This window comes from Alosa pseudoharengus, unplaced genomic scaffold (assembly GCF_046254945.1).
Source record: "Alosa pseudoharengus isolate Yale_2024_CS ecotype anadromous, Long Island Sound unplaced genomic scaffold, YU_APseudo_1.1 YU_APseudo_1.1_scf_13, whole genome shotgun sequence".
Taxonomy (NCBI): Eukaryota; Metazoa; Chordata; class Actinopteri; order Clupeiformes; family Clupeidae; genus Alosa; species Alosa pseudoharengus.
This window is the reverse complement of record NW_027468598.1, coordinates 23,485,413-23,756,467: the sequence shown is the minus strand read 5'-3', so window position 1 is coordinate 23,756,467 and position 271,055 is coordinate 23,485,413. Positions and strand designations below refer to the sequence as shown.

Here is a 271,055-nt window from a genome sequence, read left to right as displayed (position 1 = left end):
CCAAATTCGGTTTGTATGGGATTAATAGAGAGTGGGGAGGCTCTCCTTAGACGGGCTCTGGTTGGAGTAATAGAATACAAAATGGCCACAGCATCAGCACCATTTTATACTGACTACTTTGTCTGCTCTGCAAGTAAAAGTGCTCTTTGCAAAAAGGTGATACCCTCTTTGTAAGAATGTGTCAAAGTTAGACAATAAATATTTCTAGCATGAACGTGGCACTTTGGCATTTCATTCCACTTGCTTGAAGTGGCCACACTCCTGTTAAGGTTAGACACTCTGAAACCTTCAGACACTGCTTTTATTCAAGTGTAAAGACTCAATGCAAATATTCAAGGACTTGTGTACAGGTCTGACACAGACACAGAGCCATGCAGTATGTGAATGGCCAAGGTTGTCTTTCAAAATATCTCTTTTGACCTGAGCTTTAAGTTGAAGTAAAAATATATTACTGTAGGACATCACTCTGTAAAAGGGATAACAACTTTTACATCCAATTATAAAAGGGTTTTACAACCCCCTTTATATCTCTTTATATCTCTTTTAAAATACATTTATTATGCATTAGAAATTCATTCACCACTTCCTTCAGTCCAAACCCTTTTGAAATGGAGGTTAACACATCACCATAACATGGTTTACATGCAGTGCATGTTCCATTTGGCACTAGAACACTCGCTCCCTGTTATCCCTAAGAGAAGGGGCTTGTTGGGGAGAGGAGAGGCGAAGCAGAAGGCTACTGCTCATTGAGTTTCATTCCCACATGAAATGTGATCAACCCCCCCCCCCCCCCTCCTACCATCCCCACCAAACACACACACACACACACACACACACACACACACACACACACCCACACACACACACACACACACACACACACACCTCTGGGGGTGTGGATGCCTCGTGCTGGGTGAGATGGAACAGTGAGGTTCAGGAGCATTTCTTTCAGTCCCTTCGCTGGACATAAATCATGGCGCTTTGGCTCATTTATTTGGTGCCAGACCTTTTATCAACAAATGACTCTCCACAGAGCGTCTCACAGTGAGCTGGCTGTGGCTACGGGGGCCCTTGGTGTTCATGTTGCTGTTCTTTTAAAGACGTGTTGCTGTTATTTCATAGAAAGTTTGTGAAATCATTGATATTTACAAAACCTGTCAGAAGCAGTATTGGCTTTTGATTGCCTATTTAGACTGATTCATTCTCTGATTTTAATGAAAGCTGTGCCCTTCAACTTCACAAACTCATCCCAGAAATTCCTGTAATAATTCCAACCCACTTCTAAAATGCACATCTACACCCATAACATAATGGCAATACAAACCCAATATATGTGTGGAGCAGTAGGAGCAGACCTGCCACACAAGAAACAGAGGAAGAGTGAAATACTGTAGTCCAAGTATGAAATGAGAGCGTTGGAGTGACATCTCTCACTCTGTTTGGCCTGGTGGTTGCTGTCACGCGGCCCGGTTGTCTGACACCCGGCACCTCAGCTCTCCCTGCACCTCACACTGTGACAAGGCCACATTCTGTGTCACCGAGCAAACATTTAAGAGCTGACAGATATCTGCAGCTGACTGCAGTACCCTGAGTGACCTCAACACACACACACACACACACACACACACACACATCCAGTAGCCCGGCCTGTGAGATGGTGTGTGTGTGTGTGTGTGTGTGTGTGTGTGTGTGTGTGTGTGTGTGTCTGTGTGTGTGTGTGTGTGTGTGTGTGTGTGTGTGTGTGTGTGTGTTTTGTTCTCACAGATGAGCGACAAAGAAAAGTATGTCTGTGTGTATGATGTAAGCAAAGAGAATACAAAGATAGGAGAGAATTGGTGTGTGTGTGTGTGTGTGTGTGTGTGTGTGTGTGTGTGTGTATGTATGTATGCGTGTCCATGCCTCAGAGTGTGTACGGGTGATGCATGACTGCTTCCTGGAGCCACAGGCAGTGACGGCATGTCACAATATTGACTGCCTCCTCCTCCTCCACACACTCCCTGGAGCCGGTGATGGATAGATACCACGCTGTGCCATGTAATTTTCTCACCGTTTAGGAATCCAAATGGGCACCATATCCATCGATGCTAATAAAAAAAAAGAGCCATCGGGGCTCAGTAACACATCATCCCTCCTGGCACAAACATCTCCGATCGTTGGTAACTGCCCCTAGTTTGCCATCCAGAGAGAGAGGTTCAGGGGTATGACAGAGACAGAGTATAGTCAGTCACACACAAGCTTTCCAATTAGTGAGAACACCATATGAACTGACCAATGTGCAAACATAAAGGAGGCAAAAACAGTAAGTAAAAAAAGAGGCTGGCATAATCATATTGCGTCTTGTGTTGACCTAGCCTTACTGTTCTGAGGTTCCATTATGACTCACATCTTATACCTGATGAAATATTGTATGTTTGTTGTGTTTGGTTTGTTACTCAGAACTCATACAACACCATAAGATATGGTGGAGGTGTTATCCAAGTATCAGAAGTAAAATAAATAAAAAGAACATTTTGGTTTACAATAGTGACAGAGATGATGAAAGCAACGCATAGATCAACCTGGTGGTGTCACTGAAGTGCTCCAGGGGCAGGTTCACAGAAATTGGTGAGGAGGTTAATAAGATCACCTTCAGTCTATGTCAACATTAATAGGGGAAAAAACATGCAAACAGTTCAAGGCACTGATTGCTATGGACAGCCAGATCGAGGAATAATGGTTACAGGAGCATAGTACTGAAAGAACAGACGTGAGGAAGTGAACGACTTCAGGTACACGATGGTTCCCTTTCCAGGTGTTATGTTTTGGTGCCAAAGACAAAGAGGCATTGTGATAGCATACGCAATCCCATTGCAACAACTACCACAAATGCAATACACACGGCCAGTGAGACCTCTCAGTGTTTTGTTTGCCCAGATGATGTTGAGCGATGGGCAACAGCTCTGCCCTGCCCCATCCCTTCCTGCCTTTGGGGAGCAGGGGAGTGAGGCGATGTCTGCTCACAGGCATACAACCCCACGCAAGCAGCAAGTTAGCAACAGCGCAAATGGCACCACAATCAATACCTTCCTGGGCCGGTAGTTTAAAAAAAAAATGCCATTTCCATCTGGCAGTCGCTGAAAGGGGCTCCTGTCACAGGCCCGGGCCACATATCATTCCAGGCGAGCGGTGAGGAAAGGGATGAGGAATGGTGGCCCGCTGTCATGAGGGCAATATTGATTATGAGTGAAAATGTGATCATTTGGTATTAACTCGGCCCTGCGAGCCCCCCACCCCACCCCACCCCACCCCCAGTTGACAGCCCAGCTCGGGGAAATGAATGCACCCGCGCCCGCCACGCTTAAGAAAAATACGCCCCCCCCCCTCGCTCACTCATTTGGCAAAGTTCACCTCCCCACACGTATGTCCCCTATACCTCATCCCCAGGACATGAGGGTGAACGTACCGCTAACGGCAATGTAATGGTGCTCAGAGAGCAAGGAAAGGAGTACACATGATCACTAGAATTAGAACCTCATTAGAACCTCTCTGATTCTTTTCTCTTCCTGTTTTTATTCTTTATTCTTTACTCTTTTTCCTTTTCCTTTCTGTTCATCTCCCTTCCCGCTGATGCATTTGTTATTGCGGCTGACACTCATTTAATCAAGCCCTGGTCTTGCCGTTTAAAATATCAATTCGGAGCAATTTCAGCTGTCACTGAACACAAGAGAGAACAAGAGGAAGAGGGGCCAATACGACACAAGGCAGGTTGTCACAGAGAGTCCCTGCTTTCTTAAAAGGGTCTTGATGGTGATAATGGACCCGAGTCTATAGCCATTAGAGACAAATACTCAAACATCCTCATGAAAGGCCTGACTGTAGAGCAGGCAAAAAGGAAGATCCATTGAAGATTCATTTCACTTTGGCTGCTGAGGCAAGCTGTGGTCAGCTGGGATCACTAAGCAACGGGAGTTAAAGGGGGGGGGGGGGTGGTCAACAGAATCAAATGAAGGATGGACACTAGTCGACACAGAAGAACATGATGGAAATGCTCGCGTCACACACCCAGATGAAGAGAAGACAAATGAGAGAAAGAAAGTCAGAAGACCCAAACAAAGAAGGGAGCGACACGGAAGAGACAGATGTCGAAGACACAGATGAAGGAAGGACAGATTAAGCAAGGACATGGGGGGAGAACAGATGAAGAAAGGACAACGAACAGTGAGACAGGTGTGGGAAGGACAAACAGTGGACAGATGAAACTATGACAGATGAGATGCAAATGTGATGATGGGACAAATGAAAACATAAACAAATCAGCTGCTGTAGTAGTCAGAGATGAGGAAACTGCACAACTGAGCTACTCTAGATGCAGGGAATAGAAGCAGGGGAGGTAAATAAATACGTCTGTAGAAGTGTGTTTAGTGAGACACAACCTCTGAAGAGATCACTGCACTGTAATTACTGGCTGTGTTTGTAAATGGCCGCAGCCACTACCAGTAGCTCTCGATTTCAAAATGAGAATTTTCAAATTTTAGACTCAGTAACATTTCCTTGAACTCTTTTCACCCCTGAATCACCTCGGAGGCGTCGCATCACTTCTTTCCTGGGGCGAGGGGTGAGGTTGCTGTCCATAGCGGTGACCAGAAGGGCCCGGTGGTATTGAAGTTTTATTCACTGCCATGATATTGTGTGAATTTGCACAGGGCCTGTGACACTAATAAAAACTGCTCTTAAGCGCAATGATAAATAAAACATGGAAAATGGACAATATTGCTGTTGGCACCATAAAAACATGCACTCCATTTTACATCAGATATTGTTCTTGGTGCTTTGAAGCACTATCAAAGTCAGAGCTATGGCGCAAGAGGCTGCAATGTCCATACCACAATACCTGAGATTATGTGTTGGCTAATAGTAAATAATTTGTGTGTGTGTGTGTTGCACATGTATCTATGAATAGTTCTGTGTGTGTTTCTGGAAGGGAGGGGGGTTGGAGGAGACTGTATATCAACCACTGGGCTCTAATCCCCACAAACTGCAGCGAAGCCAATAGCGCAGTCAAGGTGCAGTTCCTTACAAATGGACTGGATTACCCAGGGTTCCTGGCGTTGACACGCACATGTCACAGCACATCCCCACCACTGTCAGTTTCACCCAGCAGCCGACAGGTGGGAATTGCTCGCCAATCTACAGCAGATCAGGCACTGAGAGACTTATGCTTCGCTGAGAGAGAGAGAGAGGGAGGGAGAGAGAGGGAGAGAGAGGGAGACCACTGCTGTTTGTGTTGTCAGCTACACTACAGGGTTCAATGCCCCTTAGTAAATGATTGTGCATTCTGAAACAAAAACATGCCACTTGAGCAAATTAACTGCTTCTGTCCTTTTATTTAAGGAATGTCTAGACATTCAGTACAATTTTTAGAAATTCAGTCAAGCTATCATCAGACATGTTCTCTTGGACATAATATGCAGACAATGAAATGCAGCCCCATATCTTTAAGGGGATTTGTTAGAACAAAAACGATCTACAAATAGGACCCAGTCTCATTGAGATAGTCATAGGTTATGATTGAGTTGCTTTGCAATAACACAGTGTAATAATAACTACACTTGACGAGAAAACCTTCCTGTATTGCCTATAAAACACAACTATGGCTCTATCAAGCCAATAACAAAAAACGTTGAAAGTCCTGGGATTCTCCTTTGAATATCTCTGGAATGCAATATTCAGTGTCCTAAATACATAATACCAGAGAGAGCATTCCTTCCTGCATCAAATGGCTCCATCTTTAGATCACAGGCATGACCTTATATGCGAGCAGCCTTTGAGAGATCTGTGTAGTGATCTCTCATTCAAACCACAGAGGCAGTTGTGTACGACCTGCTGACACAGACCATCACCACACAGGCTGTCAGGCATTACAGCCATCTCCATGCTTAGTATCTGTGTCCAACTGCCCATGCTGTTTTTGTACCATAACAGGTCCTCATTGCAGTAAACATTAAAAATATTAACATCCAAGCTCATTAAGCTCTTGGCTTCCAGCAGGATGGAAATGTCACGGATGAAAGCGACACTTGTAACCACTCTGGAGTCGTTCGCAATCTGTGAGAAAGAGATGGTAGCCAAGATATTTGCGTGTGTGTGTATGTGTGAGTGAGTGAGTGAATGAGTGAGTAAGTGAGTGAGTGAGTGAGAGAGAGAGAAAGAGAGAGAAGGAATGTTTGTGAATATGGCTTTGTGTGTATGTATGTGTACTGTATGTCTTAGAGAGACTGCATGTATGTCTGTGCATCCTTTATTTAGTTTGAAAATTTACATATTATTGTGTGACACTTTGTATAACCCATGGTTAACATCTGATGTTTATAAAAAGACTACTTGATCTTTGTCTGTGGTGTGTGTGTACTGTATATGTGTGTGTGTGTGTGTGCGTGTGTGTGTGTGTGTGTGTGTGTGTGTGTGTGTGTGTGTGAATTGTATCTACTCAAAAAAAGCCTAATTAAACAATCATTGTAAAGCCAGTCCTTTCAACTCTGATCCTCCTGTCCCATTGACTTTGTCACAGAGCTCATCCTTCCATCACAACAGAGCCACAGAGACAGTGAGATGGAGAGAGAGAGAGAGAGAGAGAGAGAGAGCAAGGATACAGAGTGTGTGTGATGAAGGAGAGGCATGACTGAGAGGGAAGGAGAGAAGAAAGGAGGCTTTTCCTTGTTTGTGCCCTTCTTCATCTCGGAGAAGAGAGACTAGACATCAAAGCAGCAGGTCCAGGGAGACAGTGACAAAGAGATAAATCCCAACGCCATTTGCCTTTTGACTTTGTCGCTGTGAGGAAGCATTTCTGATTGTAGATGGTAACGGCACCGCTATGACAAAGCCCTCAACAGCAGGAATGTTTTAAAGCTGTGCCTCCAGGAAAACAAAAATAAAACCGCATATACAATTCAGCACAGCCCCAAAAAAGCCAGTGCACGCCTTGGAATGGTATAATCAAAAACGGTTTCCCAGGTGATGGTATGACAGGTGTTTTTTGGGTTGTTCTAAAGAATGATGTAAACTAGAATGCTGTTACTTGCATTTGTCACTGATGAAAACAACCCAAGTATCTGTAGTTAAGGGAGACATGTAACTTGTAATGTGAGCATGATTATGAAAAAGGATCTAATTCCTATAGGGGGATAGACTACTGCTGTAAACAATGCTACTTTCACACATTGGTAAAACTGATCTAAATGTTGCATTGGGGCATCACTCTCTTATAGTGTACAAACACAATTTCACACAACAAAACAAATATCTCATTGAGATAGTCATAGATAAGGTTATGATTGAGTTGCTTTGCAACACAGTGTAATAACTACACTTGATGCTGATGAGAAAACCTTCCTGTATTGCCTATAAAACACAAGTATGACTCTATCAAGCCCTAATCAGATATATCACAAATATTCAATGAGCCTATTTAGTAATACTGTTATTACTGTGGTATAAACAAGGCTTATACTAACTCAGCTATCAAACTAGCTTTACTAATCTATGTTTGCATGGATTGTTTTGTGCTGTTGACAGAGAGGATCCTATAGGCTATAGTCCCTATGTTTACAGAGTGTAGCCAAAAAGAGAGCTCTTTCATCAACAGCACCGACACCTAGTCAACACACTCAGTCAACTGTCAAGGACCCGTGAAGCATCAAATCTCTAAAATAAAACTACAAACAACATTCACCACTAATGGCTCAGTAAACAGCCATGGGCTGTGTGCTCCAGGTCTCTAGAACTCTCTGAGGCACTGACTCCTGTCCTCCTGCGTGTCAGATGGCCATCTTTAGCACTGCTAAACAACAGGGGAGCTCTCTGACATGGTAATGTGCCATTCTGGTGTCGGAGCTTCAGGCATGGCTTGAAGGCAACTTTCCCAAGTAAAAAGGCAAACCAAAACTAGTATTATGCATTTCACTTCATTTAGCCTAATTAATGTCAAATATTAATTAGCGAGCAATTAACTCACACATATCCCAACACAAAGGATCAGAGAGCATTGAAGACAACCATTACATTTTTCATTGAGTGTATATAATTCCTGTTCCTTTTTTGATGTTGCAAACTGTTTTTATTTGTATGTGTGGACGATAATACATCCCAGGAATTGACCACCCCATTGCCCTTCCTATCCCACTGGGTGACCTCAGGTCAGAATACAGTCAGGTCAATAGACTATCAGATAACCCCCTAAACTGAAATGGATTCTGGCATTACTTCCCACTTGTTTTTTTTTCTTCAGATGTCTAGACCTCCCTATTACTTATAGGTTTATTCCAATTAGGTTGCGTGCAAGGCATCTAGCATCCATTGCCTCTCATATCTTTCTGTGAGTGCTCATCATGGCTGTTGGCTGTGTAGTCGTGACCAGAGCATGACCACACCCAGTAGCACGCCGCTGACAGCAATGGCAGTAGAAAATGAGTGTGTGTGCCAGCGATGGATGGGGGGGTTGGCGGGTAGGGATGGGGATGAGGGAGAGAGAGCGACAGGCAGGATCAGGATGGATGTTTCCCATCATGCAGCTCAATCAGCCGCCCAATGATTCATTTCACAGACACTTGGGTAATTATAGGAGTCAGCTCCTCACCTCCGGGATGAAACCAATGGAAAGCAGACGCATGGAGACAGACAGAGTAGAAAGACGAGGGAGAGACAGGGGGGAAAGCAAGGGAGAGGGGGAGAGACAGGGGGGAAAGCAAGGGAGAGGGGGAGAGAGAGGGAGGAAAGGAGGGAGGGAGGAAGAGAGACAGAGCTGAGGGAGTATTAAAAGCCTGTAGGAAAGAGAGAGAGAGAGAGAGAGATAGATAGAGGGTTTGGGTGAGTGGGTGAGTGAATGAAAGAATGAATGAAAGATGGAAAGGAAGTGAATTGCAGGCATGAATAGGGGAGTGGTGGGTAGGAATAGCCTTGTGATTGGAACTTCAACAAAGCTCTCTAGTGCACAAGGCCATGAACATATGTTGGCAGTCATCAAAGACCTGAGAAAACTATGACAAATGACAAAATCACACACTTTGATTAAGTCAAAATGATGTTTCAAGAGAGTGCTAGGTAAGTCTTTCCATACTAAAAACAATACCAAATAGATATTTTGATCTTAATATAAGAGTTAGATTTTATTTATTATTTTGCAGTGAATAAGATAAACAGAAGCCTTGCCTTTGTTGCCTTATGATGTGCACATCCATTAGGCAATACATCGTAACATCAATATGTGACTCAAGGTGCCTTGTTCAGGACAAAGGTTGAGGAAGATAATACATCAGAAAATGTGAGAAGTTTCCAGGCAGAGGAAGCGATGAGGATAAGAGAAATAAAAGGCTGCTGGAAAGAGACTGAGGTCAAATTAGGAGTTAAAGCTCCCCCTGTTGGCAAAGTGAGATACATTGCACCAAGAGTATTTTTTAAGCTTATTTATACACTGTTAATACAGGGGTGCAGGTTTCTTCTCTAAGGATTGTGTTTGTCAAAAAAGTGGAAAATGCATTTATTTCCTAGATTTACGAATTATGAATTCAGTTTCATGGCTGTGAATTGCATATCATATGCCTGTTTCTGCCCTTAAGCAAGGTTGTACATTATTTATACATATATTCCAAAGAAGTAATGATTAGATTTTCATTCACACTGCGATTTCTCCAGAGACATTTTCAATGTATTTTGTATGAAAGAACGCAGCAGAAACAATCACTACTGCTTGTGCTAACATGGAGTTATTACTCTATGTCACAGCTGTGAGTCTACGACCATTTTTCTACATGTAAGATTAAGCTCATAGTCTCCGTGTGACAGAGGAGTGCGGAGGGAAAGAAGCAGTTTGAGTATTGTACGTAAGTGTATGTTTTGTGTATGGAGTGAGTGAGAGTGTGTGTTTGCATGCAGGCGACAAATGTGAAGAGGGTTCATTGATTTTGCTGTGTTTGCTGCCATGCAGGTAAAATATTCATAATGAGGACTCAGGGAGAGGTGGTGCGGTGGGCTTGTTAAAGCATTTCAGATTGAGCTCGCCAGCTAATTCAGTTCAGTGGACTGTTTAGCCATTGATTGTTCTGCCACAGAAAAAAAGCCATTACAGTCGCGCAGAGGCCTTTAGCAGCGGCAACGAGCAGTGACCTTTTTTTTCATAGCATTGCCAAGACTATGCACTTGCCTAGGAAATACTAGTGACTGCACATGTGGTCCAATAAGTGAATATGGGTAGTTAATGTGCAGACCTCTTCATGAACCCAAACACTGTACTCAGCAAAAAAGGACAGTCAAAACAAACAAGAAAACCAGACATAGCAGAAGACAGCTGATCAGACATAAAAGGCATACATGCTTTCTTTCACATTACCACCAATCTGTCTCTCTCCAATATCATTCACTATTTCAGCATCTCTCTCTCTCTCTTATCCTCTACCTCTCCTCCACCCCTCTTTTTTGGACACTCATCTCCTCTCTTCTCTCCCTCCTCTCCCTCCCTCTGTTTGTCCCCACCTGTCACCTCTCCCTCACCTCTCCCCTGTGACTTTATTTTCCTATACCCCTGGGTGGCGTGTGCAGAAATGTGAGTAGCCCTTTTTTATTTTTTCGTTTGGAGAGTCCAAGGCTGAGAGCAGGTGCGGGAGCCTTTGTGACAAGCACAATTTATGGGCCGCTCCCCGTGCCGGAGAACGCATTCAATAATGTGCCGGGAAGATTAATCCGTCGCCCACACCGGGCCTGGCTGGCTGGGAGAGGGTAGAGAGAGAGAGAGAGAGAGAGAGAGACAGAGATAGAAAGAGAGAGAGAGGAGGATGACAGAAAATAGGGAGGGTGAGAGAGAGAGAGAGAAAGAGATGGAAGGAGAGAGAGAAAGAGAGGGAAGGAGAGAGGGACAGAGAAAGAGAGGGAAGGAGAGAGAGAGAAAAGGAGGAAGAGAGGAAAGAGGGAGGGTGAAAGATGGGGAGGTAGTGGCAGAGGGAAAGAGAAGGGCAATTTACACATGCAGGTAGCACAACTCAGCAGTAACAGCCTTCAGTGGTGTAAAACGCCTGTGTATTAGCAGTTCCAATCCATTTAATTACAGTTTAGACTTTCCGATCTGACACCATCATAAATTATAAGGTATGGCTGTGGATGGGGATGGGAATCTTGGTCAAGGTTTCAGTACTGGGACCATGTGGTCACACTTCTGCTGAGTGACACCTGGAACTGAGGTGCTGGTTTAAGTGAGAGAGATATAATCAAATCGCCTCTATCCACTCCAATATGCAACTACGTGTTCAGCTCCAGTTTTTTTTCTTTTAACCCATCATTCTTTTAGTCATGTTCATTACAACCCGGCATCAATGGGGCTTGATGATACCTACATGAGGACTTCATGACAACTTAATAAATTGACATAAATATTAGTTTAAATCATGATCAATACTGAGACGAATATATAATATTGAACATGCTGATAAAGCAATTTTGAATATGAATTTTGAACAACTGACTCGGCAGTAACTGACTTAAATCGGCAGTACGAACACAAAAAAAACACACAAATTGGTGCCCCAAAGCTTTAAAGGGTGCCAATATTCTTTACGGTAATTGTCAGTAAAAGCTCTACAATGTTGATAATGTTGCATAAAGCGGTTACACTAGCATGATGCGCAGGACACAACATGGTGCTCTCAACAGGGGTGAGCATTATGGCTCGACAAACAAGCAGGAGTGTGAGATTTGTCTGGCTGCATCCTCCAGCCCCTCTCACCAGGTGTAAACCTGTGGCATCCCTTCCAGATTTCCAGAAAAACACCACAGACAATACGACACGACACACGGTGGCTCCCAAAAAAGACAGCTGGTTGAGGAGAGAGTCTGGGCTCCAGCAGAGAAGTGGAGGAGTCTGAGGAGAGAAGATTAACCCTGGGAGACAGCAGGGAAACCCAGCCGGGGGGAGCCTCTGGAGGGGGTGTCAACAGGAGCGATGGGGGGCTTGGGGTGTTTTTTTTTTTTTGGGGGGGGGGTAAGTCCTAACACAGGAAAGCTGATAAACACAAAAAAAATGTTGGGAACCTCTCAGGAGCCCAAAGACTGCAAGAGACAAGTCCGTCACAAAAATGACAGCTACAGCTAACCACAGAGCTAACACCTTCAAAAGAGGTATCCATCCAACCCCTTAGTTTACACAGCTTGGGAATGGGGAATGGGTGCACACACAGTAGGACTGTGTAAATGGATTACAGGTGTAGGAGCAGCAGCACAGTGAGCAGTGAAAGGACAGAGAGGCAGAAGGATATAGGAGGGCTGGGCTGGCTATTGACAGCCGTGGCAGCAGGCGGGCGGCCATGATGTACGGCCTCGCATAATCACCTCCTCGGCCCCATTAATCTAAGAGCACCGCAACACACTTGATGAGAACGTGTTGCGTTCGGGATGCCCATAAATGTCACCCTGGAGATGTCTCTCCTTCAAACGAGAAGTGAAAAATCACAAAACGGTCACCTTAAGCCCGAGATTAAATGGAAAACAAATCAACAAATCACGCCCAACACCCTCATTTGCTCATGAAAACACTCTTGTTATAGCAAAGCGTACCATTGCCAAATACAGATACACACACACACACACACACAAATATATAATATATATATATATATATATATATATATATATTTATTTATTTATTTTTTATTTATTTTTTTGTTAGATCAGCAGTAATTCCCAAGGGGCTCCGTCAGCAGCTGGGGCGGATTTGGATTGTGAATGTGGCTACCGAAACGCTTAGTGGGGCAGCAGTCGCACATATGAGTTTCACAGGCACTGACAGACAGACAGCAAAATACAGTATAAGGACAAAGAAAAGAGAGAAAGAGATTAAGAAGGAGAGAACAAAAGAAAAGAATGCAAAATGGCAGAAGAGAGAGAGAGAAATAGAGAGAGAGAGAAAGACAGAAATGGTCAAAGGAGGCCAAGCATTCGAGTCAGGGGTCATATGGAGGCTTTTCTGGCGTAATTGTGACATTTCCCCCAGGTCAGGTCAAATCAGTTGCTACATGTCCCACCATATCTCAGTGTGTTTATCAGGGGAGAGGGGGGCGTGAGTACCAATCCAATCCTCATATCAAGCTGCTCTGAGTAAAGTGGAAAAATTCCTTCAGGGAAAACCAGAATAGGAAAAATGATGTCAAATCAATAAGGAAAACAAAAATAAAAGGGCTACCTCTCTTAAAGCACAGAGGACATAGTAAAATGATATTTGTACTTCAAGTCTTGTACTGGGCTACCTTTAGCCCTAGCATTGCTGTTGGTCTAAAGTCTGACTTAAACTAATAATAATTAGCTTATAGTTATAATGAATAACTAGATGTACCGCAGAGCGGTACAAAATATGACCGCCGCCTAGTCCAGCACATTTTTTCCACAAAAAGAAATCACGCTGAAAGGCCCATATGATTCTAACTGTCTCACTAAATTGCATTATCCACACTCAATTTTTTGCTTTTGAATTTTTAACTAGGTGGCGCTATACATTAAATAAGTGGTAATGGGATGGGTTGACGTGCCCCCTTAAGACCAACATACATAAAAAAAGGTGGACCTCCTAGGCCCTACGGTTCTCGAGATATTCACAGAAAACTGTCTCCGGCCACCTACAGGCCAGTTGGTGTATAGTAACATAAATTAATTTATTGTGTGGCCCCCCATGAACGGAATTCCACAAAACTTGGCGTGCATACAGAGGGTGTCATAATGATCCTACACTTCCAATTTTGTGCAGTTTTGACTATGTTAGGTCACAGATACCTTCAATTACAACACCTCATTTTTACTTTTTTGTGTTTAACTAGGTGGCGCTATACATGAAATGAGTGGTTATGGAATGGGTTGACATGGCCCCTTGAGATCAACATACAAAAAAAAATGGTCCTCCTAAACCCTACGGTTTTCGAGATATTCACAGAAAACTGTGTCTGCCCTACCCTCCTTTCGGGGGGTCCAGTCCAGCGGGGGGGCTACAGATCAAAACGAAAAACGATGGTTCCATGCTATCCATGTGGGGTTACATGCCCACCAAGTTTCGTGTACCCCGGTCTTTCAGTGTCCCGGGAATCATTGACGGAAATTTGGGCATGCGAAAAAGAAAAAAAAAAAGAAAAAAAAAAAAAATTCGGACTAAACCTATATGACCGCCGCTTCGCTGCGCGGCGGTCATAACTATAAAAAATATATTTGCAAATGTAATACCATGAGAAATATTCTAAGCACAAACAGCAGTGGGTCAGCTAAAAGCTGTCTTATGCCACATGATGTTGCTAGTTTATAAGAACTTTGCTCATACTGTAGGCCGACTTTGCACTTTGCCCCGCATTTAAATTATGGCCCAGGGTCTTTTTGCTCGGCCGTTAATAATAACCTAAAGTTCCCGGTCACCTCCAGTATCCATATTATCTTGATGCTGTTTGCCACCTTCCACTCTCCAAGCTCATCAGACGCAAACACATCAGCCGACGACCTTCAGCTTCGCTCTTTCCATGGTGTGGGGTGGTAAGTGTGCTCCAGCTCCTTCATTTAAATGGAAATAAAGATCATCACAGATGCCATTAGGAGAAGAGGCAGAGGAGCGGCGCTCAGAATGCACAACAGGGAAGGGGGACGGGTTAATGGGGCTTGGCATTTGGTGCCTGTTAGGAGACGGACACCAGGGTCCGCTGGGGCCCTTTCACACACACACACACACACACACACACACACACACACACACACACACACACACTTTCAGATGCATGTTGGTGACAGTGACTTTATAGCCTTCAAATAATGTTTCACGAGGCTGGATACTGGCAGAGGAGGAGGGGACTGGGGAAGATGAGGTCCTGTGCTCTTTCACCAACAAACACACTTACAAACACACAATCACTGACATAGACACACACGCACGCACGCATGCACGTACGCACACACACACACACACACACACACACACACACATAAACATACAAACACATAAACATACAAACACATACACACACACAGACATGCACAGAAACACAAACATGACCCAGATGGCTGTTTAGCTCTGCTACACTGTCCTTGGTCTGATTACAATAACCACTAACCTAAAATAAAAACACTGCGGGCCAAATGAAGTAGTCAGTAGCATCACATCGGTGTTCAGGTTGTTCATGGTTAACTAGCATTGCCTATCTCAGTAAACTATCCATCATGGAGTTTTACTACCTTAGCCTTCAACTGACTGACTCTTCTAGATTTACCAGACAGCGTCACACCCAATACCTCAGACAGGACCACAGAAAAGATGGGGACTGAAGAAAAAAACAAAACAATAGACAGTGAGAAATAGATGGGGTCCACCATCTACACAATTGGCTAGGTACTAGGAATACACTGAGTGATTTCAGTGTAGCCTAATGCATATGGCCGTAAATTGAATTTGTGGGTGCATAACATACACATTGAGGATGTATGCAAATTTAAAGCATAACAAATCTAAAACCCATAAAAAATCCAAATAGGAGAATATTAGAACTAAAGCTGTTATTGTTGTAACCTGTATTTAACCTTATCTGATTTGTAGGCATCTGCTTTGTTTCAGCTTCTACCATGATGGCTTTTATAGCCTACCTTACAGCCAACTGTATAACCGAATTCCAAGGGTGCCATCTAGTGTTGGGCTTGTATTACAGCATTCTAAAGGCTGTCTTACTTCCCCCCCTATTATTTGTCTGAATGGAAATAAATCGGACACTTGCTGATAATAAAGACAGAAGCTATCATTTTATCTGGTACTTAAAGACAGATATACAGACTTGACACATTTAAGAAGACTAGAAGAACAACATAATTAAAACTGACATTAGAATATTTCAGCCCTGTCTAGCCAGCCAGCCATAACAATGTGTCTGTCAAATAAAGAGTGCATGGGTAAAGATGACAGTTGGCCATTAATAATCTAGCCAAATACTATTTAGTGTAGTACTGTAATACTGTCTATAGCAGGCATATGTTACTTTAATTAGATATCTTTAATAATGCCACATTTCTCTACTCTTTAATGTGATTAAAAATAATGAATATATATTATGACCTAAACTCCAGCTTTTGTGTATGGCAGATACAGAAATCATTATTGTATGAGTTGGAGGCTTGATCTCACTCCGTGGATGCCTATTTCTATTGAAAGGTAGACATTTAAATGGAGTTATGGAGGGTAAAATAAAATTAGATTTTGGTAGATGTGCATGGGTATTGCTTGTATGGACAATGAGTGAGAGATCATGCTTTGAGTCATACAACCACCAATCTGTATACTGTGTCAGTAGCTATGTGATATACCTTATGGATTGATGTCTATTGTCACTGTTGTTCATAAAATACGTGCATGTTAACTGACATTCAGTCATTTATTGAGTTGCACAAAGTAGAAAGCATGTGGAATAAAACCGGCGGGTATTATTATGATTATCATAAGGCATAAATGAACACAAGGAACAAACACTGAGGTGTAGCCTACAGACTATCAATTCCAAATTCATACTCATTCATTTCAACTACAAGCCCAGGGATTTTTGTTGAGTGATTTCAGGATGCTGTAGTTGACCTCCCCCACAAGGGGGCCTCAGTAGTATGGAGATTGTGAGGAGCTTGAGGCATCCTGCTCACACCAGACCTTACCTCACTGTTTCATCATTTCATAAGCAAGTACGCCAATAAGGATCCGTTGCATAACCCTCAAATGGAGCTGACTTTATATTCACTGAAATGTTGCTATGTAAGAGGGTTGAGGAGAACAGACTGGATAGTCATACAGCCTTTACTAGGCACAAGACAACATCAAAGCATATTAACTATTAATCATTTATTAAAACTGATGTGCTCGATGTGACAAAAAGCCACTGCTAAATACGAATGTACACTCTAAATAATTACACTATCTTTGTAATGAAATAAGCAAAATAGCTACATTGGTTTAACAGAGGTAACACTTAAAGCTGCAGTTCATATTCACTGAAACCAACACTATGCTCCAACAGAACAACATAAATCAGCTGGTTTTAGAAATAACCTGCACTTTTACCTCCACCTAGAGCCTGTTATTTGTCTTGCAAAAATCCACAGCTCCCCGTTCTTCTGGTCCAATCAGAGCAGGGCTGTGTGAAATCTGACTGTCAATCACAGTCTGGTACAGTCTGGTGCGCACTGACGAGCACATATTCGATGAGAGGGTGCTCGGTGGTAGTGGGGGAGGGGCATGAGAGTTGTAAACATTAAAAATGTTGGCTAAGTCCCCTCAATCTGTCAGACTTGCCAACTGCAGCTTTAACATAGTTTAACATGACACCTCGTGAGCATGTATGGTGGAATACACTGGTAGAGAAGCATAGGCAGGACAGAAGCCTGCACAACTCCAGTCAGAGCGTAATGTCTGGGTATTTCCTAGGAATTCATCATCCACTATTGAGTTAATATGAGCCATGGCCCAGAGAGGGCTTTGAGAGGGAAAACAAAAAGTAATTGCACCATTCGTCATGATAAATTGTATTTTTTTCCATCCTTCTCATGAAATACAAAAAAAAAAAAACAGAATTCCCAGAGACATATGAATGAAGCCATCACAGACAAACACTCTGACAAATGTCTCCTCCACATTAATATTTCAAAAGCACTACACTTTACAAATTGACCCGTGTCTTGTACTGGATGTCGGCCCTGGTATTTTCACCCATGTTTCTTTGGAAATGCCATTGCTCAGCAGTTCATCTCACAAATATCAATCACCTTCCCATTTATTCTTTGAAAGAAGAGCGAGATGGAAAAAGGAGTGAAGAGGAGAGAGAATGAGAGAGAGAGAGAGAGAGAGAGACTATGTGGCCATTTTCATGATGAATTCACCAAATCATGAGAAGATGAGTTACTATATATGGGTTTGTGAATGCTTGCTCTGCCAACAGTAAGCTCATCTGATATAAAACACATCCAATCACTTTGTGGTGCTCTCTTCAATAGATTCCCCAGATATATGTGCCACACAGCAAACCTACTGCCGGCATTACACTACTTAATGTTTATCATCAATGTTAGATGATGGTTTTGGACAGGTGGAGAGATTTCAGAAAATAAAAACATGTTTTTGCTCAGCCTATAGAGTGAGAAAACAAATTTTAGCCACTGGAGTAAAAAGAAATCTGAGGTAATAGTAATAAACAGTATATACTATATATTATATACACTATTATATATACTGTTTATTAAGTACTATATACTATATACTTAATAAACAGCTCTAAATATCCTTTCAGACTTTCAGCAACTTTCAGTTACTTATCATGCCCATGACCTTGTCCAAGTGCCATTTTCTCAGAAACATTATTCATCCGCCACTTCTCAGCCTGTCCAAATTCCACCCAGTCGGACTCTCCCTCACTCTGCCCTTAGCGCTGGCACACTGTCAGAGCCTCCTGGCGGTGGGCACAGCCTTGCCCCGCTCACTGGCACCCCAGCAGCGGCGCGTTCACCTTGACGGGCTGCCATGCTCCGCGTGGAGGACGCGAAGGCTTAGGAAGAGAGAGCCAATCAGTGTGTAGTGACAAGCTGAGCATCTATACTACCCAGACGGAACACTACTGGTCAGAGACAGGGAGACTCAGTGATCAATGACCACTGGAAGCCATCCTGCTGAGCCATCCATCACAAGGAGACTTAAGATACTTGGTCATGCAGTGGAAAGTTTTTTTGAACATTTGGTTGTGAATGTGCAATATGTACAGACCTCTGTTCATTAGAGGTTAGACAGAGTAATAAAATGTTCCCCTGAAATAACAATGCTCTAACTTCAGAACCGTACTTGGAAATGAAAGCACACATGTCTCTTTGCCGTTTTCTTCAAGGGTATTTGGTTTAACATAATGTTATATAAAAACTACTTGTATATCTGCCTGTCATGCTTTACAATAACATAAAAAGCATATGGTTAGATAATTTCCCTCCCTATCGTCTCTGTCCAGGTCAGTAAGGTAGTTTCCAAGGGGAGGTCTTTGGTGTATGATGACCCTAACAGTCTTATCCATGCGTGGTTGTTCTCTTCTACCTGGATCCAAGTCCTCATCTCTAAGGACCACAAGCTCAGGCAGACTGTAAAAGCAGACTCACAGGATGCAGATATCGAGTCGAAATATATAAACCAGCTTGCCTGTTACTATCTCGTAAAGAAGAAGACATGCCTGAGCTCCGTATACCTAATAATATGTGCAAGTATGTGTGTGTGTGCATGAGTGTGTGTGTGTGTGTGTGTGTGTGTGCGTGTGTGTGTGTGTGTGTGTGTGTGTGTGTGTATGAGTGTGTATGTGTGTGTGTGTGTGTGTGTGTGCGTGTGTGTAATAGAGAGAGAGAGAGATGAAGAGAGAGAGAGAGGAAGAAAGAGAGAGAGAGAATGAGAAAGAGTTAGAGAACCAGAGAGAGAGTGACTGTCACCCAGGGCTGCGGGAGACGGCACATCTGCCAGGGCAGCTGTCTGAGTCTGCTGATAGTGCAGAGAAGAAATAAATCACAGCAGCCATGATGCACTGACATCCCAATAAAACAGCAGCTTCTACACACACACATACACCTTCACTGCAATGCAGTTTACTTCACTGTAATACAACTCTGTATGGGAAGCAGAATCAGTAAGCCAGAATGTTTTATTGAAATACATACAACTCACGTAACGGAGAAAAACAACAGACATTCGCCTATAGTCGATTCACAAGTCTGGGCCAGCATTCACAACCACAGTCTAGCAGAGCCCAGCAGAGCCCAGCACAGATGGCCGTGTTCAAAGCACTCAGTCTGAATAAACACTCTTCGTACACATGAGGAATGGAGCCCATTATCAAAGCACGCCGGCGCATCTCAGAGCACTCTAATGGTTTGCTAATGGTTAAACATACCATTAAAGACGGATTAGGACTCCTCGCTGTCACGTGACCAGGGGTTTGTCCTTAATCCTGCCAAGGCTCCCACTGCAAGTTTGACTTCAAAGACTTCTTAATTTGCATCCTAAATGACTAAATTGTCCTCGCAGCGCCACACGGACTTGGAGATAGAACGTCTGTGGCTCAGTCAGAACATGTGAAGGACCTACTTTGGGTAAGTAAGGGGCCAGCTCACGCATGGATGAGTGCCTTGAGAAACTGGTCAGAACATGACATACATACAGCCCAGATCAATTAAACTCATCCCATAAAGTGGGCATTATACTGTATATATGCCTAAAGAAACACCTAGTAATCCCAGTGAATGGTGTTCTTAAATAAGACATAATTAAATGGCATTGACCTTACATGTCAGTTACTTTACATAAACCTAAGAGCATTGTGATTCAAAACCTTCCACATTCAAACCCACGATAAGGTTTATAACAAAAGCAACCAGATAATAAACCTTGAGAGAGAAATGAGGTATTGGTTGTGGTGGTGGCATGTTTGACAGATGATATATAAAGCCCCCATCATGCTCTGCCTGAGAGCCGTGCATCTGGGTTATTCTTACCATGCCAAACGTGCGCCAGGGTTGAGTGATAGGGCTGCCAGAGAGCAATCATGACTCATTCCATGAGCTCCAAGCCGGCGTCTAAAGGCCTGAAGGTTTGAACTGATGGACACCATCACAACCAAGTAAACACCGCACGGTAACGGTTTCCCCGGTCCACATAGCCATGAGGCGCATACGCGTCCTTCTAATTGACACGGTCATGCTCTGGGGACAAGCACAGGTCTGCCACCTAATGCTGTTATCCTCCAGCTGCTTGGCCCCAGAGGGGACCTCTGTGGGTGGCTGGGTGGTTTGTCTTCATCTGACCCCATGAGGACAAATTGCCAACCCCCTCCCCTCCTCTTTCCACCACAGGAACACACAGGAACCCTCCATCTTGCCTCACGACACAGTGGATAAACCGCTTTATCAATATGTGAAGTCGGCAAAGGTCATGTAAATATATGAGCAGTCAGATGTAATATCGTGGATTGGGGCACGGGAGCCGTCTCTTTTTTCACTCGCTGCGGGCTTTAGCCCACACTGCCCTTCCAGCCTCACACCCCTCCAGCTTTCCAATACAATTTACTGTCCTTGTAAAAAAACGTGTATGGCGGCTGGCAGAGACTTTACGGTCTTGTCACCCAGGCTCTCACAGCAATCGATCTCCTTTTTTTTTTAGACGCCAAGAAAAAAGAAAACAAGCAGAAATCATTGTAGAAATGCAATTATAGTTTAGTATGTACATTCAGCACTTGTTGCTTTAATAATGTAGATGGTAGGCTTGGTCTGAATACATTTCTGTGTGAGTAACCTGACATAAATTGCCCATAAATCTCAAGAGAGGGTCCTTGTCCTCTGTCATAAACCAGCTGTAATCACCAGTATCGGACTGGGTTCTCATGTCTACCTAATGGCTTAATGGTTTTGGACACCATTTGGACTGTTTTCTAAACTTTCCGCCACTCCTTCTTCCTTGCTTGTCCTCTCCTGTCTTCCTCATTCATCTTCCCCTCTCCCACTCGCTCTCACGTTCCCTCTCTGGTATATTTTACCCTGGCATGTGCCACAGTTGAAGGCCATTAATCAGGCGTGCGCGGTGAGAGCTGAATGCTAAAACACTCGCAATCCGCTCGGCTCCACTTCCCCCCCCCCAGCCACACAATAGGACACATTAACCTTGGAGTCGCTTCAATTTCCCTGCCCAAACTTGGCCAAAAGGGAAAAGAGATAACTTACTTCTGAAATCGTATTTCTTTTTTTTTCTTTAGCTTTGCTTTTGGTTCAGAGTTGTACGAAGGAAATGTAAGTGAGGTTGAGTGTATGTGTGAGTGAAATGTGAATAAGTTTGAGTGCCTGTGCTTGTGAGTGTGTGTGTGTGTGTGTGTGTGTGTGCGTGTGTGTGTGTGTGTGTGTGTGTGCGTGCATTCCTGTCCATCAAAGCTGCTTCTGTGTGTGCGCTCCTGAGTTTGTTGTGCCCATTCACCAGGTTGTGTGAGGCTGAGGCATCCGTGCTATAAATAAGGTTGGCTGCGGGGAGGGGAGAGCAGAGCTGGGAGCCAGTGGAGGGCTCTGACAGCTGAGGGCAGAGTGGCCTTGTCTCCCTGGGAGACGACCATTAAAACTGGTCCCAAAACTATCCTGGGCTCACAACCATATAACACCCACTTAACCTGCCGACAAATGAGCCATGAGCATTGTTTTAACCAAACATTTGATAAATGTCCATTACTACACGTGCACCTGGTAAGACCTTAACTGTGATAATCCATTTGAAATATGACTATGCAATCCAAACAGAAAAGTATTACAAAAAAATCTACAACAATTATGACCAAGCAGCCAGTCAAGCAAGGAAAGATTCACCCAAATGAAAAACACCAAATATTTTCAGTCTTACCTTGACCTTGGGCAACCACTGTCTGCAGAAAAAAGATGCAGAAGACAGGAACCAGCAGGGAGAGGATCAGAAGAGTCTCGGGTAAGACTGGAGTCTGCCCCACTCTGTCCAGCCTCGCTGCCATGGCACCATTGGATGCTGAAACATAAAGGAAGCCTATAGAATTTCAACAATGCCATGCTGTATCATCCTCACACTTTTTCGGTAGACTAAAATCGTAGCTAAGTACGTCATCAAGTACCATCAACCTATGGTGGCAATCCAGACATATGAGCATATGCATCACATCACAAGACAAATAAAAAATGAATTAGAGATGGATGGCGTGCAGTACCACACGCCAGGCAGGCCAAGCTTGTTTTAATTCCCCAAGTGTGCCGCTCCTAAATATTAGTCTCCCCGCCAGGACCAAACTGCTCATTAAATACAAAGCTTTTATGAACCAAACAATTCATTATTCAATTTAACGACACATTTTGTAGCTGCAAATTTATGGCTTTACCATTACGCTTAATGAACTATTATTTCTTCATGAACAGTGAGTAAAACCCGGCAAATACAGGCTTCAGATGAAGTTGGAAATAGACAGATTTCCTGCCCGTGAATAATTGGTGGACCTCAGGCATGTGGGACAGGTTAATGCAGGTGATAAATTAGACCTGGCTAAGGAGCAGCTGAGCCTATCACCGGGGCTCAACGTACCCACTGTTGCAGGTTTGGTTGGTCCGGAGCTCGGCATTGATGAGCAATGAGCACAGTCATACACCATCTGGAGGGTCAGCAAATTGCTAGTCCAACTCCAATCAGCCCACAGGAAAGGGGAGTAAACGCAACAAAAATGTAATAGTCTGGCATTTAAAAACAGAGCGGATCTGAAGTATAGATAATCACTTATAGTCTGTGATTTGGATGTTATAAACAACAATAAAAAATGATCAAACAAATAAACAAAGTAGACCATAAAAAGGAAAATAAAAAGTGGCAAGGGAAAGTCTTGGAATGAGAAAGTTAATCAAGATCACACCCTGTTTCTTGCCAGCAGGCGAATATCAGTGCGAGATGGAACTGTCAGGAGTCCATGACAAGCTTGTGATTCAGGTTTCTCCAGAAATGCAAATAACACGAGCAAGATGGGGAGCAGTGGTGTCACAGCAGGAAATCAAATTACCTGTAAAACAACAAACAAGCAAATCAAGGTGCCTCACAGAGGAGTATGGGTAATAGTGTGACTTGCTCATTTACTTGGGGAGCAACAGGTGGCAGCGGCTGGCTTCCCCTCTGCAAAGATAAAGTCATAACACACCTGCTGAGTTTGGGGCCTCACACTGGTGTCCTTTGCTCGCAGATATGTGGATAGGTAAAATGGAGGCATACCGACACATGAATTTAAAGTGGAACCGTACTAGTGTATGTATATTTTACACTGGAGGCTTACAGCTATATGTATGTGCATGTATACACATGTACAAGCTAAATAGAACATCCTCATAACTTCGGTATGGAAACATCAACCTTGTAAAAAAAATACATAATTTTCCACGGCTCAGTTTTGAACGAATCCCTTTCCTAAAAAACCTAATAAGTAGAAGTGTAACAACAGTTTAATGACAAAATCTAATAGCAGTAGCATTTGCAGCAGGACACTCTTTAGAATGCAAACTATCATGTCCTGTTTGCCTCTCCTCCGCTCTCTTATTCAATTACCTCGAGACGTTCGGGCCCGTCTGATGCATCATCTCTGGAGCAGCGGTAGCCCACTCGCTGGGCCCCAGACCATATATATGCCATTCGCCCCTGATTATATTTCCCATCGATAGTCATTTACAGTTCCAGAGGGGAGGGGAGGAGGGAGATAGTGGTCAATGACTGTTGTCCTGTGCCAGCCTGGCGTTGGATGCCCGCCCAGAGGAAACAGATTGGAGTGGAATGACTGGCAACGAATGGCCAGGCGTGTTCATTACTCACTGAAGCCTTCCTCCTCCTCCTCCTCTTCTTCCTCCCACACTGGCTGTGCCGTGGAGAGAGATCGACATGCACGGCACCACTCGGATTCAACAACCTGGCTGAGATCAGTCTCGCGATTCACACAGGCTGTTCCAAATTAAGAAGTGCAAGGCACAGAGAAATGGAGGGAGGTTTAATGTTTTTTGATTGTGTCACCTGTTGTGTGGATTTGCAGCCAAGAGGAGCTGTCCAATGTCCTGAAGCGCAAGTTTTTTTTAATTATTTTTTTTTCAAAAGCACAGGGCTCAGTACATCACTGTGTGACACTGTCAGTGTCTACAGGACAGAAGCTGTCCTCAGACATGCTGTCAGAGCGTAATTATGCAGAATCCAACAGCGCCGAGAAGCTAAGGGACAGAGGAGAATAAATAGCCAAACACAAACAGTGAGGTCTGGAGTGAGTCTGCTGCTGCCACGTTCGGAAAACAATCCCGCATGCTGTCAAAACCACGTCAGACACCAGTGAACGCATGGCACGTTTTATCAGACTTTGCAGTGGGAGCGCTCATGGTGATTTCAATGAGGACATAAATGTATAGATCGTAACCTTTAGCAGGGAGCTGATGAATAGGACTGGGATTACGCTGAGCATCACACACTGACTTCAACAAACTAAAACTGCATCTGGACCTCAGAGTAAAATATCCTGCTGGGCTATTGTCCTTGCTAAATGAATCTGCAAACAAATGAAATGCTTAAGGACTATTACAGTAGTTATATTCTTCCCAACTATTGCAATTCACTAGAATTACAAGTAAAACTTAATCAGCTCATTCAAACAGAAAACGGATTAGGATTTTGTCATATAATATCCACATTTCTCAGTAAAAAAAACAATAACTTCTCCAACCATTCAATCTGTGTTACCCAGGTACATCCAATAGGCTACAAACTCGAAGTACTTTCAGTGTAATCCAGGTGCTTCCTTACAATTTCTGCAATAAATAAATACCGCACAGTACAAGCCAATGTCTAATGTGCCATAAATTCAACAAGGCTCAAGACACAAAACTCCAAAGTAAAAACATCATGACCTATTTCAATCTGTGTCTTTGCACGCTGCCTTTTAACCCCCCACCTATCTTACCTTTCCCAGAGGGGCCTGTTGCACGACAGTCCCAGCAGGATTGTGCCTCTCCACTTGGGTATCCCACAAGTCCAGTGGTCTCAGGGGCAGACCAAGTCTGTCTGTTTGGATGGATGAGATGAATAAATACTGGCTCCCTCTTGCTGCCCTTCCCTCTGTGTGAAGTACTCAGTCTGTAATACATGCACACACACACACATACACACACACACACACACACACACATACAGTACATCCACAACTGGAGAGAATCTCTCTACCCTGTCCAAGCACAACCCATCACAGAAGGGAGAGGGGAGTGAGACGGGAGGGCGAAAGAGAGAGAAAGATAGAAAGAGCAAAAGAGAGAGCTGGAGCCACAGCCACAGCCAGAGAGAGTGAGAGAGAGAGAGAGTGAGAGAGTGAGAGGGAGAGAGAGAGAGAGTGAGAGAGTGAGAGAGTGAGAGGGAGAACGAGAAAAAGAGAGACTGCGTCAATGATGCAGATTGTCGTATAGAGGGGCTGTATTTCTGGTAATCCAAGTGAAGTAAAAGCCTTTGCCGTTTCAACAGACTTAATTAAAGTGATTTGATTGTTTGCTCTTTCCCTCCCTCCCTCTCTCTCTCTCTCTCTTTCTCTCCCAACGTAATGGGTTTCAGTGAGGTTAATTTGTCCCAATTTTGTGCTCACCAGCTCTCACTTTCAAATTACCTACCTTTTAATCCATCTAATGACCTAGCATTGCACTTAAACTTCACTTCAGTGCTGGCTGTGAATATGAATAGCCAAATCAAGAGGGGCTGTCAAATGTGTCAAAAGAATGAGACATCTTCACTGGGGGAAAGTAAGAGCCTGCACTGTCACGAGGTTCTTTATAGAATATTTACAGAATAGCGGATAATGACTAGACAATTCAATGTCTAGTCATTTCAATACTGTAATTTTCCTCACCATAGCTCATCAATCAGATTGTACAGAAAAGAGCCATATCCTGTCTCTAACAGAACGCAGTTAATGGCACATTCTGTTTTTGTGAAGTGCCATTCATGATGACTGTGCTTTATAATTCCTATCTAGGACATATCAAGAGAATAAAAAAAAACTTTTGAATAATTACAAGTGATATATTAAGTAGCAGTCTAGCTACAGCATCATTTGTAATGATTACTATCAGAGGCAGTATAATAAATCGAGAGAGATCCAGAGACTCGGGCATTTAAATAGTGGCCATTATGATGCATGGGGCTGGAGTACAATAAATACATTTCATAGAAGCACAGCACTGGCTTTTAGTAGTTCAAAACCAACCTGAGGCTTTGCCCAAAGAAGCAGAAATGACCATTATTCATTATTTCACACATTCCCAATAAGATTGGGAAATGTACAGAGTTATGTCATGGTGATTTCACATGAATATGTAAGCAATTCAATCAATTGTTTTCCATGAGTTTGTGTTGGGATTTATAGGTTTCAGTAGTGGTATCCAACCATTGTAATGGCTCCATAATAATCATTTAGAAGCAACTGTGACTAAATTTAATCTGAACACAAACAACCCTCATGGGGAGAATGACATGGCTTTTAGATCATCCAATGGCTTCAAAGCACACTTGACTGGTTCGTGTTCACTGAGGCCCTCAGTCATAGGAATTAACTTGGTAGTGGGTAGCACTCTTCTGTCCTGATAGGCATAATCAGAGAGATGTTAGTGCCTCAGTGAAATGAATATTCTTGAATGTAATTTCATCTCAACTCCTTGTCTACCAGACTGCCTATCTATGAGGAGGGTATTTATGTATTCAAATATGTATTCAGACATACTGTATGTATTTTATATGTGTTGTCATTTCATATAGGTGAAATTAATTAACCTTCTTCAAAATGATTCTGTTCTAAAAGACCTAATGAGGACTGAGATGGTTGTGAGTGTTAATTGACCTGTCTCCTCCTGGGAGGTGGTTGTTTTTGGTGTCAGGGCAGAGTACACTCACTGCACATTCAAACAATTTCCCAGATGAGGACAAGATGCACAGCTGAGAGGGGCTTCCGTCAGTTTCAACCGCTGAAGGTTGAACACACCCTTTGTCACATCCATATTTAGCAAAGAAAGTTGGACTATGTATTTTGGAAGTACATGAAATCTTTGAAAAATATTTTCCAAAACCATAGGACCATATTGTGCAAGTATATCTCATGGCATAAGCAGTCATGGAAAACATCACGGTAAGTAACCTAATTCTCTTCAACAAGATTAAGAGAGATTGTTTACAATCTTATTTCCTCGCCTTAATGTAATCTAATGCCAGTTAAATAATATTATAGCATAACAATAATCAAAACCTAAATATAATTGCATTTGCCACAGCTTTTAGGGTTAGTTTCATCAGTCTGAAACTCTGAGTTAGGCTACATCACTAAAACTGTGTTGTTTTCATCACAAAACTGTTGTAGAGCATTTTTGATGTGGCAACTAAAAATAAACTGGTTTACTATTCTGTTTGTACCACAGTCTGATCAGTGGAAAGAGATTGTGAACAAAAAGTTGCATTTTCCTCCTGAGTTGATTGCTGCCATCCATGAGGGAAATATTGTGCTTGTTAGCAAGCTGCTGTCCACTGGAGATGGCATCATTCGCCAGCTAGATGATTCTGAAGATCGGCTCTGGAGGGAGGCTCTTAACCTTTCCATCCGCCTGGGCAACGAAGATGTGATGACCACCCTTTTTCTAGGGGTCAAGTTTGACTTTCGTCAGATCCATGAGGCCCTCCTCGTTGCTGTGGATACCAACCAGCCACGGATTGTGAAGCTACTGCTCGACCGGCTCGACCAGGAGAAAGGCAACAAGATGGATGTGCGCTCCTTCTCGACAGCCATCTTTGACCACTCAATCGATGACTCTCAGTTCGCCCCGGGAGTGACCCCGCTAACACTCGCCTGCCAGAAAGACCTGTATGAGATCGTCACCATGCTGACTCAGAGGGGACACGACATCCCCCTGCCTCACTCCATATCCTGCATCTGCCTGGAGTGCCGCAACGCCCGGCAGTACGACCTGCTCAAGTTCTCCCTCTCCCGCATCAACACCTACAGAGGGATTGCCAGCCGTGCCTACCTGTCTGTCACTGCTGAGGACCCCATGCTCAGCGCCTTCCACCTCAGCCGTGAGCTCCGCAAGCTCTCCAAGAAAGAACCAGAGTTCAAGGTAGGATCGACTACAGTAACATTTCAGCCATAAAGCATGAGTAGTATAGCCTAAAAGGATTTAAAAAAAAGTTATTACATTAAATAAAATGTTGAGAAATAGATCTTTGAGTCTTGAACTTGAGTTTAGACATTAATTCTACCAACTTGGATTTTCTTGTTCACTTAATTTTCAAATACAATATAAAGCTTACACCAGGCAGTCACCCAAGTGATAACCAGGTCCACTCTGTTTAGCTTCTGAGATTCAATGAGATATTGTGGTAGCACTAAGCAATGAGATGCTTACTGTATCACCTTCACATGATGGACAAATCACTACAAATCACCCATCTATGCTGTATACGTAGGCCTAGCCTTTATAACATCTATGACTGAGACGTCTAGTTAAGTCCCATCCTGTTCTTTGTATTTTATTTAAGGTGATTTTGTCAGCCGTTCATCGGCAGCAGCCTACACTGCGCATATATCATCCGGTGTTTTGAATTAAGTAATCTCGGGCCTGGTTGGTATACTTGTATGGGAGCCTTTGAGTTTTTTTACTCATAAATTAGGTGAACTAGAAAATCAAAGTTGGCAGCTTTGATCTAAACTTGAAAACCAGTGTAAAGTTGACAAAGGTACTCGAGAGTTGAGAAAACTCAAAATCTATTGATCCAGTTGCCTCTATAATTTAACTTTTGTTTATATTTGTATTATATTTAGGCCCACCTTGTTGGTGCCACTTAATAAAACCCCAACAGAACTTTAAACACAATTGGTGCAACAAAGTCTGCATTTTCCCTCACCTCATTCTAGTGCCTCTCTAACATTACTATGTGATCTCTTCAGCCCCAATACTTGAATCTGGAGGAGTTGTGTCAGGAGTTTGCCGTGGAGCTGCTAGCCATGTGCCGGAACCAAAGCGAGGTCACCACCATCCTGAACAACTATGACGCCGACAGTGATGATGACGTAGATGATCAAACATTTGACGAGGGAATCCCAAATTTATCCCGCCTCCGTCTAGCTGTGAACTACAATCAAAAACAGGTCCACGCAGTTTTTTGCAGAAGTACTATTGTCTGGCTAATAAATAAGCTTGTTTGCAATAAAAACAAAATAATGTACAGTGGTTGACAAGATTTTAAAATATTAACTAAAGACTAAGACTAAAAAAATAAAGATTAAGACTAAATTACTAACTAAATAAGTCATATATCTGGACACAGTGCAGCACAGATGAAGAACTGGCTCCATGATGACAGCTCACTTGTGGCATATTTTGATGAACATGATCTTCCTGATCTCCTCTGTCCAAACAGTTTGTGACTCACCCCATCTGTCAGCAAGTTCTGTCCTCTATTTGGTGCGGGAATCTCTCCTGGTGGAGGGGAAGTAGGACTGCATGGAAGCTTCTGGTGTCTCTCGCCATCTTCCTCACAATGCCCTTCCTCTGTCTTGTCTACTGGGTGGCCCCAAAATCCAAGGTGCAGCATGTCCCCATATCTGATTGGCTAAGGTGTACAGTATTGATGTTTCCATGTTGGATTATGCTTTATTTGCTTCTTTTTTTTTTTTTTTTTTCAGTTTGGGAAGATCATGAAGATCCCTGTGATTAAATTCCTGCTTCATTCTGCATCTTATATGTGGTTTCTAATCACTCTCCTGGGCGAGTCCATCTTCATGGAGATCTACAGAGTCGACTTTTCTTCCCGCACACAGAACTTCCTGCACAACTCTCTACACATGATTTGGGTAGTTGGTATGTCACAAGGTCAATTTTATTATTTGTGTAACCTCATCTATAGTACAGAGTACTATAGTTACTAGTTTGAAAGATACTGAATAGTACTATTAGCAGTACTGAGTAGTTTGAAAGTCTGGTGTATAATACTATCATGTACAACACCACAAGCACTCCTTCAAAAACATCCTCTCAAAACAGATGGGTACATCATGTTGTTTATATCTTCAGGTTTCTTCTGGTTTGAATGTAAAGAGGTTTGGATTGAAGGCCTCAGAAGCTACTTCCTGGACTGGTGGAACATTCTAGATATGATGGTCCTCAGCATGTATCTGGCCTCCTTTGCCCTGCGAGTCCTTATCATGCTGAAAGGATACTTCGTATGCAAAGACCCAAATGCAGTGGAGGACTGTGTTTACTTCACAGATTCAGGTTACAAGAATGCCAACACCAAAACACGGCAAAACACTAACATACAAACATTATTAAAAATGGACTGGGCGAATTTGTTTCAAACAGAAATTAAATATAAATCACAATGAGTGCTAGGCTGGGTAAACCCAGCGTGATCTGACGGGGATTTCTTTTTCGCCCTGCAACTCAGGCTGGAAACCTGTGCATCTTTTTCTGTTGCTTCCGTTACAATTTTGCCGGGACCAATCACAATCTGGCTTATCCATCTAGCGCACTATTGGCTATTAACCCCTATTGAGGTTTCGCGTCGCTCTGTAAACGTCACCCGGTTCGTTGGTCAGATTGGTAAATGACTATCCAATTACGTACAGAGTCATTTGAGCTATGCCCATTGATCACGCCTCTTGTGCAGTAGAAAATACATAGCGGACTCCCCAGACCAGTGTTCAGTCTTAAAAGATTGAGCTTGGTCTGGTGAAAGCCAGACTACCAGAGTGCCCCTCCATAAATCACATTTGCATACATCTGTTAAAACTTTAGCTAAATGCTAAATGTTAGTCACCATCATAGTCACTCAGGGGTTCTAATTTGCTACTAATCCCTTTAACTTTTCCCTAGTATGTATTGTTACTATTGTTATTTATTGATTGAAAAATCATTAAAATAAAGGATGTAGCGTTTAGGAACCAAACTCTTCAAATGTGGATGTAAATGTAGATGTAAAAATGTAAGTGTGTTCCCAGTGAGAAAGGACTGGCGACAGGAAGACCCGCAGTTCCTCTCAGAGATCCTGTTTGCAGTAACCAGCATGCTCAGCTTCACCCGCCTGGCCTACATCCTGCCTGCCCACGAGTCGCTGGGAACCCTGCAGATCTCAATCGGGAAGATGATTGACGACATGATGAGGTGAGACACGTCTGACAGCACATCAGCGCCATAGCATTCATTATTGAGATATGGTCTGATTGAAATAGTAGAGCTCATTAACATGTGTTGTTCCTTTCTCTTCAGATTTATGTTCTTGCTGATGATAATTGGGACTGCATTCCTCTGTGGAATTAACAACATATATGTGCCTTATGTTAACACCCCACACCTTGGGCAGTATGTCATCTTTATTGTATTTCATTTAATTGCATTTAAGTGACAAAGTGTTCTTTTTAGGACATTCTGTTCATTCAGGGCCAAGTGCAAGAATCAAATGAATGTGTAAAATTACATTTGTTAATTGTAAAGGCTATTTCAGAAAACAGACGCATGCATATTCTTTTTTTTGTTTCAGGTTTAATGAAACTATTAATTTCCTGTTTTGGACCATGTTTGGTGTTGTCAATCAGGACTATGTGGATATGCCAGACTATGCGCTGGCTGAATTTGTGGGGAGAATCTTTTATGGAATATTCACTTTGGTTATAGTCATTGTGCTTCTCAATATGCTTATAGCTATGATCACCAACTCCTTCCAAAAGATTGAGGTAAGTATTTTCTATGCAGCTATTGTACTTTATTAGTACTTCATGTACCTACTTCATTCATGTTTTTGTATTGTAGTCCAGAGCATTTCTTTGTGCAATAAGCATCTGCTCCAAGTTATCAATAAAACACTTGTGTCTACCTGTCACTGTGATGACAGCCAGTGACAGTGATGCATGAGATTAAATGAAGAGGTATATGATGAAGATGATTCTTCATACAAGTACTCCATCTTCATGTTGTTGTCAGGATGATGCTGATGTTGAGTGGAAATTTGCCCGCTCCAAACTCTACCTGAGCTACTTCCGAGAGGGCCTCACCATGCCAGTGCCTTTCAACATCATTCCTTCACCCAAAGCCCTGTTTTACTCTGTGAGGTGGGCACATTAGATTATATTCAATTCATTAAAACTGGCTTGGTAGCATTGAGCGGATGCCTACCAAGTTATCTATGTTTCTGTTTACCTCCAAAAGTGAACTGAAATGTTATAAAATTACCAGAAAATTGTACCATCAGTGCCTTATCTCCATAGACTTTCAGGCCTCTGATCTAGCATATCAGTAAGCCTCAAACAGTCAAGTATCTTAAGAGAGCTGTATTGTGATTTTGGGATAACAGGCACTAAATCAACTAGTAGTGACTGAATACTATGCTAAGTAGGTAAGGCAGTGGCAGAAAAAATGGTAGATGTTACACTGTAAAAGAGAGTGATCCGCACACCATATAGCTCCCATGGAAGGTTTTTTTTTTCGTTTCGAGCCCCTGGCTCTTCCTCAGGCAACCAACAAGTGCTTTACAATGTACCATCAATATATCTACATTTGTCCTTATTCACACATGAATCCAATTAGATAATCAATTCCATAGTTTCAATCAATCAATTATACAACATTGATGCAAAAAACGGACCTATACCGAAAACCCACGGACAGAAATTCACTCCTACATGGCGAATCATACCACCCAGTCCCCTTAAAAAAGAATCTGCCTATATCTCAGTTCAGCAGAATCAGACGTATATGCAGTGCAGAGGATGATTATAGAAAACAAAGTAAGGACATGGAAAAACGATTTAGAGAAAGGGGATATGAAGAATCATGGATAACAAATGCCTCTCTACGCTTTTCAGAAGTATCCCAAATGGATTGTCTTGGGACCAAGAAAACCAAGAAAAATGAAAACCGAGTAGGCCTAATATGTGCTGTCCAATACTCTCCTGTAGCAAAAGCCATAGAAAGTGTAATAAAACAGCATTGGAATATTGTTAGCACGGACCCTTCCCTCCAGATGTGTTTCTCTAGTCCCCCACGCATAGTATTTAAAAGGCCATCCAACCTTCGTAATATGTTAGTAAGAGCTGATATATCGTCAGCAATACCCACACATTTCTTAAGCTCCATACCGGCAGGCAACTACCCATGTGGGAGATGCCAACAGTGTAATTTTACACACAAAACAAACACATTTAATCATCCCTATAGTGGCAAACAATATCAGATAAAAGGGATAATATCCTGTACAACGACCAATGTAATCCACATGTTGAAGTGCCCATGCGGCCTGGCGTATATTGGAAAAACGACAAGAACTTTAAAAACCAGAATTTCAGAACATCATGGTGCTATAAGAAATAATGTCGCTTCAAGTCCAGTTGCTTTACATTTCAACAAAGCCAAACACACGGTTGCCAACCTTCGCTACTTGGGGATTGAAACGATAAAACAGCCACGTAGGGGGGGTGATATAAACTCTATGCTATTAAAAAGGGAACTCTTCTGGATTTACACACTAAATACTCTCATAGCCGTGGGGGTGCTGGGGGTGCGGCAGCACCCCCTGCAGGAAAGCACGCGTATTTATGTGTCATACCACTCACGATCAGAAAAAGATAAACTCTCCGTCCCCCTGTCTATTATTCTATTATGCACTAAAAAATGTTACATTAGACCTGGGAGATCTAAACAAAAACTAAACAAATTAACAAAACAAACCGGAGGGAGATATCCTATGACGCTAGCTTTATGGTACGACAATATGCCATATTAAGTAGCTGAAAATTACCGTGAATTTCCCAAGGAGCTGAACACAGGCCGCCTCAATCTTCAGCTTAAAATGATGCATAGTGTTATCGGGGAGTCTCGGTGCACCACGGTGAAAGGTGGCATGGATATTGAGTAAGCTCCATCCACAAACAAGAGCTCTCTTCAGAGAGGTAGAAGAACTTATTCATCTGTGTCTGCGTGCCTGTTTCAGTGGCCTCCTCAGAGCGTTCTTTCTCTTCTTTTTGAAAGTGTAGGTTAAAGGCTACACTGTGCGTTTATGATGTTAGCATTTGTTGTAGGCTATATTTGTGATATGTGGATCAATTTAATGTAGGCTAGCCTATGAATATTGCGTTGTGTAGGCCTATGTTATGCATATGTTTTGAGTCAATGTGTTCTGTCTAATAATATGCTGTGCGATAGGGTCTTTAGCCTGTTTTGACACCCATGTCAGAAGCGTCAATAATTATTACGTTTTATTAATGTTGGTGTTCAACAGTTTTATATTTCACGTGTTCACCGTAGTTTTCGGTGCAAGGCTACAGCAACTTTGTTACCTTACTAGTGTAGCATCAGATAGCAGACGGTTACTTTGTTTGCGTTATTTCAATCTGTGGTTTGCGACATTTTGTCGCATTTTTTCTGTAGTGTAGCCATAATGTTCTTGACAGTGATGTATGCCTGTGCTGTCTGTCATGTGCTGTTGTCCATTAACAGAGAAAGGCGTTTAAATAAAATACAATAACTTTTTTACCATTTCAATAAAGCCTATTTTTCCTGGCAAACTACCCCCCCCCCCCCCCCCGCCGACTACAGCACCCCCAACCAAAACTCACTTCCCACGGCCCTGAATACTCTAGCCCCTAGGGGTCTGAATGAAGAATTTGATATAAGACCGTTTCTTACATGAATGGACTCTTGTTTGTTTTGGGTGCCAGTTAACTGATTGATGTCTTCACTTTGTGAATACCGTTTGTGGTCTACTGTCTCTCTATATCTGTCTAAAATGATGTACCTACTATATGTTAAAAGGAATAACTGTAATATTGAAGATGTATGTATGTATTTTTGTACTTTTATATCTGGTATTTTTCATATCTGATAGCCTACAATGTTGATACATATATTGTGTTTGTAATTAATGTAATTTACTGTGTATATGTATGTTTGTACAATCTGCACTAAGCACTTTATACATACTGGGACTTTATACCAATGTTGTGTAAATTTGTGGATTTAATGTATTAACTAACTGATTATTTGTTTTTCTGTATATATATACAAATTTGCACTAAGCACTTTATACATACGGGAACTTTGCATCAATGTTGTATAATTGATTGATTGAAACTATGGAATTGATTATCTAATTGGATTCATGTGTGAATAAGGACAAATGTAGATATATTGATGGTACATTGTAAAGCACTTGTTGGTTGCCTGAGGAAGAGCCAGGGGCTCGAAACGTTGCACGCAAAATAAAAAAAACCTTCCATGGGAACTATATGGTGTGCGGATCACTCTCTTTTACTCTTGAATTATTTCCTCGGATCCAGCACCCATCTAAAACGGTGAAAAGGGATGTGCGCGGTCACACGTTTACTTAATAAGATGTTACACTGTAATCATTTATTTCCTATTATTGCATAATAATATACATGAATTACCTAATGTTTGGCAGGGGTACCTTTCGAAAGCTTTGTTGCTGTTGCGGTCGAAAGAGCAATTCAGAATACCCTCCAATTGCATCAATGGTGAGGAATTTAATCAACAGCATTGTTTACCGCAATGTCTTCAATAAAGATCTATCAACAATTCTGAAAAATATGGATTGCCCAAGCTTCACATTCATGCTTTGTCATTACATTCTAACATACAACTTTCTGTTGCCACTTCACAGTCTAACAGCACACTGAACAACAGTGAGGGTCGAATCCCATATCGTCTGCAGGTAATGAAGGCCCTGGTTCAACGCTACATTGAGACAGCACGGCGTGAGTTTGAGGAGACAAAGCGCAAAGGTAATGTAAAGGGGGCATATGAACCCATCAGTGTTATGATTAAGAGATTAAAGGAAAATTAAAAGGGGCATATGAAACCATCAGTGTTATGATTAAGAGATTAAAGAAAATTTAAAGGGGTGTATGGAAAAGTATTTACATGCTCTAGATATGAAAAGTTCTAGATATCACCATCATTTGTTCAATTGTTCGTTTGTGTGTGTGTTTGTGTGCCTGTGCCTGTACCTGTGTGTGTGTGTGTGTGTGTGTGTGTGTGTGTGTGTGTGTGTGTGTGTGTGTGTGCTCACTTGACTTGGATCTGTGAATGTCTGCCATAGATATCGGAAACAGGATCACAGAGCTGAGTAAGGTGGTGGGAAGAGTACATGCAGAGATGAAGGACCTCCACAAGACATTGGTTGGAAGGCCAGGGCACAACCTCCTTATTAGTGGTTTGGAAGGCCAGGGCACAACCACCACGACTGAAAGCAGCAACGTCCTGAGCCGATACATCTTGGGTGCCAAAAACAACTTCCGGGGCTTCGACAACAAGACGGCCTGGCAAGGCAGTGCCTCACCTCTTGAGGTGGCTGTACACATAGAGGATGAACGGACAAGTGAGGAAAAGAAGGATGAAGAGACAAAAAAAGAAAAGAAAGATGAAGGGACAAAAGAGGAAAAGAAAGATGAAGGGACGAAAGGGGGAAAAAAGGGTGAGGGGTCAAAAGAGGAAAAGAAAGCTGAAGGGTCAAAAGAGGAAAAGAAGGAAGAAGCTACAAAGCAGGAAAATAAGGTTGATATGACAAAACAGGGAAATAAGGTTGATACGACAAATCAGGAAAATAAGGTTGATACCACAAAAGAAGAAGAGAAGGTCGAAGGCACAACAAACAAAAAGATTTTGTTTGAAGAGACGGAAATTAAGGTGGAAAGGAGAAGGGAAAATGGAGTGATACCCTCAGCAGGAGGCACAAAGCAGAAATCTGCCCCACCGGGATCTGTGAATGGCAACAGTGGCTCCAAGAGCACCCAAGAGATTTCCATTGAGAGGAAAACAGAGAGCAGTAACGCTAGTGGGACTTCAGAGACAAAGATCAGCACTAAGTAGCTATGCACTTAATTTTCCATTTCAATCATTTAATGTTAGCAACAATGCAGAAATCAGTAGTGATATCAACTAACTAAGCAAGCTGTGAGTTCTCATTATAAAATTGGTCAAGTTTGCAGCTCAATATGTTTTGATACTTGGGTTTTTTTGTGTGTGTATGATACTGCATGAGTAATTTTTCCTGTCTCACAGCGATAACAGGAGTGCATGTCCAGTGCATCAGTAAAGCAAGCGGTAAGGTGTGATCAAAGGCACACAGTGAGTAGGGCAAAGTTAATTAATAAATGGTTTGATGAAAGCCGACCAATAGCATTGTTGAGCAATACCTTCAACCTGAATGTGTCAGGTGATTAGGCCTACAATAGCATTTCAAATGTCAAAATCTCTTTGGGTCTGGATAGTTTTATAAGGAATAAAATGTAGTATTCCTTCTGCTGTTGGAAACAATTAAATTCTTTAAAACATGATTGTTTTCAGACCTGTTTTAAATGCTATATCACATCCCTTTGACCTGACTGTTATTTTGTTAATTCGTGTAGCATACAGGCTTGTGCAAAATTCCATAATTGAATTGAAACTGGCTCTTAAATTCCAATTTAATTCTTGAATTTCACTTGCATTTCAATTGAGGTAGCAAACAGGAAGCAGAATTGCAATTCGAATTGTGCACAACCCTGGTAGCATATACAATTTTGTAGCAAACATGCTTGATACATATTCAGTTTAATAAATTGAATTTGTTTAATGGAACACATTTGCAACTTCAATATAGCCTATTGAAGAAAATAATTTGAAATGTTAAATGCTTAGAAAGGCATTCAGAAGAAGGACAGCTCGATTTTCTAGCTATGGAATCAAAATACTTCAGATGGAATCCCAAAGGGCTATTCTGTAATGTACGACGGAGTATAAGGGCCACACATGAAGGAAAAAATATTTTTGCCATGACGAGATTAAACTCGAAATGTTGACTTTAAAGTCACCATGTCAACATTAAACTCGACATTTCGAGAATAAAGTTGAAATGTAATATCGACTTTAATCTCGACGTATCGACTTTAATGTCGCCACGTCGACATTAAACTCAACATTTCGAGAATAAAGTTGAAATATCATGTCGACTTTATTCTCGACGTGTCGACATTAAACTCTACATTTTGAGAATAAAGTTAGTTTGGAGAGAGAACGACCGCTCGGGGCGATTGAAAGGGAGGACGAATGAAACAATGCAACAAGTGCAACAATGATTCAGAGTGTTCGAGTGCAACAATGATTAGACATAGGCCTATATCATGTGGACAAAACATAGAACATATTAACCTACGTTGCTCAGCCAAATACTTTGCTGTTAGGTCCTTATCACGGAGTTACAGGCGATAAATGCGATGGTCAAAAGTGGCCTAAACGTCATAGCGGTTTATTTATTTATTGTAGGCCTATTATTAAAGTGTTGTTTTTCATCTAAAGGTTCAACTTCATGCTTATGCACTGGAGGCATACTAGGCGCTCTCCCCAATCCTAGACTTTTACGTTGCTTGTTTGTAATGGATGCAAAACAGCCTATTGCTGAATGTCTATGGAGGGACGAATAAAGCTGTCCTCCCAACCACCCCATGTAGGCTAGTAGCCTACATGCACACAAAGTGCATAAATAAAGTGCATGCACACATATTCTCTCACGGGATCAAAATAGTATATATGCTTAGGCTATGTGTTTCTAGCCTCCTATACGTATTGCAGGTGAGACATGGAAAAGCAGTTTTAGAAAAATTAGTTTTGCCATGTTATCCTGGAGAGTGACGGCCTGTGGGTCATGAAGGGCAGTTATTTGGATGTGCAGTGGCCTTAACCACGTAAAACAGAGTGAAAAAAACATTTTGTATAGAAACATTATATCAGTGGATACATATATTTTTCTAGCTATTTAGCCTAAACGGCATAGTGCATGGTATTTCCATAACCGCTAGACAGCACTTCACGATGACGGCAATGATTAGTTAACAGACAAGACGCAATCTATCTGAATATCTGCAATCTAGCAATCTGAAATAGGCTAACACCTATTTGAAGCCCATTTTTCTTTTATATAACATATTGTGTATTAGTGTAGGCTACATCTTAAACTGTGTAGGCTATGTTTAAAGAGTAGGCCTAGGGCCTATTGCGAGTTTAATGTCAGCATGTCGACTTTAAAGTCGTCACGTCGAGATTAAAGTAGATATGATATTTCAACTTTATTCTCGAAATGTCGAGTTTAATGTCGACGTACGTGGCGACTTTAAAGTCGACACGTCGAGATTAAAGCCGACATTACATTTCAACTTTATTCTCGAAATGTCGAGTTTAATGTCGACATGTTGAGCGGAAGTACGTAGGAGGGCGGAGCCAGGCTAGCTCATCCCTCCCACAGTGCTCACCGATAAACTCCACACAGTGTTCTGTTATAGTTTGAGGGGACAGTGGTACCCCCACTTTGTTCAAAGAGCCAGAGCTGTGTAGGAATATTGTTTTTGTTTTTTACAGAGTATACTCAGAGAATGGAGATCTTGCGGATTGTGAGGAGATATTCACTGAATGTTACAAAAAATAAAAAAAATGCTCAGCATTGCTTACCCTGACTTAAATGCTCAGCATTGCTTACCCTGACTTTTAATGTTCCTTGTTAAAGAAGAATATGCTGCAGGGCTCTCAAGTTTTGAGGACAGGCAGGAGTGACATTCCCTGTCGACGCCCCCCCCCCCGTCCGGGGGTCAAAGGGATGGCGGGTCGGACGGGTTGCGGGAATGGGGGTGTTTCATTAATAATAGTATTACTAGTGTTTTTGTTGCTGTTATTAATATGCCCTCAGATGTGTCGGTTAACAGTTGATCCAATATTAGTTGTGCAGATGTATAGTCCATCTTATACACACCAATTGAATTGAAATAGAAATTTTAATGATTTATACTTTTTTGTAATTATTCCATATTTAGTATAGTCATTCCATATCAGAACCCCTGAAGTACACCAAATGCAAGCATGAAACTTCAGAGTGTTACCTTTAATTTGAGGCCAAGATTATGCTTCAAAGGGGTTCATATGCAGTAAGGATCTGATTGTCAGTATGCATTTTAGATAACCAAAAGTCCTATGGGTAGTTTCTATAGGGCATTTAACGCATGAGAATACCTTGGCAAATAATGGTCTAAAGTAGGCTACTCATATTGTCATTCTATATTGATCTACTTTTGCACACAGCTTCACCAGACCTGATGCTAGGGCTCAGTTGTGTTTCTAAGTTATATCAAGTCAAGACCTAGAGGGCTGAAATGTGGTCAGTTCAGAGATGCTTGTTATCCGGAAGAAAAAGAAAACAATATTCTAGCCTCTGTAACTCTGTGTCAGTACATCACACAGTTATTCTAATTGATTCTAATTGAATTGATCGATTGATTTGATTATCGGCCAAAGTATGTAGGAGCAATGCCCTCCTAAGTAGATGATGTGCAATGTTGGGCAAAAAACTCAAAATGGGGCATAAGTATAATTTATAATTGCTCAGACTTGCAGAACAAAAGATTTGACACATGGCATTGACAATTCAATGACGGACCTACCCTTTTCACCACCTCTGAGCTAGCATCCACTCACCTGGCCTTTATAGGGGGCTTTCCTCTCAGGGCGAATGAGATGATGCTTAATTGTTTTTCTTACCTGACATCTTTGAAAGACAAATGCAATGATTAATGCATCCATGGCCAGGATATAATTAATTATACAATATGACATGATTTTCAAACTAAAAGTGACTTATGACAATATGCAATACAGTTTATTTAGTGCTAATAAAATTGTTAAGCCTATTTGGAGAGAGAGAGATGTTTATAATGTGACAATATGTCAGTCATCGTGTGATAACGAAAATATGACTAGGCTACTTGTTCTGACCAAGTGTTGTCAGTGAACAGGCTGTAAAACTGTTGGCTAAGTTACAGACACTCATGAACAACTGATGCTAATTATCTGGGAAACATTCTCTAGCAGCAGTCACGTTGTTGTTTGTGTCAAACAAGTTGTGGATTTGTTGTAACATTAAAAGATGACTTACTCTGTGCTCAAACTGATGCTCGAAGCTCAGTGGTTTCCTCTGAAGATGAACGAAACTTTGGAAACTAGCAGATTCACGTGAACAATTCAGGATACGATACGATTTTTTCATTGGCTGTTGCGTTAAATCTTACCCAGATACAATAGTGCTTTTTTCTGATTGGCTATTGTGTAGCCCCTTTCGTTATTTTTGATTGGCTGATAAGTGGCAGGCTCGACTAAGAACTCCATGGGAGATGTGCATGGCGACGTGCTTGATTCTTGCCGGTTCCATAGTGAGAGCGGCGCGGCCAGAGACATTTTGGGCACTGCGGCATATTAAATATTATAATTTTTTTCTGCGTGAGAAATACAATGTGTGGCTGGAGTGCGTGACAAAAGACCGAAATGAGTGACTGTCACGCTCAAAGCGTGACACTTGAGAGCCCTGGCTGCAAGGCCTACAGGTATATCCACAATTCATGACTTGGTAGAAAATTAAATTTATCGCCCAGGTCCCAGGCATAACCTAACCTTCCAAGTGGAAAAATGATTCCTATAATATTAATCTTCTCCGCTGGGATAGGCCAGACTTGATAAGTGACGCTCCTATAGTCCAAATTCATGCAAGGGGGTCACTGAGGTGCTGCAACAAAGTCAAAATGTTTGACAGAATAGCTATCGCAAACACTTGGGGCAGCAGGCTAGTGGTGAAGACCTTGCTACCAGGCTTGTGCAAAATTCCATAATTGAATTGAAACTGGCTCTTAAATTCCAATTCAATTCTTGAATTTCACTTGCATTTCAATTGAGGTAGCAAACAGGAAGCAGAATTGCAATTTGAATTGTGCACAACCCTGCTTGCTACACATAATTGCTATGATGCTCCGGACTTCTGCTTGAGGAAGTTTTCTGTAAATGGACCTCGCTGAATATTAATAGAATACCCCTGCTCTACACAGTATGATTTCTTGTTTAGACTGTTTGGGAAGCAGTGGGAGTGTTTAAATAATCACTACAGCATGACAAACAGCAAGCATAACTCATAGCTTATGTTCAGAGGATAAAATGACAGCATTTACCAGAAATCTGTCATTTCCATGAGAAGAATCCCTCTTTGAAACAGTCATGATCAAGCCATTTTTACTTACTCCCTCATTAGTTAGAGGGACAATGTTATTTCAATTAGCGGGTTGCCTTGAGACTTGGCTGTTCCTCTGTGGCTGATTGCAGGTCTCAGCTTGCAGAACACCTGCTGTTTGTGCTATTCCTCTGTGTCCCCTCATGTGACACAACAGTATTCATTATAATTGCCTTAAGCACACAGGTAACCTCTGGGCCAGTAGCAAAGAGACAGGAAAATAATCCATCTTTGTGAAGCTATGTTTCAGCCATCATGCCATATAGATTACAGAAATACAGAACAAAAGTACAACTAATGAGCCCTGAGAAATGCCTGCCTGACCAGGTGTGGAGAAATCAGTCATGTCTACACGGATCTTGTTGAGGCAGCAGCAGGAACTATGGAATCTGAGAACTTTCCAAGGAAACAAATTACACTATATTAAGCCGATGGGCTGCAAGAAGTACATAGGATATCCATTCTGTTATGATCTTGGCCTATATTAACAACAATGCAGTACTCTGTCAGGACAAAAGGCTGTAATCTCAGATTATGAGATAAGCAGAAGAGCTTAGCTTCTCAGATGTAATGTAGAGCTTAGGAGCTAACTAGCTGGTCTGCTAACCAGCTGACTTATCAAAGATCAGAAAGACAAATTAAATGGATAAAATAATTTATTGTATGGTTAGTGAATCCTAAGTATGGCACACTGAGAACATACTGAGTGGTATTAACAGAATGTGTGATCTAAATCCCCCCCACCCGGTTGGTGGTCATGTGATCTGACCAGTGTCCATGACGTATCTTCTGATTATGTTGGATATCACAAAGGCCATCGCTATGGTGGCAGCTGTTACAGCAACAGTACTTGACGTCTGAAAGAAAGCAAATACACAACCATGTCTTCGCAATAGTTTAAACTATTTAAGTCATACAATACAAAATGCAGGAAGAGAATGGTGTGTCTTTTCAACGAACTGCACAATACCTTGAGAACAATACTGGTCTCCCAAAATGAGTGTAGATACACATTGAACAGAGCAAGACTGCAAGGTATGTATGCATCTGTGGCATTTGAATCTATACATCTGTTTGGTAGAGAAAAAAATATGTGATGTCACCTTCATAAGCAACTGTTGTTTATATACATAAGAGTATTTAATGAATTTGTGCACATTGACAAACAGGCAGATGAATCATTTTAAAATAGGCAGAAATGTAATAAAACAAGATTAAGTAGAAAGGAGAGACTACTTACCTACGGTACAGTGTTGTGAGAAGGTCTTGTTTATCTGTTAGGTATGGCTGCAATAAGTTCAATTCCACCAGCAAAGACACTGGTAATGTCTCCCCCTCCTGGACAAGCATACCTAGACTGTACCATCCCTGTTGACAAAGACGGCAAAACAGAATGAAAACCACTACAGTAAAGACAGAGTAAAGCACTGGACAAGAAAAGTGGATCAGAAACACAATATCAATAGAGTTACCCACTAGGGGGAGGAAAAGTAAAGTCAAAATTGTGATGAAGGGGGCACACCTGAGGTTCACCACTGAGAGTGGCCAGCTTGTACATTTCGGCGGCTTTGGTCACATCTTTCTTATCAGTCGTGTTACTGACGGATAGCAAGTCTCCCATTTTGATCAAAGCTGTAAATCAAATATCACACCATCACAAGAAAACTCAACTGTCATGGAAACAAAACATTTTACACAACTTACATAACACCTAAGGAAGCTATTCACTGACACCTATCAACCTTTTACAACTGTGCTTTTTGCAAGTTGCCATGAAGACAGATTTTGGTGTCATAAAGTCACATTAGCAATGTTCTGATGTAATGTGATTTTTAGTCGGTTACCATATCTATCTGGATTTTCACTCTGAATGGTGAGATTGTAGTATCTTAACATGCACTGTTTCACAAAGGCCTGCGTCAAAAAACCTCCCTGTAGAGAAAAACAAATGGTAATAACTTTCATGTCACAACAGTATATATTTATCATATATATCATCCACAAAAGTATATATTTTGACAGTTTTCATCTCATATTCCAATATTATATAATGAAAATGTATAGCACACTGGTCATTCTTGAAAAATAAATTCCAACAGGCAAAACAGGACCCCGAATGGCCTCGTTGTTGTGAGTGAGTGAGTGAGAAGAAACCCCAAGGCCAGCGGCAGTGGTCATTAATTTTTTGCCATGGCCATTATCAAGAAATATTGGACCTTAGAACCTTAGTTATGGCCCATATAATTCAACTGAACTCTCTGCATTGCGACAGGCTGTATGATAATATGAAATAAATTGCAGTGCAGAATTGTCAAATGACAGAAATGTTAATGTAATTGTAAGTGTAGATGTAAGTGTAATTAACTCACAGGGTTTTGTTCACATAAGTAGGCCACGTTGAACTGGGCCGAGGCAAATCCTGATTCAGCCGCCATCAAGTAATGTATGAGAGCCATCAACCTTTAACATAAGGTAGTTAGTTTGGTTTAAAACACGGTAATCACACAAGGCCCTCATTACAACATATGATAGGATGACATAGAAGCGAGACTTTCTAGATACTTTAAATTACCTCTGTAGAAATGCAGTTTAATTTCTGATTAATGAATTCTGTACAAAGTGAATAGTTATAGTAATTAGGGGCAGCCGTGGCCTACTGGTTAGCGCTTCGGACCTGTTACCGGAGGGTTGCCGGTTCGAACCCCGACCAGTAGGCACAGTTGAAGTGCCCTTGAGCAAGGCACCTAACCCCTCACTGCTCCCCGAGCGCCGCTGTTGTTTCAGGCAGCTCACTGCGCCGGGATTAGTGTGTGCTTCACCTCACTGTGTGTTGAGTGTGTTTCACTAATTCACGGATTGGGATAAATGCAGAGACCAAATTTCCCTCACAGGATCAAAAAAGTATACATACTTATACTTATACAGTAGGCACAGCTGAAGTGCCTTTGAGCAAGGCACCTAACCCCTCACTGCTCCCCGAGCGCCGCTGTTGTTGTAGGCAGCTCACTGCGCCGGGATTAGTGTGTGCTTCACCTCACTGTGTTCACTGTGTGCTGAGTGTGTTTCACTAATTCACGGATTGGGATAAATGCAGAGACCAAATTTCCCTCACGGCATCAAAAGAGTATATATACTTATACTTTACTTCTCTGGAGTAGTGAGATGCTTCAGTGGACTGAAATCATTTTAAAAGGATCAGAGGAAGCAGTCCAAAAATATGACAATGAGGAACTGTTAGAACACATCATTTGCATAAGATGCTTCCCTTTTTGTGGTTTAACAGCTATGAGTGTATCATAATATCCTACCCTGGTGGGTAGAACCTATGGTTATTGCAATGGTGTTCTGGCTCTGGGGCCTCATAACCAACTGTAACAGTTACCATTTCTCTTTGAAATATGCATCAAGGCCTTTCCGTAAGACTCTTCCAAGGTAACCATTTTGTTCAGATGCCCATTTTGCCCATCTGAAAGTGAAAGGCAGAATTGTATAAGAGATACTGGCAGGCAAACAGAACATGCTTATAAATGAGTGACTACAGTGACATGTAATCCTTACAGAACAGCGTGATTAGGAAGCCTGCTCATGTGATTTGGGATCCCCTTATTCCACACCTCAGCCAGAGTAATGGCTCCATCAACATGGCCCTTTTGTGCAGACTTCAGGAAGTAGTGATATGCCATGACCTAAGATAAAGAAAAAACATAAAAAAAGAAATATTGTCAGCTGAAGGAGGAAATGAATAGCCAGTTGATAGTAGGACTTGTTCTAAGTGTTTTAATGATCGAATCCACATAGTTAGAAATACCGAAGAGGGTGATGAGATGTTGGTGCAAAGTCTGAGCCAGCATTGAGATACAGGGTGATCTTACTCTTACTATTTTTCCTGCAAATTCTGTGAAAAAAACAGCCAAGCACTTTCCCAGAGGTGGAAAGTAACAAAATACATTTACTCACGTTACTGTATTGAGCAGTTTTTCTGTGTATTTTGTATTTTTTAAGTAGTTTATAAAATCGGTATTTTACATTTTACTTGATTACTTTTTGAGTGAAGTATTGTACTTCGCTACATCAAAAATCTCATCCGTTACTTGAGTAAAAAAGTTAAGACTAACGAAAACAGAAAGGGAGAGAAAAAAAATCGCGCCCTAAACCACTAGCCTAGTGATAATGATCAGCATGTAGCCTACAACAGGACATGAATCAAGCTGACGCAGTCTTTCTGAAAGTGATGGAGATGGAGCTGGATCACGAGATGCATCAGATTAGCCTAACCTATGAAAGTGTATTTTCCGCTATTCCAATGGGTTGTCGTTTTAGCACCAATGATTGCGGAGATATATAGGATTTCGTGTTTTGACGTTTGTGCTCACCTTTCTTTGGAAAGAAGTTTATTAGCAGTTGTTTCCCCTCATTTTGATGTCTCTCTTTTTCCTGTTTTGGCGTTTGTTTTTAGTAACCTGACTTGGCTTTCTTGGAGAAAGACATTGCACCAGCAGCACAACAATTAGCGGTCCACTACTAGCGATGCTCAACTAAATAAACAAGATAGACTACCTTATGAATCGTGCAGGCGGACTAAACCATTTAGCTCTTTAGCAAGGGAGAGTGAGAGTGACCTTAGACAGTTTTCACTATGTTTTGTATACAAAATCCAGTCAGTCAGACTTTACATTTCGTCTGACATTCATTTTTACATTTAATTTGGAAGTTAAAATATTCAAGTAAAATAAATATATGGTGGAAATAAGTATTGAACGCTTTTTTTTTTTCAGTAATTAGCCTAAACTTCCAGTGAGTCTATTCGAAATTTTCACCACACATTATATTAACACACATATAAAAAAAATCCAAACATAAGAGTTTTGTGTATTAAAGTGGAATGACACAGGAAAAAAGTATTGAACGTGCCTACTGAAATTTCTTCAATACTTTGTGGAAAAGCCTTTGTTTGTAAAGACAGCTTCAAGACATTTCCTGTATGACAAAACTTATTAGTCGCAGTATCAGGTGTGATTTTGGTCCATTGTTCTAAACAGATTTCAGGGGTCCCTCTTATGAATCCTGATCTTTAGTTCCAGATTATTATTATTATTCCTTCATTACACATGACTCTACTTATGGAGTTGTTTGGATTTTTTATGTGTGGATTACCTGAGTTATTACTAATGCCTGATGAAAATGTTGTGCCGCCTGTATTCCACTTTTCAAGGGCCCTCTCCTCCATTGCCCTACTCTTCCCCCCAGTTCGACGCCCTTTAATCTGCTGAACCTTCTGCTTGTTTCCAAATATAAAAAAAACTCTCTGCAACTCAACATTGGCCTGCCTGCCTCAGCTGCCTGTGAGGGGCTTTTCAGTTGTGCTGGATTACTGTACTATTACCCCCCCCCCCCCCCCCCCCAAAAAAAAAAAAGTAACAAAGTAACTTTTACTTAAAGTACATTTTAAATTAACTACTTTTTACTTTTACTTGAGTACATTTTCAGATCGGTATTTTAACTTGTACTTGAGTAATATTTCATCAAGGTATTGGTACTGTAGCGTCGGTGGATGTACATGTTTAACGTTGAATGAGTGTCTCCCAGAATGCAGTGCGAGTGAATGGTAGAATGTGTAATGTCGGTTATAATAGTTGTAGTTACGTTTAGCATGTTGTGTATTTGTTAGCGTGTTAGTCTCTTTAGTTGTACCTCATGTGCTTATCCTCGTGTTGATGTGTGTGGTAAACCCTTATTGTGTGTAGCATGTGCGGCTGAGACTACCCCTGTGTTGCCCTATGTAGTTGTCTGTGTCCGTATGAGTCTTCCTGTTCCAATAAATGGCAGTCCTGGCCAAAGGTGAATCTTGTCTGAGGGTGAGATCGCTACATTGGTGTCAGAAGTGGGATGGGCCCCTCCCGGGGCGCGAAGATCTACGCCAGATCAAGACGGAGAAGAAGGCCGAAGACCAGACCAACAAGATGGCGGCGAACCTCAGCAGATGTTCCAATGGTCCTGTTAAGGACTAGCCAGCTCGCCGAGCTCGCCACTTCGGAGGATGGAGGACCTGTCGGCCCGGCGCGGGACCTGTGCAGGCGACCAGCGGGACCAGCCCTGCACAGCCGACGAGAGCTGCCAGCGCTGGAGGAAGCGGCCCCGGCTGAGGAGTTCCCGGCTCGACGCCGATGTCGATGCTGCCGTCATCCGAGGATCTCATCCATAGAGAGCGTGAACTCTCTGACGACCTTGGAACACGACCACAGCGGCCGGGTTTACACCGCCAGCTACGGAAGAACTTCCAGAGCATCAGCTGCCGGTCGAGAGTGTGATGGAGTCATAGCTGCTAGTTCGGGAGCTTGCGGTGCTCCAGCTAGTGACCAAGAGGGTAACGTCGACCTGTAGAGCCTTGGGAGCTATCGTTTTGTGGACTGTTTGAGATTTTTAAGTGCGCACGTTCCAGTTGACGCAAGTCTGCGCAATGTTTTTCATGTTTTGTGTGAGTTTCTGTGTGTCCCGAGCCTGCTGAGAGGGTCGGGGTCTCCATTTCCCGCCACAGTGGAGCATCGTTGTGCTCGAGAGACAGCCGACAAAAGTTCTACAAGAGGGCAGCGCGAGGAGGGACCTCGACGTGGACTGCTGACCGCCTGGAGATCGGCACACTGTGGACAGGTGGCAACGGCCACGAGCTGTCACAGTAGCCAGAGGGGGCTACCGAACGTCCAGGGGTTCCAGCGTATCCGGGGGTTCGGCTTGCAGTGGGACTGTTTGCTGCTGTTTGAGGTAGCGCAGCTGCACGGCGGGAAACCGAGGGCCCAAGCGACACCACGACCCACGTCTGGCCGGTTCTGGTGCTTGTTCGGGGGAGAACTGACGTGACAGAGGCAGCCGAGAGCCCTTCCAGTCGGGATGGGTTATCGTGCAGCCGGAGGCTTTCCGGTCACTTGGACTAAGCACTGGGATTGACACCGACGCAGCCGCGAGCGGTGAGCTGAGCTGTCATTGCCGGGGACGACAATGGCTCGGGAGGGGGTTATGTAGCGTCGGTGGATGTACATGTTTAACGTTGAATGAGTGTCTCTCAGAATGCAGTGCGAGTGAATGGTAGAATGTGTATGGTTATGGTTATGGTTATGGATTTAGCAGACGCCTTTGTCCAAAGCGACATATAAATACAAAACAACATAATAATATTTAAAAATGAACAGGGAACAGATCAAAATCTAGGTCAAATATAGTAAGGAGAATAGTTGTAGTACTAGTACACAATAATATCAATTCAATCAATAGCCTAATAAAAAAGCAATGTAAAAAAGGGGAAAGGCAATAATAAAAACAATAATGTCAATTCAATCAATAATATAAAACAATAACATGCTAAGACTACATTAAGGAGAATATCAATGATAAACAATAATGTCAAATGAATTAACAGCCCAATTAAAATAAAACAACATTATATAAACCATAACACATAAGCGCTTAAACAACTAAGTATATGTTGAATAGGAATGTCTTTAGACCCCTCTTAAACGACCCAAAACTACCACAGGAACGGAGACCACTGGGCAGTTCATTCCACCAACATGGAACCACTGAAGAAAAGAGTCTGGAATTAGACCCAGTTTTTATGACTGGTCGACACAACATACGCTCACCAGAAGACCGCAGTGGGCGGTTGGGGATGTAAGGCTTGATTATTGAATTAAAATAACTAGGAGCAGATCTAGTTAGTGTCCTATAGGCCAAAGTGAGAGATTTAAATTTAATTCTGGCTACTATAGGGAGCCAATGGAGAGTAACTAGGAGAGGAGTTACATGTGTCCTCTTTGGCTGATTGAAGACCAGGCGTGCTCCAGCATTTTGAATCAGCTGTAATGATCTTGTTACACAAGCGGGTAAGCCAGCTAACAGTGAATTACAATAGTCCAGCTTAGAGATGACCATGGTCTGAACAAGAAGTTGTGTGGAATCTTGTGTCAGATAAGGTCTGATCTTCCTAATGTTGTAAAGCATAAACCGGCATGATTTTGCAATAGAAGCTATATGCTCAGAGAAGTTAAGTCGGTCATCAATTATAACGCCCAAGTTTCGTGCCGATCTAGTTGGGGTCAGTGAAGTTGAGTCAAGCTGGATGTTAATCTGTTGGGGAATAGCTGTTTTAGCTGGAAACACCAAAAACTCTGTTTTTGAGAGATTAAGCTGAAGGTGCCGATCTTTCATCCAGGCTGAAATATCCTTAAGGCATGCAGAAATCCGGTGGGAAACACTAGAGTCATCAGTGTAATGTCGGTTATAATAGTTGTAGTTACGTTTAGCATGTTGTGTATTTGTTAGCGTGTTAGTCTCTTTAGTTGTACCTCATGTGCTTATCCTCGTGTTGATGTGTGTGGTAAACCCTTATTCAGTGTTGCCACAGTTACCTTGAAAAAGTAATCTGATTACTGATTACTGATTACTCCTTTAAAAAGTAACTTAGTTACTTTACTGATTACTTGATTGTAAAAGTAACTAAGTTAGATTACAAGTTACTTTATTAGTTACTTTCAGCAGCTGCCGACAACACCCCCAACGCCTCAACATAAAAATGATAACGGTTTTGTCAATACTCAATATACTGGAAGTGCATTTTAACAGCAATGTATAGCAGACATCCCAACCTAACCTACTTAGATACTGAAATTCAGATGTTTGTTCAATAATGTCTAAGTACACCAAATAAGGAAGGCCTATTGATAGAAACTGTTATAGTAAAATATGTAGATGTTTTTTCATGTAGCCTTGGCAACTAGCCATCTTGTAGCCTATAGGCCTGAATAATATGCAAATGAAATTACACTTGTTAAACTCACCTCAACAAGTCTTTTGCAATCATTTAACCCGCCGTGAGCAATGCTAAAGTTGCTGTTACAAACAGTGCAGTGTGCAAGATTATCATTATGTTTTAATCTTTTGAGACAATTGGGTACACTTTTGTGTAGTCTGATGTGAAATGGGTCTTAAATCTTCCTTTTTGAAGGGCACTGACGCTGCCATGACGCTTCTGTTCCTAGATACACTGACTGAACTGATTAATTATGTTTGGGAGAAAAGAGATATAAGCACTTACACTGAAAACGGATTGGTTGATTTAGCAAAACAGACCAGGATGCTCTCTGTCTTGGATGCGCTTCAGGCACAAACGCACCACTCCTCTCTCACTCTCCGTTGTGTGCGCATTAAGCTATGCACATGCGATTTGAAGCAAAGATTCTAGAATCTTTGATTCGAAGTCCGGTCTGGCTTGCGTGCTCTTGTTCGCTCTAGGTTCCGGGAGATTTTATGTAATTTGCGGGCGTCAGGAAGCCGCTATCAATATGTGGGAGACTCCCAAAACTTCGGGAGACTTGGGATGTCTAGCTAGACAGCACTTTGTCGCCAGCACAGAATGTACAATGTACCTTAATGTTGTCATGTTTAACTGACACAAACTCAAAGTAATGACTGATGAAATGTGCATCTCTCTCTCTCCCTCCATTGTTGTTTACGTTTGTGTCGCTGTGTCGTGAATTGTCCTCATGCTGAAAACGTGAGCATAGCCTCTACATGACATTAATACCCAAGACAAGAAGAAAGCAAAGGATATATGTTTTTATTAAGGAACATGACAAAAATAGTAACGCACAGTAACTTAGATAAGTAACTTTAATCTGATTACTGGTTTGTAAATAGTAGCGCGTTAGATTACTCGTTACTGAAAAAAGTGGTAAAAATAGACTAACGCGTTACTAAGTAACGCGTTACTGGCATCACTGCCCTTATTGTGTGTAGCATGTGCGGCTGAGACTACCCCTGTGTTGCCCTATGTAGTTGTCTGTGTCCGTATGAGTCTTCCTGTTCCAATAAATGGCCGTCCTGGCCAAAGGTGAATCTTGTCTGAGGGTGAGATCGCTACAGTACTTTTACTTGAGTACAATATTTTCATACTTTTTCCACCTCTGCACTTTCCAAGCACCTTCACCCCACTACTCTCCTGTAAACAGGTGAAACTAAAAGCACAGTTAGCATTAACACACTACTGTAAGTGCACTTGCCTGGTCCGCTGGTTTGCCTGGATAGAAGCCTTGGGAGTGCATGACCCCCAGGTTCATGGCTGCATCTGGGCTTCCCAGGGCATCGGCCTGTTCCCACAACTGCACAGCACGATCATAGTCCTTCTCATGCTGCTCATAGTACCAGCCCAGAGCGTTCATCGCAGGAACAAAGCCCTGTGCGGTACAGGAAGTGCAAGGTGTTAGATGCGCGCTATAAATATCGCCAAGACAGCTCAATCGTGTAATGGTTAAAGGAGAATTCCGGTGTGATTTTGACCTAAAGTGTTTTGAAACATGATACCGAGTGTGAACGTATGTCTCATAGCCCATCTCGGCTTGTCCCCTGCACTCCGAAATCTGGCGCTAGTTAGCCGATGCTACCAACAAGGCGGTCAATGGTGGTGCCTCGGCATCGGCATAGCCATGCAAATAAATCACTGTTTTACACCATTTACGAGGCTCAATGTATCTCCACACTTCATTGGTAGACTTCCGAGGGCCCTGACATTTAAAACGAGACATTGAGAACTTTGAAAAAGCACTGGTAGTTTACTTACAAGAAGATTTATCCAGACAGCATCTTCACGAAGTTTAGCGTTTGCAGCCATCTTGAATTTAGTCACGATAAGTCGAGCGACGAGTAAGAATGAACAGGTATGATAAGGGATCAGATTCCAAAAATAATTCTGTGGAAATGCACTGGATTACAGTTTCTTCCAGTAGCAGCAACTGGAATCCATGCATTTCCACGGAATTATTTTTGGAATCTGATCCCTTATCATACCTGTTCATTCTTACTCGTCGCTCGACTTATCGTGACTAGGCCTGTCGCGATATTCAATAAATCAATTAATCGCATGATAATTAAAATTAGCTCGATAATTTTTCTGGCCGCGATAAATGCCATTTGCATGCTTGTTTGTTTTCCTCGTCTCTCTCTCTCGGGTCCTTAGAGTAACGATGAGTGAACCCTCATGTCAGTCACTTATCAGTCGCATGGTGTGTGGGGAGGCGGGACTACTGGCGTAGCCTACCACAGAGTGCAGCTAAAGAGCTGCGTGAGAAGTATACCGGTAGGCACTAAGCAGAGAGAAAGCTAGTTGCGAGTTCGAGTAGGCTACGCCTAATAAAGACAAAAAAAGATGGAATTGGTTTCTAAGCCTAACGCGACAGCTGCAGTGTGGGAGCATTTCGGATTTAAACCGAATGCCCGTGGTGAACCACTGAACGTGTGCGAGTCGGTGTGTCGCATTTGTTGGAAAACAGTCGCAATTAAAAGCGGCAACACAACAAACACGCATATGCATCTAAAACACAATCATCTGCTGCAGTTTTCCCAGTTGGGGAAAAAAAACACAGCAAGTGGGCCGTCTTCCTCTTCCCGAGGAACATTCTCAGAACGACAATATTATCGCTTATCGCAATAATTTCTGAGACAATTTATCGTCCAGTAAAATTTGTTATCGTGACAGGCCTAATCGTGACTAAATTCAAGATGGCTGCAAACGCTAAACTTCGAGAAGATACTGTCTGTATAAATCGTCTTGTAAGTAAACTACCAGTGCTTTTTCAAAGTTCTCAATGTCTCGTTTTAAATGTCAGGGCCCTTGGAAGTCTACCAATGAAGTGTGGAGATACATTGAGCCTCGTAAATGGTGTAAAACAGTGATTTATTTGCATGGCTATGCCGATGCCGAGGCACCACCATTGACCGCCTTGTTGGTAGCATCGGCTAACTAGCGCCAGATTTCGGAGTGCAGGGGACAAGCCGAGATGGGCTATGAGACATACGTTCACACTCGGTATCATGTTTCAAAACACTTTAGGTCAAAATCACACCGGAATTCTCCTTTAACTTGCTACTTACTCGCTCTACGGCTTTCTTAAGAAACATGACAGCTTTTGGGATGTCTCGTTCGACACCACGACCCTGTCAAAAGAAAAAAGGTATATTTCATAATTTACAATATTTCACACTGTGAAGTGGGGATAGTCAGGACCAATAGGCAGAACCAATATGAATATTTCTAAGAAGGGGAGAGCTGACCGTGAGCAGGACAATGGCATAGTCGTACATGGACACAGGATCTTCCAGCCTAATGGCTCCTCTCTGATAGTGCCTCACAGCAGTCTGGATGTCTGAAGACACACCCTGCTGGCCCCAGAACAGCATCCGGCCCATTGCTTGCTGTGAAAGAGCAGCCGCAAAACACATTAACACAATTTCACAATGCCTAATCTGGTCCAAAAGCCTTCATGTCAACAATCATGCATTAATAAGTTATGTATGAGTTAAGAGAGGGGGGCAGTGGTGGTCTAGCCATTAGTTGTCTGGACTTCCAAGTGCAAAGCCAGAAAATTGTTGGTCTGATACCAGGGCCTGCCACTGTATAAGTGCCTGAATAAATAATAATAATAAATTAATTAATTAAAAAACTTAAAACCAGAGAGTTTCATACCTCTGCCCCTGCCACCCCATTCCGTGCTTGGAGCTTTAACCAGTGGAAGAGGTCATGGTTCTCATTGGTCTGTGCCTTCAGTACTTCCTCATTGTTGAGATATATGGCCTCTACAAAAGTCTAAGGAAGCAACGATGAGGACAGGGTAAATCACTGGCCACACAAAAGTATTGTAAAAGATAATGACAGTAAGGTAGTAAAATTATTGTTGAATATATAGTGCAGTATAATGTAACTGCATAATTATAGTTTTTTTGTGTTGTAGACTTATATAGAATGTACCAAAATATTATATAATATTACAAAAAACAAACCATTTGATAATATGAAAATTCAATAGAAAAGTGGATGGTATAAAATATCAGCCACCTACTGCATTTAATGATTTGTCTGTCTGTTCAAAGTCAGTTTGCTAATGCTACCTGCTGTGAGGTGAAGTTCTGACGGTCAGCAGATGTCTGTTTAGCGATGTTGGCATAGTAGGCGTAAGCCAGGTCAGGGTCAGGAGGGACGTTCTGGTCACCTAGATGGTGCAGGTGCCCGAGGCGAAGCAGCGCCATCCTCCAGTCCTGCTGGGCAGCCAGCAGAGCCAGCAGCCATGCCTGGACGAGAGGAGAGGACAGATGATCTGATTATGATCCAACTTACAGCTAGGAACTAGGAACAAAGCAGGTAAAAGTGACATTCTACAAACTTAGTGTAGGAGGGCAGGTCAAAACTTGTAACAGTGTATAACTGTATAAAAACTTTATTGATGATTATAGTGGCTTCCTATGCAATAACCTACATGCAGGTCATGTTTTAGTTGATATTAATTTCAATCTTTAGCCACATAGATACCTTGTTAATACTATACAACTCTGCAAATAGCATTAGTAACTGTCAATCTAAGTCAGTCATTTGATCAATAAGTCTGATATCAGTTCATCCATTTTTAGATATTGTTCCCCGTATTTCTTTGTTATTTTATCAAAGGAAAGAGCCGAGACACAAGTCAGACACAATGAGACGTTTCAGTTAAAGCAATGTGATCCACTCAGTGTATGGTTACACACCCTCTCAGGACGTGGCTTGACCCCAACACTGCAGCTGTACAGGACCGAGGAGAGGTAGAGGGCACGCTTGTCCCCTAGGCAACCGGCCTGCAGTAAGAGTGGCATCATCCTACTGATGACTCTCGTATCCATGGCCTGGGTTAGTTTATGAAGGGTCAGGGAGTACAGAGCCTTGCCAATGGTGACTGGCCTAACCAATGGACCTGTGTAATATAGTACACATTGGAAAATAATCTTACATTTAGAGTGACTACAATTGAACACTACGCTGTTGACATTTTGAAAACACGAAAAGTAAAAGTACGATCAAATGCTTTACCATATTTGTTTGCCAATTTTTCTGCTATAAGAAAAACATGTCGCCTCTGGGGTAAACTTGGCGCTTCCCATGCCTCACACTGTGGTGCTTTGATGTGGAACCTGTCTTTGGATTGCCACTGGCTGTATGCATCAACACAGACATCTGAATATGGATGAAACATCCGTTAGAATGCCTCACCGACACTAATATATGTAATGTGTTTTAGTAGAATTGCTTGCCTCTTGTGCCATCTGTTGTACAACTGAGGTATTACCTGAGTGTCCATTCTCTCTCACTCTTTGTAAATATTGAGCAATTTTCATCCTTACATCGAATTCAAATTTATGACAGGATTGATACCATTCTGTCATAAGTGTTATAGAAGGTGGTATTCCACAGACTGTGTAAAAACAAAATAAAAACAGACATGAAAAGTAATACTACCTCTCAGGGGGAAAGTAGCTCTTCTCTGAGAAATTGCAACAATAGATTACTGAGATTACCGAGTGTGCCTTTCTGCTTGGATTATTTTTCAACATGATTATGGACATACGATTTCATATTTGTTTTTTTAACATACATTTTCTTTCTCACTTCCTGACTATATACCAGCTTCAGCGATCAACTTACCTCGGTTTGAGGAAGCATCCTGTTTCTGTAATAAATGATAGGTCCATAGTATCCTTCAATGCCATTAACAAATTCACCTCCCCCAACTGCAAAGTAGCCATCTGTGTCATCCAGATGAAAGGCTATATCAAATCTGTTGAAAATATTATGATAATGCTTACCTTCTACTGACATGACTTTCTAATATCATACTGTATATATATAAACATTCAACTTTAATGACAGACACATTCTTACACATGATTAGAGCTGTGCACAATGTAGTGCTGTCCATCTCTGCATGTCATGGTTATCCTGACCTGTAGATAAGAGTTTTTTTTCATTACCACTGGACCAAGGTCAGAATACTGAGTTCTTTTGATGAATGAGGTGCATGTCTCTCACCATCCATCCATCCAACACCACGTTGAGGTGGCACCACTGCCTGATAGGCACAGTGAACGCGGAGAGGACAGCTGAGGAAACCCCTGGTGCCCCATGCATCTGGATGTGCAAGTGGCCTGGAGGGGGCAGTTGTAATAATGAAGGCTTTGAAATTAGCATCGCATGGGGAAGCAAGGCAGATAACCACCAATGGTGCTATAAAAAGCCACTTCATTTCAAGCTTGTAAAATAGCTAATTTATCCCGGCAAGCTCTTTCCAAAATAGTCTCTTATGCAGAGCCTACTGTACTTACTCTTCTGATTCCGACTTTCTGCTAATATGACGCTAGACAAGATGCTACAAAACTTCCATTGCCCCTTTTATTGTATATAGTGGCACTGTTTAATACATAGAAACATGTATCCAAAAATGAATGGGACAACTAGTAATACCAGAGTTCTTCAGGAACAGTGAGGGAGAGGCATAAGTCCTCTTTGAGTCTAGGTGGTGCAGCACCCCACACAACTGTTGGTGACAGGGATGGAGCAGGTATATCCAGATGGAGAAAGCACACCTTTACAGAAGGGTGAACACAAACATAAGAGAGCAGTAAATGACTGCTATTACACTATGGCATAAGAGCTGCCTTTTACAGTGATAGACTCTGAACAGACAGACTGATGGATTAGTACTAATGGCTCAGAGCAGATCAAATAAATTCAGAAAAAGTTAAGGTACCTATACACGATAGAGGTCAAAGGTCAATGGATGACAACCGTTATGGTGTACATTAAACGTTTACCAGACAGAGGAAGTGCCCTCAGTGGGGTAATCATGCCTTACCAGGGATAAGGAATAGCCCTGAGTCGCAAACTCTCCAAAGCCTCATCGCTGAATGGCTGAATAGTCCTTACGATACCAAATTTCTCCCCAGTGGAGGCATACAGTGTTGACAGGAACACAGCCACCTCTAAACAAATTAGGCAGTTGGGACCAATGATGCACAGACAATGCAAATCTCTTAGCCCATGCACATAAAATACATTTGTGGTACATGGTGCATTTTCAGCACCTTGTACAGGCCAATGTATTGTAGACATAAACTTGTTAATAGACACTGTATATTAAATATGAAGTATTCATATCTATCTATGAATAACCTAAGGATGCATTTTAAAACCTGTTGAATTTACACAATGTACTCTGAATACATTAAATGTTCATGTGTCAGTCTAACGCAAAAATAAAATTACATATTTCTTACATATTTACTGTACAGTATAGTACCTACAGTACCTTGCTCCTGAGGACACTGTGGGATCTTGTCTTTCAGCGCTCCCCACTTCATCTCCAAGCCCCAGCTCAGGCACAGCTGATGCTGCTTCACTGGCCTGCTGAAGGGCTCCCTGAGATTCAGCAGCGTCATTGCACGTGCAGGGGCAGACATGTAGTCGTCCAGACTTCCAGCCCCACTGACCCAGGCACGCAGCATTGCAGTCAGGACCCATGCCGAGGGCTGGATCTTCCAGTCCGCTTGGTATACAAGCCAATCAGGCAGGGTCAGGGCAACTGTCCTGACCTTTGAGGAGCCCGGATGGCAGGTCCAGTGCCGTCTGAAGATCGTTGAAGTGTCTCCGGTGTCAAAAGATGCAAGGGCCTCCACGTGGACTACAGATGGCTCAGAGCATGAGTAGAGAACTTGCAAAGAGCTGGATTCCACTTCCTTTATTTGGTTTAGAAATATTACATCATCAAATGTGTGGTGATGATTAGCACATTCACTGACGGTAAACTGAGTCAAAAACTAAAATAGAAAATAAGAAGCAGTTAACAATGAGATAAACATGAGTTCACATGAAATATGAGCTTCTTTTTATATGGACAGCAACCATTTTCAAAGCGTGAAATGAAATGAAATTGTCTACATAGCATTTGAATGTCATAAAAGACAGACAAGTGGCTTACTTACAAACACATGTTGTACCACCAGCCATAGCAGGGAACTATTCCATTTGAACCCCTTCATCCTGCAATGGAAATTGTCTGTTTCACTTGCATCACTCCAGGGATTAAGCCATTTCAGTCGCTGAATCTATCAGATTAAAATATCTCATCTAAAACAACGCTGCCACAGTTCCACAGTTTCCAGTGAGGTTGGTCGTCTGAAGTGACTCCGGGATAATATCCTGCTTGGTCAACATAGTTAAGTATTAAGTAAACACTATAGGCAGCTCCACCTGTTAAGGCAAAGAATGAGTGTGACAAGCCATTCAGTTCAAGTAATGTGCTTGACTTGTTTCATCCCTGACTTTCTGGTTGGTTATGGTGCATTTTGCTGTGAAAACACTGATAATAGATAACTAGAGTCTATAGGCACAACACTATGAAACGTTCCTCTTCCTTGGTGACTATGCATCTTGAATGAGGAAATAGTATGGGTCTGTCTGTTCCTGGCTATTGGACCTCAGTAAATAGTAGAAAAACAATGCGGCCAGGTAACTCTGAATGGGAGACGACTGACGCCTGTTTTTTTTTTTTTTTTAAAGATGCAAACTTCAATCTTGTTTGCAAGCCAAATCAAACAAACCCAGCTGCAAAAGACTCAATAGCCTTATCTTCCCATCAACTACTATCACAGATCAAGCCTCTGTTCACACTGCCCATCTGTCCCCCAAATCATGATTATGCCGCTTGGGCTCATGTCTTTTTTTAGGAGAGCCTTTTCACAGGTGGGCCAACATAACCATGACCTTTGTATACATCCCATGCCATAGTACGGCAGGTGAAATTAATTTAAACTGATATATTGAGGTGTGCAAACAAAATGACAACTTTTTTTTTTCTTTTAAAACTGTTTATTGCTATCATGCAGGAGTGCCATAAAATTCCAAATACTTGGAGTCACAGAAGATGCAAAATTCTTCCTTTTTTCCCGTACAAATGCACAGTCACAAATAGAAGCTCAAAGGGAGAAAGTAGATAAATAACTGCTCACATATTTTTCGCTCCCTTGACCCAGCACGAGTGTTGCAACAGGTTTACATGCATCAACAGATTGCAGTGCATTTTACCGGTAACTGATATAGATCGGCACACGCACACATATCCATCCATACACACTTGAACACACACACAGACACACACACACACACGCACGCACACACACAGAGCAAAAATCCATTTGTAGCTTTGTCGTGCAAGAGAGGTACAAATGACACATAAATTACCTACACCACACGGTTATTATAAACTGCTTGATGAAATAAAACCGTACACTTTTTGATGAAGCACTGTCATCCATACCATCTTCTAGTCCGTACTCGGAAGAGTCCGTAAGGGAGGGAGGTGTCCTGTGCATCACTGCTATGCCTCCCCCGGGAAATTTGGGAGGTAAAACAGATCAGAATTTGTAAAATATATTTTGTAATTTTTCAAAAACAAAACAAAAATACTCTTTTCCATTTCATGACTACCAAATATAGTTTGATAAATCAAGGCACTATGTCACTTTAGGAAGAGCCAATCCAAAACATTAAAGGGGGGGGGGACACAACAAATGCATAGTGCCAACCAGTAAAATACAAACTCAGGCCCTTTAGAGAGTTAAAAACTGTTACCATGTAAACATTTTTCAGAGTAGTGTGCTTGGGGGGTCAGCACCGGAGGATCTGAGTGAGGTGTGGCGCACGATATCTGGTGTGCCGGAGGCACCTTTTACTACCACATAATAATATACAAAATGGTGAAATTATTCTGGAAAAGATATGAAATTACAATACGTTCTTAAAAGCCTCATTACCGAATGTCAGATACTTCGGACACCTCTGCACTCAGACTGATACTAGAAAAAAATCGGCACATATTTCTTCAGACTATGTCTTTGGTTTGGCACTTCAGATCTGGACAGATACATTCCAGCCACATTTCTTTCTGGGCAAATATCTAAATATGATTCAATAAACAGAAAACAGCTCACTAGGATATACACAAGCGCTTAACAGATAAGACCAGTGATTATGACATGGACCTATAGGGAAGTTTTTCATTATTTGACTTAAATAACTTACTCTTACAGTGCCTAGCTACTGCTGACCAAGATGCTCTGTTTGTGCATGCTGACATTTCCTGCATGCATCCAAAGTCAGAGTATGGCCCCAGGAGTCCACTATATAGTGGTAAGAGAGCATTAAATGAAAGGGGAAAAAAGTCTACTAACACCTTTTTAAAATACATTCTTTTTATCGTTCTGCATATTAATTAACAGGGCTTGATACCTTTTTTGTCTGAGTGATTTGGTCTCAACAGTAAAAAAAAGAAAAAAAGATAACTTTAAAAATGTGTTCCGACGACAATCCCCTTGTCCATGACTGGGACTTGACGTGTTTTTTTGCTTTGTTTTGTTTTGTTTTTTTTTGTCACTAGATTTTTCGCCTACAGGGCAGAATACTAACAATTCAGCATTAGCACAAGATATTTAGGAAGGTTATCACGTGTACATACAGACACACATTATAGTTCAGCCCTTTTCTACCTTCCTAGCAAAGTCAGGTGTTAGCTCAGAGTTCTTTATCTACTGCCAGGAAGGTGTAACGAAGGTTAGCAAAGCGGAGCAGTGACTATGAGAACTCAAATATTTCGCTTCTGTGCGAGTGATATGAACCAAGCAAACACCTAAGAACATTCAAGATTTTCAATCAATCAAAGCTACAGACATGCAAAATGATAACGAGATAACAACAAGTATTATGTCTGAAAAGGGATACATCCCTTTGAAAGACTGGCACTGTCTCCTGCAGAATAAATAGTGCTTTGCATTATCATATACAACCCCAACCCAAGAAAGGAAATATTTTGTCATTAATCAAAAAAAAAGCAATACAATGACATCAATGACTTGCTGGTTGCTCCCAAAGTTCCTAAGAAAAAAGTACCTTACAAAACTTTCAAAAGGCAACGGTTTGTGCCATCGTTTGTAACCAGTGAAATAAAGAAAAAAATATCTGGAGTACATATATTTGGACATCTGCTTCAAGAACAGAAAATATTTTTTACCATCAACAACAAAATAAAGAACAAACAAACAAAAAAAACCTTTGACAGCTATAAAGCAGTCCACAGTCCCTGTTCTTTTTTTATATTTATATTATTTTCATCTGTTTACTTCTTCTGCTTCTTAAAGATCTTGAAGGTGTGTTTCTTTCTGCTGGTGACCGAGTCAGTGTCATCGCCCGTGGAGCCACTGTCATCCTCCAGGGGGCTCTTCTTGGAGGACAGGTGGGGGATCCGGCTGCTGACTTTGGTCCCGGCCGCCCCGGGCAGCCCGGTGGGGGACGGTGTGTCCGGGTCGGTGGAGTTCGGGCTCAGCGAGCGTGAAGACTCGGACATGGAGAGCTGGGCGGCCTGGGCGACAACGGCGCTGCTGCTGCTGCTGTTGTTGATCTCGCCGAGGCTGGCCGACTTTTCGATGCCGTAGGTCTTCTTCATGAGAATGGGGCTGTCTGAGACGGGCTCGGGGGAGGCGTCTGGCACGCGGCTGCCGCCGTTGGGGGTGTAGGCGGTGTGCATGGGGCCGGCCTCGTCCACACCACGAGCCCCGGCGCCGTGCATCAGGGAGGTGGGCTTCATCATGAGGCCCTTGGAGCCACCGTAGGAGGTGGTTAGACGCAACTGCTCGCCCACCTGAGAGATGCAGAGGGACGAGTCCGAGTCCGAGCGGTTCAGGTCCCTGTGGAGGAAGCACACAGAGAGGCTGTGGAGGCTGATGGGACCAGATAAATAGTGCCGCTAGACTGAATGGCAACATTCAAAGTGCGCTGGCTCACAACTGTGCTATTTCCTTCAAAGTCCACTACTATTATAGGAAGCCTTGAAAGTCACAGAGGGAACAACACTTAAATGCTGACATTAAATCCAATTTAGGAAGTCATACATTTTTTAAATATTATATTGCATGGATAGGATAATGTTAACAATATAAATTAGTACTGCAAATATTTTATGGAGCTTGAGGACCCCAGCCTCTACAGCGCGGAATAGTATGAATTAAACATAGCAAGCATTAGATCCTGGTGGTGGTCCAAGTTTATAGCTAAGCATGCTTGAACTGTTTGAACGGTTTGTACAAAAAAAAACTATGATTAAGATTTTAAAACTGACATTAGTAAAGCACTAAGATGAACAGATCAATGGGGGTGGCCATGTTAGAAAAAGGAGGATGATAAAAAGACTTTTTTTTTTAAATATTTAAAGAAAGATATCAATAAAGAAGGATATTACAGAGGGAAGAAGGAAAATCAGTGAATGGCATGGATGGCATTTATGTTTCGGGGATAGAGGAGGGGGGAAGCACTGCAACCAAGATTCGAAAAGGGCATTTTTAGAAAAGAGATTTCCGGAGAAAGCCCCAGTGGCATGCCAGGCACAAGGAGAGGCGCGAGCCGAGCCAGGCAGAGCGGGGCGGGTATACCCATGACTGCCGGAGAGGCGTGAGCGCATATGGGGGATGTTGTCATTGGGGAAGTCGGCAAAGGTGTCCATGGGCTGGAAATAAGACGAGTGATAGTGGGAGGAATGAAGATGGCTGGAAGAGGCTGCTAGAGAGGAGAAGGAGAGAGGAAGAGGAGGAGGAGGAGCAGCAGCGAGGGAGGATGAGGAAGAGGAGGTGCAGATAATGGAGGGGTGCTCGAAGGAGCGGCTGCGGCACTGCAGGAGAGAGAGCCTAGTGTGGGACTGGTGGGGTTGGTGGGACTGGGGGTGCAGGCCGCCGCTGGCCTCCCCCTGGGTCCCCCCCGCCACCAGAGGGCAGCCCTCTACCAACCTCTGGGAGCCCATGGCCAGCTGCGAGTCGATGTGGCGTTGGCGCAGGGACATCATACTGGGAGCTGTGGACACAGAAACACACCCCGGTAAGTCTGTCATACATGTGTGTGGGCAACAGCTGATAAAAGAGATTGCATTAGAAGCAAACGCTACTAAAGGCAGATGACAAAAGCAGTGAGTCAGGCCAGGTAAGTACAAGCAGGTGTTGGGAACATCAGAGACAAAGATGTGACAGGGGTGTGTTCGGGTGCACGTTAGCATCTGCCTGAGGGACTATGCCTAAATATTTAAGAAGAAAAGGGGATGCATCTTAGCAACTGATGGCACTTCATCTCAGCCCTGCCTTGTGTGCCTCAGGGTGAAGAGGGAAAGTTCTTTAGTAAACAAACTTTTTAAATATAAGGGCCTGTTAAAATTATTTCTGAATACATTACTGTTGTAATAAGCTAATGTTATACTTTACAGGCCTCATTGAGGGTTTCTAAAGCACTGCGGCTTACCTACTCAATACAATAGTATCCTACATTGAAACAACAAACCCTAAATGCATGCTTCCAGGTAAAAATAAATATTTTTTAGCATAATATATTTGGAACTAAAGCCAATAAAGAATTCAGATACTTTTTTGCATGTTCTGCATGTTTTCCTGGCATCTTGTTGGGTAGACATGTTGTTGTGTTGCCAGAAACTGGTTCAACAGCGAGACCAGAACACAGATCATAATACCTGGCCTGCTGCCAACACTTGGGATTTTCTTGCGACGTAAAAAGTACACCTTTTGAGTAACTACTAATTCATTTCTGCATGAACATGACTATTTAGACTCACTCCTACAGTGCCAATGCATCCCAAGACTAGGCTCTTTAGAGAGGATTAGTGGCGGAACAGTGAAAAACAAGTGAGTGCTCTTGATGACTGAGAGGGGAGGAGAAATAGAGGAGGGACAGTCTAAAGAAAGGGCAAGCTGTGAGGAAAACTGTGGAGACCGTATGGATATGGAGCCTCGGAGATGCTCCGTGGTTTAGTCCATACGTGTCCTAGTTGCCCTTCAACCTACAGTAGGGTTACATGCTCTGTACCACAGAGAAAAAGTGAGAGGGAGGCTTGGTTGTACAGGAGAGAGAAAGGGTTTTTTGGAGATGATGGTTTAGGAGGCGTAGGTGTGGGTAAGGATGGTTATTAAGGTCAAGCGAACCCGAGTATTTCCACAGGGATTGGCTGTCCGAGTTGAGGGACCACAGGTCACTTGCTCGCCGTTCCATGAGCATGGTGGCATCTGGATTGGACCAATGGTGCGCAAGATCGAGGCAGTGGTCAACGAGGAGTGAGAAAAGAAAAGGGGGGGACCAGGGGGGTGGCTGTTATTAAAATTTTAATTTGAACCTTGCACTAGGTGAGTCACTGTCTGCTTTGTAAAAGTAGCCAGTAACATCTATGTTTGCTGTTTTTCTTTGCTTGTAATGTAGGCAAACCCCTAAATATTTCAATAACTAGATGTACCGCAGAGCGGTACAAAATATGACCGCCGCCCAGTCCAGTACATTTTTTCCAGAAAAATAAGTCACGCTTGTCAAATTGTGTTCATTTCCTACTTTGTTCCTTTTTTGTGTGTTTATAATTGAGTGTGTGCCGAGTATGTGGTTGTTTTTGTGTATATGTGTTTTGTGTGTGTTTTTTTGTGTGTGAGTGTGTGTGCGTGTGTTTGTGTATGTAGGTGTGTTTGTATGTGTGGGTGCATGTGTGTGTGTGTGTATGTGTGTTTATGTGTTTGTTTGCGTGTTTGTGCGTGTTGTGTGTGTGCATGTATGTGTGTGTGCGTGCATGTGTAGTGTGTGTGTGTGTTTTTGTGTGTGTGTATGTGTCTTTATGTATGTGTACATAAATAAAGCAAATCAGGGAACCACCTACTCTTTGCGATAAGTGCCATGGGATCTTTAACAACCATGGTGAGTCAGGACCTCAATTTAACATTCATGCAAAGGAAAACATCTCCTGCAGTACAGTGTCCCTGTCACTGCAATAGGACATTGGGATTGATATTTGTTTGGTGGCTTTTGGCCACAGGGAAGAGTGCCACCTACTGGCCAGCCACCAACACCACTTCCAGCAGGATCCTACTCTTCCAAGGAGGTTTCTTATCCAAGTACTAACTAAGCCTGCTTAGCTTCAGTAATTCAGCAAAGTTAGGGTATCTGCTGGTCTGGCTGCTGGCTAAAAACAAAAGGTGAAAGGCATATAGGATTCTAACTGTCTCACTGAATTGCATTATGCACACTCAATTCTTACTGGTATCTGCTAGACAACAAGTACCAAATCATGATTAGTTCATAGATTTCACATGTAAAAACATTTTATACAACCCCACCTCCATCTTGCCTGTTCATAATTCTGAGAAATTCTTGAATTGTGTGCCTGTGTGCGTGTTTATGTTTGTGTGTGTGTGTGTGTGTGCATGTGGGTGTGCCTGTGTGTGTGCATGTGCATGCATGTGTACATATGTCTACTGTGTGTGTATGTGTCATATGTATGATTACTGTGAATGTATGTGTGTGTGTGTGTGTGTGTGTGTGTGTGTGTGTGTGTGTGTGTTTGTGTGTGTGAATATCTATTTATGCACATGTGTGCATATGGAATGGGTTAACATGACCCCTGGAGGCAAACATACGCAAAAAATTGGTCATCCTAGGTCCTACGGTTCTCAAGATATTCACAGAAAATTCTGTTGGTGTACGGTCACTAAACACATAAATTAATTTATTGTACGGCCCCCCATGAACGGAATTCCACGAAACTTGGCGTGCCTTCAGAGGGTGTCATAATGATCCTACACTTCCAATTTCGTGCAGTTTTGACCATGTTAGGTCACAGATACCTGCGATTACAACACCTCATTTTTACTTTTTTGTTTTTAACTAGGTGGCACTATACATGAAATGAGTGGTTATGGAATGGGTTATGGAATGGGAATGGCCCCTTAAGATCAACATACAAAAGAAAAGTGGTCTTCCTAAACCCTACGGTTCTCGAGATATTCACAGAAAACTGTGTCTGCCCTACCCTCCTTTCGGGGGGTTCAGTCCAGCGGGGGGGCTACAGATCAAAACGAAAAACGATGGTTCCATGCTATCCATGTGGGGCTACATGCCCACCAAGTTTCGTGTACCCCGGTCTTTCAGTGTCCCGGGAATCCTTGACGGAAATTTGGCCATGTGAAAAAAAAAAAGAAAAAAGAAAAAAAATCTGACTACACCTATATGACCGTCGCTTCTCTGCGCGGCGGTCATAATAAAAACCTTTGCTGTTATTGGGTGACGTACTAGATCATGTTCACAACACAAAAGAATGAATTGCACACAAACCACCCTAGGATAATATCAATTCTTGAGATAATCAATTATAAATCATCTCAACGTACAGTAGGGGCCTATTCAGGAAACAATAGTAAAAACTGAGTTTTTGAGAAAACTGTTTTTTTTTGCCTTTTGTCCACACCACAACAGCATTTTAGGGGCTTGAAGACACCATTTTTTGAAAAGGTGTCCCAAAGTGGAAACGCAGCCCTTTTATTGCAATATGGGCAGGCAAAAAACGTATGTTTTTGAAAACGATGACGGAACCACAGCATTCCAATTATATATTTCAGACTCCGTCTGAGCTCTGCCCAAAAAAACTTCTCTGTAGTAACTGGTAATGAATGGAAGATTTATTCTTGATAGTCAGACATCACAATTATCTGCCAATTTAGTTTTATTTATATGAGGATGTAAATATATCCGACACATAGGTGGCTAAAGCCCTTGGTTTATTGAAAAAAAAGTGAGACTAACAGTTTGTAAGCGTTAGAAAAGCAAGCTTTGCTGGAAAATTCTGTTTCTCGATGTTGAAAAATGCAATATTTCAGGAATGATCTTGTTCTGTTGTACATGTGTTGTACCCTTTAGTTTAGATGTAGGCTTGCAGTATAGGTCATGCAAGAAAAAAAAAATTCACTCCATTTCGGGTTTCTGGGTGGATACAGGCCATTTTGGTGACGCAAAGGGAAAAAATTTGTTGTCGTGTGGTTGACCCCTGAAGTAGGTCATGATGTGGTAATGGGCTGCAGTAGATGAATAGTGCAAATAACTAGTAATGAGTAAGCAAAAACTAGGAAAGAAGAAACACTATACTATGAGGATAGTGTTATTGGTGTTAAAAAAAAACTACATGGACAGTAAAAAGCAGGTGACTATTCAAAATGTTGAAATGACTGTCTGTTTGAAAAGTCTGTCGATTTTTCAATCTTTTTCTGTCCATAAGACAACAACTTTTTCCTGTGTCCAGACTGCCTTGTGGTAACAATTGACATTTTTACTTTGGCAGAGGGAGAAACATGGTGTAACATGAATTTTGTTGATGGTAATGATTGGTAAAACTGTTGATTGAGACGCTGCTAAAAATACTTCTGGACAAAGATTTGGTGTCATTATAAATGTATTTTTATGTGCCATTTCTGAGACATATTCACCATATTCACAACAGTTCATGAGAGGTTCTCCAAGTCCCTTTTCCACAAAGTGCTATACATCAGTGCATTAAAACAAACACACACACGTACGTACACACCCACACACACACTCATAACCAGCAGCCAACCAAAATGAAAAGTACCTGCACCCACAGTGAATAACACGTATATTATAATAAAACTGGAGATCTCTCAGAGCAACAACAAAACTCTTTTTTTTTGGCAATCAAAAGACAATAGAAGAGCTTTCGATCCCTTTTCACCAGTGCAGAGACAATTTTCCTTTTCATACTGTTGTTATAATATGATTATTATCATTTGATCTATGTCATCATTTGGGGGCCGGCTCAGACTGGCTGGGGGGCTTGTGTTTGGGCTTGCCCAGCAGCCCCTTGCTGTGTTTGTGCGGCTGCGCGCCTTTGCTGGACCAGGCCCTGTGGCCGTCTGACTCGGGGGAGTCCTTACATTGGAGGGTGCCTGGCGTGACGAACTCGTCGTCCATGTCATCCATGTCGTCCGACAGGAGGAAAGGCTGGGGCGTGGCCCGGCCGCCCATGAAACTGGGGTCCAGGTTGAGGGTCGAGGCCAGTGAGGGCAGGCCGGGGTTGTTGACGATCGTGAAGCCCGTCAGAATCTCGATCTGCTGCCACCGATGCAGGCGCTCGCGAAGGGCGGCCGTCACCTCGCCCAGCGCTTGCCTGCGGAGGAGGCACACGTAAGGTCAAGATCAGTCAAGAGAGCTGAAAGTAGCGTTGTCATAGTACCAAAATTATGACTTCGATATGATCTCATGCCTAAGCATCTTCATGCCAATACTGAAACAACAGCACAGCAAAAAAAAAAACTCCGCAATATTCAGTAAAAGTACTATAAGTAGTATAGGTATAAGTATACTCTGTTGATCCCGTGAGGGAAATTTGGTCTGCATTTATCCCAATCCGTGAATTAGTGAAACAGACTCAGCACACACAGTGAGGTGAAGCACACACTAATCCCGACGCAGTGAGCTGCCTGCTACAGCGGCGCTCGGGGAGCAGTGAGGTTTTTTTTGCCTTGCTTTTTGCCTTTGCCTTGCTCAAGGGCACTTCAGCCGTTCCTACTGGTCGGAGTTCGAACCGGCAACCCTCCGGTTACAAGTCCGAAGCCCTAACCAGTAGGCCACGGCTGCCCAACTAAAAGAAGTAAAAGAAAGATGACAGAATGTGGAACTTCTTAAAAACTTGCAACTTTTTGATAACTTTGTTTTAACGGATAACTGATAGCTTTTATTAAAACCTGATTGATAGGACAGAATACCAACACTAACAAAATGAATTAATTTTAGTGTATCGCCATACCTTTCTAGTATTGGATCATTCAACACTAGCTGAGAGAATATTAAAAGATGGAATGCATGGAAATGGTAAACAAAAATTACAATATGGATAGGAGTAGTTAAAAAGACAAACTGCTAGTGTGCAATTGTATTATATCTGGAATGTGTAAATAGAAACCTGCTTGAAGGGGTTTCATTATGTTTTGTCAAAGACGGCTAGATAAGACCAAACAATCCACAAAAACAAAGCTCAAATATGAGCTTTCTGCATGTTGTTTATGTAATCAAGCTCTTTTTTGTATCTGGTTATATAGCAATGTTCCTGATTTAAAATATCTTCTAGTCTTCTGTTTCAGTCACAGCATTTGGGAATCATATTACCAGAGCCCTTTTCCCTAGCCTGAGGGGAAAACAAATACAGAGGAATTCAAGCAAGAAGAAAGTGACCAAAAATCACTCCACTTTAAGACACTCACTTGGCTGAGAGGATCTTGTGATCCACATCATCCAGTGAAGAGCTGTGTGCCACATGAAAGGTCCCAAAGAGGGTGTTCCTCTTTTTCTTAATTTTCTCAGCCTGTGGAGCACAGGAGACACAGAGCAGCCATCAAAAACAACTCACATGAAAGAGGTTGGGTTTGTTTTCATCCCACAGCTTAGTGGCATTCATTAGTTTCAGTGTGCACCAGTAGTTCAGAATGATCCAAAGGAACATCACATTTGGTTTGTCCTTATTCTGGAATGTGCTGGGACATTTTAGAATTCAGACAAACAATTTGAGCCACCATGTTAAAATTTGTCATCACTTGAAAAAAAAGAAGGTGACAAGATAGAAACACCCCATTTACCATTACCAGACACTCCTATTACTTCCCTTGATTTATCTACGGTGGTCTATACAAATTCATACACACAAATTCATACACATATAAAGCTCAAGGTTCATGCATATGGTATCCTTTGAAAACTGATGGAATACAAAAACATTAGTGGCAGGATGCCCAAAATATGAATTATTAGGTACAGCCACTATCAATGCTACAATAGAATGATAAGACTTTGTCTGCATGGCATCTACTGAGGTTTTTTAATGAAATGTTTTTATGGATAATTTTAGCAACTCATAACAAGGTTTAAGAGATGGAATAAATGTCTGCATGATGTATCATTAGTCTGATTAGTGAATTCTTGTTTGCTAGAAGGCGGCTAATGACAATTCGGAAACATTCACATACTCAAGGTGCATTAGAAACCAATTTTCTCTGGAATTCTGTGAAAGCGACAAGTAGTGGTTTTAATAACAGCAGAACATACAATACACTCAGAAATTCTTACTGCAACTAAACAGAATTGTCTGCAATGCAGATAACTGGCTACAACCCCCCCCACCCCACCCCACCCCACACTGGCTCCCCAGACTCCTGAGCGACTCACCCCTTCTTTGGCCACCAGCAGCTGCCGCTCTGCATTCTGTTTCTTGATGTTGTAGTACTGCACCTCCACCTCGTGCGTGAGCTGCAGCCACTTCTGCAGGGAATCTGGGGGAGCCCAGCTGCTGCGCGACTCCAGCTCCTTCTCCGCCTTCTTCAGAGCCATGCGCACCTGCGCCGGGACAACAGCAGGTCTTAGCAACATGCACGACCCACATAGCATATGTTGCTAATGCATAAATAAGTGAGAGGCCCTTGGAGGTGTCATTTTGCCAAGTGTCTTCAACATCAAATGCCATTATCTTTAGTCAATAAACATGATGATTTTTTCACCCTCAGAATATGTAATCATTATCCTTTCCCTAAAGGAGGTACTGTTTTCATATTTATAGTAGTTATCATAAAGGTTTTTTGGCTCATCATCATCTTTGGATCAATACAGCATAGTTTCACAATCTTGTAGCCTTGTTAAGTATGGTGTGCTGATACTACATCAGCAATCATGTTCACATATTCACAAATTCTCACTGCCCTACAAATACAGTGAAGAAGCCCAAATTCAGAGCTCTGGAAAATATCTGACGAGGCTCACAGGCCTGCAGATGAAGCAGAGCTGGGCATACGTGTGCTCTCTCAGCGACTCGTTAAAGAGGGGCCACGGTTTTGTGTGTGTGTCCGCAGCTTAATTAGGAGCTGTGCTAATGAGCTCCCAGGCTCCAAGGTAGAAACTCCACACAGGCAGTGAGGCACACACTGTGAGGCTCTGAGACACACCGAGCCAGTGCAGGGAGGGGGTAGCAGTGTGAGTGAATGAGATAGTGTGTGTGTGTGTGTGTGTGTGTGTGTGTGTGTGTGTGTGTGTGTGTGTGTGTGTGTGTGTGTGTGAGAGGGAGAGAGAGAAAGGAGAGTGAGAGAGAGAGAGAGAGAGAGAGTGAGGGAATGAGAGAAATATATAGACAGACTGAGCAATGGAGGGTAATGAAGAGAGAATGCATTTTCAATATGAAGCTTTTTAATGTGCTGTGTGTGAGATGGGTCTTAGGGCTCTCAACACAGATGACCCAACCTAAGAGAAAAAAGGAAGAACTTCACCCAAGAAGCCACCCAACAGAACTGTTAATACATGTGGAAGAAACGAGAAGAAAGTCTGTTGAAATACTCAACAGTAAACAGCACACACAGATAACCAGATAGCCTAATCGTGGCTGAAAGCAGCACTGGTCTCTGGGGAACCAGTGGAGGATGTAACCCTTGTGTCACCAGCGGACAGCGAGGTGAAACAAGGTAACAATATCTCTGGCTTTCCGTGGCAATGGTCCCAGAACAGCTGACCCTGAGCCTCGCAGATCATCTCTCTGCTGAAAACAGCTCTTTTACTACAGTGAGACAAGACACATAGGAAGAGGGGGTGCATATGGACGTGTGTGTACGCGTGTGTACGTGTGTGTGTGTGTGTGTGAGAATGTGTGTCTGAGAGAGAAACAGAGACCGAAAGAAAAAGTGTGTGAGAGTGTGATGGGGGGGACAGAGTAATGTATGTGCATATGTGGGAGAGACAGTGAGAAAGTGAGAAAGAGAGAGAGAAAGAAAGAAAGAAAGAAAGAAAGAAAAGAGAGAGAAAGAGACTGTAGATGTGAGTGCAAGCCAAGACCAAAAAAGGACACACATCAAAACAAGCCCAAAGAATGTATGGGGGTAAACGAAAACAATGACATGAACTGAGTGTCTACTAAACACCTCCAAAGTGGTACAAGGCTATCATAAACTGCACATCTGCCATACAGACAAAAGTGGTACAAGGCCATCATAAACTGCAAATCTGCCATACAGACAAAAGTGGTACAAGGCCATCATAAACTGCACATCTGCCATACAGACAAAAGTGGTACAAGGCCATCATAAACTGCACATCTGCCATACAGACAACTGCAAAGGAAGAGATGCTGGGAAGCAAATATCTTCCTGTCAGCAACATGCCAAATGTTTGTGTTATATATGAAGACTATTCACATGAACAGTGGCCATCTTGGTCCCATGCTCCGGTCCAGTGTTTTTTCACATCACTGGGTGATTTTGTGCTTTGCCAGCAAAATGGGTGAATCCTGAATGGGTGCATACAGATGTATGTCTGTGAGGAGCCTTTCTCTCGCTTTAGCCTCATCCTGCTTTGGAATGCTGGACCAGCGGACGAGACTGAAGGCTCAGGCTCTGGAATGCACCTCCTGCTGTGATCTGTGCATGCGGTCTGCCTTTAATGCCCCACTCTGCCTTTAATGCCCCACGGTAACTCTGCTCATCAGACGGGGAGGACCCGGAGGTCAGGATATCCGCTGCAGTATGAAGAAGATCTCCCGTGCCGATTAGGGATATAATAGCCCCCCCCCCCCCCATCCCCACAATGGGAGAGTGGGAAGAAAACTAAATAAGGGCCTTGTGCAGGATCACTGTACAGTAAACAGCACATTTCTAATAGCCTGCATTTCTCTCTGGTTTAGTGAGAGTGGTGAGAATGGTTGAATGGCTTCTCTTTCTGGGAGGTTACTAGCGTTGTTGTGGGGGGAAATGCCCAGCTTCCTCTTCCTGGGAGGGGGGGGGGGTTATGTTGAGTTGAGTGGACTTGAGGTGTGGGGGGCTGGGGTGGATATGGGGGGTTGTGGCCGTTACCTGCTCCAGTTCCTCCTCGGCGTATTTCTGACGGGTTAGCTCGCTCACGGTGCCCTCGCGCAGCTCCCGCAGCCGCTGGGCCTCCTGCTTGGCACTGTTGATCTCATCCCGCAACTTCTGCTCCAGGGTCACCTTCTCCACCTCCACTGTGTGGTGCTCCTCCTGGGCTATCTGGAGCCTTTAGATGGAGAGAGGGGGCAACAGGAAGAGAGAGAGAGAAAGAGAGAGAGAGAGAGAGAGAAAGACACAGACATACAGAGAGAGATAAAATACCAAAAAATAAGTAATGAAAAGAAGTAATGATTAGAAGTGTTGCCCAAATCCAATTTACAATTTATATATCCTTCTCAAACCAAATCAAACTTCAATAACATTCCAACTTAAAGAAATGGCTATAGAAGCAAAATGTACAAGTGTGTGTCAAGTGGGTAAGCGCACTTTTCTAAAGATTAAACACTATGTACACCAAATAAAAACACAGCAGCATTGCTGGCTGGAAAGAATATGAGGTCCCGCTAGCATTAGCAAGTAAGCCCGAGTCACGTCAAACTGCCAACCAGGCAGCTGTCCCAAACATTCCTGTGCTCTCTGCCCACGTGAGCTCACGGCCCCCTCTCTCCCCATAGGAGGCCTTCAACACAGGATTGATGAGTCATTCAACTCCCCTTCTCATTTGCACGCCTGCTGGAAGTATCAGACAGCACCAGTCAAAGATTACCACTTGAAGAGGAAGTGCTGTCAGCCACCTTTTTTTTTTCTCTTTGGGCACCCGACACACACAAAAAAAAAAGGCTCCGTTAATTTCCTCTTTCGTAACTGGAAATAGTTAAGTGCAAGGTCCTTCCACATGACAATGCAAAGGGCACATGAGTCAATAGGACCGCTTCACAGAGAACCAGTGTATTAAGGGACATGGCTCCAGGCACACGTCAGTGTTTGTGACTAATGTTAAGACCATAGATGATGTCAAAAATTATGAAACGGTTTCAAAAAGAGTGGTCAATGACAGAAATAGCTGTTCGGAAACAGCGGTTAAGATCTGCGTGGGAGGGATAAGTGGAGTTTGTACAAACTAACTGTAGTAATCGAACACCAGAGGGAGTTGTGGAGCACCTACTGTATCCGTTTGGTGATACTGATGCATGCACAACAATAGATGTGGTAGAAGACCTAGCACACCCATAGTGGACTGCAGCAGTACACTCTGTGGGCAGTGAGAGGCACTGTGCTGTTGAGTGGGAGCTGAGGACTGCCGCTGTGTGTGTGTGTGTGAGAAAGAGAGAGAGAGAGAGAGAGAGAGAGAGAGAGAGAGATAGAGAGAGAGGGAGAGAGAGAGGGAGAGAGAGAGAGAGAGGGAGAGAGAAAGGGAGAGAGAGAGGGAGAGAGAGAGAGAGAAAGAGAGAGAGAGAGAAAGAGAGAGAGAAAGAGAGAGAGAGAGAGAGAGAGAGAGAGAGAGAGAGAGCAGAGTGAAAGGCGATATGACCGATGGAAAATGTGCAGAGCTGGAAAGCCCTCGCCAGGCGACCCTGACCTTTGCCATTCAACAGCTACGGCAGGAAGACCCCATTCACTCCCTTACACAGACACGAGCCCAGACATACACAAATGCAGATTACAAAACTCATGCTATATACAAAGATTTGAACATCCTCAAATGAACATAGACAGAAACGTTCAATAGCAGACCAGCACACCCATAAACGTACGAGAACAAGCACACAAGGCTGACTTCCAATGGTCTGGGCCATTTGGTCCGTAAAACCTGAAAAAAGAATGACCACTGGACACCCCAAATTTTAATTAGCAAGTTTAGGCTTCAGTAAGGTTATAGGGATTTATTCAGATCACAAATTGAATTTTGAGGCCATGTTTACAACTGTTTTTATGTGTGCAGCACAAAGTCATCTGTAGGCATTGTGTATTGGGTGACATACTTTAAGATATTCTTTACTGTACACCGCCATTCGCTCTTGTAATTATCCTCTAAAGAGTACTCGATGGCAAAGACAAGACCGCACAGGGCCAAGCGGCTGGCTGGCTGACTTACTTGCTTACTTACTGGCTGGCTAAGCTAGCTTGCTGGAGCCCACACTTGAAGGTGAGAGTGTCGGAGGCGAACACGAGAAGTTAAGAGGTGATGCTTAGCACCAGCTATACTTGCTAAAAGCATGATGTGAAACGTGGCCAAGTGAGAACACGCACACTTTCCCCCTGGCCAGTTTCCTCTCGCCAGTAGCAGTGAGATGAAGTAAAAGCCACATGATCCCCTCCTCCGGATCTCTAGTTAAGTTCAATGCTCACAGCAGCTGGCAGCTGGGATCAGCAAGAGCCCCTCACTCTCACATTGACCAGCACAAGCACATGGGTTTGCAAAGAGAGAGGGAGAGAGTTCAAGTTCAAGCACTGAAACATGTTACCGTGTCTGGCATTCAGTGAGAATTGTGAACACTTGAGCCATATCCATGACTTAATGAAGTGCATTTGACAACATCCTCCTGAAACATATCGATACATGTATTAGAGTCACCTGTGTGCACAGGTAATTTCCAATCCAATTCTCTGAGCGACCTTTAATAGTCCTAGTCTTAAAACAATGCAAACTTTTAATGCCTGTGGGCAATAAGGGTGTGAATCTCTCGTGTAAAAGACGATACGATTCGCATCTAGATACATGGGCACGATTCGATACAAGAAAAGATACATGTTTATAAAAGATTTTTTATAATTTGCTCAAGGTGCACATTCATTTTATATTATCAATTATCATGGTCATGGTTGTCAATTAGGCAACAAAATGTGTGAATATGATTATCTAAACTGAGGTTTGTTTCATATACTGTATTGAAATGAAAAAAGAATAGTCTACATTTCAGTCAAACACAGCAGCCAAATACAACATAAAAATACATTTTTATAGACTTTACAGATTTTATAGAGTTAAATCTGATTGTTTTCATGGAGCTGTAGCCTTGTTGAGGTAAGACAATACCGAAATAAAATAAAACAGTGCTTAAGACACTCTTGGCCTTTTCTCATATAGGCCTAGCCTACCCTACAATAATAAAATAGGCCTACAAATCAATGAACTCTCAGGGCTTATTTTGTTCCAACAGTAGACCTAATGCAGAAACCTAAAATGCCACAAGTCTGAGTGAATATGAACAAAATCATTGGCTAATAATTTATGCATCGTTTTAGCAGCAAGGGCCAAATTACTATTTAACATTAAGGAAATCGCTTCATCAAAGGTAAGGCTACTCTACAGACTATCGTTGCGGTTTAGGAAGTGCTTAATTTTGCGCTGGATTTCGAAAAACAAAAGCCGACCGAGTGCAAGTTGTCACATGGTTAAGTTGCAATATATGTATGGGTAATGAGGTCATTTGACAACTTTGGGCAATGAATGTAACCAAAAACGAACTGCATTACCCACAATTCCGTGCCACGTATAGTTTCAAAACCAGAAGTGGGGTGAACGCGGTGCTTGGAACGTAAATGAGTGTCTGAGCGGGCAGAAAAGGTTGTGCACCGATTCATAACAAGTAAATCGATATAACGACCGGTTCATTTCAGTTTTTTTCTGATACGGGGCTTCACGTATCGATGTAGCCATATCTTACACGTTAAAAACGGATACCGATACGTATCGGTTAATCTTTACACCCCCTGGGCTATATATAGTAAAAATGACTTAAATAACAAACGGTTAAATAATTGCACCTATTCTAAAGGATATGTGAGAAAACATGATCTTCAGTGTTTCCCATACATTGACTTATTTGTGGCGGCCCACCACAATATCAACATTGACCACCACACAATGATTTTCCAGGTTGTACTAAAATGTGTGCTTAAATCTAGTTAGCATCATATCCACGCCGCGCTAATTTGTTAAATCTGCAAACCTGCCACCACAAATAGAATTCAATTCTGTGGAAAACACTGATCTTCAATTTATAAAAACCCAACAGTTGAATTGTTGAGGACCTACACTGAAGCATTAGAACAGTAAATTCACATGTATCACTATTAGTTTCAGTTGTCTGCAACAGTCCAGGCAAACACCCACATGAGAAACTGCCTAAGGCAGGATCGATGACTAGTCTAGTGGAGAGTTACGTCAAGACACACCCACACGGCAAAGCAATCCTCTGTTGTAGATCTAAAGGCTGCAACAACCATGCGTAGTGGACATAGTTTAGTCTAATCAATCACTCGAACATTTACATGCTGATGGGCCTGGGCCTCACCAGCCATTTGGTGACAATTCATTTTCAACAGGTCACAAAAATGACAACACAGACTAACTGAATGCTATTTCCCAAGCGAGACAACTTATTTGGCAATGCATAACACCACCTTCATGAATTCCATAGAATATAGACACGGCCTACTTCAGTGGAAGTCTTTCCTTGTTCAGGCGAAACAGGTAACTGACTTCCGCCAGGCAGGAAAATGGTTTGACAGGTTTGCACAGCACCCCACAGTATCCTGTGTTCACACTTGCTTTATATATCTACACACCCAATGGCTCCCACCAACCAACCGCCAACACACACACACAGGAACAGACAGTGCAAGTGAAAAAAAGAAAGACCAATAGAGGAAGGCCATAGTTCAACAATTATCCCGCAGAGGGAAACCAGATACCTCATCTTGCTTTTTATCAAAACTCTGTTTACACCTGCCTGTCCAGATCAGGTGCAGATAGCCGGCATTAACAAAGACTAATGGGGTAGAGCCTTGCCATTTGTTCCCTCAACATTCTATTAAATCACATTTTTCTTAACGGCACAGGCCATTCAAGCTCTCCCTTTTTCATTCTCTCTCTCTCTTTCTCCCTCATACACCATGAGTGCAGCAGAACTGTGTGAATAGTCTTTCCGCACTCACAGCCTCTGCCCACATCCTGTTTCAGAATCAAACCCTCCTCAGCTACAGCAACCTCTGTTGCACGAAGCTGCGTTGAGACATTGCCATTTACTGTAAGAAAGGCTTTTCTGTTCTGGTTAATACTGATGCAACTCTGATTCTAGTGAGCTGTGCACAGAAACCAGGTTTTTGGTGACGTAAAAGGTCAGATCGAGCAACACCTACAATATGGTCATGTGATACCTATCTTTATTCTTCATCAAGATAGGTCACGTGTACGTGATACGGACTGTACAACAATGTCTCCTTTCCTACTTACAGAAAAACAGGCTCCGATAAAGTGGTGGTGTGTTGTGTCGAGTGAAGGGGCAGTAAATCTGCATCTAAAACAGTATACTACCCCACATAAACTACAAACATATCTTTTGTGCTGGATGAGACATTAGTAACAAGTAAATAAAAGTAAATTAAAAAAAGCTATGCACAAACATCCTGTGAAAGAGAGCATTGTCAATATAAACACTGGTTGCTATAGATTTTGTTTTGAATAGCCCAGTGTTGGACAGGACAGGCTGCAGGATACAAACGGCTTTCTCGGTTTTGCATACTGCTCATGGCAGTAACATGCATCTGGACAAAGGGTGTGTGTGTGTGTGTGTGTGTGTGTGTGTGTGTGTGTGTGTGTGTGTGTGTGTGTGTGTGTGTGTGCACAGGGTGGTATTTACTTCTGCTGCAGGTCATGCAAGCTCTGCTCGGCCCTCTGCAGGCCCTCCAGGTCCTTCATCATCTTCTTCATGTGGTCCTTGGAGTAGCGGTTCTGGATGAAGGCAAACCAGCAGCCACCCATGCCTATGACTATGGACACTACCAGCATGAAGTCCTTCAGATGGTTATGTCTGCTCACTGCAATGGCAGAGAGAGAGAGAGTGGGAGAGAGAGAGGGAAGGAGGAAGAGAAAATATTGCATAAAACTGGAAAGTTACGTATGAAATGTAAAAAAACTTCAGTTACATGTAACCACCAAACCATGGGGAAGCAAAAATACGCCTTGTATTTTCATGAAAAGAGCCACCAAATTTTTCTTGTACATTCTGACTCAGTGTTTCCCCTACAATGTATTCATCAGCGGCGCAGCGCCGCTCCTGGAATTCCAGCGCCACTGCAAAAAAAGTTGCCTAATTAAAAAAAAAAAAATAGACGCAAGTGAACTTCAGGAACAGCTGCCGTTCGTTCAGGTTTCATGTCAACAAATAATAGTAGGCTAACGTTGATGGCGCAGTCGGGGATTCCACAGGAGATCACGCTTGTTTGTGTTTATGTTTAAGTTTATTAGCAGACGCAATTTTGTGCCAAAAAAACGTAGGCTACAGTATGTTAACCAAGGAACCAAATTAAACACGCCAGCGAGATAGCTCGTCCCTACCTTCAGTAGCCTATTCCCAGATAAATTCCATGCATTGTTTCGTTTTTGTTTGTGATACAGGCAATGCTTTCAAGCCCTGTGTTGCTAACATACCTAGGCTGTGAAACTAAGGTCTAGCTAGCCTATTGGTGGGTTTAATTGAATTTGAGTAATAGGATACGCAACCATTTACATCTGAGATAGTTTGTAATTCCTGTAGAGCTCACCAAAATTATAGATTAGATACAAGACACTTATCTGCTATAATCCAAGATAGATTTTCTTCGAGTTTTTGACCATTTATTTTACCAAATGACATGGGAAACATAATTAATTTCATCCACATATTCTTATGCACCATGCACAACAACGCTACTAAATTAGCTTAAAACCGTGAGAATCAAGCAAGCGTCACGGGCCGTCACGGCATTAAAGTGACAGGCACTCAATTCGACTTGCACAGCACCAATACAGTGTAATGACATGAAAGAGAAGTTTATATAGTAGGGGTGTGAATCTCTCATGTAAAAGACGATACAATTCGCATCTAGATACATGGGCACGATTCGATACAAGAAAAGATACATGTTTATAAAAAACGATTCAGTACGATTCGATGCGATGCGATTCAATGCAATTCGATGCAGTTCAAGAATGGAAAGCATTCTGAAAGATTTTTTATAATTTGCTCAAGGTGCACATTCATTTTATATTATCAATTATCATGGTCATGGTTGTCAATTAGGCAACAAAATGTGTGAATATGATTATCTAAACTGAGGTTTGTTTCATATACTGTATTGAAATGAAAAAAGAATAGTCTACATTTCAGTCAAGCACAGCAGCCAAATACAACATAAAAATACATTTTTATAGACTTTAAAGAGTTTTATAGAGTTATATCTGATTGTTTTCATGGAGCTGTAGCCTTGTTGAGGTAAGACAATACCGAAATAAAATAAAACAGTGCTTAAGACACTCTTGGCCTTTTCTCATATAGGCCTAGCCTACCCTACAAGAATAAAATAGGCCTACAAATCAATGAACTCTCTGGGCTTATTTTGTTCCAACAGTAGACCTAATGCAGAAACCTAAAATGTTAAAAGTAAGTCTGAGTGAATATGAACAAAATCATTGGCTAATAATTTATGCATCGTTTTAGCAGCAAGGGCCAAATTATTATTTAACATTAAGGAAATCCCTTCATCAAAGGTAAGGCTACTCTACAGACTATCGTTGCTGTTTAGGCATGCTATAAGTGCTTCATTTCACGCTGGATTTCGAAAAACAAAAGCCAACCGAGTGCAAGTTGTCACATGGTTAGGTTGCAATAGATGTATGGGTAATGAGGTCATTTGACAACTTTGGGCAATGAATGTAACCAAAAACGAACTGCATTACCCACAATTCCGTGCCACGTATAGTTTCAAAACCGGAAGTGGGATGAACCCGCTGCTTGGAACGTAAATGAGTCTGAGCCTATGGTCTGAGCGAGCAGAAAAGGTTGTGCACCGATTCATAACAAGTAAATCGATATAACGACCGGTTCATTTCAGTTTTTTTCCGATACGGGGCTTCACGTATCGATGTAGCCGTATCTTACACGTTAAAAACGGATACCGATACGTATCGGTTAATCTTTACACCCCTATTATATAGTTTATACAGTGCTGTGCAAAAGTTAAGACACCCATGCTGAAATTGACTAAAGGGAGGAACAAAAAAATGTTTTTGCCTTTTGTCTTAATGCCTTAATTAAAAAAATGTATTATATATAAATGTCTTAACTTATGCACAGCACTGTATATTCTAAATAGTAATAGTTTGTAGCCTACAGTGGCCTACAATGTACAGTTGTAAAGTGGCTAATACTAATAATGTAAATGAAAAAGGTGAAAGAAAAACATAAATAATACTGTTCAAGTACTGCAATAATCATGCTCTGTAAATGCTTGTGTTGATGGTTATGTCATAATTTGTAACTCAATCTGTCTATTTCTTTCACAAAATCCACCAGAAGTCACCATTTAAGGAGTAATTTTTTCAAAATGCTCTCTTTTCTTGGGGGGGGGGGGGGGGGGGCTTCCTACGATCAACAGCACCGCTGCTGGAAAAAAATCTAGGGGAAACACTGCTGACTGATGGCTAACTTGACATTGGCGTCTGACTTGAAAGATAACTTCACTTGATGGTTTTTTTAACTGTCTGAACAGTATATTAGGCAATACCGTACCACAGAAAATGTCTTAGTCTTAGTGACAGTATATACCAGCGTTTCTTAAACTGTGGGTCGCGACCCACTACTGGGTCGCAGAGACATGCCAGGTGGGGCACGAACTGACGTGAAAAACAGGAGTTTTTTTATTTCTTTTTTTATCTGTAGCCTGGGCCCAGGTAGAACCCGATGCGCAATGGACGCACTGTGCTATTCACAGGGAAGCGCTCGTGTCAAGGCAGCTTAGTTAGTCCCGACCTATATGAGATTTTGAACGTTGTTGTGAGAGTGGTGAATTTCATCAAAACCCGGCCCTTAAAAGCGCGTCTATTCTCCGCACTTTGCGAAGAGATGGTAGCTGACCAAAAGGCTGTACTGTTTCACAGCGAGGCAAGTTGGCTTTCCCGAGGTAAAGTGCTGTCGCGCGTTTGAGCTCCGAGTCGCCTCTTCTTGGAGGAAGAGCGCATGTTTGAAATCTGCAAGCACGTTCACTAATGAACATTTCTTGACGAAGCTGGTCTATCTTAGCGATATATTTGATATATCTTAGCGATACATTTGAGTTAAATGTCCAGTTACAAGGCAAAGACAAGCACCTACCTCACCTAGCAAATAGGATAACTGGATTCACCAAAAACACTTGAGTATGGGACAGGCGCCTCGATCGCGACAGTATGCCTTTGAGATTTTTGAGCGAAATCGCTGAAATGTCTGATTGGGAGCCACTCTTGTGATCCCATGTATTAAACAGTAGGCCTACATCACATCCCTGCAAAGTTTATTTCAAAGATATTTCCCAACCAGCAGTGGTCAGTATGACTGGATTATGGATCCATTTAATGCAGCATGTTGGTATTTCATTGAATATATTGTACAATGCTGTAAAATGGCCTATGCTTCCTAATATGTTGCTGGAAAACAGAAATATGTGTGTTATGTATTTATTATATCTGCAGCACCAGCTGATTTTAACTCTGTTGAAGAGGATATATTTAGAACTTGTCATTATTTCAATAAATTTGACCATTTTAAGCTTGACCTACCACTTTCTTAGAGCGATGAGGGACAGGTGGGGCTCGAGAATGCCCCCTTGATCAAAGTGGGGAATGAAAGAAAAAGTTTGAGAACCACTGGTATATACCCTTCAAACGTTTTACTTCAGTGCTAAGGCAAGGCCATTCTATATGCAGTCGTGCAAATGTGGATTAGGGCCAAAAGACCAAGATAAACCTGATTAGCACTGGCTATTTCAGTCTGCCAACTGATGCTATTGAACTGCATGGGGAGAATGCCGGGCCATGGAGGGGTCTGACATTTCCACTGCGGCCCAGGCAGCCATCTCTCCACTGTGTCCTCTGGGCAACTAAGGTGAAGCGCAGGGACGGCTCTCTTTTAGTCAAGGCCCTATCAAGCAACTCCAAATCACTGGCCACTGTCTTAAGGGCAAGAAAGTGGATACGCAGACTGTGGTGAATATAATAACTAAAATATGATATAACTGCCATAATAAGCTGCATATAGGTACACTCAAGAGGAACCACTCTACTGTCAATGAGGTGCCTTTTTGAGCCCTAGCATTTAACATCTTGAACTCATCCAATTGTCTTTGTTGTGCTTAACTGGGAAATAACAGTGGGAGCAGAGCAGTGTTGTTATTGCTGCACGCTTAGCTGTCAGCATTCCTGATGAATATGGAGCGCAGTGCAGGCTCACATCGGCACCTCCAGATCCATGCAAGGCTACCGAACGCGAGAGGAACACTTCTATATAAGGTTCCAAAACAGCTGAAACCAAGTGAGAAATGGGGTGGGGGGGGGGTGGAGTAGGGTGGAATTGTAGAAGAACACAGAGAGGAGGGGGGGGGATCAAGTCTAGGACTGACAGATAGTTAGTGAGGCTTTGAGATCCTGCCAACACAGACACCGACAACTTAGCCTCAGTCCCAATCCCACCCAACCCCCACAATGACACATATGGATATAGACAGGCTGCACATTCATGCACGCACACGCACACACATACGCACACGCACACACACACTATGCAGCGTAATCCTCCATACGAGTTATTTGCATGACACAGAGACTTCGTCTAATTCTCCTCCTGCAGGCAAACAACTTTCCACACTCCCGACCCCCTCTGATGTAGGCTAATGGGAGCCATTACGCATGCACTCTTTGGCCCTTCCTCATCAGTCATAAAAACTGGGCCCCTCTAGCTCTGCCTTCATAACATAGAGTAAACACTCAAGCACTCTGCCAAACGGTGACTCTGGTGTTTTCTCAGAGGCACATTTGGGCAGCTTTTTAAAAACACAAGGAGCTGAAAAGGCCTTAGGAGCACAGACAATAGTACAATGCTTTTTTTTATGGCCCAGAGAGAACGACACAACACCATATTAAGGAAATAGTCATTTGTATAAGTGTGAATGCTCAAGTGGAATTCCTGCAATTATATGACTGCAGGACTATGGTACACATGCCAGTCTATTTTGACTCTGCTCCATACCAGTTCAATACCTACAACAAAAGCAGCAACATGTATCAAATGCAACAAGTGCAAAAATTCATATAAGTATAAGTATTAGGGGTGGGCGATATATATCGTCTGCGATAATATCGTGATTGTTGTTTTAACGACGTGCAAATTGACATTATCGAGTATTTAAATTAGGCTACTTATGGGGAAAAAACACTTGAAATCACGCACTGAAGACTCATACATTCCCAGGAGGTAGGCTATGCCGGAGAAGTGCAGCAGAGCAATTGTCACGTGATCACTAGTGGGTCACAATGTTGTCCCACGCAGCCTAATGTTTATTTTGTGTAGCGAGAGTAGCCTACTTGGGATTTTATGCAGCTACTTCTGTTCAAGTAGCATTGATGAGACAGTCACGTTTTTTTCTACACGGTATTATATGGAGAGAAAACATTAGCCTTTGAGTATTTTAATAGTCAGTTGTAAACAAATAACTATTCTCATGTAACTCTTTTGTAAATGGACTGAAGCTCGCTCTAAATATCTATGTTTACTGATTATGCTAACCGTTAGCATCACTATGGGATTTCTCATATACATTAGCCATAAGCTAACGCATTAGTTTCTATTCTGTAACTTGGAATGCTAGCCTACATGATTGCTCTAAAACAAAACATAGAAGGAAATAACTGAGATGTAGGCTACTCTGTTGGTCTGCTCTTAGTTTTACAGTGAATCCTATGTAAAGGTTTGAAAGGAACTTCAGCTTCAGACTTTCTTTTGGGAAACTGTTAGGCCTATTCATCTTCTCTAATGTAGCTGGCTAGACCATGTCATTGCCACACACACAAGTAGGGGCAGAATTGGAAATGTGTCATAGAGTGACAATGCATTGGTTGATTTGGTTAAAAAGTCACAGGTTAGGTTATTGGTTATTATTGTAATGATGCTATTCATAAATAAATAATGAGCTGTAAAGTAACTCAGACTTTAACAAAAAAATGTTTTAAAGGATATCGACTAATTATCGTTATCGTCAAAATCACAAAAAATATCGAGATATTATTTTTTGTCCATATCGCCCACCCCTAATAAGTATATATACTCTTTTGATCCCGTGAGGGAAATTTGGTCTCTGCATTTATCCCAATCCGTGAATTACTGAAACACACACAGCACACAGTGTACACACAGTGAGGTGAAGCACACACTAATCCTGGCGCAGTGAGGGGTTAGGTGCCATGCTCAAGGGCACTTCAGCCGTGCCTACTGGTCGGGGTTCGAACCGGCAACCCTCCGGTTACAAGTCGGAAGCGCTAACCAGTAGGCCATGGCTGCCCCAATATATTACATTATATACTTATCGTTGTAGCTGGTTAACATTTGTTCAATGTCTGTCTCTCTCTGTGAAGAGAATGCTAGCATCTCAGTAGAATACTTGATACGAGTATTTCATTGCACAACAATAAAACACCTGCCCTAGCATTAATGCACGTCAAAATGGGATTTGGAAGCTAGGTTACAATTCATACATCAATTCAGTCACTTCCAAAACAGACTTATCACTTGTACTTCCCTGGATAATACTGTAAAATAAAAATAAATAACTGAGACTAAGCTCTGCACAGACTACAGACATGTGTGTTTACTGTCGGAGCGCTGATAACTTGTATAAGTTATTTAATTGGCAAAGACCTATTATGACAATGGATGTATATTTCATTTATTTTGTTATTTATTTATATACAGTCATAATGAAACATGTTGGGGAGTTTTTTTCCCCCACAACTGACATCATGGCTATGGTTGCAGATACAAGCGGAATGGGTGAAAGTCCCTAGTGGGATCCTGGCGAGCCTTCTGGCTTCTCCCCAAGCTCCTGTCACCTCCAGACTGCTTCACCGCGGCACAGCTGGGCCTCTTCAGCACACACACACACACACACACAATGACACATGGCAGACACAGGCCATCCTTCGGCCCTCAAAAAGCTTCCGTACACACAAACACGTGCAAGCTCGCAGACATCCACAAACTCTCTCCTCCAATGCTATGCTCAGCCACGATAACAAATCCCCTCTGTACATCACCATGGGACCTTTCCCACAACACAGCGGAGCCTACTAAGGAGCTAGACATTCATTAATCTTCAGCTCTCCAGATAACGACGCAAGAAAACCTGTGATCATTTTGCATTGCATCATAAAATCATTATTTATTCAAACCAGACAGAACTACCACGCTACTGCGGCAGAGGGCTCGGCACACACTGCTTCTCATCCAGGAAGCAGCAGGAAGTATCCGAGTAAATATAACAGACGAGGACGCTGTCTGACAGCCCATTCTGAGGATGGACTTAAGCACATATTAGCCTTAAAAGTTTACTGCCGAGAGGAATCCTGTTTGGCACTGCCCAGCAGTGGACTCCGACAGGTCACGCCCTGACACAGTACGTTACGCCCAATGAGTCTGACAGAACGTCTTTGACTGACTGAACCTGAATGATCACATTCTGGATCAGCACCTTAGCAAGCACTCTCAGACCGAGAGAAACAAGAGAAGCAGGAGCAGAGAGGATTAGACAGTAAAGCGAGGGAGGGAGGGAGGAAGATAGAGAAAGAGAGGGAACAGAGGGTGGGGGTAAGAGAAGAGTGCGCCAGAGAGATGTGCCCAGACTACTGAATTGTTTAAGTTCACTTCTGGCCTTACTTGCAGTGAGCTTACTGAAGCAATCAAACAGGATTTTCTCACACAAAGACAAAGGCTTTTGTTTAAATTAGGGGTGTAACGGTACACACAAATTCGGTAGGTACCTTGGTGTTAAAGTCACGGTTTGGTCAATTTGTTGTCAAATGCTTTCGCCGTTAATGAACTAAACCGGCATATGGTCCGCCACTTAATATGTTTGTGTGGGAGCACAAATTTGAAACATGGTCCGAATGCAAAAAAGTCTACAAAAAAATCTATTGGTTACTGTTTAAGTAATTAATGTTTGGTACATTCGGTACACATCTTGAACCTCCTGTGCCTAAATTGTTTGGTACCACAGGCGATTGCTCTAAGACTACAGGGGAAGCTCAGCCTCCTCTAAAATATCACGGAAAATCGCATCAAATAACACTATACTACAATAAGGTTTTGCCGGTCATTTATCGTGATTTCGCACCCGTAATACATTGCTGTGACGACACGATCCATCAAAATACCAAACCACCAAAAAACCAATCCACCAAAGTTAAGTCGTGTTGAAAAGAGGCTGAACCTTGCAAACGATTTACTTTTATAGACCACTGAAATCACGCATGAATCACACGTGAAAATGACCATCACGTTAGGATGTGACTGGTTGTGAGCAAGATTTAACGCCCTCCTCCGCCCGCGTACATCGGAACTAGCTCCCGGTTAGCATTAATAATCGTTTACTACTTTAACGGCACCGACAATCAAAAAATCCAGTAGAAACTAGATGGCAGAAGTGTGTAGGCCAATCGGCCCACCATTTTTTTCTACTTCGCCACCTACAGATGTTTGACAGGTATGATATTCAGAAACGCCATGTTATTTCCCATAGACATTCGACGCCCGGAAGTTGGGTGGACACGGCTGCTTCGGAGGCGGGACTTATTCCAGAGAGGTCTATGGGACAGTGGGATGGCCCGGACGCCGAGCTTCTGTATGATGATTGGAGGAACCGTCATAGAGGCTGGACTCTTTTTGATTGACAGCATATGTCGCGATCTGACAGGAAGTGGTTCAACTTCAAGGAATGCGTTAACGTTAGTGTTGGCAGGTGAAGTCAAGGTGGCAGACAAGGCAAGTTGCAGCTCAAATTCTCATAATTTGGGAGCAATACAGTCGGTTTCTATTTGTCTTTGTAAATAGCATACTGTAAATAAAACCGTAATGTGGAGTTACAAAGTTTGTGACTTGCCTTTGTTTCAGTTGTGTATTTAGGCTAAGTTAGGTAGCGCGCTATATAACGGTGTAGGCTACATTATGCCATGTCTGCCATGCCAACTCTGTAGTCTACTGTTTGGCCTATTCTGGGTTTTGGGATAATTTTTGACCTCAAAGAACAATATAGCACCTTAATAATATTAATTTAATAATTTACCATTTTTTATCAGAGCTTCCCCTGTTCCAAAGAGCAGCAATCGCCACTGTTTGGTACGAATATGTGTACCTTTACACCCCAGTATAAATCTCTCTTACTCTAGCATTTCTACATAACAAAACAATTCTGATTGCTATACAAAATATTTTTACAAATATTTCAAAATATTTCTGATATTTCTGAATTAATACTGAAACATTGTAGTAAGGCTTCAATCAACAGGACGCACTATGCACTCCCAAGCACTGCAATCACTGGCTGCCAGCAGCAGACTTAAACCTGCGTGAAGCTGGCCCCCTATGTTATTAAAAAATTATTAAAAACACTGCTACTCGTTTGTGCTATGTTTGTGCCGGTTTGTGCCGTAAAAAATATTGTTTATGCTGTTAAGGGTTTTAAGTAATTATTTTTCTGGCCAGTGACATCACTCAGCCCCCCATACTTGTTAAAATTTCCCTAAAATAGTCTCAATCGTTTGTGCTACGTTTGTGCTCATTTGTGCCGTTTAAAGTAACATTTGTGCTACTATGTTTTTTAAGATATTCTACGTTATTTGTTACACGTGTGACGTCATCCAGCCCCCCATTAATGTCCAAATCTTTCCAAAATGGTCTCAATCGTTTGTGCTAGGTTTGTGCTGATTTGTGCCGTCAAAAGATACATTTGTGCTACTATGTTTTCTAAGTTATTATGGTTTATTTATTACTCGTGTGACGTCACCAGCCCCCCAATAATGTCCAAAACTCACCAAAATGGTCTCAATCGTTTGTGCTATGGTGCTATGTTTGTGCTGATTTGTGCCGTTAAAAACAACTTTTGTGTAGGTATAGGGAGTTTTTTAAGTTATCACGCTTTGTTACAGATGAGACGTCATCCAGCCCCTCATCAGTGTCCAAATCTCCTCAAAATAGTTGCAATCGCTTTGGCTACGTGCGTGCTGATTTGTGCCATTTAAAGGACCAGTATGTAGGAAATAAGGGAAAATAAACTGTAACCATTCCAAAAATGATCACCATATGTTGTCAGAGAGTAAGGAAACACGATGAATTGAAGTAATGGCTTATTTGACAACATTACTCTAACCCGTAAAACCCTGTAAAACCCATGAAAAAAAATGAGTTACGGGGCGGAATCTCTTGGAATTTTCGTTTGTTTTGAACGATTAATTTTAGAATAGCGTATTAATAATGGGCTAGCGCGTCCTCCTATTTGGGTTGCCAAATTAGCAAAGGCCAACTGTCAACAGCTGTCAGTTGTAGTCATGAACGCCTACGAGAGGCAGGCAAATTTCCAAAATTAAAACAAGAAACAAATTAAGTGGACATCGGAGGAGCTTCCTGAGATGGTGACGTCTTCGTCAAACGAAGAATATCAAGTCTGATGCAGAGCTGGCCATATTTCTCCACAACAGGTAGCCTAGGCTAAACTTCATCTGCATCGCTAACTTCAGCTAAATATGTTACGTTGGTTAGAGAGGTATTTTTTGTTTTCACTGTTTCCGTAATGTGTAGCTGGATCATGGTTGGAGAAACGTTAAAGCAGCTGCAGGTCAACTAACGTTAGCTAAGTCTTCATTACATCTGGCAACCCAGAAGAGGCTCGCGTCTGGTAGTCTTGAGAACGTTCACCAGTGTTATGATTTTGGCCTACAGAACGTTCGGTAACAATCCTACAAATCGCACCTTTAAAGAAACGTTTGTGTACTATGTAGAAGTTGCTTGTGCATAACGTCAGAATTACTGCAACCACTACCAGAATAAACCTGCTGGCCATTAGTTGGCAGCTGCGAAACACCAGCTACTCCATTCTCCGGCCAGTAGCGTCTGCAGGTGTGCACAGCAGTGTGCGTAGGCCTACTGTACTATCAGGCAGCTACGGAGTAGGCTTCGAGAGACTTACAAGAGATAATTTCCCCTGTGTGTGTATATTCACTCCAAGTTGGCCTACCATAACTCATCACTGCACTGTATCCCATATTTTCTAAAATAAACAAATCATTTTATGCATCAGAATTGCAGTGGATTGTGCACACAAGCAGCACTTAGGCTACTTGTTGCTGACCCAAGTCTCCAAGGCCACCGTTGATTTTGCAAACAGCAAAAACAGAAAGGAAGGAGACAGCAAAGCTAGGAGTTATTTCAGATGGGCAAGAAGGTAGGCTAAATTGGTATGTTTGTCAAAATAATGTTTAAACATTAAAGTCATACGACAGTAAACTAAAACTACATTTGTAGCCTTTTTAGCACTTTATAAAGTTGACTAAATTAATAGCTATAAACCTAAGAAACAGCTTCCTTGTGTAACGGAGGCGAACTGAGCTAGCGTGCTAGTTGCCCGTGTAAATCCTCACAGCCCTAACCTTAAGAACGCTTCTAACCGCTGAGTTGGAAGCCTGGGCTTTTAGCTCAGTGGTTAGAGCGTTCGACTCCCATGCCGGTGTGTGTCGAGATGGCGGGTTCGAGGGCCGTGAGCGGTGGATGAATTATGACCTCTGTTACAGTGGTGCCGTGACCCGGATCATGGGAGTGAGGATTTAGGGAGGTGAGTGTAACAGAGGCGAACTGAGCTAGCGTGCTAGTTGCCCGTGTAAATCCTCACAGCCCTAACCTTAAGAAGGCTTCTAACCGCTGAGTTGGAAGCCTGGGCTTTTAGCTCAGTGGTTAGAGTGTTCGACTCCCATGCCGGTGTGTGTCGAGGTGGCGGGTTCGAGGGCCGGGTTTGAGCGGTGGACGAATTATGACCTCTGTTAGACTTGCACTTATGTTTTCTGCTCAGATCAGGAACAACATTTGGTAGGCTAGGCTACAGTTTGGGACGATTTGGCCAGTGTGTGTGAGACTGATGTCATCATAGACATAATATACATAGACGCTGCATTGGCTGCTGGAAACAAGAAATGCGGCCGCCATCTTGGACCGGTCATACTCCTCGTTGCGTTGCAGCAGAAGACACAAGATGCCAGCCCTGTGCAGCATGTTCCTGCTCAAATCGGCGGGCCATCGCAAACAGGTCTCGGGGGATTTACTTTTCACAAGTAAGATTTAACATTACCGTACTATTGGTTGTATTTTGTGAATAGAATATTACCAGAGAGTTGAGAAGGAGCAAGGATCTTTGATATTAATCTTGACTACTGTTTGCACCTGCACCATGACACTCACTCCCTTTAGCACCTCATCAGTCCCGGCCCTGTCACTACAAGCGTCTTATGCTTGATCACCCTCAAGCACATTGGACTTTCTTAATTTAACTTATATAGTGTATTTAGTATTTAGTTTTGTTAGTTTTCTTATCTTTCACTGTCTTTATTGTACGGTGGAGTTTAGTTATATGTTTATACTTATACTTATGTTTACCATTTCTGCTGAAGTGCATGTTGTGTGTTATGTCTGTATGCTACTGAGACCCTTGAATTTCCCCTTGAGGATCAATAAAGTATCTATCTATCTATCTATCTATCTATCTATTACTGTATGAAAATCATAGCCAGCTAGCTGGGCTATGTTTACTCAGTGTTCACCCAGCTATGAACTGAGACTTGATAAGTCATATTCCATAACACTGCCTTAGATTACAGCTGACACAAGAAGGCTATTGTAGAAATAAATCATACTAGATTTGGCCGGCAAATGTTACACAAGTGGCACAGACTGTAGCCTATTATTGGGCAATCGATAGCTGCTACTTGTAGCCTAAGCGTGTTGGTAGCCTAGCTTCACTATTTCCTGAATAAAGTCACTTTTCAATAGCTTAACTTCTTTATTTATCAAGTAGCTTAGCCACACAAGCTACACTTTTGTTGTCATGTGAAATTAGCACAATTTAAAGTAGCTTCCTATGTAGTGAACTAGCCTACTGCTGTGTTTGTGTTACTAATACATTTGACTGAGTGGTAGTTTTGTGTAGTGTTTTTATTCATGGCAGAGTAACTGATAGTTTAGCTCACTACAATTTTGAAGTAGCTTGCACAACACTGTATTATTCACATGTCATTTACCATAACAAGAATAAGATGCCTCTCAAATTCCTTCTCATTCATTTATTTATTTTATATCTCCCCAGAACAACTGCCTTGCTCAAGGAGACTGTGAATGAACTGAACGGTCTCCTCACACCCCTGGAACTGAGGAAGGTGCAGCTCTTCATTGCAGTACTGCAGGGCATCTGCTACACTGTGACTAAATATTTGATTTATGAGCTCCACCTTAATCACCTGCATTCGCCACTCTGTGTCCCATTTTTCCATCGTCTGGTTGACTTAGTCCTCTTTTATGGAGTTTACCCAGTTTCACTATGTTCTGCCATCTTATTTGCCCACCTGCTGTCTGAAGCACTTTTGTTCTCAGCCAAAGTGTACCCAAGCAATTTTAGCAAGGTGGGAACATACAAAATTACATGCACCAGTTGTCGAAATCATAGAACCAACTGCATGACAGTAACCTCTGTCTCACTGAGCCTGTGAAGACACTCCCTGATTCTTTACTGATTGCAATGAACGGTGCTGATCTTAGCAGTTTCTAAATGTTTCTTAATTCCTTTTTATTTAATCTCTTCATTGGGGCTGGAACCTTTCTGTGAACTGTAAATAACAGATGCTGTTGATGAACCCATTGACACTGTACAAGTGACAAGTCACCTTTTTGTCTTGAATTGATGAACTGTTACACTTACTATGCCAAACCAATGCCAAACCAGTGTTTTTTTAAGGATCAGAAACAAACCTACAAACTTGCACTTTACAATATTTATGGAACTTGTCTAACAAATGCTGTTGATATTGAACCCAGTTACTCAATTTCCTTTACTTATGCCACACCAATGTCTGTTCATCAAACTTTATTTTTGATGGCACTGAACTGAAAATGTTAATGGATTTTTTCTGTAAATTTAACTCATTAAAACTTGTATCAAACCAGTTTTTGTCTATGCTGTCAAACGTGGATTAGTTATGTTCCCAGTTTTTATATTGGATGTCATCACTTTATAATAGCCTATATAATATATCAGAATATTCTATTACTGTTAAGCCCACTATGAATATTAAAATACACACAACCATGTTTCCTGTATCATACAGCTTTTCTACTGGGAGGTTTACAACTTATTCTGAGTCAATTTACCCAAGTTTGTCACTAAACCACATAGGCCTACTTGGAATACCCCTCAGATGTCTGAATGGCACTGATCTCACTTAAATGTTTATGGAACCTTTCTGTGAACTGTGAATAATGCTGTTGATGGAACTTTTCTGTCAACTGTGAACTATATTTAACTCATTAAACCTGTATCAAACTAGTTTTGTCTATGCTGTCAAACATGGATTATGTTCCCAGTTTTGATATCGGACGTCAGGTCACTTATCATATATCAGAATATTCTATTACTGTTAAACCCACTATGAATATTAAAATACGCCGAACCATGTGGCCTGTATCATAGCTACATGTATGACCTTTGCAGCAAAAAAAAACGCGTGAAAATCTGTTCGGTATTCAGTGAGGTATGATTAATTAAATGTGCTGACAGCTCATTGCACCAGCCAAACAGATTACACTGAGTGGAGTGGATGACCGATCCAAGATGGCGGCCGCACGTCTCGTCAGCACTAGTAGGGAGTAGCGGTCGATGCGGCGTCTATGTATATTATGTCTATGGATGTCATGCGTAGCAGATAGAACTTGGTAATGTAAAAATATAGTTACAGAAAACACTGGGCTGGGTATCACGTGTAATAAACATAGTAGGAGAAATGTTGGCGCTGGACAATTTACATAATAGCCTACCCTACAAACGTTTATTTAAATGACACAAATCAGCACGCACGTAGCACAAATGCAGCTATTTTGAGGAGATTTGGACACTGATGAGGGGCTGAATGACATCACACATGTAACAAAGCGTGTTAACTTAAAAAACATAGCTGCACAAATGTTATTTTTACTGGCACAAATCAGCACAAACATAGCACAAACGATTAAGGCCATTTTGGTGAGTTTTGGACATTGATGGGGGGCTGGTGACGTTACGCGAGTAATAAATAAACCATAATAACTTAGAAAACATAGTAGCACAAATGTATCTTTTGATGACACAAATCAGCACAAACCTAGCAGAAATGATTAAGACCATTTTGGAAAGATTTGGACATTAATGGGGGGCTGGATGACGTCACACGTGTAACAAATAACGTAGAATATCTTAAAAAACATAGTAGCACAAATGTTACTTTAAACAAATGAGCACAAACGTAGCACAAACGATTGAGACTATTTTGGGGAAATTTGAACAAGTATGGGGGGTTGAGTGAGGTCACTGGCCAGAAAATGTAAAGTTTAATTACTTAAAACCCTTAACAGCACAAACAATATTTTTTACAGCACAAACCAGCACAAACGTAGCACAAACGAATAGCAGTGTTTTTAATCATTTTTGAATAACATGGGGGGCCAGCTTCACGCATGTCTGACTTAACTGTTGCTAACTTGATTATGGTTACAGGAGGAGTGAAGTGCTAATATGGAACCATACGACTTACTCAGTGGAGGTCCGAAAAGGACCGTGTCCAAGGACTTGAGCTGGAGCTTCTGCGCGTGGTTACGGTCCAAGATCTTCAGGACCGTGACCGTCAGAGTGGCATTCTTCACAGCTAACCTGGAGAACCACAGACAAAGATGGATTATGGACTGCAAACAAACACATCACATGTATGTAGCACTATTTACAATTATGAGCCTGCAATATCGTTCCTTAGGCTTCACTGGATTTGGGTGTGCAAAAGTAACATGGTTGCTAGGGTCCCATAGGTTGTATGGGACGAATGCTCTCTATACTCCTGCCTGTTTTATCAACCACAAGGGCAAATGTATAAGTAAGTATAAGTATATATACTCTTTTGATCCCGTGAGGGAAATTTGGTCTCTACATTTATCCCTCCGGTTACAGGTCCGAAGTGCTAACCAGTAGGCCACGGCTGCCCCAAATGTGGCTGATAAGAAGTCCAAAACAAGGTGTATGATCGGGTCATTCGATGTGGATACATAACATCTGATTGTGCTACTGATACACTTCTGTATTGTGGTATGGTTGAATTGGAGCTAGGATTTGTCAGTCACCTGGGCATGGCGCTGCCGTTGAAGTTCATCTTGCGAAAGCTCTCCTCATACTGCGGCAGTTCCACATAGGTGATGAGCCACTCCACCACCTCGTCCACTGTCCAGTTGAACACTGGGGAGCAAGAGACGCTGTTTAGGGTAGTGTGTGACATCATACCACTGCAGTATTTAAGTGTAAGTATAAGTATATAAACATATATACTTATAATATAAACAAAAAACACACAGCACTCAGTGTACACACAGTGAGGTGAAGCACACACTAATCCCGGCGCAGTGAGCTGCCTGCATCAACAGCGGCGCTCGGGGAGCAGTGAGGGGTTAGGTGCCTTGCTCAAGGGCACTTCAGCCGTGCCTACTGGTCGGGGTTCGAACCGGCAACCCTCCGGTTACAGGTCCGAAGTGCTAACCAGTAGGCCACGGCTGCCCCATTTCGTGGGGCCTGACGGCACCCAAGAGAACTCTTCATGTTACAACGGAGATTTTGTGTCCGACCAGCATGATGGGGAAACATTAGACACCTTTACACCCACCTACACAGGGTCCAACAGAATAAATCTCACATAACTCTTCAAAACTCAATCTAATCTCTATGGCTATATAATGCTCATTGGTGACATTTAACACCACTAATATGAATGTGTAGCCATGGTGTTAATATATATAATATATTCCGCTGCCTTTAATGAGCAGAAAGACCGTAATTTACGTAACGTAATTGGCTTATTTGAATTGCTGGCAATCTTTCAGCTTTCATTTATAACCACCCTGCCTTCATACTTACATAATAATAACGCACTTGACAAATGTCAAAGACAAGTCAGTAAGACTGAAAAGTGTCATTCTGAATAAAGTCAAAATGTCCCCTATTAGAAAAGATTAAGATAAGACTACCACATGTATTGAAACTAATAAGAGTATGAGCATCCAGACTGCCAATCTTGTATTTTTGCAATCAAACTACAAATTTTCACCCCGCTAAGGTAAAGAAATAAGGGTAAAGGAGTTTCAAGTTTGGCACACATACACAAGGACCACACAGTCACATAAACCCATGTGAATCACATCACATAAACCCATGTGAACCTATTAACAAAGTTGAAGCCGTTAAGTTGCAGTCTACTGCTTAAAAGTGTGTATATCAGACACTCAAGAAGGCATCCTCCTATCATAACAACGTTTTAAAAGGCACGCCCTGGCCTCGAGTCAAAAAAAATAGTGTGAAGGATGCAGTCATTTGAGTGGAGCCTGGCAAGGTGTCAAGAAGAGGGCCCTTGCGCCTGTTAATGTGCTGTTGCCTGCACGCCAAACCCGGACAGCTCTGGTTTCCTCCCCAGCTACAGAGCCAAGGCTGGAGGAAGAACTGCAATGCAGGGTGAATCAGAGACACCAGAGAGCGAGAAGGGGAGAGAGGGAGAAAGAGAGAAAGAGGGTCCGGGAGGGAGAGAGAGAGCGAGAGTGAAGGAGAAGTTAGGACACTGAGAAAATTAGTCAGTTACTGACTGAAAGTGTATGTGTTTGTTATCTGTGTCTGTGTCTCTCTCAGTGTGTCTCTCTCAGTGTGTGTGTGTGTGTGTGTGTGTGTGTGTGTGTGTGTGTGCGCGCAGAGAGAGGCAGCATAAGTCAGATCTGCGTTCACTGACATGCAGCACAGCACACCCCAGTGCAACCAAAGGAGGGGGAACAGATAGCGCAGTAGGCAACTAAGAGCCGTTGAGGGAGCCAGTCTCAGCCAGGGGGCTTATCGTGAGGTGTGAATTTGTGAATTCATGATGTGAGATAACAGTGGAAAGCGAGGAAGGTGTGTGTGTGTGTGTGTGTGTGTGTGTGTGTGTGTATATATGTGTGCGTGTGTGTGTGTATATATGTGTGTGTGGAGTCTGGACGCAATCCTATCTGTGCCGGTCCCTGTGGTGGTGACAGATTCAATGACGCCACTCATTCACTGTCCACACAGCAGCCAGTATGACCCCCCCTCACGCTCTTAACTTCCCACACTACAGTGACATCTCATGAGGCCTGTTTCCTCGGCCTGTCTCAGTGATTAGTGATAGCGAAAAGGGACACAGTAAATAAAATGGCTAGACTTGACATTAAAGGGATATTGAAATAGCTGGGAGACGGAAAAGAAAAACAGAGACAAACAGAGACAGTCAGACTGACAGACAGCCAAGGAAAGAAGAAAAGAGGTTTAAAAACAAAATAAACAAAGAAAAGTAAACAAACAAAAAAAAAACATCACTGCATGCTAAAATATCACAGAAAAAAAACATCACAAATTAAAGAACAAACTTAAATAAAGAATAATAAGAAAAATTGAAGTCACAAGGCCACCGGAGAAGCGCTGTTGTAGAGCTGGCCACCCTGGCTGGAACAAAGTGTCCTGGCCGAGAGAGTGTGCTCTCTGCCACAGAGCCCTTCTTATGCAAACAGATGCAATCAGCCTGCTTGGCCCGAGGGCCAGCTCATTCTCACTTCGTGGCAGGAGACGGGGCAGGCGGGCAGACACACACACACACACACACACACACACACACACACACACACACACACACACACAGCTACTGGACTGTACCTTCCGAGCCTTTCCACACATTCCACAGGTCTTCCACACTGATGAACTGGTCATCTCCATGGAAACTGTTGTGCTTGGCTTTAGGGTCATGGTAGTTCAGGTCCTCTCTTAAGAACTGAAAGAAAGAGAGAGAGAGAGAGAGAGAGGGAAAGAGAAAAAGAAAAAAAGAGAGAGACGAGGAAGAGAAATTGAGCTGTCAGTCATATCTATGTACATGGTCGTGCAAAGCTTCACAAATGGGAGAGAGTCATGATGTGTTTTGGCAATCTGCAGGGGCCCATCCATCCGCTTCCCTCTCCGGCAGCTGCAAACTCATTTCCTGTGATTTTAGCTAACATTGTGCCGCTGAGAGGGATCTCTGTTACTGGTTAAGCTAGCACTTATAAAAGGGGAATTACAACTATAAGCAATAAAGATCCCCTTCACACAAACACATAAGCGCATACACACACACGCGCACTCACTCAGACGTGAACTCTCCGTATGCATGACACACACACGCACGCACTCTCCGTATGCATGACACACACACGCGCGCGCACACACACACACACACACACACACACACACACACACACACACACACACACACACACACACACACACACACACACACACACACACACACACACACACACACACACACACACACACACACACACACACACACACACACACACACACACACACACACACACACACACACACACACACACACACACACACACACACTCCTGAACTCCGTGAACCGGGTCACAAGGCCTGGGTGAGGGAGCGCTAATGGAGGTAGTTGAGGGAAGTCTGACCTAATAAACCACAATTAACAGAGGGACCCTGGGGCTGTAAAAGTCACTGGGCATAACCACACACCTACAGTAACGATCGCATAGGCACTCCCTCTGGTCTGGCAGACATGTGAAATGTCTGAAGTGCTCCGGAGACCACCTTTTATATGTGTACAAGGAACAGCACACGAACATCACAGAAGGTTCTATTTTCAACGACACACTAGGACTTCGGAGGCAGTAAATGCCTTAGACTAGAGTACACGACCAGTGAGCACACATGACCGTGAGCCAGACTCACAGACTCCTGAATAGGCCACTGCAGAGGCCGGGGGGCAAAATAGAAAGCCCAATCAACCAACTTCAATCTGCTGGACTAGTGAGTGGGCAAAGGCCATGTTTGCTTGGTGGCGTGGCATGGCATGGACCGATCGATAACCGGCTGTGCTCCGGAAAGGCCTTAGCAGAGTTCATGGAAAGTTCATATGGCCAAGGATGCTTCTAACTGTTGCTGAATGCAAACAGCATTTTGAGCACGCTTCTGGGTTTTCCACTGTGTTTTAAGAAAGAGACATTGCTGGATGGCATGGTCTCTTTATTATTATTTAACAGCCTAAACATGCTATTGCCAGTTGATACTGGGGAGCAATATTAAGTTCCTTCTGCATTTTTAAAGGTTCAAAAGTTAATGGCTAACATAAAAGGACATTTTGTGAAGAGGGAAAAGATAAAAATCTTTTCAGAGTGCTGAATGGTATGACACAAGGGGGTGTTGCATCGTTTAGAGAACTAGCAAGGTCTTGCTTCAGACATAACATATTAGGCCCACAAAACTAGCTGAACATGATGCATGCTGGACTTCTGCACAATTCAATATTGTGCTCTGCAAAAGGTCAAGCTAGGTAAGAGGAAGGTCACTCATGTCAGGGGACTCAGCATGTGCCCCTACCACTCTACCTTCGCAATTGACCATTACAGGGCAAATCTCAAAGTACTCCTAAGCAAAGGAAGGAAGCCAGATTTTCCTCTTTACATCAAAGAATTCTACAGCAACAGCCCATTGTGAACAGCAATATGTGGCCCAAAGCTTCTTCACACTAAACACAACAAGGAGGATTTCCCTCAACTGGGAATTGTTAGATCACTGCAGAGCAGTCAGCGTATTTAATCTCACAGTTGGCAGCGAGGGGAGATTGTTGTAGGCGGTTGTGTGTGTGTGTGTGTGTGTGTGTGTGTGTGCGCGTGTGTGTGTGTAGTTCGTGGTGGGGGGGTGAACAGAGGCAGCATTGCATTGGTCAGGGCCCAGCTTGGAAGCGTGTGCATGCCTACTTCAACGGGGCTGGCTGGCTCGCCGCCACTGTTGGCTCCCTTCGCACGTTGAGGAGGCGTGCTTGGAATGGCGGCTTATGCTACGCCCGGTCGGAGGCTGCTGTAAAAGGAGCCGTTCGGCTCAGATCGGTACCAGGGAGAGAGGGAGCGAGCAGCTGCTGGAGCTCTGGGCAAGCAGAGGAGCCGTTAGCTTTTGGCTAATAGGTCGGAGCACCAGGCTGACGGAGGAGTGGAAGCATGATGACGGTGGCGGCCGCTCTATCCATCTGCAGACGGATTACTTACAGTGGCACTCTGGCCGGCCCTGACCTTTCCCGGCATTCTGAATGCCAGAGCATTCGGTCACACCCGTAAAGGAGAAGGAGGAGGCGGCGGTGGTGTAAAAGGTCCAAAACAGGAGGACCCCCTCCTCACAAGGAAGATTAAGGGTGAACCATTACACATCTCACACACACACACAAACAAAGAATTACACACACAAAGCCCTCAAAACTGCCACAGCACAGTGTACACACATCTAAATGGGCCCTTTAATCTCATTTATGGTTTAAAGCCACGACATCTCCCAAGCAGGAGTCAAGCAAATTAAAGAGAACTGGTGTAAGTGACATCTCATTATCCCTTGCTAACCTTACACCGTTCAATCCTATTGGATTTACGGGGATTACTGTAGATGAGGCACATAAAGCGCAACTGAGACTAGGAAGAGACAGGAGGTTGCAGGTAAATGCATGAAACTGGTGCAGTGCATTATTTCTTCTGGAGGACGTGCCTCCCACACACTAGGAGTCTAAGTGACTGACAGGAAGACTATATGGTTTCAACATTGTGGTTTCGAGGTGGCGGGTTACTGTCTCTTGAGCGCGCCAAGGCCATGCGGCTGCGCGACTGACTAAGGGTCAAGGTGACTGACAGGGAGGCGATCTCTGCCTATTGAGCGCGCCAAGGCTGCACCGCTGCACTTACCCCATCCGTCTCCAGCACGTCGACGTTTCCGTTGGCATCGTCATCCATCTGCTTGTGGATGCTGCAGATAGCCTCGTAGCTGAGGATGGCATTGACATCCTTGCACAGAGGCTTATCAATGCGACAGAGCTCTGGAAGAGAGAGAGAGAGGGAGGAAGGGAGGGAGAAAGCGTGAGAGAGAGAGAGAGAGAGAGAGTGTAAGACAAACAAAACCAAAACCATAAATACCAAAGGTGGAATACTATATTTTAAACTATTTAAAGCAATGCAGTTGCAGAGTGATCCCTTTGTCAACCTTTCCACGGTACTGTTTTGCAATCGTCTATTGTTTCAAATCTTTGGCAACAATACTCAATCTAAACAATCAACAACTAGTTGATTAAATAAATCAATTGTAAAGTATGTAATGGCCATGTTCGAGGAGCATCCCTATTTGGTTATCAAAGCCACACTGCAAGCATCCCTATTTGGCTATCAAAACCACACTGTTCAACCCTACTATGCTTCCATTTACATATAAACACATGCCTGCTGTCACCAGATAAAAACTATATGAATGGAGAAATTGCTTTTAAATTTGGCAGATAGAATCCAAACAATCCAAACCAGCATTTAAAAAAAGAGAAGCGTGTGAACATTACAGCTGTTCAGTTATAGCAGTAGAATTGTGGATGGTCCTTTTAACACATAGCCGTCAAGGTTACACCAGCCACACGACTACTGGCTGTGTGAGACACACACCTACTTCTGAGCTTAGAACATGGCTCTATTTGTTGAGAATTATCAATTAAATCCACATATTTGTACTGTCTTCCATTTGCTATGAGCCAACTTTTATGGGCCTTTGTGTTGAAATAATTACTTTTTTTCCCTTCGCAATTGTTGCATCTACTTAACATAACTAAACTAATCTTACCGTATATAGCAGGAGTTTTTATCATTTTAATGTAGTATATGTGAAAGTGTTTGATAATGCAATGTACAGTAGTCACCGGTGGGCAGTGATCTTTAAAAGAAAATACATTTTGGTCTTAGCTAAGCTTAAGTCAATGAGAAAGATATCTGGAAACCGCCTCAAAATAAAGCATTTATCAACAGTACCACAGAATAAACAAAAACTAGGCATAAAACTACTAAGTGTTTGATACTCATAATATAAAAATTCCAGCAAAAAGCTCAAAGGCTCTAACGCTGGTCCCTAGAGATTCCTTAAAAACCCAATAAGACAAGAGGACATTTACTGCTCAAACTACAAACCATAGAGCCAGTTAAATATACCAGCAGCATCAACTAAAACCAGCCTGTAACTATTTTTAGACCCCAAAAGGCCATACAGCTGTCGAGTTACCAGAGAAAGAGAGAGCAAGAGAAAGAGATAGTTGGGGGAGAGGGACACATAGGATGAAAATGGAGATGTTGGTTTACTAATACTGGTTGACCGCTTGTTGAGCACCATTACAGGGGTTAAATCTGTGATTAACCGACATAAGAATCTGATCTAAGTTTTATGGGATAGATGTGAATTAAAATGGCGCAACAGTAGACTAAATTTGCAGCCTCCGCTTGATGTCCTGACTGCCGAGTTGGATGAAATGTGTCTATTCTAAGCATATTTTTGGCCTTTTTGCCTTTATTTAGATAGACTAGTGAAAAGTGACAGGAAGAGAGGGGATAGAGAGAAGGGGCGGGATCAGGATATGACCGCAGGAGAGATTTAAGCCTGGGTCACCATGGACACTTGGAACCGAATGTGTTACGGACGCTGCGGCTACTTGTGCCACAGCTCCAACATGCAAGGGGTCTATTAAGCAAATCTGTTTCACAGAAATCCAATTTAGGGTCATTAATGGCTATTCAATAGCATAGTCATGAGTTTCGGTAGATGTAACTGCAAGAAACGTTTTATTTTAGAAGGTGGATAATAACTGAATTAATGAATACTTGTTGGTTTTCATGTATGCCAGACCCAGAGTTATCTTGCATGTGCCACTGTAGGTAACACTACATACAGCTCGAATCAGTTAAGAGACCACTGCGAATTTGAATATGTCCGTCAACTCATTTGAATGTCTCAGCAACCATAGGATGACATCAGAAAAATGTGCAGTGGTCTCTTAATTTGTTCCAGAGCTGTACGGTCACGTCTCTGCTACTTTACAGCAATATACCCAGGGCTGTACAGGTTGCACATCCTACAAAACAAGTTTTCTGCTACCGTCTGTATGGACATGATGGGACGGTTAATCGCATACACAGATGCATTTCATACACACTTTTTGACATCTCAGTTGGTACCCTCCAGATTAACTGAAGGTGAATATTATGACCTTTACACATATTTGAAACACACATAGGTGAATATTACATTATCACCCAGAGAGAAGAAGTACTCTTTTCTGATTAGCTGGTAGGGTGACAATTAAGTAAGGGATAACGGCCACTGGTGTCCTGTTATACAGAATTAATGGACAAGGGCAAGGGGCAAAAAACTCGACGACGCGCAGTGGCTATTTTAATAAAATGAACATCAATTTCATTTCAACCAAAAATATTCTAAACTCATTTCATTTCTCGTCATCAAGCAGACCTTGCATGACACTTCTTTTTTCCAGCAATGAGATGTTGAGCACACAACACTGTTTTGTTCATCGTATATAAAAAACATTATTACTCCACATTTGACAATAACTTTGAAAACATTCATAACATGTCACAGGTTACATTTCCAGCCATATTCACATACAAAAATGAAAGATGGAACAAACGGATTAAATGAAAACCTTATCAGATCAAATTAACTACAGAGTAGCTTGTTGTAAAACAAACACACTATGGTGATTTGTTTTGTCCAATTAGGTCTGTAAATGGAGATGAATTTCATGTCAGCTTTATCCTGCTTTTCAGCCCTTACTAAATTTGTTGAACATCAATGGCAGATATTCTTACTATGCATCTATAATATGGACACCTCTGTTATGTTGAGCGTCTTACTAATGACTACTGTGCAAAGCTGTTTTAAATGAGTGTGAGCTTGACTGAAACTGACCTTTTTATAATTCCAGTTTTCTCTCTCTGAATAACATGGCCAAAGCTGGGTAAAATGAAATGTAAAGATGTCCTGTCGCTGTGACATTTTACAGAGGGAACAGACACACCAGAGTGAACATCACAAATGGTAATTATTAACTATGGTGAGAAAGAACACTGCTTTGTCCACATTTTTTTCCAGTTGTGGTATCCTAATAACAGTAGCATACCGTGCTGTGGCATAAATAGAGCATAGCCTAACCAAACCATGAGTCAGCAAGTAAAAGCATTCAAGGTAAGAAGCAAGATCTCTGAACTGAAGCCTCATTCACTTATACAGCTACTAGCGACAAGAGACTATGCGATGTAGATGTAATTCAGCAGGCGAAATAACCACTGATGATGTGAAACGTTTTAGTGAAAAAAGACTATTTTAACGTTTAGTTAAAATACTTTGAACTTTTGAGGTGACAAGTCACAAGCGACAATGAATTGCCATATGTGAACGGGGCTTGGCTGTATGCATCTCTCTACTCATCTCAGGTTCCTACCAAGTGTATGGGTGCAAGCACAGAGCAGGAGATACAGTAAGAGGTAATAACGAATCTAATAAATATTTCAGCCGGTCTCGATCAACCGAGTAGAAATCCTGTGTAAACACACTCCGACCGACTCAATTAGGGGTGGACACACTTTCCCAGCGTACAAAGAGGAATGGACAAAATCACCATAGCCCAGTACAGCTGTCCCCCTTATTTGACGGTGCTATGATCTCACAACGGACTATGTTTAATGGGGGATGCACACTCTGTCTATTCTTGGCACTGCAACATTTAGACACAATTGTAAAGTACAGATAAGGTTGAGGGCCCTGTTATATTCAGGTCTAACACTCAACAATAATAAACACAGCCACAGAGCTGGTAAGGAATCATGTTCAGAATACAGATTCTGGTTAGGAAAGCTCATTTAAATCAACATCATTATCAATTCCACCTTCAAATGCATCTAAACAGGCTCAGGTTAATACCACATCGCCAAGTACTATGTCTTTCAAAGCATCAATGTGAATGAAGCACAATAGACAATATACACTGAGACAATGGCTGAAGCAACATGAAGCAAGTCCGCTATATGGTTACTTGGATCAGAAGAGACTGAAATAACTGGAACAAAGTTACCCTCCAAGAAGCAGGTTTCATGTGTGTTGTAATATTACTATAAAACATTGAAAAAAAACTTCATGAAAGTGCAACATTGGTGATCAAAGAAGTCTTGGTATTCTAGGACAAGGCTAGGATTCCCGTTCGTCCCCAACATCATGCCATAAAACAACTGGAAACACGACAAATGGCAGAAGCTGAAGAAAAATGCCAAGAGAACTTCTGATACTCAGCAGTGCAATGTAGAGGCCTTCACAGACCAGTTGGGAGACCTGTTTGATATCGCACATCAAGATGCACTCATTCATCTCAAGAATCCAGAAGATAGAGACTTTCTTCTGGCCCAAAGAGAAAAAGGACGTCCCGGGTGTACAACTGTACAATATGATGATACAATTTAAATATCTCACTTTCTCCTTTGGCCTTGGACACTGACTGAATCTGCTCCTTGTTATTTTAATTCAATGATCAAGATATACATCCTCAACCGCCCACTGCGGTCTTCAGATGAGTGTCTGTTGTGTCGACCAGTCATAAATGCTAGGTCAAATTCAAGACTCTTTTCCTCAGTGGTTCCATGTTGGTGGAATGAGTTGCCCAGTCTCTCCGTTCCTGTGATAGTTTTGGGTCATTTAAAAGGGGTCTAAAGGCATATCTGTTCAACATGCACTTAGTTCTTTAAGCGCTTCTTATGTGTTATGGTTTGTAAAATATGATTAATTTGACGTTGTTTACTATTGATATTCTCTTTAATGTAGTCTTACCATGTTATAGTTTTTATATTATTGAATGAAATGATATTATGATATGAAATGTGTTTATTTCATTAGGCTATTGATTTAATTGACATTGTTTATTATTGCTATTCTCCTTATTATATAGTCTGACCAACAAATAATATTGCATTTTATTTTGTTGTGCGTTCTTAAATGGTACAATTTCTCCAAAAATTTGCAATTCCGGAAATATTCAAAGGCCTTGAGCTACCTCTAGATATTGTAGGAACAATTCAAAATTTCGCACAGTGTGTTTTTATTGATATCCTAACACATTTAGGGGGTGAGAGTTGAACATTTCCAAAAACATTTTTTTTACCCCATATAAGGACCACCCTATTATTAGGCTATTTGCCTGTGCATTAGTTAATTAAACTTAACTATAGGTGAGGATATGATAATAGACATATAGTCCAGAAGTCCATGCAAAGTCAAAACATTTCAATTTAGGCTCAAGAGGGCATCATAAGAAATACAGAAGATTAATTACGGTCAACCTCTCAATCTCAACAACCACTTTTTCCAGTAGCAGCCTAACCAGTATCAAAAATTAAGTAAAGTCTGTTGTCTGCATAGAATTTACAGTAAATGCATTAGTCAGTTTGAACTCCAGCACGTCAGTAAATCTTACCAGATGAGCAGTGTCTTGTTTTTTTATACACAGATAGCCTTTTAAAGTTGCATGGAAAATAGGCTGTTTGAAATCGGACAGTTGAGGTGCTGTTTAAGTTACATTGTTCTTCTTAGTACATCTAGTCATCTTCTTTCCCTCCACAGTCTATAGCTTACAGCACGGAAATACAAACCAAACTTCAAACTTTATTCACACCAACATGATGAAGCACGGTTTTTGTGATCAAACCAAGTCTACTAAAACTTGGAGTTTTCAATGGGTTTTATTCAACTACAATAAATGGCTAATAACGAATTGGCTTAAAAATCTTAAAGTAATTCAAGTAAAGTAATTTAAGACCACTTACCTGACACACTACTGTCAGTTTGCTGCTGTTCAGCATCAACAGAACCTTGCTTCTCCATTAAACTCTTGCCCAGCAGGCATAGACAGAAAATCCACAAGGTGACCGATTTGCTGAAATCCATAGTGGGGATATTTCTGGATTTAAATAGAAAAAGAGTGGATTAAGGGTTTATGATAACAGGATGAAGTGAAAATTAAACTTATATTCTACCTTCAAGACTTACATTCAGCTTTCACATTGACAAAACATATAATGATTATATGATTGTGTCATATACTTTGCCTTTAATAATGTAGAACAAGGCTAAACACAATGCTGTATTAGTTCCTCATCTAGGCTACTTATTGACAGCTCATCTTCTAGCCATGCATGGCCTTGTTCCTGTCTGTGCCATTATTACACCTGCTTGCTATTGCACTCATTGGCAGGCTCTCATCACCACCCACAACATTCAAACAGTGCTGAGCTGTAAAACAATCCCTTACAAATTAAAAGATAAACAGCGCGCCCCCCACCCCCGTCCAAAAAGGAGCTACTGTCCTGGTGTGAATATTTTGTTGTTGCATCAGAGGAATGAATGCAAAAATGTCAACAAAGATCGGGAAAAAAAATGCAGGGAGCGGAACATTGCTTCATTATGGCAGTCCAAATAGAAGTCATGACGCATCACTTGGCAACTCGATAGACACATGTATCAACTTGAGCCACCACTGTGAGGGTTACGCAAGGGAATGTAGATTCCAGTCTAGGACCTACCTGACAAACAACATGCAAAAGCTTTTGAACCAATAAATTAAACAGTTTACCCTATGGTTGAGAGGCTATAACCACTGGGAAGGTGAACCTACTAACGTTAGCTAATAATCTGAGTGGCTAGCCCGTATTACATAACAGGTGAAGACACTGTTGTTGGCTGATTAATGTTTCCCAACGCAAGTGAAGTGAAGTGAGTTATTACATTTACTTTGCTGATTTATCCTACAGTATGTGTCAAGGTAGTGAGGACTCACTAACTAGCCCTTAGTTAGAAAGGAATCAAAGAAAGGCACCCACTAATATTGCAAAACGGGCACGAAGCCAAATTGTGTGATTAACCTAACGTTACTATGCGTAATGTTACACTTTATGAATGTGCATGATACCATGGCTAAAGATAACTAACGTTAGATTCTAGTTGCGTTGCAATCGACGCCGACACGATTAGGTGAGAGAATTTGACTAGAAACGAAATCCCCAATAACTACCGTAAAAGGACCAGACGAAGGTTACCTGTAGTTACCCGTATAAAAAAGCCTTTAAATTTACAGCTTTCACACAGCTGGCGACGAGCTACAAGTTAGCAATATATAGCAAGCCAAGTTTGCCAATCTCTCTCTAACGTTAACTAAAATATGTGGTGACGTTAACGTGTGGATTTTAGCTAACGTTAGCTACCTTGGCTATAACGTTAGCTAATGTTATATCGAATTCCATATCAAACGTTACCGAGATAGCCGAGATCCTCAATTGCCGCGTCAACACTCTCTGGAGATACCTTATTGCAGCAAATAACTTAATATTAGACTCAAACATGTAATAACATAAGGCCAGTCAACTAACAGTCCCAGTATGTTCATGATGTCACCTGTTTGCCACATAGTCTAGCCAGTTTGTCTGTCATATAGCAAACGCTAACGTTACGTACGATTGCGCTTTGGGACAGATGGTACTGCTACTCGATACCTAGCTAAAGTGCTCTAATATCAGTTAGCCAAGCTTGTCGAAATTGTTTACTACCTTTCGTGTGCTGCACTGAACTGTCACCACCGACAATATCACCTATCAAGCGTCTTTCAATGTGGTTCGCTGTTCAAATAGATTCTAGTCTAGGACAAGCGCGTCAGGAATTCCATCTATCTAATTCTACCATTAACATCACGTTAGCAAACGTAACGTACGTATAACGATGGACAGGGTTTAACGTTACTCCGTAAGGATTGCAAAATAGCACCACCAAAAAATGTTATCACAAACAAAGACACTCAGAAAAAGGTCCAGTTTAACCAAATGCCCTAAAAGAGAACTTACACTGCTACTTACTTACTTGGGTCTTGCCAAATCCCTTGATGTGAACGTAACGAGAGGCCGCTTGTTGGCTGGTCCAGCTGACAGCTAGCAGCGGTGAGCTATATGGTTCCCTAGCTGGGCTCGTCCTTTCGCTGCATGGTGAAACCTCACAGAAGTCCTCTTGAATGGAATGTGAAGATACAGATTCCCCAAAGAAATAAAAGTTGTTCCTTTGTATGAGTCCACACAATTCCAGCACAAGCTTTCAAAGATTTATCAGGTCAACGAAGCTGCAGCCTCCACTCCTGTCGCGATGCAGCAGCTCCTGCGCTTCATCTCACAACGTCCTGACTGAAAACTGCAGAATGCGCTTTGCTCAAGTTTGCTATCTTCACCACCTCCTAGTGTAGTGGAGGAGAAAGAACATAAGCAATGAAATTGTCACATTTGAACGTAAGTATGACGCCACCCTGCGGCATAGGCCTATATTTAACTATGGGTGCTAAATATTCAGAATAATGAACTTCTCCCCACCTTCCATCTACGACATCCTGATGTAAAATCTTTATTTACAATTGTGTAATTTACGAACAGGCTATATTTTCCCAGATATTGCTAGCCCAACTTAAAACACGTATGCCTAATGTGGACAAAAGACGACTGAATTTGCTAAAAGTCGCTGACTAAAGCACTGCAAATAATTCTGGAGGCATTATAATGCATCAGGCCTGTTGACTAAAACCAGGGAGTTCACCTCGATCGTATAGGCCTACGCAAAACTAGCAACCATGGCCATTATTGAGTAGCCTATCTTATATGCAATAGGTAGGCTAAGATTTTCTGAAGCTTTATCTGAAAGATGGAGTGTAAAATGCCGTTTGATAGACTAGGCTAACCTTAACAATCATTTAAATAAACTGAATTTAAAAGTAGTATTGGTTAATGTAATCTAAACTGATTAGACTAATTCAGCCTGTTTAGGTAGGCTATTGATCCGTAGGCCTATAGGCCTGTGGCTGATTGATCTCAACATGAACTTTTTAGACATCGGTGGGATTGACAGTGTTGAAATAGTCCAGCCCAACAGTTAACCCGCTTAGTCAATACATTTGAGCGTGGGCTAATATAGGCAACTGTTTGTGTTTTACTTCCTCTTTGTGAACTGCACTAACTTCCTTCAAAGCGTCCTCTCCTACTTTTCAACTTGGACGACGCTACACTGGTCAAGGGCTTTCGCTGGATAAAGAGTATGTTTGGTGAGCTTTTATTATTTATTGTGTTAAACAGAGTTTGTGTTTGTAGTGAGGCTACTTAAAGTTGCACAGAGAAGAGCAGCCAAGGCAATGGGTTGAGTGACAGGTCCGCTACTTCTGTGTCAAGGCGAATGTCACCACCCTGATAACTCAACCATGATCGCAGTGCGTAGATTTTCAACACTTCGTGTGAGTCATGAATTCCAAAAGATTTAGTTTATATCGCAATATGTTATTGACAAGGTGTTATTTATTGTAGATCACATTTGTTTGGAAATTTTGTGATTCTAATTCACTACATATTTGCTTTTTTTTTTTTTACGCGCGCATCTGTTTTCCGCTCGACGAACCTGCTCGGTTCATAGATTCCGACAGTTTTATCTGACTGTCTGTCAACTGCAAGTAGGATTCATGATTTTGCTATTCTGCACATAGCTTAGGCTACTGTGTGTGTGTGTGTGTGTGTGTGTGTGTGTGTGTAGGGTAAAACTACTAGGTCTACATTAGTGTGATATCATCTTTATAAAGATTTAAAATGTTTAAAACTTTTCGTATCTTATCTCCTTTTGTCAATATCCGTGCTACTTTCCCTCTGAGAAAACGGGAAGTATAGGCAAAGTCTGTGCAATAGGTTCCGCGTGACTCATGGGTACATTAAGAGATACCAGTAAATCCTTAAAAGGTTACATTAATAGTCAATATTCTAGTGATACCACCAGGGTAAATTACCCAGATGGTATGAACTGGGTTCAAGGTCAAGACTCAATCTCTCTAATCAGTTGCTGCATTGTTTCGTTGCATCATGTTAATCTAGTGATTTAATTTGTTTTATGACAGGAGTGGGGATTATAGAAAAAAAAAGTCAGATGACTTATGAATAGTCCTATATGTTTTAATTTACTAATATACCTTCCTATGATGTAATCACACATCTATTTTGTCATCTAAACACTGGTAATGATTGCTCAATTATCCTTCATGGATTCAGAATGTTGAATAAATACAGAAGTAATTACACAAGACTCAGATACCGGTTAACGCCAGTTCTGAGAGAGTAGTCTTAGTGAAAATAGCTAGGTCTTGCCACAGCACTATAAATATACTTAGGCTAGACGAAGGCAGTACAGTAAAAGCTGGGGTGTGAATAGTGTGAGATGACTGCTGTGTATAGAATGTGAGAATTATTACAACCACCAAGTGTTTTGGTGTCTAATGTTGCACTCTGTGTTTCTATACACGTTTCAGCATCTCTTAGTGAACGTTTAAGCTTTTTTGAATTTTACCATCTGCATCAGTTGAACACTAAACCTTTGAACAAGATGGATTTTAACTGGTATCTCACTCTGAAAATCTATTTAACAGCGTCTCTAATCTAGATAACATTTTGGAAACAGACTATTCAGTATTATAAACATGAACATCCACAGATAACTCTTTGGAAACGTTGTATGTGACATGCCTTCTGTCTGTCCTCTGCTGCAGGTGCATAAAGCAGTGAAGGTGCCAACATGCAGAGTATAAAGTGTGTGGTGGTCGGAGACGGAGCTGTCGGAAAAACTTGTCTCCTCATTTCCTACACAACCAACGCCTTCCCCAGCGAGTACATCCCTACCGTGTTTGACAACTACAGCTCCCAGGTGACCGTGGACAGTAGGACTATTAGTCTGAACTTGTGGGACACTGCCGGCCAGGAGGAGTATGACCGCCTCCGCACCCTTTCCTACCCACAGACGAACGTCTTCGTCATCTGCTTCTCTATCGCAAGCCCGCCTTCCTATGAGAATGTCAAGCACAAGTGGCACCCCGAGGTGACGCACCACTGCCCCAACACCCCCATCCTGCTGGTGGGCACCAAGAAGGATCTGCGGAATGACCCCGAGATCCAGAAGAAGCTGAAGGATCAGAACCAGACTACTGTCACCCTACAGCAGGGCCAGGCGCTGGCCCGACAAATCCAGGCCATCAAGTACCTGGAGTGCTCGGCTCTTAACCAAGATGGCATAAAGGAGGTGTTTGCAGAGGCTGTGCGTGCTTTCCTCAATCCACAGCCAACTACTGCCAAGAAACCATGTGTGCTGTTGTAGATGAATCCAAGAGCATGCCTGTCACTGTAAAAAACTTGTTTGATATTACTTAATAATCTGCTATACTCAACAAATTGTGTCTCTCAGAATTCAAATTGGTGCAATTTTGCAAAAAAAATATAGGCCTATCAAAGAACTGGATTATGAATCATACTAAGCAGTTTCAGTATGGAGTTTATTATATTGTATGTGTTTTATTGATGTATTAATTTAATGATCCACTCAGCTGTGAAACCTATCTAACTTACTGAGATATTTGTGCTTTTTTATTCATAGTGGTGGCTAGTGATTTTGACAAAGGAATTGTCAGTCCAATAACTTCTTCCTGGAAATGTCTGGAAATGTTTTGTTTTAAACAGTTTATGTCTGAAAGATTGCTATGTCAGTCCTCTTTGTTTGGAGTGTTGCAGTTCTTTCATAGTTGACACCACTTGTACATCATTACTCTTAACTCTTAACCTTGTTATCTATGTCTGAATACATACCTTCTCCATTCAACTGTCAACCAGACTGTCTGCACATGATAAAACTGATGATTTTTATATTTCTACTGTAGCCTATGTTAAATGCAAAATAATGCTAAATCTGGACTAATACGAGTTAACGTGATTAGACGATGATGTGTAGTTGTATCTCAGCAGTTAACATTGGACAGTAGTTAAAACTTTTATTTAAATAGTTGGTTAAGAGTGTGGTTTTATGCTATTTGGGAAGTGTTGGTGCATCTCTATGCTATAGTATCCCTGTTTTGAATTTTGAGGTGTGCATAAGGTTCCATACAAAAGAGGAAACAAAGAAGAGTCACTTCTGATAAGCTGTGCTGATTTTCCTATCAGAGTCATTAGTCAGCATGAGAGAAAGAAACAGAGGGAGGGAGACAGAGTGTGTGAGAGAGAGAGGGAGAGAGGGAGCACGCATGCACAAAAAAGGGAACCTGTCATTTACTTCCTTCTACAAAATCCACAGCTATTTTAACTGGGGATTTCATTTTTCTCTCTGTGTCTTTCTCTCTCACACTCACACATGCAAACTCAGTGTTTTGTTCTTCCCGTCCTCTCCAGTTGTGTAACCCTGTCGAGAATTCTTTACCAACATTTGCTGTCTTGGAATTTCCAGACCTCAGGCCTAGAGATAGAAGGGAGAGTTATGTGAGTCTGAAATCAAGGCGACTTTGTTCTCTCTCTCCTCTCAACAATCTGTCTAGAATGTAACTTAGACCTTAAAAAAGTAAAGGCGGGAGTTCAGATGATGATTGCAAGTTGAGTCTGTCTGTCATATAGGAATTGGAATTTAAACCATCCACAACTAATGCTTTTTTTTACCACTTTTTAAACAAACTCTATTCATAAACTATTGATATAATTCATGAAAACATTTATAAAATGTATGAATACAATATCCATATCGCTTTTGTTACAGGCTGACCAGAGAAAGGGCATTATTTTATAACTGTCTAGGTGCCTGCAGGGCACCATTCTTCCATGATACCACATGCCTCATGGAAATATCCTGCTTCTTTAAATAACTCCTCTTTATGTTTTTCCCTGTGCACAAAAAAAGTGAAGCTTTACAAACCCTGAGCCCTAAGTGTAAGTAGTAGAGATACCGTGAGGCCAGTACCTCTTCTCCATTTCCCGGGGATTCATTTGATAGTTAAATTATCCTCTGGTCTGTCAAGAGGGTTGTTAGGTATCATTCACAGCCAAAACCGCCTGCCATGTCACATCCACCTTCGTCAGAGGGATCATTTGACAGTGAAATCACCAGCCTTTGCTGCCGGGCAGCACAAACAACCAAACTAACAGATTAGGCTTTGTTAGGATATCCTAAAACTTTGACTACACTATGAGTATCAAAGGCGTTGACTGTCTCAGGTGTAGAGCGGGGATACACATGAGGATAGTTGAAACAACTGCATATAGCTTATTCTGAGCAGTGCCAAGCAAAGGGGGTTTAGTGTTTGCCGCTCTTTGTTTATTGGGATAATGGAGTGTAGTAGATTGGGCTAGTGTGGGTGCAAAGCAGATGTTTATTGTGAGTTTGGAAGCTATCCGTATATTTTCACTTCTCCACTTCTATGTGAGAAACAAGACGAGACATTTTTAATCTTAGACATTTATGTGCCTACTAACAAAGAAATGGAAGCCACCACACCAGGTTCATTTATTTTTGCTGGAGACACTCTTACTCTTGAAGTTCAAACATAATAGAATGACCTCAGGGGTGGTGGTGTGAGTGGCCTGAATCAACCAAGGCCTTAAAATTTCACTTTCATCTTACTATAATTAATCCTACATTAGTCAGTGTGTTGCACAGTTCACCATTGAACTATCCGCTTTCCGAATCAACTAGGCCAACTCATTAAATTCTCTAGTATGTGTTTTCACACTTATGCGGCTTATATATTGAAATAATTAAATACACTGAGAGCGAAACTGACCACCTTCAGTGCCAGAAATAGCTTTTGTCCTTGTGTTGCTTGAGCTGAGTTGAACCTACAGTACATGGTAGGCTATACAAGCCACTGATGAAAATTTACTTTTTCTCTGAACAAGAAAATTTTCTTCAGCCCGCATATTCTAGTATATTAGTTAGGGCGGTGCCTCTGTAGTGTGTCTTGAGACCAGAGCAGGAAATCGTGGTTCCTATGGGACACTGGTACGAGCCCTAAATGTGTAAACAAAACAGGAGTTTCCTTCAAGCTGGACGGCAGTGGTTTTAGTAACACCCAGTAGAGTACATCTGTTTATGATCAAAAAGTGTCTCCCCACCCTGCAAGAATGCAATGCATGTACGGTAAATCACTGTGAAATCTGCAATGTAGTGGTACTGTTGGTATCCAGGCTGATTAGTCAGTGCAAGATTAGTCAATGCAATGCACATTTTTAGGCAAAGCCAGGTTTATCAGTAATGTATGGCTATGTTTTCTGTTGCAATACAATCATTTGTGTGTGGGAGGGGTTTTATTTAAAAGGTTTGCATTATACATAAATCAGATTTCCTTCTCAGCCCAATACAGCACAAAAAGTATGAACACTGCTGTAGGCGTATTAGGTTTTAATCAAAACTGTTTAGACATTCCTACTGATTCTGTCCAGTCTTAAAGATAAACTCTTGTCTTCTCACACTGGAAGAATGTTTTATCACTATGTCGTCATGTAACACACCGTTCCAAACAGGTAGTGACTGCATAGCTTAATCAAACTCTGATTAGGGGGCATGGGATTGAAGATTTTAATCTTTGGCCTCCCTCCACTTAAAGGGTCATCAAATCTATTGACATTTGACCACCAGTGGGTGCTATGTCAAAACACTTTCCATGTATCTATATAGCATGTTCAGTTACAGACTTTTGTCACTGTCATGTTCAACAGACAGGTTGAAGAGGTCCTTTGTCCCCAGGGTCATCCAACTTTTCAACGCCACACAAAAGGAGAGGAGAAATTGACTTTTCAGCATGAGCCTGTCCTCTCTCTGTCCCCATCATATCACGGTGTCTGCTGTCCATCTGACTGCATGTCTTACAGGCTATATTAGCCCATCTACACAATCTGGACTGTGGTCATAACATTTACACCTGTTGCTTCTACAATCTTTCTCTTTATAACTTACTTTTTTGTTATTCTATTGTTCTATAGGCTATATTATCTTTTTTATTTGTCAAGCAATTATATTATGTTTACATTATTGTCTATTTATAGTCATAGTATTTAACAACAGTCTAGGTTATTGCACTGTTCAAATCCCTGCACTGTTCACTTTTGCACTACCATTACACAGACTATAGCACCTTATCATGGTCAATGCATCACCGGGTCAGTCTATACCAGACCTAATCACTTCATTACTTTTTACATTTCTGTGAGTGATTTTTATGTATGTGAGGTATATGTGTGTATGTGTGGTGTGTTTTGGTTGTATAAGCATGCCTAAAATTTCCCTCGGGATGAATAAACTAGATATATCTATCTATTAAGAGTAAGATTGTTTCAATTGTATACACATTTTGCTATAGTGCCATTTTTTCTGTTACACAATCATTGTTTGGTGTAACACACAGACCAACATATCTAAATGATGATCATGGCTTTTATACCTTTACAATAATGGCTTCACACTTATTTTGATGATAACCAGACTTATAATTGATGTTAACCTGGAATAATGCTAAAACTATGTTGACGATGTTAACCTGGTATAGCTGATACTGCACTATATTGTTCCGAAACAAACATGAGACCCTGTTGTCAGTTTTCAGCGAATTTGGCACCCCAGTAGCACTGGCCGAATACCCTGTACATTGAAAATAGAAGGAAAGTAAGTAATTTCCTATTATATGTTGTGTTACTTTAACAGAGAGTGGAATACTTTACAAACTGATGAGCAGTGTTGGGCAAGTTACTGAAAATTAGTAATTAGTTACAGTTACTAGTTACTTCTTTCAAAAGTAATTCAATTACGTTACCAATTACTGTATATCAAAAGTAATTAGTTACTAGAGAAAGTAACTTTTGAGTTACTTTTAAGTCTGCTTTTAAAATGTCAATATGAACAGTACTGAACAGTCACCCACACAATAAACCTAATTTTTGGACCTATTTATTGTAGTTTCAACGGCCCTTCAAATCAATAGCCTTGTGTATGAGTTCTTAAACTTTTTCCGACCACAAAACATTCTACAATGCATGGCCTCCCTGACCTTGTTTTGCGCCACCCTCACCATCTAGGTAGTTTGATAGATATGTACAGTACACTGCCTACTGCTTGCCTTCTACTAGTATGCATGGTGGTGCACTGACACTGAATTCTGCAATATAGTAATAAGTTATTATTATCATTATTATTGCAATCCTTCTGTAGGCTACATGGAATTCGTTCAATGGGATGTAATGTGAAACAATGTTAAATGGCCTATTTTCAAAGCAGTTATTGTCTGCTCACACACACATTACCTTAGGTTATCGTCATCCTGCTTTGAACACAGTTGTATTATATAGCATTTTAAGCACCACCAGTTTGGGAAAAGCCTTCGCTGCACAAGTGCTGACCTACCGAAATAAGTTTTAATGCATCCGAGAGTTTGGGATTGTCGCGCACTATGCAGAAGGTTACTCTTCATCTGATAAGGTGTTCCAGAGAGAAGTTGCATGTTCCGTCGCAGACAAATGAATCCATAACACCATGGACGTCAATTCCGATGTAAACATAGCCTACTGTGCAAATAACTCAAGTCACTGTTATGTAGGCTATTTGGAGGTTTCTTTATCTGGTAAGTGAAATCTGCATTTTCCTCTCGAGTTAAACGTGTGCTTGCTTGTGCCAAGGCTATATATAGGCTACCGTAGCCTATGTGTGTTGTGGCGTGGCTATGTTGTAAGAATGAGAAATTGATATAACCAGGCTTTTGCGCAATAGGCGAAAAAGAGCGGAGATAAACAACAATGCGCTTTTACTGTAGTGGAGCTTACGAGATGGAAACGAAAGGGAAAAGGCTTTTAAGATGCCCATTTAAATTGTAGCGTAATGCACTCTTGTGTGTTTTAGCATAAATCCGAAATATGGAGGAATGTGAGGAGGCTCCTATTAACTGTAGCCTAAAGAATGCATCTGCAATCTAAACATGAAACACAATCGCTGGAAACACAGCTAAGGTCGGGAGACAAAGCAGCAAATGTGCATCTTGTCTGCAGTCGTTCATTCAAGATCAACAGAGTAACGCAAGTAACGAACTCTTTGAAATTTCAGTAATTGTAATTGCATTACTGGATTTACAAAAATACTTCGTTACATGCTCGTTACCACTAAAAGTAGTGGAATTACAGTAACGCATTACTTTGTAACGCATTACTCCCAACACTGCTGATGAGACCAATGACGAAAAGCTACAGGGAGATGTGTGGCCTTTAGTCATTATTTTAATTTCAGTCATACTTGACATATTTCCCCTTGAATTTCCCCTTGGTGATCAATAAAGTATCTATCTATCTATCTATCTATCTATCTATCTATCTATCTATCTATCTATCTACAACAAGCAACTACTCTGAAACTGTTCTGTATCCTTTAGGTTATTATTTCCCAGAAATGTAAGTCTTTTACTCTGTGTGAACAGGGTATCACACTTTGTCCCCCACACATGTTGTAGTAGGTTATTAGCAGCCTATCTAGACTATACCATTGATGACTCCGCTTCCTCTCAAGTAATAATTGAAAATGGATTATGCAGCGCTACCCCGTGGTTATGAATTGCAGGTGCAGGTAATGTAGTGACAGCTGTTTGTTAAAAATGAATAGTAGCTATAAGTCTGCAGTACTCCTTCGTTTGACAAACCTTTGGCTGTCGAGATTAGCCTATATGTGAACAATTTCATAAATCTCACTGAAAAGGACTATACAGTATGGTTACTATTGTCCTCGATTTCCATGAAAATTGTGCTTTTCTTGACGCTGAGTAAGAAAGACATATGCTATTGAATAGGCTACACGCTGTTTTGATTCTGAGAGATGCGTCCTTTTGAGGTCTCTACTCTAGACGTGCAGAACAGATGGGGCTCGCGTTTTTACAAGTCTGTCCTCTCAGTCTGTCACTGAACTTGAGTAGCCTACAGTCATGTGACGTCCCGATTAAACGATGCTGTGCTGCTTTCTCCTAGTCCGTCCTGCGCTTGGCAAGCCTGGCTGTTACCTATAGGCTATCTGTGGGAACATTTAACTCTTAAACTAGAATTGTAACCGCATGCAGTCGAGGAGTAATTTCCAAAAAGATGAAGCCTCGTGGAATATATGCACTTCTTCTTCTCTTGTTTTCCGTGCATTTTATACCAGGTAATAGGCCTACATTATGCCAACTATCTCTTAACTGCTACACGTATTTGTTAGCCTAAAATGATGCAGTTAACAGATGGTTTCACAGAGTTTTCATTGTTGTTCTTTGTGCAATAGCAATATGCAAAACAATTGTAAAACACGTGTCAAAAAAAACTGTCAATTTGTAGACTATATCAGGATGTTTCACGCACGTTGCTTTGAGCATCTTCTAACCAAATTGCACTTAAACCCCCAGTTACATGATATCACCTTAAAATGTCATGTGGAAGTAGGCCTACATTGTATTTCATTCAATGTTGTTATTCACACAGAAATGATAAGTCTAGACACATTTAGTTGCTCTCACTGTTTTCTCAGGCACGTTCAGACGTTTTCAGTATTTGCTGCTCAGGGCTGATTAGAGTAATCCTCCTGCCTTTCTGGACTATTGAGGGCTTTACTGAGATGACAGAGCTCTGTGAACATCTGGCCTGCCCCAATCCTCCTATCCTCAAAGAGTAGCCTACTACAAACGGATGCTAGTTGTTCACGTTAGAATAATCAGTTTTCACATGGCGTTTCACATTCATTTATTTGGTGACAGGTGACAGTTTTAATATGTGTGAATGATACATCCTTGCAGGGAATCGGACATGATGGAATTGTCAGCATTTTCAAATGCACCATCCTTGAATTTAATCATATTTAAAATATCCACGTGTTTATACAATACATGTTTTTTGTATAGGCCTACATATATTTTATAGCAGATGTTATATTCATATATGTGATCAGAGAGACCAAAAGGAAGGCTATATCTACTTGCTAGTGATGGCAGCTTTACTTTATCTTTTGTTTGCTATAGCCTCAAATGGTTGGTAATCTACCAGCGTAGACCTTTCTGCTCGGGCCATCTGGCACAATAATATGCTTTCTATGTCAGTACAAGGCACGGGCATTTCTTGAAAAAACAAACAATGCTTTGATGGAAAAAATGCTTTGCCGTCCATCCAAAATAGTAATGATATTTCCTGAGGAATGGAGTCTTCTTACTTTTCAGGATGTTGTGTTTTCACAGTCTTAGTAGTTCTTGTCATTCCATGAAAAGATCCAACAAATTTTCAACAAAATATATCAATAGTTACTACATCTAAAAATGTGATAGCAGATCACACTGTGATCTATGGTGAAGTGATGACATTCAGGACCTCTGGAAAAACTTTCACTTATCATATTTTTGTGTGTAAAATGCCAACTTGAAAAGCGGTTCTTGGGACTCCAATGGTGGTTTAGTATAGTATAGTATAAGTATATATACTCTTTTGATCACGTGAGGGAAATTTGGTCTCTGCATTTTATCCCAATCCATGAATTAGTGAAACACACTCAGCACACAGTGAACACACAGTGAGGTGAAGCACACACTAATCCTGGCGCAGTGAGCTGCCTACAACAACAGCGGCGCTCGGGGAACAGTGAGGGGGTCAGGGTTCGAACCGGCAACCCTCCGGTTACAAGTCGAAGCGCTAACCAGTAGGCCACGGCTGCCCCACTTTTCTTACTCACTTATTAAAACAATCTTTAATATTCCTAATAGAATATCTTTATTTCCAAAATACAAATTATTATTTTTTTAGACATGGCATATTTTAAAATGTGATTTCTTACTATGTCTCTCTGTCTCTGACTGTTGTATCATAGCCTGTCGGAGTGCCCATACAAGTTATGCTCAGAAGCTTTTGAAGGATTTATTCAGTAACTACTCGAATGCTCTGCGGCCGGTGGAAGACACAGGAGACATCCTGAATGTCACCCTTCAGATCACCCTGTCACAGATCATCGATATGGTAACATTGTAATAATTATTGTGATAATAATGTCATCAGGTCCAAGGCTTCAGATGATCAGGACAGAGTCAATGCTTGCAATATACTGCAATTAATTAAACTCATTTCATAAAATTAATAATAGGTAGTTGTAATCCCCCAAGACATATATACACATATGTGCAACAAAATGTAAAATGCATTATTTAATACATGCACACAGAATGTAATCCTTATCAGGACGATGGAATTTGTCCTGATACATTTCATATTTCACATTTTATATCCCTTCTTTTTCAGGATGAACGTAACCAGATTCTCACAGCGTATCTATGGATACGACAGGTGTGGATAGATGTGCACCTAAGGTGGAATAAAGATGATTATGATGGACTCGATACCATCCGTATACCTAGTAGTTATGTATGGAGACCTGATATAGTCCTATATAACAAGTAGGTAAGAATGGTATTGATTTTGTCAGTTGGCAACATATTCCTCCTTAATACTGGCAGAGAACTTTCACTCTCGGGAAACTTCCGGTTTCTGAACTGGTTGCTGTTCCTTCTCTAGTTCCATGTGAGGGCGCTCGCGGGCGAGTGCAGAATGAATGGAGGTCTATGGAGCTGTACCCCTCAAAATCCACTTTTCTCAGGATATAATTTTTTGTCTAGTAATTTGAATTTTGTATTTGAAAGGGGAGGCAAAGGAAATACACACTGCAGATTATGATATTTCGCTTATAGTCGCTTATTTATTCTAAAAACCCTTCAAAAGTGCCAGTGAGTCATTCATTAGCAGAATGTGTTATGGGCAACAACTATCCAACCTGTAAGAAATCTAAGGACATAAATACTCGTTCATTCAACTTTTGACCTATAATCCATATTGAACTTGCAGAAACTACAATAAAATCTGCAATTTATCAACGACAATGCAGGCGAAAGAGACAAATTTAGCCATCTAGAGACCCCCATTCATTTTGGACTTGCCCGCAATCACCCCCAGTGGAACTCTGGTGGAACTGCAACCAAATTCACTACAATGGGGCTTAATAGGGCCTGGGCCTGGGCCTTAAAAGGTACAGGAGCACTTTAGTGGGTTTACTCATGGAAGACCCATATCTATTTTTATATCAAAGACTTTAGTATGGCTCTTCTTCATGGGGATTAACAGTGTACTGGTGAAAATGTGAAAAAGCTGGTCTAAAGCTAAAACATTAGATTAGTATCATGCCATACTGTACAGAAAGGGTTTTCATATGGCACATGTAATAGACTACAGGTAATGTTTCGGGATACTTAAAGGAACCGTATGTAAGAAATATATTTAAATTAATCATAAAATGGCCCTGATATGTCACTAGACATTAAGAATTCATGTTCATTTCAAATACTTATATCACTGACAACAGTAGTCCGGTCAAGATATTGTCATTTAAAAAGTGAAGTTGCAGCCCTCAACTGATGTTGATGTTGTGTTTTGTCATGTCATGTTGTGTTTTGGCCTGATGCGCCACCCTCTACCTATCTACTAATCACAAAGTCAGTAGTGTTTCGGCATCTGGATTTGCAACCTCAAGTCAGGGGGGAGGGGAAGGGGATACACCACTCTACAGTAATTTGGAAGTGATTGCAGTACCAGTTTTGGCCACAATCTTACATATGGTTCCTTTAAAGAATCCCTGTTGTCGTCCTTGACAGTATTTCATCCCTTTCTTTCTGTAATGCAGTGCGGACCAACATTTTACGGGCTCAATGGACACTAATGTGGTGATTCGACATGATGGTCAGATCATGTGGGATTCCCCTGCAATCACCAAGAGCTCCTGCAAAGTGGATGTCTCCTTCTTCCCCTTTGATGCGCAGCAATGCCGCTTAACCTACGGCTCCTGGACATACAATGGCAATCAGCTGGACCTGCTGAATGCAATGGAAACAGCTGACTTGGCCGACTTGGTAGATAACGTGGAATGGGAAGTGCTCGGTATGCCTGCGAAAAAGAGTGTGGTTCTGTATGGATGCTGTGCAGACCCTTATCCAGATGTTACCTATACTTTGAAACTCAAACGCCGGGCGTCTTTCTACGTGTTTAACTTGCTCATCCCGTGTGTAATGATCTCATTCCTGGCACCGTTGGGCTTTTACCTACCCGCTGATTCAGGGGAGAAGGTATCTCTGGGTGTAACAGTGATGCTGGCCCTCACTGTGTTCCAGCTTCTGGTTGCCGAAATTATGCCACCATCTGAAAATGTGCCTCTCATCGGTAACTTTTCATTTAGTACTTGGAAAACTTAATTGGAGGGTGTAAGTTGTTAGAATGTTTATGCTGCCATAAATAAATGCCATAAGTTCAGTCAATTGTTTATTTGTATTTTTTTAAATGCATCTCTGACTTTTTTTGTATACATTTCTATAGGGAAATACTACATAGCCACAATGACCATGATAACAGCGTCCACAGCCTTGACCATCTTCATAATGAACATTCACCACTGTGGCCCGGAGGCGAAGCCAGTTCCCAGGTGGGCCAAGAAGTTCATCCTGCAGTACTTGGCCCGCATCTGCTTCGTGTTCGAGGTGGGCGAGAACTGCATGATGCCCCAGCCTGAGAGACTGGAACCTCCGCTGGACAAGAGCGCCGCTGACTGCAGGATGAATGGCCAGGCGGGCAGAGAGAGCATCGTGAGGGTGGAGAGGCCACAAGACGAGATGTCCCAGAAGATCCTGGAGCAGGACGAGGACGGCGACCAAGTCCTGAGCCCCGCTGGCTCCATAGGTAGGAATCCCACCAACCGCTACACGGCGTGGAGGAACGGAGTGTTCATGAGCATGGACTGTGGCGACAGCGCTGAGGGGGCCCCAAGGCGAGCGCGATGCAACGAGCTGGGATTCGAGAGAGGCGAAGGGAAGGAGGCGCAGTTTAAGAGCAAGTGTGTGTGTGAGCAGCAGGAACTGCAGAGGAATATTGAGTACATTGCCAACTGCTACCGAGACCAGAGGGCTACCCAGAGGCGGACCGGTGAGTGGAAGAAAGTCGCCAAAGTGCTGGACCGCTTCTTCATGTGGATCTTCTTCATCATGGTGTTTCTGATGAGTCTGTTAATAATGGGCAAGGCCATCTAATAATAAAGATTACTCACACTGACGGAACACTGAATGGCAGATACACCTTTGGCCCAAAATACTGTATCAAATTGTATTTTGTAAATTTTAAAAAGTTATTACATATTGATGAGATCTATTGTTTTGTGGTTAAATTAATATATTCCAGGGATCTCTTCTTTCACCTCCATATTACCCACCAGATCACAGATTCAAATGACACTCTTTTAAATGACGCTGTAATGAGACATTAGTAGGCTAGTAATTATACGCTTATAGTAGATTTGTAGCCAACTTGTCCATGTGCATGTTACATTATTGCTCTTTGGTACCTATGGCTTGATTTATACAGCACATCTTAATGTACTGTTCCAGTTTTTGCTTGTTTGAGGTTTTTTGACTGTATGCCCTTACCTGCCTGGGCCAGAGTGGTGCTGCGGTTAGTGTCACCACTTAGCATGCAGTCGGCCCAGATTTGACTCCAGAATGCCATGAGGCTTTGTAATTGCTTTGGCTTTTTAACTTTACTTACCTATAAAGGTAGAGTATCTGATACCTGGATTCACATGACATCCAAACTGCCATACACAGGTTTCAATGGCTATTAGTCATATAGAAGTAGGCTAACTAAAAAAAAAGAAAAAAAAAGACTCAAAGTGAAAGGGGACAGAATTTACCATGCTTTGTAAATGTATTAAAATGATATGTTAGATTGACACTTAGCACTGAAACTTATTTATTTTAATTAAATTAACTTATGCCTAACCATTGACTCGGTCTTCTCCTTATTTATAATTATGCCAAGATTATCATCTAGTTATTATATGTGGCTAGACTTTATATGCAGTAAATAATTTAACATATTTAGTAGGTACAATATAGACAAGACTTAAAGGGAAACTTGGCAGGATTATTTCCCCCTCTGCTGGAGAAATTGTGCATTATGCTAGGCCTATTTCAAACTGTGGAAAAAGGTAACGATAAAGCACATGGATGTGTTTGCAAGCTAGCGAAACGGTTAGCATAAGTTCGGCCAGGGCCGTGGGAAGTGAGTTTTGGTTGGGGGTGCTGTAGTCAGGGGGGGGGTGTTACAAAAAGTTATTGTATTTTATTTAAACGCCTTTCTCTGTTAATGGACAACAGCATACTGGCATTGCATGACACACAGCACAGGCATACATCACTGTCAAGAACATTATGGCTACACTACAGAAAAAATGCGACAAAATGTCGCAAACCACAGATTGATACTAACGCAAACTAAGTAACCGTCTGCTATCTGACGCTACACTCATAAGGTAACAAAGTTGCTGTAGCCTTGCACCGAAATCGACGGTGAACACGAGAAATATAAAAATGTTGAACACCAACATTAATAAAACGTAATAATTATTGACGCTTCTGACATGGGTGTCAAAACAGGCTGACTATCGCACAGCATATTAGACAGAACCCATTGACTCAAAACATATGCATAACATAGGCCTACACAACGCAATATTCATATGCAAAACATATGCATAATATAGGCCTACATTAAATTGATCCACATATCACAAATATAGCCTACAACAAATGCTGACATCATAAACGCACAGTGTAGCCTTTAACCTACACTTTCAAAAAGAAGAGAAAGAACGCTCTGAGGCCACTGAAACAGGCACGCAAAGACACAGATGAATAAGTTAATCTACCTCGCTGAAGAGAGCTCTTGTTTGTGGATGGAGCTTACTTAATATCCATGCCACCTTTCACCGTGGTGCACCGAGACTCCCCGATAACACTATGCATCATTTTAAAGTGAAGATTGAGGCGGCCCGTGTTCAGCTCCTTGGGAAACTCACGGTAATATTCAGCTAGCCTACCTAATATGGCATATTGTCGTACCATAAAGCTAGCGTCATAGGATATCTCACTCAGGTTTGTTAATTTGTTTAGTTTTTGTTTAGATCTCCCAGGTCTAATGTAGGCCTAACATTTTTTAGTGCATAATAGAATAATAGACAGGGGGACGGAGAGCTTCTTTTTTTCTGATCGTGAGTGGTATGACATATAAATACCCGTGCTTTCCTGCAGGGGGTGCTGGCGCACCCCCAGCACCCCTACTTCCAGACCGTACGGCTATGAGTTCGGCAGAACAATGTGGATGTTACAAGGTAAGAGACACGATTTAAAACGAGTTTCTTGTTTCTCACTTCTCTTTCCGGTAGTCTCAATGTTGCAAGGTTTGTTTTCCGCCTGGGGACGCTAGGGGCAGCGGGGAAAGTCACCATTTTCCCCGGAACAGCTCATTTAACCATCCAAATGATTTCTAAATGGGTTTAATAGGCTACATTGAGTTGCCAAGTTCCTCTTTAACTCTAAAGCAGGGGTGTCAAACTCATTTTGGTTCAGGGGCAACATACAGCCCATCTGATCTCAAGCGGGCCGGACCAGTGAAATAATTGCAAAACATCCTTTGACAAATCTCCAGCTTAGTTTTTTTCAGTAGGCTATTTACCCTTCAGCCTACATTTGTAGCCTACATAATCACAAGGGATATATTAGATTATTACACATTTATTCAGAGAGGCCAATGAAATTGAAATAAAATGCATTTCACTCTCATAAACAACTGGTTTATTTTTATAGTTGAGTGGATAGGCCTACATTTTTACATCTGACCACCTGAACCAACTCACCACACTAAACTCAAGTGGGAGCTATGAAGAAAGTTAACATCCTGCCTTAAGAATGTAAATGTGCAAATGTATGAAAAATAAAATGAATTTAACAAACATAAGTTAGCAGTGCATGAGCAATACGATCAACTGATACGATTAGGTTACATCAGATCAAACTAGAATTGCGGTTCCGAGGAACTGCAAGAGTGGGTTTGATCAGTGGCACGGAACTCGGCCTCATCCAAGGATTCCAACGGTACCTCATTTATGAAAATCAGGCACACGGATCAAAAGTTGTCTGCATTAACGCAACATCCAATAAGCTAAAACGCATAAATAACATGGTTGCTATGCTGGTTGCTATGGTGGTCGCTAGGTTGACATTACAGGGGTGGTTTCTAGGTTGTTGCTAGGGTAATTAGTTAGTTGCTAGTAAGCCATCTTAAGCTGACTGCATAAAGTGATTATTTTAAGAGATACATTTTCAAACCAGAACTGTGTATAGGTCATGGTTAAAAACGTATCAGAATCTCAGAAATAATCACGTAATGCAGCCAGTTTAAGATTTTTTAAGAAGTCAGATTTTTTAAAGGCAATCAAATTTCTGCTGACTCTCTTCTGGCTGCGGTTAAAGGCCAGCGCCTCCTGAGAGGCCTGAAGGGTCAGTTCTGAGGTTGTTGGCTGCTGGAACCGAAAAAAGGACTGCATTTTCTTAAAAGACAATGTGACTGAAGTGCGGGCAAAGTTTGCACAGAAATGTACGATTTTTCCCACCCTCATCGACCTCGTCATAAAACTTGTTTAAATGATCACACGACGCCTCCTTGCTGCTTTGTTGTCTACATCAGCATTTCTCAAACTTCTTTGACCTGAGGCCCAGTCAAGGCATACTTTGGGGTCATAGGGCCCACCTACATGAACCCACCCCCTCCTCCCAACCCCTATCAAATTGTAATGATATCACAATTATTATTTTTATACTATATTGCCTACATGCACTTCAAAACAGTCAATGTTTAAAGTGCTAAGATTGTTTACAAAAGTTTGTGAAAGCATGCACATCAGAGTACTGCTTTACTAATGTAAAATATAATTAGGCCTACACTAGTTTCATTGTTTTTGCATTGTTGCATGATTGATATGCTATTTAATTACATTTCATTTGAATGCCTGAATGTAAGAATTCAGGAAACACAATACCAGCTTTTAACATTTCTGTTGTTAGTTTATGTAAATCACATAACACATGAACTGTTTACATACTACTGATAGCCCATTACTGTACACAATAATACTGTGCCCATTCATTAACATATATTAAACATCAGGCGTCTTGTTTACACATTTAAACCATATTTGCACTTCGAATTTCGCTTCCAAACTGTAATAACTACATCTACAAAGTCTAAAGAAGATAACCATGTAGTCTGTTCATAGATAAGATCAATTTTGACAGAACTACAGACTTCGTGAAAGTAGCCTAGTAGTCCTACATAAAAGGCTCCATATTCACTTCATTGCAAAATCGCGGTTGGTCTGTTTACACACTAAAACCATATTTACACTTCGAAATTCGCTTCCAAATTGTAGTAACTACATCTACGAAGTCTAAGGAAGATAATCATGTAGTCTGTTCAACGATAAGATACATTTTGACAGAACTACAGACTTCGTGAAAGTAGCCTAGAAGCCCTACATAAAAGGCTCCATTAACTTCATTGCAAAATCGCGGTTGGTCTGTTTACACACTAAAACCATATTTACACTTCGAAATTCGCTTCCAAATTGTAGTAACTACATCTACGAAGTCTAAGGAAGATAACCTTGTAGTCTGTTCAACGATAAGATACATTTTGACAGAACTACAGACCTCGTAAAAGTAGTACCTAAAATTAGTGTGATAAATGGCCATCACGTAGCCTAAAGCATATAGCACTAGCATATGACAACAGCAAATAGCTAACGTTTACGTTAGCCTAACTTACTTATCGTTGACGTTGACCCGACACGTTTATAAGTTAGACCATAGACTGATAAGGACGTCCATCAAAATTCCGTGTGTATCCTATGTATCTTTCGTGCTGCTATCCTGTTGCCTTTTCCCTGTTGTTCCGGCAACAAGGTTTTTACGCGATATTTGCCACATCCCAGAGAGTTGTTGTTTGGTGGGTCAGGTGACGAGCCGTCGAATCACAGCACAGCACCCAGAATGCATTGCAACACACCGTCTAGAAGGGACTCAGCGTTAGGTGGGCTTTAAATAGCATACAGAACCTATAGTAATATAACGTTGTCTGTAAGCTCCACAGATTGTGGCAAGACAATTGAATTGATTGTGGACTTCTTGCTGGGCAACGATGAGTAACTTGATTAGTAATGCTGCGTGGATATGCATGATATCTGTATGAAAGTGTGTTTCTCAATGTAACAATCTATACAACTGTACACATGACTAAGTTCAAATGGAGCTAGCTGGGTATAGGACTGGGCTGAATGGATTGGTGAAATACTTTATTTATTTATTTTTTTAATGACCTATATGAACATGGTTTGGCTTTAAAAAAAAAAGGAGACAGCTACATGACCTTTACACTTAGTGCTGGCAAGGCATTGAACTGGGCTGAATGGATTTGGAAAATATATAAATATATTTTTTAATGACCTGTATCAACATGGTTTGGCTTTAAAAAAAAGATGAGACAGCGCTTCGCGCTGTCTCATCTTTTTTTACATTACCTTTACACTTAGTGCTGGCAAGGCATTGAACTGGGCTTCATTCAAGGATTCCAACGGTACCTCATTCATGAAAATCGGACATACGGGTCAAAAGTTACATGCACACACCTTCATATACACAGACAGCCCAGCCCAGCCCATTAGAGCTCTGCCAGGTGGCTTAGAACTCTTCCAGGTGCAAGCTTAAGCAATTAGAGCTGTGATGTCACAATCGAATTAGAATCCTTGAACATTCCGCCATTCATTTCAATGGGGCCCAAAAACGCCGAAAAACGGGAATACCGCGAAAACGACAAGTGCCAGCGACACGAAATCAACAAGCAAGTTACACCGGGTCGGGCCTGAATTTTTGGAGTTCGAACCGCGTCGATAGCTCAAACGGTCTAGGAGCAGTAGTTCGGCCAAAAAGTGGGTGAACAGGAATAATAAATAAACTAGAATTGCGGTTCCGAGGAACTGCAAGAGTGGGTTTGATCAGTGGCACGGAACTCGGCCTCATCCAAGGATTCCAACGGTACCTCATTTATGAAAATCGGGCACACGGATCAAAAGTTGTCTGCATTAACGCAACATCCAATAAGCTAAAACGCATAAATAACATGGTTGCTATGCTGGTGGTCGCTAGGTTGACATTACATGGGTGGTTTCTAGGTTGTTGCTAGGGTAATTAGTTAGTTGCTAGTAAGCCATCTTAAGCTGACTGCATAAAGTGATTATTTTAAGAGATACATTTTCAAACCAGAACTGTGTATAGGTCATGGTTAAAAACGTATCAGAATCTCAGAAATAATCACGTAATGCAGCCAGTTTAAGATTTTTTAAGAAGTCAGATTTTTTAAAGGCAATCAAATTTCTGCTGACTCTCTTCTGGCTGCGGTTCAAGGCCAGCGCCTGCTGAGAGGCCTGAAGGGTCAGTTCTGAGGTTGTTGGCTGCTGGAACCGAAAAAAGGACTGCATTTTCTTAAAAGACAATGTGACTGAAGTGCGGGCAAAGTTTGCACAGAAATGTACGATTTTTCCCACCCTCATCGACCTTGTCATAAAACTTGTTTAAATGATCACACGACGCCTCCTTGCTGCTTTGTTGTCTACATCAGCATTTCTCAAACTTCTTTGACCTGAGGCCCAGTCAAGGCATACTTTGGGGTCATAGGGCCCACCTACATGAACCCACCCCCTCCTCCCAACCCCTATCAAATTGTAATGATATCACAATTATTATTTTTATACTATATTGCCTACATGCACTTCAAAACAGTCAATGTTTAAAGTGCTAAGATTGTTTACAAAAGTTTGTGAAAGCATGCACATCAGAGTACTGCTTTACTAATGTAAAATATAATTAGGCCTACACTAGTTTCATTGTTTTTGCATTGTTGCATGATTGATATGCTATTTAATTACATTTCATTTGAATGCCTGAATGTAAGAATTCAGGAAACACAATACCAGCTTTTAACATTTCAGTTGTTTACTAGTTTATGTAAATCACATAACACATGAACTGTTTACATACTACTGATAGCCCATTACTGTACACAATAATACTGTGCCCATTCATTAACATTAAACATCAGGCGTCTTGTTTACACATTTAAACCATATTTGCACTTCGAAATTCGCTTCCAAATTGTAGTAACTACATCTACGAAGTCTAAGGAAGATATCTATGAACATACTACATGGTTAAGGCGCTGTCTCATCTTTTTTTACATGACCTTTACAACTGGTGCTGGCAAGGCATTGAACTGGGCTGAATGGATTTGGAAAATATATATATATTTTTTTTTTAATGACCTGTATCAACATGGTTTGGCTTTAAAAAAAAGATGAGACAGCGCTTCGCGCTGTCTCATCTTTTTTTACATTACCTTTACACTTAGTGCTGGCAAGGCATTAAACTGGGCTTCATTCAAGGATTCCAACGGTACCTCATTCATGAAAATCGGACATACTGGTCAAAAGTTACATGCACACACCTTCATATACACAGACAGCCCAGCCCATTAGAGCTCTGCCAGGTGGCTTAGAACTCTTCCAGGTGCAAGCTTAAGCAATTAGAGCTGTGATGTCACAATCGAAATTTGAATTCTGAACATTCCGCCATTCATTTCAATGGGCCCAAAAAACGCAGAAAAACGGGAATACCGCGAAAACGACAAGGGCCAGCGACACGAAATCAACAAGCAAGTTACACCGGTTCGGGCCTGAATTTTTGGAGTTCGAACCGCGTCGATAGCTCAAACGGTCTAGGAGCAGTAGTTCGGCCAAAAAGTGGGTGAATAGGAAGATATAATAACTAGAATTGCGGTTCCGAGGAACTGCAAGAGTGGGTTTGATCAGTGGCACGGAACTCGGCCTCATCCAAGGATTCCAACGGTACCTCATTTATGAAAATCGGGCACACGGATCAAAAGTTGTCTGCATTAACGCAACATCCAATAAGCTAAAACGCATAAATAACATGGTTGCTATGCTGGTGGTCGCTAGGTTGACATTACATGGGTGGTTTCTAGGTTGTTGCTAGGGTAATTAGTTAGTTGCTAGTAAGCCATCTTAAGCTGACTGCATAAAGTGATTATTTTAAGAGATACATTTTCAAACCAGAACTGTGTATAGGTCATGGTTAAAAACGTATCAGAATCTCAGAAATAATCACGTAATGCAGCCAGTTTAAGATTTTTTAAGAAGTCAGATTTTTTAAAGGCAATCAAATTTCTGCTGACTCTCTTCTGGCTGCGGTTAAAGGCCAGCGCCTCCTGAGAGGCCTGAAGGGTCAGTTCTGAGGTTGTTGGCTGCTGGAACCGAAAAAAGGACTGCATTTTCTTAAAAGACAATGTGACTGAAGTGCGGGCAAAGTTTGCACAGAAATGTACGATTTTTCCCACCCTCATCGACCTCGTCATAAAACTTGTTTAAATGATCACACGACGCCTCCTTGCTGCTTTGTTGTCTACATCAGCATTTCTCAAACTTCTTTGACCTGAGGCCCAGTCAAGGCATACTTTGGGGTCATAGGGCCCACCTACATGAACCCACCCCTTCCTCCCAACCCCTATCAAATTGTAATGAGATCACAATTATTATTTTTATACTATATTGCTATACATGCACTTTAAAACAGTCAATGTTTAAAGTGCTAAGATTGTTCACAAAAGTTTGTGAAAGCATGCACATCAGAGTACTGCTTTACTAATGTAAAATATAATTAGGCCTACACTAGTTTCTTTGTTTTTGCATTGTTGCATGATGCTTGCATGAGAAATACTTCTCAAAACAACAGCCATTATATGGGTGCCGTTGTTTTGGGATGTTTCCCTCATGCAAGCATCATACACTGATAGAGTATATATATGCTATTTAATTACATTTCATTTGAATGCCTGAATGTAAGAATTCAGGAAACACAATACCAGCTTTTAACATGTCTGTTGTTTACTAGTTTATGTAAATCACATAACACATGAACTGTTCATACTACTGATAGCCCATTACTGTACACAATAATACTGTGCCCATTCATTAACATATATTAAACATCAGGCGTCTTGTTTACACATTTAAACCATATTTGCACTTCGAATTTCGCTTCCAAACTGTAATAACTACATCTACAAAGTCTAAAGAAGATAACCATGTAGTCTGTTCATAGATAAGATCAATTTTGACAGAACTACAGACTTCGTGAAAGTAGCCTAGTAGTCCTACATAAAAGGCTCCATATTCACTTCATTGCAAAATCGCGGTTGGTCTGTTTACACACTAAAACCATATTTACACTTCGAAATTCGCTTCCAAATTGTAGTAACTACATCTACGAAGTCTAAGGAAGATAATCACGTAGTCTGTTCATAGATAAGATACATTTTGACAGAACTACAGACTTCGTGAAAGTAGCCTAGAAGCCCTACATAAAAGGCTCCATTAACTTCATTGCAAAATCGCGGTTGGTCTGTTTACACACTAAAACCATATTTACACTTCGAAATTCGCTTCCAAATTGTAGTAACTACATCTACGAAGTCTAAGGAAGATAACCTTGTAGTCTGTTCAACGATAAGATACATTTTGACAGAACTACAGACCTCGTAAAAGTAGTACCTAAAATTAGTGTGATAAATGGCCATCACGTAGCCTAAAGCATATAGCACTAGCATATGACAACAGCAAATAGCTAACGTTTACGTTAGCCTAACTTACTTATCGTTGACGTTGACCCGACACGTTTATAAGTTAGACCATAGACTGATAAGGACGTCCATCAAAATTCCGTGTGTATCCTGTGTATCTTTCGTGCTGCTATCCTGTTGCCTTTTCCCTGTTGTTCCGGCAACAAGGTTTTTACGCGATATTTGCCACATCCCAGAGAGTTGTTGTTTGGTGGGTCAGGTGACGAGCCGTCGAATCACAGCACAGCACCCAGAATGCATTGCAACACACCGTCTAGAAGGGACTCAGCGTTAGGTCGGCTTTAAATAGCATACAGAACCTGTAGTAATATAACGTTGTCTGTAAGCTCCACAGATCGTGGCAAGACAATTGAATTGATTGTGGACTTCTTGCTGGGCAACGATGAGTAACTTGATTGGTAATGCTGCGTGGATATGCATGATATCTGTATGAAAGTGTGTTTCTCAATGTAATAATCTATACAACTGTACACATGACTAAGTTCAAATGGAGCTAGCTGGGTATAGGACTGGGCTGAATGGATTGGTGAAATACATTATTTTTTTTTTTTTTTAATGACCTATATGAACATGGTTTGGCTTTAAAAAAAAGAGGAGACAGCGCTTCGCGCTGTCTCCTCTTTTTTTACATGACCTTTACACTTAGTGCTGGCAAGGCATTGAACTGGGCTGAATGGATTTGGAAAATATATATATATATTTTTTTAATGACCTGTATCAACATGGTTTGGCTTTAAAAAAAAGATGAGACAGCGCTTCGCGCTGTCTCATCTTTTTTTACATTACCTTTACACTTAGTGCTGGCAAGGCATTGAACTGGGCTTCATTCAAGGATTCCAACGGTACCTCATTCATGAAAATCGGACATACTGGTCAAAAGTTACATGCACACACCTTCATATACACAGACAGCCCAGCCCAGCCCATTAGACATTGCCAGATGGCTTAGAACTCTGCCAGGTGCAAGTAATCAACTCTAGCAGCAGAGCTCTACCAGGTGCAAGTAATGAGGTGCTGTGATGTCATAAAGCCCCAGCATTCCGTCATTCATTTCAATGGGGCCCAAAAACGCCGAAAAACGGGAATACCGCGAAAACGACAAGGGCCAGCGACACGAAATTAACAAGCAAGTTACACCGGTTCGGGCCTGAATTTTTGGAGTTCGAACCGCGTCGATAGCTCAAACGGTCTAGGAGCAGTAGTTCGGCCAAAAAGTGGGTGAAAAGGAATAATAAATAAATAAATAAAGTAAACTTAAGAAGAACAATAGTGGGCTTGCTGGATCAAACCCACTAATAATAAGTAAACTTAAGAAGAACAATAGTGGGCTTGCTGGATCAAACCCACTAATAATAAGTAAACTTAAGAAGAACAATAGTGGGCTTGCTGGATCAAACCCACTAATAATAAGTAAACTTAAGAAGAACAATAGTGGGCTTGCTCCGCAAGCCCACAGCATGGCTTCGCCATGCTGTGGTCTTGCTGGATCAAACCCACTAATAATAATAAGTAAACTTAAGAAGAACAATAGTGGGCTTGCTGGATCAAACCCACTAATAATTTTGTAGGCTAGGTGGCGGTGCTGCAATAGCAGGCTATCCACCATAAAGGCCAGATCCTGCACCCATTCCGGGCATTTAAATTGCTACTGGTCTGCCTTTTTTCTCCAAGAACTGTCCAATTTCCTCTCGTAGTTCAAAGAAACGCTTGAGTACGGCACCTCGGCTTAACCACCGTACTACAGCGTGGTATGGCCAGACAGAATGCCATTATCACTAAGAAAACAGTCAAACTGACGGTGAGTCAGACCTCGCGACCTGATTAAATTTACAGTTTGCACAACCACACTTTAACATGATCCAAGTTTAGTGTTTTACAACACAACACTTCCTGGTGCAAAATACAATAAAATGCCCAAACATCTTGTCCTCCGTTTGCAGGCTGCACTTTGTCTCTGAATTTTGTCGCAACGCCTGCTTTTCTCCCGACAATGTAGCCAAACTGAAAGCACAGGACCAGTCAACTCCGAACTTTTTTTTTGTTTTTTGGCTGCGCCTAGCGGCTGAATTGAGCATTTCGGTTATTTCTTTGAAAATTCATAACTCCTCACAGGAATGGGCTAGAGATTTTTTTTTTTTGACATAGTCAGAAATTTATTCTCTACAAGTCTGGGCCGGATTAAACCATCTAGCGGGCCGCATCCGGCCCGCGGGCCGTATGTTTGACACCCCTGCTCTAAAGGCTAACTTAACACAGAGATGTGTTTTTATTTTTATACCCCTGTTGATAGGTCATAGAATCTGCATAGTGTGTCGGCCAAACTATAAATACATCATACATCATATGCTTTGTTTTTTATTTTTGTCTTATGTTATGAGTGACATAGGCTACACATTCGGCTACAACAAGCTATAGATCTCACCTATGGTAGTTACATTTAGGAAAGGAAGGAGATGTCATTCATCTTACCACCAATCCCATCAATGATGGGGACAATCAGAGTGACATATCTGCACAACCACTTCTCGCACTAAGTTAAGATTCAACATCACACTGAGTATACCAATATAATAGCCTACCAGGCAATTACTTCAAAATAAATAAGACTTTGTTTAAATAAAACAAAAAATAAGTCTGTTTAAGCATAAGATACACAATCCTTATCTCAGTTGGCAGTGAATGACTCCATAACCTTGGCTTTTCGGTGCCAGTTGTGCCACAGGAATAAACCCTTTGGATTATTTATGATGTTTTGCAGGACATTCACACTGAGTGTAATTTCAAGAATATATTATTACAATGGTAATGCTTAAACTGGCAAGGTAGAGTGCATGACTAAGAATTCTTGAAATTGTGCTATTTTCCTAATATATGTCACGTACACGTGACGCTCCTTATGACAATGTCAAATGTATTGGTATAGTGGGAGTCGAACCACTTCAAAAAAGCAAATGTGTTCATTTTCTAATCTCACATACTGAATAGTATACAGTGATGTAGCTATGTATGATATTGTGTATGTTACTGTTACAGCATACCCATTATAGCTGAATAACTACTGTAAAATAATTTTAAAATAATTTAAAAAAACTATCACTTCAAATGGTGACTGATGCTATTTTAGAACTAGTACACTTAACAATAAAAAACAGCTGATTATTTTTCAGAGAAGCAGTGATTCTTGTATTTTTACACTAGAGGGACCTAGAGAGATTCATTGCTGAATTATTCACTGATGAGGCCCATTGTCTAAGATTTATAAGGACTGAAAGGTTTCATTAAATAGATACACAGTACATAAAATACACTGATATAATATATCATTAATATTGTATTGTTAATATTATTACATTATTCTTAAGATATAAATATTTATCCTTTAACTGTGTCCTTTTTTTCTACTAAACACCTGCAATATCTTGTTCCTTAAATGTTTAGTTTGTATACCATAAATAATGGGATTTAAACTACCAGGTACAATGTGAAAAAGAATAGCTACAAGTCTTCTTAAGAATGGGTACTCTGGAAACCGATGCATTATGACAATAATGAACCCAGCAAATAGCATTATCAAATACACAACTAAGTGACTGGCACAAGTCTGAATGGCTTTGCTATTAAGTTCTGCATTTTTCTTAGTCCAACATATGACAGCAATTCTAATATATGTGACAGCAACGCTACCCATTGAAGAGACCAGTAATACAACAGTGTAAAACAATCCAAATATATTATTAACAGACACATCTTCACAAGATAACTTGAACAGGGATGCATTGTCACAATAAAAATTTGGAATAACTGATCTACAGCGAGACAACCTGAGACTGAGGCTCACTAATATACCTACTAATGCAATTGCAAATGCCCAGGCAGATACGGACAAGGTCCACACTGCCTTAGCTGTCATTATTGCACTGTATTGCAATGGATTGCATATCGCAACATATCTATCAATGGCCATTATAATTAGAATGGTGTGTGAAGCTGAGCCATATGTGTGGGCACCAAAGACTTGTAAGACACAGGCATTAAAATGAATTAACCTGTTTTTAGAGATCATGTCAAACAACAGAGGGGGGAGCAAGAATGTATTACCAAGAATGTCATTGACTGACAAGTTGCAAAATAGCAAGTACATGGGCTGGTGCAAGCTTCTCTCTACAATTATCATAACAATAATACCAATGTTGCTTATTATTAGTCCAATATAGACAAAGAGTAATGTGAAAAACACAGGATAAGTGGATGATTCAGGAATCCCTAATTCTTCCAGCAGGAGAAGGTCGCTGATGGTGGATGAAACGTTTTCCATCGTTGTACTTGTACACCTGTGGAAACAGAATCAAAATCTAAAATTATATTTTTCCTCTCTTTACAGTTTGTACATCATATGGTTTATGTTGTTTGTTTACATTCACCTAGGATTAGGAATAGAACAATGTATAGCTACCTTCAGTAAAAAATAGATAACAATCCCAATTTTTAGTCAGACGCTTGTCTTGCTGAACTACTTATATTCTTCTTAGGTTCTCTGCCATGCAAATGATCCTCTGCGTCAGCAGTAGGAGGTAGCATGAGAAACATGCAAATGATCCTCTGCGTCAGCAGTAGGAGGTAGCATGAGAAACATGAGTCACAGGCCCTCTTTGCAGGCCATCACCATGTATCTTATGTAAATGTCAAGCAGGACATTTCATTTCATTCACTGAATTTAACAGGTTCATCTTTTTCATTTTTGACAAAGAGCAAACATTTGTTGATCAGCGAAATAAGCTGGGTTTCCATTCAACTCAATTGCATGTTTTAAACACACATAAATGAAAGGTGAATTCACAGAAGATGTGTGGAAATGATTAGCCCTATATGGGACAATAAAGACTCTGTCTATCTAAAATGATATGTAAGAGAGGGCATATGGATGCACTTCCATCAGATGTGTTATGTGTATTAAAAATCCCTGGCTACAGTTTTTTCTCTGCTCGAGTTTTAAGCCTGGTTCAAAGAACGTTCTGCGGACATTCCCAGAACCAAAGATTTAACCGTGCAGTCAAGAAAGCGTTCCTGAATGACCAAAATTGAGCCACCAAAACAAACCAAACCAAAACAAAATTGTTTGCTGGGATGCTTACCTGTATACTACTAAATATATACAGATATAATATAATATAATAGATATTCTGTCAGGATCCCCACCTGGACTGTTAGTTTTGTCTCCCCCTACCTGTCAATGTTGTGACCATTCTTGTATGTTTTGTTGGCCTAGCTTGTGCCATGTGCTTTGTGTTTACCTGTCTGTCACCTGTCGTTGTCCCGCCCATACACAGTCTCACTCCCTACTCGTCAAAGGTCTGACGCATGGTCAAGGGTCCTTGGCGTCAAATTTCAATGAGAAAGGTGTACCTTCTGCGTTGTTTTCCGACGTGGGGGTCCGTCAGATAGACATTCATGTTAATCCCTCATCGTCAAATATAGACGAAAGGAAATAAATGTCCATCAAAGGTGATGCCGTCACGTTAGACTAATGATTTGTTTGAAATGACCTAAAAACAAAAATCGCAGACCATCAGAGCCATAGGCTACCTTAGGTTACTTTGATCTTGCATAATTTTATTCAGCTTTGGTGTAGGTAACGTAAGGTAAAATAATAATAATAATAATAATAATAATAATAACAATAATCTCTAACTAAACTAACACGCGCATATTTCTGTATTGCGACCATTAGCCTACAGTTGTAACAGCGCGTAACAGTCGTTTTACTCCCCGTATGCGCTCATTATAATAGGCTCTGCTCCTGCCTAGATTCGAACTCAAACTGCCTGAAAGTTGCAGACCTGTTCTGGAAATAGGCGCATTAACCCACTCAACTGTCAGACAACGCTATCTGCTTCGAGTAGGACTGAGGAGTGTACTGTACTGTACTGTGTACTGAGGACTGTACAGTCCTACCTAATAGGCCTACTCGAAGCAGATAGCGTCGAGTGGGTTAATGCACGTATTTCCAGAACAGGTCTGCAACTTTCAGGCAGTTTGAGTTCGAATCTAGGCAGGAGCAGAGCCCAAGGATTAAAGTTCTCCGTCGTACGACGGATTTCCGTCAATTTTATTTTAGAAATGTCATATTTGAGATCGATGCAGATCCGATGAGAAAAAAAATAGGGGGGGGGGGGGGCTATCACCTTTTCTTTTCCTTTTTTTAAGGCAACTACAAATATTAGGTCCGATGAATGAATGTGTGTGATGGTAAATGTTTAAAGACCTAATAGTGTTCTTGAGAACTTTCTGTGTCTCAATCAGTGACCGCTCAAGAAGATACGCCAGCCATGAGTTTCGCTTTGTTTATGTTGTAGCTACACGCTTGTCTCATTGGCCTGGGGCGTTTGCTTAAAAAAAAAGAACACGTCTGGAGGACTAACGGTGTAAAAGTTGGACACAATCGAGACAACTGATGAGGTTGCCCAATCCGTTTAACTTTTTTGGTTATGATATTGTGAGCTCTATCATGTGCGAATTCGGAGAAGCGTAGGCTGTGTTCTTTCCGTGCATCAATGTAGACAATTTCTTACTATCGCGAACTCTTGTCAGGGGAGGTCATTCATTTTGGGTGTCACCTATGACTTGAACAGATAGCCTGCTATGCCACCCGATGTACTATTATTGTTACAGTTTTTAATCAATGCAACTAACATTATGTAGCGACGCAATATAAAACGTAGCCTATGCAATTTATTATCCCTATGCAATTTATTATCCTGTTATGACATGTACAACAATGTTTTTCACAATTTGCGACGGAAGGTTTTGACTGAGCGTGTTCACATAAACTAATAATAATATTGTCATCATCGCAAACTGTTAAGTAAGGGGGTCAGTCGTGTTTGTGACGCACATACAGCCTTGTAGCCTATTTTGCTTAGGCCTCACTTTTAACGACAGTAGGTTGTGAGTGTATGTTGACAAAAAATAACAATGCAATTAAAATAGTCAACTTAACACTTTGCTATTATTAATTTATAGCACAAAACCATAACCAGTAGGCCTACCAGAACCTCGCATATAGCGTCATGATTTGTGTGCGTCTATTTGGCAAGGCCACTAGCTGTCATGGATGCGTTGTTGCTAAAGGAAGGCATGGAGATGGGCGGCGGTTTTTGAAAGTGAAAGCCAATGTGGATACTTTACCACCAACTCAGTGGAAACAGTCACAAGTGACCCATCCACAGTTGCCCTTATACCAACCAGTTGTGGTTGGCACATGAAGGATGGAATGCTTGTCCCCCAGCTTTTAACCAAAGAACCTGTACAGGCCAGGTGCTTGGAGCTGACGATATGTGGATGCAAGGAAAGTGGAAGTCAGTGCAGTACCAGGCAATGTCAAAAAAGTGGAATATTTTGTAGTGGGGCATGTGGATGTGCCTGTGCAGCTCGGTGCAAGAATACTCAGGTACTCACATCATTATTATTGAGTTTTGCCACATTATATGCAACTATATAGCCTGACGAGCCAGACCCACATTAAAATAGGGTCTGGGTACTCACCATTCGCAGTACTCAGTCCGAGGGGCGGGATAATTGGTCTTTTAAATTCCCTCTGCACGCAATAGGACAGCGCTAGAACGCGTCCCATGCGTTTTTTTCCACCAGCGGAGCTAGTTGGCTAGTTCAAACTTTTGCCAACTTAAAAAAAGCTTAACTCGTGTTAAGCTGTTTGCCAACAGCAAGATCCATCTTCTAGCCCTGGCAGCAAATGTAATTTGCTGCCGCTAGGGTGCGTCTAGATTTCTAGGCTAGCAACTATATTGTTTCAGATTATTTGGCATGATATTGTTTTTCCTGTTTTGTAGATTAGATTTATATTATGCCCTTGGATGCATGCATGCATGTTTTGTATTGGGAAGGTATTCATTATCAAAACAGTAAACTCTTCTTTTGTGTCCCTGACCAGGACTCAGACTGAGCACATGGACATGGTCCCTGGGTGCCTTCTGTTGGCTGCCTACCTGAGAGTCACTGCTTAGATGGGGAAAAACATACCTTTGCCATACGACTATTATAGTTATTACTACTAACTAGTTACTTACCCCTAACCCTAAAGAAGTGAGAGAGCAGTAATGTTAGGATGGAATTAATAACTATAGTGATATGTTAATTAAATATAATTTGTGTTACAACCTGGTACATTAATTAAGTAAAATAGCACCATAGACCACCATCTACAGTTCTACATTTCCGCCTTGACATTAAAGAATTATAACTTGTGCAGTATTGCACTGTCTCTCCATACAAGCTTTAAACTTGGCTTGACTCATTCCCATAGATAGGGGTACTGATTGATAGAGGTTTTGGGATACATTGTTATGTTTCCAAGCTGATATTCACTTTGAAAACTGGTTCTCTTTAGGCGAAGATTGTTTTTTTCATGTTCTAGTTCTGTTATCTCTTACAATGTACAATAAATGTCAATTCTGACACTTCTGCAGACAGCCCATGAGTGTTAGCTTTCATTTGATACCTTTTTTTATGTATATGGTCCTTGTGGTTGTGGAGATATTCAACATTTATTGCTGGCATGTCGTGTTGAGCAGGAAACCAAAAAATTGGCCTGAAATTGCTTGTACAAGTCACACAAAAAAAAATTCAGCTTGACAACCACCCTAATATCTTACCTATGGGTGTCTTCTACCTAAAAAAATAGGGTGACAGCTTGTACCAAAACATGTCCGCAAAAGTCTTAACGGAAGCCCTTTTCAGAATTGGCCCCCTGACTAATTTGGCCAAGAGGGAGCATGTACAGATTAAAGGTCTCATTCACCGAGAAACCGTTTAATACTTGTTCCTTTCAAAATACTCTAGCTCACTTCAAGTTACATATGCATGCTGCACATGAAAATGATCTTCTACCACCATTGCCCGCATTAGCCAATGAAAGAAAATACACGGCAAAACAAGCGAATCAGAAAGAGCCCTTCCCTGTGACGCCGCAGGGAAAACAATTATTTATGGCCTCGCCCACCTTGGCTTGTGACCGCCCACAGGAAGACAGGAAGATTTTGCGGCCAGAAGATTGTCTCTCTGGAGCTAGTAGGAGCTAACAGCAAGTTGCTAACATGGCGGAACAAATTCGTGCCTGTGTTATTTGTGGCAATAACACATCAATGTTGCATGTCTTGCCTTAGAAAAAAGAGTTGAGGAAGAAATGGTTGGAATTTATCGTTGGAACACCATCACCGAAGTATAGTGCAACATTAGTTCTGTGTTCCAATAATTTCGACCACACTCACTGCCTGCCTACAGTTAGAAAGTGGTTTTGCATCGATGTTCTGAAAACCTGGATCTGTACCGTCACGACGATCGACCACCAGCTCACAGGCTATAAGTACAAACAAACTTTTCCACCTGACCTAACGACTGTTACAAAATGGCATGTTCATATTCTTCATGTTAGCATGCATGAAAAGGGCACAAGCTAGGCTTAGGCTAGCCTGTATTACAGGAAGCTACACCAGGCACGTAACTGAAGTGTTCTGTTCGCGACGTGTAAAATCAGAGAATGTCTAATAGGAATGTCTAATAGTAAAATCCATTAGAGAAATGGTCTATTTTTTTGAACATAGCCTGCAGGCCACTAACCTGAGCTACTTCCATTGATTAGGCCTATTGGACGCTAATTGTTGCAGAAGACGCAACGCGAACGGAATGCTTCAGTTACGTGTACTACGTCAGTACTACACTCATAAGAAACACATGACCACACTACCCAGAGATTTAGCTTGTTGAACCTATAATCTTCTAACCTAAGCTTTAAACCACAAATAACTAGATGTACCGCAGAGCAGTACAAAATATGACCGCCGCCCAGTCCAGCACATTTTTTCCACAAAAATAAGTCACGCTGAAAGGCATATATGATTCTAACTGTCTCACTGAATAGCATTATGCACACTCAATTCTCACTGGTATCTACTAGACAACAAGTATCAAAACATGATTAGTTCATAGATTTCACATGTAAAATACATTTTATACAACCCCACCCCCATTTTGCCTGTTCAGAATTCTGAGAAATTCTTGAATTGTGTGCATGTGTGCGTGTACATGTTTATGTTTGTGTGTGTGTGTGTGCGTGCATGTGCTTGTGTGTGTGCCTGCGTATGTGCCTGTGTCTGTGCATGCATGCGTACATATGTCTACCGAGTATGTGTCATACGTATGATTACTGTGAATGTATGTGTGTGTGTGTGTATCTGTTTACGCACATGTGGGTTAACATGACCCCTGAAGGCAAACATACGCAAAAAATTGGTCATCCTAGGCCCTACGGTTCTCAAGATATTCACAGAAAACTCTGTTGGTGTACGGTCACTAAATGTACACATAAATTATTGTATTGTATGGCCCCCCATGAACGAAAGTTCATGAAACTTGGCATGCATTCGGAGGCCACCTAGGAGGCCACCTAGTTAAAAATGTACAAACATACAAACATACAACATACAAAAAAAGGTGGACCTCCTAGGCCCTACGGTTCTCGAGATATTCACAGAAAACTGTCTCCGGCCACCTACAGGCCAGTTGGTGTACAGTAACATAAATTCATTTATTGTGGCCCCCCATGAACGGAATTCCACAAAACTTGGCATGCAGAGGGTGTCATAATGATCCTACACTTCCGTGCAGTTTTGACCATGTTAGGTTACAGATACCTGCGATTACAACACCTCATTTTTACTTTTTTGTGTTTAACTAGGTGGCGCTATACATGAAATGAGTGGATATGGAATGGGTTGACATGGCCCCTTCAACATACAAAAAAAAGGTGGTCCTCCTAAACCTTACGGTTCTCGAGATATTCACAGAAAACTGTGTCTGCCCTACCCTCCTTTCGGGGGTCCAGTCCAGCGGGGGGGCTACAGATCAAAACGAAAAACGATGGTTCCATGCTATCCATGTGGGGTTGCCCACCGAGTTTCGTGTACCCCGGTCTTTCAGTGTCCCGGGAATCCTTGACAGAAATTTGGCCATGCGAAAAAGGAAAAAAAAAAATCTGACTAAACCTATATGACCGCCGCTTCGCTGCGCGGTGGTCATAATAATATTGGCAACAATATCTTATACTCAACTAAGTACGGGTATTGTTCTAGTCTAAACAGGAAAAATATAATACCCAGTTGCTATCAGTAGAGCTCAGGTATTTACACTTCAGTCTAATTTATGTCTTCTTGCCATTACTACATTGGCCTTTGTAGGCCTACTGTACAATGATGTTTTGTTTGATTACTTGCTGTTTACTTAGTGTTGTGTATGTCTTCCAGAGCACATCCTCATGTCGGGCTACACAGCTTTCTAGCCTACATTAGGTCATCACGTTAGAAGCAAAGGTTTGTGATCTAATTTTTATTGTTGTGCTAGTTAGTTTCTAGAAGTCTTTTGGACATGGACCTGATGAAACCCATGAATTGCATAACAGATAGAACTGATATTACTGAATGTCTTCTTGTGGGTGTGCTACTTAGTACATCATACACCTTACCACAGTCACTAAAATAGTTTTGTTTCCATTGTGCCAGTACAGTTTTGTGTGAGAGTGAATGTCCTGTGTACTATTAGTATCTTGTAACTTGACAGTAATACACATTTATTTACTTTAGGTACCCAAACAGAATACTTCATGAAAAGTATGATACAAGCACTTCGGATACACCATGGGCATGGGGGCCTGCTACCTCTACTCCCATCAAGCCTGTTCATCCAAGGCCAGCTAGAAGACCTCGGGTTGATCAAGAGGAGGAGGAGGAGGATGAAAGTGACATCTCCACAATAACACCTGATGGCCCAGCGCAATCAATGAGCAATTATTACAGCCAACAAATGTGTTTTGTGTGTTGTCCCTTCGGATCCCCAGGACAACACAAGCCGAAACAACAACTCAGACCCTTTTCCCTAAATAATCCTAGCACCATCTTACAAAGGATCTGTAGGCCAGATGTCTTGTTTTGTGTTTGCATTATTTTAATAGACTGCAATATTACTATTTGTCAGTGTTTCTCAAACTTTTTCAGACCAAGGACCACTTAAACAATAATTAAACAATCAGAGGCGAGGTCATTAACATGTCATGAATATTCATGACTAAGAGGTAAATCCTGTCGTTCCTCACCTCCCACCTTCCCCACCAAACTAGAACAGCATGAAATAGATGCAGGAGAGCATTTTTTTCACCAAAACCGGCTCACAGGGCATTCATTAATACTAGAGACCACGGCAAAATTAATGAAAAAACGATGAAATGAGACCTTTAATCTTGTTTGCTTCTATGGCTTAGATATTTATAACCCACAATCTAAAAAAAACTTGAGCATAATTCAACATAATTGATGGGTCAAATAAACCCAAACAAAGAGGTTAATGTAAACCATTATTGGGTCAAAAGGACACGTGCATTTTCTGGTTTACTGTAACCCAACATCCCTGTTGGAATAACCCAATATCTGGGTTGATTAGGCTACCCAGAAGTTGGGTTAAATTACCAAACCATCTTGCTAGGTCATTCTAACCCAACATGTTTGCTGTCCCATAGTGACTCAGCACCTGGGTTAGAAACAACCTAATTTGGGTCATTTTCAACCTAGTAGTTTTTAGAGTGCAGGCATGCACGCACACAGGCACGCACATACAAGCATACACAAAAGTTGCAAGAGTAGGGGATGGAGTAGGAGATGGAGACAAATTTGATTAATTTTCACAGAGATGATGTATAGGACTGAGCGGCGGTCATATTTTTGTACCGCTATGTGGTACATCTAGTTTCTACAGTGGCGCATTGCATTCACATCACAAAAAAAAAAAAAAAAGGTTCTCATAATTACGAGATAATATGTGATAATTATGAGATACTATCTCATAATTACGAGATAATTATCTCGTAATTAGGAGATAGCCTAATTATGATTTATGACACATTTCTAATTCTGCCCCCACTTGTGTGTGGCAGTCTAGCTATTAGAGAAGATAGACAACAGCTTCCCAAGAGAAAGTCTGAAGCTAAAGTTCCTTTCAAACCTTTACTTAGGATTCACTGTTAAACTAAGCAGACCTACAGAGTACATCTCAGTTATTTCCTTCGATGTTTTGTTTAAGAGCAATCATGTAGACTAGCTCAAGTTACAGAATAGAAACTAATGTGTTAGCTTAGGCTAATGTATATGAGAAATCCCATAGAGATGCTAACGGTTAGCATAATCAATAAAAGTAGATATTTGGAGCCAACTTCAGTCCATTTACGAAAGGGTTACATAAGAAGAGTTCTTTGTTTACAACTGACTATTTTCTCTCAATATAATAGGTGTAGGAAAAATGTGACTGTTTAACTCATCAATGCCACTTGAACAAGTAGCCTAGCTGAACAAAATAAACAATAGGCGTGCGTGTGACAACGTGGATGGAGGTAGCCCTATGCATAGTAGTACCTCCACCTACTGGTTAGGACTGTCAACGTGCAAAATTGTATTGCCTTTGGGCAAAGGGTAGCCTATCGAAGCTTCTATGCTCTTTGCTTTGGGGTTGTTGGCGATTTGACAGGCTTATTTTTCATGCCACTTAAAGACATGTTGATCTCTCAAAGTACGAAAGTCATTCAAAGCAGGAAATCAGTAGGAAATATGTGCTTGCTTTTATTGAAAGGCTGTTTAGATCCTCAGCACGGATCCTATCCTAATCTCATAATTACGAGATAATTATCTCGTAATTATGAGATAATATGTCATAATTATGAGATACTATCTCGTAATTATGAGATAACTATCTCGTAATTATGAGATAATTATCTCATAATTATGAGAGAACCTGATTTTTTTTGTGATGTGAATGCAATGCGCCACCGTAAGTTTCTCTTGCAATTTCAGTGAACACCTTATCTCTGTAATTTCCTTATAAATACATATAGGCATAAATTAAAATAAAGATGTATATAACAAGGTTTCATAAAATATTCATCTTTCAAGAGGTTGCTTTGATTAAGGATATCATATAAATCATATTTAGGACATTACTAATGTGTTGTTGGTAAAGAAGTATGAAATTGTCTGAAATAAAAAGTAAATTCCTTTATTTGTAGATTAAACATTTTACACATAGTTAATCAATGTGAAGACTTCCATTTTCCTTCTAATTAATGTTGAATCCTCTAACTGTGACTGATTTTTCTAGCAAATATGTGCAAGATTTTCAGCCTTAAATGTTTAGTCTGTAGGCCATAGATAATTGGATTTAAATGGGCTGGTATAACATGAAAAAGAATAATAATGAGCTTTCTTAAAAGTCTGTGCTCTGGAAACCGATGCATGATTATAGCAATGTATCCTGTCAGCAACATTATCAGATACACAACTAAATGACTTGCACATGTTTGGATTGCTTTGCTATTGAGTTCTGCATTTTTCTTAGTCATGCATACAACAGCAATTCTAATGTAAGTGACAGCGACAGTACCCATTGAAGAGGATAATAGCACCACAGTGTAAAAGAGTCCATAGATATTATTGGCAGACACATCTTCACAAGATAACTTAAACAAGGATGCATTGTCACAATAGAAATTTGAAATATGTGATTTACAGCGAGACAACCTGAGACTGAGGCCCACTAATACACCAACTAATACAAGTGCTGCAGCCCAGGCAGACACAGACAAGGTCACAACTGCTTTTGTTGTCATTATTGCACTGTATCGCAATGGATTACATATAGCGACATATCTATCAATGGCCATTATGATTAGTATGGTGTGTGAAGCAGAGCCATATGTGTGACTGAAAAATACCTGTGTTACACAGGCATTATAAGAAATTAATCTGTCTTTAGAAATCGTGTCATACAGTAGACGAGGCAGTATGATTGTATTACCAAGGATATCATTCACTGACAAATTGCAAAATAGCAAGTACATGGGTTGGTGTAAGCTTTTCTCTCTAATGATGATAACAAGAACACCAAAATTGGTTATCAGCAGTGCAATATAAACAAAGAGCAGTGTGAAAAATACAGCATCTGCAAATGATTCAGGGTGTCCTAATTCTTCCAGCACAACATTGTCACCGACAGAGGAACTATTGTCCATCCTTGCTCTCTGCATACCTGACACAGAATCCAGACATTATTATGTTATTTAGTGCATCTTGTAAAATCATGTTTTGAATAGCATTGGGAACGGGACATTCATGCATATAACCTACCTTTTGTAACGATCCCGAATTTTTCAAAACTCCTGTACATCAGAAGTACTTATATTGTATAAAATCTTTGACAGCCAATGAAAATGTATCCTCTGAGAGAGTGCAAGCAGGAGTCAGCACAAACCAGTAACTGGCCATTTTTCATGACGTTAATGTGAGAACCAATGAGGCCACTTCAGTTCATTCACGTCATTTGAACTGTACACTGAAAAAAAAAAATACCCATATGATTTACTTAACTGGCATCAGTTGCACATGAATTGTTAAAGCAATGCAAAATTTCTCTTTCGGTTTACATTTATGATTCATGCCCTGATGACACTTACCAACCAGTGTTGTGTGTAACGCGTTACAAAGTAACGAGTTACAGTAACATAACTACTTTTTCGAGTAAAAAGTAGTGTAACGCGTTACTACTGAAAATTTGGTAACGTAACGTAGTTCCTTTTTAATATCGGCGCAACGTTACTTTTCCCAAAGACAGATTTGACAGCGACGCTGCTTTCTTAGTTGCGCGCTTGCGCAATAGGCACGAGCTCCACACAGCAGCCTACGTGACAGAGGCTGGTAGCATGAAGTGCAATTATAGCTCCACACGGTACGTGACAGAGGCTGGTGACAATGAAGAGCAGTCATAGCAAGCGAGACGCAGCCAACGCTAATTTCTGAGGGATGGAGGTAGCCTATTCACATTACTTTGAACTCGTTGAAACTAAGGGGAAGAATGTGAGTGTTAGTTGTAGCCTAGCCTACACTGTCCTCTGATTTTGTCTACTGCCGTTAACTCAACTGCCAGCCTATTGAGACGATTTGCACTAGCTTTGCACCAAATTTCGGAGGATCGCCTGTTTAATGAAAGAGTATAAGGCTATAAAATAAGCCCTCATATATTTTGTGTTCACCTACAGTATATGCCCAATATGTAGCAAGGCTATGTTATTTGATATTGTTTCATAGGGCTTTAGTGGTGGTGTTGAAGCCTATAAGCCAAATTTCATAGGGCTTTAGTGGTGGTGTTGAAGCCTATAAGCCCAATGTTTTCTTGTCAAGTGCTCTGTGGCATTTTTTATAATAAAGAGCACAAAAGAAATACCTGTTATGTCCTCCATAGTAGAACTTTATGTAGGCCTACACATTGAGAAACATATATTGGGTTCTGCCCAAAGTCGAGCAACGTAAAAGTAACGAGTAACATAAAAAGTTACTTTCCATAGAGGGTAACTAAGTAAAGTAACGGGTTACTTTTTTGAGAAGTAATGAGTAATGAGCAAACACTACTTTTTAAAAGTAACTTCCCCAACACTGGTCCCTATAGAGCCAGAACTTTGCAGTGGATGTTGGATTGGTTTCCTTGTACAGGCGCTCCATGCGGAGCAGGTTCACATCAGGGCTCAGGTACTCCCTCTCCACATCTCCCTTTTCAAAGATAAGTACCTTTAAGTAAATATTAGTGCTGTCAAACGATTAAAATGTTTAATCGCAATTAATCGCTAAAATTCTATAGTTAATCACGATTAATCACATATTTTATCATATGGTTAAAAATCAATTATTTTGCATTTCGGAACTTTCCAGGAGTCCATATTAAAGGAACACGCCACCAAATGTCAGTAGTAATATATGTTCTTACCTTAACTTTCACGAGTTGAGTCATACCTCTCCCGTGTCGGTACGTGCACTCAAACGCTCTGGTGCACGGCTGGACTGTGTTAGCATGTTGCTATGCTAGCGGGCTTTGCCGTAACCAGCCGTAGAAGTAATCAAAAACATCCACGTTTTCCCGACTTAAATACAGTTGCACGAGTAGTTGGATCAGTCTTTCTAGAACAGGCAAGGGCTTTCTAGCCTCACGTCAGCAGCGCTACATCACCCATATAGCCTACATTAAAACAACCAGCGGATGGTGGGCGGGTGCGGTTTTGAAAATTGGTCAAAAAACTTTGGTGCTGATGGATGATAAGTTTTGCTATGCAGTTATGGTTGAAATAATAGCCCATCAGCGCATCTCTAGTGTGTGTGCCTCTCTCTCGCTCAGAGGGGAAGGGAGAGGCTGAGGGTCGATCCAGCATGGATTCTAAACTCTGTGGTGGATAGGATCTACAATTAGGTGTTAGCAATACTACTAGGCTAGGTCGAAGTACTCCCAAGTGCTATTGCGCCACACATTGTAGTTCTCCTGTTTATTCGCTTGGAAAATCGCCACTTTTCATGTTGCGCGGCCGTAGACATTTCTATCAACTACTCGTGCAACTGTATTTAAGTCGGGAAAACGTGGATGTTTTTGATTACTACTGACATTGGGTGGCGTGTTCCTTTAACAATAAAGCAATTATTGTGTATCTTGATTGGGATTCAAATGAAAGCAAAGCAAGTTACTTTATTATTAACTGAACTTTAAGACGTAGGTCTATTTGATTATTTCAAATCAAATTTCAAAAGATGTGCAGCAGACCTGAGACAACACAATATTCTTCAGAAATGTAGTTGATATAAACTGAAATAAATGCTACCGCAGAAGTGCACAAAATGTAGGCCTATACACATTATAAAGGGCATAACAAACAGAAAATATTATATTCATACTATATTCATTGTCTTTGAGTTCAGTTGAAAATAAGGAAGTTTTCAACATGAGTGCATTGCCATTTTATAGGCCTACAGTCTATGGTGCACTGTCACTTGCCACACACATCAGCGCCGAAGTTTTTAAAGGGACACCAGGCAAGGTTTTCGTGTTAATTACTCATCTTCGTAAGTCGGTATATGGTTAAATGACTCATTACAGGGCGAATAAAGACTCTCTCGCCCCCCCCTACTGCCTGTAGGAAGAATATCCCGCTTGCAAGTTCAGTGTATCGTACCCGGCGGCCGAAGCAGTTTCAGTTTCCATCCTGCATCCACAGCACAGAGGGAGGCTAACGAAACGCGATTGTTGCAAACGTGTGTATAATGGCAGAGCCGGCGAAGAAGCAGCGAAAACCCTTGACGGAAGATGCAAAGAAAAAAAAAAGAGCTTCAGACCGAGCGAGGGGGAGTTTCGTAGAGAAAAAGCATCAGGCTTGCCTGGTGTCCCTTTAACAGGCACTGGATTAACACTGGATGAACAATGGATTTTATGGAGCAGCGACCAAATATAACTGAATCGTGATTTACATTGTATTGAAAAGAACCACTATGCCACTTGCTTACTTAGGTCAAACAGAACTACCTCAGCCACTTATTGGCCTGACTTTGCACTATTATATTGACTGTCTATGCACAATTTCAACCCAATTTTGCTGCTCTTATTTCTTCATTGTATGTGCTTTCTTATTTACTCATTTATTGTTTACTTGAATGTTATGTTTGTCTGTGGAATTGGTAAAATATGTTTTGTCTTCACCGTGGGATAGTGAGAAACTTAATTTTGATCTCTTTGTATGTCTGGGCATGTGAAGAACTTGACAATAAAGCAGACTTTGACTTTTTGACTTTGGTTCGGTTGGCATGGGAAGCTCAGGATATGTTCTCTTATCCCCTCTCTCACTGCAGGATGAATGCTATGAGGCCTAAAAAAACACAACTCATGAACAAGTGAAATATAATAAACTAACTATGATGGTCTGTTTTGCACAATTGCATAGTTTCTGTGACAATAAATGCATAATTCTAACATAGTTTGCTTTAATGGTCGCTGGCTGCTCTAATCGCTAATCGTGTGCATGCACCATTAGACCAGGGAATGTTGTGGGACAACTGATGCTGACATTGATGCAGCTTTAAAAACTAACAGGACGAGAACATGAGGTCTTTTAAGATTAACACTTAAAGGAATTATCCGGAGTAAAATGCACTTTAGATCGATTTACGGATGATTGGGGGTACATACGTTGAGTTGACATCAAAATGATGTCATTCGGATGTGTTTTGGGAAAGTCCATAGGAGTCTTATTGCTGAGTGTGTTGTAACACGCTCTGGAAATTCACAATTTTGTCGCCGTTTAAAAAAAAAAAAAAAAAAACATAGTCCAGTATTTCTTTCGAAATTGAAATGAAGTTGTATGGACTGGACAAATGTTTTTTTTTTTTTTTAAACGGCGACGAAATTGTGAATTTCCAGAGCGTGTTACACAGCAATAAGACTCCTACGGACTTTCCCCTGAAGGTGGCGGCAAAGATGGCGGCAAAGATGGCAACATTTCCGGAAAGGTACTGGCTTGACGAAATTCATTCTGGACTCTCTATTCGACCACATAAAGACCTCGGGATACTTCGGTTTGGCTTTAGGGACCCTCTACTCACTACCACGTAAGTGTTATGTTGTTTGGAACTGTAGAAGAGGTATAAAAATAGAGTTTTGTAGCGGCGCAATTGTAAAGCCCCGCTCACTTCCAGGCTACGAGTTGTGACTGAACGGTACAATCAAACTTTCTCAAAACACATCCGAATGACATAATTTTGATGTCAACTCAACGTATGTACCCCCAATCATCCGTAAATCGATCTAAAGTGCATTTTACTCCGGATAATTCCTTTAAGAATAGGCTTGGATAATGACTTACCTGTTCCTATGTTTTCCTCTTAAGTCCTCTAATGGAGACCTGACTTCAGTTACCTGTTCTGTTCCCTCAGACTGACTACCTAACTTTTCTTGAATAACCTTTTCAAAGATAAGTACCTTTATATGCTATGGACAATGTATCTAATTAAAATCATGCATGTAATAAAAAGTTAACAGACAGAAAACACTAGGCTATATAAAACTTGCCTGTAGGCGACTGTTGGGTCAGTTGAAAGACTGGCATAAATGTGGGCTTACAAACAGCAAGTCTTTGGCCTCCTTGTTGCACATGGTACTTGAAGGTGTACTTCCTCTTAGGAACCTCAGTGTCAGGCCCACGTGGTCGTCTGCGACTCACCTTTTGCTAGAAGTAAAAAGACATTTACCATAGCGTAGCAGGCTAGCCGTCGTGTAAAGCTGTCAAGTTAAGATCATTAAGTACATTAGTAGGCTTTGGTTGAGAGAATGAATAAGCCATGTGTGTGCCTTTTAAGGCACCAAAGCGCTGTGGTCTGTAAAGCACTGTAAAGCACAAAACATTTACAGTGATCAGGCACATGTGCAGTCTCAGTGAATTGAAGGCATATAGTAGCATAGGCCTACAGTAATCCAGTGGTTCTCAAAGTGTGGGGCGGGCCCCACTAGTGGAGAATAGAGACATGACGGGTGGGGCGTGATGAACAGGAGGAAATTTGCTTTATTTTTAATAGTGCCTTTCTTCTTTGACTAGGAAGATCATAGATTCAAAACAAAATAGCCACACACAAACATAGTAGTCATAAACAGACCGACATATGAATTAAAACATCATCAGATCACGCGGACCGAGACGGGAAATGTAACGTGGAACCAAAATAATATTTTAACATTACCATTTTATTGGGTTGAAGGGGTCAGGTGGGGCTTGACAATTCCCCACCTCTAAAGTGGGGAATGACAGAAAAAGTTTGAGAACCACTGCAGTAATCTAACCATGTAATCTAAACATGTAGTGACAAATTGCAAGGGTAGATAAATTGCCTGCATTAACATTATAGCCTAACCTACACCTAAAGACGTAGGCTATATCAATTCACTGGTTATTTCATGGGCCTACATTGGATTGCATTGCATACTGTTGACATGATATGCTTAAGTTAGCCTACCTGCTCCAAATCAGAAAGAAGAGACAGCCTAAAACTCTGTGAAGAACTGGAGTTTTCCTTGGTTTGTTAGGCTTGAGCACCTTGTATGGAGTAAAACTTGTGTCACCTTAAACCGAATTTGAATATGAATTTGAATATGAATTTGAGCAATTGTATTGGAAAAACGAATTTGAATAGTATATATTGAAACTGAATTCATTAGATTGGAACTGAATCTCAGTCAACTTGAAATTGAATATAATATTTTGAAATTGAACTAATTTGCTCTGATACATAAATTATCCTGACTGAAAATTTCGCTCTTGGAACTTTCACATTCAGTTCTCAAAATTCAGTTTCAAAACGTGAAATTCAATTTCAGTCTACCGAGACAAAACAGCTGGTAGCTAAGGAAGAGCAATCGAGTGCAGAGCTATTGTGATCGCGTGACAAGTGCCGAGCGCGAAGCAAAGAGCATAGCACCCTCTTAGCAAGCTGTCTCCTGAACCTCCTTACAGTGTCGAACAGAGAAAGAAGAGATGGAAGCGACTGGCACATCAGAAAACGTCCAAGTAAGTTGATATCATATGCCATGTCTGTTAACGTTACTTTATATAATGTACATTATATGCTAGCGCTGGCTGGCTAGCCAGCATAGTTTCATCGACTAAGTTAAAGTTTTTTCCATAGTTCAGAACCAGTTAGACTACTATAACGTTAACTCTTTGATAGAACAATATGATTGGCCATTGTCATATCATTGTGCCTTTTAGGCCTGTAAGAACACGTTACAATCTCAGGTTAAACAGTATCATTCATGGAAAACTGGATATGTCCCCCTAGTTAAGCTTTTTTCATCGTTGTGTTGTCTGTTAGCTAATGCTACATGGGGCAATTTTTTCGTGCCGTGATGTTGCCAGACAACTGGATTGCGATAACTTTGTTAGCAAATGGTAGCTAGCTAGCTTCTAAGAGTTTCAAACTGAATATGTTCTATATCGATAATATGATCAAGACTCAAGAGACCCTAGTTTAACAGTATTTCTACAGGCTGATTTATGCTTCTTCATCGACTCCATGCAGATTTTGTAAAAGTTATTGAGAAATAGACACAGTATATTACAATAACCTAATTATTATACTTTAACTGTGTGTTGTCTTGATACTTCTGTTTCAGTAATGTGTGTGTAGATTGCAAATAATGTGTTGTATGACGATAGAAATGTCCTTGGTTCTTAATTAACTCATTGTATTGACCAAGTCGTGTGTGTGCAGAGAAGGTGTAATGATATTTATTATGATGTATACGATCCAAGGTATGCATGTGTGTGTGAGAAACAACTGATTGTCTCTTAGGTGCACAGACTTGTGTATCCTGATTGCCTGATGCTTATGAGACCTCTTTGCGCAGAGATGAATAAACAATTAACGAGAAAGACTCACAGTAGACCTTTAAGCTAAACACTGATTGTTTGTTGGTTTTATTTTCATAGGTTGAGAGGCCTCAATGAACAGTGGACAGTGAGATAGACTGAGGACAATGGACTGGCACCGATCAGACATGGACACCGAAGCTTGATTTCTCTTAATAAATATCTTTGCAAGATGCAACACATATTGTAAAACACTTTACACACTAATAAACATGTCCACTGTTGTTTTCTCTGGAATTGATGTTTGCCAATTCACCATCACCAATTGTTTGCCATTGGTGGTGATGGATTTCCAAATGTATGGGCAATCTAAATTTTAGTTTATGTGTGTAATCAGCTGATATTAGATATGATGCAATTGCAAAATCATGTAGGTTTATCCTTTGCAACATAAGGAAGAACAGACCTTATCTGACACAGGATTCCACACAACTTCTTGTTCAGGCCATGGTCATCTCCAAGCTGGACTATTGTAATTTACTATTAGCTGGTTTACCTGCTTGTGTAGTAAGATTGTTACAGCTGATTCAGAATGCTGCCGCACGCCTGGTCTTTAATCAGCCAAAGACATATGTAACTCCTCTCCTAGTTACTCTCCATTGGCTCCCTATTAGGCAGAATTAAATTTAAATCTCTCACTTTGGCCTATAGGACACTGACCGGATCTGCTCCTTGTTATTTTAATTCAATGATCAAGACGTACATCCTCAACTGCCCACTGCGTTCTTCTGAAGAGTGTCTGTTGTGTCGACCAGACATAGGTCAAATTCAAGACTTTTCCTCAGTGGTTCCATGTTGGTGGAATGAGTTGCCCAGTGCTCTCTGTTCCTGTGATAGTTTTGGGTCTTTTAACAGGGGTCTAAAGACGTATCTGTTCAACATGCACTTGAATTAACACTTATGGTTTGTATAGTATTGTTTCATTTTCATTAGGCTGTTGATTAATTTGACATTGTTGTTTATTATTGATATTCTCCATAATGTAGTCTTACCATGCTATTGTTATTTTTATTATATTATTGACTGAATGTACATTATTGTTTATTATTACTATTTTCCCTTTTTTCTCATTGTTTATGTCATTAGGTTATTGATTGAATTGACATGGTTGTTTATTATTGCTATTCTCTTTATTATAGTCTGACCAACATCTTCATTTGTTCCCTGTTCAATTTTAAGTATTATATTGTTTTGTATTTATGTTGCTTTGGACAAAATCGTAACCATAACCATATGTAATTGGAAGCAAATAAAGGTAGCCTACACATCATAGTATTACAAGAGTGGCTTTAAACGTAAGAAAACGGTAATGATTTGTCCTTTTTTGTTCATTCAAACATGTAGATTTTTATTCACATAATTACTAGGTTGTTGCCTTTTCTATCCAGTAGGTGGCCGTCCAGGATAAGAAATAGAGCAGTAGTTGAGTAGGAAAAACGAAAACGAGAGAAAGTTATGCCCATGACATTTTAAAGAATGACAGGCTAGAAGTTTGCAATTGGTAGACAGTACATTGATGTTTGATGGCTAGCTGAGTAGTTCTGTATGGACTGACAGGCTGGAAGTTTGAAATGTAATACTGTAAAAAATGTTTTAGCCTATTTAAAATTACAAAAACGGTAGGTAAGACCATACATCGATGTTTGATGGCTAGCTGGGTAGTTCTGTACTTCAAGGATTGACAGGCTAGAAGTTTTAGATGTAATACTGCAAAAACATTTTTATTTGTTTAAAATTACAAAAACGGTAGGTAAGTAGGCCTAGGCTACATCGATGTTTGATGGCTGGGTAGCCTAGTTCTGTATTTCAAGGATTGACAAGCTAGAAGTTTGAAATAATACTGCAACAAATGTTTTATTTGTTTAAAATTACATAAACGGTAAGTGAGATAGTAGGCCTACAATCGTAATGTGTTTTATGAATCGTGTGTGCAGATCTAATAACCGTGCAAACCAAGTGCCCACACTATGCTCTGCTTCGCGCTCGGCACTAGTCACGCGATCACAATAGCTCTGCACTCGATTGCTTTTCCTGAGCTACCAGCTGTTTTTGTCTCGGTAGACTGAAATTGAATTTCACGTTTTGAAACTGAATTTTGAGAACTGAATGTGAAAGTTCCAAGAGCGAAATTTTCAGTCAGGATAATTTATGTATCAGAGCAAATGAGTTCAATTTCAAAATATTATATTCAATTTCAAGTTGCCTGAGATTCAGTTACAATCTAATGAATTCAGTTTCAACATATACTATTCAAATTCGTTTTTCCAATACAATTGTTCAAATTCAGCAATTCAAATGCAAATACAACATATTCAAATTCGGTTTAAGGTGGCACAAGTTTTACTCCATAACCTTGCCCGTTCCGCATCAACATCCGTACACGAAAACGCTCTTCCGGACACATAAAATCGTCAGAGTGACCCTTAATAGATAAGACCAATGGACTTTTGATGTGTCATTTACTGGGGAAGGGTGTTATCTTCATTTCTTAGCTTTGATTGGTTTATGTTTTGCCTTTGAAAAGCTCGTAGATGACGATTTCCTTTCAGCGGTGCTGTGTATGGAACTATGTTACGTGTCACAGGATTCCGTACAGTCAATGTTGGGACCGTAACATGAAACCGTACAATGTTTCGACGGAGTGTAGGTAGCGTTTTATATACATTTATGTGAATTAACCTAACTTTTGCTGTTTGTTACTACACATGCTGTGTACATTATCTGTTGTTAGGCCGAAATAACTGATTTAGATGTTTATTTATTTTCAGTATAACCTTTTAAAGCGTCGTTGTTTGCTACGTACAGTATTTGACGGCGTGTAGCAGCTAGGTAGCTAATGTTTTTATTTGGTAAACTTACCTTCTGCTGTTTATTATTTGATAGGCTGTGTGTATTGTGAAAGCTTGTATCCTCCACCAAAAGTCCTTTATTTAGATCATTATTTAGCTTTACTTCGTAAAAATCAATGAAGTAAACCCATCAATGACGGTCACTGGATCAAACATGGTTTTAGGAAACAGTGTGTGCTACAAGAAAAGACTGATGCACTTTTGATAAATTCTTGAAAAATGAACATTTATTAAAACAACTGAACAAAGTAGACAACATAGAACAGATTACAAAAGAAACTATTTATATATTTACATATCGTGGCTCAAGGCACACTTTCTGCACATCCAGTCCTCCTCTGGTACCACATGAGCGACACACTCAATGTGGTACCAGAGGAGGCAGGTCTCGCACTGGACCCTCTCATCCACCTCGTTTACCGAGCCAGGCGGAGCTACCTGTTGGCATGCAGCACATTTGTCTGTCTGGCTGTTTGTCTGTCTGGCGTTTCTCTCTTCTCTCTCTTGCTCCCTCTGCCTCTCTCTCCCTTTGCGCCTTCTCCCTCTCTCTCTGCTCCTTCTCCCTCTCTCTCTCTGCTCTCTCGCTCTCTGCTTCCTTGCCTTCTCTTCCACCAGCACCGCTCTCCTCTCCTTCATTTCCTCCATCCTCTTTCTTTTCGCCTCCTGCTTCTCTCGTTCTTCTGTCTCCTTCTCTGCTAGTTGGGCCACAAACCTGTCGGTGGTGATGCAGCGTGCCCCCGCAGGTTCCTGCTGCCGCCTCCTCCTCCGGGCCGACGGCGGGACCAGTATGTGGGCCAGCCCCGCCGGGATTATCCCAGCCGCCACAAGAGGGTTTGGCGGCCGGCGACACGTGGGGCACTCCATGCAACCGGCCAAGATGGACACCGACGTGGGGTCGATGGTGGTGGTGGCAAGAGGGGCCGGGTGGAGGTCGGCGATGGTGGTGGCAGGAGGGGCCGGATGGAGCTGGGCCATGGCGGTGTTGGCGCCGGGGGGGCCGGATGGAGCTGGGCCATGGCGGTGTTGGTGCCAGGGGGGGCCGGATGGAGGGATGACGATCATCTGAAATGTAAGTAAGAGGAGATAAATTAGTAAATTATTGTTTGCATTGTTTCTATTGTATCTAAGCAGTGTCTTTTGTTTTGTATTGTTTGTAGTATTACCTGGTCACTGCCCTTCAACACATGAAGGTTCAGGGGGAACAAGCCGGTGAGAAGGAACCCCTCCTTGGCGTTGGGGGGGCCATCCAGGGCGTAACTGTTGCTGGGCAGGCAGCGGGCGTACATGACTAGAGGTGGTATACTAGTGCCTGCCGCACTGTGACAACAGTGAACAGAGATGTGCTCTCTCGTTGTAACTGTTTGTCTGTATACATGTTTCTGCCCCCTCTGGGCGTAGACCTTCTCCTTTCTGCTCTTTTGTTTGTCTCCAAACCCAGTCTCGTCACAATTGAAGACAAGATGAGGCCGCTCATGCCACCCAGCCCGGTCAAACATTGGCTCCAAGATGTTGAATAGTAGCTCCACCCGAGGCACTGTTACCCCGTAGACCCTCTGCCTGTCCAGGGAGTCGGGGGTCCTGGCAGACAACTCCGGGTGGTGCTCCCGGAACCAGCCCCACCACATCCTGCTCAGCCCCTGCTCAAAGTTCACCGTTGTCTGCCGCCCGGACGCCTTGACGATCGCTGTCCCCAGCAGTGTTGCCACGGCCCTGGTGATGGGGAAGCGGTGCCTGCCCATCCATATGATGTATTTCACCAAAGACTCCTCTTCCTCCAGGAGGGCACGGCTGGGGTGGGGCTGATAAGTGTACCGGCCTCTGCGATGGTCTTGCAGGGTGTTGAACGGTATGCCATAACGGGCCCCCACCGATCGGAGACTCCCCCTGCCTCCAGGGCCTTCGCCATGTCCTCTTAGGACCATTTCTTGTACAACTTAACTTGTTTTGGCATTTTCTGAAAACACATGTGTATAACACGGTTCATTCATGTGTTCATTAGCTAGTTCTTTGAGATCACTGGGTTCAAGCAACATTTTTACATTTGTCCTGGGTGGCTTACATTAATGTAGGGACAGGGGGCTAGTAAAAGGTGTTCAGCTCTGTTCATTCAAGTGTTCAAAAGCTATTAAGATAGCAACTATTACCACTGGGTTGAGAATGCAAAATGTTTGTATTTTGTCGTTGTCTTTCATTGACAGCACCTCTCTCTCTCCATAAGATGGAGCCAAACCCTAAGGTTGACAGAACCACCTTGGTGCAGTGCCAAACCCGGTGCTAAGATGACACCCATTCACATTTGGTGACTCGTCAAGTGCCCGTCAAAGTACCTTACTTACCTCGTTTATGAACACTCATTGCCTCATCATGCAGGGTGTCTTATAGTAGTTATTATGACACAATTTACTTCACATTTGACCCTTTGGTTGACTATAAAGACCTTATATCGATCTGCAAAATATTGTTCATTGCGGAAAATGGCGTGTTCAGTCACCGCAGGTCGTTTTAAAACCGCCGTTTAAAATGGGGTTTTACTAACCTTATAACACACATTAGGTTAAAAATGTTCAACATCAATAGTCATTCTGGTTAACTTCAATACTATAGACCACATGACCAAAACGTCTTCCAAGGGCGTGGACTTTAATAATGTTTGAAGAAGATCAAAGAGGACAAAACACAGTTTCCGTAGGTATATATAACTTTATTTGACCTGGAAGTGATTAATTGTACATTTGATTCAAAGCCTCACTATACGGATTCATATGACGGAACCGCCGATGTACGGATGTTGATGCGGAACTGCTAAAAGATAGCATCAAACGCACCTAAAACGTTTCAATTCATTTCTCCGTAGAGACATGCTTAAAACGTCCCCTGAATCCTCATTTTCTCAGCTACATTTGTACAGCTTTCGACTCATTCATGACTTGATCCGCTAAACAGCTAACATTATCCCCGCTAGCTAACATTAGTTACATCAAACAAACCTAAACGTTCCTCTTAATTTCTCCGTGGTTGTAAGGAGTACAGCTTTAATTTCGACCCTGACTTAAAACAGTTAAACAGACCGAGCTGTATGAACTGTAACGTTAATAAACTTCCAGTCCCTTACACTCCCCTCTGACTGTAACCGCTAAGGTTATGTAACGTTAGAGAAATGTTACTTTGTAAATATATAGTTCTTCCACTCACCTCTTTCGGTGGACTTTTTCCTCCTTTTAGCTCTCCTCTCCAGTTCACATATGGTTTCCCAGCATCCCTCAAATACTTCCTTGCTCTGTCCTTCCATTCATTCATGTTTGCTCTCCTTTTTTTGCCGAGGTTTTGCCTATTAATGTCCGCAGCGAACATGAAAGCAACAGGCGTCTCCATTTTTCGTTAGTGGACATAAACGTTTTTTCCGCGTGAGACTATTTTAAAGTTTAAAGCCTATGTCTCACAGCAACTGCGATAACCTTGTTTCTTGAAGGCTATCCGTACCTCCAAATATCCACATCTAATGTTGGCGACTATCCAATACCCTACCCTCGATATACATATTGTTGGAAAGCTTAGTTTATGGCCGTTCGTGTGAGTACAATAACTTAATTTTGTAAATTTTACCAAAACGACTGGTTTCGCCTTGCAGGGTCACATTTCATTCATTGTCTTCATCTTTTTTTTATTCAAAACAATTCGTAGGTATCCATACTCAAGTCTAATTACCACCAGACACAAATAATCATCATCTAGGTTAAATCCTCTCTCTCTCCAAAACCTGTCAGACTTGCCAACTGTAGCTTTAAGTAAAGGGTGGTGTAGCTCGAGGGTGTGTAGCTGCCATTTCCTTCATGGCAAGGAAAAGGCCCCATCCCTATTTCAGTGGTCAAAAGATGCATTTGGAAGTGACCCTAGCAACCAGACTGCAGTAGAGGTGGCAGCAGCAGAAATGCTAAAGGAGGTGGCAGAGGATGTGCCAGGGCTCTCCCAGTACCAGGTCCCACACAGTAAGTAGCAGGATGCATGCCCTGTATACTCCAGGAGGCCTAAGTGATGCTGAGATGAAAATGGAGACTGGCCCACCTGACATGGCCATGTTCCGACAGGTGGTGGGGCTGGTCCAGCGGTTCCAGGGCTCCATCATATATGCAGCTGGCTGGAAGGTAGAGGGGATGACTTTGGAGTCCCAGGTTTTTATGGCCCTGATGAACGTGCATCAAAATGATCCCCATCTGCACCTAGCCAAACTTTTTTCTTGCAGTACTGCAACTGTGTCAAATGTTGAAAGAAAACTCGTGTTACACACATTATTATTCAAGAAAATGATGGTGAATGTGCCCAGTTGGCAAAAAAAAAATAAAAAATAGCATGCCTGCTCAGTCATTCCTGCCCTATGCCAGAAACTGCCGGATAGTTATTGACTGCTCCGACATTAAAGTGGCAGCTCCTAAGGACATGGATGTGGCAAAAATGGTGTACTCTGCACACCGTGGAATGTACTCCTTCCAAGTATTGATTGGTGTCGCCCCCAATGGAGTCATCACATTTTGCAGTCAGCTGTTCCCTGGGTCTGTGTCAGACAAGGCCATTACAAAGGACTCCAGCTTGCTGGAGCAGCTTGTACCAGGAGATATGGTCCTGGCTGACAAGGGGTTCCTGATTTACGACATTGTTCCAGAAGGTGTTAGTGTTAACATATCACCATTTTTGAATGATGGAAAGTTCTCCGAGAGTGAGGTCAGGGCCACAAGGGAAGTGGCAAGAAACCGTATCCATGTGGAGAGGGCCAATGGACGGTTGATGGACTTCAAAATACTTCAAATAATCCCCTACCAGCAAAGGAGCTTGGCCAATGCGCTAGTACAGTTGTGCTGCACATTAGTAAATTTGCAACAGCCGCTAATCAAAGAGGTAGGCAGCACCCTTGCTGCCACCTAATTTTTGACATTCCCTTCTCTTTTCTCCCTCTGCTATCTCACCTTTTAATAAATTAGTTCTTTATTTTGAAATTTGTGACAAAAAAATGAGTCTGGCTGAATCTCTCTAATACACCTCTATGACCAAAAATTTTACTAACTTACGGTAATGTAAGGCTAAATAGTGTCCTGTTAACATAGTACAACAGATTTTAGTTTACAAGAACTGTAGTAGTAAAGTCTGTGTCTGGATCATTGGCTTCCCTGATTACAGGTACTGACAGGAGACGCGACGGGAACACTGATCCACGGTCTCCCAAAATGTTTGGAACATGAACAAAAGAACTGATTGGTTATAAAAAACACAATTTACATATTATTTACAGATTCAGTCTTCTCTACTGACCAACACTGGGAGAACGTGCTGCCGGTAGAAGTCCTCGAGCATGAGGAGGTGTGGTCCCCACGCAGGGTATTTGGCAATAGGGATGATGACTGCCTCCTTCGTGGTCCACACCACAAAATAGCATACATCCTGGCCTGCTAGGTAAAGCTGACCCTGGACCTGGTGCCAGTATGGGTGGGTCTTTTTGAGGGCATAACCCTGCCCCTCCACACACAGGCAAAACGATGGGACCTCTGTGATGGTGTTGTTTCGCTGGCTGTAAGGGCACTTTTACATTACATTACATTTGGCTGACACATTTTTAACCAAAGCGACTAACAACATGGTTTAAGTTTTTTAAAGCAATTCTCTCAACAATTTTAGGACAATTTAAAAATAGTAGAGTACAGTAAGAATAAGTGCATCAGTAAGTGCTGTTTTTAAACGGTTGAGTGTCAGTTCAAGACGGATGGTAAGTGCTAGGATCAGCAAGACTTGTTGTAAGTGGTGCTATGAGAGGAGATGTTCTCTAAAGTAAGTGGTGCTATGAGAGCTGTTCTCTAAAGAGCTGGGTCTTCAGGAGTTTTTTTGAAAATGGAGGGATGTCCCTGCCCTTATAGGAACTGGCAGTGTGTTCCACCAACAAGGAACAACTGATGAGAACAGTTTGGATTGGCCTGAGCGTACCGGTGGTAGAGCTAGACGTCGTTCGTATGAGGAGCGCAGCGGTCTGGAGGTAGCGTATGTCTGTATGAGGGCATTCAAGTAGGTGGGAGCAGAACCGGAGACTACTTTTTAGGCAAGCATTAGAGCAGGGGTCGGCAACCTATGGCACGCGTGCCACACCCCGGAATAAACACTGACACGCTAGCACCTCAGTATTATTACGATACTCACTTTATCTGTCCCGTTTAAAAATAAAAGCATCTGCCTCTGTGTCTGTGAGCGTTTGACTGCCGGCACTAGGACCCGGAGGACACCACTGCGTGGATTTGCGTCAGTTAAGTTGCAGGCGTGCGAATTTCAGATCAAAGTGTGTGACATGACCAAGCGCACTGTCCGCTGTCTTCGTGCTGACATATGAATGAATGACAGAGCATGATATTGTGAACAATGGCAACTCCGGCTGCTAAAAGGCTAAAACTATACCATTCCAGTCCTGCTGGACACAAGAGTTTGATTTTGTATTTGTGAAGGACCGTGCTGTGTGCTGTGAGAATGTTGTGTGCAGAACGTCAAGTGTTAAGCGTCATTTTTAGACGAAGCACGAGAAGACCTTCAAAGATCAAGAAGACAAAGTAGAGTCAATTAAACGTGCTGTGTCCAGATATGGAAAACAAGCTAGCTCCTTCAAGGTTTTTACCAATGCTAAAAATCACCCGACAGCTTTGATAGACATGATTTGGATGCTTCTCTGATCAACTGGATGAATACAGAGGACATGGAAATGCAGCTGATTGAGCTGAAGAGCTCAACACTGTGGGTGACCAAGTTTGCAGGACTCAGAAAACAGTTGGAAGCCACACCAGTGAAAGATCACGGAGCCCACATCCTCACCTGCTGGGCATCTACACCTGAGAAATTCAGCTGTCTCAGGGGCATTGCACTGGCGCTGCTGTCAGTCTTCGGGTCAACATATCTCTGTGAGCAGGTGTTCTCACACATGAAACATGTGCTCAGCCCCACCCGCAGTCGGTTAACAACGGAGCACTCTGAGGCATATTTGCAACTCAAAGTAACTAACTACAAGCCCCAGATCACAGAGCTCAGTCAAGCAAAGCAGGGCCAGGGATCACACTGTCTGGTAGGCATCTGATAATTTGATGTTGCCTCAGCCTACATTAGTTTTAGTTTAAATGTGTAGGCTAGCTGTTTTTCAGTCTTTGAAATGTTGATGTGGCTATTTTGTTAAAGGAGAATTCCGGTGTGATATTGACCTAAAGTGTGTTGAAACATGATACCGAGTGTGAACGTATGTCTCATAGCCCATCTTGGCTTGTCCCCTGCACTCCAAAATCTGGCGCTAGTTAGCCGATGCTACCAACAGCTTTTTCAATGGTGGTGCTTCGGCATCGGGCTAGCCATGCAAATAAATCACTGTTTTACACCATTTACGAGGCTCAATGTATCTCCGCACTTCATTGGTAGACTTCCGAGGGCCCTGACATTTAAAACGAGACATTGAGAACTTTAAAAAAGCACTGGTAGCTTACTTACAAGACGATTTATACAGACAGTATCTTGGTTTCTTGATGGCTAGCTCGCTAGCTAGTGGGGGTTTAGCGTAGCAGTCACTTGCTACTGAAGCTGCAGGGGGAGCTATGTTGTTAAAAATGTGAGCCAAAATCAGGCGAAAACCAAAGATCCTTAGATCAAAGCTCGCTCCTCTAACCACTGTGCAACAGTGTTAGGTTGTTAGGTTACGATAAACAACTCAAAGATCGTAATTCTTGATTATTCTTGCTTAGCCTACAAACTGACCGTTTTATGCGTTCACTAAACAAAGATTATGGAAATAAACACCACTTTTCCATCAAAAGCCTTGTTGTAAAAGGCATAGCTTCTAACTTGTTAGATTTACGACCTAAGTTCGCTAGCTCTGTGCCTGCCGACCAGCTCTGTTCCAGAATCTTTGCTGCCGACCCTGGTCGAGAGATGTGACGCAGGACGTCCCCTGATTGGCTAGTCAGTAGGCGATGCAATGTGTTGATTGGCTCTGCAGAAACTGTCAAGACAGTGCCAAAATTCACTGATTGGCTCTTCAGAAACAACGACAAAACACTGCCAAAATTCGTGTCTGTAAAAAAGTTTTGTAGCTTCGTAGATCCAGTGGACAAATGTTTTTCACAAGTGCACAAAATATTTCTGCAGGTACGCATTTTTTTCGCACACAGACAAATTAATTCCACAGTTACAAAACGGTTCTTCACAAGTGCACAAAATATTTCTGCAGGTACGCATTTTTTTCGCACACAGACAAATTAATTCCACAGTTACAAAACGGTTCTTCACAAGTGCACAAAATATTTCTGCAGGTACGCATTTTTTTTGCACACAGACAAATTAATTCCACAGTTACAAAACGGTTCTACACTTGTGCAAATCATATTGGGCACACAATCTTTATGTCGTTGTTCTGACTCCATAGAAACTAAGCTCTCTCGGAGGAGGGGCGGGACTATGATGCTCTATTTACGTTTTACACAATGTCCCAACTTTTTCTGTTTTGGGATTGTATAAAACTATACACTATAGCCTATAAACTATACAAACTACTGGTGGTCCAACCACTAGAAGTCAGCCACTACTGACGCTGTGCTCTGTCCTGCTTCTTTACCTGGAGCGATAGCCATCCCTCTCATGACCTCTTGCTGCATGTCGAGATCCTGAAAAACACAGAATACATTTCAGAAGGCCTGACAAAATACAAAAGTAACTGTTTAAATTGTGTCAGGGCTGTACAGTGCGACATATATGTCGCACATGCTACAAAAAAAATTGTTTGTGCGATGGAAGATTTACCAACGTAGCACTGGTGCGATACAGTTTTGCTTATGGCAATACAATGCATGCGTGTGAGACTGACAGGGAGGCTACACCAAATACCAACACCTTGTCCTAAATGGACTTAAACTTTGTACATTGCGAGGGGAAAAGTAAATACTCACTAGGAGTGGACATCTCCCAGGGACTGTCCGCACTCTCCACTTGGCCACTCTCCACTCCATCTTCATGGGCTAAAACACATGAATGAGCCTGTGACTCATGTTGTACACGACACATTTCATGCTTCTCAAGTTGGTATCAGTACTCACAATATTGAGCAACATGTTTGTGTCCTCAATGGGCTGCAGCTTCCTTGGTGCAACAGAGGTAATAATGTAAAACTAAGCATATCAATCTCCAAAAATATATATAAACTTAAAGAATTTGATTCATTTTGAAACTGAAAGAGAAAACAATTACCCATGACACTCTCCTCATCCGAATCCGATAATCCTGCAATTTTTTTTTAAATAAACATTAATGTCTCAAATTTGAGGCCCAATTTGTATCAACCAATTTCATATTACAAATGTATCACTTCTAACAAAATCTTCCGGGATTCCTTTTTTAGTGCGCTTCCTCGTTGATTTAATCACCTCATTGTCCTCCTCCTCCTCTGCCTGGCTGGTCAAGTTGTAGGTGTCACATTCACGACGCTTATCTAAAAGTTAGACGATTCATCTTACAACAAACAAACAAAATATTCAGCAATATTTTTACTTTGAAATGTTTTGAATTTTCTATTAATCTACACAACACTTGCCTAGTAATTTTTATCTTTATTAATGAAAATGTCATCCAATCATCCTGGGGTTTAATTTTGTCCTTTATAGCTTTTTCAGTATTTGTTGCGCTCATTTTACGTGGCTATCTGACGGTCTTCTTTTCTCTGTTGATCCAAATGTCAGGAACTACACCCTCCTCCTCTTGGGTACCCTCCCTCCAAACAGTAGGATATTGTGGCAGGAGGACAGAGAGAAGCCCAGGGAGGTGAGAAAGGACATGCAGGAGTCACCGGGGAAGATACAGAAAACAAACGGATGGAAACAGGTGATTAGCTTTGATGATTCCTGATGGAATTTAGCAAAAAGAATAAGAAAATTCAACCTTGATATGTGTGTTCCCGACCATGGCGAAGGGGTATGAGGACAAAGCCACCAGCTTCTTGTGGGAGGCAGGCCACCTTCCGGAACAGATCCCTTTCTTGCAGTAGTGCGTTTTTCATCCTGACATGACCATTTCCTATGCACACTATGTTCAGAAGTCCAGAGCTACACGGTTGGTGAAATAATAGTGAAGTGTAATGCTGGCGCAGAATTTCACAAGCAAAAGTCCCGTCTGCATTTTTCTGTCGAACAAAAGCAAAGCTGTTGTCCCTCAAAAGAAAACAACTGTCCTTATTTTTAACAGAGGCAAACACTTTAGGGTGTCTCTGGCTATTGTCCACTTCTGAATGCTCTATTTCAGCCAAACGTCTGGTTACTTGTTCTAAGGGACTTCTCCCGCTCCTCACGTTTCTTGATTTGTTGTAGGTAGTTCTCAAATGGAAAACAAGAAATGTCATTCAAGGAACAGTTGAAGTGGCTGGCATCCTCTTGGAGATGAATTAGTCCATGTACATTGTATACAGGAAAGGTCTTGCCATACAGGTCAGCACAGCACATGACAAAATGTTTGATTAGCTCTTGAGCATATTGGAGATAGGCATTTCGAATCCGCTCATCTGACTCCAGCATTATCGACATGGATACGGTCAAGGACAAGAAATGTTTGTATTTTTCAGGGGACAAAACATTTTTCAAAACCACAGGACCTGTGTACAGCAAAAACTGCCATAGTTCAGTGGCTTTCCACCTATCAATTTCACGCAAACCCCGAGGTTGTCGAGCAAATTCACTTGGCATCTTCCCTCTCAGTGCAATTTAGTTTTTGAGAAATGTCATCCTTTTGCCTCACAGATAAACGACAGACTTTTGGGCCTCGAGTCAAGTAAATTAACAGGCGCCTAACTACTCCCAAGCAGACAATGTGCATATAATCCAAGACAAATGAGCTAACGCAAGGAATTCCTGCAGCAATGAAGGGGCTGATACCAGTTTGGTGGTTACTGTACTCCACTCTGGAGAAACCATCATCTGTTCGAGAAGTGCTTACCTGTTCACTGAAAACTATTCTTTTCTCAACACGAGTACCTCTGACTAAACATCGTTCACAACTCTCATAGGCAGTATGACCCTTAATACATTTCCGATATGCCCTTGCTGGTGCATCACAGATCAGAGCATCAATATTGACAGTGTAAGTCTGGCCTTTAAAAACTATACCATTGTCCTTGAGATGTTTGTATTCAGTCACAAAGTCTTTTAAATAGTCCTCAAGAGGATTTGGCTTACTTTGTCCACTAAACATGGCTACAATGAATGGATCAAAATGGCCACACTTCACCAGTATTGGCCAGAATTGGACACCTACTTCTGAAAAGTGGGATGCCATCAACGTTTACGCTGAGGTGCACATCATTACTCTCCATCTGACTTAAATAACGGCAGATACCCTTTTCTAAGCCGTAGTACTTGTACTGACCACCACATTTAGGCTCTGTTGTGTTATGCTGTGGTGTAGCAAGGAGTGTCCGACAATCCACAGGCAATAGTACAGGGATTAAAGTGAAAAAAAATTTGTTTGACTGAACTTTTTTCAGGCCATAAGTCATGCGTTGTTCATATCTACCTATAGAGATAGCACCCCTTTTGCGGTCGCGACCTATTGGTTTTTAATGTACAAAAAGATGCAAACAGCAAAGTAAAGGGAGTATTCGCCTTATTCACACGCCGGCCATTGTTTAAACCAAAACGATGCTACAGGGTACACTTACTATATTATTAATGCCACCTACAGATGAATGCATAGAACATAACAATCCTATAGTTTGTGTACCCTGTACCCTCGTTTTAGCCGCCAATGGCCACCATGTGAATAAGGCGAATTGAGTGTTCTTGATTGAGATTGAGTTTTCCTGATGAACAAAAATATATTTTAGTACCATCCCTGACCATTGCTGATTAGCCATTGCTGTTCTTTTCTACTGCAGCAATATTGTAGAAAGGCTTTAACACACTCTTATTTAATTACTTCAGGCCAAAAGTGTTTAAAGGGGAGATTTTTTTCTTGTTAATATGCAATTCAACACCAAGTAAAATCTATAAAATCTATAAAGACTTCCCATTTCCTCATCAAAGTAACGAATCAGAACATTCTAGATATTGTTCATATTTCCATTTGTTGCCTCATCCGCATTTAATGAAAACATGGTAATTTTGAGTTTTACAGACAACTCAGTTTTCCAATGAGCAGCAATACTGTGTGTGCTCATGCAGGAGGTCTGCGCATTTGATAACGACAATCTGGAGACGGCGCTTTTGTCTTCAGCAACAGATTTTATAAGGTTGACAAGAGGTTGCGATATGGTGAAGGACAGGTCGTGTTGCGCTATGAAAGAACATGCGTAGCCTACTTTCTAAACGTAAAAACGGTCAGCTATAGATAAACGTAGCCTACCTCTGTCGTGGTGGCTAGTTGCACCAGGTAGGAAAGATGTCCTGAAGTGCACGAACGTTAACCTTATGGCGGTCTTCTGATTGGTGGCGTGCTAAAATGTTTTCCTATTGCATCCATAAACAATTTTCTTGCAGCGAACCGCGCAAAAGCAAACCCCTGGCACTTTAATTTCTTTACACCATGGCTTGTTAGTTCTCCTCAGTTTCCAACAGCTGCCCATCTCCATTTATTTTTTTACTTTTGACACCTGCCTTCCTTTAGCAACAACGCATCCATGACTATTTTAATTGCATGATTATTTTTTGTCAACATACACTCACAACCTACTGTCGTTAAAAGTGAGGCCTAAGCAAAATAGGCTACAAGGCTGTCTGTGCGTCACAAACACGACTGACCCCCTTACTCGACAGTTCGCGATGATGACAATATTATTATTATTTTATGTTAACACGCTCAGACAAAACCTTCCGTCGCAAATTGTGAAAAACGTTGTCATAATAGACGGGATAATACATTGCATAGGCTACGGTTTATATTGCGTCGCTTTACACATAATGTTAGTTGCATTGATTAAAAACTGTAACAATAATAGTAGCCTACATCGGGTGGCATAGGCTATCTGTTCAAGTCATAGGTGACACCCAAAATGAATGACCTCCCCTGACAAGAGTTCGCGATAGTAAGAAATTGTCTACATTGATGCAAAGTCAAAGTCATCTGATGTCTCAAGAGCATTGTCACTCATTAACCTATCTGGGGTGCCAGGCACATTATCACTGTTGCAACTACTTGGAGTCCCAGGCACACTTGGGACATTTTCAATGCCCTCTTGTTCACCATCACTGTCAGAATAACGTAGCAGTTGATCCAGTTCTCTTTGGCGTTTCCGCCACTGTCTTACTCTCAAAGTCATCTGTAAACACAGGCGTTAATCCAAATTAATTTAGTTTTACTGTTTATTTGACTGAGGCCTATACAAAAGGAACGAGGATGAGATCACAAAACGTACCTTGTTTGGGTGGTTTACTGTATCTCCTAAAAGGGAAGGTCACCTCACTCCTTACAGCACCTGAGAGACAGAAAAAAAGTTTTCATTCTCCTTTGCACAACAGTAAAGTGTTGCAGTAATAGCCTACAGTTTACAAGCACATTATAGGCTTTGAGTTTATATGACCCTGACCGTGGTTACTGCCCATTGCATATGACCAGAGACTTTCATGGACTTAAGTCAAATATACCTCTTTTTCGCCAATGACATGTAATATATGTAAGGTCCAACCTGTAAGCTAATGACGAATGTTGGCCAACATGGAAAGGATCTCTATGGATATATAAAAAAAAGGAGCAGAAACCAGTGTATGGTGTGAAGTTAATTACTGGCACATAAGAGCATGAATAAATCAATGACACGCCGTTGCGTTGTCCACGTGAGACACTGTCTTCACTTCACTTATTGCAATTTCCACATTACTATATTAGTCAGAGTCTGGACTAGCGTAGCCTAGGCTTAGCTTTGCCTAATAATGAATCACGCTGAAAGCACGCAGGCACGCAGCTTTGCGTTTACACTTGCGTGCATGGCGGTGTTTAATACATGACTGCCAAAGTCTAAGTAACCTGTTTAACATCCAAAGACAGTCATTAGACTTCTCAAGAGTGAATAACAGAGTTAACAACATCACAGCGATCCGTTTGAGTCGGGGGACCAGAAATAAATCAATAGTAAAACGACTCGTCCACTAAACTGATTGCCGTTGACTAATTTTTTCATGGTCAATTACGTCGACTAATTGCAGCAATGTTTGTATGGGCAGTAGTAAGTTAGAGCTTAACATCAGAAGGCAAACTCAATGTTACACAGCCCACAGAACAGCCAATTTACAGCATTCAATGACCTTTATTTTATTTAAGTAACACTCCGTTGCCTTCTTGTTCATTTCGTCGTTGTGGGGGAAAAAAGCTCACATATGCTCAAACACGGTCCATTTGTTTTCTTAAATCCTCTTGACGCCTTAACATAAATGTGTTTCTTCCCATTAGTAAATCGCTGTGTCTTCCTTTAGCGTAACTTACTGCTAAAATGGCTGCCACCCAAATGTGACGAAGTTGCCCGAACACCAACACGAACTTAACGAACACGAATGCCAGGCGCCAGTTAGCAACAAACTAGTCAGTCAGAACTGCCACGCTGTTAATTGTACCGTTATAGGTGGAGTTTAGTGTCCCAAATTCCCTGTGGAAGATTCTACATGTCGTTTAGTGGCCCAAATTCCCCATATAATGTCCATAATTATGAATCTGCTAAACCACCTATTTAAGTGTTTCATAGTTATTAATGTGCGCGTGACAAGTTTTGCCGCTCAAAAAGTCAAGCTGCTAGCAAAGATCCATTAGAACACAGTCAACCGTCTCTGCTGCTAGCTACTAGCTAGCTTTCGACCTACTCTGTTAGCAACCTAAGATAATCATAGAAATGCGAACCAATTTGCAGGCTACAAACAGTTTACATTTACATTACACGACATGTTCTCTCGTGGCCAGCTAAAATAACATCGAAACTGAACATGAACCAAGACTTCTGTGCAAAAAGCTAACGCAAAACAAAAATGTGTGTCTTTAAGGCATGCTTGGCCATTCGCTGCTGTAACGTTAACCATAGCAGCCTTGGGGAGTTTAAGACAATATAAGGCTAAACTACCTAACATAAGTACACATGGACATAGAATTCATTAGGCTTATCGAACTTACCTTCAATTTAGAGGAAAGCGATAGGTTATATCACCAGCAATGCAGGCTGAAAAGCTGTGCCGTTATTTCTTGCTGTGGCTCGAACACTTCGCCAAAGCCCGATGTGAAGAGCCGTTATTTCAATGCTTCGAACACGCTGAATCACGCCAAATGTCTGGCGTGTTGCCTTGACCAGAGTGGCGTTTACATGATGTGTTGCTTCAGCCAATCAGAGTGACATTGACAGTTTTTTTTTAATATTTGGTTGAATTCCAAAGCCCTTAGTCCTCGGCTGTGACTTTTCTGCTTTTGGTTATTTTGAGATCAGTGGCCATCGCCCCCCCCCCCCCCCCCCCTCTCGGCTACTTAAAATGTATTTATTAATTTAATAAACTTATTAAAAAATATTATTCAGTAGGTCATTTTCCTTTTTTTTTAACTGATTTATAAAAACAGGAAAATTACCTACTGAATAGGCATGCACATAATAAATCACGTTTATAAATAATATAGGCTATTCATATGTATTAATAATGTTGATGCAACAATATTTGTAAATAAACATAGGCCGTAAAAATTCTTGCACCTGTCATAGACGTCCAAAAAAATTACCCAGTTCAAAGGTCAAACTTTGAACGTAAATATGACGTCCAAGTTGGGTCATGGTTGGACGTCCAAATAGTGGACCTAGTATGGACGTCGAATAGATGTCCAGAATTGGTCATGGACCGACGGACCCAATATAGACATGATCTGCACGTCTATCCGACGTCCAATGTTTAGTGGGGGGTCCATAACACTGTGGACGTCAATTCCGATGTAAACAGCAAATAACTCAAGTCGTTGTATTATATTGTTGTATTATATTATATTGTATAGTCAGAACAAGAGGCTTTTGCGCAATAGCCAGAAGAATGCATTGAAAATTTAGAAAATTCCACAGACAGGGGGTGCTCTTGAACCCTCTCACCGTCTCTGAAAGCATAACCGTGGCTCAACAGGTAGATCTATAGATAGGCTAAACTCAGTTTTCAGGCATCTGACCGACCGGGTTGACACTTCAGCGTGAGAAATCGGGGGTGTGGCATGTGAGTGTGTGAAACTAATCAAATGCGTGTGTCTCACGGCCAATGCGTGAGAATTGGCACCTATGTCACTGGATGGTAACCACCGTGAATTATGCACATTTCAGTAAATACTAGATGTTGAACATATTTGAGCAGTTTTACTTTTTGTCATTTCACCCACATAACAAATTAACAGGTAAACAGTCACATGTAAACCAGCAATAGTAAACTATTACCCTATGCTACTATACAATAAAGTAGCCTGGTCAAATCAGTTCCTATCGCGGGTGACTTTGTAGTTCTTCAGAGCCCTATTTTTATAATCCCTGCTGTCTATACCACGTCCATTACGGACACTATCATTAGGCTTGTTCGACTTGGACTGAGTCTGACTTGGTCTGGCTTTCTACGTAAGCGTGATCTTCAGAGGCTAGCCAGGAGGAGCTACAACAGAGGGCAGCTCATCCCGGACAGACAGGCTACAGTCTGCCTGACGTGACTCGCGGGAGATATCGCGGAATGTTGTTTGCAATAAACACAGCAGAACTTTCATTCTTACTTATTAAAATGAGCATGATGACTGACGAAATAAATTCTTATGATGTAGTTAAAATAAACCACTGTTGTCATACAGTTAACAGGCCTGCATTGTAGCACATAAATTCAATATCAAGTGTTTTCCCTATATGTGTGTCTATCTATTTAACCAACAGCAGGAAATAACAGAATATCCAAACGTTTTCAGTAGGCTAGCCTACCATTGTTGCAGAAATCATGTATAAGAAGGTATCTCTTCGATTTTTGTTTATTTTCGCATATTCCAACATAAGGAAGCAGCATGAGACTCCCGTCAAAATCGTCATGAGGACATTCCTCCCAAATGGCCCTATCACGTCTTTGAACTGACGTCATGAGGGCGTGTTTTAGCTCGTGCAGCTCGTGGAAGGCAACTGCAAGATCTGTCTGCAGGCTAAGACTCCCGCGATATTTTAAGGTCATGTGACATGGTGTCACGGTGGTAAGTCCCTCCCCGGCTGACAGAAGTCGGACAGAATTTCTAACCAGTATGCATTGCGTCCATCCCAGTATGCATTGTGTTCAACCCAGCATGCATCACATCAAGTCAGATCTGCCTCAAGTCGAACACGCCTATTGTCACTGGCACCTCCAGCTATGTTGGGCAGAGGGTCAAAATAAGCATGGTATCAGAGAATGTCTAATAAGGGGAGAACTGCCACTCTCGGAAAACTTCCGGTTTCTGAACTGGTTGCAGTTCCTTCTGTAGTTCCACATGAGGGCGCTCGTCCACGAGTGCAGAATGCATGGAGGTCTATGGAGCTGTACCCCTCAAAATCCACTTTTCTCGGGATATAATTTTTTTTCAAGTAATTTGAGTATTGTATTCGAAAGGGGAGGCAAAGAAAATACACTTGGTTCAGTATTATATTTTTTAAAGTCACTTAATTGTTCTAAAAAGCCTTTACAATGTGTCAATGACGTCACTCATTAGCACAATGCTAGCGTGTTATGTGCAACAACGACCCAACCTGTAAGAAATCAAAAGGACATAAGTACTCGTTCATTCAACTTTTGACCTATAACCATACGCGGAGTTAGTGGGGGGGCAGGGGGAGCACTGCCCCCCCTGGTGAAAACGGGTAATTGCATTGTTTCAAAAATTAGTGAAATACATCTGGCATGACCAGATATTTAAAAAATAATTTTAATAACACAAAACAACAATATAAGGAACGGGCTGCGGTTGATGATGGGAGCAGCCAGGTTTTCTTCTCTTGCGATCTTTCACATCACATTGAAAGTGACATTACGGCCAACCTGACCAGGCATGCAGGATGCAAAAAACGAAAATTACTGTTGCACTAGTATGGACATCTTGCCGTGCCAACGTTGAAATAAAGGTTACCTAAATGCCATGTATATAAATGTCCTGTCAGCTTACTAACTAACTTTGCGTTGTGTGTAGATTTAGACTTTTTATTCCACTTTGTTTAAACAGCAAAGTGGCGAAGCCTTGTTCACCTGTTTGAAACTGGCTGGTGAATGTGACGCACGTAGGCCTGGCTACACCATGACCCTTTTTGTGCATCTAGGCCTACTGATCGCTGTGGATTACTTTTTTTCGTGTCATTGGATTACAGCAATTACTGCGTTTGGAGAGGCATCTGTACTGTAGGTGAACACTTCCTTTGATTCTTGGAGTTCTCGCTATGATTTAGGTCTGCCCTGCACTCAATAGCCTACAGTTTGGAGTTTACTTACTTTGTCTTTGTAGAATCGAATTTGAGTTTTCAATGACTCGCTAAGCATAAATGAACCGATGCATCTTGTTATTTAAAACTCCATTCTGCTGGCTCGCATGCCAGCAGCACTCTTGAGGCGTCGGAGGTTTACCAACGTTCCACAAGCACAACTAAGCTAGCTGGCATCCGTTACACTAGACTAGGCTATATAGTTTGTTTTTAATAGCAAACAGAAATGTCAAGATGGCAGGTCATTACATTCTTTAATTGGCAAAATATGATTGTACAACATATTCAATCAATGTGGCGCAAATGAGTCTAGAGGCGGTGGATTAATTTATCAAAAGTGAGCAGCAACCAGACAATGGGATAAGCCCCGAATGTTTTCAACTGCTAGGCGACACCCCTTTCTATTGCGTTTCAAGACAACCGTGCTGCATTGGATTTCATAAGGACGAATTGTTAAATTGTTACAATGTAATTATCTTTATTTAGCATGTTTGTTTTCTCCATATGTGCTCATGCTGTGTTCCCCAAGTGGTAGGCCAGGTTTCAGCTGCTACAATTATTATTATTTTTTTCTGCCCCCCCTGGCTCAAATGTCAAACTCCGCCTATGCCTATAACCCATGTTGAAGTTATACAAACTACAATCAAATCTGAGATTTGTCAACGACAATCAGGTGAAAGAGACAAATTTAGCCGTCTAGCTCCATTGACTCCCATTCATTCTGCACTCATGGCGATCGCCTCTGGTGGAACTGCATCCAAAATTCGGTACAATGGGACTTAATACGGAGTGGCAAGGCTCTCCGTAGACGGGCTCTGATGGTATGCTTAGTGCAGTGTTTCTCAAACTTTTTCAGACCAAGGACCACTTAACCAATAAAAAAAAAACTCACGGACCACCTAGCTAAAACAAAAAAGTAGACCTACTTCAACTGTATATTACACAATAGGCCTGATCACTGAACCACCTTGCTAATTGTCTTTGCACCTTGCTTATTGTGTCAGAGGAATAATCATATGATTTCAACCGGAGTAGCTTACATTGGTTCAAGTTGGTTCAATATTGCAAACAACTCATCTATATTATATTTTACCACGTCTGCTCACGGACCACTTGGGATAGCTTGCGGACCACCAGTGGTCCCCGGACCACACTTTGAGAAACACTGGCTTAGTGGACACTGTCGCAAAGACGCATCTCCATTCACAGACGCACCGTGACTATCAGATCATATTCTCCAAAAGGCAGATATTCTCCTTCAGAATCAGAATAGGTGAATAACAGACCCAAGACTTCATCACACGTGAATTGTTTTTTCAACATTTGGTGTATTTCTGCTTCAATTTGTGCAAAACTATGGCCCGCATCGCTTTCGCGTTATGGAGGAAATGCAGGTCTTCGTGTGTTTCTCGCGTGCTTCCTGAAAACTTTGACAAAAAGGTTGAGCTTGAATCGAAGCTCTGGGTGTCTGCCAACTAGTGGTCAAGAGTACAAATGAGATTTTACACTGTACTCGGTAGGGCCAGAGCCCGTCTACGGAGAGCCTTGCCACTCCGTATTAAGTCCCATTGTACCGAATTTTGGTTGCAGTTCCACCAGAGTTCCACTGGGGGCGATCGCCATGAGTGCAGAATGAATGGGAGTCAATGGAGCTAGACGGCTAAATTTGCCTCTTTCACCTGATTGTCGTTGACAAATCTCAGATTTGATTGTAGTTTGTATAACTTCAACATGGGTTATAGGTCAAAAGTTGAATGAACGAGTACTTATGTCCTTTTGATTTCTTACAGGTTGGGTCGTTGTTGCCCATAACACGCTAGCATTGTGCTAATGAATGACGTCATTGACACGTTTGAAAGTCTTTTTAGAACAATTAAGTGACGTTAAAAAATATAATACTCAACCAAGTGTATTTTCTTTGCCTCCCCTTTCGAAAACAATATTCAAATTACTTGGAAAAAAATTATATCCCGAGAAAAGTGGATTTTGAGGGGTACAGCTCCATAGACCTCCATGCATTCTGCACTCGTGGACGAGCGCCCTCATGTGGAACCACAGAAGGAACTGCAACCAGTTCAGAACAGTTTAGAAACCGGAAGTTTTCCGAGAATGGCAGTTCTCCCCTTATTAGACATTCTCTGGTAGGGCTGAAACGATATACGATTCGAACCCGAAATCGCGACATTCATATCCACGATACTGTGTCGCGGTGTGAAAAGGCAGAATCGCGACACACCCTTTCTAGTGTTTCACGCACTGCTTTGCAAAAGCAACCCACGTCTCCCGCTTTACTTATCGGTAGCCTACAAAAACAAATAAATAAATAATAATTTCATACCTCTCCTTGCTTTCATTGTAGACTATGTGTGCAACTTTACCAAACAGTATAGAAGTAAACCCCCTCTCCTTGCCCCGCTCTCCCTCCCTCTCCTGCTCAATGAACACGCGCGACTTAAATAAAACATTCACAATCGTGAAAGCAAGGACGCATAGAAGACAACAGTAGACTATGATAGGCTAAGCTAGCCAACTATGCTACTTTGTTTACAATATTTCCAGGCTTCAACCAGACAGCTGAATTAAAGAGGTAGAGTTGTAATAAAAAAATAGTAGGCCTAGGCTATAGGCTATAATCTGCATAAAGTGTGCTGTCATAAATATTAGTCATTCAGAAAAAATATTTGTATATCAGGATATAAAATAAAAGATATATTATATTGTAATCATCTGGTGTCCTAAGGGAGGCTATTAAAGAGAAGAAGAATATTAAAGAAAAGAAAAATCGAGATTCGTATCGAACCGTGGGTCAAAAATCGTGATACAAACCGAATCGTGAGGTTGGTGTATCGTTACAGCCCTATCCATAACTGATTACACAATGATTCCAATTGGTCAAGACACAGACACTTTGAATGAAGGATGTCATTAGTTATCATAAGTTAAATTCTAAAAGTTAAATAAGTTAACTTAAATTTTAAAACTCTAACCTTGCCTTGATCTATTATATATACGCTAGGCAGTTCCCCATCTCTTCTTCAAAGGGTGACTCATGTCAATGAAATTCCATTATGAGTGTCTGGGAGGTGCTACAAAGTTCCTCTTACATTGATTAATTCTATTCTTTACATACAAACACATATATTTTAAATGTATAATGGGATGAATCACTGATGGTGTGCAAATTCTTACCTGAGAGCATGTTTTGATATGTACAACCAGCAATTGAATGGGCATACATTGTCCACAGGACTTGCAGGAGGATTTGGGCATTTTTTGGAATTCCACCGCATCTGGGGGAAGGGGAGTCATTTGAAGTTCTTCCTGAAGCGGCATAATGTAGAGAAGGTTTTTGCAATTTGCTGTATTGGCCTTGAGCATTTTCATGGAATAGCCAGTAGACCCTTGAGGCAAAACGGAGAGGGTCCTCTGTCTACCCCCACCTATAGTTTGCACAAAAAAGCAAAGCAGTGTTATCACAAAACTCCAGGCATAAATGTCATGAATCTCACCTGTATGTTTAAAGACATACTTTGCAAGGTGTAGGGTGCATTCTAGCATGGTAAAACTAAGTGCTGTTGGGTACATGTAGTTAGTAAAGAAATAACACCTTTTAATGTATTCAGGAAAACATTCCTGCACAGCAAAAATCACAACATCAGTGTCTATAGAGAAGGGCCAACTAAAGATGCAGAAGAGCTAATTGCTAACAAACATACATAAACATACACACACCTCTTGATGATCTGCATCGTCATAGATGCTGACTGTGCGTCTTCCAAGTCCAGCCTGAAGTAGCTTTAGCTAATTTTTTGGTGATTTGTTGGTGGTTTCAGGAAGCAGACAAAAATTAAACTCGAGCAGTTTGCCAACAGGATTAACGGTTGGACTAGGAAAAGGCCTCCTCCCGCGACTCACTCTCCCACACATGTAAGGAAATTACCTAACAAGGACAGAATATTAAGAGCAAAGCAATATAAAGCCAATTATGAAACAGGCTGTTTTCTTCTAACACTAGGCTACAGGACTTGAAACAAACTTTGACTCAAGGTGCTGGTGAAATCAGTAGGCTGATGCTGATTATAGTTTCTACTGTATTAGTTTAAATAAATACTCATAAACAAATTCAGTAGAATCTTCATTTGATTATAGGAGAAATGTTGTTTTGCAATATGTAATTTTAGTAATAAAGGTGCTTGCTAAATATTGACAGGCTAGTCCTGATAGACATCAGTTATTATGGCTCGTGTCCATTATTGCGGCGCGTAGACGCTTGCAGATGCCTAGCCCATCTCGCGGTCGCCGCTTGTGGGCGTGTATTGGCTGAAATCAGTTGCCGCTTGTAGGCGTGTAGTTTAAACTGTTCAATTCCGGCACTATCGTTCCGGTAGGACCCGCAAGAGACTAACTTCACTGGCTGTCATTTCATTGGCTAACCGCCTCGCGTTAGCTGCTCTCATTTGCATAAAGTTCAGCCGAGCCCAACTTCTTGACACGCCGCTTCTGTTCGAATGGCCGCGCCGCCTTCCCAAGGTGCATTGCGGAAGCGTAAACCCCGCCTTGCCGCTCTTCATAGGAAATGAATGGGCTATGTGCAGCGCGGTGGTCTTTGCCGCGATAATGGACACAAGCTCGGTCAGGAGTTATGCCACAATAAAAACTGCCTTGCAGAGCTTTATCCCTTACATAAGATTACATAACAGGCCGGATTTGACAACTGTACATTAAATCTACACACTAATGTCATAACAAATAGAACATGGTGATATGCTGGTCACTCCACAAAAAGATCTATGCTTAGCGGACATTTAAAAAAGCAAAACATTTGTATATTGTGATAATTATGTTATTTAAACTAGAACTAGATGTACCACAGAGCGGTACAAAATATGACCGCCGCCCAGTCCAGCACATTTTTTCCACAAAAATAAATCACGCTGAAAGGCTGTCTCACTAAATTGCATTATCCACACTCAATTCTCACTGATATCTGCTAGACAACAAGTACCAAAACATGATTAGTTCATAGATTTCACATGTAAAATTCATTTTATACAACCCCACCTCCATCTTGCCTGTTCATAATTCTGAGAAATTCTTGAATTGTGTGCATGTACATGTTTATGTTATGTGTGTGTGTGTGTGTGTGTGTGCGTGCGTGCTTGTGTGTGTGCCTGCGTATGTGCCTGTGCATGCAAGCGTACATATGTCTACTGTGTGAGTATGTGTCATATGTATGATTACTGTGAATGTATGTGTGTGTGTGTGTGTATCTGTTTGTGCACATGTGTGTACATGAAATGGATTAACATGACCCCTGGAGGCAAACATACGGAAAAAAATGGTCATCCTAGTCCCTACAGTTCTCAAGATATTCACAGAGAACTGTGTCTGCCCTACCCTCTTTTCGGGGGGTCCAGTCCAGCGGAGGGGCTACAGATCAAAACGAAAAACGACGGTTTCATGCTATCCATGTGGGGTTACATGCCCACCAAGTTTTGTGTACCCCGGTCTTTCAGTGTCCCGGGAATCCTTGTTGGTGTACGTCACTAAATGTACACCAGAGGAGGCTCCTTCATTGTGGAAAGGGAGGAACACCCTTCCTAAAATTTCAGAGAAAAATAAAAAATATATAAAGTGAATTACTATTCTGATAAATTACTGTTAATATATTACTATTTGAACACTTTAAATGAACAAAATCGTTCCCCTAGGTCAAAATGCCAACAGCACCCCCTATCGCAATTGAAAATTACTGTATGGAGGAGCTTCCTCCTCAAGCCCCTCATTGAAGTCCATTATAAACGCCTCGGACCCCAGCGGCTCGTGAATCACGCCGTTTTCAATGGCCATTTTATTGTAAGGTCCCCCATGAACGAAAGTACACAAAACTTGGCATGCAGTTTTGACCTTGTCAGCCAGAGATATGGGGTCTGTCTCATTCCGAATACTTACGTCAGTGCACTGCTAATGTGCACTGACCACTTACAGCCGTAGTGCCCACTTTCGATCGTTAGTATTGTTCCAAAAGGAACACTTATGTTAAAAAGCTTACCGGAAATGACGGTATGACGTGACGAACGCAACACACGTGAACGCGAATTTTCAGCCCGCCAAAAATATATGCCGGCGTTTGTTTACAAACACACACGTTCATTAACCAATCGTTCACAGCATGTGGAAACTACATCGCCTCCGACGCCAACGCAGGATCGATCCTCCTACTATTGGCTGAACATGAGGTATTTTCATGTATTTTACAAACACCTATCATGCACAAATTGCAGTGCAGCAGTAGGCTACACCAGTAGGATTAATCAATCACTTTACCTTTTCAAAACAGTCAGGAGCAGTTCCTTGCATTAAGTTGATGAATTACTAAATGTACACAGCAGGTTCACAGACGTTTTACCATTTCATGTCACAATACTTCAATGCAATTACTAAATGTTTTTTCACTGTTTATATAAATGTTATGCAGGACAGTGACAGTAAGCTGCTAGTTATTATTTTACCATCAGTACTTCAGTGTGCTCCAAGTGGATAAACAATTAAAAGCTCTATCAGTATAAGACTTCACAAAAGTGTATGAATTTGTGCTCAAAATGTTAAGTGATCTTTACACTAACATACACCAAGCAATAGGCAACAGAATAGACAGGCCTATTGATATGCTCTATCATGTACTAATTCTGATGAATGTTAAGAAAAGACAATGAATTAAGGAAAACACAGTAACAGAACCAGATATTCACTTTATTTTCAACAAAAAAACATAATTAATTCACTTTCCTCTCCCCACTCACAGCGTCCTCCCAGCCCCAGAAAGTACTGCCAGATTAATAACACAGTGCCAGTGTTGGCACTATACGTTGATGGCCACAGTGACATGAGGGTTGACTATCGCCTTTCAAGGGTGTCCTTCAACGCACTCATGGATGTGTTGGGCAGGGAATGCGACCATGGCTGGGGCCCAGAAATCGACACCCTGATCTTTCTTTTCTGGCTTGCCACGCCCTCCTCCTACCGTGTGGTTGCCAGGGCCTTTGCCATGCCCCGGGCAACTATTCACCGGGTAGTCCACAGGGCGAGTGGGAAGATCGCCGCTCTACTGTATCGAGTGGTCCGACATCCCACCGCAGAAGAGCTCCCTCACCTCGGGGGTCGCTTTGCCCGTCTGGCCAGATCTGCAGCCTTCAACCGTGTGGTTGGTGCCATCGATGGCTGTCATGCCAGAGTGAAGCCCCCAGCACAAGATGCCGCCTGTTATTTTAACAGGAAGCTCTTTTACAGCTGCAGGCCATCTGTGATAACGTGGGGAAGTTCCTCGATGTGTTCGTGGGTTACTGTGGGTCAGTTCATGATGCCAGAGTACTGAGGAACAGCCCCATCTACTATCAGCAGTCCTACCCTCCACCAGGATACAGCATACTTGGAGATGGGGGCTACCCCTGCCTGTCCCAGCCCATCAGCCTCATCACACCCTTCAGACAGCCCGTTCGCAACCACCTCCAGGCTCGCTTTAACAACAGCTTGTCAAAGGCCAGGAGCATTGTTGAGCGGTCCTTTGGGATGCTGAAGACAAGATGGAGGTCCATCTTCTTCAAGGCTCTGGAAGTGGATGTGACTTACGTGCCGGAGGTCATCGTCTGTTGCACTGTTCTGCATAATATATGTATGAGCAACGGAGACCTGCTGGAGCCAGATGCTGATGTCAGGAGGGCACGAAGACCAGCACCAGCACCTCCAGGAACCGTCTCTGGTGCAGAGCAGAGACAGAGGATGGCAATGGCATGTTATGTCCCTGACCATGATTACATTTAAAAATTTAAAATGTATGATTGTTTTTTGATTTCGTCTGGCATGTTAAAAAACAAAACAAATCTGAATAAATTACATGACCATTCTGCAAAATCTAATGTGTTCAACATTATTAAACATTGTATTAAGCATTGTATGGTTCAATTCATACAGAGGTAAATACATTGTCTACTTCTTATCAGTTTGATAAAGTAGGTAGGTAGTATTTTTAGGAATTGATCAATCATTAATTTGACTTTACCAATTAGTTCAAAGGTAAACACACAAGTGTACAACCAATTCCTGTAAAGCTTTTACCAAGTTCATCTCTTCCTGATGGCCTTGGCATCCAGCCTCCCCTCCAACCCCTTTTTCTTAACGAATTCCCTGGTAAGAAACACAACAGCAGATCATATCAATGCATTAAATAATACAGAGGCCCACTACCAGATCATTTAACATGGCATGAGTACTGGGTTCGCCCACCTAATATGTTATGTTACACATGAAATGCAACTACAATATTTCTTATGTTTTGTTTGCAACAACAATATCACAACATTTATTTTGAGGAGATTATTTATCCTGGGGTTGGGCCAGAGATGCATAGACTGCTTTACATGTGTTTAGCCTCCACTACAGCACTGTCAATAACAACGAGCATATGTGATCACGTTAGTTTGAAGTAAAGAACGTAGCGTAATACAACTGGTAATGCAATGTACTTACTCGAATCCAGTAAGGGTCGCATTTCTCCTCCCCGTAAACAAATCTGCGTTGGCAGCACGCCATGGGATAAGCTCCCATGTATCTTCGTCCGTCCCTAAAACCGATCAAAATACCTCGATGAGACAAAAGGAACTCACCTTGCCCGCCAATAGTATACGTGATATCAAACATTACAATGGCACAACACTGTATTCACGAGCACATAGTCACGAAGCCAGTTTCATAACTTACTAGCGTTCACACAGATAACGTGCTCGTCCCAATGGATGGTTTAACGTGTTAGGTAGCATTAACATATAACGTTACGTTAACTCGCCAAATGATTATGTCGGCTTCAATTAGTGAGGCCACGTAAGTAATGCATTATAAGTCAGTAAACGTTTCGTATTACTGCTGTTACTTGCATTAATACGATAGAGTTCACATTTATAACGTGCTCGTCCCAATGGCTGGCTTAACGTGGCTTAACGTTGTAGGTAGCTAGGTAGCATTAACATGTAACTTACGCTAATTAACTCGCCAAATTATTATATCGGCTTCAGTCAGTGAGGGACATGTAAGTGATGCATTAGACGACAGTACAATGCCTCGTATTACCACCATTACTTACATTTATACGATTGCGGTGTCGCAGCTCCGGCAGTCTCGGCTGAATTGTCCGCCATTATTTTCAAAATTGGAAAATCTTCCCGACGTCCCTGGTCCCTCCCTTTCCGCTTTGTAGTCAAGATGGCGTCCGTTTAGTGCGAGTAGGGACCATCGTTGTACACTGAATTTTGTGACCGTTTTTAGGGGGTCATCCGGGTACCTGCAGTGCACTGACTTTTTGTGTTATCTACACTATATACTTAAAACTAAGTGTTCGAAGTGTAGAAGTAGGCGGAATGAGACAGACCCATTGTCAGGATCTGGCCCGGACCTTTGAGTTCGTGCCACCCTGGTGGCCATTTTGTGTGTTGTCCTGTGTTTGTTTTTGCCTGTTTCCCATGTGCTTTGTGTTACCTGCCTGTCACCTGTCTTTGTCTCCGCCCCATCTCCTTATTTGGTCATGCTTCCTGTCTCGTTTGTTTTCCCTCCAGTTCTGCCTCACCTGTTCCTTGTCCTTGTTTCGTCCAGTCCTCTGTCTTTCTGTTAATTGGTATGTGTATTTCTACCCTCCTGTTTCTCTGTTCCCTGTCGGCTCGTCTCTCTGTTTGTCTTGTCAAAGCCCATATGTATGTATGTAAGTCAGTAAGTCTTTGAACGTTTGTATTAAGAATTAAATCGTGTTTTTGTCCGTAATTCAGCCTGGTGGTGTAATGGCATGATATGACCACTTGGGGACACTCTAAAGAGTTGACGTTGGAATGTAGAACAAGTGAAGAAATATAATAAAAGTTATCTAGCTGCATCCTGATTGTTGTGTCCTTGAATACAGAGTATAGAGGAGTCTAGAGCCACAGATAACGTGTTGGAGAAGTTATAAGGTGGAAAGTGAAAACGGGTCACCTGCGGTGCAAGAAAAGCAGTGAGTCGGCGAAAGCTAAGAACAAGCTAGCGACTAGCTAAAAGCACGAAGCATGGACAACATATTTACCATTACACCACCGGGACCGTTCGATTTCGAGCCAAGCTCGTGGCCAGCATGGATAAAAAGATTCGAACGCTTCAGAATGGCTTCTGGTCTGACAGAAAAAGACGGCGCATACCAGGTGAATTCTCTCATTTACACAATGGGGGATAAGGCTGACGATATCCTGAGTTCATTGCAATTAACAGAAGAAAAACTAAAGGACTATAAAGAGGTAAAAGAGGCTTTTGATGGACATTTTATCGGAGTGCATAACGTTATTTATGAACGAGCCAAGTTTAATAAGAGATGTCAGGAAGTCGGCGAATCCGCAGAGAACTTTATCACCGCTGTGCATAAGCTAGCTGAACACTGCAAATATGGCCTCTTACACGAGGAGATGATCCGAGATAGGATTGTTGTCGGCATACGTCACGCCAAATTGTCTGAAAAATTGCAACTTAACCCAGCGTTGGATTTAGCTAAAGCCATTGTTCAAGTGAGGCAGCACGAGGTGGTGAAAAAGCAACAAGCTGTTATGCGGTCAGCTGAGTCACCAGGGCAAATGGATGCAGTTTCTCATAACTATAAGAGACAGGCTCATAAAAATAAATCTTGGCAACGTGCAAACCATTCTCAGCCTCATGCTACCACAACAAAGTCCAAACAATGTGGAAAGTGTGGTAAAACCCCAAAACATGCATGGACTGAGTGCCCAGCTAAAGATGTTGAGTGCAGAAAATGCCATAAAAGGGGACACTTTGCGAATGTGTGCAGATCAGCTCAAAAGTTGGAATCCATTGAAGAGGACGCAGCTGGGGCTTATCTAGGAGCTGTTGACCATCCACATTCGTCTACATGGACAGAACTACTTACCATAAACGGCAGCCCATTGCGTTTCAAGGTGGATACTGGCGCGTCCGTGACTGCTATCCCAGAGACAGAATATGTACAGGATCGATATGGCAACCACACAGCGGCGCAAAGACCACTGCTAGGGCCCGCCAACCAACCTCTGGATGTAAAAGGGCAAGTGCATGCAGTCATTCAGAGAGGCGACAGAAAGATTGAGGAGGAGGTGTTCATTGTGAAGGACCTGAGCACACCCTTACTGTCATTCTGCCATTCGCAGACTGCAGATGATTCCACAGCTCCATAGCATAGACGACGCAGAGGCACACTTTCGCTCAACCTACCCAGATGTCTTCACAGGGCTAGGTAAACTTAAAGGAGAGTACAAAATTAAGCTGAAAGACGATGCAGCACCCTACGTTCTCTCCGCACCACGTCGTGTAGCCATTCCCCTCCGCAGCAAAGTGAAAGAGGAATTGGACCGGATGGAGAAGATGGGGGTCATAGGCCGCGTGGAAGAACCAACTGAATGGTGCGCAGGCATGGTCCCTATTGTGAAAACATCAGGGAAAATACGCATTTGTGTAGACTTAACACATCTGAATGAGAATGTCATCAGAGAGAGGCTCATATTACCGGCAGTGGATGAGACGCTGGCCAAGCTAGAAGGAGCCAGAATCTTCACAAAGCTCGACGCGACATCAGGCTTCTGGCAGGTACCACTTCATAAAGACTCAATGCTGTTGACCACATTCATCACACCAGAGGGACGCTACTACTTCAAGAGGCTCCCTTTTGGAATATCTTCGGCTCCAGAACATTTTCAGAAGAGGATTTCTCAGCTGATCGATGGTGTTGACGGAGCCCTGTGCCATGCTGATGATGTCCTTGTCACGGGAAAGGATCGGGCAGAGCATGACGAACGGCTGCACAAAGTGCTACAGAAATTCAGAGAAGCTGGACTCACTCTGAACGAGAAATGCCAGTTTGCTATGTGTGAGATTCGATTCCTGGGCCATGTCATAAACTCAACAGGCATCAGAGCAGACCCAGATAAAATAAAAGCGATCCTTGACATGCCTGAGCCGAAGGATGTAGGGGACGTTCGCCGTTTCATGGGCATGGTGAATTATGTGGGCAAATTTTCACCACGTCTGCCTGACCTGACAAAGCCCATCCGCGACCTGTTAAAAGTCAGAGAACAGCTGGACATGGCAGGCACCCCAACAGAAAGCGTTCCTGGAGACGAAGAAGGAACTAGGGTCAGAGACTGTGTTAGCCCAATACAGCCCAAGTCACGAAACCATGGTATCAGCCGATGCCTCTTCCTATGGAATAGGAGGTGTGTTGACACAAAAACAGCCAGACGGTGAATGGAGACCTGTAGTTTTCATTTCTAGAAGTCTGACCAAGGCCGAATCGCGATTCGCCCAAATAGAAAAAGAGGCTTTAGCTGCGACCTGGGCATGTGAGCGCCTGCGAGGATACTTGAGTGGGCTGGATTTTACTATAAGGACTGATCACAAGCCACTTATAACCCTCCTGAAGTCCAGAGCACTGGATGACCTCCCTCCGAGGATTATCAGATTCAGACTTAGATTGCTCAGATTTAATTTCAACATAATCCATGTCCCAGGCAAAAACTTGATAACAGCTGATGCCCTGTCGAGAGCGCCTCTTCCAGCCACAGCTACGGAGGCAGAGCAAGACCTGGAAAAGGAATGTAAAGCTTACCTGGACAGTGTAGTAGAAAGCCTCCCAGCCACACCGACAAAGCTGGAACAGATTAAGAGTGCACAAACCTCAGACAACACATGCAAACGTCTCAGTCAATACATTGCAAATGGCTGGCCTGAACACAGACGAGATGTACACGAGCTGCTGCTGCCCTACTGGCCTGACAGGTCAGTCCTGCACCATGGAGGATTACTCATGAAAGGTGAGAGACTCATAATACCTGAAAGCATGAGAGCTGATATCTTGCAGAGACTTCACCAGGGACATCAAGTTATCAACAAATGCCTAGCTAGAGCTAGAGAATCAGTCTGGTGGCCAGGCATTACGTCTGCTGTGAAGCAGATGGTTGAGAGATGTGAGATTTGCGCACGGGAAGCTCACACAGCAGTTGAGCCTCTGCTCACTACCGATCTCCCAAACAGACCATGGCAGAGAGTCGCAGCAGATCTTTTCCAATGGCAGAATGGGAACTATTTAGTCATGATAGACTTTCTCGCTTTATCGAAGTTTGCAACCTACCCAACAGCACATCTGCAAAACAGACTATTGCAAGAATTAAAGCTGTGTTTGCTAGGTATGGATGCCCAGAAGTGCTTGTCACGGACAATGGTCCACAATTTTCCTGTCACGAATTCGCTCTGTTTGCGCGAGATTATGACTTCATGCACGTGACAAGCAGCCCCCGTTATCCCCAGAGCAATGGGGAGGCTGAACGGGCCGTCAGAACCGTGAAGTCCCTTTTGGAGAAAGAGGGAGATTTCCACAAGGCTCTGTTGGCCTACAGGGCCACCCCATTGGCACATGGGAGCTCCCCAGCACAACTACTGATGGGGAGGAGAATCAGAACACCAGTCCCAGTGTCACCAGAGCAGTTACAACCACAGTGGCCTGATCTCAAGAGATTCAGAGAAAAGGACACTGCCTTGAAACTGCAGCAGCAACAAACGTTCAACCGGAGACACCGTACTCAAACCCTGCCACCTCTTCAGCCTGGACAGCAGGTGTGGATCAGACCCACACGCACCAGAGGGACAGTAGTGGGGCCTGCACCTACACCGCGCTCATACGAGGTGGAAACCCCGGAAGGAGGACGGATGCGGCGCAACCGTTCGCACCTCAGAGAGGTACCAGTACCTCCAACATCAGGTGATGTGACAATGACTAGGTCAGGGAGACTGACCAGGGCTCCTGAGAGACTGGACCTTTGAACAGTATACACACATGCACACCACGGTGGACAAGAAAGAAAGACAATAAGACATGTTAAAAAGAAGAAAAAAAAGTCACTATTTTCCTGTTTGAAAATTGAAATGTTTATTAGAAAAGGCATGTTCTGGTTATTGAAAACTAAAGGTTTACGTAATAGCCACAGTGAAATGTAATGTCTTCTGTTAGCCTCTCGGTTTACATTTACTGATGAATATATTACAATGATTTGAAGTTCTGCCAAAACAGTTAAACGTTCATCTAAAAGGGGGAGATGTAATGGCATGATATGACCACTTGGGGACACTCTAAAGAGTTGACGTTGGAATGTAGAACAAGTGAAGAAATATAATAAAAGTTATCTAGCTGCATCCTGATTGTTGTGTCCTTGAATACAGAGTATAGAGGAACAATACATGGTGTCAGAAGATCATAACTCACGACAGAAGGAGTCTAGAGCCACAGATAACGTGTTGGAGAAGTTATAAGGTGGAAAGTGAAAACGGAACAATACAGGTGGAGTCTTGCATTTGGGTCCTACTGCACGTCCCTGACAGTACGAGCCGACCACGATGGACCCAGCAGACACCGAACCATCCGGGGAGGAACCTCAGCAGATCAGCTACTTTTTTGAGCGACTCAACACCGTCCTTAATAGCAGCACCTCTTTGGAGAGGAAATTGGCAGCAGTGACTTTGCTCGAGAGGAATCTCTCCTCCAAATCTTGGCTGGCAGCACTTCCGGCGGCACCGAAGTTGCTGGCTCAGACCACTGGCTTTAGGAGAAGCCTGCAGGCACTCCTTGCTCCCTCCAGCGAGGTTGCTATCCTCCAGCCTGATCCTGTCCCTACATCCCCTGGCTTCGGGCCAGTGTGCCAGGGGCTTAGGGTGGGACAGCTGAGCCTCCAACTAGCCAATACCACTCCAGATTTTCAGCCTGCTCAGGTCAAGTTCTCTCCACACTCAGAGGGTTCGCAGGAGTCCCAGTTCTGTGGAACCAGGCTTGCCCTCAAGCCTCCCTCCCGAACGAGACGTGGTGCCAAGCGTCGTCCAACCCGGTCCTCTGACACCATGCCTCCGGTGCCCAGCCCAGAGGCGTCTGCTCCTGCGCCCAGCACAGAGGCGCCTGCACCTGCGCCCAGCCCAGAGGCGCCTGCTCCTGCGCCGCCCAGAGGCGCCTGCACCTGCGCCCAGAGGCGCCTGCTCCTGCGCCCAGCGGCGCCTGCTACTGCGCCCAGCCCAGAGGCGTCTGCTCCTGCGCCCGCAGCCGAGTCTGTCGTTCCGGTGACCAGCCCAGAGGCGCCAGCTCCTGTGACCAGCCCAGAGGCGTCCGCTCCTGTGCCCGCAGCCACACCTGCAGCCCAGTCGCCCGACGCCACGTCTGCAGCCCAGTCGCTCGACGCCACGCCTGCAGCCAGGTCGCCCGACGCCACGCCTGCAGCCCAGTCGCCCGACGCCACGCCTGCGCCCAGCCCAGAGGCGTCTGCTCCTGCGCCCGCAGCCAAGTCTGCCGTTCCGGTGACCAGCCCAGAGGCGCCAGCTCCTGTGACCAGCCCAGAGGCGTCCGCTCCTGTGCCCGCAGCCACGCCTGCAGCCCAGTTGCCCGACACCACGCCTGCAGCCCAGTCGCCCGACGCAGAGTCGGCAGCAGAGTCTCCCGACGCCATGCCGGGAACCCAGCCGCTGCCTGTCTGTCCAGGCCCGCTTCTGCCTGAGCTGGATCCGCCTCCCTCTGACTTTCTGGCCCCGCCTCTGCCCGAGCCGGATCCGCCTCCCTCTGACTTTCCGGCCCCGCCTCTGCCCGAGCCGGTTCCGCCTCCCTCTGACTTTTCAGCCCTGCCTCTGCCTGAGCCCTTCTCTGTTCCTGTCTCTCCTGAGTGGTCTGTCCCTGTCCCCATCACTGTGCCTGTCTTTGTGCCAGTCACTATCCCCGTCACCGTTCCCGTGCCTGTCTCTGTTCCCGTCTCTGTTCCCGTCACCGTGCCCGTCTCTGTCTCTTTCTGTGTCTCTGTCCCAGTCACCATCCTAGTCACCATTTCAGTCACTGTCCCTGTTACCGTCCCAGTCACCATCCCAGTCACTGTCCCGGTCGCTGTCTTTGTTCCTGTCCCTTCCCCTGTGTCTGAGTCTGTCGTGTCTCAGTCTGTCGTCCTGCCCGAGTCAATCCAGTCTTTGTCTGTTTGTTCCCTGCCCAAGCCCTCTGAGTCTGCCCCATCTGAGTCTGCCCCGTGTTTACGGTCTGTCGGACCAGTCCCTCCGTCCAGGCCCCCTCCGCCCACCCTGGTTGGACTTGTCAGGGGACGCCAGGAGGCGTCCGTTGAGGGGGGGGGGGGTACTGTCAGGATCTGGCCCGGACCTTTGAGTTCGTGCCACCCTGGTGGCCATTTTGTGTGTTTGTTTTTGCCTGTTTCCCATGTGCTTTGTGTTACCTGCCTGTCACCTGTCTTTGTCTCCGCCCCATCTCCTTATTTGGTCATGCTTCCTGTCTCGTTTTTTTATTTTCCCTCCAGTTCTGCCTCACCTGTTCCTTTTCATTGTCTCGTTGGTTTTGTCCAGTCCTCTGTCTTTCTGTTAATTGGTATGTGTATTTCTACCCTCCTGTTTCTCTGTTCCCTGTCGGCTCGTCTCTCTGTTTGTCTTGTCAAAGCCCATATGTATGTAAGTCAGTAAGTCTTTGAACGTTTGTATTAAGAATTAAATCGTGTTTTTGTCCGTAATTCCGCCTGGTGGAGTCTTGCATTTGGGTCCTACTGCACGTACCTGACAGATATTGTGATGAAAACACCTAATTTTTTGCTTTTTAATTTTTAACTAGGTGGCGCTATACATGAAATAAGTGGTAATGGGATGGGTTGACATGCCCCCTTAAGACCAACATACATAAAAAAGGTGGACCTCCTAGGCCCTACGGTTCTCGAGATTTTCACAGAAAACTGTCTCCGGCCACCTACAGGCCAGTTGGTGTATAGTAACATAAATTAATTTATTGTGTGGCCCCCCATGAACGGAATTCCACGAAACTTGGCGTGCATACAGAGGGTGTCATGATGATCCTACACTTTCAATTTCGTGCAGTTTTGACTGTTAGGTCACAGATACCTGCGATTACAACACCTTATTTTTACTTTTTTGTGTTTAACTAGGTGGCGCTATACATGAAATGAGTGGTTATGGAATGGGTTGACATGGCCCCTTGAGATCAACATACAAAAAAAAATGGTCCTCCTAAACCCTACGGTTCTCGAGATATTCACAGAAAACTGTGTCTGCCCTACCCTCCTTTCGGGGGGTCCATCAAAACGAAAAATGATGGTGCCCACCGAGTTTCGTGTACCCCGGTCTTTCAGTGTCCCGGGAATCATTGACGGAAATTTGGGCATGCAAAAAAAAAAAGACTAAACCTATATGGTTTCGCTGCGATGCGCGGTCATAATAATCGTGGCCTCATTGGGCCAGCTGCAGGCTGGGTTGGACCGGCAGGGGTTGGGCAGGCTGTGGAGGAGCAGACCCGTTGCCTAGAGAAGACAATAACACATATGCTAGGACAGACTTCATTGCTTATATTATGTGAAGTTATCAGTAAGTGCTGTAAATATTTAACTGCTTGATCTATGACACAAACGTATAACATACCTTTCACTACTTCCAGTAGTAGCAACCCCTGCCTGAGTGTTCGTGATCATGTTTACCAGGCTGAGCATAGCCTGCTCAATTGAGTTTTGACCCTGTGGGAACAATAACTCTTAATGAGACACGCTTCATTTTTGTCCATAATGGTAAACTACCCAATTTCGTGTAAAAGTACAATGGTTAGGGCGTGTGAAATCCGTCTTTTATGTCCAGAATGAATGGGTCTTTAGTCACCCTAAAGCTACCCTGAACTTTTTTGGTTATGAACTGTTATGTTCTAGCTAGCTTAGGTAACAAGCAAACAGCTCAACTTAACTCTATTCCTTCCCTACTATGAATCTAATATCATTAACTAGAACTAATAAACAGTATAGTTTAGAACGCGACCACTGGATAGGTAATTAGTAGGTAACCATAGGTAATGGCAGCTAACTGGGTTAAGTATCGGCTGGGCTAAGCTAACGTCAAAGATACTGCTTTTATCAACCGTCTCTGCTAACGTTACGTGAAAGCACCGCACATATAACGTGGGAAATACAAAGGGAGGACTAGTCGGAAAACACTATAACACAATAACTATACAGAACAATTATCATTAATAACTAGATGTACCGCAGAGCGGTACGAAATATGACCGCCGCCCAGTCCAGCACATTTTTTCCACAAAAATAAATCACGCTGAAAGGCCTATATGATTCTAACTGTCTCACTAAATTGCATTATCCACACTCAATTCTCACTGGTATCTGCAGGGGTCCCCAACCTTTTATGTGCAATGGACCGGTTTGATTCCCTTTTTTTTTTTCACGGACCGGGGGGGGGGGGGGGGTAGTGGGTTGGGGTTTCGGGGGTTCCATGTTCCATATGTGTTGTGCATGCATTACTTGAAAAGAACTAGCTCCAGTTATGTATGAACAGTGAAGGTAACGAACTCTTAAAAATGTGAAAAACGTGAACTTGAGTAAAAATTTAACAATAGGCCTATGAACTATGAAAATTTAACAACTTGAAGCTACATCTATCAAGTGTGAACATGCTTAACAAAATATGGGAACAAAACATGGGAACTAAACGTGCATTACGAATATAATCAGTGGGAGCCCTGTGCTTGTTTCCCTGCAACAAGAAAGTTCCATCTGGGGGTTTGAAATGTCCAGTCGATTGCGCAATTTGGTCTTAGTTGCAGTCATTGCAGAAAACCCGGCCTCGCATATAGATACGTGGTGGAAAATGGTGAAAACGTTTTCAGCGCTTTTACGGCTATCTCGGGATATTCTGCTATGGTTTTGATCCAAAAACCCGCCAGAGAGGTTTCCTCATACACACTCTTAAGACCACCGTCATTTGCAATTTCGATCAACTGCTCTTCCTCCTGCGCTGACAAGTTAGGACTATTCTGGATATTGACAAATGGGTTGCGGACCCACTCATTGGTTTGCCGTGGATCTTTGGAGGATTTTGGAGGATGGGAAGTAGCCTAACGCTCAAACTCATTTGAAAGCGCAACAAGGTGATCGCGCACCAGCTGCGAGAGAAAGGGCCCTGCCTCAGTCTCTCCCAAAACCCCCACTACTGTTTGGAACATATCAAATACACCCCGTTCCCATTCGTCCCCACAAATCAAGCTTGGCTTTAAATACAGTGACTTTATCTGCCAGTTTAAAGACAGTCGTCATTCTCCCCTGGAGTGACAGGTTGAGGTCATTAAGCAACCCGAATATGCCACACAGGTAAGCAAGTTTTGACACCCAGTCCTCATCACTAAAATGTGCAGCTAACGATGACTTTTTTTTCTGTAAGAAATCTCTGCAGCGGCTCTCGCAACTCAAACACTCTGGCCAGTGCTAAAGATGCTTGTTTTTTGCTAACTTTGTGTGACACTACCGTTCGCCAAGAACTGATCAAGTGAAGTGAGCTGACCTGAGGCTGCACAGCGCTGAAGGCAATATGTAAAGTGCTGAAGGCGGGACAGACAGACGTAAGAAAATAGACCTTGCAAAATGCAAACATGCATGCAATCAAACAACTGCATATAGGCCTATGCCATGTAAAAACGTGACATTATTGCGAATTAAATTTAGTTTAGTTTGCATGCATTTTTTTAAAAACTCATGTCGTAGGCTACGGCCCGGTTAGGAATGTCCCACGGCCCGGTACCGGGCCGCGGCCCGGTGGTTGGGGACCGCTGTGCTAGACAACAAGTACCAAAACATGATTAGTGCATAGATTTCACATGTAAAATTCATTTTATACAACCCCACCTCCATCTTGCCTGTTCATAATTCTGAGAAATTCTTGAATTGTGTGCATGTACATGTTTATGTTATGTGTGTGTGTGTGTGTGTGTGTGTGTGTGTTTGTGTGTGTGTGTGCCTGCGTATGTGCCTGTGCATACAAGCGTACATATGTCTACTGTGTGAGTATGTGTCATACGTATGATTACTGTGACCCCTGGAGGCAAACATACAGAAAAAAATGGTCATCCTAGGCCCTACAGTTCTCAAGATATTCACAGAGAACTGTGTCTGCCCTACCCTCCTGGCGGGGGGTCCAGTCCATCGGGGGGGCTACAGATCAAAACGAAAAACGATGGTTCCATGCTATCCATGTGGGGTTACATGCCCACCAAGTTTTGTGTACCCCGGTCTTTCAGTGTCCCGGGAATCCCTGTTGGTGTACGTCACTAAATTTACACATAAATTATTTTATTGTAAGGCCCCCCATGAACGAAAGTACACAAAACTTGGCATGCATTCGGAGGGTGTCATAATGATCATACACTTTTAATTTCGTGCAGTTTTGACCTTGTCAGCCAGAGATATTGTGATGAAAACACCTAATTTTTTGCTTTTTAATTTTTAACTAGGTGGCGCTATACATGAAATAAGTGGTAATGGGATGGGTTGACATGGCCCCTTGAGATCAACATACAAAAAAAAAATGGTCCTCCTAAACCCTACGGTTCTCGAGATATTCACAGAAAACTGTGTCTGCCCTACCCTCCTTTCGGGGGGGTCCAGTCCAGCGGGGGGGCTACAGATCAAAACGAAAAACGATGGTTCCATGCTATCCATGTGGGGTTACATGCCCACCAAGTTTCGTGTACCCCGGTCTTTCAGTGTCCAGGGAATCATTGACGAAAATTTGGGCATGCGAAAAAGAAAAGAAAAAAAAAAGAAAAAAATCTGACTAAACCTATATGACCGCCGCTTCGCTGCGCGGCGGTCATAATAATACTAATGATCCAAATTTTCAAGTTCACTTACTTGCATCCTGAGGTAAATGGACAGCCAGTATAAGACGCTACTCGGGCAGGATTTCGTTGACAGTTAGGTAGTGTTGGAGGGAAGCGAGCTGATTGGCTGACTGGCCGTTCAGTAAGCAGTGCTGTGATTGGCTGTTTTGGGAAAATTTGTAAAAAAGTTTCGTACTCTTGTACAATTTGCTGTATTGGCCTTGAGCATTTTCACGGAATAGCCAGTAGACCCTTGAGGCAAAACGGAGAGGGTCCTCTGTCCACCCCGTTTCGTAAATTCGTTTCGTACCCGTAGATCTGTTTCATGTCTGTAGAAAACAGATGCGCACTTGCAAATGGAAAATCCGTGCGTGCAAAAATCGTTCGCAAACTCACAAAACTTTTTTCTACACAGTGACAAAACGGATTTGGAGTGACAAACCATTTTTACATGCACAAACTATTTTTACAGATACAAATAATTTTTACATGTACACAAAACTTTGGTACAGGTACAGAAAACTTTTGGCGAGAATTTTATACCATAAGCCTACTGCACGAAAACAAGCGTTGAACTTTTACCACACTGGCTGTAGACTAAGTTAAAAGATGGGTTACACATATGGACGTTTCAAGCTTTTCAAAAGTACATGAGGTTTTTTGAAATTCTGTCTACTTAAAACAACATTTTAACGCAGTTTGGGAGGGACAGAAATACTTTTAGCCTACAGAACAAGTAGCTGGCTCATGTGACGTGAACATTGGCTACCTTATGCATTATCACTACACTACCCTACATGGAGACATATCTGTTTTTTGAAGTCTGACATGCGCCTGACCTGCGTCTTTGACCGGAGGATGCAAGTAACGTTAAACTTCATCGCAGTAGCCTAGCCTAAGCCGACAGCCCTCTAGGACTAGGCCTACTTACCCACAACAAATTCCTGCTACAAATTCGGCTACATCTGCTGGAGTAAAGATGAGGAAATATTTAATAAGTGAACTTTACCAGCTGGGGGAACTATGCACCTTATGCGGAGCTTCTGTGTCAACGCGACATTCTCCGACGTCTAAAGTATGTCCACCGAGGATCTCGTCGCAACAAAATCTGCATGGTTCGCAAGGATGGCAAAATAATCCCGTCTCTGGACTGTTGATCGCGGTCATTTGAAGCCTGATCGACAAGTTGACCATATTGTGCTTGCCCGTCTTCCCAGATCGGATGTGCACATGTCAAACCGACTGAAAGCTGGATTGTTCAACATAAGATCCCTCACCAACAAAGCTTCTCTCGTCAGCGACTTCATTGTGGACCATAAACTGGACTTTCTATGCCTCACGGAAACGTGGCAGCAGAGCAATTATTTCTTCCACCTGAACCAAGCAGTCCCACATGGATTTGTTTACATCTGTAAAGCCCGCTCATCCGGGAGGGGAGGTGGTCTCGCACTGCTCTATCGCGAGAATGTGAAACTGACACCACTCTCTGTGCCTGATCACACCTCTTTTGAACTGCTGGCTGTTAAACTCAGAGGACCCACACCCACCATTATTGCGGTATTGTACAGTCCACCTAAACCATCAAATATGTTTATTCCTGAACTTTCAACTGTTCTTACTGCTTTGAATGCAATGTGGCATCCTGATTGGGGATTTTAATATGCATATGGACAAATGTTCTAATGCATTCACAAAAGACTTTATGGATATGCTTGAATCCTTTGGGATCACACAATATGTTGACTCTCCAACCTACATCAAAGGACATATTTTAGATCTGGTCTGTTGCACTGGTATCAAGCCTGTCAATATCAGTACTGCTGAACTACCCATCTCTGATCACAAAGCTGTACTGTTTGACACCCATCTGCCTGTCATGAAGTCCAAGGTTCAGCGTGTGATATCATATCGCAACATTAAAAAGGTGGACCCAGAGGAACTTACTTCTCTAATTGCCACTTGTCCCTCCCCTGCTTTCAATAAATACTTCATTGAGGGATAATGACTGCATGTCTAGAAGACGCAAACTGTTTCATTTGTGCACTCCGCTCCTTGGTTTACACCTGAACTTCGGCATTATGAAATCCTTGGGCCGACGCCTGGAGCGGCTGTCAAAAAAGACTGGTCTTAATGTGCACAAAGACATGTATTCTGAACACCTGCATCAGTATAAAAACACACTCTGTGTTGCAAAAACATCATACTATGCAAAGATAATCAGTGAAGGACAAGGAAACACCAGGGCTCTCTTTTCTACTGTTAATGGTCTCCTTAAGCCACCTGATAACATCACCCACCAGGAACTCTCTGATGAACGCTGCTCAGCCTTCCTGAACTTCAATACCAAAATTGAGGCAATCCACCAACAATTAGAATGTTCCATTACTCAGTTGAAACAACCATACTCACTGAGCACTCTGGGCTCACCTTCCATTAATTAACTCTGTGAATTCAGTCTCCCTGCTGAAAGTACCATCTGTGCAATTCCTCCACCTGTCAGCTGGACCCTCTTCCAACAAGCCTGGTTAAGAGCTGCCTGTCATCTGGCACTGTACCACAGGGCCGTAGTCACCCCAACATTCAAATATGACCAAAATGCCCCCCCATATAAGGACATAGAAAAATAAAGAAAGAAAACGCTAAACTGCAGGAAACCAACAAGCACCACAATCTGAAATGTAGTCAAACGTAAATAACGCACACATTAGTAACCTATGGTTCCAGAGAGAGTAGCCTACACCCCTGAGTGGTTTTTCGTTTTTTTGTTAGTGGCGTGCGCTATTAAAAGCTTCCATTTACTGTACCATAGGTGTGGTGCGGTAGGGCTGTCAACAATATCGCTGAAGCTACCCGTCCAATTCTCACAAATCTTGTTTGAAAGGTGTAGCACAGGCTAAGGAAAGCCCATTATTTTTTTCGGAGCCGATAAGACTCAAAGGGAACTTTGAAGCATTTTCCATATTGTAGGCTATTTTCCTTGCAATGATAGCGAAAATGAAACTTAGTGCCCATTTATTTTAAATGATGAATTTGTGCGTGCATGTCACGGATTTCTTTCACGTCTTACAACATAAATAATGCATTCATATGCTAGTAGTAATGTCAGAAATGATCCTGTTTATAGGCCTCTAAGACAGCGGTTCCCAAACTTTTTCCCCCGCGGACCACCTTCTACATCCTGACTCGCGTACCCCCACCATCCAACACATAAAAAAGTAACTCATTCTATTGACGCATTCCAGGCATCGTTGTTTAATTAGCCGCCCTACATGATAACATAATCAAAATGTACAACTGGTCTATGAGCTCTCACGTTACAAAAAACAGTGGAGAACCACATTAGAATGGTTAGGTAGCATCTCACTGCAGACCACGAACTGTGGCTTTAGGCAGTCTGTCTCCCAATCCATCATACTTTAGCTTTCTTCGCGCAGTCTTTTCTGTCTCGTTCTTTCTTTTATCCCCCTGCGCTCCATCTCCACCTTCATTAGTCTGCCCCCCATCCAATTCCATCGTTACCTGTGTCCTGCTCTGTTTCTCTCGCTTCTCCTCTTTGATCGCTTTAATTAGGCCTTTTGGACAGTGTCCCTGTTTTTAGCCAGTTTTCCATGTTTACGCAGCGTTCTACCTAGCCTATACTTCAACGAAACTAACGCGCCAGATATTCTGGCTGCCCGCAGGAAATCACGTGTAGCCTATTGTCTGAGCTTATTTTTTAATGAAAACATACCCTATTATAGAGTTTACAAATGATTTCCTTTAATTTCACGTTTCCATATCATTATAACCCGATTCAAAATTATGTATTATTTATGAATTAATTAGAGTATTAATTAATTAATTAATCATTTTCAACTCCTTTCCGCCATTGCCCTTTTCATCTCGCGTACCCCCTAGAAGCAGCTCGCGTACCACAGTTTGGGAATCCCTGCTCTAAGAAATAGTTGTTGCATCTTGCATGTTACATTTAGATGTGCACTCAATCGCGCATCCATGCAGGCAAAAAGTAGGCCTACGACTCAAATGTGGTGACGGCACACAATTTGTGAAAAAACGTTTACAATTCACTAGCGGTGATAGCCTACACTTAATGTGAATCGCGGAAAATAACCAAAGAAAGGAATTTGCACATCCATTCACCAAGTAAAGGCTGTAGTAGGCCTAGTGTTTCTACATGTTGGCACAAAACGTCATTTCTGTCAGAAAGGAGCCTATAATGCACAGGGTAACATGAGGTGATTCAGGCAGAAGAGGGGCCTTAGCCTATTCCTGAATCCTGTCCCTTTCAAACTATGTTAAAATTGTGTGATTAGCCACCAGCATAATATAATCAAAATACAAAATCCTATTAGGCTTTAGGTCCAAACCTATGAGTCTAAGCCCTAATTTAAAAAAAATATCTAATAAAGATACTCTAGTTTGTTATTTTAAAATATTAATTTGGGAGACAAATGGAGTCATACCATAGGTCTATGTCCAGGGATGGATTAGCCTACTGAATGGGCCTATTGGGCCGAAGAGCTCAGGGGGCCCTGATGCCCAAGCCTCTGCGTGAAGCTGCTTCTTCTCCACCCTTCTCTTTCCACAGAACTTACCAGAAGCCATCATTTAAGGGTAATTTTTAAAAAATCCTCCGGGGGAGCAAGCCCCCAGACCCCCTATCTTATGTCCCCTATGCCTATGTCCGTCAACAGTTTGGAATACCCTAAATGACTAAGTAAACTAATTACTTGTTTGTGATTTTTAATAATATTTTTGCATGCAAGGAAATGTATTGAAATTCTGTTTGGGGGTCCCCCAAACCCCGCCACAGATTTGGTCCCCCCCCCCCCCCCCAATGTTGACATCATGACTACGGCCTTGCTGTACCACCATCCTTTAAAACTGCTATTGTCAGACCAACGCTGAAAAAACCTGGATTGGATTCTGACAACTATAACAACTACAGGCCTATTTCCAACTTGCCTTTTCTCTCCAAAGTTATTGGGAAGATAGTGGCAATCAACTCCAGGATCACCTGAAGGACAATGACCTCTTCGAGCCATTCCAGTCTGGATTTCGTCCTATGCACAGTACTGAAACGGCCATGATTAAGATTACTAATGACCTCCTCTGTGCAGCTGATGATGGACTTAATTCCATTCTGATTCTCCTTGATCTCAGTGCAGCCTTTGACACCATCTCTCACCATCTTCTCCTGGAACGTTTAGCCAATATCCGAGTGCGGGGCAGTGTTCACCATTGGCTATCTCTCTGGAAGGACACAGTATGTACAAATGCTGAGTTGCAAGTCTGAGAGCAGTGCTGTGACAAGAGGGTTACCCCAGGGGTCTGTGTTGGGCCCTCTGTTGTTTATTATCTACCTCCTCCAACTTGGCACCATCCTCAGGCAACATGGTGTTCAATTTCACTGCTATGCTGATGACACCCAGCTCTACTTATCTACAAAACCCACTGCCACTCTTCCGCCAGCTGCAATTACTGCCTTCCTCTGTGACATAAACTTGTGGATGACACAAAACTACCTGAAGCTGAATAGCAGTAAGACTGAGCTGTTAGTGGTTGGCTCCAAATCAGCTCTTGCTAAGATGGAACCTTTCACCCTTTGTATAGATGGCAGCACCATCCCTTGCTCCAACCAGGTCAAGAGCCTTGGTGTCATACTGGACAATACACTTTCATTTAGTGCACACATAAACAGTGCCTTTTTCCATCTAAGGAACATTGTACGGCTTCGCCCAGCGCTCACCCAGCAGAGTGCAGAAGTCCTTGTGAATGCGTATGTGACATCCCGCCTTGACTGATCTTGTCCGGAATTCCTAACAAGATACTCCATCGGCTCCAACTAATTGAGAATTCTGCAGCTGCACTGGATTACAAGGATTATTATAGGCTCCAAATACACTAGTCATGTAACACCATTACTGATGCAACTGCACTGGCTTCCAGTTGCCTTCAGAATACATTTCAAAGTCCTACTCTTGGCATACAAGGCCCTACACAATTATACCCCCACCTACCTCACTGACCTCCTAGAAGTCTACGCTCACAGAGATCCTCCTCAGCAGGCCTACTGCATGTCCCTAATGTGAACCTCAGCACCCAGGGAGAGAGGGCTTTCAGCTACATCGCCCCCAAGCTGTGGAATTCACTGCCAGACTACATCAGACACTGTGACTCAATTACTGACTTTAAAAACAGACTTAAAACATATCTCTTCAAGGTGGCTTATGGACTGACTGACTGATTTTTACTTTTACTTTTTGAGATGACTATAATTTTAACAACCTTTTTGTTTATTTGTGAAGTGACCTTGGGTGACATGAAAGGCGCTCTAAATAAAATGTATCATTATTATTATTTTTATATCTCATGTTAGCAATGGAGAAAACATAACATAGGCTATTATTTGTGCGAATGGGTTAGCACAAACATAGCTTTTGGTGAACGGAGATGCAGAACAGAACACTAATTCATTTGTTTGTGCAACAGCCCATGTTCTGCGTTCACTCCAGACAAGTGAAATACATATTTTTAAAGCCGTTTCATTGCCAGGCTATTTGCTATAATTACCTGCTATGCCTTCTGTTTTCATGGACAGTTACAGGAATCCACGTCATTCGTTTATCGTTGCTTCAATTCTACCCATGTTATCTCCAGAGTTTGTAAGTTGTCAGTTTCAGCCTCTCCTTTAGCTCCTCTACACACCCGTTGGGATTTATTAAGTTTTGTTACATTTTGTTACACTTTAGAAAAGAAGACAAAGGGGGCCTCTGCATGGATGTCATTGTAGAGCAGTGTGAGGTGCTCAATTATTTAGGCTAGCTCCAGAGTAGGCTAATGACTGACGCTGCGAATATGGCCGCTTATTATTATTGATTATCATTATTGCATTGCATGTAAATGCAATGGACTATTATTGCTGTTCTTCTTAATATTATTACAGTGCATTACTGTATTGTTATTGGCTTCTTCCGACATATTATTATTATTCTTCCAGGCCCTAATTTGGCTTGAACCACTTATCGTAGAAACGTGCTGCAAATTTTCGTTCTATGACTTTTCATATTTCTACGACTTTTACTTTTTGAGATATTAAATAAAAACTTAAAATCTCCATAGACTTAACATTGGCTTTATGACATCATAATAGGCTATTCAGGAAATAGAATGCAATCAACTGCACCTGTGCTCTCTCACTGACTGCCTGCAGCAACTTCAATGGAACCTCTTCTCTCCATTCAACTGAGTAGCTCACTTCTCATCCCAACTTTCTTTCACTTTCCCTCATTTTCTCTATCCCTCTCTCTATTTCTCCAAATTTTAATAACTTAACTATTTTTACTTTTTTTTACTATTTACACTATTTTAGCATAGCAACCACTATACTTACCCTAGCAACAGCCTAGCAACCACCTTACACTCTTAAAAAATGCTGGGTTATTTTCTCAACCCAAACGCTGAGTTGAAACTGTTGGGTCATTTTCTGTAACCCAGCTTGTTGGGTTGATAGTTAAGGACAGCGCCCCTCCTCTCCCCCACCTGACGTGAGCACACTACCCAGCACCAGGGTAACTTTAACACAGCTGCAGTTATTTGAGAGTTCTGGGAAATCGTTATTCTTTCAACCGTCCATGCAGTCCAGCAGCTGTCAACATGCAGTGGAAATCAGGCGATTTCAGAAGGTATGTATCTGCTTTTAACTTTTTATTATTATTATTATTATTCAGACGGATTTTAAAAGTCCACCCAGAGATATCCTTCGTGATATGAATGGATATTCTGCCTGCCAATTTCGTTCAGCAGGTTAACGGTGTGTTTCCACACACCGAAATTTCGCGTCGCTCTCATTGAGGTTGAATGGAGACGAAATTCGCTCTCATTGAGGTTGAATGGAGACGAAATTCGCCCTGGTTGGGCGAAATGAAAGCGAATCGCCGAGGCAGGCGAAACAAAGTTGGCCAAAGTTTAACTTTATTTAAATGAGGACCATTCGAGAACCAATCAGGTCCGCGTCTTTGTGTTTGGAGGCGGGAGTTACAAAAAAGTCTGACCAAGATGGCGGAGACTACCTGAGCTGTAACACGAAAATTTGTATGTGATTAAAATGTTTCTACACGGACATTGACACTTGTATTAACACAAATTGTGGTTTATATGCCACACAAACTTAGTCAGAGCACATACACCACTAAATAGACCACTATATATGTTAGTTTAAGCACTCGATCTTTTTAGCTAACTGACGAAATGCTAGTATTTTAGGACATTGGATTGCATTGTAAACCTAGCTAGACAGCTAGGCTACATGCTGCAACACAGGTATGAAATATATTATGTCTCATTGACCTTGTTGTTTCTATGAACATGAATGGTTGTTTATAGGCAACATCAACTTAGTCGAGGCATAAAGACCCCTGGATATCTTCTTTAAGTACTTAAACATTTGAATTAGCTGATTAGCCTAATTAGCTCGCTTGCCACCACTGGCTAGACACTGCAGTCAAAAGGTTAGCGGTTTCGCCGTCACGCCCCCCGAGGCGAAATTTCGCTGGCCGAAAATCGCGAGGTGTTTCGCTGTGTGGAAACCCACCGTAAGAATTGTCATTCAAGCCAGCTAACGTTAGCTAACATTAACTTACAATTACTGCAAATGTTAATGTTAAATCTACACAAAGACAGACTCTTAAAAACATAGTTTTTTGTTCACTGGGTATGAACTGCTGAACAGAAACAAAACAAACCTTTACAACGAACTAAAATTAGCATACCAACAGCTGGCTAGGTTAACGTTAGCAGACGGTTGGTATGCTAACGTTCATTAAATGCTTCGTGGTAGTGCAGCATGTGTGTCAGCTAATGTATACAAGTAGTCTCTTCACATGTACGGTAATCATCATGCCAAACAACATATTAATTAATTCAGGGTAGCTTCATATTATAGCCATGTAACTTACTGGGTGGTTTTTGGTGGTAACATTAACGTTACGACAACTTGGATTTAACTAACTGAATGTGTTAACATGAGCTAGCTTGCTAACGGTAGAACTATCACTGCCACTAACGTTAACGTTTGTGAGTCTGGTGTTAAACAACTCCATGAGGTGGTCATGGTTTCCGAGTGTGTTGTGCTAATATTTTCTCTCCGGATTTTTAATGTTTGTCAACATCATTCACTGATAATGGTTCGTGAAAGTCTTGATATAAAGTTCTGTCAATAGCAGTGATTAATTCACTCTTTTTTTTTCTTTGATTGACAGGGCTGACCCCCAAATGGACAGTGGAATCTAGCTGTCTTCATGGAAGTAACTTATCACATGCTGATGCTGCTTTTAGAGTAGGCTATCCATTCAAAAATAAAGTAAACTGTCAAATAAATAATTATATCGAACTGTTTTATTTCATTGCATGGCTATTTGTTGCCCATTTTCTCTCAATGCAACCCAAATACTGGGTTTAGAAAACCCGACAACTGGTCATTTTAACTAGCAGTTCTGTTGATATAACCCAGTGGTTTGGGTTGAATCTATACCCAATATACTGTGTAAATTTTGCTCAACATTTATATAGTTATAACCAGCATATTGGTTACCTTTACCCAGTCTATTGTGCCAATTTAACTAACGTTGTGTTGATATAACCCAGCGTTTTGGGTTAGAATCATACCCAACCTGCTGGGTTTAATAATGTACCCAGACCATTGGGTTAGGATAACTCAATGTGGTGTTGGTCCAATAGTTAACCAGCGGCTGGGTTATATTTGGGTTATTTTTTACCCAACATTTTTTAGAGTGTAAGTACCCTAGCAATAACCTAGCAACCACCTTAGGTACCCTAGCAACAACCTAGCAACCACTTGTATAGCATAGCAACCACTATAATTACCCTAGCAACAGCCTAGCAACCACCTTAAGTAACCTAGCAAACACTTTTATAGCATAGCAACCACTATAATTACCTTAGCAACAGCCTAGAAACCTTAAGTACCCTAGCAACCACCTAGCAGCTGTAAATCTTCTGAATGTCTTCGCCTGCTGTTCCGTGGTCACTTTATTTGCTAGTAAAACTCTCATTCAGAGGCACATTTTCTCTAATTACAGACAAGGTAAGTGTTGGTATTTGAGTCATTTATGTCGTCAAACATTATGTTATACTACATTAGCGTTGTATAAAATGATGGGTCACAAATAGCTAAACTAACGTTATAACGTTAGGTAACGTTAACGTTAGTGAAATAGTTAACGTTAGCACCTTGCTACGTTGATATTATGTAAGGAAACCCACTGTTAATCAACGTAAATATGTTGTCAACTTTACAGTGACCGGTTAGCTGTAGGTTTCGATAGCTAACAACAATCAAACATAACGCACAGGCTTGGAATTTCACCATTCTGGGGGCAAGGCCACTTGGCTTTCAGTTGGGCATATTTGGTGGGGGGCACAAAGGCCACATGTCAGGGCACCAAGGCCAAAGTTAATACAGTAGTAGGCTATAAAAATGATCAAAGTTGTATTCACTGCAGTAGACCTGCATCACTGTATGAAACATTACAAAAACATGAAACATGACATATTACATATAACTGTAAATCATCTGATCATCTACCGATAGCTAGGCTATATTTAACATTTATTTTATATTTTGCCTGTTATGAAATCATGTATTGAACAATTTAGGCACTCAGCTTTAAGAAACTCAAATAGCCTAGATACATGCTTAGCATTTTGTGATCATTAAGGCTACTTTCACAAACTTTTAGTCAGCTGTCCTCTGATTTACCGATATCTAGGCGACATTTGTAATATTTATTTTGTATTTGGCCCGTTATGAAATAATGTGGAACAATTTAAACACAGTGTAAAACTTAAATCCCAAATTTGGAGACATGCATGTATGTTGAAATTTACTGCAAATTCAAAACGGGATTACTCTTGAACGGCTAACTGTACAGGGGACTTTACACCTTTCTGTTCGGCAAGGTCTGCTGTTTATTCTGATATATGGTTTGTCATATGTTAAACGAAGGGTTCGTGAAGTATTCCACCGAGATGAATGGGTAGGGAGATGGACGCAAAACCTTCAGTAGAATTTATTATTAAATTGAATGATATTATTCACTTTTCTCGCGAAACGTTCACCACAGCAATTAGCGGCTAACATCGTTTAAAAACTGATAAAAAGCTCTTTCATGTTATACTTGTTATGTCTGTGTGATGAGTAGGCTACTTTGCGAGTAGTTCAACTGAGAAGAATGGGAGAATTTGGACGCACTTTCTTTCTTGCGCTGTCACTTTCTCCACTGCGTAATTTGCGCTGTGAATGCTAAGATTGTTTTGACAGGCCATAGGCTATATATATATCGCTATTAGTAGGACGCAAAGCAGAATATTTAAAGAAGGGGGCACCAAGGCCACCGTGGCCTGTAAACCTCTGAATTTCAAAGGGGCGTCAGGGCCAACGCAAGGGGCTACGACAGCCATGGCCGCCGTGAAATTCCTACCCTGGTGGTCACCCAGCCCTCCACACACACATACAACAGCCCTCCCTGCATGAAACGTCCCTCTTCATTCTGCTAACATTTACAGTAGCTGACCTCTTCCTCAATTTGTCCCTGCTGGGTAACGTCTCCTCCTCCTCCGTAACGTCTCTGTCCACCTCCTCCGAATCCACCTGTACTTCTCTTTCCTCTGTGTCACTACACTGCACATCCAACCCAGTCTCACGTCTGAACGTGTCACTGTCACGTTAATTAATCTATTGGGACGTGTTGTGTAACACGTTTCCTTGTTAAAAAACGTGTTGAGCAAAACGTAATTATCGTGTTACTATCACGTTGTATTTCGCTTTCAACGAGCCAACAGAACCACGTCATCTGTCAAAAAAGCCTGACCTCACAAAATGGGGAGAATGTTATTTGATGCTTTTGACGTGCAGTTTCACACTCTTAAGCCTGTTTTGAGTTGTGGATTAGAAGGAGCCACCTTCTGGCTAGCAGTTTGAGAAGCCTGAACCCCAGAATCCAGAAACAATAACCGAGCAGGGACGGAGAAAAAAGAAGAATCCAAATGGGAAATGAGGTGAGCTTTGCTACTGCCGCTAGCATGATTATTTTGCTAGCAATTGAGCAAAACATTTTAAAGTTGATTTAACATGAAATAGTAGCCTATGCATGGGCAATACTGTGAATTCAGAGTAGGCGTGCACAACTTATAATTTAGCTAACGTGCATGATGTAATGTTACATTAATCTGTAAAACAGCTGTTGTCTGTGTAAATTAGCGTAATATTGTTAGTGTGGGCTACAGCTAACAGCTGGGAGGTAGCCTATCAGCCAGGCATGTATAATCGATAATCATGATGAACGTGAATAGATTTCGTTGCGAAACGGGCATTGTTTTAGGCCACATATCAGGTATAAAACAATTGTATTTTGATACAGCAGTTCTCCGGATGTTAGATATTCACTTATAATATAATATTGTATTTCTTTAACCTGATTAAGAGAGGGGTTTAATTCAATATAGAATTGCAATGTGTGTGGCCCATAATATTAGAGATTAGATTAAGCTAGATTTAGATTAGATTCAACTTTATTGTAATTTAAAAGAGTAGGCTACAAGTACAGAGCCAATGAAATGCAGTTGACATCCAACCAGAAGTGCAAAGAAGCAGTTATGTAGACGATCAAGATTAATTATGTACAACAGTTAAATACATAGGCAAGTTTTCCAGATGACGTGTACAGTGACAGAAATAGCCTATACAGTGAATATGGAATGTGTGTCTAGCCTATAACAAAACAAATTGATAATAATACATAATAATGATAATAGCAGTAATTACAGTAGGCCACTCGCACTGTTGTTGGTGACGTGTCTGTTTCCTATTGTTCCATGCCACTCTCCTACTGTCTCCTTTACTGTCCTGCGCCACTCGCCTACTATATTTTGCCTCTTGCCTACTGTCCAGCACCATTCGTCTACCGTCTCCTATGCTGACCCACGCCATTCACCTACTGTTTCCTAACTGTCCCATGCCACAAACTGTAACATTAAGCTGACACAATCTTGCTGCACGGTTACTTATCTGCATGCAATCACTATTGCCAGCTGTTATGAGTAAACATTATATTGGGACACCAATATATTTCTGATTCATGGGCAGTGTATTTGCTACTGAAGAAAAGGAGAACACATAGTAATTGTTCTTGGATGGGTATTTAGAGTAAGGTTTCTATTGATCTTTTTCAGATAAGGCCTCTTCATTTTCAACTGTGAAGGATCTACATGGACTTGGTCTGGATAGCCTTTCCTGTTTTGATGAGCCAGTCGGTATGTATTAGACATTCTTTAGGATAAAAGGAGCCATATGTTATCAAAAATTCTACACCCATATGTAGAAAAGCTTTGTTGCTGTTTGTTATTGTTGTTGTTGAAAACTACGTTGAATGCAAAGAGATACATATGTCCCTTGGGAGGAGAGGGATGAGTGTGGATGGTTGAATTGTCCAACAGGCGAAAAATTTATGATTGTGTATGATTGTGTTTATGTCTGTATATGATTTTTTGTACTTGTTCCATTTTAAGTATGCTTATATACTTTACGCCATGGTGGTCTAAATTGTCTTTATTGCCACTTGCAGGGTCTAGAGGAAAAACCCTATATGAGCCCCAGGGTGAGTAGTGTATAATTATTTTATCCCAAGCTTGATTTTCGTAGAAAGGTGTTCAAACCAAAATCAAACCAAAATCTTCTAAAATAATAGATAGATAGATTTATTATTTGTCCTTTCAGAAAATTGTTCTGCGCCATACAGTAGACAGTTAGACAAGACTGAATACAAGACGGAATATAGACCAGAATTTCCCTCACCGCAACCGCCCCCACCCTACCACACCCCCACACATACTCAACATCAGGGCAGAAGGCACAGACCCCACTACACATGTATAGAATGATAAAGTACAGTTGTGCATACTGTGATAGTCCAGCTGGAAAGAAAGTGCATGGTCCTGCAGTTAACGTCTTGTTCATCAATATAATGCTAGTTGGAATGAATTACCAACTGGCTCAATTTGTTTGGAAAGAAGGTAGCCTGAACCTGGTGTATGGGATGTGACATATCTCTATTAATTGCATGACCTTTCATCAACACCCTTCTTTCACAGGTCGTAGCAATACTGTCTAGTTTTTGCCCCTCAACCTTGCTGGCCATGTTAACTATCTTGCTCAGTTTGTTTTCTTTTTGGTCACTGACAAAGAGAAATACCAGGTAACACAACAAAAAAATAGCATGCTCTCCACAAATGAATGATAGAAAAGTAACATATCTCTATCCACTCTAAATTGTCTTAGTTTGCACATAAAATGCAGCCTCTGCAGCCCCTTTTTATAGATGGTGTTGGTATTACTGTCCCATTGCAACTTATTATCTATTATTGTGCCTAAGTACTTGTACTCGACTACAATCACAACATCCTCACCATTTTTAACCATACACTGGGGGGGCTGGCTCCCAGTTCTGTACTGTAGTCTATTATTATTTGCTTTGTTTTCTGTATATTTAGAAGAAGACAGCTGGACCTACACCATTTCGCGAATTGATCGATCCACCCAGGCCCTGTAGTTGGTCTCCTCGCTATTCTGTATTAACCCCACTATTGCTGTGTCATCTGCAGATTTTATGAGGTATGAAAACGCTCGAAAAACGCCGAAGAGCCCCGTATAAGAGCCCCAGTGTGATAGGCTGGTTGCTGTCATGTGACACAGGCCACCACAAGAAAGTGGAAACGCATCGTAGAGCTGGCCGTGTGGGGTAAGGTAAGTTAAACTACGTAAATTTAGTAAATAATAATAATAATGTTGTTGTTTTTTGTTGTTTCGAACAAAATATAGAGATAGTTATCCTGACTAAAACTCCTTTATGCTGTAAAACAACTAGAATCACGCGAAATTAGTGCAATTTCTTAGTCAATGTCTTATCGAAATGAATGCGATGGTGATACAATCCTGCTTTTCAATTAGTTGACATGGTGTTTGACATTAAATTATAATGAGGTCAGTTTCATGTAATAAGCTATTTGTTTCTTTGGGTCTGGGTAATTGAAATGAGCAATTTCTTAGTACAATTCAATGTCTTATAATGGTAAAAGACGTGGACAAATACGTGATAATTAGCCAAATAAATCATTGTTCACGACACGTTATGGTTAAATTATCAGAATGAGTGTGATGGTGATACAATCCTGCTTTTCAATTAGTTGAGATGGTCTTTGACATTAAATTATAAGCAGGTCAGTTTCACGTAATAAGCTATTTGTTTCTTTGGGTCTGGGTAATTCATGTGACAAAAAATTCTGTTATAGGCTACTACCGTTTTTCAGAAAAACAAAGCAGTACAACATTTCTATCTCCAAAATAATGCATTGTACGCATGTGTGTACTACGTAGTGCATGCAGCTTTTAATGTCCAAAGTAGCCTATACTGATTTTCCTGCATAAGAACTACAAATACTCCTCCAAAACTACAGTCTTGACACTTGAAGTTGTGGAGTTATATTTTAGTAGCCTATTCTATAATTGCATAAATACCCACATCGGTATTACCCTTGTCTCACCTGTATACAACATATGTCTATGAATTGCAGTAGTGATCAAATGAAAAAGGAAAGAAAGGTGTCCTGATGTGTTGTTTAGGGATGGTCCTGCAATGTTTTCTCGACATATCTTTATGTCTTTTTTTCTCCCCTCTACTTATGTTTTCACAGATCCTTGCTCCTGATATCCTGATGTATGGATTGCACTTCATTATATGACTCCAACAGAACACTCACAGAAAGGAGAGTGGTGTCAAACTACAAGACAGCCAGCATGTAAGCAAGGCCTTGATTGTCCTTGTTTGGCTACTCATTTGTCTACTTCCTGAAGAGGCTGAAGCATGCTGGCCTTGACACCTCAGTCCTTGCTTCCATTAACAGCTGTGTTATGGAGTGCATCCTCACATCATGGTCTACTGCAGCGGTGGATACAGAGGACAATTGGCAGGTATTTTACATCACTTTTACATTACTTTTACTGTGATTTTGCTAGATATGGTTGTCGCTGTGCTAAATATAGGCCCATATTGTAGATCGAGAAACGCATTGTACAGCTGATACATCTTGGGCTATACTATTAAGGGACAGCTGAATTGACCACCTAAATCATATATTTTCTGAAAGCCTATAGCCTCTAGATGTCAATTAATATACATTAAGACATGCCCAAACTTCCTACTGACTTTGGTGCATCATAAGGCGTACATAGGCCAATATTGTAGATCGAGAAACGCATTGTACAGCTGATACATCTTGGGCTATACTGTTAAGGGACAGCTGAATTGACCACCTAAACCATATATTTTCTGAAAGCAAATAGCCTCTAGATGTCAATTAATATACATTAAGACATGTCCCACCTTCCTACTGACTTTGGTGCATCATAAGGCGTACATAGGCCCATATTGTAGATCGAGAAACGCATTGTACAGCTGATACATCTTGGGCTATACTATTAAGGGACAGCTGAATTGACCACCTAAACCATATATTTTCTGAAAGCCTATAGCCTCTAGATGTCAATTAATATACATTAAGACATGCCCCACCTTCCTACTGACTTTGGTGCATCATAAGGTGTACATAGGCCCATATTGTAGATCGAGAAACGCATTGTACAGCTGATCCATCTTAGGCTATACTATTAAGGGACAGCTGAATTGACCACCTAAACCATATATTTTCTGAAAGCAAATAGCCTCTAGATGTCAATTAATATACATTAAGACATGTCCCACCTTCCTACTGACTTTGGTGCATCATAAGGCGTACATAGGCCCATATTGTAGATCGAGAAACGCATTGTACAGCGGATACATCTTGGGCTATACTATTAAGGGACAGCTGAATTGACCACCTAAATCATATATTTTCTGAAAGCCTATAGTCTCTAGATGTCAATTAATATACATTAAGACATGCCCCAACTTCCTACTGACTTTGGTGCATCATAAGGCATACATAGGCCCATATTGTAGATCGAGAAACGCATTGTACAGCTGATACATCTTGGGCTATACTGTTAAGGAACAGCTGAATTGACCACCTAAACCATATATTTTCTGAAAGCAAATAGCCTCTAGATGTCAATTAATATACATTAAGACATGTCCCACCTTCCTACTGACTTTGGTGCATCATAAGGCGTACATAGGCCCATATTGTAGATCGAGAAACGCATTGTACAGCTGATACATCTTGGGCTATACTATTAAGGGACAGCTGAATTGACCACCTAAACCATATATTTTCTGAAAGCCTATAGCCTCTAGATGTCAATTAATATACATTAAGACATGCCCCACCTTCCTACTGACTTTGGTGCATCATAAGGCGTACATAGGCCCATATTGTAGATCAAGAAACGCATTGTACAGCTGATCCATCTTAGGCTATACTATTAAGGGACAGCTGAATTGACCACCTAAACCATATATTTTCTGAAAGCAAATAGCCTCTAGATGTCAATTAATATACATTAAGACATGTCCCACCTTCCTACTGACTTTGGTGCATCATAAGGCGTACATAGGCCCATATTGTAGATCGAGAAACGCATTGTACAGCGGATACATCTTGGGCTATACTATTAAGGGACAGCTGAATTGACCACCTAAACCATATATTTTCTGAAAGCCTATAGCCTCTAGATGTCAATTAATATACATTAAGACATGCCCCAACTTCCTACTGACTTTGGTGCATCATAAGGCATACATAGGCCCATATTGTAGATCGAGAAACGCATTGTACAGCTGATACATCTTGGGCTATACTGTTAAGGAACAGCTGAATTGACCACCTAAACCATATATTTTCTGAAAGCAAATAGCCTCTAGATGTCAATTAATATACATTAAGACATGTCCCACCTTCCTACTGACTTTGGTGCATCATAAGGCGTACATAGGCCCATATTGTAGATCGAGAAACGCATTGTACAGCTGATACATCTTGGGCTATACTATTAAGGGACAGCTGAATTGACCACCTAAACCATATATTTTCTGAAAGCCTATAGCCTCTAGATGACAATTAATATACATTAAGACATGCCCCACCTTCCTACTGACTTTGGTGCATCATAAGGCGTACATAGGCCCATATTGTAGATCGAGAAACGCATTGTACAGCTGATACATCTTGGGCTATACTATTAAGGGACAGCTGAATTGACCACCTAAACCATATATTTTCTGAAAGCCTATAGCCTCTAGATGTCAATTAATATACATTAAGACATGCCCCACCTTCCTACTGACTTTGGTGCATCATAAGGCGTACATAGGCCCATATTGTAGATCAAGAAACGCATTGTACAGCTGATCCATCTTAGGCTATACTATTAAGGGACAGCTGAATTGACCACCTAAACCATATATTTTCTGAAAGCAAATAGCCTCTAGATGTCAATTAATATACATTAAGACATGTCCCACCTTCCTACTGACTTTGGTGCATCATAAGGCGTACATAGGCCCATATTGTAGATCGAGAAACGCATTGTACAGCGGATACATCTTGGGCTATACTATTAAGGGACAGCTGAATTGACCACCTAAACCATATATTTTCTGAAAGCCTATAGCCTCTAGATGTCAATTAATATACATTAAGACATGCCCCAACTTCCTACTGACTTTGGTGCATCATAAGGCATACATAGGCCCATATTGTAGATCGAGAAACGCATTGTACAGCTGATACATCTTGGGCTATACTGTTAAGGAACAGCTGAATTGACCACCTAAACCATATATTTTCTGAAAGCAAATAGCCTCTAGATGTCAATTAATATACATTAAGACATGTCCCACCTTCCTACTGACTTTGGTGCATCATAAGGCGTACATAGGCCCATATTGTAGATCGAGAAACGCATTGTACAGCTGATACATCTTGGGCTATACTATTAAGGGACAGCTGAATTGACCACCTAAACCATATATTTTCTGAAAGCCTATAGCCTCTAGATGACAATTAATATACATTAAGACATGCCCCACCTTCCTACTGACTTTGGTGCATCATAAGGCGTACATAGGCCCATATTGTAGATCGAGAAACGCATTGTACAGCTGATCCATCTTAGGCTATACTATTAAGGGACAGCTGAATTGACCACCTAAACCATATATTTTCTGAAAGCAAATAGCCTCTAGATGTCAATTAATATACATTAAGACATGTCCCACCTTCCTACTGACTTTGGTGCATCATAAGGCGTACATAGGCCCATATTGTAGATCGAGAAACGCATTGTACAGCGGATACATCTTGGGCTATACTATTAAGGGACAGCTGAATTGACCACCTAAACCATATATTTTCTGAAAGCCTATAGCCTCTAGATGTCAATTAATATACATTAAGACATGCCCCAACTTCCTACTGACTTTGGTGCATCATAAGGCATACATAGGCCCATATTGTAGATCGAGAAACGCATTGTACAGCTGATACATCTTGGGCTATACTGTTAAGGAACAGCTGAATTGACCACCTAAACCATATATTTTCTGAAAGCAAATAGCCTCTAGATGTCAATTAATATACATTAAGACATGTCCCACCTTCCTACTGACTTTGGTGCATCATAAGGCGTACATAGGCCCATATTGTAGATCGAGAAACGCATTGTACAGCTGATACATCTTGGGCTATACTATTAAGGGACAGCTGAATTGACCACCTAAACCATATATTTTCTGAAAGCCTATAGCCTCTAGATGACAATTAATATACATTAAGACATGCCCCACCTTCCTACTGACTTTGGTGCATCATAAGGCGTACATAGGCCCATATTGTAGATCGAGAAACGCATTGTACAGCTGATCCATCTTAGGCTATACTATTAAGGGACAGCTGAATTGACCACCTAAACCATATATTTTCTGAAAGCAAATAGCCTCTAGATGTCAATTAATATACATTAAGACATGTCCCACCTTCCTACTGACTTTGGTGCATCATAAGGCGTACATAGGCCCATATTGTAGATCGAGAAACGCATTGTACAGCGGATACATCTTGGGCTATACTATTAAGGGACAGCTGAATTGACCACCTAAACCATATATTATCTGAAAGCCTATAGCCTCTAGATGTCAATTAATATACATTAAGACATGCCCCAACTTCCTACTGACTTTGGTGCATCATAAGGCATACATAGGCCCATATTGTAGATCGAGAAACGCATTGTACAGCTGATACATCTTGGGCTATACTGTTAAGGAACAGCTGAATTGACCACCTAAACCATATATTTTCTGAACGCAAATAGCCTCTAGATGTCAATTAATATACATTAAGACATGTCCCACCTTCCTACTGACTTTGGTGCATCATAAGGCGTACATAGGCCCATATTGTAGATCGAGAAACGCATTGTACAGCTGATACATCTTGGGCTATACTATTAAGGGACAGCTGAAATGACCACCTAAACCATATATTTTCTGAAAGCCTATAGCCTCTAGATGTCAATTAATATACATTAAGACATGCCCCACCTTCCTACTGACTTTGGTGCATCATAAGGCGTACATAGGCCCATAATGTAGATCGAGAAACGCATTTTACAGTTGAAACATCTAGGGCTATAATATTAAGGGACAGCTGAATTGACCACCTAAACCATATACTGTATTTTCTGAAAGCCTATAGCCTCTAGATGTCAATTAATATACATTAAGACATGTCCCACCTAGGGATGTAACGATTACCGGTATAATGATAAACCGTGATAAAAATGTTGACGATAACAATTACCGTTTTCTTTTGAAATATCATAATTATCACGGTTGATTACCACGGTGTTGACACCGTGTGTTTAATCCTTCCCAGCTTCATCCGAGCCTGCTTTTGACATACAGTAGGCCTGGTACAATGAAGCAAAATTGGTACCCTACTGATTCTGTTGTCCAATTAATGGTTTTAACTGCTATTTGGATTAGGCTACAACTGATTTTAAAAGGCGGAACATTTTCACCGCAAAACTTGCACTGTATCATTTAGCCGCTCTGCGTTTTTCTTTTTTATCTTCGCGTCCACATTAAATCCATTCCACTCACGTTATCAGAAGAGCAGTAGCCTAAAGTTTTATTTCTCAGGGTAGGAATTTCACGGCGGCCACGTCGTTGCGTTGGCCGTGATGTCCCTTTGAAAATCAGAGGTTTACAGGCCACGGTGGCCTTGGTGCCCTTCTTTCAATATCCTGCTTTGCGTCCTACTAATAGCGATTTTCATTTAGCCTATGGCCTGTCAAAATATTCACAGCGCAAATTCATTTAGTATTTTATGCAGTGGAGAAAGTGACAGCGCAAGAAAGAAAGTGCGTCTAAATTCACCCATTCTTCTCAGTTGAACTACTCGCGAACGAGCCTACTTATCACGCAGACATCAGTATCACATGAAAGAGCTTTTTCTCAGCTTTTAAACGATGTTAGCCGCGAATTGCTATGGTGAACGGTTCGCGAGAAAAGTAAATAATATAATTCAATTTAATCATAAATTCTACTGAAGGTTTTGCGTCCATCACCCTACCCATTCCTCTCGGTGAAATACTTCACAAACCTTTCGTTTAACACATAACAAACCATATATCAGAATAAACAGCAGACCTTACCGAACACAAAGATGTAAAGCAGTCACCTGTACAGTTAGCCGTTCCAGAGTAATCCAGTTTTGAATTTGCAGTAAATTTCGACATGCATGGATGTCTCCAAATTTGGGCTTTAAGTTTTACAATGTGTTTAAATTGTTCCACATGATTTCATAACGGGCCAAATACAAAATAAATGTTACAAATATCACCTAAATATCGGTAAATCAGAGGACAGCTGACTAAGAGTTTGTGAAAGTAGATCACAAAATGCTAAGCATGCATCTAGGCTATTTGAGTTTCTTAAAGCTGAACTGTGCTTACATTGTTCAATACATGATTTCATAACAGGCCAAATATAAAATAAATGTTAAATATAGCCTAGATATCTGTAAATATTAGATGATCAGATCATTTGCAGTTCTATGTAATATGTCATGTTTCATGTTTTTGTAATGTTTCATACAGTGATGCAGGTCTACTGCAGTGAATAGGCTATACAACTTTGATCATTTTTATAGCCTACTACTGTATAGTTAACTTTGGCCTTGGTGCCCTAACATGTGGCCTTTGTGCCCTCCACCAAATATGCTCAACTGAAGGCCAAGTGGCCTTGCCCCCAGAATGGTGAAATTTCAAGCCTGGTCTCACTCATTGGATCCAGATAACAGTAATAGCAACCTCCAAATAATGTTATGGTAAGTTAAGCTATAAGCACATACCCAATTAAACATGAACGGGACACTTGTTGAAACTATTTCAGCTTGTGTAGGCCTATCAGTGCTTTCTGAACATATTGAACACACTTTTAAAAATACCGTGATAATACCGAAAACCGTGATAATTTTGGTCACTATAACCGTGAGGTTAAATTTTCATACTGTTACATCCCTAGTCCCACCTTTCTACTGACTTTGACAATACAAAATAGTGTCATGTATACATTTATGTCCTCCAAAGTTTGCAGGAAGGTGGGCCATGTACTAGTCTGTTAACTCACATGTACAAGTGACAGGCTTTAAGAAAATATATGGTTTGCATGGCTGAAACTGCTTTGCCTTTGTGTTGGAGCTCAAAATGTTCTAAACATATCTTAAATTTCTCTCTTCTACTTATGTTTTCACAGATCCTCGCTCCTGATATCCTGATGTATGCATTCCATTTCATTATATGACTCCAACAGGACACCTACACAAAGGAGCTGTTAAAGCAGTGTCTTTCTTCAAACAACAAGACAGCGAGCATGTAAACAAGGCCTTGTTTGTCCACTTCCTGAAGGGGCTGAAGCATGCTGGCCTTGACACCTCAGTCCTTGCTTCCATTTACAGCTGTGTTGTGGAGCGCATTCTCACATCCTATGGTCTGCAGCGGGTGGTGTCATCGCTTTATTTATCATTGTTTGTGTAAATCTTACACATCTTACACAAAAGTCTAAAATAATCTAAACTTCATTCACTCTCCATGTATAGATCAAGATAGACTTGCAGAACAGGCTGCAGGGCAACAGTCTGATAGCCTGCATGAAAGCATAAATGGTCCGCACTTGTTAAAAAGTGCAATTATCAAAGGGCCCTTGAATTGTGTTTTTTTAAACCAAGGAGTATGGCTGTAGCGATGCTGTCAGCTCTGCCATAAGCAGTGACTGTGATTATGTTTGCACATTTTGAAAATGTTGTTTTTCTTTCTTTTGCATTATTTTCCACTTCATTGTTGTATAGTTTGTATAATGTTTGTTAAAGTTGCACACATTAATTCACTGTTCGTATTTGTAAAAATGTGTATAGTGTGGTATAGTTTGTATGGTGGAGTCTTTATTGTATCGCACAAACAAGAACACCCCACCCCACCATACCACTTTGACTAACCAATTTTCTGCGGGAAACCCTGGATGCTTTCTAAAGGTATTTTGTGAAACATAGGGGTTGCTATGGTAGTGGTTGCTAAGCTATTGCTAGGGTAACTGAGAAGGTTGCTATGGTGTTGCTACGGGATATATGGTGGTTGCTATGCAGGTTTATAGGGCAATCATGTTGGTTGCTAGGTTGGTGATAGAGTAACTGAAAAGGTTGCTAGGGTGTTGCTAGAGTAGATATGGTGGTGCCTATACTAAATTAAGTGATTGCTAGGCTGGTTGCTAGGGTAATTGAGATGGTTGCGAGGTTAGTCATGTTGGTTGACTATCAAAGTGGTTGCTAGGTTGGCATTGTACAGGTGGTTGCTAGGATGTTGCTAGAGTAGATATGGTGGTTGCTATTCCAAATAAAGTGGTTGCTATGCTGGTTGCAAGGTTAATCATGTTGGTTGCAATGGTGGTTGCTCGGTTGACATTGTGGTGGTAGTTGTGAGGTTGTTGGTAGGGTAATTAATATGGTTGCTAGGTTGTTGCTATGGTTCTTATGTTGGTTGCTAGGTTGTTGCTAGGGTAACTTAGAAGAATTTTGTTCAGCTAATACATTTTGGCCTACACTATTAAGGGACAGCTGAATTGACCATCTAAACCATATATTTCCTTAAAGCCTATGGTCTGTAGATGTCAATTAATATGAATTAAGACATGTCCAACATTCCTATTTACTTTGGTGCATCATATAGGCTTAAGCAGTACTACTATTTTTGCTCTTAGACTATAAAAATCCATAATCACTTTAAAAACGCTACTGATTACAATAGTTTTTGAAAGTCAATTTCCTTAAATCATGATTGAAATTGTAACCATATTCTTTATTGAATAATGTTAATTGACTATAATACTATTGTATTGTCATCCTTCTTTGGGACTTTGGGAGTACTTCAATATCCCCTTCATGTATCAATGTACATTAAAGCATCTTTGATAGTAAAGGACTCTCCATGTAAATAATTACTTGAATTGTCTTTCACTTGTACTGGTTCTATATGTTTGGACCACTGATTGACTGCACTCTGGTTTTCATCAGCAAGGTCAAGGCTTAAATTAACCTCAGATAAGTCTGTTTTCATCCCATGCATTATATGTGCTAATGTTGTGAAGTAATTGGTGTGACCCTACAAAGGCCTGTCTAACCTATGACCTATTAACCTAGGGTTAGTAAATATGGGATCGGAGTGAAATTACCTCACACATTCAGAAACTTCAAAGTGAAATGACCTCACACATCCAGGAAGCTACAGCAATACAAACTCAGCTACTGGTCTCAAATACGGCAAACCAGTTGCCAATTTCTATGCCCTTTATATCAATTTGTGCTACATGTTATTAGTTGAAAATTACTGGTGTAAGTTTATCTGACCTGTCTGACCTTTGCAATTTATGGACATGTACACATTGGTTTCGCATTTCTAACTAGAATATGACTGATTAAATTTGACATGTAACATCCTTGGATGACACAAAATATAGTGAAATGGACTCATATTCAGACTCTGTAGCACCCCCTACAAATCCTTTTTTTTTCAATCTTTGGCTCCGCCTCCTGACAACACACAAGCAGCTATATTTGAGTGTGTAGTTAAATCGCATCTCACATATTCACAGACTCTATAGCACCCCCTAGAAATCCAATATTTCCTATATTTGGCTCCGCCTCCTGGCAACACACAAGTCATTAGATGTCCTAAATTTGACAAACTAGTTTGTTATCATCCCGTATATCAAAATATGTGCCATATGTTGGTACTATCTTGAATTAACTGGTGTAATCCTATCTAGGCCTGTCTGACCTATGCAAATTATGGCCATCTAAACCTAGGGTTAGCATTTCTAACTTGCATACCTCATAAACAGACTAAATTTGGCATGTGACATCTATCTATGACATAAAATATACGAGATATGTAAAATCACACCTCACACATTCATAGACTCTATAGCGCCCCCTAGAAATCTACATTTTCCAATCTTTGGCTCCGCCTCCTGACAACATACAAGCAGCTGGAGGTCTCAAATTTGACAAACAAGTTTGTTATCATTACCTGTATCAAAATATGTGCCACATGTTGGTACTATCTTGAATTAACTGGTGTAATCCTATCAAGGCCTGTCTGACCTATGAAAATTATGGCCTTTTAAACCTAGGGTTAGCATTTCTAACTTGCATACCTCATAAACAGACTACATTTGGCATGTGACATCTATCTATGACATAAAATATACGAGATATGTAAAATCACACCTCACACATTCATAGACTCTATAGCGCCCCCTAGAAATCTACATTTTCCAATCTTTGGCTCCGCCTCCTGACAACATACAAGCAGCTAGAGGTCTCAAATTTGACAAACACGTTTGTTATCATTCCCTGTATCAAAATATGTGCCACATGTTGACATTTCATGAAATAATGGGTGTGACACTTACCTAGGCCTGTCTGGCCATATGGGTGTCTCAATTGTAGTTTCTGAGTATGCCCGGTGCATCAAACTTGCCATGGCAGGTAAGATCAGTGAAATTGGGGTTATTTCAGCGCAGCACACCTCTGTGTATCATATTCAATCAAAATATGGATGTTTTAATGGTTTGTTTATGATTTAAGAACTTTTGTTGGTCAATATCTGTCAAATATGCTCTCTAAACAGTTATTTCTGAAGATTTCTTGTGCATCAAAAGTCCCACAACACCTAAGATAAGTGAAATTGGGTTTATTTCAGCACAGCACACCTCTGTGTATCATATTCAATAAAAATATGGATGTTTTAATGGTTTGTGTATGATTTAAGAACTTTTGTTGGTCAACATCTGTCAAAAAATGCTCTCTGAACGGCCATTTCTGAAGATTTCTTGTGCATCAAAATTCCCACCGCACCTAAGATAAGTGAAATTGGGTTTATTTCAGCACAACACACTTCTGTGCATCATATTCAATCAAAATATGGATGTTTTAATGGTTTGTGTATGATTTAATAACTTTTGTTGGTCAACATCTGTCAAAAAATGCTCTCTGAACGGCCATTTCTAAAGATTTCTTGTGCATCAAAATTCCCACCGCACCTAAGATAAGTGAAATTGGGTTTATTTCAGCACAACACACTTCTGTGCATCATATTCAATCAAAATATGGATGTTTTAATGATTTGTGTATGATTTAAGAACTTTGTTGGTCAACATCTGTCAAAACAATGCTCTCTGAACGGCCATTTCTTAAGATTTCTTGTGCATCAAAAGTCTCACAGCACCTAAGATAAGTGAAATTGGGTTTATTTCAGCACAACACACATCTGTGTATCAAGATCAATCAAAATCTGTAAGTTTGTGATTGCTTTAAACAGGGGGTTGTCCAATACACATAAAACAAACAGCAAAGGTATGCTAATACAAAGCAGCACTACAGGCACTAAATAATAATTTACATTTGATCAGATTCACCTTTATTGTCATTGTGCAGAGTAAAAGTACAGAGTTCCCACTCTAAGTCAAATGTAAAATTCTATGACTTTTCCCTGACAAAACACCTGAATTTCCATGACTTACAATATACTGACCAATGATTTCAGAGCACCCGCATCAAGAGTCTTTTACTTTTTTAGAGCGAGAGATGAATAAATAGGCATTGGCAGTTGGGCTACTCAAGCAAGCTGTAAAGCTAATAACCAGATATACACCAATACTGTGTGGAAATATGCATTTTGGCTAGTACATCATAAACCACTACGACAAAATTCCCTGATATTCCATGACCTTGCCCCCAAAATGATAAAAATTCCCTGACTTTCCATGTCTGGAATAGACTTTCTAAAATTCCATGATATTCCAGAAATTCTATGACCCGTGGGAACCCTGTACAAAGCAAAAGTGCAATGTGATATACAAAGTATAGACAGATGGTGCATAGGCAGGACAAGAAATACTGTATAGTGTCGTGTAGACAGTAATATGCAGTTGGTTTACAGAAAGTGGTTTAGAGTAATATAAATTAGATATAAATATGGGCAGTGTATTAACAGAACATATGAGAAAAACAGAATAAATATGGATATTCAGTATGAACCATATAGACAGATATGTGCAGTGTGGTAACAGTACCATTGTAGTGCAGAAACAGTAACATTATAAGAGTAGTAAGAAGTGTATGTTCAGGATGGATAGCATGAAGAGAAGTAGAATATGGTTATGTATAATTGTAATTACAGTATGTGCATTTGTAAATAAATAACACTATGGGTGGAATAGGGTATTTGGGGGCTTAGTTGATTGGTTGTCACCGGGATACAGAGCTACAGTCCAGTCGGGTGACAGCCACAGAAAAGAAGCTTCCTCTGAACCTGCTGGTTCGGGTGCAGAGAGACCTGTAAATAATAATAATAATAATAATAATAATAAAGACAATAATATTTTTCAAGACCATAGAGAATGCTGTTGCAGTACTCCAGTCTTGAGGCGATGAGGGCATGGACGAGAATGATGCATTGTTGAGCCGTCTGGTTACAGTAACACATTACATTACATTACATTACATTACATTACATTACATTTGGCTGACGCATTTTTAGCCAAAGCGACTAACAACATGGTAAACAGTTTAAGTTTAGAGCAATTCTCAACAATATTAGGACAATTTAAAAAAACATTAGAGTACAGTAAGAATAAGTGCATCAGTGAGTGCTGTTTTTAACAGTTACGTGTCAGTTTAAGACGGCTGGTGAGTGCTAGGATCAGCAAGACTTGTTGTAAGTGTTGCTATGAGAGGAGATGTTCTCTAAAGAGCTGGGTCTTCAGGAGTTTTTTGAAAATGGAGAGGGATGTCCCTGCCCTTGTAGGAACTGGCAGTGTGTTCCACCAGCGAGGAACAACAGATGAGAAAAGTTTTGATTGGCCTGAGCGTACCGGAGGTAGAGCTAGACGTCGTTCGTCTGAGGAGCGCAGCGGTCTGGAGGTAGCGTATGTCTGTATGAAGGCATTCAAGTAGGTGGGAGCAGAACCGGAGACTACTTTGTAGGCAAGCGTTAGAGCCTTGAATTTGATGCGGGCCGCCATAGGTAGCCAATGTAGCTGGATGAGTAGCGGGGTAACATGTGCCCTCTTGGGTTGGTTGTAGACCAGGCACGCTGCCGCGTTCTGGATCATCTGAAGGGGTTTCACTGCGCAGGCTGGGAGACCTGTCAGGAGGGCGTTGCAGTAGTCGAGTCGTGAGATGACTATTGCCTGAACCAGAAGTTGGGTGGCATGTTGAGTTAAGTAAGTCCTGATTTTCCGTATATTGTAGAGTGCGAAACGGCATGACCGGGCGACTGAGGCAACATGATCTGAGAAGTTTAGTTGGTTGTCGAGAACAACTCCTAGATTTCTTGCAGTCCTGGTAGGTGAAACAGACAGAGAGTCAAATTTGATGTTGATGTCGTGGTGTATGGTAGGTTTAGCTGGGAGGACCAGCAGTTCAGTCTTTGAGAGGTTCAGCTGGAGGTGGTGTGCCTTCATCCATGTAGCTATGTCTGAGAGGCAATCCGAGATCCGTGCTGAAACCAAGGGGTCATCAGGTGGAAAGGACAGATAGAGCTGTGTGTCGTCTGCATAGCAGTGGTATGAGAAGCCATGCGAACGGATAATCTGTCCCAAGGAGGTGGTGTAGATAGCAAAGAGAAGGGGGCCCAGTACTGAGCCCTGGGGGACCCCTGTGGTGAGATGGTGAGGTGCAGATAGCTGACCAAGCCATGATACGTTAAACGAGCGTCCTGTGAGGTAGGATTCAAACCAGGAGAGAGCAGAACCGGAGATTCCCATGTTAGCGAGTATAGAGAGAAGGATGCGGTGATTAACACAAGACCCATCCTGTCAGACTAGGCCAGAAGTCCCGTCACCGGAATGATGTAGAGGACTTTGAGACAGTCATGTGGCGCCTATGACCAATGGTCACAATACAGAGGACACCTGTCCAGTCAATGAGCAGTGCTTGACAAACATCATGTGTAGAAGACCCATTTTGCAAAACGATGTAGACACCCATCTATTCTCAGGAGCAGTCCTTCTATAACGGGCAGCAACAACTGCAGAAAAATCCCCGGGCTTTGCCTTGCTCCTTCCTGGCCTGTGCCTTGCTCCTTCCTGGCATGTCTTTCTGCTTTGGTGATGAGCCTGATAACAGCTGACAACCTGGAAATTAGAAATAGAGATAAAACAAGTGTACAAAGAAAGAAACTACAATCTCAGTGTTTCTCTTGACATGTTCAAACATACTGATGACTATAAAGTCCACTTATAAAATGCAGGTCTATGCCTTTAATATAGTGCGCAAAAGTATTTAAAGAGGGTGGACCAAGTCCTAGTATGGTTTAGGTGGTTGAATCAGCTGTCCCTTAATAGTGTACGCCAAATTGTATTAACTGAACAATTTGTTTCTCAATCTACAATATGGGCCTATGTATGCTTTATGATATGCCAGAGTAAGTAGGAAGGTGGGAAATGTCTTAATTAATATTAATTGACATCTAGAGGCTATGGGTTTTCACAAAATATGTGGTTTAGGTGGTCAATTCAGCTGTCCCTTAATACACTAGCACATGGCCCACCTTCCTGCAAACGTTGGAGGACATAAATGAATACATGGCACTATTTTGTATATTGGCAAATGAATGGGGCATATGATAGGTTTTGAGCTCCAACATAAAGGCAAAGCAGTTTCAGCCATGCAAACCATATATTTTCTTAAAGCTTGTCACTTATACATGTGAGTTAACATAATACATTAGCACATGGTCCACCTTCCTGCAAACGCCTTATGATGCACCAAAGTCAGTAGGAAGGTGGGACATGTCTTAATGTATATTAATTGACATCTAGAGGCTATAGGCTTTCAGAAAATATATGATTAAGGTGGTCAATTCAGCTGTCCCTTAATAGTATAGCCCGAGATGTATCCGCTGTATAATGCGTTTCTCGATCTACAATATGGGCCTATGTACACCTTATGATATGTCAAAGTCAGTAGGAAGGTGGGACATGTCTTAATATATATTAATTGACATCTAGAGGCTATAGGCTTTCAGAAAATATATGCTTTAGGTGGTCAACTAAGCTGTCCCTTAATAGTACAGCCCAAGATGTATCAGCTGTACAATGCATTTCTCGATCTACAATATGGGCCTATGTATGCCTTATGATGCACCAAAGTCAGTAGGAAGGTGGGACATGTCTTAATGTATATTAATTGACACCTAGAGGCTATTTGCTTTCAGAAAATATATGGTTTAGGTGGTCAATTCAGCTGTCCCTTAATGGTATAGCCCAAAATGTATCCGCTGTACAATGCGTTTCTCGATCTACATTATGGGCCTATGTACACCTTATGATGCACCAAAGTCAGTAGGAAGTTGGGGCATGTCTTAATGTATATTAATTGACATCTAGAGGCTATAGGCTTTCAGAAAATATATGGTTTAGGTGGTCAATTCAGCTGTCCCTTAATAGTATAGCCCAAGATGTATCCGCTGTACAATGCGTTTCTCGATCTACAATATGGGCCTATGTACACCTTATGATATGTCAAAGTCAGTAGGAAGGTGGGACATGTCTTAATGTATATTAATTGACATCTAGAGGCTATAGGCTTTCAGAAAATATATGGTTTAGGTGGTCAATTCAGCTGTCCCTTAATAGTATAGCCCAAGATGTATCAGTTGTACAGTCGGTTTCTCGATCTACAATATAGGCCTATGTACGCCTTATGATGCACCAAAGTCAGTAAGAAGGTGGAGCATGTCTTAATGTATATTAATTGACATCTAGAGGCTATAGGCTTTCAGAAAATATATGGTTTAGGTGGTCAATTCAGCTGTCCTTTAATGGTATAGCCCAAGATGTATCCGCTGTACAATGCGTTTCTCGATCTACAATATGGGCCTATGTACGCCTTATGATGCACCAAAGTCAGTAGGAAGGTGGGACATGTCTTAATGTATATTAATTGACTTCTAGAGGCTATTTGCTTTCAGAAAATATATGGTTTAGGTGGTCAATTCAGCTGTCCCTTAATAGTATAGCCCAAGATGTATCAGTTGTACAGTCGGTTTCTCGATCTACAATATGGGCCTATATTCAGCACAGCGACAACCATATCTAGCAAAATCACAGTAAAAGTAATGTAAAAGTGATGTAAAATACCTGCCAATTGTCCTCTGTATCCACCGCTGCAGTAGACCATGATGTGAGGATGCACTCCATAACACAGCTGTTAATGGAAGCAAGGACTGAGGTGTCAAGGCCATCATGCTTCAGCCTCTTCAGGAAGTAGACAAATGAGTAGCCAAACAAGGACAAACAAGGCCTTGCTTACATGCTGGCTGTCTTGTAGTTTGACACCACTCTCCTTTCTGTGAGTGTTCTGTTAGAGTCATATAATGAAGTGCAACCCATACATCAGGATAGGAGCAAGGATCTGTGAAAACATAAGTAGAGGGGAGAAAAAAAAGACATAAAAATATGTCGAGAAAACATTGCAGGACCATCCCTAAACAACACATCAGGACACCTTTCTTTCCTTTTTCATTTGATCACTACTGCAATTCATAGACATATGTTGTATACAGGTGAGACAAGGGTAAAACTGATGTGGGTATTTATTCTATTATAGAATAGGCTACTAAAATATAACTCCACAACTTCAAGTGTCAAGACTGTAGTTTTGGAGGAGTATTTGTAGTTCTTATGCAGGAAAATCAGTATAGGCTACTTTGGACATTAAAAGCTGCATGCACTACGTAGTACACACATGCGTACAATGCATTATTTTGGAGATAGAAATGTTGTTGTACTGCTTTGTTTTTCAGAAAAACGGTAGAAGCCTATAACAGAATTTTTTGTCACATGAATTACCCAGACCCAAAGAAACAAATAGCTTATTATGTGAAACTGACCTGCTTATAATTTAATGTCAAACACCATCTCAACTAATTGAAAAGCAGGATTGCATCACCATCGCACTCATTCCGATAATTTAACCATAACGTGGAGAGCATGCTACTTTTTTGTTGTGTTACCTGGTATTTCTCTTTGTCAGTGACAAAAAAAAACAAGATAGTTAACATGGCCAGCAATGTTGAGGGGAAAAAACTAGACAGTATTGCTACGACCTGTGAAAGAAGGGTGTTGAAGAAAGGTCATGCAATTAATAGAGATATGTCACATCCCATACACCAGGCATATGAGGTGTTGCCATCAGGGAAGTTCAGGCTACCTTCTTTCCAAACAAATTGAGCCAGTAGGTAATTCATTCCAACTAGCATTACATTGTTGAACAAGACGTTACCTGCAGGACCATGCACTTTTTTTCCAGTTGGACTATCACAGTATGCACAACTGCACTTTATCATTCTATACATGTGTAGTGGAGTCTATGCCTTCTGTCCTGGGGCCGTATTCACAAAGCCTTTTATCTTACCACTAGGAGTACTCCTAAATCGCACTAAAAGATTTTAGCTAGGAGTTTTCTCTTAAAAGTTATTCACAAAGCCTTTCAGACCTACTCTTAGTAAGGAAAAATGGCAACTCCTAAACTAAGAGTGAGTCTTCGTTGCTATGGATGACGTCATTACTCATGCACGAGCTTGACTGAAGTGACCACCTTGATTGGCTGATGATTGTAACGCGGGAATGATTCCAAACACCTCCCTTACGATGATGAGTGACAGGTGACAGGTCTGAGAATGCGTGCGCTACACAAGTAGCTCGAAGGACGGAAGATGATGAATAATTGAATAAAAAGGCCTAGCCTAAATGAATAAAGAGTAAGGCAAAACAAATAGCCTACAGTAGTAGCCTAATGAAACATACGGACTGATGCAGTATCTTTTGCAACATTATTGAATGTCACATATGCCTACGTTTGCAAAGAAGAGACCATTTTAATTTGATTCACAATGAAACGTTACATTTAATTTACATGTTAACAATGAGTAGTTTTGGTTGTTGTTGGTGGCGTTATTGCATCCCTTTTATGAATGCAAAATTGTTCCCTCGCGATTGGAAGCTCCTGTTGCCGCATAGGCGACGCATTTCAAAACATCGCAACGTGAAATGCCACAAAAAGCTGTTTGTGAATAGGTCTTAGTGAGTTAGGAGTCCTCTCGACTACTTTTAAGCTGTCCCAGACTTAGGTGCTACTTTTAGGTCTAAAATGCTTTGTGAATTACTTTTAGTGAAAAAAATTAGGAGTCCTAAAGTTAGGAGTGACACGCCCATTATTTTTAGGAGTTGCTCCTAAATTCGCCACTTAGGAGCTACTTTTAGCCTTAAAATTCTTTGTGAATACGGCCCCAGATGTTGTGTATGTGTGGGGGTGTGGTAGGGTGGGGGCGGTTGGGGTGAGGGAAATTCTGGTCTATATTCCGTCTTGTATTCAGTCTTGTCTAACTGTCTACTGTATGGCGCAGAACAATTTTCCGAAAGGACAAATAATAAATCTATCTATCTATCTATCTATCTATTATTTTAGAAGATTTTGGTTTGACTTTGGTTTGAACACCTTTCTACGAAAATCAAGCTTGGGATAAAGTAATTATACACTACTCACCCTGGGGCTCATATAGGGTTTTTCCTCTAGACCCTGCAAGTGGCAATAAAGACAATTTAGACCACCATGGCGTAAAGTATATAAGCATGCTTAAAATGCAACAAGTACAAAAAAATCATATACAGACACAAACACAATCATACACAATCAGATTTTTATGCCTGTTGGACAATTCAACCATCCACACTCATCCCTCTCCTCTCAAGGGACATATGTATCTCTTTGCATTCAACGTAGTTTTCAACAACAACAATAACAAACAGCAACAAAGCTTTTCTACATATGGGTGTAGAATTTTTGATAACATATGGCTCCTTTTATCCTTTTATCCTAAAGAATGTCTAATACATACCGACTGGCTCATCAAAACAGGAAAGGCTATCCAGACCAAGTCCATGTAGATCCTTCACAGTTGAAAATGAAGAGGCCTTATCTGAAAAAGATCAATAGAAACCTTACTCTAAATACCCATCCAAGAACAATTACTATGTGTTCTCCTTTTCTTCAGTAGCAAATACACTGCCCATGAATCAGAAATATATTGGTGTCCCAATATAATGTTTACTCATAACAGCTGGCAATAGTGATTGCATGCAGATAAGTAACCGTGCAGCAAGATTGTGTCAGCTTAATGTTACAGTTTGTGGCATGGGACAGTTAGGAAACAGTAGGTGAGTGGCGTGGGTCAGCATAGGAGACGGTAGACGAATGGTGCTGGACAGTAGGCAAGAGGCAAAATATAGTAGGCGAGTGGCGCAGGACAGTAAAGGAGACAGTAGGAGAGTGGCATGGAACAATAGGAAACAGACACGTCACCAACAACAGTGCGAGTGGCCTACTGTAATTACTGCTATTATCATTATTACTGTATGTATTACTATCAATTTGTTTTGTTAGACAAGACACAAGACAGGCTAGACACAGGCTAGACACACATTCCATATTCACTGTATAGGCTATTTCTGTCTCTGTACACATGTCATCTGGAAAACTTGCCTATTTATCTAACTACACTTCTGGTTGGATGTCAACTGCATTTCATTGGCTCTGTACCTGTAGCCTACTCTTTTAAATTACAATAAAGTTGAATCTAATCTAAATCTAGCCTAATCTAATATCTATATTATTATCTAATATAATACTACACACATTGCAATTCTCTATTGAATTAAACCCCTCTCTTAATCAGGTTAAAGAAATACAATATTATATTATAATATAAGTGTATATCTAACATCTGGAGAACTGCTGTATCAGAATACAATTGTTTTATACCTGATATGTGGCCTATAACAATGCGCGTTTTCCCAACGAAATCTATTCACGTTCATCATGATTATCGATTATACATGCCTGGCTGATAGGCCCAGCTGTTAGCTGTAGCCCACACTAACAATATTACGCTAATTTACACAGACAACAGCTGTTTTACAGATTAATGTAACATTACATCATGCACGTTAGCTAAATTATAAGTTGTGCACGCCTACTCTGAATTCACAGTATTGCCCATGCATAGGCTACTATTTCATGTTAAATCAACTTTAAAATGTTTTGCTCAATTGCTAGCAAAATAATCATGCTAGCGGCAGTAGCAAAGCTCACCTCATTTCCCATTTGGATTCTTCTTTTTTCTCCGTCCCTGCTCGGTTATTGTTTCTGGATTCTGGGGTTCAGGCTTCTCAAACTGCTAGCCAGAAGGTGGCTCCTTCTAATCCACAACTCAAAACAGGCTTAAGAGTGTGAAACTGCACGTCAAAAGCATCAAATAACATTCTCCCCATTTTGTGAGGTCAGGCTTTTTTGACAGATGACGTGGTTCTGTTGGCTCGTTGAAAGCGAAATACAACGTGATAGTAACACGATAATTACGTTTTGCTCAACACGTTTTTTAACAAGGAAACGTGTTACACAACACGTCCCAATAGATTAATTAACGTGACAGTGACACGTTCAGACGTGAGACTGGGACGTGAGACTGGGTTGCCACATCAAACGTAACGTCTCCCTCCTCCTCCGAATCCACCTTCGCCTTCCTTTTTGTTACTACACTGCACATCAAAGCTGTGTTCCACTCCTTAAGCCTGTGCACTCGATGTCGACGGCCCTGCACCCGCTGTAACAGTCGACCTTGGGGTGAACATTTCTGTGATTTTGACACATTTTGCTGCCTCCACTTGTAGGCTTTTTAGCCTTTTGTCTTGCAGCTTCTGTGCGCCCCCCTTGCGCTTTTGTGGTGTATTAGGCCTACCGCGTTTCGTGTCTCAAATACCGTCGCGGTGGATATTTTTTTTAAAATTATTATTAAATTATGACAGCCCCGGCCCAAAAATGTGCGTCGGCCCACCGGGCAATGGGTACGCCCGATGGCCAGTCCATGCCTGCGCTATGCGGTACATCTAGTTTATTTGAAGATTACAAGTCTAGTACGCTTAGAATTATTGATCAAAAATGAGACTGACTGATAAAAGTAGATTCGAATCCGCTCTTTCAAGTGTAGGCTATTACAAAGGGTGGTATTTACTGACGTTTATTAAATCATGTAACATTCAAAAAATTACAATTATTACATCTTTATTCAATTACCTCAGCAAGAAAAGAAAGGTTCACACATCCAGTATAATACAATCATCATCTTTTAAAACATCATTCTTATGTAAAACAATTTCAACATTTGCATTCACAACATTATACAACCATGTATAATAACATTTACATTACATTAGAGTTGTTATTGTCCTAACTGAGTGATTTTCCTTTTAAATATTTGCAAAATCTTCAATCTTAAATGTTTAGTCTGTAGTCCATAAATAATTGGATTCAAATGGGCAGGTATAACAAGAAAAAGAATAGCCATGAGTTTTCTTAAAAAGCGATCTTCTGGAAACCGATGCATGATAATAATAATGAATCCAGACAGCAACAATATCAGATACAACACTAAATGACTTGCACATGTTTGGATGGCTTTGCTATTGAGTTCTGCATTTTTCTTAGTCCAGCATGTGATACCAATTCTAATGTATGTGACAGCAACAGTACCCATTGAGGAGGAAAATAGCACCACAGTGTAAAACAGTCCATAGATGTTATTAATAGACACATCTTCACAAGATAACTTGAACAAGGAGGCATTGTCACAATAAAAATTTGGAATAAGTGATCTACAGCGAGACAGCCTGATTGTGAGACCCACTAATACACCGACTAATACAATGACAAAACTCCAGGCAGACACAGTCAAGACTGCAACTGCCTTAGCTGTCATTATTGAATTGTATCGCAATGGATTGCATATAGCCACATACCTATCAATAGCCATTATGATCAGTATGGTGTGTGATGCTGAAGCAAAAGTATGAGTAAAAAATATCTGTGAAACACACGCATTATAAGAAATTAACCTGTTTTTAGCAACCATGTCAAATAACAGTTGAGGTAGTATAACAGTGTTACCAAGGATATCATTGACTGTCAGGTTGCAAAATAGCAGGTACATGGGTTGGTGTAAGCTTTTCTCTCTAATGATGATAACAAGAACACCAAAATTGGTTATCAGCAGTGCAATATAAACAAAGAGCAGTGTGAAAAATACGACATCTGCAAATGATTCATAGTGTCCTAATTCTTCCAGCACAAGAATGTCACTGACGTAGGACCTGTTTTCCATCCTTGTTCCCTGACCAACTGTGGATACAGAATCAGATCCAGACATTGCTCTTTCTCTTTTTCAGTTATTTTTATGTGCACAGATTTATATGATATGCTGAAAATGTTATTTCATTTGGATAGCATTAGGAGTGGGAAACTCATATCTTACCCATAGCGACAATAGATGGCAATCCCAACTTCTCTCACCTGTGTTGCCAAACTATTTATACCCTATTTTCTCTTTAAGGTAGGGCATTCTGCCCTATTTTCTTTGTCAGCCTCCCCAACACACACACACATACACACAAAACAAAGATCCACTGAGAGATTGCAGGAGGAGGAGGAGGCAAGACAAACACAAGTCTCAAGCTGTCTTTGTAGGCCAGCATCATGCACTGTAAAAAGTGAAACATTGGATTAACTTAATAAAATTGAAGTAACCATTCACAATAAAGATTTTACATTGACCTAATGCTCAGAAACCATTCATTCAAACTAATTCATGTAAACTCTTCCATGAATTTGATCAGTTTTCTTCAATCTGAAATATGAAATATGTATTCATTGCAAGTAATATAAAAGGCTTCACAATTGGCATAATCTAAACATTTTAAATTCTCTCTCTCTCTCTCTCTCTCTATATATATATATATATATATATATATATAATTGAAAATTTTGGGTTGCACTACCTGTTTTAGCCCTGTGAATATGGAAATCCTAAAAAATTATTTTAAGCGATTGTAACACATTGAGATTGTCCTAGTCAATCAGAACAGCATTTAGGTGACCCAATACACACTCAGACTTAACATATGATGACTTAGGTCAAATATCTACCATGCTGCTTATTGGTAGGTGTCTAAAATTAACATAGTTAAGGCTTTATATTGATATAATGAGCCTATTTCATGTATAGAATACGGCCTAGGTTCGCCTATCACACACCCCCACCCCCTTCCCTAACAAAACCAAAATACCAAGAAACAATAATTTTTTGCAAAATTAATTAAAAATGCAAATTAATTAATTAAAAATGCAAAATTAATTGCCATTTGAATTTTGAGACTGAAGTACCATGGCAAAATGGATTGCAATTCAATCCATGTTTATTCTATTTTTTAAACAAAATTATTCAAATTGATTTTAGGATTGCATTGTCACTTTGTGCAGATTAAAATACAATTAGTTGGAAATTATTGCAAATTGCAATATTAAATTGCATAATGAATTGGCAATTGCATAATGTAATGTCTTATTGAAATGCAGATTGCATTGTCATTTAAATAAAGCTACACATATGCTTCCATAGCTGAGATATCCAGTCTTTTGTCTACACAATTAGATCACCAGGGGCCCCTTCCATTTTCCACTCAGAATTTGATAATTTTGATCAGTTGCTCAACAACATAACTGGATGTTGGATTCAGTTCACACAACACATAGCATTATGTTACAGGACATTGAAGGCAAGCCAGAGGATCACGGCAGAGTCCGTATTGATACACCTTGAAGTTGGATTAAAACAAAATGCGCTTCTCCGGCCAGAGACCAAGGAGATCATGCCGAAAATGTACTGAGCTAGAACAGAGGATTTCTACTTTGGAATCAAAGATGCATGCCCTTCCACCAACGACAGATGAACTACGAGAGACATCTCATGAAGTGAGTACAGCAACTACTGGAAATGCAGAGAATGTAATCCAGCAGTCTAATACCACTGCAAATAGAGCAGATGAATGCATCGACCTCACAAAGGGAAATGTGAGTACAGAGCCTTGGCACAGGCAAGGTGCCAGACCAAAAAACAAAAAACATAATACAAGAACTGTAATTACCTCAACACCAGTAAATTCAGATGTTAACTTCAGGCCTCGTATCAGAAATACAGACAGATCAGCAAACTACTACAGGGCTTGTGGTCCTAAGGGAAGCCCACAGCCCCTAACACTATGGAACAGATTTGAATGCCTCCTGAATGGGACGTGAGAGAGGAATTTCCCAGGGAACAGACCCAAAGCAGGCAGCAATCAAACCACAACAATAGAAAGATGGGCACAGACAAGAAGCAGCACTCGACACCTATTCATCCCACAACCCTCGTTCTAGGCGACTCTGCTGTGAGACATATAAATGGGGAAAGGATGATTGTATGTTGTTTCTCAAATGCTTCAGTGTCTGACACAAAAAACAAGCTTGCAGAACTGTGTCAAAATATGCAACTATCAAGCGCATCATTGTGCATGTTGGAGCAAATGACATCTACAGAGAACAGCTGTATGTCAAAGAAGATTTCAAGGAACTTTTCTCGGCCATATGAGCTTGGAATACAAATTTTCATCAGTGGCCCACTCCCAGCAGAGGGAAGCTTTGTATTTTCCAGACTATTCAGTTTAAACACCTAGCTCGCAAAAACATGCTTTTCAGTTGGGATGAATTTTATTGACAATTTTAACCTTTTTTGGAATCGCAGGGAATACTTCAGACCAAATAGCACAGAGCTGAGTTGGACTGGGGCCAAGATCTTAACCAAATACTATCACCTCTCTCTCCTGCACCCAACATTTTTTCTACCAACCTTGAGCCGAGCCTCTGATAAGCGCTCAGTGGCCATACAGACGGAACAAGCGGATGACATCAACAACTCAGCTAAACCAAAACACTCTGCACAGGCTGAAACAGAGATATGCCCAACCCCCCCTGCTGTGGGGCCCTCTGGTAACCACCCGCTAGCCTCCACTGAAATGCAGACCCTGGAGAAACATAAACAACCAGCTCAACAATGCCCAGACATGTCCACTGGACAAGATAAGATGGGTGCTGCTAAAATGACTCAAAGTCAATCACTGGCGTCAAACTCCCTGGAATCTCAGCAAACAAATGGATGTGATGAGCATGAGGAGATAGCACCTATCAAAGCTGCTGAGAGGCTGTCTCTACTGCTATTAAAGACCTGGCCTCTGATCATTTCTGCGTGTTCTTTGATGTGTCTATGTCCCCACACACTCACAGCTATGATGGTAAAAAGGAGAATCATAAATGATCAGACAAGTGCTCTCTTTGAGCAAGCACTTTCACAAGTCAAGTCAACTGTCAGACTCTGAAGACTTATTTGATCACTTTAATGCAAAAATGGCAAACATTATGGATGACATTGCTCCATTACAATTCAAGAAAGTTAAGGACAAACAGAAAGCACCATGGAGGCAAAATCCATCAGTTAAACTTCTAAAAAGAGAGTGTAGGAAGACTGAAAGAAAATGGCGTAAATACAAACTTCAGATCCACTATGAAATCCATAAAGAGATGCTCCGCACATATAACTCTGAAATATGCAAAGCAAGACAGTCTTTCTTTTCTAACATTATCAATAGAAGTTCAAATAACACTCGTATTCTATTTTCAACTGTTGATAAGTTAACAAATCCCCCCTCACAATTAGCACCTGAACTTCTCTCAACTAATAAATGCAATGAGTTTTCATCTTTTTTTAAAGGTAAAATTGACAAAATCAGACTCAACATATCTGCTCAATTACAAATTCAACAACCTGAACTTCCAGCAACAAACAGAGGGAAACTAAACTTGATGTCAGAGTTCAGCTTGATAGACTACGAAACACTTGAAAAAACGGTACAGAATCTCAGCTCTTCCACATGTGTCTTAGACACTCTGCCTACCAATTTCTTCAAAACTGTTTTTCACCTCATAGCGGCGGATGTCCTTCAAATTGTAAATGTATCACTGCTGTCTGGCACTTTTCCTAAGTCACTGAAAACAGCTGTTGTAAAGCCACTTCTCAAGAAAAATAACCTGGATGCCTCCATGCTAAACAATTACAGGCCCATATCCAATCTACCTTTTATTAGCAAAATTATTGAAAAAGTAGTCTTTAATCAATTAACCACCTTCCTAACATCAAATGGGTATTTTGATTACTTTCAGTCTGGTTTTCGGGCAAATCACAGCACTGAAACAGCTCTCATTAAAGTTTCCAATGACATACGCCTCAACACAGATTCAGGTAAAACATCAGTCCTAGTGCAACTGGACCTTAAGTGCAGCATTTGACACTGTTGATCACAATATTTTACTACACAGACTAGAACACTGGGTTGGATTTACAAGCATAGTTATCAGATGGCTAAAATCATATCTACAAGAAAGGAGCTTCTTTGTTGCTATCGGAAACTGTACCTCAACACCAACGTCCTTGACCTGTGGTGTTCCCCAGGGGTCGATCTTGGGGCCTCTATTATTCAACCTCTATACAGTGCTGGCCAAAAGTATTGGCACCCATGCTAAAGTTGACTGAAAAGAGGAATATAAAATCATCTTTTGGAAATTGATCTTAATGCCTTAAGTGAAAAATGAGGAAATATATAACCTTTAAGGACACTAATTTTCTTAATGAATGAATAATGTATCATAAATAAATAAATGTTCTTCCTTAAAATACAGTGGTCATAAGTATTGGCACCCCTATGTTAAATTCCCATAGAGACAGGCAGATTTGTATTTTTAAAGGCCAGTTATTTCATGGATCCAGAATACTGTGCATCCTGATAAAGTTACCCTTGCCTTTGGAATTAAAATAGCCCCACATCATCACATACCCTTCACCATACCTAGAGATTGGCATGGGTGTTATTTCAGTTACCCTATTAGCTGGTTTGATTTGCATTGAGCTCAATGAGCATCAAACCAGCTAATAGGCTAACTGAATATGGGAATTTAACATAGGGGTGCCAATACTTATGACCCCTGGCCAGCACTGTATGCTCCCACTTGGACAAATCATTCAAAAATAATTTGATTTCATATCATAGCTATGCAGATGACACACACATTTACTTAGCTCTATCACCAAACGACTATGGTCCTCTTGAATCTATGTGTCAGTGTATAGAACAAATCAACACCTGGATGTCTCAACATTTTCTTCAGCTGAACAAAGAAAAAACTGAAGTAATTATATTTGGTAAAAAGGAGGAAAGACTTAGGGTTGCCACTCTCCTTGACACAAAAGGGTTGAAGGCAAAGGATACTGTTAAAAATCTTGGTGTATTAATTGACAGTGATCTAAATTTCAACAGCCACATGAAAGCGATAACTAAATCAGCTTTTTAAAGACTATTAAACAGCTTCAGGTGATACAAAATGCAGCAGCTAGGATTCTAACAAAAACTAAAAGAACTGACCACATTACTCCAATTCTTAAGTCCTTGCACTGGCTTCCAGTAAGTCACAGAATTGACTTTAAAGCACTATTGCTTGTTTATAAATCAGTAAATGGAGCAGGACCTAAATACTTGTCAGACATGCTTCAGCAGTACACACCTTCTCGTCCTCTCAGGTCCCAGGTGAAAAACCTGCTAGTAAAACCTACAGTTAGAACTAAACATGGTGAAGCAGCTTTTAGCTGCTATGCGGCTCAGCTGTGGAACCAACTTTCGGATGACATCAAAAAGGCCCCAACTGTAGCCAGTTTTAAATCTAGACTTAAGACCAAACTGTTCTCAGATGCTTTCTGCTAACTGTGCCGAGTTACAAATTCTGAATCTGCCTTGATAATTATTACAGTGCATGAAAATGCACTGTACTGTTCTTCCTAGGCTTCTTCTTCTTATTACAGTGCATGAAAATGCACTGTACTGTTCTTCCTAGGCTTCTTCTTCTTATTACAGTGCATGAAAATGCACTGTACTGTTCTTCCAAGGCAACTTCTTCTTCTTATTATTATTCCGCTTACCACTTTTTCTAGACGCAATTTCTCTTGAACAGTTTAACTTAGAAACTTCATTCAAACTTTGTAACGTAGGTCTTCAAACAGATCGGGTTGCTATGTCTTTTCAACTTTGAAACTTTTATACTTTTTAAACTATTAAAGAAAAACGTTTTAAAATTCCCCATAGACTTAACATTGCCGATTATGACATCATAATACGGCCATTAAGCAATTAGAATCCTATGGCAGGTGTTCAGGCCACCTGGATCTCAACTGCCAGTCTTAGGCTTTAAGCAATACAAACTGGCCCTATTAAGACTACACATCCTGTTCAACTGCTTCCTCTGCCAAAAACTGTTTCAAAATAAAAGTCCTCACTACAATATTTCACTGTTAAACAATTTAACCCTTTAAACTACTGAACTTTTTAACTGTTTAGCCATTGTAACTGTTACTTGTCATCAACTATGACTCCTACCCACTGTAGCTAGTTAGCATAGTTAGCATGTTAGCATTTTTAGCAAAATTACAAAAAATTATTAGCTAAGTTAGCTAAGTCACATGGTTAACATAGTTAGCATGCTAGCATGTTAACATGCTAGTTAGCATTTTTAGTAAAACTGCTAAAAATGATTAGCTAAGTTAGCTAAGTAACATGGTTAGTGTAGTTAGCATGCTAACATGTTAGCATGCTAGTTAGCATTTTTAGCAAAACTGTTAAAATGATTAGCTAGGTTAGCTAAGTAACATGGTTAGCATAGTTAGCATGCTAGTTAGCATAACTGCTAAAATGATTAGCTAAGTTATGGTTATGGTTATGGATTTAGCAGACGCCTTTGTCCAAAGCGACATATAAATACAAAACAACATAATAATATTTAAAAATGAACAGGGAACAGATTAAAATCTAGGTCAAATATAGTAAGGAGAATAGTTGTAGTACACAATAATATCAATTCAATCAATAGCCTAATAAAAAAAAGCAATGTAAAAAAGGGGAAAGGCAATAATAAAACAATAATGTCAATTCAATCAATAATATAAAAACAATAACATGCTAAGACTACATTAAGGAGAATATCAATAATAAACAATAATGTCAAATTAATTAACAGCCCAATTAAAATAAAACAACATTATATAAACCATAACACATAAGCGCTTAAACAACTAAGTATATGTTGAATAGGAATGTCTTTAGACCCCTCTTAAACGACCCAAAACTACCACAGGAACGGAGAGCACTGGGCAGTTCATTCCACCAACATGGAACCACTGAAGAAAAGAGTCTGGAATTAGACCCAGTTTTTATGACTGGTCGACACAACATACGCTCACCAGAAGACCGCAGTGGGCGGTTGGGGATGTAAGGCTTGATTATTGAATTAAAATAACTAGGAGCAGATCTAGTTAGTGTCCTATAGGCCAAAGTGAGAGATTTAAATTTAATTCTGGCTACTATAGGGAGCCAATGGAGAGTAACTAGGAGAGGAGTTACATGTGTCCTCTTTGGCTGATTGAAGACCAGGCGTGCTCCAGCATTTTGAATCAGCTGTAATGATCTTGTTACACAAGCGGGTAAGCCAGCTAATAGTGAATTACAATAGTCCAGCTTAGAGATGACCATGGTCTGAACAAGAAGTTGTGTGGAATCTTGTGTCAGATAAGGTCTGATCTTCCTAATGTTGTAAAGCATAAACCGGCATGATTTTGCAATAGAAGCTATATGCTCAGAGAAGTTAAGTCGGTCATCAATTACAACGCCCAAGTTTCGTGCCGATCTAGTTGGGGTCAGTGAAGTTGAGTCAAGCTGGATGTTAATCTGTTGGGGAATAGCTGTTTTAGCTGGAAACACCAAAAACTCTGTTTTTGAGAGATTAAGCTGAAGGTGCCGATCTTTCATCCAGGCTGAAATATCCTTAAGGCATGCAGAAATCCGGTGGGAAACACTAGAGTCATCAGGTGGGAAAGACAGGTAAAGTTGAGTGTCGTCTGCATAACAGTGATGGTCAAATCCATGGGAGCGAATAGTATCACCTAAGGAAGTGGTGTAAATAGAGAAAAGCAAGGGTCCTAATACTGATCCCTGAGGCACACCTGTGGTGAGGGCATGAGACTTAGATACTTGTCCCTGCCAAGACACGTTGAAAGAACGCCCTTTAAGGTAAGATTCAAACCAGTCAAGAGCTTTTCCAGAAATTCCCAGTTCAGATAGTATAGATAGGAGAATGTCATGGTTAACAGTATCAAAGGCTGCAGATAAATCTAGTAGAATTAATACTGATGACTGAGCAGAGGACTTAGCTACTCTCAATGCTTCAGTCACAGACAGAAGAGCAGTTTCAGTAGAATGACCACTCTTGAAACCAGACTGCATAGGGTCTAGTAGATTATTCTGATGAAGAAAGTCACAAACTTGCTTGAAGACCACTTTCTCCAAAACCTTTGACAAGAAAGGAAGAAGGGAGACAGGTCTGTAGTTCTTCACCTCAGTTGGATTAAGTGTACTTTGTTAACTTTGTTTAAGTAACATGGTTAACATAGTTAGCATGCTAACATTGTTAGCATAGTTAGCATGTTTAGCAAAACTACTAGAAAATGTTAGTTAAGTTAGCTAAGTAGCATGGTTAGCATGCTAGCATTGCTAGCACTGCTATAAAACATTAGCTAAGTAGCATGGTTAACAGAATTAAAAATCTTAGCATAACTGCTAGCAAACATTAGAGCCGTTCAAACTTTCAGTTATCGTCAAATATCTACCTATGCACAGCCATTAAACTATTTGAATATCAACATTCATTAAACTGCTAGAAAACGTTAGCTAAGTAACATGGTTAGCAGGTTAGCATTGCTAGCACTGCTATAAAACATTAGCTAAGTAACATGGTTAGCATAGTTAAAAATCTTAGCATAACTGCTAGCAAACATTAGAGCCATTCCAACTTTCAGTTATCGTCAAATATCTACCTATACACAGCCATTAAACTATTTGAATATCAACATTCATTCAACTTCCAGTCTGTCAACAACTTTTAAACTATTTACCTTCAACTTTTAAACGGTCTACTTTTAAACTATCATTAAACTATCTGTCTATCAACAACTTTTAAACTATCTACTGTCTATCAACAACTTTTAAACTATCTACATTCAACTTTTAAACAGTCTACTTTTATTAAGCTATGCAACCACCATGTCTATCCTAGCATCACCATAGTAACCATCTCTTTATTATCTGTTTTAACTATACATGATATTTTACATCACAACTTTAGCATTTTCATGCACTGGTAATTCCTTGGAATTGCATTTCTAGTTATTATTATTACAGTGCATGAAAATGCACTGTACTGTTCTTCCAAGTCATCTTCTTATTACAGTGCATGAAAAAAACTGTACTGTTCTTCCTAGGCAACTTCTACTTCTTCTTATTATTATTCCGCTTACCACTTTTTCCGTACGCAATTTCTCTTGAACAGTTTAACTTAGAAACTTCATTCAAACTTTGTAACGTAGGTCTTCAAACAGATCGGGTTGGTATGACTTTTCAACTTTGAAACTTTTATACTTTTTAAACTATTAAAGTAAAACTTTTTAAAAATCCCCATAGACTTAACATTGCCGATTATGACATCATAATACGGCCGTTAAGCAATTAGAATCCTATGGCAGGTGTTCAGGCCACCTGCAGCCTCAGGCTTTAAGGCGAGACACTACAGGTGAATAGGGTAAAATTTTTAACAAGCAGATATCACTATGAAACTTACCCAGTTGATTACTGACATTAATATGAGAAAAAAATGTATTACAAGTTTTCTGTAATGTAATGTTTACATATGCAAATTAGGCATTATCTCATTAAATATGCGCTAATTTGCATACATTTTAAAACAAGAAACCTGAGCATTGGATACAGCCAGGTTCAAAATTATGTTTTCATTGTGTTCAGATAATAGATGTTGAAAAATGTACAGAGGGATTAATGAATATCTACTTTAGTTATCCTGTAAATCAGAATATAATGTCAATAGCCCTAAAAAATCGATTTTTGCCATGGTTTTAGGCATAAAATGTCATGTAAGTCAGGCTAGGAATAATATATCAACAAACCCCTCTGTAAATATCTTCGAAATATAGTTAGGCATAAGTCTAGAAAGTTTGGTGTATGTAAGTGCTTCTGAAGTGGAGTTTCCTTGCTCAGAGTGGGAGCGGAAACTCGTTTTGAGAAAACAGCCTTGAAAGACAGCCAATGAGATTCCATTCTCAGCCTAGACTCGTCTTTGAACTTTCGCGATTGGTTGCTGATACAAAGGAAGTGTCCATATATGGATCACATAGCGTGATACAGGAAAAACAGAGCTTTCTAACGGTACTACACACGATATGTCGCGGGAGTGCATGCAAGGTTAGAATGCTAACTTTTGCTGAAAATAGGATAAATATACAGGCGCGAGTAGACACAATATAATGAAATAAACACCTAAATGTGTAAATCGGACTTTTTTGTTGTACTAGTGTGATAGAATACATGCTAAGGTAACAGACTAACTCAAAATCTCGAAATTGACCAGTGCATGAAAAAACGATGTTTTCACCTGCCGTGTCTCGCCTTAAGCATACAATCTGGGTCAATTAAGACTACACATCCTATTCAACTGTTTCCTCTGCCCAAAACTGTTTCAAAATAAAAGTCCTCACTACAATAATCCACTGTTAAACAAAGTAACCCATTAAACTACTGAACTTTTTACATTCAACTTTTAAACGGTCTATTTTAAACTATCATTAAACTATCTATCTATTAAACTAGCTGTCTATCAACAACTTTTAAACTATCTACATTCAACTTTTAAACTATATACATTCACTAGCCGTCTATCAACAACTTTTAACTTGTCATCAACTTTGTCAACACTTTTCATCAACTATGACTCCTACCCACTGTAGCTAGTTAGCATGGTTAACAAAGTTAGCATGCTAGCATGTTAGCATGCTAATTAGCATTTTTAACAAAACTGCTAAAAATGATTAGCTAGGTTAGCTAAGTAACATGGTTAACATAGTTAGCTAGTTAGCAAAACTGCTAAAAATGATTAGCTAAGTTAGCTAAGTAACATGGTTAGCATAGTTAACATGCTAGTTAGCATTTTTAGCAAAACTGCTAAAAATGATTAGCTAGGTTAGCTAAGTAACATGGTTAGCATAGTTAGCATGCTAGCATGTTTAGCAAAACTGCTAAAAATGATTAGCTAGGTTAGCTAAGTAACATGGTTAGCATAGTTAGCATGCTAGCATGTTAGTTAGCAAAACTGCTAAAAATGATTAGCTAAGTTAGCTAAGTAACATGGTTAGCATGTTAACATGCTAGTTAGCATTTAATGATTAGCTAAGTTAGCTAAGTAACATGGTTAGCATAGTTAGCATGTTAGCATGCTAGTTAGCATTTTTAGGAAAACTGCTAAAAATGATTAGCTAGGATAGTTAGCATGCTATCATGTTAGTTAGCATAGTTAGCATAACTGCTAGAAAATGTTAGTTAAGTTAGCTAAGTAACATGGTTAGCATGTTAGCATTGCTAGCACTGCTATAAAACATTAGCTAAGTAGCATGGTTAACAGAATTAAAAATCTTAGCATAACTGCTAGCAAACATTAGAGCCGTTCTAACTTTCAGTTATCGTCAAATATCTACCTATACACAGCCATTAAACTATTTGAATATCAACATTCATTAAACTGCTAGAAAACGTTAGCTAAGTAACATGGTTAGCAGGTTAGCATTGCTAGCACTACTATAAAACATTAGCTAAGTAGCATGGTTAGCATAGTTAAAAATCTTAACTGCTAGCAAACATTAGAGCCATTCCAACTTTCAGTTATCGTCAAATATCTACCTATACACAGCCATTAAACTATTTGAATATCAACATTCATTCAACTTCCAGTCTGCTACAAATCATGTTAAACTGTTTCCTCTGTCCACAACTGTTTCAAAATAAAAGTCCTCACTACAATAATTCCCTATTAAATAATTTAACCATTTAAACTGTCCACCTATTTAACTATTGTCATTCCAACTATATTAAACCTCATCTACCTGCAAATAATTTAACCTTTTAAACCATCCACCTATTTAACCGTTTAGTCATTCCAACTATATTAAACCTCATCTACCTAGTTCAGTCATTCCAACTATATTAAACCTCATCTACCTAGTTCAGTCATTCCAACTATATTAAACCTCATCTACCTAGCAAATAATTTAACCTTTTACACTATCCACCTATTTAACTGTTCAGTCATTCCAACTATATTAAACCTCATCTACCTAGTTCAGTCATTCCAACTATATTAAACCTCATCTACCTAGTCCAGTCATTCCAACTATATTAAACTTTGTCTACCTAGCAAATAATTTAACCTTTTAAACTATCCACCTATTTAACTGTTCAGTCATTCCAACTATATTAAACCTCATCTACCTAGTTCAGTCATTCCAACTATATTAAAACCTCATCTACCTAGTTCAGTCATTTCAACTATATTAAACCTCATCATGTTGGTTGCCAATTAGCACATCATCTGTTTTAACAATATATTTCACACCATATGTTTAGCATTTTCATGCACTGGTAATTCCTGGTAAATACTTTTTTTTACTACTTTTGCCTTTGTTTTTGCTTACTAATTATTCTTTATTTTTAAATGATTTTACCTTGTGTTTTATGTTTTCTTTTATCATGATCTTTACCTTTTAACTATTCTTTGACTATATTGCCCTTCTATGCTTTTATTTGTTATTATTGTTTGGTTTTGTTTATGTAAAGCACATTGAATGACCTCTGTGTATGAAATGCGCTATATAAATAAGCTTGACTTGACTTGACCCTGCTCTCACCAGTTTAGGTGGAATGTTCCACCTGGGGCGGGGAGTTCAACCCCTGTAAAAGAGGGTGTGAGGGACCGAGGCGACCACCTCACGTTTAGGGAGGTGCGCCACTGGATTAGGTGGTGTCGAGGGAAGGCAGGAGACAGCAGTTCCATACAAAAATATTATTTATTTGTTTAGTCCACAAACCAAGAGGAAGCACAGCAGGAATCCAGACATAAAAATCCAGGGATCTTCAGTGTGTATCTTCAAGTGAACATTTGAACTCGCCATTAAACTAGGCAACAATTTTACAGACTTTCTAGGCTCCCGATCCAAACAAGGCGACTTTGCATAACTCTGGACCATACTTTCTACCCTTGCCTCACAGCAAGCAAGGTTAACATTATAAACTTCAATTAACTCTCTAAACTTCCCTGAGTCCCTGGATCTCCAGCTCTTCCCTCTGTCTTCCGTTGTCTCCCGTCTATTGTGTGTCTCTCCCGTGTGAAATAAGCCTGCCTTTAAATAGGCTAGGCAATTACCCAATTAGGTCTGGGCTAAACCATTATAGGGAATGCAGGGGTGATGGTGGTCTGTACCATTAACCCAATCACAGTTAAAATATCCCAGTATAAAGACATGCATACACCTACATACACAAGACATAAACAGCAATAAAACAAACTGAGTGCAGGTGAGTGTGTTTGGCTGCAGTCCATGCAGGTGTGGCACAAGGCAGTTTTTCAAATGTTTGTCGTAGGGGAAAAGGAGAGGACTCCTTTTTCACAGAGGGGTGCTTGTCAGTTTGAGGAAGGCCAGCGGGGTGAGCAGACACACATGTATAGTGTGAGGCCTCAATTATCTCAGTAAAGTGAGATCTTTAAAGCTTACTTTTGTTGTTGCTTTTGCTATTGCTTTTCTTATTATTTTGCTACTTACAGTTTTTCTCAGTCGCTTTGGTGCTATTCTCACATCACTATTAACATTTCCACAGCAGTGAGTGCATTTCTCAAAACAATTAGTGCAAACTGCAAAACCTAGTTGATAACCTGCAAAAGCACGTCACTTGCTCAAAATGGATAGTTCATTCCTCAAAAGCAAGTATTTATGTCAATGAAAGTGCCAGTGTCATCAAAATGAAAAGTCTTGTCGCCATCGTTTATTAACAAGATAGTCAAATGGCTTTGTCATGTTTTCATTATGACAGTTCTCTCAGTGTTTTCTAATGCAAAAAAAAGGTCAGAACTCGGTGACACTACCTGAACATGCTCAAGACAGCACTATACAGTACATGTACAGCCATTTGAAAACTACAGTAAAGTTACACATTGCTGTAGTTAGGGGAGTAAGTGAGTACAAGACACTGAATACGTACATTTTTACTGTATGCTCTTTGCAATTCTACAGCATTGTGACAGAATTTGATAACTAGTTCACCAATTTTGTATGTAATGACTCAAGCAATGAAATGAAGACTATTCGTTTTATTGGGAACGACTATTCAGTATCCATAAGTATAGTTAATTTTGACTGACATGACATAAGCAAATGATAATGTTAAAAAACAGCAGAGAATTGTATGAAAGCAACTGATACATGTCCAAAAGCATTTGCAATTTGTTCAGAGGAAGGAGAAATTGCTACTATGATGTGCACAAATGACTAAATGTTGTGGAGGTTGAACTAATAGTTATGAGAATTTTAATTCTGATCTGAGAAAAGCACCAAAGCGACTGAGAAAAACTGTAAGTTATTATTTGTGTTTTTGTCTTTTCCTTCCAAATTGTTTATTTTCCTTTTTGTATCAGTTTATTACACTGTAAATACTTTTACACAGGTTCTGTTAGATGATTAGCTTGGAGTAAATAACAAATATTTTACATCATCCGCTGCGTAATCCATGCTCACATACGCTGAGAGTGTTTCTTGCCAAAGAGCATACTCTCTTTTCATGTGACAATAGACCATGGTTCCAGACAAAGTAATTTTAGCATTCAGTAACTCCTGCATTTACATTTTTCATTAAATGACAGGAAAGGTTTACCTGACATGGCCACTAAATAATCTACTACCACTGAGGTCATTTTTGAAGATTTTTTGTGGAGACTTGGTGACCCGTGTTTTTCAACCTTTTTTGTGCCACGGCACACTTTTGACACTTAAAATGTCCCACGGCACACTAACATCCTGTCTGAAGAAAAAATAAACATACCATAGCCTAAAATTTCAAATAATACACAGATATGGCCTTATGGCTTCTATGCAAGACCTGCTCAATAAAACAAGCGCCCTCTGTTTCATTTGTAGGTGACTATATCTAATTTAATTGTTGTTATGAACTGGATATGTGATTATTCTGTGAATACTGGATATGGGGCCCCCGTTGTACAATGCCTGCATACCACAAATAGTGCAATCATACAATCAATGAGAGCATGTGGTTATAAATTATTTGATGCAACAGTTGCTTTTCTGGACCAGTGAGTGACATTTGGGTAATTTTCTGCGGCACACCTGATGATCTCTCACAGCACACTAGTGTGCCCCGGCACAGTGGTTGAAAAACACTGCCCTAGATACTTTTTTCTGTAACACTCCAGCAGTGATTCTTATGTTTTTTTTTGCCTGTTACCATCCTCCTCACTGCGCCTGGGGCCAGATAAACATGGATCTTTGTTCTCATTTCCAGTTGATTAGAACCTTTTAATTATTGTTTTCACTGTAAATATGGCCATTTTCAACCAAATACCTTTTTTTTTAAGCCATTCACTGACTTACAGTGTTGTGTTGTAATTGTATTAGCATATTCTCTTGTCTTGACTAGGGGATTTGACCTCTGTCACTTTATTTTCATACTTTACTGAAAAAGAAAGTCATGAACTACTGCTACTCTACTGCACTCTAATTAACTTAAAGATGTAAAGTGATGCTGCTTGAGTAGTACGTGTTGGCAACAATACCTCAAGCAGCATCACACTGAGCACAGGGGCCCCCCAAGGCTGCGTGCTCAGTCCGCTGCTCTTCACCCTGCTGACGCATGACTGCACTGCAACCTACAGCAACAATCACATAGTGAAATTTGCTGACGACACAACTCTGGTGGGTCTCATCACCAAGGGCGACGAGACTCAATACAGGTTGGAGGTCGACCATCTGACCACGTGGTGCAGGGACAACAACCTCCTGCTGAACGTCAGCAAGACCAAAGAGATTGTTGTTGACTTCCGGAGAGGTCACACCCAACACCTGCCACTGACCATCGACGGTGCTGTGGTGGAGAGAGCGAGCAGCACCAAATTCCTGGGGGTGCACATCAGTGAAGACCTCTCCTGGACCACCAACACAGCATCACTGGCGAAGAGAGCTCAGCGCCGCCTGTACTTCCTGCGGAAACTCAGGCGAGCAAGTGCTCCACCAGCCATCATGACCACATTCTACCGAGGCACCATTGAGAGCATCCTCTCCAGCTGTATCGCTGTGTGGGGCGGAAGCTGCACTGAATACAACAGGAAAGCCCTGCAGCGCATAGTGAACACAGCTGGAAGGATTATTGGTGCTTCACTCCCCTCCCTGAAGGACATTTACACCACCCACCTCACCCGCAAGGCGACCAAAATTGTGAGTGATGCAAGTCACCCCGCTCACAATCTGTTTGATCTACTGCCCTCTGGGAAGAGGTACAGAAGCCTGCGCTCCCGCACTACCAGACTCACCAACAGCTTCATACACCAAGCTGTTAGGATGCTGAACTCTCTCCCTCCTCTCCCCCCTCCACCCTCAGCTACATAACATCCTGGACATTGGACCCACAAATGGCCGCCTGCACCACTCCACTTGCACACTTGTACACTTTGCAACTTGTTGTTGTTGTCCTGGAAACACAACACTTCTGCTGCTCTTACATAACTTGCACCACTATGCCACTTTATTTCTTACTTAGGTCAAACAGAACTACCTCAGCCTCTTATTGGCCTGACTTTGCACTAGTATTTTATTTTATTGACTGTCTATGCACAATTTCAACCAAATTTTGCTGCTCTTATTTTTTCATTATATGTGCCCTCTTATTTACTTATTTACTTACTTTTTTGTTTACTTGAATGTTATGTTTGTCTGTGGACTTAAAATTGTTAAAATATGTCTTGTCTCCACCGTGGGATAGTGAGAAACGTAATTTCGATCTCTTTGTATGTCTGGAACATGTGAAGAAATTGACAATAAAGCTGACTTTGACTTTGACTTTGATGTTGAATGGAAAAATGGTTCTGTTACATTTTCTATATATGATCTACCAGGGGTGCCAACAATTGTGGCACATGTGTTTTTGTTCAACATGTATTTCTTTATGAGATCTCATTAAGAAATAAATGAATACATTTGCTTCCCTTCAAGGTTGGATTTTTCCTCATAGTTGCCATTGTGAGATTACCGTAAATCACGAAATAATGATTTTATACCGGTTTTCAGTAATCATCACCAGGGGTGCCAATAATTCTGGCGGGCACTGTATGTATAGGACACACTGTCCACAATTTGTTTTTATTTTCGATTCTAAATAAATAATAATAAAAAAAACTCAAGGCTCCAGTGTTTACATAGTGACTGTGACAACCATACTGCCAGAAGAACAGGCTGGCAGGATAATTAGATTTTTTTGTCCCCTGATGGCCCTCTAACTTAAGACAGGAGCCCTTTCTCAAACCTGCCCATCTCACTCTGCTATAGTGTACCTCTGTGTGTAGTCATAATTGTGGCTGATGAGGGACGGCACTCTAAATGAAGGTTAATAAGTTTAATTGGTTTTAATATCATCACTAATATTGTAATATTAATATTGTAATCTTCAATTAATTTATTTGAAGATTACAAGTCTAGTATAGATAATTATTGGTCAGAAAGAAATCTGACTGATTGAAGTAGATTCAAATCTGCTCTTTCAATTTTATTAAAAAGAGTGGTATTTACTCATTTAAAATCATCAAAGAAAAACATATTAAAATATTGCATCTTTACTCAATTATCTCAGAAAGAAAGGTTCACACATCCAGTATAAGTCATCACAAGATCTGCACTATCCAGTGTAACTGGGTTTGTGAATCTGCAACTTTGTATTTCTTATGTCAAAGAATTTCAACATTTGCAATCACAACATTCTATATATATAGTAACATTTACATTACATTACATGTCAGCTGTTTCAATGGTTGCCAACTCAATGCTCCTCAAATGTGTGAAATATTTAACAGTCACAATGAGAGATACTGTCTTAACTGTGAGTTATTTTCCTTTGAAATAGTTGCAAAATTTTCAGTTTTAAATGTTTAGTCTGTAGGCCATAAATAATTGGATTCAAATGGGCAGGTATAAGAAGACAAAGAATAGCCATGAGTTTTCTTAAAAAGCGATCTTCTGGAAACCGATGCATGATAACAATAATGAATCCAGACAGCAACAATATCAGATACAAGACTAAATGACTTGTACATGTTTGGATGGCTTTGCTATTGAGTTCTGCATTTTTCTTAGTCCAGCATTTGACACCAATTCTAATGTATGTGACAGCAACAGTACCCATTGAGGAGGACAATAGTACCACAGTGTAGAACAGTCCATAGATATTATTAATAGACACATCTTCACAAGATAACTTGAACAAGGAGGCATTGTCACAATAAAAATTTGGAATAAGTGATCTACAGCGAGACAGCCTGATTGTGAGGCCCACTAATACACTGACTAATACAATGACGAAACTCCAGGCAGACACAGACAAGACTGCAACTGCCTTAGCTGTCATTATTGAATTGTATCGCAATGGATTGCATATAGCCACATACCTATCAATAGCCATTATGATCAGTATGGTGTGTGATGCTGAGGCAAATGTATGGTTAAAAAATATCTGTGAAACACACGCTTTATAAGAAATTAACCTGTTTTTAGCAACCATGTCAAACAACAGTTGAGGTAGTATAACAGTATTACCAAGGATATCATTGACTGACAGGTTACAAAATAGCAGGTACATAGGTTGGTGTAAGCTTTTCTCTCTAGTGATGATAACAAGAACGCCAAAATTGGTTATCAGCAGTGCAATATAAGCAAATAGCAGTGTGTAAAATACAGCATCTGCAAATGATTTAGGGTGTCCTAATTCTTCCAGCACAAGAATGTCACTGACGTAGGACATGTTTTCCATCCTTATTCCCTGACCAACTGTGGATACAGAATCAGATCCAGATATTGATCTCTTTCTTCATACAGTTATTTTTTGAGCACAGATTTATATTATATGCCAATGATATTTTGATTTGATTGGGATAGCATTAGGATTGGGAAACTCGTAGCATTCATAGACAATCCCAACTTCTCACCTGTCTTGCAGAACTACTTATATCCTATTGTTGGCAATCTCAACAACCCCAAATTCTCTGACAAACCCACCCCCCCTCCTCCCAAAGCACACACAAAAAAACAAAGGTCCGCTGAGAGATTGTAGGAGAAGGAGGAAAGACAAACACAAGTCTCAGGCTGTCTTTGTAGGCCAACAGAATGTAGTTAAAGTGAGAACCAAAGAAACCAACATATAACAACAATGATCTAACTTAAAGGGTGACCGCTGTACCCAACGGCATCCCACAGGTCAGTGTTTCCAAAATGTGAATGCTCTTTTTGTCTATTTTATTAATTTATTCACCTGGCATTTTAATCCAAAGAGACTCAATGTTAAATTAGTTCAGGCCACAAGTGTCACTCGACAAAAACAAACTGTTGCCGACAGATGTCACAGAGCTGTAGGCTTTCATAGTCTAGCACAGTGGTCCCCAAACTTCTTCCGAGGGACAGCTCACTATGCCTGGCTCTAAGAGAGGGCCAGAGACTCGGAGTATATCAGTAACCATAAATAGCTTAGCACTGTGAACAAAGGCAGTCTACCTTAGTATTCCATTACATTTAATCTATAGGCTATTGCAATTTAATACCATTGTTATCTGTGTTTATATTGCCATCATGCCATATCAGTGTAAAATATAGCTCAAATGAAATAATAATAATAGCATTCTCAAAACTATAAGCAGGGAGTCCCAAAAGTATATTTTGAACTCTGAACTTTGCATAGGCTACACAGCAAGTTGTGAACAAGCAATATCCTACAAATAATTTAAAGTTCTCAAACTATGAGTTTTATGAAGTGGTGGCAGAAACATCTGAAATGACCACCATTCTAACTTTCACTCACCTGATAACTTTGTGAACTCTGTATGAACATTCGAACGAGTGAATAAAAAATATCAATAATTATACCAGAAAGTTACAGAATTATGACTTGAATAGAAGTTAGTTAGTTATTAACAATTAATTGATGTCGTACTCCTGTGCGGGCCGGATCCTATATACCACGGACATGTTTTGGGGGGCCACCTAAAATGAGGTGGCGGGCCGTATCCGGCCCGCGGGCCGTAGTTTGGGGACCACTGGTCTAGCACCAGCAACAACTTGTTGAATAGAATGTAAACTACTTTCTAAAAACCCTTGGACATTAACATTACTTATACCATGGTCTAGGTTGAAAAGGGTGTCGTTTAAAAAGTGATATACTACACCTATAAAAAGACGTTCCGGTCGAATTGCCTGATGACAGTTCTAAATCACTGCGCTGGCTCAAACGCTAGTTGGTAACCAAGGCAACGGAGACTAAATACGTTACAGCTTATTTATTACAACAGCAAGAAAGACAGACAAAAAGAAAACATGAGTGATTTTGTAACTTTTTTTAACATATTTGGCGAGTATGGTCTGTTGCGACCAACCACAGCCTCCGGAGCACAGCTGTCGGTCGTCACTCTGACGCTGGGCTGGAAACTCTCCACATCATGTCAGTGACGGGGCATCGTTGTGAGAGCAGTCTGCAGGCTTACTGGGCTCCGTCAGTACAGAAAAGACGACAATGGAGCAACATTTTGTCATCTCCCAATGTCTCAAGCAGTGGTCAGGGTAGTAGCGAGCCACAAGCTTTAAATATCCGTCCTGCAACGATGATGGACATGCCAGTATCTCTTTCAAAATTTACAATCAATGGAAATGTAGCATTTAAGTTTAAATAGTTTGATGATCAGAGTGCTGAATACAGCACATTTGCTGTAGCCTAATAAAAATGATTGATGAAACTATCTGTGGACTTTCTTTGAAACAAAATTTCGCATCATCCTCTGGATACGGTAAGCTAGTGCACTGGCCTTCTGAAATGATAGCCTAGCCTACTTTGTATCATGTGACGTTGCTTGACAACGCCTGAGTTAGTCCGCTCAGCTGTGACTTATCAACATTCCACAGCGTTGCGATAAACAGCTGAAAAAACTAACGATTTTAGCTCTAAAACTCATTTAGTATTAATAATTGATTTCATATTTATTCATTTCGTAAGTGACCATGGTATAAATGGGATAATGCCCTTCGATGTGTCCATTATCAGAAATAAATGGACTTCGCAGAAGCGACGGGTCACGCCTCCGCGTCGTCCATTTATTTCTGATAATGGACACCTCCGGCATTATCCCTTACTTATCACCCAGAGAGAAGTAATCTCTTTTCTGATTGGCTGGCGGGGTGGCTTTTAATTCTGAATAACAGGACACCTATGAAGTAGATCTGGTAAAAAAAAGTTTAATTGCCATTCCATATCAATGTTTATGAATGGTAACTATAACAACCATAGTAGGACGACGGTTGAGCCTGGAGGCAGGTTTCGCAACAATGGAATCAATTGTAAACAAGCTGTCCATGCTATCGCTGTTATAGGGCCAACGAAAGTTGTAGCCTACATGTCATAACGTGAGGGTTTTATTTAAGGTATACTGTTTTGTATTGCCTGAGTGTGCGCGTGAGCAAGAGTGAGTGATGACATATGGGGGTGTCGTGGGGGCTGGTTGCCAGGTGATGATAAACTTCTTGTATGTTACGACTGGTTCAATAAAGCACCGGAGTTGTACCCGGTATTGAGAAGCATCTGGGAATGGACATTGCTTTTATCGTTGTCGAGGTTACAACAAACTGGCGACGAGGATAAACCTGAACTTTCTGCATTTCTCTGCGTGACCTGCATGATTTAACCTTTGGTGGCGTTACCGAGCTAACTCACCACTGCTGCTACAACGGAGTTGGCTAAGTCTTCACGTAGCCTAAGTGAAACCACTACCAGTAACGTTCATGGCGATGTTTGGGAAAATTCACGATTTTGATTCCAACACGGAACATTGGAGCAGGTATGCAGAGCGGCTGAACTTCTATTTTGTTGCTAATGGAATTGAAGACGATGCGAAGAAGAGGGCTATACTCTTGACTGTTTGCGGGCCAGTCGTATATGGAGTGTTACGAGACTTAATAGCCCCCTCAGTGCCTACAGATATATCTTTTGCCGATTTAGTGGAAAAGTTACGGGACCATTACGACCCTAAGTGTAATTCAATTGTGGAAAGGTTTAAATTTCAGTCATGCACACGTAGCACTGATGAATCTGTGAACTGTTTTGTTGCTCGTTTGAAGCATCAAGCTACACGCTGTGATTTCGCGGGAACATTGAAGGAGAGATTAAGGGATCAGCTAGTGTGGGGCATTGCCATGGAACAATTATAGAAAAGGCTCCTGTCATTGCCAAATTTGACCTGGGGGAAGGCATTAGAGGTATGCCTAGCGTTTGAGATAGCCGAGAAGGGTGTTTTAGCTTTGCAGTGCCCAAAAGAAATCAACAGAGTGGCGTCCACTTACCAGGGCTCGGAGAATGCCCAGCAGCAAGACAACGACAACCCAACCTCGCCGTTGCTATCGCTGTGGAGAGGCTCATATGCCTGATAGCTGTAGATTTAAGGATGTTGACTGCCATTACTGTGGCAAGCGAGGCCACATTGTTCGCTGCTGCCGTAAAAAAGGAGAGCGAGGGCCAGAGAGCAAGCCTGAAGTCAGAGCATGGTGGCAGGGCCAATGTGGTTACAGAGAGAGTGGGCCTGCCAGTTGACAGTGAGGAGGAAGAGATCGCTTATGTCTTAGCAGTGGTAGAGAAGCCACCCAGTCATGGAGCTAAATGTGAATGGGGCTCAGATACATTTTGAGGTGGATACTGGGGCCTCTCGCACTGTCATGGCGGAAAAGACATTTGGACGCCTGCGTACTTATGCGCCGTCATTGGAGTTAGAGCCTTGTAACATCTCTCTTCGATCGTATACAGGACAGCACATAAGCCTGAGGGGGGCCGTTCAAGTAACAGTTTCATACAAAGGCCAGTCTTACCACTTGAGGGCGCTTGTGGTGGCTGGTCAGGGTGGCAATTTGCTTGGACGTGACTGGATTAAATCCCTGCCGTTAGATTGGCCAGAGCTATTGGACAGGCTTTTCAAAGTGTCTGATGACTCTCTAGCGGCTATCCTTGAAAATCACACGGCTGTTTTTCGCAATGAACTGGGAGAGCTAAAAGGGACAACAGTGACCATCAACGTGGACAAAGCTGTTCCGCCGCGTTTCTGTAAAGCCCGGCCAGTTCCGTTGGCCCTGCAAGGTAAAGTTGAGACTGAGTTGACGCGTCTGGTGGAATCTGGAATCCTCCAACCTGTCACATACTCTGAGTGGGCAGCCCCGGTTGTCCCAGTTTTGAAAGGGGATGGCTCCATTCGCATCTGTGGGGACTATAAACTGACAGTAAATGTGGCGTCCAGAGTAGAGTGCTACCCCTTACCCCGCATTGATGAGCTGTTCGCTAAGCTAGCCGGGGGAGTCTGTTTCTCTAAGTTAGATATGTCCCATGCTTATCAGCAGCTGGTTTTGGCAGAAGAATCTCGTAAGCTGGTCACAATCAATACCCACCGGGGCCTGTTCCAGTACACACGCCTTCCATTCGGCGTGTCATCCGCCTGTGCCCTTTTTCAGAGGGCAATTGAGGGCCTGCTAGGGGGGATAGATCATGTAGCTGTTTATCTGGACGATATACTTTTGACGGGTACCTGTCAAGAACAACACCTGCGCACCCTGGACCAAGTGCTTTCCCGGCTGGAGGGAGCTGGCCTCCGTCTGAAGAGGTCCAAATGTGTCTTTATGGCACCAGAGGTGGAATATTTGGGCCATAGGATAACATCAAGGGGGCTACAACCGTTGGAAAGAAAAGTAAAGGCAATCAAAGACGCTCCTGTGCCCCAGACCACCAGTGATCTTAGAGCCTATCTAGGTATGCTGAATTATTATGGGCGGTTCCTTCCAGATCTAGCCTCCGTACTCGCGCCTTTGCATGCTCTGTTGCGTTCAGGGGCAAAGTGGGAATGGGGCGTTGCGCATAAACATGCATTTGACAAGTCAAAGGCCTTGTTGTCTTCAGGGGTGCTCCTAGCCCACTATGACCCCGCACTCCCACTGGTGATTGCTGCTGATGCTTCACCATTTGGCCTCGGAGCAGTATTGTCTCACAGATACCGAGATGGAACTGAGCGCCCAGTCTGTTTTGCATCGCGAGCTCTGGCACCAGCTGAGAAAAAGTACGCCCAAGTGGAAAAAGAGGCCCTGGCCGTTATTTTCGCTGTAAAAAAATTCCATCAGTTCATCTATGGCCACCAGTTCACGATCCAAACCGATCACAAGCCTCTCCTGGGGTTGCTGGGTGAATTAAAGAACATACAGCCCACGGCATCAGCACGACTGCAAAGATGGGCTCTCCTCCTGATGCAGTACCACACCCTGGCGTACAAACCCGGGGCGCTGATTGCCCATGCTGATGGTTTAAGCAGGTTGCCACTGCCCCACACGGTGCCAGACCCAGTCACTCCCCCTGAGCTGGTGTGTCTGATGCAGCAGCTTCAGACAGCACCCATAACCAGCACCCAATTAAAAGACTGGACCCGACGTGACCCCCTTCTGGCCCGGGTATGCCAGTACATCATGGGAGGGTGGCCACCAACCTGCCCTGCTGGAGATATTCAGCCCTATTTCAAGAGGCGTGAAGAGCTCACAGTTGAGGATGGAGTCCTGTTATGGGGGCTTCGCGTCATCATCCCACCACAAGGACGGCAGGCTCTGCTGGAGGAGATGCATGAGGCACACCCAGGGGCATCAAGGATGAAAGCTGTAGCACGGGCTTACATGTGGTGGCCAGGACTGGATGCAGCCCTGGAAGACCAGGTGAAATCCTGCACAACCTGCCAGCAAATCAGGAACGTCCCTCCAGCAGCGCCTGTGTGCCCGTGGGAGTGGCCTGGGAAGCCCTGGACACGCCTGCACATTGACTATGCTGGCCCGTTCCTAGGAGAAATGTTTTTGGTGCTCGTGGATGCTCATTCGAAGTGGTTGGAAGTGTTTAAAGTGAAGTCAGCCACATCAGCAGCAACAGTGGATCACCTCAGAGAGGTTTTCAGTGCACATGGCCTTCCACATACCATAGTGTCCGATAATGCCACTGTCTTCACCAGCTCTGAATTCGAGGGGTTTTTGAAGATGAATGGTGTTCGTCACCTCACCTCCGCCTACCACTACCACCCGTCCTCAAATGGACTGGTGGAGAGGGCAGTGCAGACACTGAAGAAATCACTTAAGAAGTCAACAGGTGGTAAACTGAGAGAAAGGTTGGCAAGATTCCTGGCAGCATACCGTTTCACCCCACACGCCACCACTGGTCTCTCCCCTGCAGAGATGATGTTCGGTTGGCGTGTACACACCAGGTGGGATCTGTTGCGGCCTGACATGCAAGCGAAAGTCCTCCGTAGTCAAGAGAGAATGGTAGCAAACTCAAAAAGACACCCAGTCAGACGGGAGGTGCCACTCCAGAACAACAGTGTGGGTAAGAGACTTCTCGGGAAGGGAGAAGTGGCTGCCCGGCACGGTGATCGATAAGACAGGGCCGCTCTCTTACAGAGTGGAGGTAGGTGGGAACGTGTGGCGTCGTCATGTGGACCACCTACTGTGCCGACACACCTCTCCATTAGCCGAGGAGTGGGATCCAGGTAATGAGCAGCAGAGCATCCTCCCGCTGGAGCCCCCTACTCCGGAGGGCACCACTGCGGGTCAGCCGGACGGTGAGGACATCCCACATCCCAATACTGGAGGGTCCGCTGAAGCTGGGTCTAATGTTGTCCCCTGGCGGTCGACCACAATCCGCAATGCACCTGTTCGTTTAGATTTGTAGTTGGAGCGGGAGGCCACAAGAAAGGGGCAAAATAATCCCCTGGCCTGTCCGCGGGAGTGAGGGCAGTCTACCCCTCACTCTCAGTTAATTCTGGTTAGCCTACTGAAGTTGTTATTTCGGTTGCCAGGGAAATTAAGTGTAATTAAGTGTTTTGAACTATGGGGGGAGGGATGTCATAACGTGAGGGTTTTATTTAAGGTATACTCTTTTGTATTGCCTGAGTGTGCGCGTGAGCAAGAGTGAGTGATGACGTATGGGGGTGTCGTGGGGGCTGGTTGCCAGGTGATGATAAACTTCTTGTATGTTACGACTGGTTCAATAAAGCACCGGAGTTGTACCCGGTATTGAGAAGCATCTGGGAATGGACATTGCTTTTATCGTTGTTGAGGTTACAACACTACAACAAGCTGAACTAGTGGGCTTCTTTTTAAACGGAACCACGTGTTTCCTTTGCGTGCTATAAAGGCATGGCTTTACAGTGGCAACCGGGTGATAAGCGGGACAACGGCCTCCGAGGTGTGTCCAGTTATACGGAATTAATGGACTCGGGCGGAGGCAACTCCCCTCCGCTGCGCGTCGTGGGTTCTTTGGCCCTCGCCCTCGTCCATTAATTCCGTATAACAGGACACCTCGGCTGCCGTTATCCCTTACATCTCACTGCAAAACAAAAGTAAACAGACCTACACTGTAACCATGGTAACCCACATCAGAACTCAAACTCCAGTACAGCGACAATGTCTGCCATTTCAAATTTTGTGATGTACGCAAAAAGCTTCGCGACACCCTAGCAGACAATATTTTTTGTCTCTTTTACATAATCTTTTGTCAAAGCGAAACTTGTTGCTTGAACCATCAATTGACCTTTACAGATTGGAGCAACTCAGAGTTACGTACTTAGATCAAGGGCACAGCAGTGGAAGCGATAAATCAAATCCACAATGTTATAGCTACAGTGTGCATTTGTGTTTGTGCGTGTGTTTGAGAAAGGGAGACGGGAAGTGTGTGTGATGAGTTTTTTGATGTATTGTAATTTTACATGAATTAGTTTACTAGTTAAAATGTCCACGACTTAACATCATATCGGGGGTTCCATGTTCCATATGTGTTGTGCATGCATTACTTGAAAAGAACTAGCTCCAGTTATGTATGAACAGTGAAGGTAACGATCTCTTGTGAAAAACGTGAACTTGAAGAAGTGAAAATTGAACAATATGAACTATGAATATTGAACAACTTGAAGCTACATCTATAAGTGTGAACATGCTTAACAAAATATGGGAACAAAACATGGGAACTAAACGTGCATTACGAATATAATCAGTGGGAGCCCTGCTTGTTTCCCTGCAACAAGAAGCTTCCATATCGGGGTGATGGAAGACAGTGACAACCTCAGTGTGTTTGAAATGTCCAGTCGATTGCGCAATTTGGTCTTAGTTGCAGTCATTGTCGAAAACCCGGCCTCGCATAGATACGTGGTGGGAAACGTTTTCAGCGCTTTTACGGCTATCTCGGGATATTCTGCTTTGGTTTTGATCCAAAAACCCGCCAGAGAGTTTCCTTATACACACTCTTAGGACCACCGTCATTTGCAATTTCGATCAACTGCTCTTCCTCCTGCGCTGACAAGTTAGGACTATTCGGGATATTGACAAATGGGTTGCGGACCCACTCATTGGTTTGCCGTGGATCTTTGGAGGATGGGAAGTAACGCTCAAACTCATTTGAAAGCGCAACAAGGTGATCGCGCACCAGCTGCGAGAGAAAGGGCCCTGCCTCAGTCTCTCCCAAAACCCCCACTACTGTTTGGAACATATCAAATACACCCCGGTCCACTCGTCGTCCCCACAAATCAAGCTTGGCTTTAAATGCAGCGACTTTATCTGCCAGTTTAAAGACAGTCGTCATTCTCCCCTGGAGTGACAGGTTGAGGTCATTAAGCAACCCGAATATGTCACACAGGTAAGCGAGTTTTGACACCCAGTCCTCATCACTAAAATGTGCAGCTAATGGTGACTTTTTTTCTGTAAGAAATCTCTGCAGCGGCTCTCGCAACTCAAACACTCTGGCCAGTGACCTGCTAAAGATGCTTGTTTTTGTTGCTCATTCTAGCAGTTTAGCTAACTTCGTGACACTACCGTTCGCCAAGAACTGATCAAGTGAAGTGAGCTGACCTGAGGTAGATAAGAAGCCCTGTTACAACTGGAAAAAAAAAACAGAATCTGGGAAAAACCCAGAAGAAGACAGTTTTGCATATAATTTTATGCATGATGAGACAATGGGTTCCACCAATAGTCGTAACCTTGGTGGATGCTGATAGGCCAACAGGTGTCTTTCGAGGGTGGCGAGAGGGCCCAACCCCAAGGTTAATGTAATGAGGGACTAAATTCTGAATGGTTGGGATGTGTGACCACTGTGGGGCATTGGCAAGAATGCAAAGATATTGGATTCAAGGAATTTTATTATTCCTGAATTGTTAAATATGCGTTTGTGTGTGGTTCTACAAAGAAACAGAAATAACCACGTCTTACATAATATTCAAATATACACATAATTACCAGTACTAACATAATAACATATGCTAGTAGCTAGTAGCATATAGCTAGTACTACTAACAGTTAAGGCACATGTAGCATCATGAACCTCTTAACATTTACATATACATATAGACTGAAACCAAAAAATATACATAACAGAAATTCACTTACTGGTTTATGAACGCACACAAGGTATGATAGGGGATGGATGGCAATGGATGATAGATATACAGGATGGATGCACTTATCATCCCTACCCTACCGTCAGATCCATCAGTAATGGCTCCTATCACATCAAATCTCACTAACTACTAACATTGAACACAGGGGGCGCTAATAAGCCACATTTCAATTTCACCCCAACCCCAAGTCCTTCATCACAGTTAAGGAGTATGAAAGATAGACCGCAGCCACCTGTTAGTCAGATCTCATCGGGGGCGCCAGCTGATGACATCTCACATCACCCTATTGCTTGACACCTGGTCTGGACATCGTTTAGGCTGGACTATCACTGCAATACGGTGAATAAAGATCAACAGTCTTCAGAGATCTCCTGTCTGCATTGTCTCCTTCGGACGCCTTGTTCCAGAGTGCTAATTAGTAAGTAGTTAAGTGATAAATTGTTTATTGGATTTGGAAGTGGACCGTTTTTTCTTACGACAAGATCCAGAAAGGAACCAGCTGTGGCTTCTTGCTGCTGGCTCGGGCATCAAGACACCAGCGGAGACTCTACTCAAGTGGCGAATGTGTAGTGATCATTTTAGACCAGACGACTTCTAAAAAAAAAAACGCAATATAAATGACCACAAGTAACTGACAACGACTGCGCTTCCATCGGTCTCTCCAGATGCACCAATAGCTACTGATGAACAGGTAATAACATATGGTAGACTACTCTAGCTAATAAAACTAGCCCCATACATAACATTAGTCTAGCTGCTACCGATAGATTGAGACTGACAACATTAGTGGAGATAATGTTACATTTAAATGCATTGTGGATAGAGGTGGGTCGGTCGTGAACGAATCAGTTCGTTCGAACGGGTCTTTAAAATGAACGACCTGAACTGATTCGCCTTTCCAGTTCTTGTTCGTTCTTTCGTTCGTCGCTGAAACACACTGACCTAGTGCTGCTGTGAATGCCTATGGCCCAGCTTCCTAAGGCGAGAGCCAAACCAATCCTTCAAGACCTTGACTTTCCCCTGGGGATCAATATAGTATCTATCTATTTATCTATCTATCTACTATCTATCAATCGTATGCTGTTGTCTGTATTGTTTCTAAAACGTTCTCATTGAATTAGCCAATGAGGGGCATGAAAGCATAGCAACCGTTTCCATGAAGAAAAAACAAATGGGCTAGTGAGACTAGTGGGCGAGCATATGATAAAAAATAACAATAATGGTTTACATTAAAAATTCCATTTTGCATTTCAATATTGGTATTTACATTTAAATATCTGTCTAATGGTAAATGCATGCTGTCTTTGTGTTCTGCGTCATACCAGGTTAATAAATGTCTCTTCAATCTGTCTCTGTTTTCTTTTACTTTTATTTCTATGTATTTTTTTTACTCTTATTCTTTTCTATGTATGTTATCATGATATTTCAACTCATATGTCTGAGATGATATTGTGGCTGTATGTCTATCTGTCTTTTATGTCTGGTGAGCCAAAGAAAAATGTTCACCTTGGTGGACATTAAAGATTTATTCTATTCTATTCTAGTTCGTTCGTTCTCACGCCAAGACCCCCCCTGTTTCACTTGAAACCTTTCCATCAATATAATCTTTCTGCCAAGCCTTTAAACATGTTTGTCGGCATAGCCTACTGGGTCTTTGTTCCTTTGTGAATGAACACATTGTTAAAAAAGAAATTAGCTGATCTAGCCGTAGTCTACTCTATTTACCTTCAATATGTCAATTTAATGTCAAGGTAAATGAACACATTAGCTACTGCTGTTTTGTCTAAAAGTACACATAATCAGGAAGTTGCAGCTAAATATTCGTTTGCACAAACGAGGAGCTGATTCACAGCTGAACTACGTTGTACCGGAAATGCGACTGAACGAGCGAACGAACGATTCAGAACGAATCATCTTGGCGAACTGAACGACGCGAACTGTGTCATAAGAACGAACGATTGACAACATTAGCTAATGGTATAGCTACACTCTTGGTAGATACCTGGCTGGGCTAACCGTTAACTTTAAGTAATTGCTGACAGAAATGTCATGTACGCTCGTAAAGTGTACATGCAAATTGCTTAGGTAATATCAGTCCACCGTAGCCTATGCCTACTACCAACTACAGGGAACGAAGTACAACTATTGCAACGCGATGCAAGGGTAGTTTTATTTCTAACATTATTCTATCAACACAGACATCGATAGTCTGGCGTTATGATTTATTTGCTCCGGGTGTACTGTGGAGTGGGTAAGACTGTTTTAGTGGCAGGCTAACCATGTACTGTTAACTTGCGCTAGCCTAGCAACAGCGAACTCTGCAACTAGAAGGATAGGATGAAACGTGTTGAAAATGGTCTCGACTGATAAATATCACACTTTGAGTCCCTTTTCTGGTTTGTTTTGGATGAACTAGAGTGGTGGACACCGACATTTTGACGATTGGTCCTGTCTCGACCTTTCTGACTCGTTTTGAATCGCCTTTGACTACTCAGAGTGGCTGCCAACAGGCATACATACTGTACGGTAGGCTACTCAAACATGTCCTAAGTTTCAAAACTGTGCAACTCACCGAGTGGTTAGTGGTGTTCGTTGATGTTCCATAACAAGTAGCGTAGCGAAATACAGTTTCTGTCGTGTTTTATTTGGCATTTTGTAAAATCCCATTGATTTCTGTTGGAAGACTCATTGCACGCTGATATTACTGCGCCACCGTCTATGCTTCAGGTTCAAATATTGAGCGGAAGTTTATACGCGGTTGTGAGGTATCTGAATAAATAGTTCCACAATAGCAAATAACTAACCTCTCGGTGAGTTGCAGTTTTGAAAACAAACGTTAAGGGTTGTTTTAGGACATGTTTGAGTAGCCTACAGTATGCCTGTTGGCAGCCACTCTAAGTAGTCAAAGGCGAAGAGTCTGAAAAGTCGAGACAGGACCAATCGTCAAAATTTCGGTGTCCACCACTAGTTCATCCAAAACAAACCAGAAAAGGGACTCAAAGTGCTAAATACCGGAATTTTCCTTTAATTCTGAAAGTGGTGTGCGCGTCAGTAACACTGACCTAGTGTGGTAACACTGTCATGACACATGAACCCTAACTCTAACCCTAACTTATGACAAAAAAAACAAATGTCACTCAATAATAGAAGTGTTATGTCATAAACAATTATGACTTGTTTATGACACGTTCATGACAATGTCATGTCACTCTTATGTCAATATTGTCAAGAAAAGTGTAATCCAAGATTGTTTGTAGGATGTATCATTTTTATTTTCATTTTAGTGTGATAGAGTCTGACTTTCTAGCTCATCCTCCTAAAATTAAAATGCAGAACACAATCAATCATCTAGAAAAATACTTTTTCAGACTTATTCCAAGACAGACAATTTATGTTTCTGGTACAATTTCCCTTTAATAGAGTAACTATTAATTTAATAGAGTAACACACTTATGTATTTAACACACTTGATGTATTTAATATTGTCCAAAATGTATTTATTTGAATATTACAAACCAGAAACGCATACAAGTATGAGCTAATTAAAATCTGCTCTTCCAACTTTATTACAAAGCGTGTTGCTGACAAGTCACAAAATCATGTAATGCAATGAAAAATATTACAAATATTGAATTTTTACTTATTTACCTCAACAAGAAAAGAAAGGTTTACACATATAGTCTAAAGGGCCATTCACACCAGGAACGATAACTAAAGATAACTATAATTATAAGATTTTACATGATCAATAATGAGTAAAGTCTCTCTCTTGTTGGTGAATGTGATGACTAAGGTTTGATGGATTCTGATTAGCTGTCAAAGGGACTTCACATTGCATGCAGCATGCACTTTGTCTGCCGCCAGGTTGCTCTTGGTTGAGGTAATAACCCAAAGATTTTTGCTGTGGTTGCCACCGGGATCAGCACATAAGATCTATGATTTACAGCACGCCGTGGTCAAAGTTCAACATGGTTGAACTTCAAACACGGCACACGCAGAAGCGGCAAAATGCTAGGAGTTATTATTCTAACTGTGAGTTATTTTCCTTTTAAATAGTTGCAAAATTTTCAGTTTTAAATGTTTAGTCTGTAGGCCATAAATAACTGGATTTAAATGGGCAGGTACAACATGAAAAAGAATAGCCATGAATTTTCTTAAAAAGCGGTCTTTTGGAAACCGATGCATGATTATGACAATATATCCAGATAGTAACATTATCAGATACAAGACTAAATGACTTGCACATGTTTGGATGGCTTTGCTATTGAGTTCTGCATTTTTCTTAGTCCAGCATGTGACTCCAATTCTAATGTATGTGACAACAACAGTACCCATTGAGGAGGAAAATAGCACCACAGTGTAAAACAGTCCATAGATATTATTAATAGACACATCTTCACAAGATAACTTGAACAAGGAGGCATTGTCACAATAAAAATTTGGAATAAGTGATCTACAGCGAGACAGCCTGATTGTGAGGCCCACTAATACACCGACTAATACAATGACAAAACTCCAGGCAGACACAGTCAAGACTGCAACTGCCTTAGCTGTCATTATTGAATTGTATCGCAATGGATGACATATAGCCACATACCTATCAATAGCCATTATGATCAGTATGGTGTGTGCTGCTGAGGCAAATGTATGAGTAAAAAATATCTGTGAAACACATGCATTATAAGAAATTAACCTGTTTTTAGTAACCATGTCAAACAACAGTTGAGGTAGTATAACAGTGTTACCAAGGATATCATTGACTGATAAGTTGCAAAATAGCAAGTACATGGGTTGGTGTAAGCTTTTCTCTCTAATGATGATACAAAGAACACCAAAATTGGTTATCAGCAGTGCAATATAAACAAAGAGCAGTGTGTAAAATACAACATTTGCAAATGATTCAGGGTGTCCTAATTCTTCCAGCACAAGAATGTCACTGACGTAGGACAGGTTCTCCATCCTTGTTTCCTGACCAACTGTGGATACAGAATCAGATAGGCTACAGACATTACTCTTTCTCTTCATACAGTTATTGTTTGAGCACAGATTTATATTGTGTGGATAAAATAAAATTTTGATTAGATTAGATTGGATAGCATCTGGAATGAGAAATGAATAGCTTACCCTCAGTGAGAATAAATGGAAATCCCAACTTCTCTTACCTGTCTTGCAGAACTACTTATATCCTATTGATGGCAATCCCAACAAGCTCACATTCTCTGACAGCCAACCCCATCACACACACACACACACAAACATGCAAAAAAACTAAGATCCACTAAGAGATTGCAGGAGGAGGAGACAAACAAAAATGAATTGTTGCCGACAGATGTCACAGAGCTTTAGGCTTTCAATGTCCACTACTTTCTAAAACAACTTGGACATTAACGTTACATCTCACTGTGAAAGGAAAGTAAACAGCCATACACTGACCATGACAACATATATTAGAACTTAAACTCCAGTACAACTTTGATGTCCAGAGTATGCAACAATGTCTGCTGTTTCAAATTTTATTCACCCTAGCAGACACAATTTTTTTGTCTTTTACATCATATTTTGTCAAGCGATACTTGACAAACAGAACTATAAATTGGCCTTTACAGAGACCAATTGACAAATTGCCCCAACCATTGAACGCAAAATACT

General features: G+C 41.5%; 10 protein-coding genes and 3 long non-coding RNA genes across 17 annotated transcripts; 5 read left to right on the top strand and 8 right to left on the bottom strand.

The window, feature by feature from the left end:
• The first annotated feature begins 27,686 nt into the window (after window positions 1-27,686).
• On the top strand, window positions 27,687-37,443 carry trpc2a (transient receptor potential cation channel subfamily C member 2a). The gene is made up of 13 exons (XM_076281714.1): window positions 27,687-27,701; window positions 27,988-28,680; window positions 29,511-29,711; window positions 29,984-30,148; window positions 30,249-30,423; window positions 30,637-30,837; window positions 31,563-31,725; window positions 31,831-31,923; window positions 32,102-32,294; window positions 32,542-32,669; window positions 36,017-36,089; window positions 36,236-36,356; window positions 36,674-37,443. Exons 1-13 carry the CDS (start codon window positions 27,687-27,689, stop codon window positions 37,441-37,443), a joined length of 2,991 nt encoding a protein of 996 aa, XP_076137829.1.
• A 5,844-nt stretch (window positions 37,444-43,287) lies between these two features.
• Window positions 43,288-59,906, bottom strand: LOC143121354 (protein sel-1 homolog 3). The gene is made up of 23 exons (XM_076281713.1): window positions 59,477-59,906; window positions 58,804-59,311; window positions 58,351-58,477; window positions 57,960-58,081; window positions 57,528-57,643; window positions 57,381-57,442; window positions 57,144-57,276; window positions 56,788-56,953; window positions 56,532-56,675; window positions 56,213-56,415; window positions 55,580-55,759; window positions 55,158-55,277; window positions 54,746-54,886; window positions 54,566-54,628; window positions 52,699-52,872; window positions 46,208-46,335; window positions 46,032-46,115; window positions 45,019-45,109; window positions 44,494-44,581; window positions 44,172-44,281; window positions 43,890-44,017; window positions 43,620-43,719; window positions 43,288-43,506 (listed from the first exon to the last, which is right to left on the bottom strand). Exons 1-23 carry the CDS (start codon window positions 59,531-59,533, stop codon window positions 43,405-43,407), a joined length of 3,147 nt encoding a protein of 1,048 aa, XP_076137828.1. The 5' UTR covers window positions 59,534-59,906; the 3' UTR covers window positions 43,288-43,404.
• A 443-nt stretch (window positions 59,907-60,349) lies between these two features.
• On the bottom strand, window positions 60,350-110,441 carry stim1a (stromal interaction molecule 1a). 3 transcript variants are annotated; one of them, XM_076282601.1, is made up of 14 exons: window positions 110,113-110,441; window positions 108,034-108,167; window positions 102,088-102,218; window positions 99,008-99,122; window positions 96,433-96,544; window positions 95,856-95,971; window positions 79,837-80,014; window positions 74,240-74,417; window positions 71,580-71,747; window positions 70,622-70,722; window positions 69,296-69,528; window positions 65,522-65,602; window positions 64,325-64,388; window positions 60,350-63,232 (listed from the first exon to the last, which is right to left on the bottom strand). In XM_076282601.1, exons 2-14 carry the CDS (start codon window positions 108,152-108,154, stop codon window positions 62,665-62,667), a joined length of 2,166 nt encoding a protein of 721 aa, XP_076138716.1. In that variant the 5' UTR covers window positions 108,155-108,167; window positions 110,113-110,441; the 3' UTR covers window positions 60,350-62,664. The 3 variants fall into 3 exon arrangements, with proteins under 3 accessions (XP_076138716.1, XP_076138715.1, XP_076138717.1); XM_076282600.1 differs by having other exon boundaries at window positions 110,117-110,441; XM_076282602.1 differs by lacking the exon at window positions 65,522-65,602 and having other exon boundaries at window positions 110,117-110,439.
• A 763-nt stretch (window positions 110,442-111,204) lies between these two features.
• LOC143121916 (rho-related GTP-binding protein RhoG-like) lies at window positions 111,205-113,788 on the top strand. 3 transcript variants are annotated; one of them, XM_076282598.1, is made up of 2 exons: window positions 111,205-111,326; window positions 112,815-113,788. In XM_076282598.1, exon 2 carries the CDS (start codon window positions 112,841-112,843, stop codon window positions 113,414-113,416), a length of 576 nt encoding a protein of 191 aa, XP_076138713.1. In that variant the 5' UTR covers window positions 111,205-111,326; window positions 112,815-112,840; the 3' UTR covers window positions 113,417-113,788. The 3 variants fall into 3 exon arrangements, with proteins under 3 accessions (XP_076138713.1, XP_076138712.1, XP_076138714.1); XM_076282597.1 differs by having other exon boundaries at window positions 111,205-111,335; XM_076282599.1 differs by lacking the exon at window positions 111,205-111,326 and adding an exon at window positions 111,397-111,521.
• A 4,364-nt stretch (window positions 113,789-118,152) lies between these two features.
• chrna10a (cholinergic receptor, nicotinic, alpha 10a) lies at window positions 118,153-125,847 on the top strand. Its single transcript, XM_076282596.1, has 5 exons — window positions 118,153-118,685; window positions 121,925-122,070; window positions 122,350-122,504; window positions 123,782-124,314; window positions 124,468-125,847. The coding sequence occupies exons 1-5, from the start codon at window positions 118,598-118,600 to the stop codon at window positions 125,172-125,174; spliced, it is 1,629 nt and encodes a 542-aa protein (XP_076138711.1). The 5' UTR covers window positions 118,153-118,597; the 3' UTR covers window positions 125,175-125,847.
• A 12,274-nt stretch (window positions 125,848-138,121) lies between these two features.
• On the bottom strand, window positions 138,122-139,057 carry LOC143121201 (olfactory receptor 52E4-like). The gene has a single exon (XM_076281589.1). It carries the CDS (start codon window positions 139,055-139,057, stop codon window positions 138,122-138,124), a length of 936 nt encoding a protein of 311 aa, XP_076137704.1.
• A 9,870-nt stretch (window positions 139,058-148,927) lies between these two features.
• On the bottom strand, window positions 148,928-149,860 carry LOC143121353 (olfactory receptor 52A5-like). The gene is made up of 2 exons (XM_076281711.1): window positions 149,521-149,860; window positions 148,928-149,391 (listed from the first exon to the last, which is right to left on the bottom strand). Exons 1-2 carry the CDS (start codon window positions 149,858-149,860, stop codon window positions 148,928-148,930), a joined length of 804 nt encoding a protein of 267 aa, XP_076137826.1.
• Window positions 149,861-155,823: 5,963 nt separating this feature from the next.
• On the top strand, window positions 155,824-157,296 carry LOC143121199 (uncharacterized). Its single transcript, XR_012986431.1, has 2 exons — window positions 155,824-156,211; window positions 157,133-157,296. It is a non-coding gene; the product is annotated as an uncharacterized LOC143121199 (long non-coding RNA).
• Window positions 157,297-210,819: 53,523 nt separating this feature from the next.
• Window positions 210,820-222,858, top strand: LOC143121914 (uncharacterized). The gene is made up of 5 exons (XR_012986557.1): window positions 210,820-211,181; window positions 212,355-212,435; window positions 212,747-212,779; window positions 214,872-215,148; window positions 221,936-222,858. It is a non-coding gene; the product is annotated as an uncharacterized LOC143121914 (long non-coding RNA).
• Window positions 222,859-228,470: 5,612 nt separating this feature from the next.
• LOC143121198 (uncharacterized) lies at window positions 228,471-235,249 on the bottom strand. Its single transcript, XR_012986430.1, has 5 exons — window positions 234,891-235,249; window positions 233,638-233,718; window positions 233,286-233,318; window positions 230,879-231,152; window positions 228,471-228,871 (listed from the first exon to the last, which is right to left on the bottom strand). It is a non-coding gene; the product is annotated as an uncharacterized LOC143121198 (long non-coding RNA).
• A 614-nt stretch (window positions 235,250-235,863) lies between these two features.
• LOC143121197 (olfactory receptor 52E8-like) lies at window positions 235,864-239,241 on the bottom strand. The gene is made up of 3 exons (XM_076281588.1): window positions 238,775-239,241; window positions 237,106-237,331; window positions 235,864-236,972 (listed from the first exon to the last, which is right to left on the bottom strand). The coding sequence occupies exons 2-3, from the start codon at window positions 237,107-237,109 to the stop codon at window positions 236,017-236,019; spliced, it is 960 nt and encodes a 319-aa protein (XP_076137703.1). The 5' UTR covers window positions 237,110-237,331; window positions 238,775-239,241; the 3' UTR covers window positions 235,864-236,016.
• A 15,559-nt stretch (window positions 239,242-254,800) lies between these two features.
• LOC143121196 (olfactory receptor 52N2-like) lies at window positions 254,801-255,733 on the bottom strand. The gene has a single exon (XM_076281587.1). It carries the CDS (start codon window positions 255,731-255,733, stop codon window positions 254,801-254,803), a length of 933 nt encoding a protein of 310 aa, XP_076137702.1.
• Window positions 255,734-269,432: 13,699 nt separating this feature from the next.
• LOC143121194 (olfactory receptor 52N2-like) lies at window positions 269,433-270,365 on the bottom strand. The gene has a single exon (XM_076281586.1). The coding sequence runs from the start codon at window positions 270,363-270,365 to the stop codon at window positions 269,433-269,435; it is 933 nt and encodes a 310-aa protein (XP_076137701.1).
• Window positions 270,366-271,055: the final 690 nt, after the last annotated feature.

Excerpts from the sequence above, each read along its gene's own strand:
- LOC143121194 (XM_076281586.1), bottom strand. The coding sequence starts at position 270,365 with ATGGAGAACCTGTCCTACGTCAGTGACATTCTTGTGCTGGAAGAATTA.
- stim1a (XM_076282601.1), bottom strand. The coding sequence starts at position 108,154 with ATGGATTTCAGCAAATCGGTCACCTTGTGGATTTTCTGTCTATGCCTG. Across the intron at positions 74,418-79,836 it reads TTGCATGACCTGCAGCAGAA|GCTCCAGATAGCCCAGGAGG; the intron begins GTAAATACCACC and ends CTCCATCTAAAG. Across the intron at positions 71,748-74,239 it reads CCGAGGAGGAACTGGAGCAG|GTGCGCATGGCTCTGAAGAA; the intron begins GTAACGGCCACA and ends GTCCCGGCGCAG.
- trpc2a (XM_076281714.1), top strand. Across the intron at positions 31,924-32,101 it reads AACACCCCACACCTTGGGCA|GTTTAATGAAACTATTAATT; the intron begins GTATGTCATCTT and ends TTTTTGTTTCAG. Across the intron at positions 36,090-36,235 it reads ACCCTCCAATTGCATCAATG|TCTAACAGCACACTGAACAA; the intron begins GTGAGGAATTTA and ends GCCACTTCACAG.
- LOC143121196 (XM_076281587.1), bottom strand. The coding sequence starts at position 255,733 with ATGGAAAACATGTCCTACGTCAGTGACATTCTTGTGCTGGAAGAATTA.
- LOC143121201 (XM_076281589.1), bottom strand. The coding sequence starts at position 139,057 with ATGGAAAACGTTTCATCCACCATCAGCGACCTTCTCCTGCTGGAAGAA.
- chrna10a (XM_076282596.1), top strand. The coding sequence starts at position 118,598 with ATGGACGTCAATTCCGATGTAAACATAGCCTACTGTGCAAATAACTCA. Across the intron at positions 122,071-122,349 it reads TGTCACAGATCATCGATATG|GATGAACGTAACCAGATTCT; the intron begins GTAACATTGTAA and ends CTTCTTTTTCAG. Across the intron at positions 122,505-123,781 it reads GATATAGTCCTATATAACAA|TGCGGACCAACATTTTACGG; the intron begins GTAGGTAAGAAT and ends TCTGTAATGCAG.
- LOC143121354 (XM_076281713.1), bottom strand. The coding sequence starts at position 59,533 with ATGAAGGGGTTCAAATGGAATAGTTCCCTGCTATGGCTGGTGGTACAA. Across the intron at positions 56,954-57,143 it reads GGATGCTTCCTCAAACCGAG|TATTACTTTTCATGTCTGTT; the intron begins GTAAGTTGATCG and ends CCTGAGAGGTAG. Across the intron at positions 55,278-55,579 it reads AGAACTTCACCTCACAGCAG|ACTTTTGTAGAGGCCATATA; the intron begins GTAGCATTAGCA and ends TTGCTTCCTTAG.
- LOC143121916 (XM_076282598.1), top strand. The coding sequence starts at position 112,841 with ATGCAGAGTATAAAGTGTGTGGTGGTCGGAGACGGAGCTGTCGGAAAA.
- LOC143121353 (XM_076281711.1), bottom strand. The coding sequence starts at position 149,860 with ATGGACAATAGTTCCTCTGTCGGTGACAATGTTGTGCTGGAAGAATTA. Across the intron at positions 149,392-149,520 it reads CTCTGCTTCACACACCATAC|TATTAGTGGGCCTCAGTCTC; the intron begins TAATCATAATGG and ends TATTAGTTGGTG.